This window comes from Narcine bancroftii, chromosome 13 (assembly GCF_036971445.1).
Source record: "Narcine bancroftii isolate sNarBan1 chromosome 13, sNarBan1.hap1, whole genome shotgun sequence".
Lineage (NCBI taxonomy): Eukaryota > Metazoa > Chordata > Chondrichthyes > Torpediniformes > Narcinidae > Narcine > Narcine bancroftii.
Genome location: NC_091481.1, coordinates 3,583,186 through 3,833,130, shown reverse-complemented (window position 1 = coordinate 3,833,130; position 249,945 = coordinate 3,583,186). Strand labels below are relative to the sequence as shown.

General features: G+C 42.4%; 1 protein-coding gene across 4 annotated transcripts; it reads left to right on the top strand.

The window, feature by feature from the left end:
* The first annotated feature begins 61,413 nt into the window (after positions 1-61,413).
* Positions 61,414-211,602, top strand: sfmbt2 (Scm like with four mbt domains 2). Of its 4 annotated transcripts, none has more exons than XM_069909549.1 (23): positions 61,414-61,787; positions 65,934-66,003; positions 78,142-78,321; positions 78,418-78,456; positions 86,209-86,306; positions 90,252-90,492; positions 124,103-124,191; positions 124,627-124,873; positions 135,074-135,171; positions 149,008-149,109; positions 149,762-149,909; positions 153,844-153,926; positions 161,893-162,019; positions 176,589-176,702; positions 180,370-180,412; positions 182,104-182,165; positions 182,375-182,514; positions 185,146-185,255; positions 191,984-192,159; positions 193,050-193,210; positions 195,506-195,772; positions 200,239-200,367; positions 209,422-211,602. In XM_069909549.1, the coding sequence occupies exons 3-23, from the start codon at positions 78,246-78,248 to the stop codon at positions 209,560-209,562; spliced, it is 2,691 nt and encodes an 896-aa protein (XP_069765650.1). In that variant the 5' UTR covers positions 61,414-61,787; positions 65,934-66,003; positions 78,142-78,245; the 3' UTR covers positions 209,563-211,602. The 4 variants fall into 4 exon arrangements, with proteins under 4 accessions (XP_069765650.1, XP_069765648.1, XP_069765649.1 ...); XM_069909547.1 differs by having other exon boundaries at positions 65,930-66,003; XM_069909548.1 differs by lacking the exon at positions 65,934-66,003.
* The last annotated feature ends 38,343 nt before the right edge of the window (positions 211,603-249,945 follow it).

Here is a 249,945-nt window from a genome sequence, read left to right as displayed (position 1 = left end):
CTTCATGCTTGAAGTTGAAAGAATTTTGTTTGGGAGAGATATAATTTCTCCCATGGACACCAGTTGTCACTGAAGTTAAATGAACTATTCTGCAGTTGATTCTTTTAGGAACTCACCAGTGTTTTTTTTTTCTCCCTCCCCCCCCCCCCACCCCCCCCCCCCACATCATCTATTTTGTGTGTTATATAAAATGTAAAAATGGTAGCAATTGAATAAAACCCTCAAGATTGTTAAACCTCCACAACAACTGGCCAATAAGATGGGGTATGTACGGGAGAATGAGTTGGCAACGAGAAGCCAGAGACGCTCAGCAGGTCAAGCAATATCCATGAAGAGAAGTGATCGGCCGAGTCCTTTTCTCGAGACACTGACAGCAGATGGGGTAAAACAGGAAAGTCTGCAGACGCCATGATTGAAGTAAAAATGGAATGCTGGAGAAACTCAGTGTCCTTTAAATCAATGATAAAGATACAGAATCAATCATTCAGGCCTGAGTCCTTCATCAAGGTATTTGGAAAATGTCAGCCAGTGTCTTTAGTGGGAGGAAGGGGCAAGTGGAGGAGCACAGGCCCACTTCTGTGTGAGGACATTCTGGCTGTCTGTTGGGGTAGGTGGGAACTTGGATAGGGAGGGCAAGTTGAAATCTGGCAGCACACTGCAGTGAGAGATTGAAGGCTCTGGATTGATAGCTGGAGATCCAGAGGGGGTGGGTGACCTTGCTGATTTCCCAGAGTTCTGCATGTTGGCCCACATTGCCCTGAGAGTGTCCAAAAACTGGTGACCGCAGGAGAATATGGTTCAGGAGTAAAACACAAAAGTCTGCAGACTCAGTGATTGAAGTAAAAACACGACGCTGGAGAAACTCAGCAGGTCAAACAGCGCCCTTTATAGAGCAAAGATATATAGCCAATGTTTCAGGCTTGAGCCCTTCATCAAGGTATCAACAAAATGTAGGGAGGTGCCTGAGCAAAACCCGAATGTGGCTCAGGTTCGTCTGCAGAGGACGGGCACATCTGCATGGGTATTATCAACATTTCAGGCAAACGCCATCATGAAGAAGATGTCAGACATCAAATCATTGCTATGACCCAATGAAAGATTTTGAACCAAAGCCCTGACAACTCCTTTTCCCTTGTGCGTGCTGCTGGATCCTTTGAGTTTCTCCAGTAGATTATGTTTTTATCTCCAGACTTCAACACCAGTAACCTCTCGAGTTTCTGGGTTACATCGGGTCACCTGAACTCTGCTGAGCAACAGGTTGGAAGTCACCTCACCTGTTAATCAAGGTTAGATCCTCCTGCAGGTGAGGCTACCATACAACATTTAACATTTCACACAATTGGTTCTGACAAGTCACATGGGCTCCCCTCCCCTCACTTCAGCTGGCTTCAGTATAAAGTCCACCAGGTGGACTAATTCACTTTCTTTTTCCTCGACAATCCCTGAGCTCCACTCCAGGTTGCGAGTCATGGGTGATGCTGGAGAACCAGTTGTGAGGTGTGTGCCGGTAAAAGTGGGGGGGGGCTATTGTGGTGTACACCCAGGAGAGATTGTCGCATCTCACCCATGGTAAATTGTAACTGGCCTTGTGTTCCTCCGCTAATTGGTATGCCGTCCTGCTTGTTGTAGAGAGGGGTGTGGGTATCGTTTGTTTAATTCTACCATCGCAATCCAGAGTTGCGGTTATCATTGATTAACCAGCATCCGATGTGCTTGATTAGGGTGTTTCTACTTTGTATGGGTGAGTGAGCATGTTCCCTGTTGAGAATAAAAGCTATAGTTTACCAACAACATGTGTCCAGGACTTGATGCTTCTTGAAGCCTTTGAACCTGTTCTCACCACCTCGTAGGTATTCTAACCAATCTCTATTCATTACCAAACAGTATCCTGTTATTATACCGTGGGATCTTTCTGTGCATGCACTGGATGTCACATTTCCAGCCTTGCATTAATGAATGCACTTTAAAGGGTAAAATGCTCATGGGATCTCCTGAGACAGTGAAAGGCGCAATATACATTCTTAAATTTTTTTTTTAATGTAGACGGGCCCTACTAAATGTAGTGGGCCCTTCCGGCCCACAACTCTGTGCTGACAATTCCCGAACGTTTTTGAAGGGTGGGAGGAAACCCACACAGACACAGGGAGGATGTACAAACTTCTTACAGGCAGTGCTGGATTCGAACCCCGGTCACTGGCGCTGCAATTGCATCGCACTAACATTTTGAAAGCTAACTGCACCATTCCAAATTCAAGTTTATTTTAAATTAATTATAAAAAAGCATTAATTGTTTCCATCTTATTGAGATGAATCTACAGGTTAAAGTGGAGAAGAAGGCAGGAGTTCATTTCCAAAGCTGGGGATGGTATAAGCTAAGTTGTTGACATTTTTTAAATTTCTGTCAAGGAGGTTAAAAGTTAACCTATTTCTTTCTGGGAATAAATCTGTTTTAAAATCACAACAGACCTTGGCATAGTGGCTTGTTGAAAGCAGCAATAGGCACTGAAGTACAAGAAAGCTCCAGTTACAGAACTACAAAAAACAATCTGAAGGCAGATCTCCAGCCAAGTAATTTGATTCACATCATGAAGACGACTTATTAACATCTGTTCAAGTGTTACAGCCTAGAAACTGACAAACCCCCCCAAAAAGCTGACTCATATCGAACCATTCCCATTACTGTCGGCCTGAAGAATTTCCAACTTGCATTTGCCAGCTCCATTGATTAATATTTTGTATTTATTGACAGGGGAGGGAGGGAGAGATTTCACTGCTCGTTGTGGAGCTTCAGGTCAATGAAGTTGTCACTTGACCGCGTTGACAGAACTCAGCTTACCCTGAGGAGATGAAGCAATTGGCATCAGGGAGGGACTGAAATTGTCCTTCAAACCTTTGTTCTTCCTGAACCAACAGACAATCCACTTTTCAAGGCCAGAGCTGACTGCTCCCTGTAAGAAATTAAACACCAAAATGGATGATGTGATCTTTGCCTCGTCTATATGTTCTTAGCTCCACCAGAGTCCAAATAATGTTGAACAAATCAGGTCGCAAACATATTATTCAATAAACCTCACAAACATCTTTGAGATTAATTCATTAATTTTGTAAAATTTACAAGAAGGTAGGAGGTGATTCCGACCATTTAAACCCGAGCTGCCCAATTACCCCTCAATTAGCCTCCACCCCCCTGTGAGTTTGAGGGCAGAAGGGGAGCAGTTCGTGAGACTCTCACAGAACTCCTTTCAAAGAGAGGAGGAGAACTTCTTCAGGGTAGGCACCCCTTGAAGAGATTTTGCAGTGGAGCAAATGAATGCAGTGAAACATCCCCCCCCCCCCACCCCCCCATTGAGAATGGCTGTTTTCAACACCAGTGTCCTTGGAAAAAGATGTGACTGTTCATGTTTTATTTTGTATTATGTATTCAGTTCTTGGGAATCACTCTCTTGGAGGATCTTCCCTGGACTCAACACACTAATGGCATCATGAAGAAAGCAAATCAGTGCCTCTACTTCCTCAGGAGTTTGCGGAGGTTTGGTATGATATCATAAACCCTGGCAAATTTCTACAGAGGTGAGGTGGAAAATGTGCTGATCGGCTGCATCTCAGTCTGGTAAGGGGACACCAGTATCCCTGAGTGTAAAGTCCTACAAAAGGTAGTGGTCACAGGCCAGGACATCACAGGCAAAACCCTCCCCACCATCGAGAACATCTACAGGGAATGTGCCGTCGAAGAGCAGCAGCAATCATCATGGATCTGCACCACCCAGCACACGCTCTGTTCTCCCTGCTGCCATCAGGAAAGAGGTCTCGGTGCCACAAGACTCACACCACCAGGTTCAGGAACAGCTGCTCCCCCTCCACCATCAGACTTCTCAACAAACTCAACTGGGGCTGTAATGCGCGTTGAAAGAACCAAAGACTTGTTGATCCAATCCAAGGCTTTTATTAACTAAAAGACTGGAGCATATCACAAGTCGGTCGACCAGTCCAGAATGACCTGGTCTGGCTAGGACCTGCCAGTAGGTGTGGCTACACTCTCAGCCAATCACAGTCATCCTACACTACCATCTGTACATAGACACGCTGGTGATAGAATCTGGACTATCACAGGGGCTCATTTAAGGACTCTAACTTTTGCACTTTGTTGATTTTTTTCTCTCTGATTTGCTCAGTTAGTTTATTTACATTTCTTTATATATTTTTTACAACATGTATATATACCTTTTTGAGTTGAGTCTTTTGCACAACCAGTAAGTAGCGGCTGTTCCTGAACCTGGTGGGGTATGAGTTCTGTGGCACTTATACCTCCTTCCTGATGGCAACAGTGAGAACTGTCTCTCTCTCTCTCTCTCTCTCTCTCTCACGCGCGCGCACACACACACACACACACACACACACACACACACACACACACAGAGGCACCCACACCCACACACACACCTACACACCCACACACACACACACACACACACACACACACACACACACACACACACACGCATGCTTACAGGCATACACACTGCCTCTCACACACACAGTCTCACATGTGTGCACAAACACACACACAGAGACAGGTCTAAACATGAATCCATTTGTTTATTCATACATGCATGCACATTGTCACACATACAAACACAGACACTCAATTGTAGGCGCATAGACAGAAACATGCACTCCAATGCACACCTACGTATAAACACACACATGAACACAAACCAGGATCGGTGTCATGGGGGGGGGGTGATATTCGCGGGCCACTGCTCCCAAATGAGTTATTATTTCCTCCCTCCACCCTCCCGCAGGCCAGATTCAGCGAACACAACTCACAGTGAACAGCGGTTTGTGTCCCCCCCCCCCCCACCCGACCCCGGGCAGTTACCCTATTGCCCCGCCGATTAGATTTGTTCTGGCGCCGACTCTGACACAAACCCGTTTCATGGTAGAAAGCCAAACCTGAGTGGCGCGAATACGTCGAACACATGGGAGAAAGGTGGCTCGGGCCTTCCCTGGAAAATCGCTTGCTTCAATGTCAGGAGTGTGGAGGTGACCACACGACACAAAAACGGTGTCATTTTCCATTATGGTGCACATTCGCTGCAGTAACGAGAGTTCAGGCAAGTAATGATCTATGATGATAACGTAACCAGAGGGGCCAATAAGTTAATGGAGTGGCTTTCCCCTGCTTTTGAGATCTGTCATGGCTCATTAGACTTCCAAGGAGCCATTCAAGACCATGTAATTGCAGTTTATGAAGACAGAGGACCTGTTGTACACCAGATGCAGTCTGACCTGATGCAGAAATAATTAACAGTCAAACACTCTCAACAAACAAAAGCTCCAAGGCCATTTTTGCAGGACTTTTGGACCATTACTTTCTTGCTGAATGCTATACTAAAACACACACAGTGTTCTGGTCACAGATTGCATCAAAAAAACCCAGCAATTTGGAAAAAATTCCTTCGGAGTCCGAAGCATTTCAGGATGATCAGTTTTTTGACGAACACACTTTATGTTCTCTTTCTGTTTATTTTTAGGCTTCATTCAAGTCAAGTTTATTGTCATCTGATTGCACAAGTTACCACTTGTTCTCCAGCCCTCGGTGCAAAGAGCACAGACACGCAACCCAATAGAACACACATACAGATAAGGGATAGTATAGAAAGGAGGAACTGAATGGTCATGGTTAACATTTAACATTTCACACAAACACCATCACAACGCAAGTCGCAGTGCAGTGACAATTCAATATATTGGAGGTACTGAGGGAAGGTTTGTCACAATCTGTTCCAGATTTGATCATATTTGCAAAGACATTGTGATTTTGCAAAGGGAGAACCATTCTGACGGTTGAAAAGAAATCAGCTCTTGTGGCCAGTTATTTCTGTGGAATTCAGAGCAAAGCTCATTCTGTGAATGACTGGGCCTTTTTGGTGGGTTGACCTGTGCCAGGAGGGTCTCTTGAGAAGCAAAGTGCTTCATTTTGAGTGTGACTAACAGTGAAGTTACTTGGAGAGACCGGGGCCAGGGTATTGGAAGCTTCGTGGAGGCCACCCAGTTTGAGTCTCACCTACAAAAGGACCGGGAGTGTTGTGACTACACCTCGTGTGGATGGACATTTCTTCAAAGGCAACGCAGGGAGAATTCATGAGCCTGTAGCAGCGACAACTCCAGTCGTCCCATCAGTTCAACATTAATTCTGGGCATCAACTTTCAAAGGGCTACACTTCAACACTGAATTTAAAAGACTGAACTTTCAAGTAACTTTCTAGATTTAGGCCTGGACTGTAATGGTTTGGGTATAAACACACACACACACACACACACACACACACACACACACACACACACACACACACACACACACACACACGCACACGCACACTAGTACATCTCCGCATAATTGGGGATAGATTTAATGTTAAGAATAGTTTAAAAGTTAAGGCTATAGTTTAAGAGTTAGAAATAAAATAGTGTTTTAAAATTGAACACCGTCTAATTCATTGCCTATTGCTCGTTATACCCGGTCTGTTCATGATACGCATGCAGGGCAAGTATTCATCTATACAAATAAATAAATAAATATTGCTTTGTGAATATAATGGTTAGTGTGAGCCGTTCCTTTGGTCGTTCAGTATTCTCGCTACCCATGGGAAGAAGCTGTTCCTCAGCCTGGTGGAGCTGGCTCTGATCCTCCTGTATCTCTTCCCTGACGGGAGCTGTTGAAAGATACTGTGTGCGGGGTGGAAGGGGTCCTCAACGATTTTGTGTGCCCTCTTCAAACAGCGATCCTGATGGGGGGAAGGGGCTGGTGAGACTTCATGATCCTCTCTGACACTCATGGCCCAGTGGATTGACCTCTGATTGCCCAATCTGCAGTCCTCATAAAAGCTGACTGACCATCTCTCCCCATGGATGCTGTCTGACTTGATGAGTTCCTCCAGGAGATCATTGTTTGCTTAACATTCCAGCAGCCTGCTGTTCTTTTTCTCTCATAATTCTGCAGTTTGTCTGCCCTATAATTGATGAGACCACTGCTTACACTTCAAACCTCCATCCAAAGGAACCAAATGGCCTGTGGGCTGCTGGAGACTGACTCGTGGGAACCATGTACTGGGACCGGGATTCAAGAGGGTGCTGAGGGCAAGGAGGGCTTCCGAAAGGCCTCAAGTGCTGAAGGCTGCCTGATTATGTCGGAGGTTTGGATCTGGAGCTCGGGTCGCCGATGGATCAAACTGGAGTCTGTGTGGCTGCGGGTGAATCCACGGACATACAGCATCTCTGAAGGGACTCTCTTTTGCTTCTCTTTCTCCTCTTGTTAGGGGCACCCGGTAATGCTCATGGTGACTTGTGATTTGCCTTACAGCAGGTAAAATAAATTACATCATGCACATTACAATAAATATTACAATAAAAGGAACCTTGAAAGTTGAAACTTGCTCCATTGAGTCAGTCAGGTAAAATGTACCAACATCCTCCACACACTGGAACTGAGCATACCCTCATGGTGAGAAGCGACCTTTATTATCGCTAGGAAGTATTTTTCATTTCTTGACAAGAATCCATTGTGTCCAACCTTTCATACTGAAGGTCCCCAAATATCACATCTATTCTCTGCCAGGTGTTCCAGCTTTTCACGATCCAGTTGTCAGCATAAAGAATTTTATGTTGGCATTCAGTGGCTGTGTGGCAGGCGATGCAGACTTTAAAATAAAACACTGAAAGGCAGGTGCACACAACAATGTCCTGGTATCGGAGATCCCTGAGCAAAATTTCCTTTTGCTTCATTTTGTATGTGTATCTGAAGGAACTTACCCTGTACACAGATCTCTCTTCCTGCCTCTCTTCTTCTGCTTTCTCTCCCTCTCTGCCTCACTTTCCCCTTCCTCTCTGGCCTTCCCTCTGACTCACGCTCTCTCTCTCCACTCTCTCCCTCTCTCCCTCCATTACCCTTTCTTGCTTCCTTCCTATCTTGTTCTTTCTCTCTCTCTCTCTTTCTTGCAATCCTTCCCTGTCTTCTCTCCCTCCATCTCTCTCCATGTCTCTGTCAATTTCTTCTCCTGTCCCTATCTCTCCCATTCTCTTTCTGTCATATTTCTCTCCCATCTTTCTCTCCCTCTCTCTCACTTGCCCCTCTCTCTCCCTCCTCTCTTGCTCTGCTTCCCCCAAATTCTTCTCTCTCTCTCTCCCTCTCCTCCCTCTATCCAATTTAATTTACTTATTTACTTCCATCTTATGACCTCCTTGATTTCTTGGTTGAGTTTTACACATCTCATTGAGAATTTTTCATTCCAATTGGTACTGCAATTGTTAATAATTAAGTGTCCCCTATTGTTTGAACAGTGCAACAAGCTGATTGGATGTGTTCATTTATTGAGAAGGGAATGGAATACTAATGTAGAGAGAGAGTGAGGTTAGTTACATAATTTATTTATGAGACCAGATCTAGAGTATTATGCACAGCTCTGGTCTCCATATTACATTACTGTGTAGTAAACACTTCAGCAATAGCTGAATGATCGATATCAGGAATGAAACGACTTATCGTACAGAGAGGGATAAGCTAGGCTTGCATCCATTGCAATTTAAAAGTAACAGGGAGTACATTTTTAATTAAAAAAAAATTTTAGACATGCAGCACGGTAACAGGCCATTTTGGCCCACAAGTCCATGCTGCCCAATTTGCACCCAATTAACCTACAACCCTGGTACACTTGGAACAGCGGTGGGAGGAAACCGGAGCACCCAGAGGAAGCCCACGCAGGCACGGGGAGAATGTACAAACTCCTTACAGACAGCGCGGGATTTGAGACCCGGACCTAATTGCTGGTGCTGTAAAGGCGTTCTGCTAACCGCTACGCCAACCATGCCACCCTTGACTGAAACTATAAGAGGATGTGGACAGGGTGTTTTCACGTGGGAGAATGTAGAATTACCGTTTAAAAATTTAAGAGTCGAAGAAACAGGAGGGGGAGGAGACGTTGGAATCTGGAGCAGAACGCAATCTGATGGAGGAACTCAGTGAGTCAAACAACATCAGTGAGAGGGAAAGAATGGTTGAGACTGAGGAACTTATTTTCAGAGGGTTGGAAAACCTCTTCCTCAACTTAGGGCAGCACGGACTTTACTGATTAACACAATCACTTTACAGCGCCAGTGATCGGGAATGCGTGGGTTTTTCCTTGGGGCTTCGTTTTCGTCCCACCATTTGAAATAAACTTGGGGGGGGGGGGTGTAGATTAATTGGGCGTAAATTAGGCGGCACAGATTAATCGGACCTGTTAATGTGCTGTTTGTCTAAGTTTAAAACTCAATGAGCACCAGAAGCAAAGATTTTATGTTTGAAGTGGAGGTAAATAAGGGGTGAAAGGTTATCAGGAATAAACAGGAGTGCAGAGTGAAGGTCACAATTAGATCAGTTGTGCCTCAGTTGAAAGGTGGAGCAGACTTCGAAGCCAACTCCTGCACTTCATTTGAATGTTCAGATGTTGTATCTTTGGGTGAAAGCTGCACTTTACACTTGAGGCTTCAGCTACACACATTCACACTTTCAATTTCCATTCACAACAGCATGTAAACTGCAAGGAAAATAAGAACCAGACACATCAACACTGCTTTCCCCAGAGTGGAATAATTGAAGGGGATATCGGCCTATTATATCTATGGCAACCCCCAGCAGTTCCATGCATCGGCCCTGGAAATGAATCTGTCAGTCCCTCCCAGACAGCCCTGATTGACTGTTTCCACTATGCGATGGGCTTCGCAAAGATCCTGGTTTCTTGCTATGTGATTGTCTCTGACAGAGGGTGGATCCTGAGCTAAAAGATTCTTTACTGAACACTGGTGGAAGGTCTCAACATACTCCCTGAGCCCTTTGTATCTGAAGTGTAATTCTATCATGTACACACACACACACACACATACACACACACACACACACACACACACACACAACACACACACACACACACACACACACACACACACACACACACACACACAATTGTGTGCGCGCGCACAAACACAGGCACAGGCAAACACATGTACAAACATAGATGTACATGTACAAACATAGATGTACATGTATACACACCACTGGCATACACAAGTTGGATGCACACACACACACACACACACACAGAGGTGCAAATCTTAATTTAATATCATTGCTGATGAATGTACATAACCCATCACAAATGTTATGTGATCACCTTCACTGCAGTGTATTGGCCAGTGTGACAAGTGTTCCATCCCTGAATGATGATATGTCAGCGTCCCATTTCTGAATGATGGTACATCTGCATTCCATCCATGTCCCTGTTAGCCTGTGTACCTCTCCTCCCCTCCCACCCCCCACTTTTTATTCAGACATCTGCTTGATTTTCAGTCCTCCTGAAGAAGGGCTCAGGCCCAAAATGTCGACTCCCTTTTACTTCCTATGGATGCTGTGTGATCTGAGTTTCTCCAGCATGTTTGTGTATTGCTCTGGCCTCTAGCATCTGTAGATTTGCTCGTTTACAAGCAACTCAAGCCCAGTCCAGTTTATTATCTTCTGATTGTATTAGTACAACCCAACGAAACAGCATTCTCTGGTCCTCGGTGCAGCTCATACAGACGCACAACCTGATATAGCACACATACAGACAGGCAATTCAGGATATATTAATATATATATATATATATATATATATATATATATAAATTGTTTCACAAATATGAGAGTCTCGGAGGGTTATTGTGAGCAGTTCCTTTGGTCGTTCTGACTGCCTGTGGGAAGAAGCTGTTCCATCAGCTTGGTGGTGCTGGCATCGATGCTTCTGAATCTCTCTCCTGAAGGGAGCAGCTGAATGATGCTCTGTGCAGGGTGGAAGGGGCCCTCAATAATTTTGCATGCCCCCTTCAGACAAAAATCCTGGTCGATCGTGTTGGAGGTGGGTGGGGGGGGGGGGGGGGAGGGAGTCTCCAGTGATCCTCTCTGCCGCTCTTGAGGATTGACTTCCAATCCATTTCTCTGAAGTGGCCAACCAGGATAATCTTGATAGGCCTCCTGTAGAAGGCTGACATAATGGTGGCCAGTAGCCCTGCCCACTTCCACCCTCTCAGGAAGTGTGGTCGCTGTTGCGCCTTCCTGACAAGTGAGGAGATGTTGAGTGGCCACGATAGGTCACTAGTTAAGTGAACGCCAAGGAGCTTGGTGCTCTCCACTCTTTCCATTGCAGAGTTGTGGAGTAATTCCCTCAGTACGGCATTAAAAAGCCCAAGCCATTCGTTTATAAGGCTCAGAGCTCTCCAAGTGTATTTTTATGCTCCACATCAATGCTGCCAGAAATCTTTCAACTGAGCTGAATCAACTTGTAGACTCAAACTGCCCCCTAGTGGCCACAGATGCTATTAAACGGAGGTGAGCCACAACTTCCTGACATTTTCACCATCTGAATAGGAGATTTTAGACATGGACAATTATAGAGAAAGGTAGAGAAATGAATTCATTTCATTGCAGGCTTGAGAAGAGACAGAGCCAGGAGTTGATCAGAGTTCTGGAAAATTTAAAAAAGAAATAATAGGCTTCCAATTGAAAGCTACATATGTCTAGTGTGAATTAGGGAGTTGTTAAGTGGGTGGAAAGCTGTATTTCTTTTAACAGTAAAAACTCACAGAAATGCTGGAGGAACTCAAGTCAAGTTTATTGTCATCTGATTGCACAAATACAACGATCCCCAGTCCTCGGTGCAAAACACGAAGGCAAACAACCAAGCATAACACACATACAGACAAACAATATGCAGGACAAGTATTTCATCTATACAAATGAATAAATAAGTAAAAATTGTTTTGTGAATATGCGAGTCTCAGATGGTCAGTGTGAGCAGTTCCTTTGTTCGTTCAGCATTCTCACTGCCCATGAGAAAAAGCTGTTCCTTGGCCTGGTGGGGCTGGCTCTGAACCTCCCATATCTCTTCCCTGAAGGGAGCAGCTGAAAGACACTGTGCAGGGTGGAAGAGGCCCTCAAAGATTTTACGTCCTGGTAGATCATGTCAGTGGGGGTGGGGGTGGGGGGTGGGGTGAGGAGATGGTCTCGCAGCATCATCAGGAAGTAAAGATATATTAACAATGCTTCAAGGTTGTATCTTTACCTCCCATTGACGCTGCAATGACTGTGTGCTTTTACTACAATCACACTGCCTGCAGACCTCCGTGTTTCACTTTCTTTCCACAACAGTATGTGAACATTGGGAAGTCGCAGAACTTATCCTCCCCATCATGAGGGAAAATTATAGCCTCAAATTTCATTTTTAGTCAACTTTGCTAATGCACTGTGTGCTCACAGGGATGCACTGTGCTCTGGGTCTGAAATATATTCCTTTATTGTCAACAGAATGGATTTGAGAGATAGAGTGTCATACACTCAGGACAAATGAATCCCATTTGTGAAAATCTAAACCTGAATTTCAACATTTTTTAATTCACATTTAATTTTTAAAAAATGTATCACACGATTGTCTGAAGAGGGCCCCTTCCACCCTGCACACTTAATAGAGGTATTGTGGCGGTGCGTATGATTGCAGCAGCGAACCAGCCCTGCCTGCCACGTGCGGTCAGTGAGGCAGCCGCTGCAAAGATGGTGTCGCGGGTCCTTCTCTTACAGTGCAAGCCGGAAGTGCCCGTACGCACTTATGTTAAACATGTTGCAAGTTCTGGGATGCGAGGGGCGGGTTCTGGATGGCCTTAAAGGCTGCAGTACGAACTTCAGGGTAAATCAGTTGTGCTAAACGAACTCACAGCCTGCTGTCTCAGTCTTTTCGCTGAGCTCATGCACCACTCACTACACTGGTGACCCCAACATGATTTGAACACGCAGCTTTCATAAGTATAGAAGATTATGAGAGCCACAGATAGGGTGGACAACCAGCACTGTTTTTCAAGTAACAGTATCAAATACCAGAGGACATCTGTTTGAGATGAGTGGAGGTGCATTGCCGGGGATGGTGGTGGAGGAGGCTGGTACAATAGAGGCATTTAAAAGACTCTTTGATAGGCACCTGGATGTAAGAAAAATAGAAGATTATGGGTGTGAGGTAGGGGAGGGTTAACTTGTTGTGGTTTATGTAGGTCAGCACAGCATCATGGCTGTGCTGGAATGTTCTATGTTTTATGTAATGGAATTTACCCAAGGAAGCAGTAGAGGTGGTCTCATAAAATGCATTTAACCCAGAGTTAGATTGCATTTTGCATAATAAAGGGATTAAGGGTTAAGGGAAACAGGCAGGTAAGTGGAGCTGGGTCAGCCATGGTCTCATTGAATGGCAGAGCAGACTTGATGGGATGGATGGCCGACTCGAGCTCCTGCTCCTTATGTTTTTATGTTCCTGGGTTGGCCTGGCAGGCACCCTACTCTTTAAATAACATTCTTGGATGTTTTTCACTAACTTGAGCTGGAGGGAACATTGAAAGTGGAAGAAGAGTTGTGGTGACAGAGAAGAAGGGCATTCAGACTTTGAACACACGGACAAATTTGCTCTGGGGCTGGGCTGAGAATTCTTTAAAGGCCAACATTGTGTCTGGAACCTGCAAATGATTCACCCAGTGACAAGAGAATTGTCAATTAAATAGCATTAGGATGACTTCGTGAATAATGGTCTCGTAGAGCACAAAACCTGTTAAAGGTTTATCGTAGGTTTTCTTGTTAATGTGCACCAAATTTAATGGATATCCAAGTAACACAAAAATAAAAACCATTAAGGCTAGGAGAAACACTGATTATTTTTCAGTCAATTGACTGCAAGAAACTAATTACCTGGAGTCAGTCTGTCTTTGTAAACTCAGTTAAACAAGGTACAGGATCCACAATCAGTGAGAGAAGAGATATTTTCCCAGCCAAGAATAATTGGAAGACATTATATTTAGACAGAGCTGTCAACACTGGACATCTCGGAGGTGGGAGATTTTCAATTACATTCTCTGTATCAGAGATGTGAACATGGCAAAAAGCAGAAAACTTTAACTTTCACACAGATAACAGAACACAGCATGACATTAATTCATTCCCTCTTGCTTTTTTGCAATATTTGAAACATCCTTGTCTGTTTTTATTTGCCCTTCATTCCTTCTTTCTGTGATTCCCTTTCTGCTACTAGACTGTGTGATTTCCATGTTTTCTTTCAATTGTTCCCATCCCCAACATTCATGGAAGTGAGGGAAACTCTGGAACACCAGTGTGTGGAGGTGGGAGGAAGGGTGGGGAGATGGGGAGAGGAGGAAGAAAGAGGGGAAGGGATTGAAGGATGGGGAGGAGAGGGGAAGGGAGTGAGGGATGGGGAGGAGAGGGGAAGGGAGTGAGGGATGGGGAGGGGAGGAACAAAGAAGGGGAGGGAGGATAGGGTGGGGAGGAGAGGGGAGTGAATAGTGGGGAGAAGAGGGGAAGGGAGTGAGGGGTGAAGAGATAGGAACAAAGAGGGGAAGGGAGGGAAGGGTGGGGAGAGGTGGAGAGGAGGACAAAAAGAGAATGAAGGTGAGGAGATGGAGAAAGCAGGTACAGAGACCAGAGACAGAGGCAAATGAAGTTACAGGAGAAGGGAAGGAGAAAGAGAACGAAGGGAGAGGAGGAAGGTAATGAAGGTAGGGAATGGAAGAAGGCAGTGGGTCTAGAGAGGGGGAAGGGAGAAGGAGATAGGGAGCAAAGTAGAGAGGGGAGGGAGCAACAGAATGAAGGGATAGGTTAATGGAAGAAAGGACAAGATAGGGAAAGGATGGAGGAAAGGGAGAGAAGGATGTGAAGGGAGAGAGGGGAGAGGAGGACAGATGAAGGGCGGTGGAGTGATTAAAAAGAATGACAGAAAGGGTCAGAGGATAAAAGGGAGTAGAAGAACAGAAAAAGGGAAAGGAGGGGGTGAAAGGGAGTGAGGGAAGGGAGTGCAGGTAATGAAGGACCAGCGTCTTTAATATTGGGATAGGAGGATCTGATATTCCAAGGGCGGCATGGTTGGAGTAGCGGTCAGCATAATGCTGTTACACCGATAGTGATCGGGACCGGGGTTCAAATCCTGCACTGTCTGTAAGGAGATTCTATGTTCTTCCTGTGTCTGTGTGGGTTTTCCCTGGAGGCTCCGGTTTCCTCCCACCATTCCAAACGTGCTGAGGTTATAAGTCATTTAGGTGTAATTGGGCAGCAAGGGCCTGTTAAAATTTCTGATGACCAAGGATTTGAACATACTTGAATGCACTTTACTACACAGCAAATTTCACCTGCAGAGTGTTCCAACAAGGAGGTGAGATGTCAGGTTGGGGGGAGAATAGTAGGAAGCTGGATCCAAGTGGAAGAGGAGAAGATTGGAATCAGAATTAGGTTTATTGTCATGAACATGTGTCACAATATTTGTTGCTTTGCAGCAACAGGATTGCGCTTTACAGGGCAAAATTACTATAAATTACAACTCCGTAAATACAAGATTTAAAATATAAATAATTAGTGCAAAAAGAGAAAAATGTGAGATGGTGTCTGTTGTTCATTGTCCATTCAGAAAACTGAAGGCGGAGGGAAAGAAGCTATTCCGGTGCCGCTGGGTGTTCGTCTTTAGGCTCCTGGACCTCCTTCCTGAAGTGAAGAGGGCATGGCCAGGGTGGTGGGGGTCCTTAAGGATTGAGGATGCTTTCTTGTAAATGTCTCTTGTAAATGTCCTTAATGAAGTGAAGATTGATTTCCAGGATGGCGCTGACTGAATTCACAACCCTCTGTAGACTTTTCCTGTGCTGTGCAATGGCACCTCCAGATCAGACAGTGATGCAACCAGTCAGAATGCTCTCTACGATGCACATGGAGAAATTTGCGATATAATTTATACTATTGTTTTTGGTACCTGTATGGCTGCAGCAAGTAATAGGTGTGCTGCTCCCGGACATTGTATTAGTGCATACGACCACAAAACAAGATTTCACGCTTTTCCTTCTCCACCTGCAATCTTTTCAATTTCAAGATTCAATTTATTGGCATGTAATATCGACAGCGGAATTTGTTTTCATTTGCTGTAAGATAGACAGATTTGCCATCAGCAGAATCCCTTACAACCAGAGAGAGAGGAGCAAAAGAGAGTCCTCTCAGAGTCACCGAGTATCCGTGGATTCGCCTCCAGCACTGCCGCAACCCCCGCAGTTGCACAGAGTCCAGTGCAAGCCATCGTCAGCCTGAGCTCCAGATCTGAACCTTGGACATGATCAGGAATCCTTCGGTGCTCTCGGCCCCCCTCACATCCCAGTTCTGATACCTGGTACCTCTTCAGCCAATCTTGAGCCAGTCTCCAGCACGGTGTGAATCCCTCATCTGCAGTCCTCAGCAGCCCGCAGCCTGCATGGGTTCCCTGCCACAAATTTCCAACAGCCCACCGCCGGTATGTTTCTTCAACCACAGAACCCCCTTGCTGGTCTGCTGCCGTGGTCTCTGTTCCGTGAGTCGTCTCCTCTGCTTCTTCCTGTTGCGTTCTCCCCACTCCTGGTGCCCTGAGCCAGTCGTCTGCTTCCCTGGAGTCTGCGACTCCTCGTGGCTGCTTCCAACCATAGGCACCACCACCTTGGACGCAGACCCCGCGGTCACAGTATTTTAAAATAAAACCACCATTGTCTCTATTAACAGCCCATTCAAAGCCTGTACGGAGCTGATGGCAGTCAGACTGGGCGGTAGGACCAGCTGGAGCCTGAAACTCTGTTCCTTGCTTTCCGCGGGTCTGCACCAGAGGCCGTGCTGTTACGGCAGCCAGTTGCTGATGCTCTCTGGTATTCTTGCGATCCAGAGCTGGCAACCCTATGAAACTCCTCATTGACAGACTCATCCGTGCCATGAGATGGCTCCACACATCTCATTCCAAACAGGCTTCACCTTCTCCTTCCCATTTGAGTGTGTGGGCATCTCCTGCTTTCAAAGGGCTGCAGCCCCGTGGATGCTGCTCTCTGCTTCCCCCTGGTGCCTGCTGGCTCGTCAGCCTTGGCCTGCTCACTGACTTCAAGTCAAGAGTAAAACATCACAGAGATGAGCCCTTTGGCCTGACTCGTTGACCAATTTGCCTGTTTGAGCTAGTTTCATATTTTGTCCATGTTGCTCCATGCATGCAGCTGTCCAAATGTCTTTTATAGTGGCCACAAGACTCGTACCACCAGGTTCAGGAACAGCTGCTACACCATCAGACTCCTTAACAACAAACTCAATCAGGGGCTCATTTAAGGATGCTCACTTTACACATTCTTTATTACTGAATATTTATTTTCAGTATTTTACAGTCAGTTTGTTTTTCATTTTTTTTCTTTGTTCACATTCCTCTCTTTTGTACACAGATCTTTTCTTGAGTACAGATTTGTTTGTGCTACCACTCATTAGGGATTCTGCCAGGCCAGGCCCACAGGAAGAAGAATCTCAGGGATGCATGTGATGTACTCTAACAATAAATATAAACTTTGAACATTGAATGTCATGCTTCTACCCTCCAACAGCTCGTTCCATGTGTCAAAAAGGTGTCCCCTTCCAAATTTTTCCCTTCTCACCTTAAGCTCCCCTGTTCCCTGCAGGGAAGCGTCTCCTCTCATGGTTTTATAAACCTTTATAATGTCCTCTCTCAGCATCCCGCTCCAGATAGAAAAGTCCCAGCCTATCCAGCTTCTCCTTATATTTCAACCCCTCCAGTCCCGTTAATATCCACATAAATCTTTATTGTATGCTTTCCAGTTAATAAGGCAGCCTTTACTGCTTCTTTGGGCAGAGAATTCCAGATTCATCACTCTCTAGGAGAACAAGTTCATTCTTATCTCTGGCTCTGACCCCACGTTCAAGTCCAACCTGCCGGTGGAAACAACCTCCCGCCGCTTTCATATCTAGTCCTTTCATAATTTTACTTTTCGACGAGATCTGCCGTCTTTCTTCTGAACTCCCCAGGATACACCATCCCTCCGAATGTTGAAAGGCATGGACAGAGTGGACATAGAGAGGTTGTTTCCCATGGTGGGAGGGTCCAAGACAAGAAGGCATAACTTCAGGATTGAAGGGTGTCTACTTAGAACAGACATGTCGAGGAATTTCTTCAGCAGGAGGGAGGTGAATCTATGGAATTTGTTGCCACAGGTGGTTGGAGAGTCCAGGTCATTGGGTGTATTTAAGGCAGAGATTGATAGGTTCTTGATTAGCCAGGGCTTCAAAGGTTATGGGGAGAAGGCCGGGCAGTAAGGATGTGTGGAAATGGATCAGCTCCTGATTAAATGGTGGGGAAGACTCGATGGGCCGAACGGCCTATTTCTGCTCCTATGTAAGAAGCTAATCCCTTCATTTCCAGAACCAACTTGGGGAACCTCCTCTGCACCACCTCCAAATCTAGTACCTTGCTTCTAAAGTAAGGAGACCGAATTACATGCAGTACTCCAGATGTGGCCTCACCAGTACCCTGTACACTTGCAGAACCTACCTCCTCTTAACTTCAATCTCTCTCTCATTTACCTTCTTGATTACCTGCAAATTAACCATTTTGTGATTCATGTTCCTGAGAAGTTTTGTCCCAAATCTTACTTCAGGGAACCCTGTTTGTTCTGAGTTTATATTCCTAGATGATGAACATGGGAGCAGGATCTCAGAGACACTGGATTGGATCTAAACCAATGAGATGCAAAAAGGTAAAATAATAAGTGGAAAAACAACAAATTAATGAGATAAATTGTAAGAGATTTCAGGGCCCAGTGAGACCAGCATTGTAGTAGTGTACAGCTCTGATTGCTCAGCTATAGGTAAGATGTCAATAAATTGGAAGAGGTGCAGAAGAGATTCAGCAGGGCATTGTCGGGACTGGAAGTCTTGAGCTCTAAGGAGAGGTTGGATAGGCTGGATAGATTGGGTAGACAAAACCCTCCCCGCCATCGAGAACATCTACAGGGAATGCTGCCATTGGAGAGCAGCAGCGATCATCGAGGATCCACACCACCCAGCACATGCTCTGTTCTTGCAGCTGCCATCAGGAAAGAGGTATCGGTGCCACAAGACTCGCCCCCACCAGGTTCAGGAACAGCTGCTCTCCCTCCACCATCAGACTCCCCAACGACAAACTCATTCAGGGACTCAGCCAAGTTTTTATCTCCCTCCTGTATGTAATGCATCACTCCTTTTAATACAACACCCTACCATGGGAATAGTGTCGTGTTAATGCACGGGGCTGTGGGACCTTTGACGTACATCCGAAGGGGTAGATGAGGCTTTTGTTTAACCCCTCATCTGAAACGTACACATTAATCTGATCTGATTTTATTTAATAAAGTGATGAGTCAAGTCAATTGTGTGCTGAGTCACCAACCATCATAGATGGAGTCAGCTTGAACAAGGACATTACAAAGGAAATTGCAAGATTGCTTTGCATCACTGAGTCAGTGTAGCCTGTGGCCTAACATAAATCAGATGAATGAATTGTGCCTTCATTTCCATTTACTTTGATGCTTGTTTGGCATTTAGCTTCGACTGTTATGAATCTAGAAATAATATAAAACATATTTCTAGAAGGCAGTAGATTCTAATGTGTTATGAAAAGTCTCCATTCAATTCCTTAAATGATAAGCAGTACATCTGTTAATGTCAAAATGTAGCATTTAACTCATACCACATTTTTGTTTCAAATGTAGTTATTGATAAATCTCAACATGACAACATTTTACATTGAGAACATGTGTCACTTGCTTATTGATGGTCTTCTGAGAATCATTAAGTGGGTGTAAGACTACAATACAAATTACTGGGTTTGGACGTGACTGTTGGCTGCATTCATACATTGAAGAAGAAGGGCTCAGGCGCAAAAAGTCGGTTACATATATTCTGTAGCGTCTCTTAACGTCCACGATACGTTCTATGAAATTAGGCATTATGCGATGAGGACGTTGTGCAGACACCATATTATATACTTAGCAAAGCTATTTGGGATACTGTAAAGTACCTGTAAACTTTTTATTTATAAGTAGGGATCAGTGTGACGACTGACATGGGGCTGTAGGAAGAGATTGGGACAGTGGAATCAGTGTGGGGACCAATGTGGGGCTGTGGGGAGAGAGCGGGGCAGGGGGATCAGTGTGGGGACCAATGCGGGGCTGTGGGGAGAGAGCGGGGCAGGGGGATCAGTGTGGGGACCAATGTGGGGCTGTGGGGAGAGAGCGGGGCAGTGGGATCAGTGTGGGGACCGACGTGGGCTGTGAGGAGAGAGTAGGACAGTGGGATCAGTGTGGGGACCGATGTGGGGCTTTGAGGAGAGAGTGGGACAGTGGGATCAGTGTGGGGACCGACGTGGGGCTGTGGAGAGAGAACAGGGCAGTGGGATCAGTGTGGGGACCAATGTGGGGCTGTGGGGAGAGCGTGGGGCAGTTGGATCAGTGTGGGGACCGACGTGGGGCTGTGGAAAGAGAGCGGGGCAGTGGGATCAGTGTGGGGACCGACGTGGGGCTGTGAGGAGAGAGTGGGACAGTGGGATCAGTGTGAGAACCAAAGTGGGGCTGTGGGGAGAGTTAATCACTACAAAGAGTTTAGATGGATTAGGACCAAATGTAGGCAATTGGGACTAGACCAGAATGTCAATTTGGATAGCATGGATAAGTTGGGCTGAAGGATCTGTTGCATGCTGTATGAATCTATGACTCGAAGCTAATTTGCTCAAATACTCTTTGATTAGAAACACGGTTGGCATAGCAGTTTACGCAACACTGTTACAGCGCCAGTGATTGGTACTGGGGTTCGAATCCCGCACTTCTGTAAGGAGTTTGTACATCTGGGTGGGTTTTCCCTGAGGGCTACGGCTTCCTCCCACCATTCAAAATGTACCGAGGGTGTTGTTTAATTGGATGTAATTGGGCGGCACAGGCTGGTGGGCGAAATGGCCTGCTACTGTGCTGTATGTCTACATTTAAAAAGCATTTACAAAATGTAAAATATCAATTAGAAACAGGCTCTTTGCCCTACAATGTGCAAACTATGAGAAGGTAGAGGATCAAAGCAGGTCAAGGAGCATCTGTGAGTGGAAGTGGTCGGTCAATGATTCGGGTCAGGACCCTTTAATCGTGACTTGACTCTCAGCATTGACTGTCCATTTCTCTCCACACAGGCATTGCCCAACACATTGAGTCTCTCCAGATTCTATTCGTTTCTTCATATTTCAAAGTTCAGAGTTATTGTTGGAGTACAAATGTGACATCACCTACAACCCGAACAGGATGGTGGCAGATCTTCTTCCTCCTGACCAAGGAATGGAGAACCAGGCATCACACCTTCAAAATAAGGGATTGGCTCTACAGAACCAATATGAGAAGAAACCTCTTCATCCAGGGGAATTTTTTGGTGCTCTCTATCCAAGAGGGCTTAGGGAACTTAGTTGCTGCGGACCTTCAAGACCAAAACGAATACATTTTAGATGCGAAAGTACAAGTATCCACCGCTTTTCGCAAGTTCACTTTACGCTCTCCGCTTTTAAGAAAGACTTACATTAGTACCTGTTTTCGCTAACCGAAAGAGGTCAGTTAGGATTTTCACTTTTACGAAAGAAGGCAAAAAACAAAAGTAGCCTCAAGCATTGTGGTTATAGAGGCTTGCTGTCCTCCCGATTCTGGTAAGTGAACTACTCCGTACAGACATTATTCTACTTTATATAGGTGTGTATTTATCATATCATTCCTGCTTTTACTATATGTTAGTGTTATTTAAGTTTTTATGTGTTATTTGGTATGATTTGGTAGGTTCTTATTTTGGGTCTGGGTACACTTAAAAGATTTTCCCATATAAATTAATGGTAATTGCTTTGCTTTATGCCATTTTGGCTTATAAGTGGTTCTATAGGAACCCTCTACTTTCAGATAGAGGAATGAAGGCCTGAATGGATTAATCCAGCTTCCATTGTCTGTGTTCTTATTTTCCTTCAGTGTTTTAGGTGCTGGCTGGGCCACAGATAACCAGGAATCCAGGAGAAAAGCTTCCTCCGGGCAGGGATATTGGTCAGCATGGACAAGAGGGGTTGAAGGGCCTGTTTCCACGCCTCATAACTCTGTGAACCTATGGATCTTCATACGGATGAGCGGCCGGACGGATGGAAGGGAGCCAACTCCTGGAGTAGGCGTGATCCTGCAATGTCTGAACATTTTGGGATACTGTGTGATGACTGATGCTTGCAGCAGTGAGAGACAGGGATCGGAATGGCATGGTTTTCCCCCTGCTCTGCTTTGGAAAACAGAAGCACAAGTCACTCGAGCCAAAGCACTGGACGGCACCAAACACCCATTTCCCTGTGATACTTAGAAGCTGAATTCAATCTACTGAAAAGGAAAAAAAAATGATTTTTCGTTTAGTGCGAAAACCTCTTGAAATTATTCAGGGCAGGCTGTGCATTAGTTCCCATGGCAACAAGGCATCAGGAAATGCTCCACTGTCGTCGGTATTCCCCTGTTGTCCTTGCCGTCCATTGTTTCCATTTCACAGTCATTTTAATGGGAACACCACCGGTGCTAAAGTAGCATTGGGATGAAGCTGGCCTCAGGGTGTGTGGGATGCAGTAAGGCCATAGGGGAACAAATGTTTAACGACCACTTTCAATGTTGTGAAATAACCATCTCAAAATCATGTTACCAGAAAAACCAGCAAGCATCACACATAGAGCAAAATTTTAGTCCCTCTCTATGGACCATTGATTTCATTTATTTATTTATGTGTCTTATATTTATATGTGTATAGACAGGAAAATCCCTGCTATCAACAATTCAAGCAACCGGCAACTCCAAGTAACCAGCAAACAAATTTAAAAGAAAGAAGAAATGAATAAATAAACAAATAAATAAAAGTTTGAAATTGTAAAAGTAAATATTCTCTGAAGCAGCACACAACCCCTGGGTGAAGATGGGAGCAAACTTTTGGCCAGCGGGAGAGCCCTGGTCGTTCCTTGCCCACAGCAGCTGTTTGAAAAAATTGTGTTTGAATAAAATGACAGCGCCCGGGATGAAGAGCTGGCCTGATGCCGCTTGCCGCTGGAGTAACTCTCCCAAAGTGTCTCCCTACCCCTGCCAAGTAAAAGTCTTTATTAGTGTATTATTAAATATATTAATAAGGCTTTATCTGTAAACTGGGGGTGGGCGGGGGTTAATTATAACAATGATATGCTTAGCGCAGCAGTTAATGCAATGCTCTAACAGCGCCAGTGTCCGGGGTTCGAATTTAAATGTTGTAAGTTGCAGGAATTACCTGATTAATGTGAACTTTACATAATTAAAGACTAAATACAGATTTTTTTTTCAAATTACTTTACATTTTGCACTCTTTTGTCTTTTAAGTTGTTTATACTTAATGCAGATGTAGTTATTAGGCAGTAAGAGGGAGTCTCAGCCAAATGGAAAATTCCCATATCTGGCATCCGCAATCCCCGTAGATGCTGGATACCGAGGGTTTTACTGAATAGAATTTATTTAAGTGTGCTGCATTGTTTTTGAACTCTGATCCAGAGAACACTGTACTGTTCCCATCAGATGATAAATAAGCAAACTTCAGTCTAGACCACAAATAAATCACAAAATTCTGTAGACGTGGTGGTTGAAGTAAAAACACAAAACGCTGGAGAAGCTCAGTAGGTCAAACAGTGTCCTTCAAGGTGAGCCTGAAACATCGGTTCTGACTCTTTACCTTTGCTACATAACAGACACTGTTCGACTTACTGAGCTTCTCCAGCACTTTGCGTTTTTACTTCGGACTAGACTAACTCCGCAGTAGCACCATGTTGGAAGTGTGTTTTTTAATGCACGGGGACAATACGCTTGCATTTCCTCCTTTGTTTCCATTTATCCCTTTTGTACACGCACCTTTTTCTTGAGCACAGTTTTTGCACTATCGACGAGTAAAAGGTCTGCCTGGCTCGCAGGGAAAAGAATTGTATGTGGTGTCACTTATGTACTGTGACAATAAATCCAAACTTTGAACAGCGTTACAAGAGGAGAGCAGAAGAGGGAATGGAGCCAATGAGAGGAGTGAGTAGTAGTCGGAGAGTCAGGCCCCAAGTCTGCACTACTTATATAAGGACATCTGGGTTACCAGAGACAGGATGTACAGAATTCTGACCACACAAATCTTCCCATATTTTGAATAAAGTGAACACTTTGTTGGCCTAAAAAAACTGAAGTGTTTTATAATACACCTTGACAACATACAGTAGATGCGCCATTGCTTTAATTGTGGATCGCGTTTGGGTGAACGCAAAAGACATTCGATGAAGCGTATGCAGTGTGATATGATGTGGAAAACTGCGTGTGATGCATCAGGAAAGGAACACTCAAGTATTCTGGACAATCAGTTTTTATCTTGGTTTTGGAGATTTATTCATGTCTTTAAGGGAAATATTGGCTAACAGACTGTTGTCAGATCAGATCAAATACTTTAAGTCCAAAAATCCGGACCGCTCGGGGATTGGGTCAGTCTGGATTTTTGAATTTTCTGGATTCTGAGGCAGTGCTTTTAAAATACAAATTTAAGAAGAGATGAACAGGAAAATTTTGATAGTTTATTCATTGGCTTAATTACCAAAACGAGCAGTTTCAAAGAAAAATAAAGTCAACACTTGATAAAAATGTAAATTTAATTTTTTTTCATTACAGAAAATGCATATAAAGCTTGAAATTATGATTAAGTATGAACATTGTAAAAGAAAAATAAAAGAGACAAATGAAAGCAGAAGTTATTTTCTGCAAAAGGAATTGTTTATTAACAAAACATTTTCATGTAAAATACAAAGTGCAAAACAAACCAATAAATATTTATTCATTCATGACTGCACTGCTTGTGGGTGGAACACTTGCAGATTTCAGTTGCTTGTTGCCGCTGTGCATCTGTGATGCTTATGCACACACGCATGCACGCACGCACTAAATTTTTTTTAAAGATTGAGAGTTTTTGGAAAGTCTGGATTCTCAAGTGGTCCAAATTTCTAACATCTTGATTTTTGGACTCCTGTATTATCAAGCAATAAAACAGAAATTACACGAAATTGCCTTCAGTCTGCCATAAAGCAGTAAAAGATTTGCCATTACAGTCAGAGAAAGAGTGGCAAAAGAGAATCCCCCCAGAGTCATCGAGTGTCTGTGGATTCACCTCCAGCGGTTCTGCAGCTTCTGCTGCTGTACAAACTCCAGTTCAGTTCAGGCCATCAGTGTCCAGGCCCCTCGGGAGCCATTGTTGCTCTCAACACCCTCTCGAATCCCGGATCTGATACCTGGTTCTCATAAGCCAGCCTGCAGCAGCCCAAAGCCTGGTGTGAGTCTTTTGACCTCAAGTCCTCTGTAGCTCACAGCCTGTGTGGGATCCTTACCTGCTCGCTGCTGGTCTGCCACCATGGCCGCCATCCTTAGAGACACCTCCACTGATTTTCCCTCCCAACGGAGGATGTTCTTTTATTTTCTTGTAGATTGCGCTGGTCCACTGCTCCCCCAGAATCTTGGATCAAAGGCAGATCCAAGAATGACATTGAAAAGGTCTTTGGAAAGGTCACGAAAGGTGTCAAAGGTCACAGGGCTAATGTGGGTAAATGAGATTAGTGTTGTCATAGATCATAGAACATTACAGTACAGTACTGGCCCTTCAGCCCACAATGTGGTGCTGACCTTTGTAAACCTACTCCACACCAATCTAATCCGCCTTTCCCTCACAGCCCGTAATCTAAAGAAGTTGGGATGTTGTGTTGAAATTGTATAAGGTATTGGTGAGACCAGGCCGAAAATGTGTCCAATTTTGGTCAACTATCTTCTGGAAAGAAATCACTAAGAGTGGAAGAGTGCAGAGTAAAATTTATAACCATGTTGCTGGGACTTGAAGAGTGGAGACATAGGCTAATGTCGAATAGGGGAGGACTTTATTCCCTGAAGCATCAGAGAATGAAGGGAGATTTGATAGAGGTATACAAAATTATGAGGGGTAAATGCAAGCTTTTTCCACTGAGGTTTAACTGAGACAGGAACTAGAGGACAAGGGTGAAGGGGAAATGTTTAAAGGGAACTTCACTCAGAGGACGGTGAGAATGTGGGACGAGCTGCCAGCGGAGTTGATGGATACAGGTTCAATTTCAACATTTAAGCAAAGATTGGATAGGTACGTGGATGGGAGGGGTATGGAGCATTATGGTCTGGGTGCAGGTTAATGGGATCAATGGGACTAGAAGAAATAGTTTGGCATGGACTAGATTGGGCTGAATGTTTCTGTGCTCTAGTTTTCGATGGTTCTATCATTAGCTCCACTGGGGTGAAGAACATGATCAATATGCATGCTACAATATTTGAACAAGAGATTACCTTCTGATAATTTTTAATTCTAGAAACCTTAGAAAAGTTGTCACCCTTATTTTCTGAAAGATGTGGTTGTTTAATGCAGGTTATGGTCAATGGACTTAACACTTGATGTTAATTCCCTTCAATTCCTCATTGAACCCCCAGACTTCTCTCTTATTTTCACATGATTTCTCTGACATTTTCTTAGTTCTCTATCTTATTTTTGATTTAAAACAATGCTCTGGTCAGGGCTTTTCGCTGGGCTGCAGACCACTGCTCTCTCTCTCTCTCTCTCTCTCTCTCTCTCTCTCTCTCTCCCTCTCTCTCTCTCCCTCTCTCTCTCTCTCTCTCTCTCTCTCTCTCTCTCTCTCTCTCTCTCTCTTCTCTCTCATATAACTGGACAACAAAGATTTGTATTCCTGAAGACTTTTGGGTATATTTTAGGTATTTTGGGCTACTGATTGTGAAAATCACTTTAAAATTTCCCTATCACGTCATGTTTTTAGATTTAACCTATTTTTGTGATTTCCTGTCATATTTTCAAAGATGTTTCAAGCATCCAAATCCATGAGGTGCAGCATGTCATTGAAAATTCATTTTCTACATTTGCACTTGGACGTCTTCCCCGCTGATCTTGGTGCAGGCAGTGACAAACACGGTGAAAGGTTTCACCAGGACACTGCGACCACGGAAAAGCGGTATCAGGGCAATTGGAATCCATCAATGCTGGCCGACTATTGTTGGGCACTGACACGAGAGGCATCACATGCTGAGTACAAATGAAAATCAGCAGAAAAATATTTTTAGTTGTTAAACTAATGCAATGTTTCAGCATCATTATGCGATTAAACATGCTAAATTCAATAAAAGATCATTTAATGTCTCTCCAATCACCTACATGATCCAACAAATCTGAAATGATCTTTATGTTCAGCTTGAAGCAAACCTTTTGAAAAAAATTGTTGTCCAGTGAAATTGTCAATAACTGGGCAGACTTGTGTGGCGTCCCCAGGAAAACTAAATTTCTGTCTCCCGACTGCAGTGCCCTGACTAGAGCATTGTTTTAAATCAAGGCTGAGGAACAGCTTCTTCCCACAGGAAATGAGAACACTGAACGACCAAAGGAATGGCTCAGACTGACCCTCCGATTTATTTAACAATACTTCTGTATGTACTACATTTAATCACTTGTAAATATGTGTGCTCTGTCTATATATGTGTTTGCATGGCCTTACACATAATCTTCGTCCGCGAAGCCAAGCCAAAGAAAAGAGACTTGTCCAATTGAATGATGATGATGAACTTGAACTTGAACTTGATCACTCCAACAAACACCTACAAGTGCAGTGTGGAGAGTTTGGTTTGGAAACACAAGTGGTCAGGAAAGCATAAGGCTGCAGAAAGGGGCAAACATAACCAAGTCCATCACGAGCACTCGTCTATTGAAAGCATATATGTGAGGCGCTCCCTCAAGAAGGCAGCCAACATTATTAAGGACCCCATCACCCTGGTCACAATCTCTTCTCGCTGCTTCCTTTGGGCAGAAGGTGCAGAAGCTTGAAGTCTACCACCTCTAGGTGCAAGAACAGTTTTTATCCAACATCAATCAGGGTTTTGAATCTCCTGCTCTACCCATGCAGACCCATTAGTCTGCAGTAGTGAAAAGTCATTTTCTTTTTTTCTTGTGCTAATTACAAGGGTGAATATTTATTTAACTGTTGTTTGATATTTATTGTCTCGTTTTCTGTCTTGCATTTGTGGTCATTAAAATTTTTACTATATTAGTTGGTGTAACTAATGCACTGGTTTGGTGGCAGAAATTTCAGTGCCCTGTACATTTTACTTGTGTATATGACAATAAATTCACAGTGAACACTATTTTCTAGGAACGTTAATGTATTGGGAGGAGCTCAGAGAATTGGACTGAATCTTCTAACCAAAAATAGACCTTATTCACAATAAATAATTTACAAAAGGAAAACAGTTCAAACTCTCTTTCCACTGACCATTTCCATCACTGTGTACAGTACTCCTTGACATTCATCCGTGTTTCGTTCTGGATGACCACTCGTAGCTCAGAATGGATGCATGTTTGAAATGTATACTTACCTTGTTAGTTGGCGTCCTGGAGTTAAAGGCACGAATTCAATTCTGCCAGAGTGCATGCACCAACTGAACTCCAAAACGTGAACCCACTGTGCATGCGCCTACTGACGACTCGTGCATGTGCACAAGGAATCAAGATGACCGCACCCAGCCTACAGACCCGGGAATGCTGACTAACAAGGTAAATACACACATTTTGGTTCTTACATGCCCTGTATCCCTGTTATAGTTTGTCAAATACAACATAATCCATGTAAATTTTATATCTTTCTTTTTAAAAGAGTCAGTCATAGATGCAGATGGATGTAAGTCACATAGATCACAAGTTGGGGAGTACCTGCAGTGTTACATTCTAGACTGTGGTCCATCCCCACGAAGTCCTTGCACTGGCTGCGCCAAGCCTCAGTGAGTTCCTCAGCGTGCACTCCAGCAGCCTGGAATGTGCTGAAAGACCAACAGAATTCGAGTAGACCAAACTTCCTCTGAGATGATGATCTGGATGTCTGACTCTGTGTTAATCCCCTGGACCCGTCCATAGATGAAGGGATTCCTCTGTCACACTGCTACTGTGGATGAACCGTGACGAGGACCCTTGCATCCTTCTCAACACACTCTTAGCAAATCTGCATTCTGCAAAGAGGTGAGTGACTGTCTCCTAGAGTGGGCACGTCTTTCAGGAAATGATTGGAGGCAGATTTATCCTGGGGTTCAGATGGGAGATTATTCCACTGAAATATGCAAGGACTTGAGTGAACTTGACAGTATGGATGTGGAGGGGATACTTTCTCCTGGCAGGGAATGTAAATCTAGGAGTTGTGATATAAAATTAAGATGACATCCAATTAAGACAGAAATAAGTGAACGTATTTTCTCCCTAGGGTTAATAGATGTTGAATCTCTTTTCCTTACAGACCTGGATGCAGAGATTTTGATTAATTTTAAGGCAGAAATTTGAGTAAGCAAGGGGTGAAAGGTTACCAGGGACTATAACAAGGGAAAACCAGAGTTGGGGTGTTAAGATGGGGTTGTATAGGGCATTGGTGGGACCAAAGTTGGAGTATTGTGTGCAGTTTTAGCCAACTAACTACAGGAGAGTTATCAATAAGACTGAGCTAGTGAGGAGAAGATGTACTGGGACGCTGCTGTGTTTTCAGGGCAAGGTTAAATAGGTTAGGACTTTTTTCCCTGGAGGACAGAAGAATGAGGGGAGATTTGATAGAGGTATTTAAAATTATGAGGGAAATAGTCAATGTAGACAGGCTTTTTCCACTGAAGGTCTATGAGATACAAACCAGAGGAAATGGGTTAAGAGTTAAAGGGGAAATGTTTAGGGGGAACATGAGAGGTAACTTCTTCACACAGAAAGAGGAGGGAGTGTGGAATGAGCTGCAAGCTGAGGTGGTGAATGTGGGCTCAGTTTTAACATTTAAGAAGAATTTGGACAGGTGGATGGGAGAGGTATGGAGGGCTATGGACTGGTTGCAGGTCAGTGGATCAAAGCAGAAAAATAGTTTGGTGCAGTCTAGAAGGGCTGAAGGGCCTGTTTCAATGCTGCAATGTTCTATCGTTCAATGGTTCTAATACTGTGTGAAATTATAATAAAGGGGCAGAATAGCCTTCTCCGGTCCCTGTTGGGATGTTTACATTTTTCAGATCAGATATTAAACCATAGCACTGACTGATAGATGTAAATTTAGGCTCGTTGGCCAACATTCTTGCCTTGATGAATACCTCCAAAAAGGAAACTGGTTCGTGACCAGTTCTGCAACTAAATGCCTTGGGGAGACCATTGGAGAAGGGGATTGTGATTTCTCTGAGGCTGTTACTGCTATTTAAAGTTAATTGCTTGCTGGGTGTTCTTAGTATAAATGCATATTTGATGCATATTTGAATATGATATTTGAATCACACAAAAAAAATTAAGAAAATGCTCGGAGTACACAGAGGGTCGGGCAGGATCTGTGGAGAGAGAAAAATATGTTTCAGGATGATAAATGTTTATCATAACTACATTTCCAGCCAGCATTAACCTCTTGTATTATTTCAATCTCCTTGCAAACCATTGAATTCTGTGTCCACATACGATTTTGCAAATAAAAGCTAAATCTAATTAGGATTCCGTCAATGCAATTAACAATATTCTGAATTAAGGGCAGAATCTCTGTGTAAAACCCTACAGCTGGAAGCGATCACAGGAGGCATGCTTTTGTCTAAGGAGCATTTATAACCTACAATATGGAATATTCAGAAAGAATTACTATCACTGAGTTATAGTCCTTGAAACAGAATAATGTTTGAGCTATTAATGTTTTTTTTTCCTTTGTTCTAAGTATTTCAAATAACTAGGACAGCAATGAGGAGCATTGCAGCAATTAAACTAAAGATAATCAAAGTTGTGAACTGATTATATAGATTGCTGTACCTCAAGGTTTCAGCTCCATTTGAAGGGGCCTTGATAATTTTGCAATCACTGTTGCAATGCAGGGGTGGCCAAACTGTGGCTCCCAGGCCAACTGTGGCCCGTTGCCCATTTTTAAGTGGCTTCATTAGAAGAAATAAAATGGAGGTATTCATCAAGGCAAGAATGTTGGCCAACGAGCCTAAATTTACATCTATCAGGCAGTGCTATGGTTTAAATAAAATGGAAATAAAATGGTGCTGCCACAGCTAATGTTATGGCAGCAGTGCTGCTGGTGCAGAGAGCAGAGAGCGGGGTCGTACTGTGCCCTCCGACTTTAACTGTCCTGTTAAAGGAGCCCATGGTGGTTGAAAACTGCCGGATTTAATATTATTTGCCCCATGACTCCTTATATTTTTCTGTATGTGGCCCACAACCATAAGGGTTTGGCCACCCCTGGTCTAATGCCTGTTGAAACCTATTTTGTGAAATGAAAGATGAATTCCAAAATCCTCTTTAATTCAGGTGTAAAACACACTGATTTGATGTGGCTTCAAACAGCAATGAGGTTTACTGGGAAGTGTTGACCTTGTTATGGCTGTGAAATTGATTTACATAGGTTGGCACAATGTAAAAGGCTTGTACTGTGGTGTAATGTTTTATATTTGTTGCCTACCACACCTCATTGAATTATTACAACTGAGAAAGAGGCCATTTGGGCAATTGAATCCATGCCAGCTCTTTGAAGTCCAATCTAGTCTTTTAATTCACTCTGCATTCTTGCCATAGAATTTGAATTATTTTCCTTCATAATGTTCCCCAATTTCCTTTTAAGAGCCTCGACTGGCTCCACTTCTGCTTCTTGGATAGGCACTGGTTTCCAAATGTGAGTCTTCGGCCAAGAAACACTTGGGAATCTCCTCCAAAACTCACCTTGGGAATAGATGTCCCATTTTAAAAATAAATCAACTTTATTCATAATAATAAAACACCACAAAAAAAGAAAGTGGGGTCATGTCTGCGGTTTATTGCCAGATGGGAGCAGGGGAAGAAGAGTTTTTTTTTTACCATTGGGTGTTCATCTTTAGGCTCCTTCCTGATGGCAGCAGGGTGAAGGGGGCTTGGCCTGGGTGGTGATGGTCCTTGAGGATAGAGGCTGCTTTCTTGTAGATGTCCTCGATGGAGTGAAGGAAGTCTGATGCCCATGATGGTGCTGGCCAAGTTCACAACTAAATGTTTGAGAAATTGATTGAACTGAAGCATCCAGTCCACAGATGAGTGGTAGAATCTGGGATGAGATTATGGGATTCATGTAAATTGAGACCCAGGAAACTGTAGGTGCTGGGATCTGGAGCAAAAAAAAGAACGGCTGGAGAAACTCAGAGGAGGGACATTTCAGGACGATACCTTGATGCAGGTCCTCGACCAATGCTGCTTGACCCTCTGAGTACCTCCAGGATTCGTGGAAATGGTTAGCATGGGACTTGATGGGGCAAAGGACCTGTTTCCACGCTATCTAGATGATGCTTTGACTTAACAGATCTGATAGAAGCTGTGAAATGAAACCATATTAATGCTGTAGACTCAACCTGTTTTGAAATATATCCCAGCAGCAATTACCCAGTGGAATATTCAGCCCAACCATTCCATGATGTCCATGAAATTAGCAAGCTTACTGAGGACTTGAATGCATCGATCTCTCAGCATGTCAAATGATTCAGCATCGGAACTGCCATCCAACAGCATAACTTTATTTGCATTGTGTAGAGAGTGTCTCGTCCGGCTACCTCATTATGTGGGACAGTAGCTGCAAAGCATCAGACTGGAAGTCAATACAGAGGATCATTAAAACAGCTGAGAAGATCACTGGGGTCTCCCTTTCCTCTATTAACATTCACCAGGAGCATTGCTTAAATGAGACTCAAAAAATTATAGAGGACCATTTCCATCCACCCACTGCCATCAGGAAGGAGGTACAGGAACATCAAAGTCAGGTCTGCTCGGCTTGGAAACAGGCTGGGAATGATGAATGGTATCCTATAACCGAGTTAATCATCCCCAAATAAATGGATATCTTTATGTTTATATGTGATTATATGTGCTGTGTATTGTGCATGGACTATGGTCTGGAGAAACTCGGTTTTTTCTCATTGTGTATGTAAGAGTCAGATGATAAAGAATTTGATTAGTTTAGTGGAGGTGAGAAGGGGGTGGGAGCTTGGGGGTTTATATCATCATGTAATAGAATTGAAATTAATATTTGATTGTTATATTTTCTACTTGGATATTATTAAATGTATGGAAAACTTTTAAATAAAATTTCCAAAACAAAAGATAATGAATTTGATTCAGTCCAAATATTCCACAATGTCCATGGAATTTGCAAGCCTCCTGAGGGTTTGAATGCATCGATCTCTCTGCATGGCAAATGATTCACTGCCATCCAACAGCTATATTGTTATCTAAAGGTAACGTGCAAAATCATCGAGGGCCCCTTGCACCCCTCACACAGCATCTTTCAGCTGCTCCCAACAGGGAAGAGATGCAGGAGGATCAGAGCCAGCACCCCCAGGCTGAGGAACAGCTTCTTCCCACGTGCAGTGAGAACGCTGAACGACTAATGAACTGCTCATAAAACACCTCCATGACTCAACTGTTAATTTGACAATAATAATTATTTATTTAAATGTTGGATGTAAGTACTCTGCATATGTATCGTTTGCCTGCATGTGTGTTACATAAATGTGTTTGCAGAGTTTTGCACTGAGAACAAGAGAATACAGTTTCGTCGGGTTGTACTTATACAATCAGATGATAAATAAACTTGGACTATAATTAAAGCATTACTCATACATGCATGGTTCTCAAGAGATTACGAAGCACAAGTGAAGTATTTTATTGATCACTCTTACCCTGGAGGAATGATAGCAGTCAATTGATGCACAGCAAGGCCCCATAAGACACCAGCTCATCAATGCCGTGGGATCTTTTATGTCCATTAAATAGAACCGTTTAGCATGCCATCCAGAAAATGATGTCTCTGACAATGCCACAGACCCTTGGAAGGGGTAGCTAGAATTTTTGCATTCACTTGACCAGATTGAAATGTAAACCCCACAAATGTCTGACTCAGAAGTGAGGATGTCGTAATTTCCTTCTGAAGGAAATTACAAAGAATCTAGACAAATTAGTAAATTTCGATGGACTGATAAAATTAAATACTTAGGGATAATGATTGATGTAAATTTTCAATCATTGTATAATTTAAATTATCTACCATTAATGAGAAAGATTAAAGCAGATTTGATTAAATGGAAAGATTTACCTTTAACTTTAATAGGTCGAGTAAATTGTATAAAGAGTAATATTTTTCCACGAATTCAATATCTGTTTCAATCGATTCCTTGTTCTCTTCCGAAATCCTTTTTTCAAGATTTAAAATAAAGTAGTTTGAGAATTTTTATGGACAGGAAAATTAGCAAGAGTAGCGATGTATAAATGGACCTGGCAGATGCTTTGGGAGGTTTGCAATTACCTAATTTTTAAAATGATTATGAAGCAGCTCAATTAAGATTTATTAATCGCATGTTCGATATTTCGAACGCTCCTAGTTGGGCTAGGGTGGAATTGGCTGCAATATTGGAACCTTGTCCCCATCAGTTTGTATGTAAATGGAATACTGTCTTACTACAGAAATATAATGTACCAATTTTGAAACATTTATTAGAAAGTTGGACAAAAAGGAATTTATTAATAGGATCAAAAGGTAGTTTATCAGTTCAAACCCCAATATATCAAAACAAATTGATTCCTTTTTCATTGAATAATAGAGTTTTAGAAGATTGGTGGATTAAAGGAATAAAAAGATTGCAGGATTGTTTTGAAGGAGGTAAATTTTTATCATTTAATCAGCTTAAATAGAAATTTGGGATTTTAGAGAATTCTCTGTTTGTTTATTACCAAATTAGTGAAAGATAATTTTGGAAGAGAAATGAAAATTTCTAAGTTAACTAAATTTGAATTTATGGTTTCATATTTTTCAGATAAAGGTTTTATATCAGAAATGTATACATTATTACAAGATACAATGGTTAAAAAAACGTAGGTACATCTAGGATTAAATGGGAGCGTGATTTAAGTTGTGAGATTAGTCAGGTGGATTGGGAAAATAGGTGTAATGATGGGTTGACTAATTAAGTAATGTAAGATATAGTATGGTTCATTATAATTTTTTCCATCAGTTATATTTAACCTCTTGTAGAGCTCGTCTAAAGGACCAAAGACTTGTTGATCCAAACTAAGGCTTTTATTAGCAAAAGACAGGAGCTCTTCACAGGTGGCCGACCAGTCCGGAATGATCCGACCTGGCTCGGGACACAACCCTTTAAGGCCCAGACAGTAGGCGTGGCTTAGCTCTCAGCCAATCGCTGTAAGGACAGTCATTACACTCTAGATACTGTAACTATATACATTGGTGATAGGTCTGTACTATCACATTCACCCCTGAAAAATTGAAAAAATATGGACTTAGTAATTTAGATCTGTGTTTTAGGTGTGGATGATGGGTTGGAACATTTTTACCTTCTGTTTGGTTTTGTGATAAAGTTCATCCTTTCTGGTTTAAAATTAGGATTTTTCTTCAAGATTTGTTTAAAATTCAATTTCCTGTAGACCCAAAATTTTTTTGTTAGGTCATTTTACTCCGTTAGTGGACTTGGGGTTGGATAAGTTTCAGACAGCGTTTATTCGTCTAACATTGGCGGTTGCTCGTAAATGTATTGCTATGTCTTGGAAAGACGAAGCGGAGTTAAATGTAATTCGATGGGATAATGAGTTGAAGTCGTGTATCTATATGGAGAAAAGAACATATCATTTACATAATAATAATGATTTTTTTTGTGAAGATGAGGACACCTTATATGAAGAATATGAATTTAGTAATATTGTAAATTACTGAATGTTTTTGTTTATTTTTAATGCTTCCCTTTAGGGATCTGTTGTGGGAGGGGGGAGGGGATGGGTTTGCTTCACTGTTTTATTATTATTTGACGACTTATTCAGTAAAAGTCTGTTTATTTTTATGGAAAAAATACTAAATAAAGTTAAAAAAAGAAGTGAGGATGTCAAAAGTTGAACTATTACCAACACGATGCTTTTATTTTTTGTAGTTTATATTATGTCTTTATGTATATGTATGGTTATATTTAATATTGTATATTAAAATTCAATGAATTTGATGGATTTTGTTCACCTTGTACGGAAATGTTTGATATGCCACAATGTCAACTTCATTTTTCAAGACCAGACAAGTTGTTCAGTAATATTTATAGTCCAGTCCACTCTTGGAGGTGCAAAGAAATTCAACTTTCAGAATGAAACAATCCATACAAGGTTGCAGTCCTTGTCAATTTAGTGAGCTGTGAAAAGCTTTGGTGTAGAAGGCCATTGATAACATTCAGTGCAGAGGACAGGGAATTATTGACAGTGGTGCTCAGATTTCCAGACTTAACTGTGTGGGTGCATGCACTGGAGTGTTGGCATAATGGCAGCGATTGCCGAGAGTTTCTTTTCCCGCACGCCCGCAAAATCCAGACAATGGTGGCACTGCCAGCAAAACTGCAAGGGTTTGATCCAGGGTGGGTGGACCGACTCTGGTGGTTTTCCCACCATGTTCCAAAGTACATAAGAGCATAAGAAATAGGAGCAGGAGTAGGTCCTCCCGCGGTCAAGCCCACTCTGCCATTCAATGAGATCACAGCTGCTCTAATGAGAGGCTCATCTCCACTTACCTGCCTTTTCCCCATAGCTCTTAATCCCTGTCCAACCTTGGCTTAAATATATTCACTGAGGTCGCCTCCACTTTGTCTATGGGCAGTGAATTCCATAGATTCAACCCTTTGGGAAAAGCAATTCCTCCTCATCTCCATTCTAAATCTTCTACCCTAAATCTTGAGCCTATGTCCCCTAGTTCTGGTCTCCCCCACCAATGGAAACAACTTGCTTCTATTTTATCTATGTCTTCATAATTTTATGCGTTTCTATGAGATACACTCTCATTCTTCTAAATTCCAGTGAGTACAGTCCCAGACGACTCAATATCTCCTCATGGGCTAACCACTTCATCCTTGGAATCAACCTGGTGAACCTCCTCTGCACCCACCTCCCAAAGCCAGTACATCCTTCCTCAAGTAAGGAGACCAGGACTTCACCAGTTCTCCAAATGTGGCCTTACCAGCAGATGACCAGCAGGAGGTTGGTTACTGGGCCACTGTGAATCACCTTTTTTATGTCAATGAATGGTAGAGTCTCGGAGCAGGATAATATGCAGTGGGTGCTTGGGGGTCTGGTAAAGACTCAGTGGGCTGAAGGGCCTTTTGCTGTGTAATGTTTAATTTGGAGATACTGCACAGTACTGGCCCTTCCAGGCCACAAGCCAAATAAGCCCATGGGACTGACGAGCCTACTAATCCCGAATGTCTTTGGAACATGGGAGGAAACTAGAGCACCCAGAGGAAACTCACACAGACATGGGGAGAAAATACAAACTCTTTACAGACATAGGGATGACAAAGTGGTATGTGAGTGGAAAGAAAAAGGTTGAGAACCACTGATCTAAATAAACAATAAAAAGATGATGATTATTTAATTTGGAAGGAAAGCTGGATAATATTACAAAGGTTAGAGGTGGGCTAAAACTTTTGGAACATTTTAAATGGCAGGAATGGGAAGACTCATCGAATAATGAGTTTATTTTCTGCTGTTATCAGACTCCTGAATGAACCCTAAAATAGGAAATTTATTTTGCCTTTGCTCTGCCCCAACTCTGCACACTTGTACTTTATATTGTGCCTTACATGTGGTGCTACGTACAAGATGCTCACTGATCTGCTTGCAAAACAATCTCTATCTCTGTTTCTTTGTAAACATGACAAATTAACTTTAAAGAAGAAAAAATACATTGTTAAAAGTTAAATTTAATAGAGAGTTAGCAAGAAATATGAAAAATGTGAAGGGTTCTACAAGAATATAAGAAGAAAGAAAATAGCAAATATAAGTGAGATCCCATTAGACCAGTGGTTTTCAAACTGCCCCCTAAACTCACATCCCACTTTAAGTAATCCCTCTCCCGTCGGTGCTCTGTGATTAGTAAGGGATTGCTTAAGGAGGGATGTGGATGGGAAGCGAAGGTTGAGAATCACTCCTCTAGAGCCAATTGTTACTCAAATATTTGCCTTGAGAAAAATGGTCATTGGCCCATTTCCTTTGGAGTTAGGAAACCATGCACATAAAGTTTTCAATTTTTTTCTTTCCACTCACATACCACTTTAAGCAATCCCTTACTAATCACAGAGCACTGATGGCATAGGGAATACTTAAGGTGGAATGTGAATTTAGGGGGCGGTTTGAAAACCACTGCATTAGAGCAATAGTCCTTAAAGCCCTGAACACAACAGCCACCATCACGCCTACCATCTGCAGGAACTCTATTGAGAACATCCTGGCTGGCTGCATTACCATGTGTTACGGTTGCTACAAAGAAATGGATTGGAGGTCTATCCACAGGTCAATAAGAGTGGCAGTGAGGATCACTGGAGACTCCCTCCCGCCATCGACAAGATCTACTGGGATGGTTCTCTAAAGGGGGCACACAAAATCATTGAAGACCCCTTTCCACCCTGCACACAGCATCTTTCAGCTGTTCCTGTATGGGAAGAGATATAGGAGGATCAGAGCTACCACCACCAGGCTGAGGAACAGCTTCTTCCCACGGGCAGTGAGAACGCTGAACGACCAAAGGACCTGCTTACACTGACCTTCCGAGACTCTCTTATTCATGAAACAATATTTATTTATTAGTATAGATGAAATACTTTTCCTGCATATGTATTGTTTGTCTGTATGTGTGTCATGTCTGGTTGTGTGTCTGCATGTTTTATCCTGAGGACCGGAGAACACTGTTTTGTCGGGTTGTATTTGTGCAATCAGATGACAATAAACTTGACTTGAACTTGAGCAATGCTTGTGGAAATGAAAAGTAATTTTAACAGAGTGTAAAATTGCTATCTCTGGATATAGATTTTCTCACAAGCAGAATTGATTTTTTTCCTGAAAATTATTGCATGTATTATGATTCATTACATTCACAAATATGCATTTTGCAAAAGGAAGTCTGTTCTCGTTTATAAATTTGCAATGTAACTCAGAATTTTTATGAGGGTTGCCCAGGGCAATGGAGGGTGTAAACTAAGGAACTGGCTTAAAATTGAAGACTTTTTGAATATTTATCAGATTTGAAAATTGACAAATTGTACAGCCAACATTAAAATATTCTTTCTGATACGGAGATTGGCTAAAAGGGAGCAGAGATTCTCAGAGGCCTTAAATTTCAATAGTTGCAAAGAATAATGAAAAGTATTATTTCAATTTAATTTTCCAGTATATTGGAGAATAATAGTGGAATTATAAAAACATAGCATTTTTTAAAAAATGTTAAAAATTAAAAATGTAGACATACAGCATGGCAACAGATCCTTTTGGCCCACAGACCCAAATTTCTCTGGTATTGCAAAAAGCAAACCGTTTTGATGTTCAGTCAATTAAAATTCAATTTGAGGAATATTTATACTTAGATAAAACTTGTAAATAATTTTAAAAGTACTGACTTATTGTGCAACAGCAATGAGGCTTTTGAACTTCCTTCTACTAAATTTAAATTTAGACATAGAGCATGGTTACAGGCCCTTCCGGCCCATAAGCCCGTGCCATCCAAATACCCCAATTAACCTACAACTCCCCCCACCTGAGCACCTAGAGGAAACCCAAGCAGACACGGGAGAATGTACAAACTCCTTACAAACCTTGTGCCAAATAAAAACATTTAGCCTTTACATTCAGCCCGTCCAATCTCTGCTGGCATAGCTGGAGCCCCTCTTGTCTTTCCTTATCTCAAATTAGCAGTGTATTTACTTCTCTGCCAAATGTTTGTCCAGCTTCCTCAGAATGTATTCATGCCACTTGTTTCATTTTGAGTTCCACATTCTCCCCCTTCACTTTAGATTTAGATGTTCGATTCAGATTTAGATTTATTTATTATTGCTACATGTGCTAAGATGCAGTGAATTTTTTTGCATGCCGCTCAAAGGCTGGCAAAGAGTTTAACAAAAACAAAATTGGAGAAAAAGAATAAGAAACAAAAGAAAGAAAAGAGGTCCCTTCCCGGGCAGAGAGTGGTCAAAGATCAGCCACCTCCTCTTTGAGAATCTTAAATCAATAACTTAGTTATGCTCTTCCACATAGGTGGAAGAAAACACTCTAAAAACCTCTAGTTGGTCACAACTTCAAACTAACCTTTCTCAAGAGAAAAGGAACCCAGTCTGTGATCTTTTCCTTATTTGCAAACCTTCTCTGTACCCCCTCCATCTCTTCTCTCACCTTTTCATAAAACGGTGCCCAGAACTGTCTGAAGTGTCCAAAAAAAACTTGGCCAAAGAGGTACAGAGGAATTATTGAACCATTTAGTTGAATCTTAATTCCCTGAATGATGTGCTGGAATTTGAACTGATCATTTGTGCAGTTACGTAACACTTTGGGGCTCCATTCTCCTTTACTTTGGAAAGCATTTCACATGCCAAGAGCATGTTAAAAAGTAACAGCTTACTTCGCTGTACATAGTACAGAAACAGGCCTTACAAACCATTGCCTGTGTTGGCCGATGAGCTGCAATCTAGACCACTCCTTTACATGCTCCCCAACTAACCCAAGCTTCTGCCCATGACACTGGAGGGACCTACTATCCATGTACATGCCTAGGATGTGGGAAGACATTGGAGCACCTGGGGGAAACCAATGCAGTCACAGGGACAGTAACAGGTCTAACGCAGATGCCATCTCACTGAAACACCTGGACAGCAAAGACGTATACATCACGATGCTCATTATTGACTACAGTTCATCCTCTCAATATTGATCAGCAAAGATCTGGGCCTCAATACCCCTCCTGAACTTTCTCACCTCCAGACCCAGTCAATGCAGATTGGCAAGGACATCTCCTCTGCAATCTCTATCAGTACAGGAGCACCACAAGGCTGTGCACTTGGCCCCCTGCTCTACTCTACACCTATGACTGCGTAGCTCAGTAAGACAACACCATCTACAAATTGGCTGACAATGCCACAGTAATGGGCTACATAAAATAGGGGGCAATGAGTCAGCACACAGGAGGGAGATTGAAAACTTGGCTGATTGGTGCACCAACACCAACCCCGCACTTGAATTTTGAGAATGTGCAAACAGACAGCACTGGATTGAACTGGGATTAGAGCAGCTCTATCAGCTTTTCAACTACATGGTTGATAAATTGTGTTGAGTAATGGAACAAAGATAATTGCTTGTTACCATCTCATCAACTTGTAAATAATCTTTCACTGCTTTCTCTCACCAATGTCCTTGAACCATTTTTGTCCAATTCCTTGGTCTAACGGATTGTACGGTTCTGAGTAAAGATTCCATCTTTCAAGGCTCATACAAATTGTTTCGTTCATCCCTGGAATTATTTTGACAAATACCCTCGAGTCACAATATTTTACAGCATGAGACCAGGCCCTTTGGCCCAACTTGTCCAGGATGATCAAATTGTCCACCAAATTTGCCCGTGTTCATCCCCCCTTCAAAAACCCTTCATATTGTGTACCTGTCTGAATGTTTTTTAAACATTACAATTATACCTGCCTCGACTTCCTCTGGCACCTCATTCCGTACCCATCACCCTCTGTGTGAATGTCATTGCACTCCATCAGTAGAACATGGATGGGAACATAAGCATAAAAATGACTAAGATGTCAACATTTCACTTTAGTCTAAGGATATCACTTAATTGCACTGTTTAGTTTTCATTAATACAAGAAAAAATATGTGCATAAATTTTGTGATATTTCTATTCAACATTGACATGCAGTCTTTACAAAATGCAAATCCCAAGAATGAATTTTGTAAAATGCATCAAAGTGTTTGAACATAATGCAAATAATGCTAGACAAAGAGAATAATTGTGGAAAGAACCATTTTGGGAGAACTGAAAGTTTGCTGCGAATATTGGAATCTGAAGCCAACCACAATCTGCTGCAGGAACTCACCAGCTCGAGCAGCATCGGTGGGAGAAAAAGAATGGTTGATGCTTCAATCAAATGCCTCAGCCTCCCAATCTGCTCACCATTCTTCACCAATCGTCTACCGGCCCCTGTCCAACCCCTCCTACCCTTCCCTGTTGCGCCAGCTATCTCCCCCTTACATTTTCAGCCTCGATGAAGAGCTCCAACCTTTCTCTTTCTCCCACTGATGCTGCCGAGTTTCTCCAGATGGGTGAGTCCTGCTCCAGATTCCAGCTTCTGCCGTCTCCAATAAAAAATTTGGTGTGTGGAATAAATATCACGAATGAGTTATAAAAATCCATCTGGTTTATTAAAGTCCTTCAAGAAAGGGAATCTTCTATATTCCTTTTTTGGCCTAAAAGTGATTTCAGACACAGAGAAATGTTTCACTACCCTCTAGCAAGCTACTAAGCCGACTAATTGAGGATGAGAAGAAATTCTAACTTTCCCAGTGACATGCATATTTTGCAAAAACATTTAGCGCACTTTGGAGCTGCTAATATTGCTTTGGTTCAATCAGGCAACAGGAGCATCAACAGCATGAATGAATCTTGTCTCTCAGCCAGCCTTCAGGATAAATTAATACTTAAGTCCAAGTTTATTTTCTAATTTTATCTTGGTTATGAGAAGGAAGGGCAGGATATAAAATTACATCCGACGCCAAGTACGTTGCCAGCCTGTTACACAGTTGAGGGTCTCTCATGATACAATGAACTTTTTAATGTCAGAGCAAGTTTATGATGTTGCCAGATTGTGTTAAAACCTGATACATGCACTGACAAAACTGTGTTGTAGGAAGCCTGCCTCAGCTCTGCTGGGTTTGCAGAGCTGCAGAATAAAAAGATGTCCATTCAGAGCAGAGATGAGAAGTTTCCTCAGCCAGAGGCTGGTTAAATCTATGGAATTCATTGCCACTGATGGCTGAAGAGGCAAAGTCATTGGGTAATTTTAAAGCAGAGGTTGATAAATGTTTAGATTTAGACAACAGCAGGGTAACATCCCTTCTGGCCCACAAGCCCATGCCTCCCAAATACCCCAATGAACCTACAACTCCACCCCCCCCCTGTACATTTTGAAGGGTGGGAGAATAACGGAATGCCCGTGGAAAACCCACACAGGCACGGGGAGAACGTACAAACTCTTTACAGACAGTAACGGATTCGAACGGGGTCGATGGTGCTGCAACTGCTCTGTGCTAACCCCCAAGCTAACTGTGGCGCCCTAAAGGACACTGAAGGTTACAGAGAGAAGGAAGGAGAATGGGGGTTGAAAGGAAAAATACACCAGCCATGAATTGGATATCAGAGCAGGCTCAACAGGCCAAGTGACCTAATTTTGTTCCTGTCTTATGTTCTTATGCCTTAAAATATTCAAAGACTTGCTACCACCGTCATTTGAAGAAGGACATCACCTCATCTCGAATTTTAAATGGGGAAACTGCTTTGATATCAAAACACAGAAATTCTGGACGAACTGAGCTGATCTCGTAGCATCCATATGGATGTTGTAGAGAAATGGATTGGAGATCAATGGTCCTGTGGTAGAGAGGATCACTGAAGTCTCCCTCCCCCCCACCCACCCATCGATTTGATCTACTGAGATCGTTGTCTGAAGAGGGCGTGCAAAATTATTGCAGACCCCTTCCACCCTGCACACAGCTCCTTCCAGCTACTCCCATCGGGGAAGAGATCCAGGAGGATCAGAGCCAGCACCCTCAGGCTGAGGAACAGCTTCTTCCCATAGGAAGAGAGAATGCTGAATGTCTGTTGAACTCCTAAAACAACTCCCCATGACTCGACTATATATTTATAATATTTATTTTAATATCTGTTCTTAGGTTCTGTGTATATGTATCATTTGTCTGTATGTGTGTTACGTCTGTACATGTGTTTTGCACTGTTGACTGGAGAACGCTGTTTAACCCGGTTGTACTGGTACAGTAGAATGATAATGGACTTGAACGTGAATAAAATAATCTTGTATATTAGATTCTTGGCAGCAACACAGATTGTGGCACTGTTAACGTAGCGGTTAGTGCAACACTAATACAGTTCAAATCCACTGCTGTCTGTAGATTTCAGATTTATTGTCACTTGACATCACACACAATCCTCAGATTCCTTTTTCTTGTGGGTGTGGCAGAATTACCACTAATTAGTAGTGCAAAAAATAAACTGCACACAGCATGAACTTGTAAATAATCAAAAGAACTGTAAACAGATAAGGAATGTAAACAAACTGACTGTGCAATACAGGGAGTGTTGTTACGTAAGGTGTGTGTACGCTTTTCCTGCTTCTGCATGGGTTTCCTCCAGTTGGTCTGGTTACATCCCACATTCTAAAGAGGTTCAGCGTTAGTTGGCTAATTAGTCACATGGGTATATTTGGGCTGCTTGGGCTCATGGGCTGGAAAGGCCTGTTGCCTTGCTGAATCTCTAAATTAAATTAAAATTAAATCAATGCATCTGAGATTAGTCTTCGAATGATGAAATTATATAGCCTTTGTTCGGTACCGACTGACCTCTCTCTGCAATTCTACGCTCTGCACTGTGATTATCTGATGTACTGTAAATAGGATGCCTCACTGGACTGCTCGCAGAACAAACTTCATCACTGCACCTTGGTACAGGTGTAGATGATCTTAACCTGTACCTTTCCTAGTCAGACATTTGTGGGTTCCCTGAGAGGGCCCTGCAGGAGTACTTCAGGACAAGTAACCAGTAGCAACCTTATCAGTGACACCAAAACCCTGTGAATGTGAAAAGTGGCTTTATTGTTGATTAATCACTCACACACCATTTAAAAAATCCATGGAGTTTACATTCTTTGTCTTCCTTTGTCTACAATCTAATTCTACATATGTAAACGATGCATTATTGAGTAAATGATGCTCCGCTAAAAGTCTTGGCTTTCCTATGGAATGTCATATGTATTCTCTTTCTTTTCTTTGGCTTGGCTTCGCGGACGAAGATTTATGGAGGGGGTAAAAGTCCACGTCAGCTGCAGGCTCGTTTGTGGCTGACCAGTCCGATGCGGGACAGGCAGACACGGTTGCAGCGGCTGCAGGGGAAAATTGGTTGGTTGGGGTTGGGTGTTGGGTTTTTCCTCCTTTGCCTTTTGTCAGTGAGGTGGGCTCTGCGGTCTTCTTCAAAGGAGGTTGCTGCCCGCCAAATTGTGAGGCGCCAAGATGCACGGTTTGAGGCGATATCAGCCCACTGGCGGTGGTCAATGTGGCAGGCACCAAGAGATTTCTTTAGGCAGTCCTTGTACCTTTTCTTTGGTGCACCTCTGTCACAGTGGCCAGTGAAGAGCTCGCCATATAACACGATCTTGGGAAGGCGATGGTCCTCCATTCTGGAGACGTGACCCACCCAGCGCAGCTGGATCTTCAGCAGCGTGGACTCGATGCTGTCGACCTCTGCCATCTCGAGTACTTCGACGTTAGGGATGTAAGCGCTCCAATGGATGTTGAGGATGGAGCGGAGACAACGCTGGTGGAAGTGTTCTAGGAGCCGTAGGTGGTGCCGGTAGAGGACCCAAGATTTGGAGCCGAACAGGAATGTGGGTATTCTAAAGGTTTATCATCTCACCTGGACCCCTAAATGTGCATCACTCACTCAGTAACGTAGGGAATCATCCATCTTGATTTCGGTGACTCACGGGAGATTTTGGTGCTGATTTTTCTGCAGAAAGTTCTGTCTCAGAAAGCAAAAATGTTCTGAGAGAGCTGGAGGTGACATTGTGATACACAGTTGTACCTCTGCTCAAATCATCCAGCTCAACACTTTCGTATGAGTGGATTTAAATAAAAAACACACAATTCTTTATCTGATTGTATCCTATGCAAGGCATCAATAAATATTCTTTTATATTTTAAATGTTTTAAATTTACTTTTTAATTTTTTTAACAGAATGGTAGATATCGATTCCAGCCATTTAAACACATGCGACCCGATTACACCCAAATTAAGGGTGGGAGGAATTGGAGCCCCTGGGGGAAACCCACATAGTCCCGGGGAAAACCCACGTAGACCCGGGGAGAACATACAAACTCCATATAGACAGCGTCAAATTTGAACCTGAGTCGGTGATGCTGTAACAGCATTGCCCTGACTGCTAGACTAACAGTCCCTTTCATTACAATTAATTGTGGACTTGTTACACATTAACAATTAGAAAACAATGAGTTTAGTTTCCTTTCTTTGCATCTTACAGCTAACAGCTTGGATTGGGGAAACTATGAGCCTATTTTGGTTTAAAGTTGAGCATAATATAATATTTTGACCTGATTTTATTCCGACCAGTATATTGTGTGATATATTTTAATACTAGGAGTATTTCCACACAAAAGTGGCTTGGATGTTTGGGAAACGTTCTTTTGCAACTTCCAAAATGAAGAGTTCCTGAATCTTCACTACAGGAAAGATGTGGATGATATAGAAAGGGTGCTGCTTGGATTGGAGATCATGTCCTATGAGGATAAGTTGGGTGAACTTGGTCTTTTCTCCTTGGAGTGACGGAGGATGTGGGGGGGGGGGGTGGGGGTGGTGCGGTGACCTGATAAAGGTGTATAAGATGATTAGAAGCATTAATCGTGCGGATGGCCAGAGGCTTTTTCTTGGGGATGAAATGGCTAAAACGAGGGGCCATTGTGTTAAGAGGCTTGGAAGTTAGTACAGAGGGGAATATAAGAGGTAAATTGTTCACACAGAGAGTGGTGGGTGCATGAAATGCACTGCCGGTAATGGTGGTGGGGCAGGTACAATAGGGTCACTTATGAGACTATTAGATAGGCGCATGGGAGCTGAGGTTATGCAGGGAAACTCTAGTTTAGGCACTTGTTAGAGTGGGTAATTAAATTGGCACATCTCTGTGGGCCAAAGGGCCTGCACTGTGTGGTAGATTTCGATGTTCCATTTACTAAGCTAATTGCAATTTTTACCTTTATATCTGTTGGGTACAACTTCCCACCACCTGATCTTTCAGTCGACAGGATCTGATCTTTCCTCCTTTGCCTAATTCACTGCCCCTCTCAACCCCTATGTACTCTGACACACTCAACACCCCAAAATCTGTCGATCTCATGGAGCCTTAGAGGCATACAATGTGGAAATAGGCCCTTCAGGCCAACTTATCGAGGACTCAGCAGTAGAAAAGGTCAAGAACTTCAAATTCCTGGTTGGCAACTTCTCCGAGGATCTGTTGTGGAGCTTCCCTTTTGATGCAATCATGAAGAAGGCTCGCCAGCGGCTGTACTTTGTAAGGACATTGGGTGCGTCACCGAAGACTCTCAAAACCTTCTACAGGATTATCGTGGAGAGCATTCTAGTTGGTTTCATCACTGTCTATAGAAGTGCCAACAATTAGGACAAGAAAAACTCCAGAGGGTTGTTAACTTGGCTTGTAACATCACAGGCACCAGTCTTCACTCCATCGTGGACATCTACGTGAGGCGGTGTCTTAAAAAACCAGCCTTTATCCTCAAGGACGCCCACCAGCCCTCTTCACTCTGCTACCATCAGGAAAAAAGCTACAGGAGCCCGAAGATGAGCCCTCATCGGCACAAAGATGTCTTCTTCCCCTCTGCCATCGGATTCCTAAATGACCAATGAACCAAAGACACTCCCTCACTTTGGCTTCTACTTGCACTATTTTTATTTACTTTGTAAGATGGTTTATATAAATGTTTGCACTGTGACGCTGCCACAAAACCACAAATTTTGTGACATGTTCATGACAATAAATTCTGCTTCTGACTCTCATTCCCTCTCCCACTCCCTCTGGCTGCTTGCTCCATATATCCACTGGGCAAAGATGCCGCATGGGTCCCTTTGAAATCTTTGCCCTTAGTTGAAGATTCCCCGAAAGTAGAAAAAAATGCTGATAACTATTTATGTTATCGATGCCCCCTTATGATTTAATAAACCTCAATAAAGCTCCCATTTCAGACTTTCAAGTTCCAAGGAGAAAAGTCCCAGTCGTGCACAATAGCTGAACATCCATCCTTCTTTAATGAAGCGAATTCCAACGTTTCATGGCCCCTTGAATGAAGAAATTACCCAGGCTTATTCAGAAGACTATGCCTGTGAATAAGGAGGATGCTATCCAACAGTGGGCCCATCTCCAGTTTTAGACTCCTTGTCCCAAGAAAACAAAAGTTATGTTCTTTTATTGTCAAAGCAAAATAAAAGTTAAATTTCTCAGGCTTGGTTTTGAATGAATGAAAACGGGGTAGAGTTTTTAGGGAGATTCGATTATTCTCCCCACTATCATGGAGAGTCCAAAAAAAAACTTCAGTGACCGCCTGTCGTATAACTGAGATATTACTCATGTTACGCAAAGAGATACAAGGTGATAAAACATTCAGTGGGGTATTGGAAGTAATGGGTTATACCCTCATAAATCTACTGAGATGTGTTAAAGAACTAACCAAATGAATAAATGGAATCTCCACTGTGAATATATTTCAAAATTTTCTGAAGGCATCCTGATAAATTTCCACACATGGGAATTTTAACAAAACACTGTGATGTGTGGAGTTAAACATTCTGGTTATCCAGCTATAGGAAATATATTATTATTGTTACCACAGATACTTCCTCTTTTAGTACAAAAAAACACTCCAAAATGTAGAAGGAACTCAGCTGGTCTCACAACGGCCATAGGAGGTAAAGATACATTTCCAACATTTTGGGCCTAAACCCTTCCTCAAGGTAGGAGCAAAAACAGGAAGACATCTGAATAAAGATGAGGAATGAAAGGGGGAAGAGTCCAGACCAAGAGAAGGTGTTAATTGGATATGATAAGTAGAAGGTGAGAATTGATTTTGGCTCTGTGAAAGGGGACAGAGGGAAAAGGGAAGAGAGAGAGAGAGAGAGAGTGTGAGAGAGAGTGTGAGAGAAAGAGAGAGAGAGAGAGAGAGAGACGGAACTGGGGTAAAGGCACAGGGGGAAGGGGAAGAAACATGGTTCAGGGAGGTGCTCGATGAACTAAGAGATTGGAGAGAAAAATTGCAAAAGTGAACATCAATTGAACAAGTCTGACCACAAGATTAATTTTTGATTCTAGCAAAATAAACCTTTCCTCTGGGGTGAGGAAGGAAAATTGAACAAAAGATTTTGTAAGGGAAGATCAAGAAGTGATCAAATTGAAGGGCGATCCTGACTGAGGGGAAAAATACTCCAATGAATGAGTTAATATTATTGATGAATAGGCCAGGGGACTGATGGAGGGCCCTTTATGGAGATGTGAAGAATTGGAACAGTGCCTTTAAAATGTGAGAAAAGTTAAACTCCAGCAACCCAGCACTAATTTTCTTTGGAAACCCAAATGGTCCAGCTTCTGGCCCACTCATTAGCTGGATATAGAACACATGCAGGATACATGACAATAAATTGGCTTGGAAGTAGGAAGTAACAAATGATGACAAAAGGGGAAAGCCCTACCTTGGGGGAAGTGAGTAGAGGGGGTTTGCAGAACCCTTTTGGTTTTCTATTATTCACAGATGAATCTGCAGAAGCCACTTCTTGCAATATATTGTCTCTCTTACAGTTGTTTTGCTATGGACAATATTTACTCTTGCAATTTTCACATTACACAGAGAGCTTTCAAATCTTTACATTCAATGAATAAACATAGAAACCCTACAGAATAATACAGGCCCTGTGGCCTACAAAATTGTGCCGAACATGTCCCTAACTTAGAAGTGACTAGGCTTACCCATCGCCCTCTATTTTACTAAGATCCATGTGCCTATCCAAAAGTCTCTTTCAAGACCCTAATGCATCTGCCTCCACACCGTCGCCAGCAGCCCATCCCACGCACTCGCCACTCTCTGGGTAAAAAACTGATCCCTGACATCTCCTCTGCACCTAATCCCCATGTCCTCTTGTGGCAACTAATTAAGAAAAATTCATTTTTAAATTTAGGCATTCAGCATGGTAACAGGCCCTTCTGGCCCACAAGCATGTGGCTCCCAAATACCCCAATGAACTGACAACCACTGTACGTTTTGAAAGGTGGGAGGAAACTGTAGCACCCAGAAGAAATCCATGCACACACAGGGAGAATGTAGAAGCTCCTTACAACAGCGCCAGATTTGAACCCGGGTCGCTAGTGCTGTAACAGTATTGCGCTGTGCTTACCGTGGCGACCTCTCTGTTACCAGTTCTCCTCTCATCATATACCTTTTCAAACCATGTGGTCTTCTTCTTCTTCTTAGACCAGTGGTAGAAGCTCAGAGTGATGAGATAGGAGAGGAGAATTGGCCCTCCGATGATGAAATGATGATGAGTTTATTGTCATACACAAAAGTACAATGTACAGATACACCAACATTCTTACTTGTTGAAGATACTCCAAGACACAAGATACACAAACTGCAATAGGTAAATAAAATTACTACAATGCACAATGCAACAGAAAGATAGCAGTTACGAAAGGATAAGTTGCAGTTTCATTTGTACAGACAGATTGTTTGGTGGTCCTGGAGAAGTTTATGGTTAGGGTAGAGAAGAGGGCTCACAATCCTGATCGCTGTTGGAGAAACAACTCTTCTGGAAACGGGAGGTGCCAGACTTTGAGGAGAGATTATGAGCAGAGTGATGGAGATCCCTGGATACTTTGTGACATTGGCTTCCTCCTTGAAACAACACATCACATGGATCTCTTCAGTGGATGAAAGGTCATCCATTTAGCACCGAGATGAAAAAATATTGCAGAAGCTCTGAAGATCTCTGTCCCACTAGGAATGGGCAGTCAGCAAGGCTCAAGCCAATGGATTTGTAATACTCAGAGAAGCAAAGTTTACAAGGATTCAATGTGTAGATAAGATTCATGTAGAGCACCAGCCATGATGTTAATCACAGAGTCATAGACATTTTACAACATGGAGCCCATCATGTCTGTACAGGGAAGCAAAGAGCTATCTAATTTTCACCTTCTAGCACTTGATCTATTGACTTGCAGGTTATAGTATCTCAAACACAATTATTCAGGCTCAATGGGCAAATTATTTCTGCCCGATCCTAGTTCTGATCTTTTTGTTAAAATTTATATGGTTTTACAACAAATGGGCCAAGTGCCACACTTGCGCCCACACCTCCTCCTTCACCTCTATTCAGGGGCCCAAACAGTCCTTCCAAGTGAAGCCACACTTCACTTGTGAATCTGCAGGAGTTACCTACTGCATCCGGTGTTCCCGATGCGGCCTTCTCTACATTGGAGAGACTGGGCGCGCAGACTGGCAGATCACTGAGCACCTCCGCTCTCCCCACACCACTGATGGGGATCTCCCTGCGGCCGACCACTTCAATTCTGTGCCCCACTCCCACGCAGACAAGTCTCTCCAAGTACTGCCAAACCAAGGCCATCTGTAAGTTGAAGGAGCATTACCAATATTCTGTCTGGGCCCTCTTCAACCGGACGGCATCAACATCAACTTCTCTGGTTTCTACTAGACCACTCCCCATTCTCCCTCTCTTCCCTATCCCTCTGTCTCCTTTCCTCCAGCTCTCCACCCCCCTTCCCTCTCCATTCACAGAGATATGCCCCCACCCCCTGTTTTCTCTTTGGCCCCCTCTCCCTTGTCCACCTATTACTTCTTGCCTGTGCTTCTCCCCCTGCCCCCTACTCCCCTACTATTTTTTCAGGCACCTGCCTATATTTTGTTCACACCTCGATGAAGGTCTCGGGCCAAATATTTTGGTTCTGTATCTTTATCTTTGATACATAAAGTACACTGTTTGACCTGCTGAGTTTCTCCGGCATCGTGTTTTTACTGGGCCCAAGATGAACCAGATTTCTATTTTGTGAGAACCTCATGATCAGTCAAGACGAATTGAATTCAGTGCCACTTGGATGAAGGTGCTTCCTGAAAGAAAACTGGGGATTATGATAGACAACTTGAAGCTGAACACAAAGATAATTTCAGATCTGCTTTATCATGTAGGAAGTTGGAGAAACATTCAATTAACTTATTGAATTTAGCATGTGTAATCACATAATGATGTTTTGCCGCTGATTTTCATTTGCACTCAGCATCTGATGCCTCTCGTGTCAGTGTCCAACAATAGTCGGCCAGCATTAATGGATTCCAGTTGCCTTGAAACCACTTTTCTAAGGTCGTGATGTCCTCGTGAGACCTTTCACCATGTTCGTCAGTGACTGCACCAAGATCAGCAGGGAAGAAGTCCAAGTGTGAATGCAGAAAAAGAATTTTCAATAACAGGTTGGATTTCATGGTTTTGGATGTTTGAAGCACGTTTAAAAATATGACAGGAAATCACAAAAATAGGATATATCTAAAAACGGTATGAGATACAAACATTTTAAGGTAATTTTCATGATCAACTGCCCAAAATCCAAAAATGCACCCAAAAGTGTTTGGAAGCAAAATCTTATCCAGTGTAATTGGCAAGTTGAGCAAGTCCTTGTGAATGTAAGTAGTGCACAATCAATTGAAGGAGGAGAATCATTCAACTGACTCCTTGAGTCTCCTGTCGTATTTTGTTCTACTTTTCCTTATCTTCTAAATTGAAAATGAAGTCATACAGCACTGCAACAGGCCCTTTCAGTTCATGAGCCCGTGCCGCCCAATTGCACCCAATGAACCTACACAGAGCCCCCGGAGGAAATGCACACAGACATGAGGAGAATGTACAAACTCCTTACACACAGTGCGGGATTTGAACTCCAGTCCCAATCGCTGACACTATAACAGCTATAACCGTTTGCGTAACTATAACCGTTACGCAAACCGTGCCAACCATGGTTATGCTAACCATGGCACCGTTATTGGACAGTGGCAGGAAGACTACAGTGATACGGCTGGCATCGAACCTCACTCATTATGACAGTTTTCCTTCATTCTAGGTATGTGTTGATGTACTGATCATGTTGAATGAGTGATATCTGACATTGGAAATGTTCAGGGTTTTTTTTTGTGTGCAATATTGTTTATTGCAGTTCAAAGTGGTGCATAGAGCACATATTTCAAAAGTTAAACTATCTCGCTTTTATTCTGATTTTGATTCATTGGGTGAGAAATGTAAAATTTTTGAAGTTTCATTGAGACATATGTTTTGGATTTGCCCGTGTTTAGAAGATTTTTGGAAAAATTATTTTCAAACTTTTTCAATTATTTTTAGGCTCAAATTAGAACCACAATTGCTCTATTTGGTTTTTCTCAAAAAGAGGAAATAGTGTTGACTTCTTATCAGAAGCAAATTTTAGCTTTTACCTCATTGATAGCCAGACAGACAATTTTGATGAAATGGAAAGAGAGCAGTCCACCTACTCATACTCAATGGCTACAGGAGGTCATGTCCTTCCTCAGTTTAGAAAAGAATCTGACATAATGTTATAGATGTAAAGGTGAACTTTTATAAGACGTGGGGCCCATTTATGAAGTATTACCATAATTTAACGAATTAGGGTGTTTGGATGCTGTTTGGTTTCCGAATGTCACCCTTCGTTTCCTATGGACATTAGATATGCAAGTTTGTCGTGTTTAGAGGGAGGGATTTGAGTAATAGGGAGGGTCTTTATCTATTTCCTTTTTTGTTTTCTTTTCTAATATTTTGATAGAACAGGTTGGATTGGGAAGGATGCACAAAATTTGTATCCTGTATGGTCAAGGTTTTATTTGAAATGTACAAATTATCTGTCTTTTCTTATATTAATATATTGGATTTATATGTGTGTATTTTTTTATTAAACTCAATAAAAATACTTTAAAAAGAAAGAAAATGTTCAGGCAAAGAAAAGTGCTGGGAATTTTTGACTGGAAGTTCAGAAATATATAAACTTGACAATCTTGTAGAGAAAATGAGCATTGACCTGATTTGCACACACAAATTGCTTTGAGTTCTGACCTGGCTATTTCTACAGTGGGTTGAAGTATCCACACAACTCAACGCATTGCCAACTAATGTGGTAGTCATTTTTGATTGAAGAATATTGTGGCTGAAAAGAAAGCTTTGTATGAATAAGGTTCCGTTCACATCACTTTCAGGATATCCCAAAGCACTTTATAGCCAATGAATTCCTTTTGAAATGTCTTCACTGTTGTAATGTTGGATATGCAACAACCAGCCTGTTCACAGCAAACTCTCACAAGTGACAATGTGCCAATTGTCAGATAATCTCTCTTACTCATGTTGAATGATATCTACTCGGCCAGGAGACTGGAGGGGGCTCTTCTATTCTTAACAAGGAATAAAAGGATCAAAGAATTGTAACATCATAAAAAAGAGGCCATTCTGCCCTTCAAGCCTGGGCTGTAACTGTTGGTGTTCTTCTGTATTTCCAGTCAGTTTGTATTGGAAGAGTCAATTGCTGGTTGTCCTGGAGATAGTTTCCAGAATGAAACCAAAACTATTAATTTCAGCGAGGGTTTCCCAAACATCTCTTTGCTTACTCATTCACAGGACCACCATGTCAATAACAATATTGGTCTTTATTGAACATCTTCATGTCACATAAATATTATACAATATAAACATTGGCAATAAGTTGAAACATGGGGAAAGATGGACAACGGCATGCCGCTCTGTGTTACCTGCAGAGAAGTAAACTTTATGTGGTGTTTCTTGGAAGAGTTTACATTTAATTTAGAGATACACCACCTTCCAGGCCATAAGCCCGCGCTGCCCAATTACACCCATGTGACCAGTCAGCTTACTAACCCCGTACATCTTTGGAATGTGGGAGGAAACCGGAGCATCCGGAGGAAACCCACGTGGACAGAAGGAGAATGTGCAAACACCTTATAAGAAGTGGCGGATTCAAACCCTGTTCGCTGGTGCTCTAATAGAGTTGCACTAACCGCTATGCGAACGATCAGGTCAACCGAGCCACTTATGAGGGCATTATGAGTAATGTTATTCCTTAGTACTGAGGTTATGAGGATTATAGTCAGTGCATAGTCAGATTATTCCACGCCTGTAGTTAGATATTCTTTCAATACGAGGATGAAAATCAGATAAAATCATGTCTTATGAGGCAAGGCTGACAGAGCAAGGGATTTTAGCTTTGCAGAGACAAAGGAGATTTAATAGAAGTATGTAAGTTTATGAGAGGCTCAGATAGGGTGGACACCTTTTTCCTGGGGCAACAATAATAAATACCGGAGTACCTCTGTTTAAGGTGAGTAGAGGACAGTTTAGAGGAGATGTCGGAGGTATTTCTTTGCACATTGAGAGTGGTGGATGCCTGGAGTGAGGGGTGGTGGTGGAGGCTGGCAAAATAGACACATTCAAAACACTCTTAGATAGGCACATGGATGGAATAAAAATAGAGGGTTATGGAAGTGATGTAGGTAAAAATGAGATAATTGTGGATTTGGTTTACATCGGTCAGCACAGTACCTTGGGCCGCAAGGTCTGTGCTGTGCAGGTAATGTTCGATGATCATGTAAAAGATACTCTTGCTGATGCTGTGAAGGTGCCTTCTTGAGTTGTTGCAGTCCTGGCGAAGATGTTCCCTCAGTCCTATGGAGGAGGAAGTTACAGGATTTAATTTCAGGGACAATGAAAGGGTGATGATAAATTTTCTCCTCCAAGTGCAACTAGTTCGGGAACCTGCAGTTGGTATGTTCCTCTGAGGATGCATCTTTGCTCTTCTTGCATAGAAATTTTGAGTGAGAGAAGCTGCAGTTTAACCAAGGTGGCTGCAATATTCTGCGTGTTGCACACCATGTGCCAGTGGTGGAGGGACTTGTCAGTGAGGGCAGTTAATGGGGTTTCAATTAAATTAGTTAGGATGGCACGGTTGGTGTAGTGGTTAGCGCAACATTTTTTTACAGTGCCAGCGATCGTGTCTTGTCTGGGGTTCCAATCCCAACGCTGTCTTTGAGGAGTTTGCACATTCACCCCGTGTCTGTGTGGGTTTTCCCTGGGGGCACCGGTTTCCTCCCACCATTCAAAATGGGTGTAGGTTATTGGGGTGTAAATTGGGAGTCATGGCCGAAATGGCCTTTTACTGTGTTGTATATCTAAATTAAAAATTTAAGCTTTGGGGTGTTTGGAGATGCAATGGAAGGAGGAGATGTTTGGAAAGTAACACTTTATGAAATGGACTCAAAGGCGTTTCCCTGTTTCAGTTATTATTTTGGAAAATATAGCAAATAGATATTTGGCCTTTCCAACATGGAACATATTTATTATCTATCTATGAATATTTATTATCTTTCTATCTTTTATATTGTTATCTTATTTAATTTAACATAAGCTATTATAGTTGTTTTTTCATGTCATACCTGTTTGTCTTCAGAAAGTAAGAATTTTGGTGCATATGTAAATTGTACAATGTGTATGACAATAAACTCGTTATCATTAAACTTCAGGAGCAGAAATAGGCTATTCAGCCCATCAAGCCTGCCCCATCATTTAATCCTGTGCTGATCCATTTAGCCACTCAGCCCCATGGCCCAGCCTTTTCCCCATAACTGATGCCCTAGCTAATCAAGAACCTATCAATCTCTGCCTTAAATACATCCAATGATCAGGCCTCCACAACAAATTCCATAGCAACAAATTGCCCATTTGTCCGAGAATTTCCCACCATGGGAAACAACCTTTCTACATCTACTCTGTCCATGTGGTTCAACGTTCATAATGATTGGTAATATCTTGTTCAATGGCGGAGATCAATTTATAAATTCTGGCATTTTCGGTTGTAAATCACGCTGGTAATTTTAAATAAAATATTCAAAAAAATCATACTGGTGATAATGAGAATGCGTTCATTTTCATTTGCTTAAATGCAATGTTCTTCTTTGCTGCAAACAGGTCACCAAATATAACAGGGTACATTAAATGGTCACGATTTTGTTAAGATTAAATGACTGGTATGATTACATTGATGAGAGTCATCCATTGACTTTCTGTTACTGAATTATGGCCATTATTGAAGATTCTCATCAAAAATATAAATGTACTCATTTTTTTTCTTGAACTGTTTTCCAGAGGCTGCAAGTATTTCAAAGAACGTGAATAAAACCCCATGCGATCCTTTGGGAAAACCCTTGAGCTGATGGGACAAAGTGATGATGCTGTAAAAATTCAGAAGTATTTAGATCATTGCAGGAATTCAGCCTGAAGTGTGTTGGAATTATGTTGCTATCAACTAGTAGCTCAATGCGAGTCACTTGTTGGGGGGCGGAGGGTGCGGCGAGATGCTGTGATGCCCCTCTCTGTCCTTCCTTTTGCTGTTGCTGGGGTTCTCCATGGTCTCAATGGAGAGAAGCCATCTCTTGCTGCTATTCTATCTGCTCTTTCCACAATTTGCACAGCAACAAGCCAGGGTTTCCATGAGGATGTCACCTGTTTCCAAGGAACCTTTGAAGATCTCCTTGAACTGTTTCCACTTATCGTTCTGCCAACATCAGAGAGGAGTTTAATGTTGGGACAGACCAATGATGCTGCCCACCCATCAGTCATCACTGAGTGAAATAGAAGTGTAAAGCCATTGTCAAAAAGCCATAGAGCACAGAAAAAGGCCCTTCAGCCTATCAAGTCTGTGTTGGTTATTGAGCACCTTTCTCCATTCTGTTTCACAGGTATTTGCAGCCTTCTATACCTGGGTGATTCAAATTCTGGAGTAAAATCTGTCAGAAGGAAGGGTCCAGAGAAACATCTGACAGAAGGAGGGTCCGGAGTAACATCTGTCAGAAGGAGGGTCCGGAGTAACATCTGTCAGAAAGAGGGTCCGGAGTAACATCTGTCATTAGGAGGGTCCGGAGTAACATCTGTCAGAAGGAGGGTCCGGAGTAACATCTGTCAGAAGGAGGGTCCGGAGTAACATCTGTCAGAAGGAGGGTCCGGAGTAACATCTGTCAGAAGGAGGGTCCGGAGTAACATCTGTCAGAAGGAGGGTCCGGAGTAACATCTGTCAGAAGGAGGGTCCGGAGTAACATCTGTCAGAAGGAGGGTCCGGAGTAACATCTGTCAGAAGGAGGGTCCGGAGTAACATCTGTCAGAAGGAGGGTCCGGAGTAACATCTGTCAGAAGGAGGGTCCGGAGTAACATCTGTCAGAAGGAGGGTCCGGAGTAACATCTGTCAGAAGGAGGGTGCGGAGTAACATCTGTCAGAAGGAGGGTCCAGAGTAACATCTGTCAGAAGGAGGGTCCGGAGTAACATCTGTCAGAAGGAGGGTCCGGAGTAACGTCTGTCAGAAGGAGGGTCCGGAGTAACGTCTGTCAGAAGGAGGGTGCGGAGTAACGTCTGTCAGAAGGAGGGTCCGGAGTAACGTCTGTCAGAAGGAGGGTCCGGAGTAACGTCTGTCAGAAGGAGGGTCCGGAGTAACGTCTGTCAGAAGGAGGGTCCGGAGTAACGTCTGTCAGAAGGAGGGTCCGGAGTAACATCTGTCAGAAGGAGGGTCCGGAGTAACATCTGTCAGAAGGAGGGTCCGGAGTAACATCTGTCAGAAGGAGGGTCCGGAGTAACATCTGTCAGAAGGAGGGTCCGGAGTAACATCTGTCAGAAGGAGGGTCCGGAGTAACATCTGTCAGAAGGAGGGTCCGGAGTAACATCTGTCAGAAGGAGGGTCCGGAGTAACATCTGTCAGAAGGAGGGTGCGGAGTAACATCTGTCAGAAGGAGGGTCCGGAGTAACATCTGTCAGAAGGAGGGTCCGGAGTAACATCTGTCAGAAGGAGGGTCCGGAGTAACATCTGTCAGAAGGAGGGTCCGGAGTAACGTCTGTCAGAAGGAGGGTCCGGAGTAACGTCTGTCAGAAGGAGGGTCCGGAGTAACGTCTGACAGAAGGAGGGTCCGGAGTAACGTCTGTCAGAAGGAGGGTCCGGAGTAACGTCTGTCAGAAGGAGGGTGCGGAGTAACGTCTGTCAGAAGGAGGGTCCGGAGTAACGTCTGTCAGAAGGAGGGTCCGGAGTAACGTCTGTCAGAAGGAGGGTCCGGAGTAACGTCTGTCAGAAGGAGGGTCCGGAGTAACGTCTGTCAGAAGGAGGGTCCGGAGTAACATCTGTCAGAAGGAGGGTCCGGAGTAACATCTGACAGAAGGAGGGTCCGGAGTAACATCTGTCAGAAGGAGGGTCCGGAGTAACATCTGTCAGAAGGAGGGTCCGGAGTAACATCTGTCAGAAGGAGGGTCCGGAGTAACATCTGTCAGAAGGAGGGTCCGGAGTAACATCTGTCAGAAGGAGGGTCCGGAGTAACATCTGTCAGAAGGAGGGTCCGGAGTAACATCTGTCAGAAGGAGGGTCCGGAGTAACATCTGTCAGAAGGAGGGTCCGGAGTAACATCTGTCAGAAGGAGGGTCCGGAGTAACATCTGTCAGAAGGAGGGTCCGGAGTAACATCTGTCAGAAGGAGGGTCCGGAGTAACATCTGTCAGAAGGAGGGTCCGGAGTAACATCTGTCAGAAGGAGGGTCCGGAGTAACATCTGTCAGAAGGAGGGTCCGGAGTAACATCTGTCAGAAGGAGGGTCCGGAGTAACATCTGTCAGAAGGAGGGTCCGGAGTAACATCTGTCAGAAGGAGGGTCCGGAGTAACATCTGTCAGAAGGAGGGTCCGGAGTAACATCTGTCAGAAGGAGGGTCCGGAGTAACATCTGTCAGAAGGAGGGTCCGGAGTAACATCTGTCAGAAGGAGGGTCCGGAGTAACATCTGTCAGAAGGAGGGTCCGGAGTAACATCTGTCAGAAGGAGGGTCCGGAGTAACATCTGTCAGAAGGAGGGTCCGGAGTAACATCTGTCAGAAGGAGGGTCTGAAGTAACATCTGTCAGTCAGTAGATGGCAGTAAACGCCAAGCTAGAACAGCAATGCTTGGGCAATCGAGTCTTCAAAAACTCCTCACCGAAGGGAAAACAAATATTTCCAATGGACGTCATTTGTTTCATTAATTGTTCTGCAATGAAAACTCAAAGCAGGATTCTTTCAGCGTTGCCGAAGATTTCTTTTTGCCCCCCATAGATTTGACGTGGTTTATTTTGAAGGACTGGTTAATCCCCCAACGTTGAGCGAAGGAATAAGCCCATCTCGCCCGTTCCCGGGACCTCTTCCCGAGGAGTGCAGCAGGGCTTTCTCCCGCGGCTCTCACTCAGCCAAGGGACCTTGGATTCCCCGCTGCCAGTCTGCGCCTGGAGAAATTCAAGCGGTTCCCGATCAAGAAGTTATTCTGATGGGAGTTTTGACTTGAAAACGTGGAGCCGGCGCGTTGCCAATGGTTCTCCCGAGTGTGCCCAGAATGTCAAGATTCATTGACTGTTACAGGGCAGAACGTGTCACATTACATGGCCTTCTGCTGTCATCCCAAGTTTCTTCTTTTCTCAAGCCTGGCTATGATTTGTGCAATCAGGACTTCGCCCCGCTGCATTCCACCCCTTTTCTCTTTCCCCTCCGGGGAATTGAAGGCTGAGCCAGGGGTGTGGATCTAATCCTTTCTTGTTTTAATTTTCCTTTCGATGCGGTGCAAACAATGGAGGGTTTGAAGGGGGAACCTTCCTTCCATGGTCTGGACCAGGTGATATCGTGCCCCGTCCTTAAGACGCAGCCGACGGGCGGAGACGGTGAACGGACACGGCACCTCTGGGAAGATCCCTGGAGCAGCCCCGACTTCGGCCAGAGAGGAGCAGGGGTTGCGATGCTTGCCACAGCCCAGATCTCCCCACTGAGCCAGGTGATCCCCGTTGCCTGTCGTTGGGAGGGATGAGCTGCTCCTTTCAGTCGCCAACGAGCTCAGGCGGTCGGCATCAGGCTGGACGCGTCTCTTGAGTGTCAACTCGATGGGGATGAGTGGGGGGGGGGGGGGGGGGGGGTCACCCTGACATTGGTTCCGATCGAGAATCATCCCCGCCCTGGTCAAGGCTCGATCCAAGCGCACAAGTTCCACGTGGTCGTTCTTGGGGTCATTCCCAGACCCGTTTCTCCGATCTCGCCTGGTCCCCACCACCAAGAAACTGGGTCACAGGTGTATTCGCAACTTCGCCGCAATATTGGGGGGGGGGGGGGTTGATTCGTGACACACAGGAACCCCACTTGGGTTCAAGTGGACGGACCCGCAAGGGTGAAACTTGGTGGGCGGCGAGACTCGCGGTGGTGCGGGTCGTCTTAATGCGCAGCGGCGGCGGAGAGAGAGAGAGGGGGGGAAATACTACAAAGAAACGCCATTTCCAACACCGAAATTCATTGTGGATCTCAGCTGCTCAGAAGTGGATCCATTTCACTGCAGTCCAACACTGGGGCACGCCGCCACCGGACAGGGGGCACGGACACAGGGACGCGTCGGATGACCTTCCATTCGAATAGAAGCGCCAGGAGGGGAAAAGGATGGGAATTTCACGTTGCTTTATTTGGGAGAAAAACCACTTCAAGTTTCCCGAGGATGTCTCAGTTTCGCAATGGACGAGTTGAAGCCGCACGTTGCGGTCAGACCGTCCGCAGGGTAACTCATTCTGCAGGCACGAGTTCAGGTTGGGAGGTGCAACCCCCCCCCCCCCCCCAGATCTCTCCCCTCTGGAACTTTATGTATTTTTTCCTGCCAGAGAAGTCGCGCAGCGAACATCCAGCTCAACGATTTTGAAAGATAAGCCCGGATCATGATGTAAATCAGAAGATTTGTGGACTGTGTGTGTTGTTCCTTGTCCCTCCCCCCAGAAAAAGGAAATCGAAAAGTTGAGCGTGGATGCAACCCAAAAGATTCCTAATTGGACCAGGGTCAGTCTTTAAAAATGTGCAACTGCTGGAAAGGTCAGAAGGAGTTGGCAGGAAAAATCATTGGGAACGCATGCGCAGCGAGAGGATGCCATATTGGAAAGAGGGTTGAGAAAAAAAAAGATCTCCTCAAACTGGTTGGAACGACGGGGGTCACATTTTTGCATTCAGGCAAATCACTTGAGCCCGGTAAGTTGGGGCGCCGCTGCCCATTGCTTTCGCTGCCCGGGCGTTCAGGTCACCCGAGCCTGCCGTTTTCTCCTCGCTTCTAAGGCTCAGGGATCTTTTTCTCGCTGTAAATTTCAAGCAGGGGTTTGCGAAAAAAATGACGTTCGGAGCAAGTTGTGCAAAGTGTTGCCTCGCTCTCTGGACTGGAGCGGGCTGTTCCACTCGCGGGGTTCACAGGGGAGGGGGGCTCGACCCCCAGGGGGCACGGTCCCCTTCCCTGGAGGGAACGCGAGTGGACTTCTTGCCAGCCTTTTGAACCCCCCCATCTGCAGGATCGAATTCTATCCTGTTTTTGTCCAAAGCTTGTGCGCGACCTGCTGTCGCTTGGCCGGAATCCGCACAGCCCGAGAGGTGGAGGAGCGCGGTCCTGGATCGGCGGGTGGTGCGGAGTGTGGGGCAGCCCGGCATTTCCCTCCGATCTTACGTCAGGGCTTGTATCAATATTCAACAACCTGGCCCATTTCAACATGGCGGGGAAAGGTGGGTTTTTTGGACTCCTTCTTCCTTTTCTCCGGGAAAAAACCAAGCCGCCGGCGCCTCCGACTTCTGCCCAGCGCCTTTCGGTGCGCAGCCCGGGCGGGGACGGAACGAAACCGTCCGTGGAGGCGTCGCGATGTGGCCGAAGTTTTTTCCGCTCCAAGACTTTCCTGAGTGGAGAAAAGCCCCAAGCTCGGGCTGCGAGCAGAGGTTTGGCTCAACCCCGGCCAGGGGTGGCCACGAAATGGGATGGGAACCCAAGGGGGGGACCTGCACACCACATTCATCCCGGAGGGTCAGACAAGCCTGTTCGAGATGGGGATGAAGGAGATGGTGTGTTGCATTGCTCATTCTGCCTGGTTCTCCATCCAAACCACTTGTTGGCGTCCTAGATCGCATCTGATAGCACAGAAATTATGGGGCGCGGGAGGAAGATTTGATTTGAAGGCGAAGTAGACTTTGCTTTAAAACATCGGATAGTGGGAGGGTCCAGACCTATTTAAGACGACATTCAAAGGGCTCTTGATTCTTTTTCATTTTGCACGTTCGAATCAGCTTGCAATTTTCACCGTATACGCACCAGGTCAGATCCGGCGAGAATGTGGTGCCCCCCCCCCCGCCTCTTACCCCCCCCCCCGCCTCTTACCCCCCCCCCGCCTCTTACCCCCCCCCCGCCTCTTACCCCCCCCCGCCTCTTACCCCCCCCCGCCTCTTACCCCCCCCCGCCTCTTACCCCCCCCCCGCCTCTTACCCCCCCCGCCTCTTACCCCCCCCCCCGCCTCTTACCCCCCCGCCTCTTACCCCCCCGCCTCTTACCCCCCCCGCCTCTTACCCCCCCCCCGCCTCTTACCCCCCCCCCGCCTCTTACCCCCCCCCGCCTCTTACCCCCCCCCGCCTCTTACCCCCCCCCGCCTCTTACCCCCCCGCCTCTTACCCCCCCGCCTCTTACCCCCCCCCGCCTCTTACCCCCCCCGCCTCTTACCCCCCCCGCCTCTTACCCCCCCCCGCCTCTTACCCCCCCCCGCCTCTTCCCCCCCCCGCCTCTTCCCCCCCCCGCCTCTTACCCCCCCCGCCTCTTACCCCCCCCCGCCTCTTACCCCCCCCGCCTCTTACCCCCCCCCGCCTCTTACCCCCCCACCGCCTCTTACCCCCCCCCGCCTCTTACCCCCCCCGCCTCTTACCCCCCCCGCCTCTTACCCCCCCCCGCCTCTTACCCCCCCCCGCCTCTTACCCCCCCCCGCCTCTTACCCCCCCCCGCCTCTTACCCCCCCCGCCTCTTACCCCCCCACCTCCTCTCCCTCTCCCCCCACCTCCTCTCCCTCTCCCCCCACCTCCTCTCCCTCTCCCCCCCACCTCCTCTCCCTCTCCCCCCCACCTCCTCTCCCTCTCCCCCCCACCTCCTCTCCCTCTCCCCCCCACCTCCTCTCCCTCTCCCCCCCACCTCCTCTCCCTCTCCCCCCCACCTCCTCTCCCTCTCCCCCCCACCTCCTCTCCCTCTCCCCCCCACCTCCTCTCCCTCTCCCCCCCACCTCCTCTCCCTCTCCCCCCCACCTCCTCTCCCTCTCCCCCCCACCTCCTCTCCCTCTCCCCCCACCTCCTCTCCCTCTCCCCCCCACCTCCTCTCCCTCTCCCCCCCACCTCCTCTCCCTCTCCCCCCCCACCTCCTCTCCCTCTCCCCCCCACCTCCTCTCCCTCTCCCCCCCCACCTCCTCTCCCTCTCCCCCCACCTCCTCTCCCTCTCCCCCCCACCTCCTCTCCCTCTCCCCCACCTCCTCTCCCTCTCCCCCCCACCTCCTCTCCCTCTCCCCCCCCACCTCCTCTCCCTCTCCCCCCCACCTCCTCTCCCTCTCCCCCCCACCTCCTCTCCCTCTCCCCCCCCCCACCTCCTCTCCCTCTCCCCCCCCCACCTCCTCTCCCTCTCCCCCCCCCACCTCCTCTCCCTCTCCCCCCCACCTCCTCTCCCTCTCCCCCCCCCACCTCCTCTCCCTCTCCCCCCCCCACCTCCTCTCCCTCTCCCCCCCACCTCCTCTCCCTCTCCCCCCCCCACCTCCTCTCCCTCTCCCCCCCCCACCTCCTCTCCCTCTCCCCCCCACCTCCTCTCCCTCTCTCCCCTTGAAGGACCGAATTCCTCTCCCAGGAACAAACAGCACCAGGTGCCGGGTCTGGGGGGGGAAAGGCGAGGGTCCACTGCCACGCGTGAGACGTGGTGGCCGGAATGAGCAGCCAGACTCGGCGAGAGTGGGAGTTCTGTTCCCGGGGAGACCCGTCTTCAGCGTTGCGCTGGGAACCCAGCCGCCGATAGAGATTCTGTCAGGCGCGCATGGCAGGACTTGGTCGCGGCGCCTCCGACACGGTGGCGTGTGCGCTGCGGGCCTGCACCGGCTTCAGGGCTCCAATTGCAAATCCACATAGGACCCCTTGTTCCCCCCCCCCCCCTCAAAAAAGGGGTTCGGTCCTTGCGGCGGCTCACGCGTTTGGCGCTATGCGCACATCGAGGGCTGGGAGAGGTGCGGGTCCCATCCCGAGCCCAGCTGGGTCCTGGAGCCCGTGGTGCAGAGGGCGAGAGCGTTCGGCAAGAGGAGGTGGGGGGGGGGGTCCCTCTTTGTGCCCCCTCTTTGTGCCCCCTCTTTGTGCCCCCTCTTTGTGCCCCCTCTTTGTGCCCCCTCTTTGTGCCCCCTCTTTGTGCCCCCTCTTTGTGCCCCCTCTTTGTGCCCCTTGCCATCACCGCAAGGATTGGACGGTGCATCCAGTGGGGTTGACGGGGCCAGCAGCATTCGGTGCCGTTTGCAGAGCGGCCGCTGTCCGCAGGAGCTTGATCGGAGACCGGCAGGTCCACCAACTGAATCCCCGCTTTCCTTCCGTGCGGGACTGGCGAACAGTCCCGGGGGGTGGGGGGGTGGGGGGGGGGGGGTTGAACGGGCTCTGTGCTGAACCCACGGGACCCTAAGTTTGTTCCAGCCTTCGTCATCTCAAATGCGGCCGGGCACTTCGTCGAAGTGAGTGGTCCCGGGACCATGGGCTCGACCGGGGAGGAGTGGCGCCCCGCTCCACTCGGCCCATCTTTCCGCGTCTCGCCTTTCACCAAATTCAATAGCTGCCCACGGCCAGTTTCCTTGAAGCGGGATCCTCGGGTCCGGGCTGGGCGACTGGGACCCGCCGCGCTCTGGACCCAATGGACTTGCCAGCGCTTTTTGGATCCACCTCTGAGCCCACGCTCGGTTGGCAGGTCGGATGGGTGGGTGGACCATTCCCTACAAGAAGGACGTCGCCCTCGGCTCCCCAAGACCCAAATTATTCATGGAAATGTTTGAAATCCATCATTTCTTTCAGGGAATCTGAGCATCATTTTGATGTCTTTGCAACATGAATACACTGTTGCCTAAGAATCAGACCAGTTGAAAATGTGACTTAGTTACAGTTGTTTTTAAAGACGAGTGAAAGGCAACTGCTGAAGGAAAAGAAATGGGGCACAAGGACAAATAACAGTGATGAAACCATCCAGAACATTTGTACCAGGCAAAATCTGGTCCAGATGTTGCTGTGAATGTTCAAAGTTCAGATTTATTGTCAGAGTACATGCATGTCATCACCTATGACCCTGAGATTCTTTTTTCCCTGTGGGCCAGGTAGACTTTCTGCTTCTTGGTCGTACAAGCAACTGTCCTCGAAGGGGAAAAAGAGGTGTACCAAAGAGAAAAAGGTAAACCAGGCAGTGCAAAACAGAAAATAAACATTCAATATTAAGCATTGGGTGAAGTAAGAGACCTTAAATGAGTTTGTTGTGGAGTCTGATGGTGGAGGGGTAGCTGCTGCACTTGAACCTGGTGGTGCAAGTCTGGTGGCCCCTCGATCTCTTTCTGATGGCGGCAGCAGCAAGAACAGTGCGCGTGCTGGGTGGGGTGGATCCTTGACGATCGCTGCTGCTCTCCGACGGTAGCGTTCCCTGTAGATGTTCTCGACAGTGGTGATGTCTGTTACCTTTTGCAGGGCTTTCAGGCACTTTACTGATAATCCATTTTAAAGCAAACCGGAAAATGCATTGGTGATGCAGGAGACTGTGGAGACTGGAATCTGGAGCAAAATAAAATAGTCCATTGGTGGATTTTCCTATTTGCTAAGGAACCCAAGGGGCAGAGCAACCAAACCTGCTAAGTTCCTCCAGCTACACTTGCTGGGTTCCTACACCAGACTGTATTTTCACATGACACATTAGCACAGCATGCTTTAACAATCCAGTGGCCATGAAGGTCATTTGGAACCAATTTCATCCAGTCATTTTAAGCTTGTATACTGGAGTACAGTTGGTGGTATGTAGTAGAACACGTAGTGTATGTGCTGGAGGATTAAATCAGAGGTCAGCTTTTCTTCCCAAACTATTTTATACTTGTATCTACTGTGGCTTTTGGCCTGTCCCGAAGATCAGTCCTAGAGTCTCTACGTCGATGTAATCGTGAAGATGGCTCGCCAGCAGCTATATGTGAGAAGTTTGAGGAGATTCGGGACATCACTGAAAGCTCTCTGAAACTTCTACAGGTGGACCTTGGAGAGCATTTTGACAGTTGCATCACTATCTGGTATGGAGTGCCAACGCTTTAGACAAGAATAAATTCCACATAGTTGTTAATGTGGCCTGCAATATCACGGCCACTGTGGGGTTTTGGGGGGGAGAGATACAGGTGCCTAAAGACGAGCTTTTAGCGGTGCAAGGACAGCTTCTTCCTGTCTGCCATCAGATTCCTGAATGAACAATGAACCACAGACACTACTTTATCTTTTTCTTGCACGACTTGATTTATTTTGTAAGGTGGTTTATATAAATTATATACTGTGATGCTGCCACAAAACAACGGCTTCGTGATGTGCTCATGTCAATAAATTCTGGTTATGATTCTTTTGTATGGGAGTAACATTGCACGAGTTTTCTGTGAAGATGGAAACTGCACATCTATTCAAATGTCTACTCATCACTTCTGGCTATAAAGATATGAAAGTATAAAAGGGAGTGGTATGCTATCGTTACTTGAAATGAATATGGGAGGCTCTGGTGGTACTTTGAAAGGAAAATAAAACTCTAAATTGCAGATGCTGGAACTTTGAAGGGAAAGCAGTTGGTCAGGCAGCCACGAGAGAGAGAGAGAGAGAAGAAGAAATTTCTTCGATTAAAGCAAGGAACTGGAACATATTTAATCTCTTTTTTCCGATTCTGATTTATTCAGAAATAAATCCTGAAATGTTGAGCGTTTGTTCTCCCACAGATAACATGAAGAAGGGCTCAGGCCCAGAATGTCAGTAATACAGTACATCAGAATTCATTGTCATAAGCATGTCACAGAAGTTGTTGTTTTGTGGCAGCATCACCCGTGCAAACATTTATGTAAAACACCTTGCCAAATAAATAAAAATTGTGCATGTAAGAGTCGAAGTAAGGCAGTTCCTGTGGTTCATGAATTTTGTTTTCAGGAATCTGGTGGCAGAGGGGAAGAAGCCGTCCTTGTGCCGCTGAGGGCTTGTTTTCAGGCTCGTGTCCTTTTTCCCTGATGGTAGCAGGGTGAAGAGCACTCGGCCTAGTTGGTGGGAGTCTTCGAGGAGAGAGGCTGCTTTGGTAAGACACCGCCTCTTGTCGATGTCCTCGAAAGAGTGGACACCGGTGTCTGATGTCACAGGCCGAGTTAACAACCCTCTAGAGGTTTTCTTGTCCATACAAAGCCGTGATGCAACCAGCAGAATGCTCTCGACGTTACACTTGTAGAAGTTTATGAGAGTCTCTGGTGACCTATCGAATCTCCACAAACAACTCCAAGTGTAGCCGCTTGCGAACCTTCTTCACGATTTCAATGACATGGGGGCTCCAGGACAGATCCGTGAAGATGCCGAACACCCAGATAGTTGAAGTTCTTGACCCTCTCCACTGCTGATCCTTCGACGAGGACTGAATCATGTTCTGGCTTCATCCTATTTCATTACCTCCTCCAGCATTTCTGTCGTTACAATAATCACAGCATCTGTAGACTTTCGTGCTTCTCTCCCACAGTTGCTGACTGATCTCCAGCAATATTTCCAGCAATTTTGTTTTTTTACTGCAGAGGACTTGCACATGTGACCAGGATGTTTCCCATGGTACGAGATTCCGGGACAAGAGTGCGCAACTTCAGGATGAAAGGGCTTCAATTTAAAACAGATACAGAAATATTCCTTTAGATTGCGAGGCTGTGGAAGTGAGGTCGTTGGGTGTATATTAGGCAGAGGTTAACAGGTATTTGATTAGTCATGGTATCAAGGGTTATGGGGAGTGGGACTGAGTGCGAGGATGTATCGGCTTGTGATATAGAAGTCAGTGGGCTGACTTCTGCTGCTATATCTTGTATTTGGAGGGGAACTGACGTAACTCATAAGGGGCGTTTCTATGCATTGAGTGGATGACTGTTGCCTGGAAACTGAAACAGCTGAGAAGTTACAGTACGACTGCAAAACAACAAATTATAGTATGCAATTACAACATCCAATCATGCATTTCTAAAATCCTTAAGGTTTAAGTTGCATTTTGATGTTACCCTTGGATGCAATGGTGTAAGGCTGTGCATTCAGTGTTTGGGAGTGATTGCTTTTTGAAGCTTTGAGAGCTCTGATTACAATGGATAGGATAGAAATGGTGGGCAAAATGACAATTCAATGGTCCTCGAATAAAATTGGTGTGTACCTTGCTGAGAAGTGTATTTGCCTGCAAGTTAAGATGAGTTTGAATACATTGGATGCGAGTTGATGGCAAAATTATTAGCTGCATAACGTAGATGTAAAATTATATTTGCTTTTTATTTAAGTTGTACATCCTGCAGCAAATAAGTGTAGATATGAAGCATTTCCATTCATTGTTTTCATTTCCCTGTTGTTGGTTTATTTTGTACTTGGTGGTTTGACTGACAGATATATTGAGAAGAGACTGGGATGCAAAATTGCCACTAATGTTTGCCAGGCTCGGGATGTATCTCAGCATCTGCACCATATTCTGCGTGCCAGTCAGTGGGACAATTCTGGGCTCCACCTGCTGTAAGGGGGAGCAACAAGGGTCCAAGTCATAGGGCGTGCAGCTGTGACGGGGCTACCCCTTTTGTATGAAAGTGGCCGACCAATTACAGGACCTGGAGCTGGGTACGTCACATCCCAGTCGGTTCCAACTATTGGCGGTGGGCCCAGTCCGTTTTGACAGAGGGTGGAAAATATTTCGGGACCGGCAGGAGGGCTTTGAAAGGGTGGGCAGCTAGCAGGGCTACTGGGCAGCTGATGGCACTTGTGGGGGTTCGGTACTCTTACTGTTACCGTGTGGGCGGTTGGGCATGGAATGTTGCTCCCCTTGGGCAGGCCCAAAGCCACAGGGGTGTTTGTTTCCCGTCGGTCAGAAACGTGGCAAGGCGCTGATACCAGAGCCATGTCTGTGCACCCACAGTGATGAGGTTACTGTGGTGCATGTCATGGTGTCTGAATACTTCATCAGTTGCAGATACCCAGATGTGTATGACACCGATGTACCTCATGATTGTAGCCTATAACAACGTCACCTATGGTGCACACAGTGGCTGAATACAGCCTTGATGTACAGCAGTTATGAGAACAGCTATCAAAATGATGAACACTCGTGTGAAGTTGCAGTGGCTGTTGTGCCAGACCCACATTAAAATATTTGTGTCCATAAAACAGACTGTTTGTCAAAATTCTTGTTGGCGCTGTGCACACTAACTGCGCTAACCTGCGCTGGTCTGCGTTCTGTATACTGATGACTAAATGACGTAACATTACCTGCATTTGTCAGAGCTGTGTATGTGAATTATCTGTATTAGAGCTAATGTCTACACCCATTGTTGGTTCAAACACAATCTGCAGTGTTCATTTTGATGCATGAACATCATCCAGGTAAATTAATAATCTTGACTATGCTAGAGTTGTATGCAAGCTGTAGTTGTAACAGTTGTAATTGTACATCTGATTATCAAGGTTGTGGTTGAGGATGTTACCAACCATCTACATCATCTTGTATCATTCCTGATTTTTTTTGTTTTGAGCAATAGAGTTGTCCTGTTCCTGTCCTGTGCATTGGCTCCTCTATACCAAACGATGATGCAACCAGTTAGAATGCTGTCCACCTGTAGAAATTTGCAAGAGTCTTTGGTGACCTACCAAATCTCCTCAAACTCCTCATGAAGTACAGTCACTGGCGAGCCACCTTCTCTTGTCTCACACCTGGCTCGCAGTCTAGGCCTTGGCCCTGGCTTCATTCTAGATCCCTTGTTCTGATCACGTATCCTGCATGTGTTCTGTATCCAGCTGATGAGTGGGCCAGAAGCTGGACCATTTGGATTTCCAAAGGAAATTAGTGCTGAGTTGCTGGAGTTTAACTTTTCTCGCGTTTTAAGGGCAGTGTTCCAATTCTCCACATCTCCCTGACATCCATAAAGTGCCCTCCATTGGTTACCTGGCCTATTCATCAATAATATTAACCCATTCGTTAGAGGTTTTTTTTCCTCAGTCAGGATCTCCCTTCAACTTGGTCACTTCTTGATCTTACCTTACAAAATCTATTGTCCAAATTTTCAGTTTCACACTAGTGGAAAGGTTTATTTTGCTTGAGTCAAAAATTAATCTTGTGGTAGGTCTTGTTCAACCGATGTTCACTTTTCCAATTTTTTCTCCAAACTCTGAAGTTATCGAGCACCTCCCTGAACCATGTTTCTTTCCCCCCCCCCCCCCCCCCCCCCCACCCCCTCTTCTCCTTTCACAGAGCCAAAATTATTTCTAACCTTTCCTCTGATCAAATCCAATGAACACATTTTCTTGGTCTGGATGACTCCCCCTGTCATTCTTCACTCATTATTCAGATGTCTTCCTGTTTTTTGCTCCTACCTTGAAGGGCTTAGGCCCAAAATGTCGGTAATGTATCTTTCCCTCCTATGGGTGCTGCGAGACTGGCTGAGTTCCTCCTCCATTTCTGTGTTTTTTAACTATAAGCACAGCACCTTCAGACTTTTGTTTCATATTTGAAACATGTTGACTAGGTAAAAGAGATCTCGAAAGTAAAATTTGTATGCAACCAGTTGAGAGAAGAGGACATGCATTGAATTGGCGGCTGATCTACATTCTGTGTTGATGCCCATTTAAGTATAGGTTAGCGTAGTAGTTAGCTCAATGCTGTTCCATTGCCAGCGACCTAGGCCTGAATCCGACACTGTCTATAAGGAGTTGAGGAGTTTGCATGTTCTCTCATGTCTGCGTGAGTTTCCTCGTATCCTTCAAAACCTACGGAGTTTGTAGGTCAATTGCATGTAATTGGCAGCACGGGCTTGTGGGCTGAAACGGCCTGTTACTGTGCTCTGTCGTAATTTTAAAAAAAAATTATAATGAAAGAGAACTAATACCCTGGGAACGGTGCCACAATAAAATGATAATCTCCGGTGGTGAGAGCGGGATTGGAAAAATTTGTGCAGAAAACAGCGAATAAACAACATTATTTATACCTTGGTATTGTAAATTGAGAAAGGAATTAACAATAGTACACCGGGGGGGAGGACTTTCTAAATGCTGAGAAAATATTTACTGTATATATTTGTGTAATTGTCAATACCGTGTAATAGTTGAGCCCCACTCTTTTGGGCCCATACATCGTGTGCTTTTGTATGACTTGTGTAAAGATATTGATCCCCCTCATTTTTTGGCCCAGAATGCGGAATCACCACCCGGTCGCAGGCATTGGAGCTCCTGACACCTTGAATGGCTCTGGGACTTACTGCGGTCAAAGTTGGACCCGTGTAAAAGTTGACCCCCACCCCGGAAACTTAACCTGAAAAATTTGTCCAAAAAATGTGACCATTACGTGGTAGATATTTAAGTCATACCTACATTCAGAAAATTATCCTTGCAGTCAACTTAATAGTTTTAATCTTTACACGTTCAATATAATCCTGTACAGTCTGGTGTCGGGGAGGTGGCAGGAAACTGTAAATAAATATTCAGTGTGGGGTCTGTTGATCATATGTTAAAGACTACAATCGTGGGTTGGGGTTTGAAGGAATATCAATGGTATGAAAGATGAGTGCCAATTTTATTTCCTTGTGCACTCCTCTTAGTCATTGATTCGGAGACCGGTTTAGTTTTCTAAATATTCATGAAGTGCGACTGAGTTAAGTTAATTATCATGTGTGGGGGGGGGGGGGGTTCGGGAAATAGCTCATAAAATTTCAAAGTTCTACATCGCAGGAAACCATTATTGATGCATTTCCGGTGTGTCAAATAGAAAATGATCAAAAGGATGACTGCAGGTGTTTCAATTCGAGAGCAGCTCTAGTTGTTCGCTTTCTCTGACCAGCGTGTAATGATTCAAAGGGGAAAAATGAAGGAAGCGGAATTATATTTAAATTAAATTCCTTGGGAAGTTTACTTTTCAATGTTTAGTTAGTCAAGTAGAGTATCATTTTTTTTCTCTGAATATATGAACAATACATATTGTTCGTGATTAAATAATTAAAACTTCACAATATCCAATTAACTCTGCTTGCAGCTGAATGATTTGTATTTGTTTGACCTCATCGTATTCTATTCTGGCATCCATGCATAATGCATTTTTCCCCCCAAGTGTGAGGACGTTTCTTGAGCATTTTTTTTTGTTTGTTTTGTCTAATATCTTCTGCTTTCCATTTCCAGAGTTCACTTTAATTATGGAGGAGATGGCTTGCATAAGAAATGGTGCATTTAGAAAAACACAGCACCTAACTTGATGCAATCATTCTGAGAGCAAGGAAATTAATGTATCAATAACCAATGCATGCAAGTTGGTGTATGTTACTGATGTAGAAAACGTTCAGTCTAAGATGAAAATATTAACATGGTTAACAGTCAGAAAGACAACTTTCAAATTTGTGCGTGGAAACGGAACATTCATTGATTTTTGTCTTTGGATTCTATTTTTTAAAATCTGGGCTCAGATATCAAAATGTGTCGCTCATTGGACTTTGAAATGTGGAAATTAATATTCATCTGTCTCGTAATGTTGTGATAGAGGTGGATAAAATATTAATTGACTTTAGTTTGGGCTCTTTGGATTTAAGAATCTTTATTCTTTAAATTTTCATCTTTATTTGCCTCTTATCTGCTCGATGAAAGAGGTTTCAAGTGTGTTTCTGAAAAAGGGGAACATATGGTATGATAAGTTAAACAGGAAAGTAGTGGTTGCAATGCACAAAAGATTCCAGATTCTTTCATTGCCCATGTAAGAAAACAGGTGTAATATTGCGTGAAAAGTGCTGGAAAAACTCAGCAGGCCACGCTGTGTAAATTGAATGGTGGATTTCTTCACTTGCCACCAGCCGCTTCACCAAATGTTTTCCCAACATCGAACTTGGGAGATTTTGTGACAGAACATTTTTTTTCCCCAGAAATCTACACTGACTTCATTCCATTGTAGTTCTCTTCCATTGTAGAAACTTGTGTTTCTCTGCGTTGTCGAATTTGCACCGAGTGAAAGTGTAGAGCACTAAAGAAGGCAAGTAAAATGCTGATCCAAGACAATTAATGCTTTCGGCTGAGGTTCCTGTGTATATCCAGTCATGTGCTGGGCCTTTATGTGAGTGGGATGAGAGAAGGTGTCACTAATTTGAAAAGGAAGTTTTCTTCACCCACCCTCTCCACACCTGATTTTTCTGTCTGGGTGTTCTCCAGCCACATGGCATTAAATTAACTTATCTGGTTTCTGCTCACCTGCTCTCCTTCACCACCACCTCACCCACCATCCCCGTTCCCTCTCTATTCACCCAGCCATCCGGCCTTTCCTTGCTTGCTGCTGTCCCCTCCCTCTCTTCTCCACCTTTTACAAGTTGATCCTCTTTAATCTGGTGACATTGGGACTTGGCCATTGCCATACCACAGAAAATGCCGGAAAACTTTATTGACCATCAACTGGCAGCTTCTCTGCTCTTTGCATCACTCTGCACCCTTGGGCCGATCCTCTGATCCGGATGACGGGTTAGACATGTTCTGTAAAAATTGAGCCATGCAATTTGCCTAAAGTTCTACCTTAATGTCAATCTGGGTCTCAAGTGACGTTTGCTGCTGAGCGAGTGGGTGGGTTCGGAACGCAACTTTAAACTGTACAACCAAGAGAGGGGTAAAAAGAAAGAGGGCAATTCAAATTATGCAAAAGGGCGGAACTGCCAGCAGCACTTGCAGATTTTGGCACGTTAGCGCTGCTAACAGCGCCGCCCTGGTTGCAGATGCATAAACTAATGGCAGCAGATTCAAAACGTGCCGGACCACAGAGCGCTGGATTAGAGAGGTACAACCTGTACCTCCTGCCTTTGTGACCCCCACCTCTTTTCCCCTCCCCACTCTTTTATTCAGACACCTGCTGACATTTTTCCATGCCTTGTTAAAGGGCTCAAACCACAAATGTCGTTTATCTAGTTTTACCGTTGCTATATAAAGGACACTGTTTGACCTGCTGAGTTTCTCCAGCATTCTGGGTTTTTTTTTTGTCTCTCTAAACCTAATAGTTTCCAACTGTTCTCACATTAACATCTTTGTAGAATTAGTTGATCTATCCCTGACTGTTATTTTGTAGTGCTTTAGAAGAAGATGCATTCTACTTGATTAGATTGTCCTTTGTATCTCTTCCTTGTTTCACACTTTTTGAATTGGAAAACCATGGCACAACTTCAGGACTGAAAGGCATCTGCTTAGAACGAAGATGCGAAGGAATTTCTTCAGCCATAGGGAGGTGAATCTGTGGAATTTGTTGCCACAGGTGGTTGTGAAGGCCAGGTCATTGGGTGCATTTAAGGCAGAGATTGATCGGTTCTTTATTAGGTTCAAAGGTTATGGGGAGAAGGCCGGGCAGTGGGGCTGAATAAGAAAATGAACCAGCTCATGATTAAATGGTGGGGCAGACTCGATGGGCTGAATCTCTGCTCCAATGTATTGTGGTCTAACCCAGGGGTGGTCAACCTTTTACTGTGCATGGGCTGGATGATGCATCAGTGGTTGAACATCAGGCTGCACTGATTCCACCAGAAAGGAAATAAATACTGAAACACAGACTTTATGTAATTGAAGTTTTCAATTGCCTCTGCTTGAAGTATGTAATGTACAATGTACGAACATAACTGATGATATTTTATCGAAACACAATCCACAGAAAAAAATTCAAGAAACAAGATCAACTTTAGTCCTTCCAAAAAACTACGACGATGCATCTCAGGTTGGCGAAGGCCTCTTCGAATCTGGAAATGCACCAAAAATCACAAGTTAGTCATTAAAATGACACAATTTTTTAAAAAAAAGGAAAAAAGAAGGAAAAATGAGTCACAGTGAAAACAAAATAACTAACCCCCAAACAGACAGCAGCTCAATCAGTGGAAACTTGACTTTTTTGTTGTTTGAAGACATTTTGATATTGGGTGACACGGTCGTTGATGCCAATAGCAAGACCTCATCCCAACGAGATGTGCTTTCAGTCTGACCCCGGTAGAACCAACGACTTAGCTGGAGTGATAAAATTATCCCTTGCTGGATATAAATATTTCAGACAGGTGTTTGGAGTGCTGCAAGCTGTCTTTTAAACTTAGTTGCTTTTAAATAATTCTTCAAATAGTTCAGGAGTTTTAAAAATAATCAGTAACAGTTATTTTTGCCGCAAAAATTAAGACCTAAATTTGTCGAATGCTGCATCTTGAATCTTTCTCAGCAGAAGCTATTGTAGAGTCCCCTCAACTTCTGCCTTTGATCCAGATCTCTTGCTTTTATTTAATTTCTCTGCCCTCAAAGCTGTGGTTTGAACTGTGAGCATGTGAGTGAAATCCCATTTCCTGAGTGACAAAATTTGCTTTGTGCTAAATGAGTTTTGCTCGGCGTCGGATGAAGGAACATGGCAGCGTCCCACACACGGACATCTGGCTTTGAGTCTTTTTGAGAAGAGGTGGGAGTGGCAGTTGCGCTGCACACTGCGCAGTACAGGCCCTTCGGCCCTCGATGTTGTGCCAACCTGTGTATTCCTTCCTAACAAAAAAGGACTAAACCCTCCCTATCCTGTAACCCTCTATTTTTCTTTAATTCATGGAAAGATCTTCAAGGGTGCCCTGTTGGCCACCCAGCTGTACCTTCAGTGGTGGGTGAGTGGCCTGGGACCAAAAGCAGATCAGCTGGCCACTAAAGCACAGCTTGTCTCAGGCCCATCTTGAGGACGAAGCATGTTCCCGGGAGTTATTTTTCCAGGTGCAGTAAGTGATGCAGTTGATGATTGATTCCTGGTTATAATGATGTGGACAGACTTTGGTGAACATTCTGCATGAATGCAGTAATTTCGCTGCCCGGTTCACAATCCCGAAGGAACAGAAGGCACAAAGTATTTCCTTTTGCTGAGGGATGTTTAAACCATGCGAACAGTCCCAGAGACCACCGATGACCAAGGCTGACATTTTAGTGCGTTGAACTGTGTATGTTGGACGGCTGAGGGCGATTGGGTGACACATTGTGTTGCAGGCTGTCGGTTGCTCACCCCCGCAACTAACCATTCTTGTTGCCAAGATGAATACCTTAAGTTTAAAAACATCTGCATGTGCCCTCATCCCAAATTTGGCAGATGAGACTGCATCGAATTGCCTCGTGCTACAGGCTCCAATACAGGGAAAGCCTTAGATTCTTGGGAACTCTGCTTTCTTCATGCAATCCCACAGTCTGAGAGTGTTATAAAGGAATCAACAAGAAATATGCATTCCTTAGCATTTTGTCGTCTCGGAGTTGAAGATGAATGGTAATTTTTATTTGGGAAGGGAATACTGAAGCAGTATAGTTTTATACCTAAATATAAAATGTAGGTCCAGTTGAATCTATTGGGAATTCATAGAGCAATGAAGGGCAGGGCAATCAGTGGAAAAAAATGTTTGTGTGTTTTGTGTAACCAAATGCTAATTAATCTAATTCTCAGTAGTTTGGAGTTCACATTCTCTTGAGCTACCTAGAAGTGACCATGCGAGATCCCTCTGCTTTTAAAGCTGCCATTGTTGGATTTTCCTGAGGTTGTAATATTCTGTAGCAATGAGTTGTCATTGTTAAGCAATTGTACAGCTGACAGAACCATTCATAAATTACAAAACAGTTTGAGGATATTCAGATACTCCAATATGAATTTTAAAAGTTTCATTTCCAGCACAGAAGAAGCCATTGCAGCCATTTAAACCCATGCTGCCCAATTACACCCAAATGAACCTACAACCTCCTACGCTTTGGAGGGTGGAGGAAACCCATGCGTACTTGGGGAGAACGTACAAACTCCTTACAGACGGCGCCGATTAGAACCCGGATCGCTGGTGCTGTAAACAGCGTTGCGCTAGCCATGCCATCCACAAATTAACTGAAAAAACAAAAGTTACCAATTCTTCATATTGAGCCAAATTACTAAAGTGAAATCCATTTGTGTCCTACCAAATTTCTGCATTCAAATTTCCTTTAATTATATTGAAAAAACAAGGAAACTATTGATTTTGTTTTCCTGGAAGTTTATGAAGGTTGGGTTAAGTGGGAATGGTTATTGTGCATTGTAATTAGTGACAAATGCAGTGCATGTAAATGTTATTTTGAATGTTGCATTTGGCTCATTCAGTGGCTGAACTGTGCTTTATTTGCGAGACTTTGATTTGGATAGTTTCACATTCTAATCTTTGCGACTGACAAACTGCAGTTCATTGGCTAAGAGATGTAATAAGATTGGGTAAGATGTTTAAAACTGAGAGCTAGCCTCTGGCTGTTCTGGTTGGTATGAATATAATTTTTCATTTAGTGGTAATATGCCTTTTATCTTTTACAGAAACCGCTTGAGTGGCATGAACTAAAACAGAGGAGATGTTTGAATGTTCCACGTAGGGATTGGTTTCCTTGGAACTAGAAGACAGAAAGTCCTTGATTTCAAGTATGCAAGAGCCAACAACTTTGTTTTCAGAGAAGACACAGAGTCCAGCCAATTTAAATGGAGAACAATATGATTCAGGTACAAATTCTGTGCTTGTATTAATTAAAAATCCAACCAAACACCTAAAGGAGAATGTTTGGCTCCCATTTTAAATCATACTTCTGTTATTTGCAGCTGAACTCAGTCTTGGTTTCTTGAAACAAGTTTCTGCCGGTAGGATAAATGAAACACTATTCCTATTAAAGGGGGAGGGTGATGGGATGAGAAAGAAGACTGTTTATTTTGAAAATATACTGAGATGCAGAATATCTCATCCAAGGCCCCTTTGTATTGCTTAGTAATTTTAAAAACAAAATCTGTTTTTTTTTTCCTGTTCCCAATAATTAAGTTTTGGAAATGTGATGTATATAGCACACCATATAGCGATGGGTCACTGGAAAATAAAAGAATGGGATTGGTGTGTTTGCAGTATGTGTGACTACGGTAGTTTCTCAAATAGGAACAATAGATCGTTACGACTAAAAGAAGAACCAAAAAATGTCAATACAGGGAAATAAAAGATCAATAGCGCGTGCAAAAGCATGTTGCAATTTTGAGAAAAAAATTATTATCTCCCTCGAATGTCTGCTTAAATGTCTCCTGCTTATAATCTGGAGAAATGATTACAGGTTTACAGGTTAATTGTGCTTATTCCTGTCGGGATTTAAAAGGATGATGCATATATATTACATGCTCTTCAGAAAACTGATGTACTGGCATCTATAAATTAGAAATCCAAGCCCTTCTTCAATGTTTGAGTAAAAAAAGGCAGGCAGGCCTCTGAATTAAAAGGCTGGGGAAGGAAGAATGGGCAGGGGAGGTAGACAGACCAACAGACAAAGGGTGTTAATTGGATTATGGATGGGACACCGGAGAGATGAAAGGTGAGAATTTATTGAGGGGGCTGGGGGTTTTTGGGGGGTCTGTGAAAGGAGACGGGGAAGAGGGCGAGAGACATGGGTGATAAATTGGGGTGAAGCTAATAGAAATTGGGGTAGTCGATGTTAATGCCATCTAGTAGTAGGGTGCTAGATGGAATAAGAGGTGGTGTTTGTCCAATTTGCAGGTGGTTCAGTCTGGCAGTGCATGAGTCCATGGGCTGGCATTTCGGCAAGGGGAATGCAGCCGGCAATTAAATGGGTGGCCACTGGGAGATCATCACTATTGCGGTGGAAGACTGGGGTGCTCAACAAAGCGATTTCCCAGACTGTGTCCAGTCTCCAACGTAGAGGAGATCCCAACGGGAGCACGAGATCCATTCTATTTCTATGTACAGTTCATGGTAGCATGCTGGATGTGTTTTTTCCCCTGTGTTGGATACCTACTGAGTTGAGTCACATTGACCCCTCTACATTTTATTCTTCCTCTGCCATATATGGGAAATTTTGGATTCAGCTTGTGATAGAAGAAGGTTAGGAATACATTGGTATGGTTGACGTAGCGGTTAATGCAGCACCTTTATAGCACCAGAAATTGGGACCGGACGTGGGTTCAAATCCCGTGCTGTCTGTAAGGCGTTTGTATGTTCTCCCCGTGTCTGCATGGGTTTTCTCCCACCCTTCAAAAAAAAGTACCATAGTGTAAGTTAACGGGGTGTAGGTTAATGGGGTGTAATTTGGGTGGCACGGACAATTGGCTTTGTTCATGGATTTCCTGTCTGAGATTCATCTATTGTGCACAGCCTCTGCTTTCAATGCTTGGAATATCTGAAACCTCATCACTGGTGGTTCCATCATTAATTGCAGACATTTTGCATTATTAAAGTTAAGAAGGTATAGAGGTTAAGAAGGGGTGCTGAAGGGCCCTGTGTCCTCATTGTGTCGGAGGTTTGGATCTGGGCTCAGGTTGCTGAAGATTTGAACTGGAGTCTTGTGCAGATGTAAAGGCTGCGGGAGCACTGGAAGCTAATCCACGGGCACTCAGTGACTCGGGGATGGGGGGGGGTCCTCTCTCTTGCTTCTCTTTTTAAGGGGGGGGCAGCTAACAGCGAAAGGCAATTTAGTGTAATATTTCAGTTTTATTACATGATAAACATAGTATCTGATCTTTACACATTCTTCAGTTTTTACAAGATAGATTTGAGATGTCAGGATGCATCCAGGCTGCTTTTGTCTTGCTGAATGTGTGGCCTGTTTGAATGGGAACCTTGAAGGGTATCCTGTATAAAACAGTTGTGCAGTCAGGTTGGAGAAATTGCTCTGAACAGAAGAATAGGATGAGTCTACTCACTTGGTGAACATGAGCCACACAAACATTGAAGTTTAGAGCACTTCCAGTGAACATGTGGAAATGGCGCTCGTCTGGTTCAAACAATGTGCTTTACAGGAAATCTGGTAGCTCTGGTATCCTTTTCGCTCCTCAAGACAAGACTAATATTTGGACAATTAAGAAGGCAGTGGGGTATAACTCACTTTAATGAGGCACAAAATAAAATGTAGGCCTGAAAGATGGAGGCACCTCAACTTCAAATCAGTCCCATGGCCAATAAATGCTTGGTTTTTGGCCTCCCGCCATTAAGGAGGCAAGTGGCTTGCAAGCCTGTACATTCGGAGGTTTTTTTTTTGGCATAATTACATTTTTATGTCTCTGCGAGTGACACTTGGTGCTTTGTTCTGGGTTGAGAACTGCTTCTTTGAAGAATCATCGAATGATCAGCACCAAAGTGGGTGGGGCAATCATTTGATTCATCATGCCAGCTTGTTGAAAGAATTTTCTAATTAAAGCCAATCTCCTATGCTTGTTCGTAGTCCTGCTTGTTTTAAAAAGAAAGTTTCTTAAATAAATATCCAGTTCACTTTCAAAAATTGCTATTAAATATCTTTTTCAGCTTGAGTATGCCTCAAGCCTCACCAGAATAGCCCATTGTGCAATAATTCCACCCAGACATTTTATAGAAACTGACTCTTCAAATAACCAAGCCTCTTGCCAGTGGAAACGCTTTGGATTTCAAACATTGATGATCGGTGCCTTTATTTGTGTCCCAGAAGAACTTTGGTAGCAGTTGGTTTGGAATAGATATGCATTAAAACTCAATTAAAAGCTCTGAACATCAAAGGCCACTGTTGCCCTTGAGTAGGGGGGGGGGGGGGGAAATCTAACTACACATGACTTCCCCGTTTTCCCCCTCTCTTCCCCATCCCTCTGTTTCCTTTCCTCCAGCTCTCCTCCCCTTCCCTCTCCATTCACAGAGCCAACCTCCCTCCCTTATCCAACTATTACCTCCTGCCTGTGGGACTGTGCTCTTCCCCCTGTTTTTGCACCCCCCCAAAAAAAACTATTTTGTTTGGCCTTCAGGCTACATTTTTACTCATACCTTGAAGAAGGATTCAAGCCTGAAATGTTGGTTATGTACCTTTGCTACATAAAGGACCCTGTGTGACCTGCTGAGTTTCTCCAGCATCAAGTTTTTATTTCAATCACGGTGTCAGACTATACTCTTAACTGCACTGAATGCTGGTCGAGATTTTGTAGCATAACTTAGCACAGGAATTTGTTGCTAAATGTCTTCTGCTCCTTCAGTGCACTTTGTTAAATTTGTCCAAGTTCCCTTCTCTGCTTTTAACTCGTACTTTTGCACTATTGATTTTTTTCCCTCTCTGCATTAGTCAGCTTATTTAGATTTCTTTATTTGTTTACATGTGTACGTTATGTACGGCTTTTTTTGCACTACCAACAAGTGCTAATTCTGCCTCCCCCGCAGGAAAAAGGATCTCCGTTTGTATGTGATGTAACCTGACAATAGGTCTGAAATCTGATTGGATCATTGCCATGTATGGTGACATCAAACATGTCTTCACACAGTTTGAGTTTTTGCTTATCCGTAGTTCTCAATGTGTTGAAACTTCCTTGACAATGGTATTGAAGCTTGCATTTGTTTTGCTAAAAATGAAGCCGGTTTACTTGGCCCATGGCCTGTAAATGGGACGGGGATGGTCTGGCTCGAAGCTCCTTTGCAAACCCCACCATCATCCCAAATGTCTTCCACTGATCCTGGCCTGACTCCATCCCTGAACTTTGTCCTAAACTCGCCTTTGAATTTTCCTGTCTTCCCTGGTCCTCTTTCAACATTTGCCCAGCTCTCACTTTTAAACCCCTCTGGTTAAGCAAAGATCTACTGTGATTCACCTCATCGTCTCTAAAGTTTCGCAGTGATCATTGCCGAGCTTTTACCGCTGCGCTGAGTAGCAGAGGGAGATCGGCTAAAAACCTAGCAAAGCCCTGTTATTTTACGCGTGTGAGATTTGGTCAGGTGTCTGATGATGGCAGGAAAGAAACTCTGCTTAAATCTGGTGGCTCCTGGTGACTTCTTTATCCCGCTGGGGAGAGGAAGAAGAGTGTGTGGCTGGCGTGCAATATCTTTTAACGTGGGCCGCTGTTCTGAGGCAGCAGCCAAGTGCCGAGAGAGGGGAGGACAGTTTGCACGGTGTTCTGAGCTGCACGCACAACTCTTCAGTTGCTTGCACGCAGTAGTTCCGCGACCACACAGCGATGCATCTTGATAGGATACTGTGGACGTTACTGAGGTACCCAGGTGAGGTGCTGAATTTCTTGAGTTTCTGGGGTAGTAGAGGTTGTTTGGTGTGCTTTCTTGGCTGAGTTACTGACCCCATTGTGGTTTTTGTTTTTTTGTTTGCCGGAATTACCAGGATCAAGTAGTTTCCTTTGATCTTCATTTTTTCAATGATGGCTTGTGATTTGTAATTCTTTACTTCAATCTCGTCTTTGACATCATTTAGATTTTTCTGGTTAATAGTTTTCCTCATAGGGAGGTTTGAAATCTGTGAAAAGTTGATCCTTCTGCAGAAATAATTTAAAATCTGATTATCATTTTTAGCGCATTATTAAAAATCGGCAGGAGAGTCGAGCGCATAAATCAGAAGCTTTTATGGAATTAATTAAATAGGATTCCATAATACGTGGCTACCTACATCTTGCTCAGACCTTGATGGAGGGCCCAAGTCCGATATTTTGGTTCTGTATCTTAATCTTTGCTGTATGGAGTATTTGACCTGCTGAGTTTCTCCAGCGTCGTGTTTATACTTCAATGAGAGTCTGCAGACTTTCGTGTTTTTGTGAAAAGAAAGGAATACCAATTATTTCCTTCTGAGTTCAGTCATTATTGCTGCTAAAGAGCCGTTCTTGTTGCTAGACCCAGAGTATATTCCACTGAACAGGAGCAGCAGCTGAACAGGAGCAGCAGCAAGCGATTTAATCCAAAAGGTGGTCGGTGGCAAAATGGAGAGGAAGGTTCCTTTCCCACATTCCCCTCATCCCAGATTCATGGGTCCAGAATCAACATTGAGCAGCTCGTGGCAATGAATTCTTTTTTTAATGATACTTCTAGAATAAATAAGTCAAATAAATGATTTGTTAGATGTTTTTCCTTCAGTTTAAATGGATTGACTATGAATTGTTGAAGTTCAAAAGCCTCCTGACAAGAACCATTATCGTTACATGTAGGGGTAGAGAGAAATGTATACAGGACTACAAAAGTTTCTAAAACCGTGGCAGGAATCTTGAAGTTTGTTGTTTGAAACATATAATGTAATTTTTAGAATTGTGCCTGAGATATTTCCCCCCCACTATTTTTCTCCTATTCCCATGGCCCTGAAGGTAAATCTATTTTTCTCCACAACTGTTGTTACTTCACTGGGGGGAGGGGGGGGTTAATATGGCTGTAATTGGACAGCACGGGCTTAAATGGAATTGGCTTCGACTGGTGCTGTAAATAAAATGTTAAGTTCCATCGTCTTTTCTGCCACAAGCATAAATTTTTTTATTCAAGATGCAAGGTTAAAGAATCGTACTTTTTTTTCAACTAATGTCCCCCAGACTCCTATATTGCCGTCAATGGTATTTCCAGTTCATTGACAGGCAGAACCATGTAGATAAAACTGGGAACCAGTCCTGAGTTGCTCAATGTTGATTCTGGACCCATGAATCTGGGGTGAGGGGAATGTGGGAAAGGAACCTTCCTCTCCATTTTGCCACCGACCACCTTTTGGATTAAATTGCTTGCTGCTGCTCCTGTTCAGTGGCACGAGGGAAACACACAGAGGGCAACACGGGCATGGAATATACTCTGGGTCTAGCAACAAGAACAGCTCTTTAGCAGCAATAATGACTGAACTCAGAAGGAAATAATTGGTATTCCTTTCTTTTCACGAAAACACGAAAGTCTGCAGACCCTCATTGAAGTATAAACACGACGCTGGAGAAACTCAGCAGGTCAAATACTCCATACAGCAAAGTTTAAGATACAGAACCAAAATATCGGACTTGGGCCCTCCATCAAGGTCTGAGCAAGATGTAGGTAGGCGCCCATTTCAGGTGTTTTAAATTAAGCAGGCAGGCTTTCTAATGGATCACACACCTTTGGGCACTTATCCTAGAGTCCATGACCCACATGCTAAATATTCTAAAAATACTGAAATCCTCAAAGCCGCTGGTAGTCACGACGGTGAAAGAGACTGGGTTTTGTGTTCTCTTTTTCTCTGAAGTTGACCTGGGACGTGGACTGGAATCTGAAGCCAAACACCACCTGCTGGGATTCGAGTAGCATCAGTGGATGACCTTTCAAACAGAATTGAAAAATCAGCCATCTATCTATCTATCTATTTATTTATTTATTTAGCACATTTTAAACAGAAAGGAATGTTGCTCCAAAGTGCTGTACATCAATCAATAAAAGAATACACAAGGCACAAAATCGATAAACACAGAAGACTAGACACTGGACAAAAGAGTCATCTCGCAGAATAGTGAAATTCTTCATCAGAACTAAGTTGGATTCCTTGAGCAGATTGTTTCTTCTGACATGTTAGCTGGTTCTCCACTATTTCTCATTCCATTATTTTCACTTCTATGGTTAGCACAATGCCATTACAGCTCCAGCGACTGGGGTTTGAATCCCACCCTGTCTGTCAGGAGTTTGTATGTTCTCCCCATATCTGCATGGGTTTCCATCCATTGGTCAAAATATACCGGGGTGCAGGTCATTTGCGTGGAATTGGGCGGCATGGGCTCGTGGACCAAATGGGACAATTACTGTGCTGTATGTGTAAATTTTTTTTTAAATTGTGAAGTTTAATTTCAGAAAATATTGCATCTGGTTCAAGGTTGTTATCCTGTTGGCGTGAGCTCTTCCTTCATGAAACAGTTAGATTTTCACATTTTTAATTAAAAAAAACTTTAGACATGCAGCACTTGGCCCGCCATTTTGGCCCACGAGTCCGTTCTGCCCAATTTACACCCAATTAAAATGTACATCCCTGGTACATTTTTGAACGGTGGGAGGAAACCGGAGTCCCTGGAGAAAACCCACGCAGACACGGCGAGGATAAACAAACTCCTGACAGCGTGGGATTCAAACCCTTTTCCCAATCGCTGGTGCTGTAAAGGCGTTGTTCTAACCACTACGCTAACTATGTATCCCTTTATTTTTGTTTTTATAGTGTGGTAGATTATCATAAATATTATCTGTATAGTAAATATTTCATCTGAAGTACCTTGTTTCACCATTGTGAACTGCAAACCTCTCCCTTGTCCAGTCACATTTGCTCTTGCACTGGTTATAATTGGTGATGATTCTAGAGGCTTTACATTGTTTTAAGTGAATTATAATGAGGCAAAAGCATTTTCTTTTGCATTATTTCAAAGAACAGGTTTACATTTATTGGTATCATTAGTACATATATGTGACTGACCTTTGTACAAGGCCTCTGGCTCCTGCCAGGTGCAGATCAATAAACTTTGGAATTGGTGTAACCATTGAATTCTGTAAGGTTACAAAAATGTGGGACACGTTCAGTACTAAATAATCTGCAGGCTTTAGCTGCTGCCAGCTAGGTAGAAATGTACAATTATGCATGTCTATCAGTTTCAAAGCACCGCCTTAAGTAAACCTCTCCTCTTTCCTTTTTGAAGCTGATGGAGGATCAGGCGGTGAGGATCCTGACTTCAACTGGGATGAATATCTCGAAGAAACGGGCGCAAGTCCTGCCCCGCATAATTCATTTAAGCATGTACGTATCTGAATTCTGGAACAAGGTGAAATTAATGGCTGTTAACACTTTTGTCTGAATCTGCACTTTGCAGTTTAGGAGCTATTTATTTGTCATGCTCTGGTTGATTTATCCGGACATTGAACAGTAATGACATAATTGTGGTTAAATAAAGGCATGGATTAAAATCTACTTTATACTCGAGTAATTGTAGGTTCAATCAACCTTATTTAGAATGACTTGATCAAAGATTGATATAGACTCTACTTTTACTTTTTACATCTACTGAAAGCAACCACACAGTAATACCTTGGCACAGTAATGGATTGCAATCTCTGTTCTCGCTGGTATCTCTTTTTCCCACCCCACCACCCCCCCGCCCCCCCCCCAACCTTCAAAGCTATACCAAGTCATGTAGGTTTATCAGAACAGTTTAAATGAATGAATTACTGCCTTCCAGCATATCATCAGTTATCAATTGAGCTGTATTTAGCAATGTTTGAGGTGATTTGCAAATACACATCTATCAAGTTTTGGCAATAGTAAGTGACCACCATTTTGATAGACTGCCTAATCTTTCCCTTCTTTTGTATTATGTTAACTGAGAACTGTACTGTTTTTACATTCAGATGTCCAGCACGGTAACCGGCCCTTTTGGCCTGCAAACCTGTGCTGCCCATTTGACCTATAGCCTCCGGTACGTTTTTGAATGGTGGTAAGAAACCGGTGCCCCCCCCTCCACTCCTGGGTGGGGGGGGGGGGGGAAACTCGTGCAGTCACGGGGAGAATGTACAAACTCCTTACAGACAGCGCTGGACGGTGTTGTGCTAAACGTGCTGCCCCAAGATTCATTTGCAACCTAAAGTGAGGAATGGAATTAAACCAAAAAAATCTAATATCATGCACGCAAGAGCCATTTTAATGCACTGCTTTTGAGCTTTCCTCCCCATTTCATATCCGATCGTGAGAGCTTCTGAGACGTTTTAAAATTTGTTCTGTGCGTTGGATCGAAGTTAATTTCAGTCAGGTTTGGGTTCTTTATTGAGGTTTGTTAAACTGTATCTGACTGATCCAAAAACATTTTTTAAAAAGCAGCAGTGATATCTGGGGGCAGTGGGGATAGATGTTGACGATCTTAACCCTGAAACACAGCTCTGTCACACACGCTCTGCCTGTCCCCCTCATTTCTGTCTCCTGGCCTCCTTCGCTCTGCAATCCATCTTGATCCAAAATGTCAACCGCCCTTTAGCCTCCACAGATGCTGCTTAATTAATGAGTTCCTACAGCAGTTTGTCGCTTCATTCACAATGTTTGCAGTTCACAATGGTGAAAATAAATAAATTCAACAGCAATTTTAGGTGCAAACTTTAATAATGCCCAGTAATCCAACTTAATTATGGTTCTCCAGGCACTGCAGAGTGAACGGTATACAAATGCTCATTGTCAGTAGCCAATGGAGCGATGCTTAGTCCAGTTTTTAAAAATAAATCTTTAAAATAATTCTCCGCTTTTGTATTCTCATGATTAAATTCTATTTCTGATTAAAAACACAATTCCATGGAACAGAACAGTTGTATAACGGAGTGTCTTTGAAGGGATTCTATAGAACATCTTTTTGGCTATCACTTTTTTGGAGTTGTTTGGAGTGGGTCACCAGTTTTGGAATTGGCCGACAGTAGCTGACACTGGGAAGGAGTAAGCAGTAGTACGTGGCCATTTGCAATGACTTTCTGCTTTGAATTTCAGCATCTCAGCAAAATTCCACATTTTCCCACAGCCGCACATTCTACTGCGGCCTTTCTGCACTTCTCCTCCTGCTCTGCCTCCCAGCTGGAAGCGTCTCTGAGATGGGTAGCCCTTGCCTTTTTAGTCCAGCATTCTTGGAATAGTCCTTGCTCGAAACCTCCTGGCCCCACTCCCCGAGTCTGCCTCAGCAATAACTACGTCGTCAAGGTCTCCTGCACCCTGGTGGAACTTATCACTTTTGTCAACTTCATTATTATCTTGCGCCCTGGTTTCCTTGGTCTCTACTTTTGAACCCCACCTGCCTCTGTTGCCATCTCTACCCATCCCTCCCTAACCTGGTTTAGTCAACTCTTCATCTGGGTACATCTGTTGCTTGTTGGCTGACACCTATCTCGCCCCTCTCCCTAACCTCATACTGACGCCTGCCTTCATATTGGCTGTCCACTTTTTTTGCTGTCTGCCCTGATGTTGATTATCTCTTTGGGTCTGGTTGACTTTCTCCATCACTTTGGGACTTGTTCGACTTGATAGTTAGTTGCCCCATGTGCTGGGTGCCACGAGCCCCATGTTATGGGTTACTGAGGTCTTCTCAATTCCTAATGTGTGTAACACAGGCCAGAAAAGTTTTATCGTATTTAGGCGGTACATCAGGTCTTTATAATGTACATTTAGAAGTACAATTTGAAGAGGCTTGGGTTCTTAAGGAAAGAGTATATGTCAAGTTCATTGTCATCTGATGCAGTGTTCTCCGGTCCTTGGTGCAAAACGGGCAGGCACACAACCGGACCTAACACACAGAGAGAAAATACACATAAAGGACAAGTATTCATGTATACAAATAAATAAATATTTTTTTTTGTAAATGTGAGAGTCTTGGAGGGTCAGTGTGAGCAGTTCCTTTGATTGTTCAGCATTCTCACTGCCCGTGGGAAGAAGCTGTTTCTCAGCCTAGTGTTGATACACCTGGATCTCTTAAATTTAATTTTTTTCCCAAATGTATTAAATTAATTAAAAAAAATTATACTTATACATACAACAGTATACATACATACAGCCCTCGAGCCTGTACTGTCCAATTACACCCAATTAACTCACAACCTCCGGTAGGTTTTGAATGGTAACCAGAGCCCCTAGGGAGAACCCAAGCTTACAGCACAGAATTCAAATCCCAATTGCTGGTCCTATAACAGCATTGTACTACCCACCACGCCAACCGTCCCACTGAAGGGGCAGACGGAGGTCTGCAATGATTTTGCGCGCCGCCTTCTGACAACAATCCCAGTAGATTTTGGGGGTGGGGGAGTGGGCACTCCAGTGACCCTCTCTGCCACCCTCATAGTCCTGTGGATTGACCTCCAATCCATTCCTCTGAATCAACTGATGCAGCTGGCTAGAACGCTCTCGTGAGAGAGAGCTCCTGTAGAAGGTTGACGTTGTGGCTGATAGCCTTGCCCACTGCTGGCTAGGACACTCTCGCGAGAGAGAGCTCCTGTAGAAGGTTGACGTTGTGGCCGATAGCCTTGCCCACTGCTGGCTAGGACACTCTCTCTCTCGAGCTCCTGTAGAAGGTTGACGTCGTGCCGATAGCCTTGCCCACAGCTGGCTAGGATGCTCTCACGAGAGAGAGCTCCTGTAGAAGGTTGATGTCGTGGCTATTAGCCTTGCCCACTGCTGGCTAGGACGCTCTCTCTCTCTCGAGAGCTCCTGTAGAAGGTTGACGTCGTGGCCGATCACCTTGCCTACTGCTGCCATCGGGAAAGAGGTACAGGTACCGCAGGACTTGTACCAGCAGGCTCAGGAACAACTGCTACCACTCTACCATCAGTCTCCTAAACAGCAAATTCAATCAGGGATCTCATTTAAGAGCACACACTTTACACATTATTATTGAATATTTATTTTCTGTATTGCACAGTTTGTTTGCAATGCATTCTTTACATTTCTTTTTTGTATAATTATCTTTTCTAGAGAGCAGTTTTTTTTTGCATTACCAGTAGGTAGAAAATCAGCTGCGCCTGCAGGAAAAAGGATCTCAGGATTGTATGTGATGTTATGCATGTACTCTGACAATGAAGTTGAACTTTGAGCTAAATGTCATTGTGCTACAAAATTCTCATGAATACGCCTCTGTTTATAGGAGGAGGATTCTGCTCCAAGCAATGGGGTTTCGCATATAAATTATAACTGACTTAATTAATGGATATTTTCTCTTGTTCGTAGGTGGAGATCAGTCTCCAGAGTAGTTTCCAGCCTGGCATGAAGTTGGAAGTTGCGAATAAAAGTAATCCTGACACCTACTGGGTCGCCACAATTATCACTACATGTGGCCAACTTTTACTCCTGCGATATAGTGGTTATGGAGATGATCGCAGGGCAGATTTCTGGTGTGATGTCATGACTGCAGATTTACACCCTGTTGGATGGTGTTCGCAAAATGAGAAGGAACTAAAACCCCCTGAAGGTATGATTTTTATGTATAGTTTATTGATTGTCTCCAGTCAGTAGGAATCACAGACATTGTCCTGTAGTCTCCTATCGTCATTTTGAGCTCAACTCCTGGATGAGTTCCGAGTAGAATATTTGTACAAGAATAGGATAAACTGACTGTGATGTTGATGTTTAAGGTAAAGTACTCCGAAGTTAGGGAAAGGGTGAGGGTTTAAACTTGTTAATAGTTCGCTGACAGGACTTAAGTGAGCAGAGTTTGCTTGTTCCTGATTTCTGACAACTTTGGCAAGTTTCCAAATCTGCTTGCTCGCCTTCCCAAACGCACAATTGGGGCCCCTAAATCGAATATGGAGGAGAAAAATATCAAGGGAAATTTTTAAATGGGTGTACTCGTGGAGTTGCCTATGAGAAGGGAGGGGCAGCAGTCAAAAGAAATTGGTGTGCATCTGGAAAGTGACCAACCTCTGGGCTTTACTGAGACGAAGCAAAGTAGGACGAGCTAGAGGTAGGATGTTGTAACGAGTATTTTGAGCTTTTGATTTAATATACTTTCCTGTGGCTATCCAGGTTTCGGACACTTCGGTGTGCGGAAAGACCACATTTCTGGATTACCCATCTAAAATTCCATCAGCCTGCCTCTTTAGTCCACTGTAGTTGATCAATAAATAGTCGAACACCACTGGCATGATGAATACAAATATATTGTATGTAACTATAGTTCCATAATGATTCAGATTTTCTTGTGGACTTTGATTGTAAAGGTTAGTGAAGTAAATAAAGGAGATGCTAAAACAAATTTCTCAATTTTTCTTAGAAGACCGTTCTTAAAAGATGTTAGTTGATAAAGTGCTGAATAAAGCCTCCAAAATCCCCTTGCTATTTTCCATAGCGTTATCTAATTTGATATAAATTGCGGTATTTTTCTGGAATTTGAATGAACTCTTGAGGGTTCGAGATGTGTGTTGAATTTATATTCCACAGAACAGCTTGCGTGGTAGTTCATGGAGAATAATAAAAAGATATTTTCCTGAATATAATATGCAATGGGTTTCAATAAGGTAGCTATACCTTTTAATTATATTTTTACACTTTGGAAAATGAAACACATCATGTGGTTAAAAATTCTGGGGCAAGAGGAGCAATATTGCCCAGGAGAATTTGCTGAATGTGGTTTTAGCACACATTTTAACACAGAGGAATTATTATTTTTAAATTGTTGTAATATAAATATCAGAATTTGTACTGCTGGTGGTAATGCTTGCAAGGAAATTTCCAGAATGGCAATTAAAAAAAAAAACAAAATTAGATTTCAAGAAGTGAGATCATATTTTGAAAGTCAATAGATTGATGACCTGCTGTTGAAATAAAAATTAAATTAGCTCACCAATATATATTTTTAAGTATCATTATTACCAGATAGATGAATATATAGGGTTCTATCTAATTTAAATTAATTGTATGGTAGTTGGAAGTACCATTTGTTTTATTTTTAAAAAGATTTTTACATGATCATTGTAGAGAAATTCTAAAGCATTGAATTTGAACAAAAGTCCTTGTGGTTTTATTAAATAAATGTATTCACCCAAATAGACACATGTGCAAGTTTCTCAATTTCAAATTCAAAATGGATTTGAACTGCTTGGTCCATTTTTCCATGTTTAATCTGTACGAGTGCACCTCGTGTAATATTTATTTGAGTTGCTTGCTGAATTGTATTCGGACATCTACTTGTAGTTTAAGCCTACTGATCTTTGGGGCGTGCATTTGGTAATTATAACATCTAGGTGACATTATTATTTCACGGCGTGAGGTACCTAAATATAGCATATCTTGTTATGAAATTCTGTGTTTGCATGTTATTAATGACAAAATGCTGGAGGTTCATCTACAACTTACAAAAGAAATGTAGTCTATCTTTGGATGTGGTTATTAAGCTGAATTTTGCATAATTTAGCAGTTGGATGAGTCCTTGTTGCCAATTTTACAATTTGCATTTTAGTAATTTCCACATTTTTAAACTTGGTTTGACTATGTTTTTTCCTCATTGTAATTTTTATGTTAACCGAATTTCACAGAAGGAAGAAAGAAGACACTGCCGTACTTTTCGTAGACTACTATTGTTTTTTTAATATTAAGATGGTTCATGTTTGCACCGTGAAGCTGCCACAAAACACCAAATTTTGTGACTTGTTCATGACAATACATTCTGATTCTGAATTGTTCTGGTTTGTTTTTACCTATAAGCATACAGGTAATCCTTTTTTAATAGCTGGTTGTTTATAATAGTGGATTCCCTTGTTCATTTGCAGGACTCCTATTTAAAAAAAAAAAAAAAATTTTGCAGCATTTCTTTGATTATATAAAAATATTTGAGAACTGAAGGGTTTGATTTGTCCTTTAGGTGTTTTGGAGCAGAAGTGATTTACATGTGACATCTTGAAAGTTTTTGTGAATATGTGGGAGGGGTGAGAAATATTCTGAATATGATCATACCTTAAGAAGTGATCTATCCTGGACACAACATCTCCTCACTTGTCAAGAAGGCGCAACAGCGACTGCACTTCCTGAGAAGGAAGAGGCGGGCAAGGTTACCGGCCACCACTCTATTCACTTTCTACAGGAGCTCTATTGAGAGCGTCCTGACCGGCTGCATTACCGTGTGGTATGGTTGCTGCAGGGCATCAGGACCACAAAAGCAAAGAGGACCACTGGAGTCTTTACCCCCCCCACCCCTCTGCCAACCCATTGATTTACTTGGATTGTTGTTTAGTGAACATCTTCCAACTACTCCCATCAGAAAAGTGATGCAAGCACATCAGAGTCAGAATGACCAGGCTGAGAAACAGTTTCTTCCCACTGGCAGCAAGACTGCCAAACGACTGCTAAAATAACTCACTGAGAATCGACAATTTATTAATGATATTTATTTTAAGTGTGTGTGTGTGTGTGTGTGTGTGTGTGTGTGTGTGTTTAAGGATGAAAGAAGATAAATTGTGCCTGCTTAGTACTAATTTTGAGACTTTTCATAGTTGTAATTTTACTTAAATTATCTCAATTCTGTTGAAAGTTTTTGAGATGTTATGATGCCTCCCACACGATGTTCTTTACAGTGAGGTTTAGTGAGATGATAATTTGTCACCTCTGAAAACTATCCGGTTCCGACCACTGCATGTTCTTTTCTTCAATGTTCTTGGTGAAGCTGATGAGTGGCTTTCAAAATTTTGCACTGAAACCTAGCTTGGCATTCTGGATCCATTCCTAGGAATGACAGCTGATGGAATCGGTGCTGGGATGGGTCATGATAGCCTGTGTAACTATGTGCTGCTGTGCTCGGCGCAGGCACAAATCCCAGCCCAAAACATCGGTTATGTATTTTTATCTTTGCTACATAAAGGACATTGTTTCACCTGCTGAATTTCTCCAGCTTTGTGTTTGTACTTCAACCATGGTGTCTGCAGACTTGCGTGTTTCACTACTTACAAACTCTTGCAGCAATGAATCGTCCACAGCTTGGTGTGGACAGGCTGCCTATGAGGTCCGAAGTGGCTGTACAGCTGCTCTGCATTAATGTGTGCGGCATCCCACCTGGTCCAGCGAGGGCCAGCCATTGGGCTTGAAGCACCCAACGGAACAGTTGGAGGGTGCCCAGTCGAAAGATGAGGTGTTCCTCCAATGTGCGGGTGGTCTCATACCGTCAGAGCACGAAACTAGAGACAGTCATGTCAGCAATAGAATGGGAAGGGGAATTGAAATGGGTGGCCACTGGGAGATCCACACTATTGGGGCGGACAGAGCAGAGGTGCTCAACAAAGCGATTACTCAGTCTGCGTCCAGTCTCTCCGATGTAAAAGAGGCCACAACGGGAGCACTGGACTCAGTAGACAACCCCTGCAGATTCACAAGTGACGTATTGTTTTTTAGTATTTAATTTGTAGACTAGTTCTATCTTTATCTGGAACTGTTTAAAATCTAATAGAATTGTGATCGCGGATCTCAGTTCTCCCCTGTAGGCCCTTCGGTCATTTACCCAGCCTAATTTCCCAGTGGGAGGTCTTGATTGGTCCCTCTCCCCACCCCTTGTAGGGCCAGCTACACATTACTTGAGGGCATTTTCCTGGAATTTTATTAAAACAATTCCCTCTCACCCAAGTTGGTGGCTTCTGCCAACAAACCTTTCTGTCTGTGTACGTCTTGGGCAATTTGGAGAACCAGCAGCAGGAAATCAGACCTGTGGTATGTGATGGTCAGAAAAAGAATCACCATCTGAGCAGCTGTTCTTTTGGCTATACTTTGAAATATTGGAGCACATTAGATGAAACAGAAAACCTCTCTGTTGGACAGATAGAGTATTGCGTACTTATCTATCTGAGCTGATAGACAGGTTCTCCTCAGCTTGCAATGGGGTTACGTTGTGGTAAAACCCGTCGTAATTCGAAAAAGAATGCCGCACCTATCATTTTAATTTATAATTAAATTTTGAATACCTTTATTCCACACTGAGGAAAACAAAACAGTAACATACACAGCTGAAAGCACACTGGGCATGAAAAACGTTTAAAGAATTGAACTAAGATTAATTGCTGGAAGGTGGGGATGCTAAAGCAACTGGGTCATCAATTTCACTCTTCTGATGATGCTCGGGGGACACATTGGAGCATCAACACTTGTTGATGGTTTAACAGGCATAGTCTTCTTCAGGAAGATATTGAAAAGACTTCTTGCCTTAGCCTGTATTGTCAGTATCCACTTTTACCTTTGATCTTCCGTCCACATGAGCTGCATTGCAAACTCGCAAACTCCGGGGAGCAGCGGACCAGTGCAAGGCACCAGAATCGGAGATAACACACCCCGTTGAGGAGATGGTCCTGTGGGGCGGTCACCCTGGCAGCAGTCCGACGAGGGGCTCAGCGGGTGAGGGACACAGACACAGGCTGCGGGAGACTGCCTCATGGAAGCCAGGTGTCGGAGCTGGGATTCGAGGGGGTACTGAGGGTAGGAACGGCAGCCAAAGGGCCCCGGGCACCTCCGTCTTGCTGATTGTGTTGGAGGTTTGAACCTGGAGCCCAGGTCGCCGATGGATCGAACAGGAATCTTGTGCAGCTGCAGAGGTAGTGGGAGTGCGAGGGGCTGGTGACTCTCTGCCTTGCAGCAGACAAAAGTGGAAGTATTTCTATAGGTTACATTTTTAATGTATTATTACCTGACAATAAAAGAACTCTTTTTTTAAAAAAAAAAGAATATCTCCTGGCAAATATTCTCATCACATTGAGACTAAAATAATTCACTGAAGTAGAGAGGATGTGTATCTTCAACATCCAACTTCAAGGTGTATCTTTTTCTAGCTTCACAAAAGAATGCATCAAAGGATAAATTTTAATGTAAAAAAAAATACAAATGTATTTTGCTTGAAACTTGCTGATGAAACTATCTTTGATGTAAATCAGTTTGAGTAGTAAGTTGAACAAAACTGAAAGCAAGCACGAATCGGTTCAGCCTATTGCAGAAACCTGTTTTCAGCCCCACCACAAAACTTCAAACTCCTGCCATGCTTTCTCGAGCTGAACCCAGATTCTCTGCAAGTGTTGCCGTTATGATGCGCTGAGCTCTTAACGCTGTATCCTGTTTGCCCGCTTCTCCTCCGCAAAATCACCATCTTTCCCCAGTTTAACCGGACCTCTCCATAAGCAAAACCCCTGATTCTTTTCTAATCAGTCACGTTGTTTTCCAAGATCTTATTTTGCATCATCCATCAATTGACTTTTTCTTGTCAAATGTTTTTTCCTTCTATGGTAAAAACCCCTGGTATCCATTTTCTATGGGGATCAGTTGATGCTGGATAAGTGATTTTTTTCTCTGGTTGCTTGAGACCGCATGTTGCGTGATTAGTGAGCTAACGGTAAGGTCCACCAATTTTAAATTTGATTTTTTTAAAACCTATTTATTTCACATGATTTTGTTTTGGGAGTTGCTTGAATTCCAGATAACAGATTTTACTCTATAGTTATTAATTCCAAATAACATTAGATTCCAGCTCTGTCCTTATCCATGGTCTTTTCTCACTTTGCCTGCATCATCTCCCAAATCCCTTTCTCTCTCATCTGGGTGTTCCGTTGCTGTGACTGAAATAAGCTTCAGATGCTCTAGTTTCCTCAGGCCTGTTCCAGTTCGTTATTGTTCTTTATGCCAGATACATTGATGCATCTTTGGCTGTTGATTCCTTTTCTTAGAGCTGCTGTGCTAAATCTCCTTCCTGAGCACTTTTCTATCCAACCTCTTTAATATTGGGGTCAGTTTTATTTTCCAAGCAAGAAAATCCAGGGATCAGAGTTCTGGAGAGAGATACCAAGGGCATGGGGCACTGCAGCCCACTGAATCCGCGTCAACCTTCAGCCACATTGATCCCATTTTCTTTTGGGCCCACGTTCCCGTGGCCTCTCTCCAGCCTGCACATCCAATTAATCCAGAGATCAGCGCTCCTTTGGGATGTAGGAGGAAAGCCTACGAAGCGAGAATACAGCAGCAATGATCAGGATGCAGTTTCAATCTTCTCCAACAGTACCAGTTCCAGGAATTTTTGCCACTGGCCCTCATTGCCATGTTATATGTACCACAACTGAGGAGCTGGTAAATGAAATAGACTCCTGTTTTTCCCTTCTACATACCATTATTTTATGTTAATATTTTCCAATGTGCCAGACTGCTTTATGTATTAGGATATTGGCCAATCAGCAATGTGCCATCCATCCATGTGCAGTGTTCTTTCTGGAGTTGTGTGCTAGATGTGCCCTGGCCCTAACCTTGCCCACCCACTGGTCTTTCTAACTCTCTCACTGGCCCTGAACATCCCACCCCAATGCTTCCCCAATTGGAAACCTTGATCACCACCATTCACAACTCCTTCCAAACCTCCAACCTGAATTCCAATCTCTTCTGACGACCTCCACCTTTCATGATTGCCAGCCAACTTGCCACCACCACCTGCTCTCACTCAAAACAATGCCCTATTGAGTCGACTACCATGGATGGCACTTTCCCTTCCTGAATCCACAAGGAACATTTTTGCTTGTTTTTTTTTCAGAATTTCTAGGCAATGATGTGGTAAATAAGAGATTTTTGGAGCAGTACTATGTGGTAGTCACAGAACTCAGCTGTGTGTGCAAGTGTTTCAAATGGGACATAATCGCTGCTGAAGTTGCATTTTCATCAGGCAAGGGCTTTATCGGAGTGCACGCTACACTGAAACATCTTGGAATTCTAATTAGACTGGCTCTTCTGGTGCAACACAGCTGCTGAACTCAACAAAGATTTTGAGTACATAAAGTCAGTCAAGTGAAGTAAGATCTCTTTGCTGATTTGAGGTACCTGTCGATTAAATGTGCAAGCATATTTCACTTTTGAATATTATTAATCATTTGCTTCGACAACTGGAGTTCACTTTATGGGAACAAATGTTTGACAGTGTAAATGGAAAAAGGATCGAACATTAGAGCACCATGGTCAGTGCAATATTATTACAGCGCCTGCACACCAGGTACGAATCCGGTACTGTCTGTAAGGAGTTTTTGTGTTCTCCCCGTGTCTGTGTGTGTTTTCTCCCACCCCAAATAGTACAGCGCTTGTAGAGTATTTGGGCCAGATGAGCCTGTTACCATGCTGTATGTCTAAATTTTGAAAAAAATTCTGAGATCCCATCATCCGCGTTGTGGGAAGGTGGTCATCGTTAATCAAAAAACTATACAAATCTATTGCTACAAGAAAAGCAAGGCAGAAATTGATATCTTTGAGTGAATCACCATCTAATTCTCCAGTGCAGTGGTTCGCAACCTTTTTCTTTCCACTCATATCCCACTTTAAGTAATCCCTATGCACTGGTGCTCTGTGATTAGTAAAGGATTGAGGGTGGAAAGAAAAAGTTTGAAAAACCACTGTTTTAATTGACCCTCATTGACTCGTTCTGTGCACAGTTTCATAACTCCAAAGGAAATGGGCCAATGACCATTTTTCTCAAGCCAAATATTTCAGTAACAATTGGGTCTGGAGCAGTGATTCTCAACCTTCCCTTCCCACTCACATCCCACCTTAAGAAATCCCTTACTCATCACAGAGCACCAATGGCATAGGGATGACTTAAAGTGGCATGATGTGAGTGGAAAGAAAAAGGTTGAGAACCACTGATCTAGAACTTTTCTGCAATCAACAAGGGAGCAGTTGAGGACATAATCGAATGCCTCTCCCTCTGAAGGTTGATTGTGAAAGAATAAATGTTGATGGAGCCAGCAGCATTGCATATCGTGAATTAATTTTTAAAAAATACCAAATCAGCACCTGACTACTTTTGACTACCTTGAAGCATTAATTGGATGCTAATTAGTTTAATTATTGGCAAAATCTTAACAATTGGCTCAGGAATGTAATTGGAAATAATTATATAATTGTGTGCTGCAACAGTGGGATTGACTGTCCCCTGCTGAACCCCAGATGCAGGTGACACCATACCTAGAGTACTCTGCAATCCTTCAGAAAGGAAGGTGGTGCAGAGAAGGTTCACCAGGTTGCTTCTTGGAAATGAGAGCTTGAGTAGTTCGGAACTGTGCTCACTGGAGTATAGAATGGTGGGGTGGGGGGGGGGGGGGGGGAGGAGGGATCTTGTGGAGATGTATAGAATTATGAAACAAATAGACTAGTTAGAAGCATGGAGGTTGTTTCTATTGGCAGGTGAGACATGATTTATGGGACATAGATCCTTTATTGTCATGTACAGAACACACAATAATATACAAAATTGCCTTCTGCCTGGTGTGAGGCAGATAAAGGGTCACCATTAGTGTCGTCCGGCTCCCTTTACAGTATGAGAGAAAGAGAAACAGAGTTACTGGTGTCCGTGGATTTGCCTCCAGCGCTTCTGCAGCCACACAGGCTCCCGTTTGATCCATCGTCCACCCGAACTCCAGATCCAAACCTCCGACGTGATCAGGAAGCCTTCAGTGCCCGCGGCCCTTCGAGAGCCCTTCTTGCCTCTCAGCACCCCTCTCGAATCCTGGCTCTGATCTCCGAGTGGGGAAGCCAAGAAGGAATCACTTTCTCCCAGAATTGTAAATTTGTGGAATTCTCAGCCCAAGTTAGCAGTCGAGGCTTCTGAACAGAAGAGAAATTGAGGGTTAAGGGGACTAAGCAGGTTGGTGGAGCTGAATCCATGACCAGATCAACCATGATCTTGTTGAAAGACAGAACAGACTGGATGTTGACCTCCAGCTCCTATTCGTTTTGTACCTGTTGATAATTAATCGTTGGTTTGAACCAGAAGACGCCCAACTAGCAGGATGGTTTTCTGATTGTGCCACTTGCCAGTGAAGCTGCCCCCTGACTGTATTATTGCTGGAAGAAAGCATCATTTGGTCTGTGCCATTCACTAATCCTGCTCCACTGTGATTTTTCAGGATAACTGGATGAGTGAGGCCCTGGAGAATATAAGAGAAGATATAACTAAAACATAAAATTCTGACTGGGCTCAGTATATTGAATGAAAGGGGGAGATTTCTCTTGGCTGGCATTTCTACACAAGGGAAAACTTTTGTGGTCAAGAATTAAGAAGAAAATCAGGGGTTGGTGGGGGGGAAATCTCATTGAATCATTTCAAATGCTGAAAGGCATAGGCAGGGATGAAGTGAAAAAGTTATTTGCCAGGGTAGGAGAGTAGAGGACGAGAGGGCACAACTTCAGGATTAAAGGGTGTCCATTTAGAACAGATGTGGAGGAATTTCTTTAGCCAGAGGGTGGTGAATCGGTGGAATTTTGCAACGAACAGGCAGTTATTATTGAATATTATACATTAATATAAATGCATTGGGTGTATTTAACACAGAAATTGTTAGCCAGAGCATCGAAGGTTATGGAGAGAAGGCCGGGCAGTGGGACTGAGTGGGAAAATGGATCAACTCATGATTAAGTGGTGGGGCAAGACTTGATGGGCTGAATAGCCTATTCTCTTGTTCCTTATGGTCCTAGGGTTTAAGTTTTTAAACACACCTAATCAAAATGTCACTGGTGGATTGCTGCTATTTAATTAAAGATTTACATTTGAGGAGGGGAGACTATTTGTTTGCTGTGTTGTGCAATGGTCTCAACTGTAGTGTTAAAAGAACACTACAGGTTGTCTCCGCTCCATCCTCAACATTCATTGGAGCGACTTCATCCCTAACATCGAAGTACTCAAGATGGCAGAGGCCGACAGCATCGAATCCACGCTGCTGAAGATCCAACTGCGCTGGGTAGGTCACGTCTCCAGAATGGAGGACCATCGCCTTCCCAAGATCGTGTTCTATGGTGAGCTCTCCACTGGCCACCGTGACAGAGCTGCACCAAAGAAGAGGTACAAGGACTGCCTAAAGAAATCTCTTGGTGCCTGCCACATTGACCACCGCCAGTGGGCTGATATCGCCTCAAACCGTGCATCTTGGCGCCTCACAGTTCGGCGGGCAGCAACCTCCTTTGAAGAAGACTGCAGAGCCCACCTCACTGACAAAAAACAAAGGAGGAAAAACCCAACCAACCAATTTTCCCCTGCAACCGCTGCAACCGTGTCTGCCTGTCCTGCATCGGACTTGTCAGCCGCAGACGAGCCTGCAGCTGACGTGGACATTTACCCCTCCATAAATCTTCGTCTGCGAAGCCAAGCCAAAGAAGAGAAACAGGAAGACTTGTCTTCCAGCTACTAACAATACTTAATAGGTAGCTGTAACCAGTCATTGTATTAAATGGCTTGAAGTTCAGAAAATTATCGCTTACCTTGTGTAATGTGATGGCTATTTTTTTTGATCAAATGATTGTGATGTACTGGACATGTTTTTAAACTCCTTCATTGTCGAGTTATAGATAGTTGCAGCAGAAAATGTTTGGTATCTTGCTTGAAAATGGAACTGTTTAAGTTATTCCTACATTAGGAGGCCGGCCATACAGGGACCTCCAAGTTATTTGCTTCTAATGTCAATTCAGGCAGTGAGTTCGAAACACCTACTACTCTTTCTAACCTTGCAACCAGTCTTTGTACTTGTCTACCTCTCGGTCTGCAGAATAAGGGCTCTCTTTTCAACGGAGATGGCCAGTTTTAAATTTAGACATGCAGCATGGTAACAGGCCCTCCGTGCCTGTACTGCCCAAATTCCCCCATTGACCGACAACCTTGGTACATTTTTTTGAAGGGTGGAGGAAACCGCAGCCCCCGTGCAGACATGGGGAGAGCGTACAAACTCCTTTCAGACAGTGCCAGATTTGAATGCAGGCTGTTGACGCTGCAATAGCGTTGCACTACCGCAATGCTAACCGTTCAGTACCTCTTCCATCTCTTGTTACAAAGAGGAAAAAAGTCTTGACCAAGGTCCTACTTCTCAACTGATTGAGGGGTACCAAATTAAATATTATTTAATTGACTTTTCACAAAATTGCATTGCTTGTTCATGATGTGGATATGTAAATTAGCAGTATGGGAATTGATTGCAATTGTAAATTAGCTACACAGAGCATTTGGGAAACGAATACTTGCTCAAGCTGGTGGACTCCCCTGATCAAGCATGCTGTTTGTCAAGGAAATGGATTTGACTACTGCAAAATGACACCCAATTAACCGGCGACACCCGAATGTTTGAAAGGTCGGAGGAAACCCACACAGACACGAGGAGAACATACAAACATCTTACAGTTGTGATCCTGGATAGTGGAGGGAAATAATTCAAGTCCCAGTATGGCAGCTTGGAAATCCAAATGCAGTCCATTCAATAAATAGCGGTTTTATAAAGTGGGCATCAACCTACTGGATAAAGACTTTATATATAAAAAAAAATTAATTTGCAAAAGGAGATCTGTAACAATCATCTTCAGGCCTGAGCTAATCCAGACCCCAGTAATGTTCTTGATTCTTATTAGACTGTCGTGGGCAAGCAAACCCCACTGTTGAATCAAAACTTTTATAAAATCAATAATAGGAATCAGTAGATAAACGAGGCAGCTGACTTTGACATCTGAACAAGTGGCTTGATGGGTCTGTTCCCAAGCTGTAAAACTCTCTGACTATGGCTCATTGCAAAACTACTTGGTTAGATAAATTTAGCTGAAAAGCAGGTGCTTCCAGCCCACGAGCCTGTGCCTTCAAAATACACCAATTAAACCTACAACCCCCATACATTTTGGAGGGTGGGAGGAAACCCAAACAGACATGGGGAGAACGTAGAAACCCCTTACAGAGAGTGCTGGATTTGAACACTGGTTGCTGGCGTTGTATCAGCGTTGTGCACTTCATCCTCGTATCTTCCATTTCATCCGAAGCTTCTCACGGAACTGCTGGCAGCATAGGTGGCTGCCGGCCCAGGCAGCACAGTGTGTGTAGATGGAAGAGAGTGGTTCTGGGAGTCCTTGATTTTTTTTTTTAATATAGGTTTTTTTTAATTTAATTTTTTTTGTTGGGATTCTGGATCCTGTGATATTTTGTAGCATTTTCAAATATGGGCACAAAAACCTACTGCTGATTCCCACTTGCATAAACATGAGTGTCTCGAGCAGCTGCCTTTGTCCTAAATGATGTTACTCATCAATCATGCTCATTGAGAAAACCAAAAACTTTTTTGTTCCTCTTTAAAATTCTCTTGTTTTCTCCTCATGAGGCCCAGGGAAGTTGGAGTCTCGACTTCATAACCATTGGTTCTTTGGTGAAGAGTAAAACACCATGATTGAAGTAAAAAAAAAACTCCATGCTGGAGAAATTCAGCAGGTCAGACTCTGTACATTAAATAGCAAATATAAAGAGATATAACCCTTCATCACAGTGTGAGCAAAATGTAGGCAGGCACCTGAATAAAATGGTGGGGGTGGGGGGCGGCAGGAGGTGGAGCACAGTCCCACAGGCAAGAGGTAATCAGTGGATAAGAGAGGGGGACGGCTCTGTGAATGGAGGGAAGGGGTTGGAAAGCTGGAGGAAAGGAAATGGAGGGATAGGGAAGAGGGGGGGAGAATGCACAATCCAGTGAAGTCCATGTAATTCTGTTCTTTGTTTAATATTTTTGTTTTTGATGTCATTTTTGGTTCAGGGTGTTGTGAAGCAAAGTTTTGCTGGGTCCCACTACAATTGATGCCATGATTGACTTGTTGGACAGTGATATTCCCAAGGTGAAGGGAGAATTACTAAATTATTCTCATTAGGTGAGATGGAATAAGAAATCTTTGGTGCCCAGGTTCTCCTATTCGAACATCAAAAAATTGCAAATGGAAGTGAACATATTTCGCATTAGTATAACTGGAGTCTTCGGTCCCAAAGGCACTAGGGTAGCAAAGCCGGTCATATTGTGAAGATGTGTGAATGGTTGGCCCTGTTTCATACTGGGAATCTCGAGAGCTTGATTGGCCTTTCATGTTATCTGCAGGTAACAATATTCTCAGCCTTCGGAGATGTCGAGTTGCGCAGGTTGTACCTTCTGTCAGGTGTATTGTGCCCAACCACAAGGCCTGGCAGAATGCAGCCACTATATAAACCCAGCATCATAAAATCGCACACAATTCTCATGCTGGGCTGCCTCTTTGATGTTGAAATCTTGATTAAGGTATATGTCGATGTTTAGGATGACTTGCGTATAGGGCAACCCTGGAATTTTAGTGATACCCTTTGTATAAGACGACCCAAAAAATCTGGCACTGACCAGTGGATGCAGTTAAAAGCAAATCACAATATTTTAATACCAAATTACCCTGTAAAGGTTTTCATTTTATTAGCACATTTTAAAATAAACCAATGTCGGCTCCTGTCACAGGCAGTTTAAAGCCTGTGCGGATCTAATGGTAGTCGGACTGGGAGGATGAACCCCGCGGGCGAGCGCTAAGACTTCATTGGTAACTAACAAGGCATGTGCAAGATTGCATTGGAGCCAGTGGGAAGATGGTGGTGGTGTTGAGACTTCACTGTCACGGTTCAGGTTTTAGACCTGGCGTATAAGGACGACCCAATTTTGAGATGACATTTTTAAATTTCGAGGATTGTCATATACACTGGCATACATGGTATGAATATTAATGTCAAAAAGTCCTGAACTCTATTTATTTTTGATTTTTGTCAAGTAACGGGATACAGACAGCATAATTGCACCATTTTTTTCAGTTTTTTTAGTAACATATTTTCATTTATTACAAAATCCAATGTCTTTGAAACATCTATATTGGAGAAGGAACAGTTGGGGGGGGGGGGTGGTTGGGGGGGAGAAATGAACTCTTGGTTAAATGTGGGCTGAAAGATCCACGGAAGAATTCTACTTGGGGGAAGGGGAGAGGGAGGGAGAAGGGGCTGTGCAGAATTGGGAACTCCTCTCAAACACGGGAAGAACCACACTGCTTCTCATTAAATGCTGTAGAATCCCCATTATCCAGCACCTACTGGGATGGCAGATGCTGAAAATGTGAATTTTCCAATTTCCTGAGACTCACTCTTCCAATGCCTAACTAATACACCGTTTAAAAGACAGTGAGAAAGGTAAAATAATTTGGGAAAAAAATTCAGCATTGTAGTATTTAATTATTAAAGATCTCTTTTAAGCAGATAATTCCTGTAACATAAAATTTAAATTTGAACCCTAGTCACTGGCCCTCAACACTAGCCACTACACTAACCATGCCACTGTCATCATTAACCTTCCTTCCCCAAAGATTACAGATAAAACCTCACTAATCTACTTAACCCAAGTAAAGACTGAATTCCACGTAATGGGGATTCTCCTGTGGTAACTCGTGCGGCAGAAGGCTTCTTAAATTTTGCTGAATAAGTGACATCCAACTTTAAAAATCATTGTTAAACCGCATGTTAGGACACCATTTCCGGCCACTTTTTTCCTCTCTAACCCAGGGACTACTGAGAATAATTGTAGTGTCGACATTTGCTGAGTGAACACAGATCAGAATGAGTGGAGACGGTCGTTAGAAATAAATAGATTTGTATGGATAAATCATTTCTCAGAATGAGTACTGTAGTTTATTTACTGTCAACCAAAAGTGGATAAAAAATGATTCCCAAATGTGCAGGCCTTATAGCTTCTTTAGCATTGAGATGGAGTAAAAGCCCTAAAATCCAGATGCCAGAAATCCGGACCAACCGAGAATCCAGACTTGATCAAAATCTCAACTTTTGTGTGCATGCGTGCATCAGCGGCAACCACGATAAATATATATATATATATATATATATATATATATTTTAATATACTTTGTATTTTTTATGGGGAAAAAATGTTTAGTTAATAAGCTATCAAAATTTAGCTGTTATTCTCCTTGAATTTGAATTTTAAAAGTACTGCCCAAGAATCCCAAAAATCCAGACTGACCCAATCCCTGAGCAGTCCGGATTTTAGGACTTCTACTGTAAGGGGATGAAGAAGTTTTATCTGACTTGATGTGATTGCTGATGTATAACGACAGAAGCAAAGATGTATAGATATAAATGATCATGATTTAAAAACAGAAAATGTTGCTTAGACAGAATCTCTGGGGAGAAAATAGTAAACATTTTAAGGTATCTTTTATTGTCGCATAATAATATATTAAAAGGAAACATGCATGATGTAATTCAAGTCAAACACTTCAAATCTGAGCATCATTGGTTTACAAAGAAACTGTAAATGCTAGCGTACAAGATGGTACTTGACCCCTGGGATTGGGATGACATTTTTAAAGATCATCTTGTACCCCAAATATAAAATCCGAACTATAACCCCGAAGTCTCAGCGCTCCCCTGCGGGGTCCATCCGCCCTGTCCGACTGCCGTTGGCTCTGAACAGGCTTTCAATGGCCAATTAAAAGAATTGACAGTGGTTTATAAAATATGCTGATAAAATTTAAACTTTACTGGGTAATTTGGTTTTTAAGATATTGTGACAGCATCAGTAGGATGGTTCGTAAAGGCCTATTGGGGCAGTAAGACGCAGTAGTCTGAGACAGCAAGTATAGCTCAAAACCTTCAATTTAGGTGGAAATTCATCTTATACATGAGTCATCTTACAAGCAGGCACATACGGTAACTTTTATACTCTCTCCTTTAGTCTTTCCAGTATTTTCTGCTTTTAAACCAGATTCCTGATGAGATTCTGTTGGGTAAATAAATACAATTTTTGGCAAAGGTGCAGGATAGTTCGTATCTTGAATTTATCATCAGATGTTAGCAACAAGTTGTAAATGGCTCAAGTCCCACCCTGGAGTACTTTAACTGATTACTTTCACTTGTAAAGAGAATTGAAGGTTGTATTATAAAAAAGGTTGTGAACATGAAGCAGTATTTTGCCCATTACCTAAACACCAGCTGGGTTTGACAGACAGAGACTGGACCAGCTGTGTCTGACACTACATTGTGATTCATTGTTCTTCTATTCACAGTAATGAGCCATAATTCACTGATAAGTATATGTTTCCTGAGATGAACTATGTGTGTGAAAATCCCCAAATTTCTGTTGATGTGTTGATGTTGTTTCTCTCTCTCTCTTTCACTGCAATTGACAGACAAGTGAGTTATTCTGGTTGGAAGGAAAACATGAAAGTTTGCAGATGCTAATTGAAGTAAAAAACACAAAATGCTGGAGAAACTCAGCATGTCAAACATTGTCCTTAATGTAGCAAAGACAAAGATACAGAACCAAAGTTTTGGGCTTGAGCCCTTCAAGGGATGAGCAAAACGAGAAATTTCTCTTATTTTCCCATCTTCGTCGTATCTGTTCCCAAGCTGAGGTCTTCCGGTCTAGATCATCCAAAATGCCCTTTTTTAACTGCTCATTTCACTGGTCCCTCCATTGATGAAGGGCTCAAGCCCAAAACGTTGGTTCTGTATCTTTATCTTTGCTGTATAAACGGCCAGTTAAAGGAGCTGACGGCGGTTTATTTTAAATGTTACTGGGTAATTTGGTTTTAAGATATCGTGACAGCATCACTCCACTGGTCAGTAGGATGGTTCGTAAAGGCCTATGAGGGCAGTAAGTCCTTTGCTGTTTGACCTGCTGAGTTTCTCCAGCATTGTGTTTTTATTCTAGTTTGATTTTTTTTTTCCCCCAAGGAGTGCTGATCAAAATTCTCTTTATTTGTTGGTCCAGAACAGTAAAAGTGTAAGACCAAGGGCTATTTCGATTTGTCCTTTAGATTTTTCCATCATTTTTTTTAAAATCATGGATTTATTAAAAAAAATAAACTTCAGTGGTACAATTAGCACACAGTCGTGAAGATATTCAACAACAAGGGATCTAATTACCTGGATTGTGGAGCTTTGTGGGCTAATCTGTGACTGAGTGCTGAGCTACATACAATTTAAACTACTCACTGCTTCTGTTATTGAATGGGAAGCCTCTGTAGAATCCCCTGCTGTATTTCATTCATCAAGAATGAATGGGCAGACGAGGCAAAGCTTTGTATATAATCCTACCTAACTGATTGTTCAACATCTGTTGAGTTTCCAGCACTGTTTTCTCGATCTTTCCTTTACCATCTTGATTCATCTTTGTGCCAGAGCTTTGTCCAGGGCAGATGTTTTGGACATGAGGCCCAATTTCTTTTTGCAGTTGCATAATGAGCAGCTAAGTATCATCTATTTTCAGATTCAGATTTATTGTCAGTACATACATGATATCACATACAACCCTGAGATTCCTTTTTTCTTGTGGGCCAGGAAGAATTACCACTTATTGGCAGTGCAAAAAAAAACCTGATTCAACATATACATGTGAACAAATAAAGAGATGTAAACAAACTGACTGCAATACAGAGAAAAAATTTAAAATTTTCTATTACATTTTCAATCGTCTCATCACTGAAATTTGCTGTCTTAATATCGTTGAATGCTTTTTCAATTTAAAGCATTGATTTTCGATTTTAAATTTAATTGGAGAAGCCCAAATTATAATTTTTGGCCATGGTGGAATGAAATTTCATGGGAAAAAAATTTAGCCACGCTTTGAAAGCATAAATTACGAGTTCGTTGATGTGCAGAATGTGGCATATTTAAGAATTTGTAGTTCAGTGAAGATTTTTTTCTTTATCATACAAAGAATTATTAATATATGTGATAAACTAACTGAAAGGAGGCTTGAAGAAGATTAATATTTCACATTAAAAATACTTGAACATAAAATCTAATAATTATTATTGAACCAAAACCACATCAATACTTGCCCAGCTGAATTTCAGAGTCCTGTGTTCTGCTCTTTCTCTTAATTGGATATGATTACATTTTCTCTCTTAACCACACTTGGAACATTCACTAAGTATCTTTGTGGGTTACAAATTGGTTTCATTACTTTCACCGAACAATTGGTTTTAGAAGTACATTGCTGTAAAAACTAAATTTAACTCACGGAATGTAGTGGTCTCTCTGTTACAGACCTTATCTTTCTCTGAGCAGGCATGAAAAATCACACTGTAGCTGAACATCACTGGTGACATTTCAAGAACTTTCACGAAAAATTCAAGTTTACTGTCACGTGCTCTGAGAGACTGGACAAGGGAGATGCAGTGGATGTTGTGCATTTGGATTTTCAGAAGGCGTGTAACAAGGTGCCGCACATGAGGCAGCTTAACAAGATGAGAGCCCATGGTACAACAGAAAACGCATTAGTGTGGGTAGAGCATTGGCTGATTGGCAGGTTGGCTGCCATTGGCTGGTGGTGTTCCACAGGGGTAGGGGTTGGTGTTGGGGACACTTTTTTTGCCATTGTATGTTCATGATTTGGATTTGTGAAATGAATGGGTTTTGTGGCCAAATTTGCGGACGATACGAAGGTTGATGAAGGAGCAGGTAGGGTAGAAGAAACACAGAAGGACTTGGTCAGTTTAGGAGAACGGGCAGAGAAATGGCAAATGAATTATAATATTGGAAAGTGGATGGTCATGTACTTTTGTGGAAAAAATAAACGAGCAGACGATTTTTTAAGTGGTGAGAAAATTGAAAATACCCAGATGCAAAGGGACCTGGAGTCCTTGTGTAGGATAGTCTGAAGGTAAATTTGCATGTTGAGATGGTGATGAAGATGGCAAATGCAATTCTATTCAAGAGGAATAGAATATAAAAACAGGGATGTGATGTTGAGACTTTATAGGAATATTGCGAGCAGTGTTGGGCTCCTCGTTTAAGAAAAGATGTGCTGACGTTGGAGAGGTTCACAAGGATGATTCTGGAGATGAAAGGGTTATCGTATGGTTTGACAGCTCTTGATCTGTATTTGTTGGAATTTAGGAGAATGGTGGGGGGGGGGGGGCATCGATCCTATTGAAACATTTTGAATGTTTAAGTGAGTGAACAGAGTAGATGTAGAATGTTTCCAGTGATGGGAGAATCTAAGTCAAGAGTGCACAACTTTAGGATTGAAAGGCATCTGGGTAGGAATTTCTTCAGCCAGAGGGTGGTGAATCTGTGGAAATTGTTGTCACTGGCAACCTTGGAGGCCGGGCCATTGTGTGTATTTAAAGCAGAGATTGATAGGCTCTTGATTATGCAGAGCATCAAAGATTATGGGGAGAAGGCCAGGCAGTGGAGCTGTGGGAAAATAGATCAGCTCATGATTGAATGGCAGGGAGCAGACCTGATGGGCTGAATGGCCTATTTCTGCTTCTATGTGGGGTGGCACGGTTGGCATAGCAATTGCACGCCTTTACAGCGCCAGTGATCAGGACCAGGGTTCCAATCCTGCGCTGTCTGTAAGGTGTTTGTACATTCTCTCCGTGTCTGCATGGGTTTCCTCCCAACGTTCAAAACATACCGGGGGTGTAGGTCAATGGGGTGTAAATTGGGAGCACGTGGGTTGTGAGTCTGTTACTAATCTGTATGTGGTACTGAGATAAAGTTTGTATTGTGGGCAGCCCAACAAGTCAACTCATAATTAGTACAGGAGTAAAATCACAGAACAGAGGAGAGGGATCAGTTGAAACTGTAAGTGATGCTGAAGATTTGAGCTGTGAGTTCAAGATTGTAATAGTGTCCCAGGTCAAGGTTCACTGTGGGTGGAAGTTGTGTAGGGGGCTGTCATAGACTTCCCTTTGATATTCAGTTTGTTGCTGGCATCCACACCTGGGCCTTGCCTCGTGGAAGACAGAAATGGCCTGGAGATCGACTGCCGGAACATCGGTTCCTATCGGTAGTACTGCACCTTTTGAATGGGATTCCCGACTTTCATTTGAAAAGATAAATTTAGGTCACTTTTTTTTAAATTTGCTTGCTTTTGTTTATTTTCTTTATTCCTGTTTTTAAATAATTTAGTGTAGTTTAATATATTTTTAATGTATTTAATTATTTTTTTGAAATGAACTGAATTTTAAACATCCCCCAAGTGTAGGAGAAGTTTATATTCAGCGGAGTGTGACTCTATGGCAAACAGACAGTCATCGTTGGAGCAGTGCAAGCGTTTGGGGTCTATGGCAAACAGACAGTTGTCATTGGAGAAGTGCAAGGGTTTGGGCTCTGGTTCCACCTCTTGAGGCCCCATAACCACTGGCAATTAATTCTGCCACAACCATGAGGCAGGTGTGGCGTTGAATATCTCGGTGTAGAGTTTGGACTCCATCTTCATTCTGCCTCTTGAACAAACCAGCATAAGAACATTTAGTTTAAAAAAAAAGACCATCCGGCCCATCAAACCTGCTCTGCCATTCAAAGAGATCACGGCTGATCTGATGATGGGCTAATCTGCCCTACCAATGGAAACAAACATCTGTCTCTATCTAATTATGCCTTTCTTAATTCTGTATGTTTCTATAAGATCCTCTCTCATTCTTCTAAATTCCAATGAGTACAGTCCCAGACAACTTATTCTCTCTTCATAGGCCAACCCCTTCATCTCTGGAATCCACCTGGTCAATTTCCTCTGCACCGCCTCCAAAGCCAGTACATCCTTCCTCAAGTAAGGAGACCAGAAATGCATGCAGTTCTCCAAATGTGGCCTCACCTTCATATTGCACTATTTCATCATATTTATGCAAGGAAATCGATAAGAATTCTATTTGTAAACAGGGTTCCATGTGCTCTTTTGACTAATTGAATGATTAATTTTTCTCTCAACAATCTTGCGGTGCTGATGTCCCCACAGTTGTCAGCAGAATCACAGACTGCAATGAGGACACATACAGGAGGGACAGAGATCAGCTTATTGAGTCGCAACAGAAATCTTGCACTCAACCTTAGCAACACTAAGGAACTGACTGTGGTCTTCGGGAAGGGGAAATTGAGAGTACATAAACCAGTCCACACCTAGAGGCCAGCAGTGGAAAGGATAAAGAACTTCAAATTCCTCGGTCTCAACATCTCTGTAGACCTGTCCTGGGGCCTTCATGCCGATGCAATCATGAAGAAGGCCCACCAGCGGCTGTACTTCATTGGGAGTTTGAGAAGATTTGGTATGTCACCAAAGACTCTACAGGGCCACTGTGGAGAGCATTCTAATTGCATCACTGTTTGGTATGGAGGTGCCAATGCACAGGACAGGAAAAAATTCCAGAGAGTTGTAAACTCAGCCAGTGCCACCATGGGCATTAATCTTCACTCCACCGAGGGCTTCTACAAGAGGCGGTGCCTCAAGAATGCCTCCTCTATTGTCAAAGACCCACCACCCAGGCCATGCCCTCCAAACTGCTCCCATCAGGAAGGAGATATAGGAACCTGAAGACTTGACTAGCGGCACGAGGAAAGCTTCTTCCCTTCCTCCAGTTCTGAATGGACAGTGAACCATTGACCCTACCTCTCTTTGCACTAATTTATCTACTATTTTGAAATAGTGCTTTTATGGAAAAGTAATCTGAAGCAATTTTTTGCACCAATAACATCCAACACATATTGTGACACATGTTCATGATAAATTCTGATTCTTTAGGAGGGTTATACCATTTCTTTATTTCTTTACCATGCCATTAACATTATCATTGTTTCTCTTGCAGCCAAACCTAAACATAGATGGTGTCACCGTCCAGCATCTGAAGAGTCCAGAACGTGCTGGTGGTAGCCCTTTGAAACAATTAACTGCAGCCTTTTCCTAGAGCTCAACCAGATTTTCATTTTCAATACTTCCCTTTTGAAATTTGTGGTTGAAGTTGTCCTTCTCCTAACTTTAAAGAATCAGGATTTATTGTCACGAACACGTCATGAAATTCATCGTTTTGTGGCAAGGAAAAGCCAAAGTGAGGCAGTGTATTTGGTTCATTGATCATTTGGGAATCTGGCAGTGGGGAAGAAGCTGTCCTTGTGCCGCTGAGTGCTCATCTTCAGGGTCCTGACCCTTTTTCCCATTGGTAGCAGAGTGAAGAGGGCATGGCCTGAGTGGTGAGGGTCCTTGAGGATAGAGGCTGCTTTTTTAAGACATCACCTCTTGTAGATGTCCTTGATGGAGTGAAGTCTGGTGCCTGTGATATTGCAGGCTTAGTTAACAACCCTCTGGAGTTTTTTTCTTGTCCTGTAAATAGGCACCTCCACACCAGAGAGTGATGCAACCAGCCAGAATGCTCTCCACAGTCCACCTGTAGAAATTTTTAAGAGTCTTCGGTGACAGACCGAATCTCCTCAAACTTCTCACAGAGGATAGCCACTGGCAGGCCTTCTTCCTGAATGCTTCGCAATTACAGATTAACCTGAATAACTTAAAAGTATTTTATCTTTTGGTTCTTATACCAAATATTTAAATTGATTGATTGTCCGAGCAGCGAAAACCTTTTTACTATCTTTTCCTGTCAAGCTTTTGAACACCCTTTACTTCGCTGCAGTCTCTCAAGCCTTCAGCATTGAATGCGGTCTCCCTTGCATCTCCTTCAAAGTCCTGATTCCCTTCCTGTGTTGAATTGGACACAACGCTCTTACTGAAGCCTCTCCATGCATTAAAAGGAACTTCAGAATATCTTGCGAAACACAGAAGTCTGCAGATGCAATGATTGAAGTAAAAACACTTGCCGGACTCGAGCCTCAGCGGGTCAGTGTGCTTTATATAGACTGACCCGCTGAGGCTTGAGTCCTGCAAGGTGTGAGGAAAATTTAGGCAGGCACCTGAATAAAATGGTGGAGGGGGAGGAGCATAAGCAAGAGGTAAATAGTGGATAAGGGAGAGAGGGCTCAAGAGAAAACGAGGGGAGGGGGATCAGCTCTATGAATGGAGAGGGGAGAGGGAAGGGAGAGACGAGATGGAGGAAAAAATTCAGAATATCTTCATTGGTCCTTGAATTCTAAAGCTAAAAATCCTCCATGGTCTTTGCTTTTCCTCAGTGCTTTGAAAGTTGTTGAAAGCTGGGAACATTTTTCAACATCGTGGGCTGACAAGACTGTTCTGTGCTGTAATGTTCTATGTGCTGAATTGGAAATAGAGAATTTTTTTATTTGAAACCTGGGAGAAGCCGATTCTGGCCATTTAAACCCGAGCCACCCAAATTAATCTACAACTCTGTATGTATTGGAAGGTGGGAGGAAACCAGTGCACCTGGAGGAAACCCACACAGACATGGAAGAGGACGTACAAACTCCTTATGGACAACACTGGATTTGAACCCTCGTTGGTGGTCCATTAACTGTGTTGCACTATCTGTGCTAATGACGTACTTTACTGTTTGAATATACCTTCTGGTGGGGGGGGGGAAAACTATTTAGGAAATGTTTCCTCAGTGAATATATATATATATATACATATGTATGTATAGACTCCAAACTCTGCAGAGATTCTTGCATTTCAGCAGGAAAATGAATAATTAATCATTTTGATAATGCGGTAACGACTGGCCACTTCAAAACAACAAACTTTGTGTATCCACCAGAGAGAAATTGCATCTGTGTTTTACCTCCACCTAATAATTTGGTAGAAAATCCTTGTGTTGGAAAATGACAACTGTTATTCTACTTTGAGGGAGGGTTTGCTAAAGCTGGTTTGTGTCAGGTGTTTCTGATTTTGAGCATTTCACCCTGATGGAACTTGGTTGCAAGAGCATGAGATCAGATCCCCAAATCATGAACACAAAGGAAGTTTTTTTAAATGAAGATGAAACTGGAAGGAAATAGTTAAACCATAACTTTGCAATTTTCAAGGCATTAACATTGCTATTCTGTCTTCAACTCTCCAATGCAGGTTGTATGTCCTCATCTCTGGTTGTAGTCTGTAACTTCCCATAATTTCCATCTTTTATTAGTGATAAATTCTTAATTGTGTTGTTTACTGCTAAGATTCAAGAGGTATAATGATGCCTGCTATAATATAACTTCTACACAACTAATATGTTATGTGTAAGAAGGTTGAAATCTCCTTGACTAGATATTGTTAGTTAGACTTGCGCTTGGCAAAGCACTTATCATGTATGTGGTTGAAGGTTAATGTGGGTGTCATTGGGCAACATGGGTTTAAGTGGCCAGAATTAGAAAATATATTTTTTTAAAATTGTTGACAGTATCGCTTTTCCTTTTTGTTGGATATTCATTCGAGACAGATTTTCATCTAAATGTAGACTGCAGCTTCAAATTCTGATGCTTGAAGATTTTCTCTGAATCGTTGCTGGTCTTCCTGTCTTGTACATGTGACAGATGGCGCTATACAGCAGGAGATTGTAGCAGGGGAACACGCTTAGTGAAACTAAACCATACAAAATGTTATCTGCACAGATTATTTTGTGGTGTTGAGGAGTGAGATGTTAAAGTCTTGCACGCTGATGAGGTGATATATGTACTGATGCGATGGTAGTTGGCATGGGTTGTTAAATGTTTCTTAGTCAAAGAGGCTTACAGCTGAGAAGCAGGCTCTCAGTCCTCCATGCACACCAACCTGTCTGCCACCTAAATTGATCTTATACACCCACATTAAGGCCATCATCTTCTCTGGCTCTGTGATTGTGTTTTCCTGGACCAGCCATTCTCAACCTATTTTTGGCAGTGGCCCCTTTAGGACTTAGCTCAACATTTATGGGCCCCCTTCCCTGTGAACGAGACAAGTTTAGTTGGCTTCTTAATTCTCTCCTACTGACGACATAAAATATATTTATGCTACGCAAGGTGAAAAGAAAACGTGGCTTTTACTTAAATGTCTGCACAAGGTGCTTCATAAATGCAGTAAAATTCCCATTTTCTGGAATTTAAGCATGGAAAATTTAAAAAAAAAACTAAGGAGTTTGCACATTCTCCCCATGTCTTGTGGGTTTCCTCCGGGAGCGCTGATTTCCCCCAAAATTTGTGGGGGTTGTAGGTGTAATTGGGCAGCAGGGGTTTGTGGGTCGAAAAGGCCTGTTACTGTGCTATGTGTCTAAATTTAAAAATGTAAATAAAAATAGAGATTTAAAATTGTTACCCCTCATGGTTAGTTCACCCATCACACAACACGCAAACTTATCCTGCCTCTACCATTCCCCATAGATGCAGCATATTGACGGTTTTACTGTATTGTGAGCGCATCTGGCTTTGCCAACTTCAGAAACTGTATTACAGATTCCAACCACTACTCAGTCCTCAGACCAACGTCATCCAAGACGCTCCTCACTCTGAGGGAGGAAGACTTATACCATCTACCATATCTATCCCTTCATAATTTTGTTTACCTCTGTCAGGCCAACCATCAGCTTCCTTGGTTCCAGAGTAAGCCAAGCCAGCCTATCCAATCACTCCTTACACCTGAAATGCTCCAGTGATGATACAATCCATTTCCCCTTATCCGAAATTCCATTAAATGAGCTTTTTTTGCGGCACTGACAAGATGTCACAAGTTGAAAAATGTTTATCTCCAACTTGTCCATGTGGGGCTCTGACGTTGCATTGGGGCCATTCCTTTGCTCCTCCGCATTCCCCAGGGTCCATTTGCAATTTCCTGAAAAGCGCATCACCTTGCATTTGACAGGATTAAACTCCAATTTGCTACTGCACTGTCCAACTTTCCAGTTGGTTTGTGTCGTCCAAGGATCTCGTTGTGTATTGCCTTACTGCAGATGACCTATAACAAGCCCACAGGTGGGGGGTGGTGGGGTGGTAGGGGGGGAGGTGGAGCGACCGGCGAGCTAGAGCCCCTTTCCAAACCACAGGAAGGACTTTTTTTTTAATATAATTTAAATTTAGACATGTCCTAGTTTAAATTTAGAGCTATCCAAATTTTAATGAGCCCGTGCTGCTCAATTACCCCCAATTAACGTACAACCCCTGTACATTTTGAAGGGTGAAAGGAAACCAGAGCTTCTGGAGAAACCCCAAGGAGACACGGGGAGATCGTGCAAACTCCTCACAGTGCAGGGTTTGAACCAGAGTCACAGGCATTGTGATCGTGTGGTGCTAACCATGCTACATTTTGGTGGGAAGTTTAAGAGTTGTTCTATTTTTATTGTTTATTACCTTTGTTATATCAATACTCTCTGTCTTTACCTCATCATGTGCAATTAAACCCAGCAACCACCAGTGTCCTATGTAAGTTAAATAGAAATCCATATCATGCCTGGGCCACTCCTCTTCACAATCTATAGTCCCATTATTACTTGTTCCTCAGCCTCCACCACGTAACCGAGTTATCATTTTGCAAAATTGTGGTTATTAATGGAGTCGTAGGTTTTGCTTGTATGGTATTTTGCTGTTTATTGCAATCAGTTTTTTGGTGTGGCTAAATGGATTATTTTAAATAGGATCAGATGCTTTGTTATTGGATTGCTAGGTGATCGAAGAACGTCACTGGGGCCCAAAACTGTGAACTTGGCCAAATCCACTTTTAAATAATACAAAAGTGGTGTGCACCCAGAAGCAAACATGAAACTTGGATCTCCACGTTCCATCTGGGCACCCTCCAACCGGATGGCCTTAATGTCGACCTCTCCCGTTTCCATAAACCACACCTTCCCCCCTCCCCCCAATTTCATTTCCTCCAGCTCTGTCTCTTCCCTTTTCCTCTGGCTCTGCTTCCACAGAGTCTCAAGCAAACAACCCTCGCCCCCCCACCTCCGTCAATTCTCACCTTTTATCCCTCCTGTGTCCCATCCATATCCAATTAACAGCTTTTGTCTGTTGGTCTGTACTCCTCACCTGCCCATACTTCCCTTCTCCCCAGCCGTTAAATCTGGGCACCCACCTGCTTTTTACTCGTACCTTATCCTTTTCACTTGAACCTGGGCTGAGGCCCAAAATGTCGGTTGTATATCTTTACCTTCTGTGGACAAGGCAAGATCTGGTAAGTTCCTCCAGCATTTGCATTTTTATTTCAGTGGGACGTGGTTCAATTGAACACAACTGCTTGGCTTCGCAGGAGAGCCAGACCTGAAGAGCATGGTCCTTGTGTGAGCTAAACAGCAGTACAGTTAAGGACCCTGCTGGAAAAGGAGACTGTGGGACAGAATATCGCGGTGTGCCAGGAGGGATTTGTTTTGTGCCAGCAGGCGAGGGGGAAAGAACCACAAGGGCCGTGGCAGCAGGACTGTGACAGAAGGTGGTTTGAGATTTCTCCTCCAGGATTGAGAATCCCTGAAGTGTCGACCAGTGCCACATGAAACTTCATGATCACAATCGGTTCATGCGATGGTGTTACAGTGACCTGGGTTTTAATCCGCTGCTGTCTTTGAGGAGTTTGTACATTCCCTCTGTGTCTGCGTGGGTTTTGTCCAGGTGCTCCAGTTTCCTCCCACCCTCCAAAATGGTGTAGGTTCAAACTATGTTGGTGGAAAGCTCGTCTCCTGAGACAGAGAGGGCCAGAAAGGGGAAAAGAACTGGAGTTGTGCAGCACAGTCCTGTGGGCTGAAAGGGCCTGTATCTGTGCTTAATTCAATTTTTTAAAATTAAAACATTTGTAAATTTAAATCTTTACAGGATGCCTCGAGGTGAATTTCAGACTACTATAAATATTGCTCTCTTGTACACACCCTCCTTTCCCAGACACCTACACATAAACTGTACAAATGAAGGCAGCGCCTGGGCAACCCTTTTGATGATCTGCAAGCTAGGTTGGTGGCACTGATTGAGAATACCCCAGTTTAACTTTGCAGTGATGTGATTTCACTCAAAAATGATCAACTGTAAGTAAAATCAAAACCTCTTCAGTGTCACCTTTAAAACAAGCAAACAAAAAAGAAAAATCTGTGTGATCTCATTTCTAGAATTGTTGAATTTGGCCACATGGATGCATTGAGGTGACTGGACAATCAATACCCTTGAGCGTAAAGCATAATGGATGCAGCCCAGGACATTACAGGCAAAACCCTCCCCACCATCCAGAACATCTACAGGGAATGCTGCCTTTGGAGAGCAGCAGCAATCATCAAGGATCCACACCACCCAGCACACACTCTGTTCTCACTGCTGCCATTAGGAAAGAGGTATAGGTGCCACAAGACTCACACCACCAGGTTCAGGAACAGCTGCAACCCCTCCACCATCAGACTCCTCAACGTCAAACTCAAGGGACTTATTTAAGGACTTGTGCACTGTTTGTTAAAAATTCTCTGTGTTGCACAGTCAGTTTGTTTACATTTATTATCTGTTCACCGTTCTTTATTTGTTTACATGGATACGCATGTGCTGTGATGCTTGGAGGTGCCGATTTGTACCTTTTCATACTTGGGGGCTGAAAATAATTAATTGAGTAAGAACAATGCCAGAAACACTTGGCAGACCACACAGCAATCTCTGTGTGGTATGGATAAAGAAAGATAACTGCTGTTTCAGTCCTGAGCCCTTCGCAAAGGTGTGATCAATATGTAGGCAGGTGTCTGAATAAAATGGCGGGGGTGGGGGGAAGGATCACAGGCCTACAGAACCAGGTCATGTGGACATGGGAGGGGGAGAAAGTAGGGGGGGGGGGGAGTTGAGGAAATCTGAGGAGGAACCTGGAGGGTGAGGTGGCAGGCAGGGGAGGTCAGAGGAGAGGAAGTAGAGGTTTGGGGAATATGGTGGTGGCAGGCAGGGGAAGTCAAAGGTGGGGGGGGGGGAGGTGGCAGGCAGAAGAAGCGAGAGGGTGGAGGGTTGGGGAGGTCGGGGAGAGGTGGAGGGGGGTGCGGGGAGATGAAACGCACAGAAGGCCAGGAGTGTGGGAAGAAAGGGGAGGTCAAAGGAGTAAATGGATGAGGAGGGAGATATGTGAGGTATTAAGGAGGGGTAGTGGGGGATGAGTCTGTGGGATCCAGCAGAGACTGACATAAGGTTTGAGGAGACTGGTGGCTGTCATAAATTCATCAAATCACAAACTTCCAATAGAAATATTCTGAAAGGGACTATAATTGACTTGTATGTTTTACTTTGAAATTCTGGAGCTACTTTGTCACCATTTGAAATTTTTTTCAGTATCCTCGAAAGGTTTCCAACCTTTTTCTTTCCACTCACATACCATCTTAAGTCATCCCTATGCCATCGGTGCTCTGTGATTAGTAAGGATTGCTTAAGGTGGGAAGAAAAAATTTGAAAACCACTGTTTTAATCTTCCCTAATGGACTCATCATGTGCATGGTTTCCTAACTCCAAAGGAAATGGCCAATGACAGTTTTTCTCAAGCAAAATATTTCAGTAACAATTGGATCTCGAGCAGTGATTCTCAACCTTCTCTTCCCACCCACACCCCACCTTGAGCAATCCCTTACTAATCACAGAGCACCGATGGAAAAGGCATGGTATGCGAGTGTAAAGAAAAAAGTTTGAAAACCACTCCTCGAAACAATTGCACCAAACTTCGCTTGATAAACCAACGAACACTGAAGTGGGTCCGTGGCTCATAAATAGATCATAGTAGAAGTGTTAGTCTTATTATTTAACTTTAGCTAATTCAACTGGTCTTTAGTGAATGTATTTATGGCCAGGATGAAGATGATCTGATTGTTGAAGATTAACGTGCCTTTGAGTTGATCACAGTAACCTGCACCTGCTTGAACCTGGAGCAAACAGTGAGTTGCTGGAGGAACTCAGCAGGTCAGGCAGCATCTGTGGGTAGAAAGTGTCGTACAATATTTTGGGCCGGGACCCTCTATTAAGGCAAAAGTCAGAAGGGAAGAGGGGAATAAAGACCGGGGAGGGGTCAAGTGTTGATGGGGTATTGGGCAAAATGTGTAAGAGGTGGGGAGATGACTGTGGTTTCAACATTCATGATTCTTTTATTATCATGTAGTAGAACAGATCATAATATTACAAAAAATTGCCTTCTACCTGCCGTAAGGCAGAGTTGCCATTAGTGTTGCCCTGCGCCCCTTACAGTGCGAGAGGAAGAGAAGCAAAAGAGAGTCCCTTCAGAGACACTGAGCATCCGTGGATTCACCTCCAGCGCTCCTGCAGCTTCTGCAGCCGCACAGACTCCTGTTTGATCCATCGGTGACCAGAGCTCCAGATCCAAGCCTCCAACACGATCAGGAAGCCCTTCAGCGTCTGAGGTCCTCAGGAACCTCGGTCGCTGGGTTGCGCAGACTGTGCCACCCACATTTATTGGGGCCACATTTCTGGTTTAAAATTATTTTTATTCATTTTCTGCACATTTTAAGATGTAGGGCTTCACTGGAGCAAAATAAAATGATTTTTTTGTTCTGGTTCCATGAATTTCTATTGAAATTGGAAATATAATGGAATGTTATTAGAACAAATTTGAGGCAAAGTAATGAGATATCATTACTACTGGTAAATCCTTTCTGACTACCATCAAGGAGCTACATTCCAAATTTGCATAAATTCTGTTTTTCTCTCCATTCATCAAACCATATACATTATTTCTGTAGCGCGACCTTAAGCGTTTATTTGCCTGATTTCAGTAGGAGATGTACTGCTTGTTGGTTATGTACCATACGAGTTCAGTAGGAGATATACTGTACCATACGAGTTCAGTAGGAGATATACTGTACCATACGAGTTCAGTACATTAACAACATTGAGGCAATTAATAGTTGAAGCTAAGTTTTAAATTTAGACATCAGCACAGTAACCGGCCCTTTCGGCCCACGAGCCTGTGCCGTCCAATTACACACATTTGGCCCTACAGCCGCCATAGGTTTCGGAGGAAATCAGCGCACCAGGAAAGAACGTACAAAATCCTTACGGCGCCGGATTCGAACAGCATTGCGTTAACCACTACGCTAACTGTGCTTGGAAGGGGAGATGTTTCAAATTAATTAAAACCAATTTCTTTATGTATGTGAACAGCGTGCAAAAAAAAAAGTACATTTTCCAAACTATATATTGTATGGCTAAATTGTAGGTGGCCATAAGTTCCACCATTTTTAATACTTTGCCAATTTACTAATTTATTTGCATTGGCAAAAATATCAAATTGCTTACTAAGTGGTTCAATATAAATTTCGAGTTTCACAATTAAATTTTTTAATGAGTTGCAGAGAGTAGTTTGTTATTATTTAACCATAAATTGATTTGTGTCCTCATTTGACTGTGGGCATTTTGTAATTGCTAAGGATAGCAATTGTTTTCATGATTAATCGTATTAAAATGAATTGGGTTATTTCATTCTATTAACTAGAATATTGTAAAACTAAGCAGATTTACACTTTTCTACTATTTAATATTTCCACATGATGACTGGGAAATGATATGTAATAGGAGGATGGTATTAACCTCGACTTTTCCAGTTTCTGCTGACCCACTCCCTGTTATCCCCTTCTTTCCCCATCTCTCTGTCTTCTTTGCTCCAGTTCTCCACCCCCTCTCCTCTCCATTCACAGAGCCAACCCCCCCCCCTCCCTGTTTGCTGCTGTGCCCTCCCTCGCTTATCCACCTATTACCTCCTGCCTATGGGTCTGTGCACCTCTCCATGCCCCTCATCTCCCATACTTTTTTGTTCGGGTGCCTATCTATATTTTGCTCATACCTTGAGGGAGGGCTCAGGCCCGAAATGTTGTTGATGTATTTTTTTCTTTGCTATATTGTTACGACATAAACCAGCCACAATAGAAATTCACCAAGACAATGGTATCTTCAAAACAATTTTTATTAATAGCTATTAATATTATAAAATCCTACTTAATTCTAAACTTAACCCCATTATGTGCAAATGTCTGTTTGTGGCAGATCCCAAACTATTACAGCTCAGGCACAGTTCAGTCTTGGGAATCTTTTGTGTTGAAACTCAGAGTCTTTAAACTGCTGTTCAAAAGTTCTCAAACTCAAATTCTTGTAGATTTGCTTTCAGAGGAATATTTCTTCATACGAATGACTTCTCACAAATTTCCTTCTCATGCATGGAGGTTTCGGAACTTGTGTTTCACAAGATGATTTCACCAACCCAGGCAAGGATTAAATTAAGTGTCCATTACAAATGTACATGGAAAACTGCCCTCTCTTGACAGAGACAGTTGAAGTGGCCCTTCCTTCGAAGCTGCTGTGGTCCTTCCCTATCAAAGGGATAATGCACAACAGGACCTCTCTCATCAAAGGTTACTGCATCTCTCTGACTTCAGATGAAGCACGGTTCACTACTAAAGATGACTTTTTGAAGTGTCCCATTTATGTGATCGGACATCACCACTGATTTTGTTTGACGTTTCTCTCTTCCCAAAGTTTACGAGCAGTGCCTCTGATTTGTCTGCACAGTCATCAAACAAAATGGCTGCTTGTTTGACCAGGTTTCTTTGAGTCAATGTCTTAATGCTCTGAAGTTGGAGTCGAACTGTCTCTTTGAGTAAATCTTCATTGTCTTCAATATTTCAGTGGACAATCACTCCCGTTTTTATTGCTCTGCTTACAGCTGGCTATAGGAGACACGGTCGCTGTGTGTAAGTGTCTTTGTGTGTTTTTTCCCTCTTTCTAACCCACAAAGTCACCTAACTAAAAATAACATATTTATAAACTAAAAATTAATAACAACATGATTCCGTAATAATATACAGAACGCTGCTTGACCTGCTGAGTTTCTCCAGCATTGTGTTTTACTACAATTACTGCGAATGCAGAATTTTGGTTTTCACTCGAAGAATGCTGTGGGCCTTTAGCAAACCCTGTGAGAGAACCTTGAGCTAAAAACTCCATTGGTGGGAGATTGTGCTAACGTTATGAAGGGTTGAATAGATCAATAGTTGTTTTATCTGAACTGTGAGCTTCAGACAGGACTGTTCTCTTGAAGTTAGAATAATCTTGTTGGAGCTAATCAACTCTGTCATCTAATTGTACAAGTACAAGCCAACAAAACCGCGTTCTCCGGTCCTCAGTGCAAAACATGCAAGCACACAACCAGACATAAGCACAGAGACCAGACAAATAATTCATATGCAGGGGAAGTATTTTATCTATATAAATAAATAAATATTGTTCTGTATAAATGGGAGTCTCAGATGGTTTGTGTGAGCAGTTCCTTTGGTCGTTCAGCATTCTCACTGCCCGTGGAAAGAACAACTAGGAAAATTCTTGACAGGGTTGAATGCAGGGAAGATATCTTCCCTCTCTGAGGATTCTTCAGACAAGGGTAACAGTCTCAAAATAAGCGATGAGTTAAGATTCCTCACTTGTCAAGTAGGAAACCTTTGAAATTCTTTACCTTGGAGGGCTGTGGAGACTTTAAGTTCTTCAAAGTTTTATTGATGAAAGAAAGTGCCATTTTCCTGCACTCGGGTAGATCAACTATGATCTTGATTAAAGTGGATCAGGTTCAAAGGGCCTATTCCTGCTCTTGGTTATGTTCTTGCGTTCCAAAGAGGGGAGATTCAGTGGCTCGCTGAAATGCTTTATTTCTGTTTCACAGCAATTAGTGAAAAATATGGAGACTGGACAGAATTCCTTATTCGGGATTTGACTGGTGCAAGGACAGCTCCTGCAAACCTTCTGGAAGGGGTAAGCATGGTCATAAATGGGGCCGAAAGAATGCGTGCATTTTCATTGCTGTCTTTTGAGTATTTGTATTGTGGAGATTACGCACACATGTGAACGCAAATGTATATGCATACATGCATGCAAATTTATACATGCTCAAATGCTCATACACAAATGTACATGCACTAACCTCTATGCACATACACACACGTGTAAGTAGGTATGCACATAGCCCACGTGCAGACATTTGTACAGATCCACACACTTTCAGGAACATATTCTGGAATTTGTCTTCATTGCTAATGTGGAAAATTACCGGTAAGTGGATTGTCAAATGGAAATTGTAATGTGAAAATCCATGGAAAATCTTGGATTTTACTGGTGCTTAGAAAATTTTAATCTGTGTGACATCTGTTTTTTTTTTGCAATTTATAATTTTGCTCTTATTTGAAACAGCCACTAAGAGGGAAGAACACAGTGGACCTGGTCACACCCAAATCTCTCATTGAGCTTCAGGATTCTAAAAACCCTTTTCAGTATTGGATAGTTCGTGTGATGGAGAATGTCGGTGGAAGATTGTGCTTGCGTTATGAAGGATTGAATGATATCAAGGACCACGACCAGTGGTTGTTTTATCTGGACTATAGACTTCGGCCAGTGGGATGGTGCCAGGAAAATGGCTGCAAGCTTGACCCTCCTACAGGTATCTATCACAGGTCTCGGAAAGGACAAGGGGGCAAGTGTACGAAAGATTTCCATTTAATGATCTGCTTCTGAATGAAGCATGCAATAGGTGGACCATGATGCCAACTCGGTTGTTTGCTGAGTACAATATTTGCATGATTTACCTTGGACAATACATTTTTTGAAAGATTGCTTCCTGGAAAAAGAATTTGGGGATTATGATAGACAACTTCAAGCTGAATGCAAAAGATAATTTCAGATTTTTGGTATGATGTAGGAAGTTGGTGAAACATTAAATTAACTTTTATTGAATTGAGCCTGTTTAATGGCATAAAGATGCTGACACATTGCGTTAGTTCAACTGACCTAAAAATGTTTTGCAGCTGACTTTCATTTGTACTCAGGATCTGATGTCTCTTGTGTCAGTGTCCAACGTTAATCGGCCGGTATTGATGGATACTGCTGTTCCGTGGTCGCGATGTCCTGGTGAAACCTTTCACCGTGTTCATCACTGACACCACCAAGGTCAGCAGGGAAGGAGTCCAAGTGCGAATGCAGAAATGGAATTTTCAATGACATGTTGCATGTCATAGTTTTGTATGGTTGAAGCACATTAAAAATTTGACGGGAAATCGCAAAAATAGGTTATATCTTTAAAAAAATGTAATAAATAAATTTCAAAGTGATTTTTGTGATCAGCAGCTCAAAATCCATAAAATACACCCAAATGTGTTCAGGAAGCAAAATCTTCATTGTCCAGTGTTAATTTTAGCTATGGAATGCCTTAATTGTTGAAGAGCGAATTCTGTAAAGTAAAGCAAGAAGGTTCTTGTTGCTAATCTCCAAGAAAGCAACCTGACAAAATTTGGCTTACTCTGGCAAGAAAAAACACTTTCCTGCTTCTAGCATCTGCTACTGTAAGGCATCAGTTAAAAGGGTTTGAAACAGCTGTGCTGTCGTGAAGATGGTTGAGCAGCCAATTGGATTAAAGGTTTATCTTACTACACATGCAGGGAAGCAAAATGAACAATTTTCAATTGACCGTTTAAACTTCAGATTGAGCATTATATAAAAATTGGAACTTATTGATTTAAAGTAGAATCTGAGGAATATAATATATCATCTTCAAAAACATTTAGACTTAAAACCTTTTGACCAGACATTGTTTAGGTTGGCTTGGTCAGTGGTACCTATAGCATCATTGTATGGGGAAGAAAACTTCACAATCACATAAAAACACAAAGCTGGTGAAATTTAGCTGGTCATACAGTGTCCTTTTTGTAACAAAGATTAAAAATAACCAATGTTTTGGTTCATCGAGGTATGAGCAGGTGCCCGAACAATATGGTGGGGTAGGAGCGCAGCCCCACAGGCAGGATGTAATAGGTGGATAAGGGAGGGAGGGCACAGCAGCGAGAAGGGGGAGGAGGGATGGCTTTGAATGGAGAGGGGAGGGGTAGAGGAACAAAAGGAGGAAGAATGGGGAGTAGGTCAGCAGAAACTGAAGTAGGTTAATGCTATCCAGATGGAGAGGGCCTAGATGGGAAATTAGGTGTTGTCCAATTTATGGACAGTACATGAAGCCATGGTCAGACATGTCAGCATGGGAGTGAGGCACAGAATTGAAATTCTGTTTGGGGGCCTGTGTATATTTTTTTCTTACTTGATAAAAAGCTCAAGCCTGAAACATTGCTTATGTATATTTATCTTTGCTATGTGAAGTACGCTGTTTGACCGCTGAGTTTCTCCAGCGTTGTGTTGTAACTTTATTAGACTTTAGTGTTTTACTCTTCACAATTCACGTAATATTTCTGAATATTTTCTCGCAGGACTGCGTCACATACACCTGAAGTTAACATCGGTTCAATCATTTCCCATTGTTTCAGTTGAGGGTGTGTAGTTCCTGCCATAGAGCAATAACAATCGCACCAATAATTTTCCCATCACTGCGGCTGCTAAATTTCAGCCTCAAAACTTTGCGCACAAATGGAATGCTACATTTTGATGCTGTATGGAATTGGGGTCATTACACTCAATAAGGGCAAGGAAATCTATTTTTTGTGGCCAGAAATAGAGATCATGATTAAAAATTGATTGCAGAGGATAAAGTTTGATTAACAGTTCTCTTCCTGCTTTGCCCACCATTTGAAATTGTATTAAACATCAGGTAATTCCAAATTGCCTGGCACATAAGTAATTCAAAACAAAAATTATATTGTGACATTCTGCACAGAAATTGTATTCCACTCCAATTTTATTTTTTTGATCATTCAATAAACCATTGCTTTAAATTATGATTTTTTTAAAAGGTGAATGAATGGTGCCGAATTAACTTAAACCCCTCCCCCCCTCCCCCCCCCCGGTATGTTTTGAGTGGTGAGAGGAAACGCACGCAGACACAGGGAGAACATACATATTCCTTACAGATAGCGTGGAATTCGAACCCTAGTAACAGCTTTCCAGTGTGGGCGGAATGATTGGGTAGCAGCACCAGCGATCAGGACTGAGGTTCGAATCCCGCACTGTCTGTAAGGAGTTTTTACGTTCTCCCTGTGTCTACGTGGGCTTTTCCCAGTGGCTCCAGTTTCCTCCCACCATTCAAATAAAAACATGAATGGGGGAGGGGGGGGGTTTGTAAGTCAATTTTGTATGTTTAAATTTTTAAAAATTTAAAACATTAAAAAATTTCCACACTTATCCAAACCCTCATCATCAAACCCACAAAAGAGGGCAGTGTCTCTGTGATTTGGTAGACTGAGCTCTATCTGGATAGCAGTTCTTAGACTTCCTCATACGTACCCCTGGATCATGACTCCACCAACAAAACCAATACAGGTCTCACCACTTCAGTCGCTCTAAGCGAGGAGTCTGCAGATGCTGGAGAACTAGAACTGTACACAAAAATACAGGAGGAACTTGGCAGTTCGCAGAGCATCCATGGGTACCAATAGGCAGTTGAAATGTCGGGTCTGACCACGTGCTGTGTGACCCGCTGAGTTCCTCCAGCATTTTTGTGCACTGTTACCTCAGGAGATCTACCCTCCAAAGCCTCCAACCTGATAGCGTTCAATCCCTGGCTCCCTGCTTCTAAATCCTGCCCGAGATCCACAGACAGGACGGCCCTGTTTCTCCATCTGTCACTCTTCACAAGTCCACCAATCGCCTCTTGGCCCCAAACGAACCCCTTCCCCTCTCTCTACCCTCTTCATTCCTGAGCCCGACGTGGAGACGCGACTCGAAATGTCACCAGTTCCTCTCTCCCTCGACAAACACATGGCCTGCTGAATTCCTCCAATAGTTTGTGTTTTGCACCGATTCCTGCAACTTTAGCCTCTCGTGTCACTGTTTTAATTCATACTGATGCGGGGGTTGTTTTTTTTAAAAAAAAGAATAAGTAAATAATAACATAATTTGCATTTTGGTGACCTTTTTTGCATTTCCAGGACATGCTAAGGTTCTTAAAACCCCAGTGAGACCTTTTTTTTGATGAGGCATTTGAGTAACTGCTTCAATACTCATTTAAACCCTTCATGAGATGCTTGAGAACTCGGAGGCAAATGCCCAATATGTTCAATGTTATCCATATCCCAAAATCTAATGAAATTGGTAAATTTTATCTTTAATGCATGGGGGAGGGGTAGATTTGAATTGGGTAAACTAAAGAAAAAAGGGTGAAGAATATATTTTAAATAAACTTACATATATTCAACAGTATCCAGTGCAGAGTGAATTTGAACTCTTTAATTTTGCAATTGATGTTGATAGACCAGCACGTTGAGAGCTTATTTCAAATATATCCAATTGAACTTGCATTTGTTACAATATTGAGTCGGAATCAACCACGAAAGGAATTTTGGGGTTGCATGTATGTCCTTTGACAATAAATCTGAATGACTGTTCATCAGGAGTATAGTCAATGCACGGCAAATTGTTTGGGTTTTAGTGCTACAAGGGGTTGCAGCGTTTCCATCAGCATTGTCATCTTTTCATCTTTTGTTCTTGCACAAATGGTTCTGTTAAGCAATTGCTCTATGAGAAAAGCTGAGGTTCCTTTTGGCAAGAATGCAAGATGTTCACTTGTGTATTAACTTCTTTTTTCGGGCAACTGGAGAAGTATCATCATAGCTGAAATATTTCTTGGGTGGAATGCTTTCTTTAAGCTGCGAGTCATTCAACAACCTGCATGTTTGAGATTAGATTAATTTATAAGATTGAGGTGGAGACTTTTTTTCCCCTTTGTCATATGTCCAGATCCTATTGCAGTAGCAGACAGATATTGCTTTCAAAATTTGTTTTGTGTTCAGTTTGAAGTTAATGAAATTGAATTTTGGAGGTAAAGTGGAACTCTCAGCCATTATTATTTTCCGTGTTTCGCCCAAAGCAAGAAAGCACAAACTCTTCTCTCAGCAGCAGGCTCCACTGCTTTGTGTGGTACTTTAGACTTGCTGGGGACATTTAGCTTTATCAGCAGGCACTTTTGTGCCTGTCATGTGACAACTTATTTCAAAATTAAATGCACACTTCATTAAAGGGATTACAGTAACTTGTCATTTTCCACTGTAAGAAATTATATTTTTCCTCATAGATTTGACTTGATCCTGTTCCCAAAATTTCTGATCCTTAACCAATAACTGATGTAAATAAACAAGCTTCAAATGGATTCTCCCAGTGATCTTTTTTGTGCATAATCTATGTTAATAAGATGGGCATAAATGCAGCACCATGGAGTGATAGTTTCATTGCGAGAACCATTTAGTATCTGCTGTAAGGAAAGGGCTTTGATTACGATTCTGATTAGCCTCATGTGCAAGGTGGAACTTGCCTGATAGCATTGGAGTTTGCAGAAGATTTGTGGAAGGCCAGCTTGCATGTTTGGTTGTATGAAGATTTGTTAAATAGCCTGTTAGAGAGGCAACAGTGGTTTGTTTTAAAATCCTGCGACTGTGGGGTCTGGGCCCAAGATGGAGGCACCTGTGCTGGCAATGGCCTTGAGCCAGTCTCCAGGGAAGCAGAGGACTAGCGCAGGGTACCAGAAAACAAGGAGAACATCCTCCAATGGAGAAGCAGAGGAAGCAACTTGACGGAACAGTGACCAGGCGGTGAGCTGTTGGCAACCCGAGGCAAGGAACCCATGCAGGCAGTGGGCTGCTGGCAACTTGCGGTCAAAGGACTCATCTGAGGCTGAGGGCTGCTGGAGACTGGCTGAAGGGTTATCATGTATTGCATCCAGAGAGTCTTCGAGTGCTGAAGGCTCTCTGATCATGTCAGAGGTTTGGATCTGCAGCTCAGTTTGGACTGAAGTCTGTGCGGCTGCAGAGGCTGCGGGAGGGCTGGAGGCAAGTCCACAGACATTCAGAGCCTCTGAAGGGTCTCTTTTACTTCTCTTTCTCTGGAGCGCTGGGCAAATTCCTGCTAATGGCAAATCTTTGTCTGCCTTGCGGCAGACTAAATACAATTTTGTATAGTATTACATCTGTTTTATTACTTGACAAAAATAAATCTTGATGGTGTGTGAGACTGTGCATGTATACGCTGTGTACAAGTGTTTTTGCACTGCCTCATCTGCAGAAAAAGAATCTCAGGGTTGTATGTGATGTCGTGTATGTTATCTGACAATAAATTTGAAGTACTGAGCTACATTGCCACTAACATGCATTTTCACAGCAATTATAGATGCCATTGAAAACAGGTTCCATCTGTTTACCATAGAACATAACAGCACAGAAACAGGCCCCTTTGGCTCATCTAGTCTGTACTGAACTGTTTTTCTGCCTAGTCCCACTGACCTGCATCCAGCCCATAGCCCTTCATATCTCTCCCATCCATGTACCTGTCCAGATTCTTCTTGAAGGTTAAAATTGAGCCTGTATTCGTCACTTCAGCTGACATCTCGTTCCACACTCCCACCATTCTCTGTGTGAAGAAGTTCTCCCTAAACTTTTCCTCTTTCACTCTTAACCCATGTCCTCTGGTTTGTATCTCACTTACCATCAGTGGAAAAAGCCGACCTACGTTTACTCTGTCCATGCCCCTAAATTTTAAATACCTCCATCAAATCTTTCTTCATTCTTCTACACTCCAGAGAATAAAGTCCTAACCTGTTTAACCTTCGAACTCAGTTCCTAAAGACTGGGCAACATACTAATAATCTTCTCTGTACTCTTTTTACCTTATTGATATCTTTCCTGCAGTTAGGTGACCAAAACTGCACACAAAACTCCAAATTTAGCTTCACCGATGTCTTTCTTAACATCCCAACTCCTGTACTCAATACTTGATTTATGAAGGCCAATATGCCAAAAGCTCTCTTTATGACCCTACCTACCTGTGATGCCACTTTCAGGGAATTGTGTACCTGTATTCCCAGATCCTGCTATTCTACTACACTCCTCAGTGTATGTAATTTCTTGGTTTGACCCTCCAAAATGCAACACCTCACTCTTTTCTGCATTAAATTCCATCTGCCATTTTTCCAGCTGTCCAGATCCCTTTGCAAGCTTCAAAAACCTTCCTCACTGTCCACAACGCCTCCAATCTTAGTGTCGTCAGCAGACTTGCTGATCCAATTTCCCACATTATCATCCAGACCATTGATATAGATGACAAACAACAATGGTTCCAGCACCCAGCTTCAGGCACACCACTAGTCACAGGCCTCCAGTCTGAGAACTAAACTCTGGCTTCTCCCGTCCAGCCATTGTCAAATCTGGTTCACGACTTCATCATGAATACCTAGCACCTGAACCTTCCTCGGAGGTTACATTCATTAAAAGTTTTATTTTTCCAGATGCTTTGAACAGAATCACAGTTTGTTATGCTGAGTAAATATTTTAGAGAAAAATATCCATGTGGGAGAAGAAATTTTTTTTCAATAAAGCATGGACATTGAAGTCAAATGTATGCTTTGCATAGTTTGTCTAATCTCCAGCCAATATATAAAAAAAATCCATTACTCGTTTCTGTTGTGTCTTTGCGCAGTGTATCATCTAAGTAGGAGAATTGAAAATAGAAGCTCCAAGTTTACTTTAACATACACAAGTACTAAGATACTTAGCTGACATTAGTTTACAATGGCAAGAGGTTTGTTTTACCTGAACCAAAACACAAGAGGATTCTGCAGGTGCACTGAGCATAGGCTCTCTTTCCAGTCCAAAATTTCTCCAATCCTTGGCCAATTGATTGTGTTCTCAGTGAGACTGTTCATATTACATCAAGTTAGATGCTGGGGTCGAGTGTAATATCACATTCCATCAGTCTATAAAATTATTGAACCCTCAGATGCAGTTTGTGCCTCCTCCGCAATTATATAAAAATTCACAGTGTAATAATCTAAATCTTTGTCTATACATCAGTTGCTGAAAAGGATTTTTGGGCACTGCAGTTAGCGCAATGCCTTTACAGCGCCAGCCATTGGCACTGGGGTTCAAATCCCGCGTTGTCTGTAAGGAATTTGTACGTTCTCCCTGTGTCTCCGTGGGTTTCCTCTCACTGCTCGAAACGTACCGGAGGAGTTTAGATTAATTGAGCGACACGGACTCGTGGGCCGAAAGGACCTGTTACCGCGCTGTCTAAATTGAAAAGAAAATTTAAAAACATTTAAAAATTTAATTTACGGCATGGAAGAATCCGATTCTAGCCATTTAAACCCGTGCCGCCCAATTAACCTTCAGCCCCTTGTGTTTTGAAGGGAGGAAGGAAACTGGAGCCCCCAGTGAAAACCCACACAGATATGGGGAGAACATACCAACTCCTTACAGAGAGCGCTGGATTCGAACCCATTTTTGGAATTTTGGAATGGAAAGAGAGCCTATGCTCAGTGCACCGGCATAACCCTGACGCCATAACGGTGTTGCGCTAACCGCTTGATGTTTTTAGCTGAAACACTACATCAGGACCTAAGAAGAGAAAATATGTTTGGAGTTTAGATCTATAGAGAAAATATTGGCTTTTAAGCAAGCTATGGAATAAAAAACATGTTAAACTGAGACAGGAGTAATTTCACTGGCATGAGAGAGGGATTTGCAAAAGTTGCAGGAAAGTTTAAGTTTGTCACATTAGTATGGTGAGAAGATTTTGTCAGCGAGCAGTCCAACGCGTTAAATCTAATGTGCACACAGCTGTATAAAGGTGAAACAAGAATGCAATTACAGTGTAGAACTGCAATGAGAAAAGAAGGGCAATTTGTGTAAAGCAAAGTGTGCAACTTAACAAGGTTGAGTTGACTTGGCGGCCAATTTCCAGACGATGTAGCTCTGTATGACAGGATAAAGTAAATGTTAAACATCAATCAAAATACTTAAGTTGAAAGTACAAAGTAAAAGTGAGTTGATAAAGGATTTTGTTTGCTCAATACAATGGATTGATATTCTTACTGTTATTATTTGTTTGTATAACCTTGACGAAGCTTGAAAGCCTGTAGGTCAGAACAATATTCTTCTTTTGTCTTATGGGAAAAGTGCTTTATTAGCACCGTGGTTTTTAAGTCTTTAACTTTTGCCTGGTTTAAACTGTGAATATCAGCAAGGTTGATTTTTATGCCCAAGTTTAATTCCTGTTGTAACACAGAATTTATGAATTTCATCATCAAATTCAACTGTGCAGTTGATCACTTGAAATCACAAATTGCAGCCCCTTTTACGTCAGGGCTTCTTCATGCAGTTTACCCTGGGCTCGATGGTGGATCTCCAAAATTAGACGATAGTGTTCAGAAACATTGTTTTACCAGAGCATCTCATTTGCTATATTTTCCTTTTTATGTTTTGGCAGATCTCAAACCTTTAAAACCATCATAAATTGAACACTTTTCAAGTTCATTGAGCTCTGATCCTTCCATATTTGAATCATCCCATAGCAAATCTTTGTTTGCCTTATGGTAGACTAAAGGAAATTTTGTATAACATCACATTTTCGCTTTTGCTGCATGACAATAAAAAAACAATCTAAAAATCATGGAACAGTAGGTATTGTTCATTTCGTAGAGTGAGTAAATCAAAGAACTGAACGTTGTTTCACAATGCTTTATGCTGATTTACAGATCTACTTTCACAAGTTCCTAACTTTTGAATTGATTCCCCTTGTGACTAATACAGAAATGGTGATTAATGTTTTTGATTTTAAAAGATGCAGGTCAATAATCTCAAATCTAGACTAGTCTTGATCACTTGAGGATTTTGGTAAAATTACTAAATTTTATTCCTGTAAAATATTGCTAAGGTGCAAAATCAACAGTAGTTTGAAAAATGTGTTGGGAAGATCTGTACATAAAGATAGAATTTTCGTGTGAATGATTGTATTTTAAATTGCTTGAAAACTTTGTAGACCATGGTAAGTAATGAGTGTCAGACTGGAAGTCAACACACATGAAATGGTTGAGATGATTACTGGGGTCTCCTTTTCCTCTACTGATGAAATTTCATGGAGAGCTTAAATAATTCTTTAAAATTTAAAAAATTTAGACATACAGCACCGTAACAAGGCCCTTCCGGCCCACAGGCCCATGCCGCCTAAATACCCCAGTTAACCTACAACCCCTGCCCATTTTTGACGGGTGGAAGGAAACTGGAGCCCGGAGGAAACCCACACAGATCGTCAGATTCAAGCACAGGTCGCTGGCACTATAATAACGTTACTCTAAATAGGGCTCAAAGAAATATTGAAGACACTTTCCATCCATCACACAGTATCTTTAACCAACTACCGTTTTTTTTTAAAAAAAGGGAGGTACAGGGGCATCAAAATCAGGCTGGGAAATCTCTTTTTCCTGCAGGCTGTGAGATTTAATTTTTAAAATTAATTTTATTTTTAAATTTAAACATACAGCATGGTAACAGGCCATTTTGGCCCAAGTGACCATGCTGCCCAATTTACACCCAATTAACCAACACCCCTGATATGTTTTGAACAGTGAGAGGAAACCCACGCAGACACGGGGTGAACATGACAGTGTGAGATTCGAACGCCGGTCCTGATTGCTGGTGTTGGAAAGGCGTTGCGCTAACCGCTATGCTAATCATCCCGCCCCAAGTGACTGAATCCTGCAACCAACTAAATCTATACACTGAATATTTATTTGCAATTGTATCTTTATGAAAATATGTGATCATCATGTGCTGTGCATGTGTGTGCACCGAGATGCGGAGAAACGCTGTTTTCTCTGGTTGTGTATGTAAGTCAAATGATAATCAACTTGAACTTGATCTTTGTGTCTGCTCTTTTGCAGAAATCCAGGCTCTCAAAAGTGACTCTGAATGGAAAGATGCCCTTGAAAAGGCCTTGTCTGAAGCTGAAAAGTTTTCATTACCGCTGGAAGTGTTTAAGGTAATTAATTTATATTTAAAAAAAATAGAAACTAAAACTATTCAGCAGTTTGAGTCCATGTTGGCTCCCTGTGAAGAATTGTGTGGGTCCCTGCCTCCTTGTTCACCACTGCTATTTTCACACTCACATGCCTGTCAACCTCTGATTCTTTCCTGCAACAAAATCTGGAAGAAATGAACACACTCGCAAAGAGAATATTCAAACTGCTCAGGTTCTGCCCACGCTTTACAAAAATAAAAATTTTCAAAATTATTTAATTTCAAAAGTTATTGCAGTGTAAAGGTGGGGTGGGGGGGGGGGGAGGAAATGGGTGGGAGAAGGCAGGGAAACTTCCGAGACCTTGCAAAGGAAAATTATTTGAGTAAAAACAATGCTGGAGAAACACAGCAGGTCAAACTGTGAGCTTTATATAGCAAAAGTAAAGATATATAAGTGGATAAGGGAGGGCTGGCATAGCAGCAAGTGGGAGGGGAGGGCTGGCTCTGTGAATGGAGAGGAGAGGGGGTGGAGAGATGCAGGAGACGAGACAGAGGGATGGGGGTGAGAGCGGGGGAGTGGTCTAGCAGAAGCCGGAGAAGTCGATGTTAATGCCGTCGGGTTGGAAAGTCATTTTCAAGTCCAGTCAGATTTGGAGAGAGACACAGAAAACACGATACTGTATGATATGGCTGAAAATCAGAAGGTAAATTCAAGTACCATGCAAGCTGAACCATCTTCGTCATTGGAGCGCACAACAGAGGACCAGGTTTTGCATCATCTATTGCTAAGATTTTCCATGATTTAAATTATAAATAGACCCGTTCAGATACATTCAATGGGGTGAAAAGCTCAAAAATTGCCAATGCTATAATCTTGAGGGAACAAAAAGCAACGGCAGCTTTTATGGATAGAAATGGTCAGTCAACACTTTGGGGATGGGACCCTTTATCAAGTCTCAATGAAGTCTTGAGTAAGGATCCAGGCCTGAAATGTTGACTGACTATTTCATGGATCAGAGGTGGAGAGGGTGAGCAGGTTAGTTCTTGGGAATCACCATCTCGGAGGATGTTTCCTAGACCCAACACACTGTTGGCATCGTGAAGAAAGCATGTCAGAGCATCTACGAGTTTGCATAGGTTTGGTACGACATCGTAAACCCTAGTGAGGTGCAGTGAAAAGTGTGCTGACCAGCTGTATCACGGTCTGGTACGGGGACACCAATATCCTTGAGCGTAAAGGTAGTGGACACAGCCCAGGGCATCACAGGCAAAACCCTCCCCACTATTGAGCACATCTACAGGGAACACTGTGTCAGAGAGCAGCAGCAACCATCAAGGATCCACACCACCCAGCACTCGCTCTGTTCTCGCTGCTGCCATAAGGAAAGAGGTATCAGTGCCACAAGACTCGCACCACCAGGTTCAGGAACAGCTGCTCTCCCTCCACCATCAGACTCCCCAACAACAAACTCACTTAAGGACCCTTACTTTTGAACTTTATTGATTTTTTTTTTCCCTCTCTGTATTGTACAGTCAGTTTGTTTACATTTCTTTATGTTCTTTTATGTTTATGTTGAGTACAGTTTTTTTGCACTACCAATAAGTGGCAATTCTACCTGGCTCGCAGGAAAAAGAATCTCGGGGTTGTATGTGATGTCATGTATGTACTCTGACAATAAATCTGTAATTAGTGGAGGAGTGGCAACCTTTGCAGCTGCTCTGATCTGGAGGCTGGAGAATGTCACGTGCAGTGGAATAATGACAAGGGAAGTTAAAGTGGTGTCCCTTGGCAGCCACAGACTAAGTGCAGCCACAGACTAAGTGCAACCACCCGTTGTATCAGCAGGGAACGGGCTTTGGCTGTTTGGGTCTCGTACATGCTGAACCAGATGTGACTATTGCCCGTGGAGCTTTTGTGTCAGACATGGCCCCTAACAAAGGGCCTGCCTCCCTTCCCATGAACATACTGCTGCACCGCTGAAGGGTCCCTGTGTGGTGTTCACCACATTGTGACTGGAGTGAGGGTCTGTACTTATTTCACTCATAGCCTCTGCATGGAAAATATAGTCAAGAATATAATTTCATATTTTTTTTAAGCATTTGATTTTCCACATGCATGTTTGAGGTTGAGCTGGACTACCTATAATTGACTTGACTAATAAAGTACCGCATAAGTTTAAGAAAAAGACTTTGGGGCAATCTGTTAATGGGCTGTAATAATTGGCAGGAAATTGAAATTTAATTTGACATCCCACCAAGCCAAGTAGAACTGCAAAATGCATTTTAATTTCACAGTTTCAGTGTTCAGATTGAAATAATGCAACATTAAAATAACACCAATCTGCAGGTCAACTGTGATATGAAGATTCTAAGAAATCTCTGTGTAATGAATGTAATTTAATAGTTGATATTTTTTTCTTTTAATGGAAAATTTGTACTGGTCATTTCAGAATTTTAACTCAGTAATGGTATTCCATTAACCTTGAGTAGTTTCACAACTTATTTTGTCTATGGGGGGTGCATGGGTGGATTGGTAAACCTGCTGCATTTTATTCTTTTTTCTACACCAATTTTGAAGGACAAACTGCACCAGCCAAACGTTAGTATGGGGGTTGGGTTGCTAAATTTTTCATTTTGTGTACAACGCTGTAGAAGCTAACTTCAGCCATTTAAACCCATGTCACCAAAATTAACCGACAACCCCCATACGCTTTGGAGGTTGGGAGGACACTGGAGCACCCGGAGGAAACCCACGCAGACATGGGGAGAATGTATAAAGAAGCTAGAGTGTGGATCCTTGGTGGCCACTGGCAAATATTTTGAGCAGACAGCGTCGGATTCAAACCCGGGTCACTGGCTCCTTCCTGACAAGTGAGGAGAGGTTGAGATAGGTCGCTAGATAAGTGAACTCCAAGAAACTTGGTGCTCTGTTCTGTTAATTAAAGCCTATAGTATGATACAAGGCTGGTCCTTGCTTATGGCATATCAATTTTATTAACAGAAGAAGCCACCTTTACTGACCAGTGGGATAAGTTGCACCATCTGTTACACTAGTAGGGTGGAGCCAATCTACATTCATAACCAATAGCAAGCAGTCAGCAGAATACTACACTCTCCACGACAGAGTTGTTGATGTGCAGTGGAGGATGGTTGTTCCTGGTCCTCCTAAAGTCCATGATCATCCCCTTCTTGTCTACGTTGAGACTCAGGTTGTTATTCTCACACCTTTTCACGAGATTTTCCACCTCCACGCTGTAGAACCACTCGTTGTTGTTGATGAGGCCCAACTACTAAAGGACTGTAAAAGAAGAAAGCAGTATTAGCCCTCAATGTGTTGGAATGTATCATTGAAACTGTTCCACAACCCTGTCATGAGTACGTGCAAGTGATTGGAAATCAGCACTCATTGTTATTCCATTGGACAACTGTGGTTAGCCTACCGGTTAATGCAACACTATTTCTGAGGCAGTGACCCGTGTTCAAATCTGGCGCTGTCTGTAAGGAGTTTGTACGTTCTCCCCATGTCTGCATGGGTATCTTCCCACCCTCCAAAAATGTCTGTGGTTGTTGGTTAATGGGGGTATTTGGGTGGCATGGCCTAGAAATGCCCGTTAGCGTGCTGTATGTCTTTTTTAAAAAATTCATGGGCAAATGGAACTGAATTCTGGATTTTAAAAATGCTTATTTGCACATTTAGTGAGTTTTTTAAATTAATGGTGATAAATGCGGAACTTAATGAGGCTAATGTATAAAAGCAAAACCATTTCCCTGTTCTAAAGCAACACTTTATTTCTAGAGTTTAGCATTTACAGTATGTGTAAAAATGGAAAATGCTGGGAACACTGCATGCACATTTTGTTGTGGATATCAGTGACTATCGGTCGTTAAGCACGTGATGGAAGAATTTCCAAGAAACCTAGTCATTCACCTTGGATATGTTTAGTGGGGGAGAAAAATTGCAACTGTTCTTGGAAATATGCAGTAAATGTTCTAGATGTGGTTTGAGTAAAAATGCTCTTGTAGTCATGGTGTTCTGCAGTAAATTGATTTGTATCCTAGCACAAGAGGCTTGTGCAGTCAGTCTACTTGCCAAGCTACACTTTCATCTTGACATTCTGCCAGTTTTGGTTTCATTTTGTTCCCGCTATAATTACATGTGGGATGTTAGAAAAAAAAAGTTTTCTCAGCATTTTTGAAAATGCTACTGTTGACAAATTAGCGATAATACATAGGAGCAGAAATAAGCCATTCAGCCCATCGAGTCTGCCCTACCATTTTATCGTGATCTCAATCATTTTCCCACTCACTCCACTGCCTGGCCTCCCCATCACCTTTGATGCCCTGGCTAATCAAGAATCTTATCAATTTCTGCCTTAATTGCACCCAATGACCTGACCTCCACAACAAATCCCACAGATTCACTGCCCTCTGGCTAAAGAAATTTCTCCACATCTCTGTTCTAAGCAGATGCCCTACAATCCTGTAGTTGATCTAGAAGTGAGGTGCAAAAGATAAATGCCATTTTATTTGAACGATTTTCAATGGTTATGAAAATTTGAACGATTTTCAATGGTCATGTAAATTCAGCTCCTTCCGATATGTGTATTTATGCCAACATGTGAATTCCTTTAGAGTAATGGATCCAGTTCTATTTTATTTAAATGTACTCATTTGTTCAGTTTGCAGTTAGAATTTGTATTAACATCCAATATGTCCCACAACTTGTAAAATATCTGCAGAACTGTAGTTACTTTCCTTTGTGTAATTGGATGGAATGTTTCAGAGAGTACAATCCATGCCAATTTTGCTTTTTGCTAAAAGTTGATAAATATTAAATTTCCACTTGTTTTGACAATTTATAACCCTATATTTTAGTTTGAGAAGAAATGAAATGCACCAAATACAAACTTCAGAAGAATGTGTGTTGTTGAAAGCCATGAACAAATGTCCTGGCCAAAAACTTCGAATGACAATGTCACCACTGGTATAGGACTTCTCCAAAGCATTTGATAACATGCTCCACCAAAGATTACTTAAGATTTTAAAATGGATTCATTAAAGTGGAGCTCTCTCTAAGATGGACGTGAAGCACAGCGCCTGACCTGTTTTTACAAAATGCTAAACTGCCAGCTCGATATCGACGACCAATCCTACACCGAACCCAAGCCTGCTAGGGGTAGACGAGGGCACGCAGCCCAATTTGTAGTGCCATCTTCCAAGACAGATGTGTACAGCAATTCATTCTTCCCCCGTTCAATTAAAGCAAGGAATAATCTTCACTTGATCATCCTCACACAACCAGGCCCAATTATATTTAAGGCAGGTCTTCTTCAAAGATCTCCTCCTTAAGCACACCCTCCCCCACCTCCAGTTTAAATTCCATACAGGATATTTTGGAGGACCAAGAAACACCAGGAAAAAAAATCCCTCAGAACATTCAAGCCGTTTTAAGTTTCAATAGATGGAAAATATATTTAAAGTTTCAAGTTAACATATTTCAAGACAATTGTAATTTTTAAAATAATTTCAGTGAAAAAGCAGAATTTTATGAGACATCAAGTCCCAGTAGCTTTTTCTTTGATGAATGTGCTATCATAGTTTATTATGTGAAGAACAGTTCTGGGAATGTTCAACAGTTCTGGGAATGTTAAACAGTTCTGGGGATGTTGAACAGTTCACTTAATCTCTGTTCCATTTTACAAAAAAATGTTGTGGTTGATTTTTCTTTGTTGTGGCGAGTAATTTGGCAAGTCCTTTCCAGTGCTCTCAAGATGTTGTTGAAAAATCAAAGCAATTAACTGGGTTATGGAGGTAATTATAGGCTACGCCAGTTGTCCGTGAATAGGTCCGCTTCTGAAGATTCGCACTGTTACTGATGCTCCTTTGATTTCAATTATCAGGCTTTTCATGGGCATTAGTTTCTGTGCCCTTTTAAATGCAAAGCCACTTGACCAGCAATGTAGGGTAAATCCACAAAGTTCAGATCAAGATTGATGAATTTCAGAGAAGAAGCCTTTCCTCCTCTGTGACTGAAAAAAAATTAACCCTTCGCCTAGCTTCTGTTTGCCTGTGCAACACCTCCTTTAATTTGTACACATGTTTTTACCATGCTAAATACATAATAAATTGTTGAACTGGGAATATTTGTTTAAAGGATATCTTGCAACAAGCTCCCAAGAGGAGCCAGTCAAGGGATTTAAAGGGCAACACAGTTAGAGCAGCATTATTACAGCGCCAGCGACCCAGGTTCAAATCCACCGCTGTCTGTGAGGAGTTTGTGCGTTCTCCCCGAGTCTGTGTGGGTTTTTTCCAAGCACTCTGGTCTCCTCCCACCCTCCAACACATACCGGAGCTAGTAGGTCATTTGGGTTGTTGGGGCATTTGGGCTCGTGGACTGAGCCGTATGTCGACATTTAAATTCTAAATTTAAAAGAAGTCTTGTTCAATGGCAAATCTGGGTGCTCTACGTGTGTGTGCACTTGCCCCTTGTAGCCTTGGAGAATGGCAGAATCCAAATAACTGGGGCCACTTACTTTATTTTAAAAGATTAATTCAGCAAAAAAGCATTTTCACAGCATCATTTAAGGTATAAAGGTAAAAGTGGACTGTGTATAATTATTACAGAGCAAAGTTTCGGACATGTATTCTGATTTTGTAATATAAACTAGATTCAAGATTCCTTTATTGTCACATAACAGTACAGAACATGTAATATTACAGGAAGTTGCCTTCTGCCTGCCGTCAGGCAAAGAGACACCATTAGTGTTGCCTGGCACCCGAAGCAAAAGAGACTCCCTTCAGAGTCATTGTGTGTCTGTGGATTCGCCTCCAGACTCCACTTTAATCCATTGGTGTCCCGAGCTCCAGATCCAAACCTCTGGCACGATCATGAAGCCGTCAACACCCGAGGCCATTTGGGGCCGCTTCTTGCCCTCAGCACCCTCTTGAATCCTGGCTCTGATACCTGATTCCTGTAAGCCGGTGCAGATACCCTGATGGCGAGGTGCCTGCAGTCTGTGTGTCCCACAGCTACTGAGCCCCTCGCTTGTCTGCTGTCATGGCTACTGACCTGAAGGGTTATATGCTTTGCTTCCCCTTCTCAACTGGGAGCGTTTTCCCTGGTTATGGTGTCCTGTGCCGGTCCACTGCTCTCCCAGAGGTGCCGCCATCTTGGGCACAAACCCAGAGGTTGCAGGGTTTCAAAATAAAATGCTATCTGCTCCTTTAACACGTTGCTTGAAGTCTGTATGGAGCCATTAGCATTAGGACTGGGTGGTTTAACCCTTCATAATCTCCTCTCTGCTCTCCCAGGTGTGCAACAGCAGCAAGATTGCCGTTACATTTCTTTTAGATGCAGGGAAATGGATATAAGACTGTGGTGAGGAGGAATTACTTCTCCCAGTGAGAAGTGAACCTATAGAATTATCTGCCCACTGAAACAATACCGGCTGCAACATTAAATGTATTTAAGACACATAGATTTGGGCGCAATAAGGGTTATGGGGAACAAGTGATTCTCACCCTTTTTCTTTCCACTTGCATCCCATTTTAAGTAATCCCTATGCCATCGGGGATCTGTGATTAGTAAGGGATTGTTTAAGGTGGGATGTGAGTGGGAAGGGAAGGTTGAGAATCACTGCTCTAGACCCAATTGTTACTGAAATATTTGGCTTGAGAAAAATTGGCCCATTTCCTTTGGAGTTATGAAACCGTGCACATCATGATCAATTAAAGACGATTAAAACAGTGGTTTTCAAACTTTTTCTTTCTGCCCACATTACCCCTTACTAATCACGGAGCACTGATGGCAGAGGGAATATTTAAAGTGGAAAGGAAAAGGTTGAGAACCACTGTGGTAAATGGAGTTCTGTCCATGGCTGGATCAGCCATTGAATTACAAAGCAAGCCTGATGGGACAGAAGGACTCCTTCTGCTCCCAGATCTCACATAAACATTCTGTGAATGCTCTGGCAAATAAAATGCAAGCAAATGAAAGCCTCAAAAATTGTCCAAGACCAGGATCCACATGGATATTTTTAAGGCATTGGCGCTACTCCATTCATCCACAAAGTGATTTGCTTTTTCATTGCCTCAGGTGCCCCCACTTCCAAAACCTGTCACGAGGCCGTTACATTGATGCGTTTCTGGCACATCCCAGTGAATGCACTAGAATAAATAAGTTATTTTAATTTCACCTGGCTCTTAGCTCTTGCATGTGTACATCATTCTGGATTGTGAGGTGATCTGGAACTTTAAAACAGAAAATATTCAGTGAGTGCTCCATGGGGAAGAAATACCAATACAGATTTGTGAATGAATTAGACAATGCTAAAAGAAAATTTGAGAGTTAAGGTGCAGAGACAGGGGCTTCACTTGCAGAAAGAGGGATCTATGAAAATAACAACACTGGTGGATAGCTTAGTGAAGGAGCCCTTTAGCGACTTGCCTTCATAGGCAAGAGTCAGCACATTATGTTACATTTGTACAAAACATTAGTCTTTATTTGGCATCTTGTGTACAGTTTTGGTTACCATATGATAGGAAAAAATGGGGCAGCAATCGAAAGAGTGAAGAAGAGATTACCCAGGATGTTGCCCACAAGAGATTGAATAACCTGGACTAACTGTCACTGGAATGTAGGAGGCTTGGTATGACCTTGCAGAGGCTTAATGAAATTACGAGGATAAAACGGTTAGAGTATTTGTCTCGGGGCAGTAGAGGCTTGAACATTCATTCTCAATGGTGGTGGGGGGGGGGGGGGGTGCCTCAGCTTATTATGGCTCCGGTCTCTCTGAGGCTAGAGCCTCCAACACTCTCTACCGATTCTTAATGGGGGCCCCAATTTAAGTAAAAGCTTTGTTTTCTTTTCACCTCGCGTAACAATTTTTTTTCTTCATTTTTTTTGCCTACTCGGTAGGAGAGAAGTTGGGAAGAAACCAGAACTTGGCTGCTTCACAGGGAAGGGCACCCATGAACTTTGAGTCTGGGGTGGGGGGGGCATAGCCGATAAAAGGTTGAGAAAACAGCTGCTCTAAAACTAAGGCGAGAGGGGAGAAATTTAAAGAAATGTTAAGGTTAAGTGTTTTGCAAGCTGCTAGAAGATGTGGTGAAGGCACTCATGGTGATGACGTTTAAAGACCTAAAGGTCCGTGGCCAGGAAAGAAGTAAAGGGATAAAGATGGAATGTAGGCAAATGGGGCTTGCTTAGACAGGCATCATGGTCAGTATGGACCAGTTTGACCAGAGGAGCTTTTTGCTGTGCTCGACTTTTCTATGGATCTTTTCTTATGATACTTGAGTGTTTGCTATCGGTAAAACGTCTACAGCCCAAAGATTGTTGGAGCCTGGACAATGTCCTGTATTTCCCTGGGTATGCATATGACATCAATTATAGGGTGAGGATCCAGCTTTGACTCAGTAATGCCAAATAAATTAGACTTCTAGAGGCCCTCTCTTTGCTTTTTAAGAAAAACACAATGGATATTCATTAAAATCTTTTCATGTATTTAGGAAGGCACTTGTGGATAAATTTCTGATGTTGGAGAGCATTAACTGATTCTTCAATTGCAGTGACTGAATTTTTAGGTGCTGAAATATCTCCACACTTTGCTGGAGTCCTGTGAATTCTGAATTCACTCTGGAGTCTTTGATTAAGAGTCTGAATTGCTGATATTTATCCTGGTCTCTGGCCATGTTACATCACAGTATGTAATCTCCAGTGTTTTGCTTGCAATTGAGTTGTTTGATGTGAGTTTTGTGCATTGTTATTTGTGGGTGGATGGGGGTCAGCAAATCCTGAGCATACAGTCCCATTTAAAAAAAAACTTTGTCAAAAGGAATCAGTTTTAAGAAGCAGATCTAGAAAGATTAAGGCCAGAAGCAGCCACAAGTATTGGGCAGCCATTCTCAATCTTCAGATTTTGGCTCTGGCCCCCTTCGGACCTTGCTTAAAGTTTATGGATCCCCTTCCCTGTGAGGCAGTGAAGTTTAGTTGGTTTCTTCTGTACCTCTACCAACTAAATAAAAAACATTTATGATTTTAGACTGTGGCCCTCCTTATAAATAGAAGGTCCAATGCGTTATACTTTTGCGACTTTGATTCAATAAAGAGTCGCTTGAAAGTTAAATGAGACACTTCTATCCAGACAATTATATCCGGATATATCTAATCTTTTATTTAACACGTAAACTTGAAATTATCTTCTTTAACGTTGACATAAAATATTCATAAATAACCTTTGCATTGATGCTCCGTGAATACAAACTAACATTAGTGCTAATATCAACAAAAGTTCATAGTTTGGAACAGAAAATTGATAGAAGAAACTCTTTGGTTTGGATTGATATTAAAAGTTATATGGCGTCCATCTTGGAAATGCCTCGAGTTGGGGCCATTTTGTAATCCACATCTATCCTCCATGAGTATTGGCCAAAGAAGGATTTAAATGCCTTATAATCACGTTGGTGAACCCATTTCTTGAAAATCAGCGATCACTACTTTCCACAACAGAATATGTCATTCCCCCTCCCCCCCGCCCAGAGTTCGACACAATTGCAATGGTTAGTTTAGTTGGACCTTCTGAGAAATATGGTGTTTCCAGTTTTGGAATGTGGCACATTTCAGTCCATTGGCGCACCCAGGGTGCCGTTCCCTGTTCCACGTTAGGAGTATTTTTTTCAGGACAATTGGAGTCACAGGGTTAAACAGCAGAGAATCAGGCACTTCAGCCCATCCTTCCTACCCCAACCATCATGTCTACCAATACTAATTATTTTCACCTCACGTAAACATTTTTAAAAATGTAGTTGGTAGGAGAGAAGCTGGGAAGAAACCAGAACTTGGCTGCTTCACAGGGAAGGGGGCCCATGAACTTTGTGTCCTTCAGGGGCCATAGCCAAAAAAAGGTTGAGAACGGCTGCCCTGCAAGTTTCAGGCGAGGAGAAATTTGAAGGAATCTTCTATTACACAAGCAATGAGAGCAAGTGTGGGGTATTTGGCCCGTTGAGCCTCTTCTGCCTTTTTATAAGGTCTGGCCCTGGACTCAGCTCCACTGATCCTCCTGTCGGCCACAACACTAAATTCCCTGGGCTAAATTCCCTCTATCTGTGTAATATAATACATCCTAATGAGGCAGCCTTTTCTGTTTAATTTAGCGGCTCATTGCGAAGAACCGTGGAGTTTTATAGCACAGAAGCTCTATCCATGGGCAGCATGGTTTGCGTAGCTGTTAGCACATCACTGTCACAGTGCTGGCAGTTGGGACAACCATTCAAATCTGGTGCTGTCTGCAAGAAGTTTGCACATTCTTGCCGAGTCTGGGTCGGTTTCCTCCGAGTGCTCTGGTTTTCTTCCACCCTTCAAAAAAAACTGCTCGGGATGGGGGGTGTGGTAGGTCATTTGGGCAGCACGGGATTGTGGGGCTGTTACCATGCTGTATGTCTAAAAACCAGGCCCTTTGGCCCAACTTAGTTGGAAGGGACTTGCCTTAGCAACCACGTTGGGCGGAAGTATCAATCATTCTTTATTTGAACAATTTACCGCTTGAATTTCCTTCAAACCTAAATCCTCTCACCTTAAACCTTTGCCCATCTAGTTTTGGACAGCCTTACCTTGGGAAACTGACTGGTTATGGCACTCCATTCAGACAAACACTTCGCAAATTTCCCAGCTACAAGTTTAGTGACCCGCCTGGTTTAATCCACCAAGTGAAACTGTTCTTTGTGTTTGAGTTTTTGTTAAGAGATTATAAATGTCTTTGTAAATCAGTTTAGTGTGTAATACAATATTAGGAGGACGTATTGAACCCAACCTTTCCAACTAGAAAGAAAATATTTTACTCCAGTTCTCTGCTCTTCACCTTGCTATGGATGCAATGTCGCTTTTTTCCTATCCTGGATTACTTTGGATCAGCTCTATCCAACATTTCCAATATTTAAAAGACGCTTTAGGAATTATGCAGTGTCTCATTACAAAGGAGAGTTCATATTGCCAATTTTTCTAAGTTGAATGCAGATGTTTTTTTTTAAAGAAAGTCTTTATTGGAATATAGCCGGAACTGCAAGTGGAAGCCTTCAGAAAGAACTGATTTTGCAATTGTAATTGTGTACTGTTGCGGACAATTTCGAGATTATAAATGAAATGCTGTTCGTCTCCAAGTGTTGGAAGTAAATGTTAATGTGTGGTATATGATATTAGGTTTTATTAAAATTATAAATAAAAAATGTTTTCTTTAACCACACTTTTGATTGTCTGTTCCTTTGTGTATTTAAATATTACGATTTTAAAATTTATTTGAGCGTTTGTTAATTTTTATTTTTGTGCAGAGATTTAAAGTTTAAATTTTAAAATTTAGATGTACAGCATGGTAACAGGCCATTTCGGCCCAATCAACCTACAAGCCCCAGCATGGTGGGAGGAAGCCCACGCAGACACAGGGAGAATGTACAAGCTCCTCACAGTGTGGGACTCGAATCCAAGTCCAGATCGCAGGCACTGTACCAGCATTGCGTTAACCGCTACGCTAATGGGTCAACTCTGAATATGTTTAGAAATTATCTCCACAAAGAATTACTGAGAAGAAAATTACGTATTTTGACTTTTACCCTCCCCATGCCAAATATTCCCAGTTATATTTCAACACTTACTCTTGCAATAAAAATAAAACCATCTGTCTGCCTACCCTGCCCATGCACGTCTCCATGTTGATTTTTCAGCTTTCTTTGTAGAGTAACCTTAGTTTGGGTTGTTTCGCATGGCGGGAGAGTCCAGGACAAGAGGGCACAACTTCAGGATTGAAAGGTGTCCCTTCAGAACAGAGATGTGGAGGAATTTCTTCTGCCAGAGGGAGGTGTATCTATGGAATTTGTTGCCACAGGTGATTGTGAAGGCCAGGTCATTGGGGGTATTTAAAGCAGAGATTGATAGGCTCTTGATTAGCCAGGGCATCAAAGGTTATGGGGAGAAGACCGGGCAGTGGGGCTGAGTGGGAAAATGGATCAGCTCATGATGAATGGTGGGGCAGACTCAATGGGCTGAATGGCCTATTTTCTGCTCCTATGTCTTCTGGTCATATTAGTGAGAAACCTTAACTTGAGCTGGGAGCAGATTGCCAGGACCAGTGCATTTAAAATCAATGGAGGAAGATGTTTGTGCCTGATCTCAAGAGTATGGAAATGTAGCCATTGGGCCATGGCCCAGAGATTTAGTTTGTCATAGATGAATACAGATGCAATGAAAGTCTTGCCTGTTGCAATTTTCCAGGTATATAAAACCCACATAAATTTTAAAAAATATATAAAAGGAATAGGAAAGCATAATAAATATTCACAGTTGGTTCTAGTATAAACAAAAATGGTCTGAGGCAGTTATCATTAACAGATCTTGGAATAGGAAGGGTAGTTTGGGGAGATACAAGAGTCTAATAGCTGTTAGAATGAAACTACTCTTGAATTTGGAGCTGCCAATTAACTTAATGTTTAACACTAACCTCTTCGGCCCTTTTTCTGCCTCCCATTTGAAATAAGCTCTCTGACAAAAGGTCTTCAACCTGCAATGTTGAATCTGTTACTCTCTCTCCACAGATACTGCTAAGTGTTTCTGCTTTTATTTCAAATTTCCAGTATCTTCTGGGTTTTTTAAAAGTATATATATTTTCCTTTACCTGCTTCCAGGAAATGCATTCAAGAGGGTCTCACTCCATATGTGCACCCACAGGTGCCTTGTGGTTAGCTTAAGGTGGTATGCTAGTGGAAAGCAAATGGTTGAGAAACTCTGCACATATGTTATGTCCTATCAAAGCCTCGTATCTGAGCTTGGAAGGGCCAAACTTGATGGTCTGTCTTTTTGTAAACCTTGCAGGACCAGCCTGATGTAAGGACTCACTGCTTCACTGTGGGCACGAAGTTGGAGGCGGTAGATCCAAGAGAACCCTTTTCCATTTGCCCAGCCACAGTGACCAAGGTGAGCACTGATAACTCTTTAATCAGTTGGATAAAAATATTCTGGAACATTCCAGAATTAAAATATTTGCTTTATTGCATCATTATTCTGCGTTGCCTAAAAAAAATACGGTTCTTTTAAAAAAAAAAGCTACTGGCTCCAAAACTTTGGAAAACTGGTCCACTAATTCTGGATAAAGGATTATGTTTCATTTTTTTTTTTTAAATGTAGTATTGTTGCATTAGCTTCTCACAAAGCAAGTTTTTCTTAGTTTATCCAAAACAAATGCGCTGCATTTTGTACTGGTTATTGGGGAAAATAACTAATTGTACATGAATAAAATAGATATTAGATGGTAATCAGAAATATTGAGTGAAACACAAAAGTCTGCTGACCTTAGACTGTAGTAAAAACACAAAGAAATGTTGGAGAAACTCAACCGGCCTCACAGCACCCATAGAAGGTAAAAGAACAATACCAATGTATTCTTCCTTGAAGGAAAAAGGGCTCAGGCCCAAAACATCAGTAAAAAAAATATTTACCTCCTGTGGACACTGTGAGACCAGCTGAGTTCCTCCAGCATCTCTGTGTGTTATTATTCATCTTGAGCCTACTTGAAGAAATCCCATGTAAAGTATTATGCTTGTTCAACATCCTGTGATTATTTCAACAGGTGTTTAATGATCAGTATTTTATGATCACCATTGACGACTTGAGGCCAGACGCGAGTGAAAACTCAATACTCTGTCATGCTGATTCACCAGGGATCCTACCGGTTCAGTGGTGCCTAAAAAATGGGGTCCATCTTACTCCCCCCAGAGGTTCGTATTTGTTTCTGAATCAGTACTTATTGTTGTGGACTCGACACAAAATTTGTAGTTTTGCAGAAGCGATACAGGTGCAAAATTGCTATAAATTACATTATTTTAAAAATAAATAAATTAGGGCAAAAGAAGGGAAAGTGAGGTGGTGTCCGTGGTTCGTTGTCCATTCAGATATCTGATGGCCGAAGGGAAGAAGCTGGTTTTGTAACCTTGTGTTTGTCTTTACGCTCCTGTACCTCATACCTGATGGTAGCAGTGAGAAGAGGGTGTGCCCTGGGAATTGATGGTCCTTGAGGATAGAGGCTGCTATCTTGAGGCACAGCCTCTGTAGAATTCCTCGATGGAGTGAAGACTGATGTCATGTTAGTGCAGTCTTTTCCCGTCCAGTACATTGGCACCTCGTGCCAGACAGTGACGTTACAAATCTCATCAGACTACTCATTAAGTATAGCTGTTGGTGAAACTTGCATCGATGTGGAGGCTCCATAATGGATCATCTGAGATGTTAACACCCAAGAAAGCAAACTGAAGTTGAAATTGTAGGACCAGATCATATTACATCTGTGCAATTCTTGCACTATTTTTGCAATGTGAGTATTGGCTGTTGCTTGGCAACAGTGGTTAAAGCAGAGCTCACACTATCGGTGATCATTGGTAATTCATGAATTCACATCCTGTGTGAATCAGCTGTCGGCAGTTTAATGTGCATTACAGTTGACTCATGAAGCACGACGTGTGGTTTTAACCTTTAAACTGGTTCACGTTATACTAACTGTACTAGTTTGCAGATTGTTAAAAGTTGTTATGCAAGCCTTTTAGACCATGCAGCTCTTCAAAAAGATGGGTAAATGTATAGAAATCAGCAGAATAAAATTACTTAATAGCTTTTTCAACACAGCAGACACTTCAGTTTGTGTTCCATGTGAGCATCTTTGAGTTCTTGCAATATGTCAGAAATTTAGACCTCGCCTCCCCTCTGCTGGATCTTGATAGCCAGCCTAACCCACCTGAGTTCCATAACCTAACTTTGTTCTCCAAATCACTATTCCCCTTTTCCAAAAAAAAGGTACAGTGCTCTCAAGAAGAGTGGAACTCACAGACTTGTGATCGAACCCCATGAAACATATTGCATTCTAGAGGCCTTGGTCTCCATGCATGTGATTCTGACTACTAATTGGATTGCCCCACAACGAGTTGGCATGAGCCAAATGACCTCACAATTTTGACACCAGGCTTTAAGGATCTTCCTGATCTTACTGGAGGATCTGGAGCTCAGGTTGCCGATGAATCGAACAGGAATCTGTGCTGGGGCAAATCCATGGACACTCGGTAGTGACTCTGAAGAGACTCTTTGTTACTTCTCTTTCTCTCTCGCAGTAAGGGTCACTGGGTGACACCAATGGCAACTCTTTGTGTTACTGCAGGCAGGAGACAATTTTGTGTAATATTACATGACAATAAAGGAATCTTGAAAGGAAAAAAACGTGGACAGTTTGTGATTATAGATTTGACTCTTAATACAAGGTCTTCTACACTAGCACCAGTTTATTTGTTGTTAAAAGCCTTGAATTTTGTGGGAAAGAAAATAAGTAATTTCTCATCAGCAACTTTTGGAATACGGCACACCTTCACTCAGCAAGTGTCGTTTCTTCTCTGTGAACAGATTTGTGACGTCCTCATTTTGCTTAGCCCTATGCACGCTGATGTGCAACACTTCTTTGTCGGAGCTCAAGGTACGGCCTCTCAATTGTGGTACATCGCACATCAGCAGCTTCCTGCAGGGATCTTTGGCACTGAACTTGCAATAACCATGGGGGTGTTAGCCTTAGCAGGCAGCAGGAAATGCAAGAAGCACACAGAGGACAGAGGATAAATGGACCAGGCTGCCAGAAGAAGTTGGAGGTGCAATTCCAATGATGGACAGTGCATGGATAGGAAAGGTTTGGAGGGAGTGAATCTCAACGCTGGAGAAACTCAGCAGGGCAAACAGTGTCCTTTATATAGCAAAGATAAATTGCGGAACTGACATTACGGGTTTGAGTCCTTCATCGAAGTATCTATGGGCAAATGGAACCAGCTAAGAAGACAGCTTGGTTGGAGAGATGAGTTGGGCCGAGGAGCCTGTTTATGTGCTGTGCTGTTTCTTTTTATTTTTGAAAATTTATTTTTCATTTGCATCAATACATACATATAATCCTTAATCATATAACAATACAATGTAATAAAAATGACACAAAATAATATATAAACTTTTTCTGTTCATCCCCTTCCCTCCCCCTCCAAAAGAAAAAGAGAGAAAAGAGAAAACACCTGAATTTATTTATCATTCACTATTTCTATATTCCTAACATATAATTCTATCCTCTACATATTAATTGGAAGAATTGGATGTTATGGATAATGTGAATGGACGCTTAGTGATTAAATCCATATTTTTCCAAATCACGTAAAAATTTTCAGGTTGATTCCTTAAATTGTAAGTAATCTTTTCCAATGGTATACAATTTTGCCATCTATCCAACAAAATTATCTGACTTCCATGTTACTGCCATACATTTCCGTGCCACCACTGTTGCTACACTCAAAAATTTTTGTTGATATTTGCCTAACTTCAATTTAATATCAGTGTCATATAAAGCAAAAATATTCTGGGATCTTTTGGTATCTGTATCTTCATAATTTGTCCCAATAATATATTCAAGTCTTCCCCAAATTTTCCCACTTTTTCACAAGACCAAACTGCACGTAATAAGGTTTCTGTTCCTTTGTTACATCTGAAACATTTGTCAGAACAATTTGAATCAAGTCCATGTAATTTATGCAGAGTGTAATTGGTGTAAAATATTATATTGTACCATTTGATATCTAACATTAATTATATTGGTTACACTCTCCTGGCACAATCTTGATCAGGCCTCATTATGAATTTGTATATTTAAATCTTTTTCCCATTTTTTCTGCATTGTGTCTTGTAACTTCTCAATTACAAGAAATAAATTTCTCAATAAATGTATATATTATTAAATACTCAAATAGGCTCTGTTCTGGATCTAAAATTTGTACCTAATTTCTTTTTTAAATATGATTTAAGCTGATAGGAAAAAAAATAGTTTTATTTGGTATATTTCTTTTTCATTTGTTCAAAGTCGAGAGAAATGATCCCAAGAAACAATCTTTTATCCTCTTTATCCCGTTATTGTTCCAGATATCAAAGAAAGGATTATTTAAAATAAAAGAAATAGGTGGATTCTGCTTTAATATCATCTTGGCTATTGGGTAGTTCTTAATTCCTCTTTCTTTAGGAATTCCATTCCATAATGTTTTAAAACTGGTACTCCTTTCAAATGTTCCTCGTTCCATTTATACAAAAAATGTTCTGGATTAGTTTCTCCTATGTTATTCATTTCAATCTGTACCCACACTGTCTTCTCCCCAATTTGATAACAGGATAGAAATCTTAATTGAGCTGCTTTATTATAATTTTTAAAATTCAGCAACCGAAATCCTCCCTGATCAAATTACCAAGTTAGTTTTTCCAAAGTTATCCTTGGCATTTTATCACGCCAAATACATTTTCTTACATTTTTATTTAATTCTTGAAAAAACTTCGTTGGAATAGGAATGGGTAATGACTGAAATAAATATTGCAACCTCGGAAAATTATTCATCTTTATACAACTTACCCTTCCTATTCAAGTTATTGGTAAATCTTTCCATCTCTTTAAATCTTCATTAATTTTTTTCGTAATGGTAGATAATTCAATTTGCTATTTCTGTGACCACTTTCTTATTCGAGTCAGAGCAGAAAAATTGCACGTGTATTGAAAGAATTGTGGCCCAGGGACAGCCCGAAATGTTAGAGTAGGATAGGAGAAGTAGAAAGTATTGATTTCTTTTTTGCTTATATTTGTGGTTTTTTTTAATATTGCAGGTTATCCTGGATTAGATTTTGACTGGGCTGATTATCTTAAACAGTGTGGGGCAGAGGCTCTGTCCCAGTGCTGCTTCCGAAATGTAAGTTTCCCTTGTGTGTTAAATACGCCGTTATGCAATAATTTCATTCAACAACAATTTATTGCTTCAAGTCAATTGGCATTTTAAATTTAAACACCAAATATCTGCAAATGTAATATGATTTGAGATATTGTGCTTATTTTATTTAACTGAATAAGATACAATATTTTTCCCTAAAGTAGGTGTAGAATTTTGCCTGGAGTCCTTGAGTTAAATTTGGTGTTTCCAACTATTAAAAAAAAAACTCCACCTCTTTGCTACAGGAATTTGCAAAAGATCAATTTGTTTAAAACGGGAGCGTCCTTCTTCATATTATGTTGTGTTGTCTTTTGCAAGATTGGCCAGTAATGGTAGGAAAGGGAATTGCTCAGAGGTAAGTTTGGGTAAGTTTGCAAGGTTGCTGAAGTCTTGGGTGCATCATTGAAAGAAGGCAGAATGAGAAGGGAAGTTCTATTTGCAACCTTACATCACCAAGTCCAGTCCCTCGTAAGACAGCTGTGTAAGCAAGTCAGCCCCAGGTAACTGGATGCAAAGTGGGAAGAACATTGTTTATCTTGGTGGGTTCCACAGCTGAAATTTATTCCAGATATCATACCTATTGTGATAAAAGTTTTATAGAACTTTATTAAAATGTATCTTTAAAAAACTTTATATGATTCCTTTATTATGAATCCACTTTTGTTATCAAGAGAACCAAAGAGATCCAGGAGGATCAGAGCCAGCACCACCAGGCTGAGGAACAGCTTCTTCCCACGGGCAGTGAGAATTCTGACCGACCAAAGGAACTGCTCACACTGACCATCCGAGACTCTCATATTCATGAAACCATATTTATTTATTTGTTTATATGAATACTTGTCCTGCATATGTATTATTTGTCGGTCTGTGTGTTATGTCTGGTTGTGTGTCTGTGTGTTTTGCACCGAGGTTGTACTTGTACCATCAGATAACAGTAAAATCGATCACGTAAACATCCTAGCAGTGTTTGATGTTTTCTCCTATTATTTCTTCCTATATGGGATTATCAACAGCTTCATAAGCCACTAAGATAACTCGAGTAAAGGAGAGCAGTTTGAGGAATTCTTCGGGAAAGTGAAGTGCAAAAACAGCCGATGCTGGAATCTTGAACAGATGAGGTTCTGGAGCAACTCAGCGATCTAAGGGCAGCATCCACGGGTAGAAACAGTCAGCATTTCGAGTTGGGACCATATATCAAGACTGAAGTAGGAAAGGGTGATGTCAAGTGTATCAAGGTGGAAATAAAATGGGGTAGGTCTAAAAGGTGTCAGGGTGCGACGGAGAAAATTGAGGAATCTAAGAACAGGACTAAATTTAAAAAAAAAAAGAGAGGAACAAAGTGAAGATGGGGGTTTCCTAAAATTAGGAAAGTCAGTGTTTATGCTGTAAGGTTTAAGGCTGTCCAGGAGGAATATGGGGTGTTGTTCCTTAGCTTTGCATTTGACTGGCCTCACCCTGGCAATGGATGAGACTGACGACAGACAGACACACACATCTGTGTGGGAATGTGGTGAGGAATTTAAATAGTTGGCTACTGGGATTTCAAGTTTTGACCCCCAGTCAGAATCAGAATTTATTGTCATGAACAAGTCACAAAGTCATCGATTTGCAGCAGTATCAGGCATTATGCGAATTCCTCACTCTGGCAGTGGAACCTGGATTTTGCATTCTGTTTAACGCTTGAACAGTGGCAGAAAGTGATAAGACGTGTTATCTGGCATAGGAGAAGACGGAGGAGAGAATTTGTGATGGTGGTGGGGAGGGAGGGTGGTGAAGGCAGAGAATTGTCCTAATGGGTGTTTTTCTACCAGAGGTTAGAGGACACGGGTTCAAGTCTGGATTCGATGGATGATTGGCTTCCTTCACACATTAACATTTCTACAAATCAATACTGTCATTTTCACATATTTCTCGACCAAATGTTGAATAACTCATTCTTTGTGTTGACGTTTTTTTCTTTTTTGTAATTCTTTATTTATCGCACTATGAACCATATCAACAAATATATTTATAAATGCATCTCTTTAAATATTCACAGTGACATTTTCTTTTTTCCCCCATCCCTCCCTTCCCCTTTCCCACCCCCCTCCAAAAACAGTAAATATTGAACATATGAAATACAATAAAACAATATCTTTTACAAAAGGAATACAGACAAAAAAGACGTATCATCTACTTATTCACATTAAATCTGATCGTGTTTAACTTCTTATCATTTTAGGTGGTGGTGGTCCGAGGCCTGCTCTTTCTGTTATGTTCCATGTATGGTTTCCAGGTTTTTTCAAACATTGTAACTTTGTCTTTTAAATTATATGTGATTTTTTTTTCCGAATGGGATACACTTAAACTTGGTTATATATTCCATTAATGTTTATAGTCATATAGTCCAACGTGGCCATCTTATATCTTTATTTTCACTTCTTTTCCGCCTCTTCACCCACTCCATCCCCATTTTTCCAATTACTGTTTTTTAAGTTTTCCTTTTTAATCTCAGTATAGACATGAAATACCCCAACATGAAATACCCCAACAATCCCCACAAGCAATAACCCTTTAACCCCTCCTTGGATTGCTCGATTGCCCCTTGTCCCTTGACGACAACCACAACTCCCCTTTCCATTCGGTTTGCGAACTTACTCGCAAGCATCAACTGATTTCTCAGTGACCATTATTCTCCCACCCCCAGCACCCCCAGAGAACACTATTTTCCTAAACATAACAAAGCTCTCTTTTTTTCTCCCTTCTTCCCCTTCTCTTATCCATCTTTATATATACATTATTTTTATATTTTTACATATTTTTGTATATTTTCTTGCCGTTCATCCTTCTTGTCACTCCTCCTCCTCTCTTTTCATGTCCTGCAAATGTTCAGCAATTTCTTGGGCTTTCTTTGGGTCCGAGAACAGTCTATTCCGTTCCCCAGGAATAAATACTTTGAGTACAGCTGGATGTCTTAATATAAAGTTATAACCTTTCTTCCATAAGATTGTTTTCGCTGTGTTGAATTCCTTCCTCTTCTTTAAAAGTTCAAAGCTTATGTCCAGGTAAAAAAATATTTTTTGTCCCTTATATTCAAATGGCTTATTGACTTCTCTAACCTTCTTTCTTGCCTGCTCCAGTATGTTTTGTCGTATATCTTAGAAATTTTACCAATATGGATCTCGGTTTTTGATGTGGTGGCGGTTCCAGTACTAGTGCTCTATGCGCCCTTTCAATTTCTATTTCTTCATGTGAATCTGTCGTTCCCAGCACCTTTGGGATCCATCCTTTTATAAATTCCTTCATATCTGACCCTTCTTTGCCTTCTTTCAGGCCCACTATTTTTATGTTGTTTCGCCTACTGTAGTTTTCCAATACGTCAATTTTTTGTGACAATAAATCTTGTGTCCCTTTAATTTTTTTTCGCTCTCTTCCAACTTCCCTCTTAAATCATTTATCTCCATTTCTGCAGCAGATTCTCGTTCCTCCACATTTTCCTCTCTTTTCCCTATTTCAGTCATGACCAACTCTAAGCTTTGCTTCTGTCTTCAGCTCTTTTCATTTTTCTTTTGATTGAACTAAATTCTAATGATGGCCATTCTTTTAATGACCTCATTTGTTCTTCGAAAAAGGCTTTGTCTTTCTATTTTACCTTCTTCTTTCCTTTGAAATTCTTGGTCTTCATCCTCTTCTTCTGTGTCTGTATCTATGTCTGTGTCGTTTTCTTCTCTTCTCTATATCTGTATATCTTCATCCTTCTCTGGTGAGCTGCTTCTGTATCCTTGCTGGGCCTCCAGCTGCTGAGTCTCCTGCTTTTAGGCTTCCTGCTGCAGGTCGACCCGCTGCTGGGCCCACTGCCGCAGGCCATACCCCTGCCGGTCGCTCTGTTGCCGCTCATCCTCTTTCCGCCGTTCATTCTCTTTCTCACCACTCTTCTTTTCTTTCTTGTTTGCTTCCCCCAGCCGAACGCCCCGATACTGGGCATCTCTCAGTTGGCCACTCCACAGCTGGCCGCTCCTCAGCTGAGACCCCTCTCGCTGGCGTTAACCTTTTCTTTCACTTGCGCACTGTGCACGTGCAACTCTTGGCGCATGCACAGTTGCGCTCCTCTTCTTGGCTCTGAGAGCCATTTTTGAAGTCCGCTAGTCGGGAGGACACCACTCCTCTGGGGACTCACCAACATCGGAGATCGGCCGCTCCTCTCCACGGTGGCTCTCTGCTCCGGCGTGCAGATAAGGCCTTCTTCTTCTCCAGTGATTTTCTTTCTTCCCTTTTCTCTGTTATTCTTACGATTTCTCTTTTGGGTGCCATCTTCTGTCTCTTCTCTGTAACTTTCTCTTCCTGTATTTTATGTTTATTGAGCTCTTTTTTCCAAACTTTTTTTGCTTTTCTCTGGAGAAGGCTGGTTCCAGTCGACCAGCCACTACTCCATCACATGACTCCTCCGTTGACAATTTTTCAAAGCTGCTTGAAGCATTTAAGCATTCGTTCATACTTAATTTAACGTTAGTTAGAACATAGAACACTACAGCACAGTACAGGCCTTTCAGCCCTTGATGTTGTGCTGACCTATATATTCCAACCAAAAATAAAAGTTCATAACCCTTCCTCATAACCCTCTGGTTTACCTCCATCCATGTGCCTGTCTAAGAGTCTCTTAAATATCCCAAATGTTTCAGTCTCCACTACCATCCCTGGCAAGGGATTCCAGGCACCTACTCTGTGTGTATGTGTGTATGTATAAAAAAAGAAAATTTACCCTTGATGTCTCCCATTAAACTTTCCTCCCTTTACTATAAAGATGTCCCCTGATATTTGCTATTTCTGCTTTGGGAAAAGGCACTGACCGTCCACCTTAACTCTGCCTCTCAGAATTTGTGGATTAATTGCGAATGAGTGAGATGTGAGCCCAAATATCCATCCATGGATTATGCCAGAAATTCAACGTTTGTTTTTTTACCAACAACTCTAACGTAGGACATTACTGCTACCAGTGATTCACTGGCTGTCATTAGTAAAGTACGAAACACAACAGAAAGTGGATTATTACCACATTCTTAACTTGGGAGGAAGTGCAAAAACACATGAGGCTAATCATTTTAAATGGATGGGGTTTTATTGGCACTGCTGTAGACCATGAAGACAGTTGTAAAGGATAGACACTTTTTTATTGAAAGGTTACATCAGCTGAGAAAGCATGTGGGTGATGCCAAAGCTGAAATGATGGGAACACCAATACCCCTGAGCCTAGAGCCCTCAAAAGGTAGTGGACACAGCCCAGGACGTCACAGGCAAAACTCGAGAGCATCTGTATGGAACGCTGCCATCGGAGAGCAGCAGCAATCATCAGGGATCCACCCCACCCAGCACACGCTCTGTTCTCGCTGCTGCCATCAGGAAAGAGGTCTCGGTGCCACAAGACTCGCACCACCAGGTTCAGGAACAGCTGCTGCCCCTCCACCATCAGACTCCTCAATAACAAACTCAATCGGGGGCTCATTTAACTTGTGTGCTTCATTAATTACTGAATATTTATTTTCTATATTGCACTGTGAAGCAATCAAGTTTAGTTGGTTTTTGTCTGTACTTCTACTGACAACATGAACATTTCCCCCCCCCTCCCCCACTTAAATGTACTGTGGACCAGATAGGGTTGTATGGTCCCCATTGAGAATGACTGCTCTACGACTGCATGTGTGACTACCACTGTACTGAGGCCAGATATATCAGTGTGGACTCCAGCCACAAGTGCCCCATCCAATTTCATGATTCACCCCAGGTATTAATTACTTTGTAAAACAGTTCTGTAGGATCCTTTTTCAACCAAGTAAGCTCGATGTACTATTTGCTTATCTGAAAGAATTAAAGATGCATCTAAAATTGCTCTGATGGTCAGAGGCCCATAAATGGAGAGATGTACATTTCATTAGCTTACAATGGAGTAAAACCTCTGTTATCCGGAATTCAAGCAACTGATGAAAAACATAGTGAGAAGTAAATAGGTTAAAAAATATGTAAGTTTAAAATTAGCGTGCCTCGCTGTTGGTTCACCTTTCACACAACACGCAGCCGAAAAATGCACTTATCCAGCATCTCCCAATCCCCATAGGTGCAAGATGTGGGGGTTTTACTGTACATTGATATACACGTTAATGGTGGATTTTTGTTTGTGGGGATTTTGTAGAGGTGGTCTGCATTAATGTCCTACTAAATAATTTTTCATCTAGAATAATTTAAATACTTTCTGCATGGATTCGCAAGTTCAAAAGTGCTTTGACATTCAGCTACCACCACGTCTGCTTTAATTGTATTTCCTTTTGAAACAGTTTCACACACAGAAATACCTGGTGCTGTTTCTGCAGTTCACTAGTGGATATTCACCACAATGTTGAGTCGTTTGATGTCACCAGTCCCTAAATAAGTACAGGCACGCAATCTTTTGTTCTGACATTGATCCTGCATAGGTTGTCTTCAGGCACGACACAAAGGCATTGCATTAATGTGTGTTTCTAATTCCAGCTAGAATTGTAGAAGCACGATTAGAAATTATTCATGGTTATCATAACTTAGTTTCAAAATGCTGCTGCAGACTGGCCCGTAGGAGCCAGGTATCAGAACTGGGATTCGAGAGGGTGCTGAGGGCAAGAAGGGCTGCCTTCGGGCTTCAGGCGCTGAAGGCTTTGTGTTGGAGGTATGGATTCGCATCTCGGGTGGCTGATGGTTTGATCAAGAGTCTGTGCGACTGCAGAGGCGGCGGGAGCACTGGAGGTGAATCCACGGACACTCAGTGTCTCTGAGGGGACTCTGCTGCTTCTCTCACTCCTCTTGTTAGGGACGCTGGGCAATCTCACGGCGACTCTGTCTTGCAGCAGGCAAAAGATGAAGTACAACATGTATATTTTAATACATGTATACATTTTAATGCAATAAAAGGAACCTTGATTTTAAGCATTTATTTCCAGGAGTTTGTGGTCTCCTGTAGTTGGCTGTCTTGATCTTTTTAATGTAACTGAGTTAGTGCTGTACACCACAGGAAAGAAACGTCAAACATGCTTTTATCTATCGTGTAGTTTGTAATGTCTATATTTGCCAGAATGATTGTTTTCCAGTTTGACATGTGTCTTAGCATGTGTACACAAGGCAAAAATACTTATTGATTTTCAAAGAAAGAGGAAGTGATAAAACATTTTTATAATTGTGTCGACCTTTCTGATATGTCAGAAGAAGAAATATTACAGTGGAAAACAAAACCGTAACAATTAACCCAAGATTATTTTCTTCTTCCATTGGTAATAGAATCCAATGTTCAAATAATTTTGTCATTAATTCTGTTTCTTGATGTGGAATTTTAAAAATTAAATTGGTTGCATTTTATTCAACCCGTGTAGTATTTCAGTTACATTATTTTTTTTAATGAAAGTTTACCTAGAGTCTTTCAGAAACCGTTTAAATGTCCACAGACATAATATTGAGATAAATTTGACCTTTAGCAAAAAAAAAATCAAGTTGGATCTTTTTAACAACTGAGTATTGATAATAAATGCAACACTTTCTAGTCCAGTGAAATACTTGGCTATTTAATTAAGGCCTCATTAAACTCTTCATTTGTATATCTTTGTAGGAATATCTGTAGGTTTCTCTGATTTAAAAAAAAATTAAAGAACATTCTTAGTTCAAGCACCTTCAGAACAGATTTTCAAAATCTAATTGCATTATGAATTCACACTCTATATAATGAGGTAAAAACGTTACCAGACTGATTCTGGTGATCATCACCGTGTATTTGTACTGTTCCACAACATTCACTGTGGTGTATAACCTTGTTACAATGTATGGCATACTTGGCTGTAAGAAATCGTGTAATTATAAGGAGGCCAGCCATTTTAAAATAAAACCTCATTAGCACAGTCTGTTAAATTATTAACCATATAACCATTTCTTTCTCTTTTTTCCCTTTTGCATTCTTCAGACTTCCCTCCATCGAGGCTTCACCAAAAATATGAAGTTGGAGGCGGTTTCCCTGTGCAACCTTGCAGAAATATGTGTGGCTTCAATCACAAAAGTTAAAGGACGTTTAATGTGGTTGTACCATGAAGGTAAGGTCATTGAATAGATCTGTTGGAAACAACAGGCACCGTATGACAATACTGGGTGCTTACAATGGATTGGTCCTTGTGCATAGATTGATCTTTAACTGGCTATCAATGGTACAGTAAAGCCCCTGGTATTTGGCACCTATGGGGATTGGTAGATTCTGGATAAGTGTATTTTCCAATTGCTTGAGACTGACTCTTACAATCCCTAACTAACAATCCTGCATTCAGAATAAACAGTTTAAAAGACAAAAATACTACACTGTATTTACATTGAACAAATTTGCTTGCATGAATATATAAACCTTAAAGCATTTTACTTTATTTTCCGTCACAATCATTGGAAACATTTAACCATCACTTCATCTGCAGATTCCTCCCCCTCCACGGAGTGCCCAAAACTTGAACAATAACATTATAGATAATTAACCCCTTCTCAAAGTTTACAGATAAAGCCTCTGACTGGGGTGACTCTTACTAAGCAGGGATAAGGAGATACTCTAAGAGAGTCGCCCCAATGGCAAGCGGCATCAACCAGCTCTTCATCCTGGGCAACATCATTACTGTTTCACACAACTTTATTCAAACAGCTGCTATGAGCAAAGCCTGACCAAGGCCCTCCACTTGCTGAATATTTACTCCCACTTCACCAAAGGTTTCTGTGTTACTTCAGAGAACATTTCCTTTTACAATTTTAAACTTGCGTATTTTCACCTATTATTCTTATTTATTTTAGGTTTTTTTATTTTCCTCAATTTTTTTTTTCTGGTTTCTTCAATTCTGGATACCCGGGGTTTTACTGGATTTATAAATCATATCTGGTTTATCACCATGTCCAACAGATGAGTGACAATTGGTAAATGACGCCTACGACAATCTGTTAGCATAATATGAGAGGTTGAGAGCACAAAGTGCTTCTTGAAAAGCAAATTCAAGATAGAGTTACTGGAAATTTGAAATAACAACAGGAAGCACAGTAGCATATGGAGGGTGAAACCGTTATTGTTTCATTAGAACTCAGAGAAATCAAATGCATTTTGTATTGCAATGGAGGGGAAGGGGAGAGCAAAGAAATGTCTATGAAAGGTGAAGGAGAATAAATGATAGAAATGGTGGAGAACCTTGCTCATTACTGCTGATCTGTCTGATGGAGATGGAGATAAACAGCGAGGAGTAAAAGTCAGTAAACAATGCCAAAATGATGAGACACCGAATATTGCCCTCACTGCAAGTGCTCAGCAGGTCAAGCGATATCTGTGGAAAGATGAAAATAGAGTAAACGTTACAAATTGAGTTTGTATTCAATTTATGTTTATGTTCAGATTTATTGTCTTGAGTACATACACCACATCGCATACAACCCTGAGATTATTTTTTCCTGGGGATGAGGCAGAATTACCACTTACTGGTAGTCCAATTTATGAACACATACACACAAATAAAGAAATGTAAACAAACTGTGCAATAACAAGAAAAAAAATCAATAAAGTCCAAAAGTAAGAGTCCTTAAATGAGTTCCTGATTGAGGGGTCTGATGGTGGAGGGGTAGCAACTGTTCCTGAACCTGGTGGTGTGAGTCTTGTGGCACCGATATCTCTTTCCTGATGGACGCAGGGAGAACAGAACGCGTGCGGGTTGGTGCGGATCCTTGATGATCGCTGCTGCTCTCTGACGGCACCTTAAGAATTGCTAGATAGTTTGAGAGTGGCCAAGGATTCCGTCTTTTGTATCAGAATCAAAAATTATTATGACAAACATGTCACGAAATTTGTTGTTTTGTGGCAGTGTCACAGGTGCAAATATTGCTCTAAAATGCAATTTAATTAAAAAAAATAAATTCTTGTAAAAGGAAGAGAAAATGAAGTAGTGTTTGTGGTTCATTGTCCATTAGAAAACTGATGGCAGAGGCTGTCCATGTGCCATTGGGTGCTTGTCTTCATGTTCCTGAACCTTCTTCCTGTAAGGAGGGCATGGCCTGGTTGGCTGCTTTCTAAAGATGTCCTCAGTGGAGTGAAGACTGATGCCCATGATGGTGCTGGCCGAGTTTACGACTCTGTCGTCTTTTCCTGTCCTGTCCATTGGCATCTGCAAACCAGACAGTGATGCATCCAGTCAGAATAATCTCCGTGGTTCACCTGTAGAAATTTGCAAGAGTCTCCCTTTGATGTCCTGGACGAGAGCTGCAAAAGAATGTTGTCATTACAAGCGTGTCCAACACTGAAACCGTCTTATTCACGGTTCATGTTGGTGAATGGCAAATATTAACTTTCATCCACAGAGCACCATTCTTTTGCCAATTTCGATTTTCCCAGGCAACACACGTCTGTATTTCTATTAGTGAGAGACAGAAATAGTGGGAGACGTTTGGATTTTATGCTTGATAGAAAAGCTCAAAGCAATGAAACAGATGTGTCATTTGTTGGCCAGGAATTCTGAATTGTAATGACTTCAGAATTATCAATGCTATGTTAAACTGACGGGAAATTTTGGCATTTGTAGATGAGCAGTTAGTAAAATCCAAAAAAAGTCACCTGCAAAACTCTGCTCCTCCATATGAAGAACCAAGGCAATTTTCAGAGAATTGCCAATTGATATAAACTTGAACTTTAAGCTCACCAGATCCAGATCTGTTGTGCCAAGCTTGTTATAGCAGATATTATGGAGTTCCTAATAGTACACAAAATCATAATGTACAACCTCTGGCCTTGAAAATCTGTGGCAATGGTTCCCTCAAAAGAATATTAAAGAATTGCATAGAATTTAAAGTCGTTTTTATTTTATTCTTTAACAATTTGTTTGAATCTATTTGCATAATTATTTTCTGTGCCATTTAAATTTTATTTACAGCTCACTAGAAACTGATTCAGGCTGTTTAAACCCATGCTGCCTTCTTCCACCCAAATTAAACTTCAACCCCATATATTTTGGATGTTGGGAGGAAACATGGGAAGAATGTTCTAACTCTTTACAGACAGTGCCGGATTTGAACCCTGCTCACTGGAGCTGCAATAGCATTGCACTAACCCTGCCACTAGAGGATCCTGACCCAAAATGTTGACTGTCCAATTGTATCCATGGATGCTACCTAATGCACAGAATTCCCCCAGCACCTCCTTGTTCGCTCTGCCTTCCTATGGTCAAGGCAATCAGCCTGCTCTCTTGGGGCAAGCTAACTATCCTTTCCAGATGCCACAAAATTTAAAGTTGCACGAACAGATAGAAGAGCCCTGAGCCTGCAGTCTCTTTGGGCATCTTTAGAAGGTGGTGACATCCCTTGGCCTCTTCTAGATGGGGTCAATAGTCTTGATATTGCGAACGTCGGTAGAAAATGATGAAATGGTGCTGAGATTGAAACTATTCTCTCATTTTGATTTATCCAAAATAAAAATAACTATTTTTAAAATATACCTTTAATTCCCTGTCTTTGAGCTTCGTGCAGCAGGCTAAATTAATCATTGATAGAAAGCTAATTTCCTGGCTGGTATCCCTTGTTCCTAGCACAAGAAAAATACATGAAATATATTTATTTAATATTTTTGCACAGTTTATATTGGTCAAGCAATTTTTTTCCCCATTGTAATTTAATTTAGAATGTAACTTCAGCTTATAATTCTTGTTAAATTGCTTTGAGTCCCGTGCAGACTTTCAGAGCCAAGGGCAGGTGCGTTTTGCTGCCTTGTTTCAAAAATTAAAATAATTGAAAAGTTAACACTTTGCTAGGATAAGTTTACCAGAACTGGAAATATTATTGACATTATGTTGAGGTGTCTGATGGTGGAGGGGTAGCCAGCTGTTGCTGAACCTCCTGGCAGAGTGAACAAGGAGTTGCTGGAGGAACTCTGTGTCACTCAGCATCCATGGGTACAATTGGCCAGTCCACATTTTGGCAACTTCAATAGCTTTCCTAGTTTTACCACATACAGTGAAATCCCATTAGAACACGATTGTTTGGGTCTATTAAGTGTCATCGCGGGGTCGTGCTAAATCAGGATTTCACATATACAGCAAGAACATCAACCTGCCTCATCTCTGTGTTGGCTGAATCCCAGACCCACCTGCAAAATCTGGCCACACTCCGGCTGCATTACCTGGGCATCAGCTCCCCGCACAGGAGCAGAGCCTTCGGCAGCTGTACAGGCTGAGGGAACTGGCCACACGCTGGAAGAGAGCTCACTGGTCCTGGACAGCAACCCGCTGAGCTACGACTGCCTCCTGCGCTGGCTGCTGCGGTCGGACCCGCCCGGCTCTCTGCCGCTGGTGTGCGCGTCCCCGGCTGACCTGCAGGGCAGCTGGCTGCCGGAGTTCCACAGCACCACACTCCATCGTTCACTGGCCTGCCACAAGCCCCGGATCCAGGAGTGGGTCGAGTTGTATCTGATTTAGCTTTAAATCGGGTTGTATTAAATCGAGGTTTCACTGTATAGTATGCTGTTTCAATTAAACCTTCAAACCTGAAGTATGCAAGAGGGAAGGTGAAGATCAGATGTTGAATTTAGCTTGGTTTGCATCTTTTTAATCTTTACACTGCTAAGCTGAGTAGCTCTGTGTTCATTAATTCTGTGATAATTAACCCTTTTACATAGATAAATTTCTGCAAGAGCTCAATTAATAGGTAACACATTTTAAAATCCTGAATCTTGTTCAGAATAAATGAACAGTGAAAAAAGACTAATAGAAAATCTGTACTTGTCCTAACACGTCACCTACACCCATGAGAAAAAAAAGGTCATGCTTCTTTCTTCTTAATCGTCTTTCATTATCTTCGATGAATTTTATATTTCAACACACGCATCAGAGCCACATCAGAATTCATTTTGTTTTTCGTAATTTGGCAAGTATTGAAAACAGGAAAATTAAGCCCTAATTTTTAACCTATTCCACTGTATTCCTGCCAAGTGAGTTCTGTCAAAGCAAACGTTAAGGATGAAACGATCAGAATAGAGAGATGGTGAATTAATGTTATTTTCTTTGGATAGAGTTGATGTATAATAAAAAGAAGTTTGAACATAGAGCATTGCAGCACAGGCCCTTTGCACCACGTTGTTGTGCTGTCCATATATACCTACCAAAACCCTCCCATCTCATAACCCTCTATTTTTCTATTATCCATGTGCCTGTCTAAGAATCTCTTAAATGCCCTTAATGTTCCAGGCTCCTCCACCACTTCTGGCAAGGCAGTCCAGGCACCCACAACTCTGTTTTATTTTAAAACTTGCCCCTAATGTCTCCTCTAAACTTTCCTCCCTTCTCTTTGTGCAGATGTCCTCTAGAGTTTGCTATTCCTGCTGACTGTCTACCTCATCTATAGCTCAATCTCAAGACCCCTCTCATAATGTGGTTTATAATCTGAATGTTGGCACTGCAACGCTGGCACCAAACACCGTACTTCATGACAATAAACCCTGGTTAATGGTTCTTCGCTCCGAGGAGAAAAGCCCCAGCTCTGCTAAGCTTGTCTCATAAGACTTATTTTCCAATCCAGGCCACATCCTGCATCATAAAGGGTCACAAAAGAACCTGGATGAATTAAACCATCCAGAAATGTCCACAAAAATCCTTTTTTAATCAAAATTAATAATTTATGATAACTGATCATTGCACGAGACTCACCCCACCAGGTTCAGGAACAGCTGCTCCCCCTCCACCTTCAGACTCCTCAACAAACTCAATCAGGAACTCATTTAGGGGCTCGTACTTGTACACTTCGTTTTTTTTTCCTCTCTGTATTGCACAGTCTCTTTGTTTACATTTCTTTATTTGTTTGCACGTATATGTATTTACTTGAATACTGGTTTTTGCACTACCACTAAATTGTAATTGTGTCTCGCCCACAGTGTTAGGTCTGCTTTGTTCATGAATGAGTGAGACAAACACCAGGCTGAGTCGAAATCAGGGTTCTTTGTTCTTTATTACCGGATTGTAACACTTGCGACTAACAAAGTTAGCCGGAGAATGCATTCTGCCGTTATCAGCAAAATGGTGATTTTTTATACCCTTGGATACATGCTTAGAACATCATCATATCATTACTTGTCCAATGACTAAAACTGTTGCTATCCTTTCCCTGCTAGCTTCCTGCCTCTCAATCCATCAATGTCTCTCTTATCTTGTAAGTACAAGGATGCATTCTGTTACTCCTTAGTACTGGGTGACTCCTTCTCCGGTCCCATCTCATGATGTTTTACCTAACAGGAGTACAAGGACACCTCCCCTTCTTGTTACTGCCCTGTACAGGGTAACTCCCTACACATTCCCATCTCATGATGTTTTACCTTACAACAGGAAAATGAATCTCAGGGTTGTATGTGATGTCGTGTATGTACTCTGACAGTAACTTCGAAATATAATTTTTAAAAATCAACACAATCTAAATTCCCCATTCAGGTGTGTTCATAACACAAAACCCGAAAGACCATTGTTAAATTAGCTGTTTTACTATCTTGATTTGTGTTCAGCTGTTGATTCATTGCCTTGTGTGTGGGTAGGTGGATGTGGATAGGGAGGAGAGTGGTGGTGATGGGCTAGTCACCAACCCCAACAGTAGATAATGCATTTGTCACCCAGGAAATGGAAACTTCACTGACACACAAACACTCTGTCTCAACCACTTATAAATAGCATGAAACTAATAATGTGTGGATTCTTTATTTTCATTCTGCCTTTGAATCATGACCAACCAGCTCATACTTTCCCTGCTGAATATTGACCAGCAGCAGAGGTAGATGATACTTTCTAAGAATTCTTGTCACCAAATTGAATAAGGACACTGAGAGACTATTTATCTTTTGGGGATAGTTTCTATTCTGGTGGACTCTCTTAGTGATAAAGTGAACTGTAAATGCAAAAGATTGAAGACCATCCACTTTGAACAGAGATGCAGATGAATCTGTGGGATTTGTTGCCGCAGGCAGTCGCAGAGACCAGGTCATTGGATGTGTTTAAGACAGAGATTGATAAGTTCTTGATTAGCCAGGGCATCAAAGGTTATGGGGAGAAGACCGGGCAGTGGGGGTGATTGGGTAAATGGATCAGCTCCTGATTAGATGGTGGGACAGACTCAATGGTCTGAATAGCCTCTTTCTGCCCCTGTGTCTTGTGGTCTAACTGGTATCCCAAAGCAAAAACAGAAAATGGTGAAAGCCCTCAGGAGGCCATGCAATGTCTGTGGAAAGAGAAACGGAATTAATATTTCATGTCAAATACAACACTGGGAAAGAGGACAATCAAGTTGCAGTAAAGCCCCTGGTATCCGGAATTCAATCAATCCCATCTTTTGGGCAGCTCCCTGGAGGGGGAGGAACCTGCAGATGCACGTCGGTTAAATGTTTTCAAAGAATGTGTTTAAAAAGAAAGTAAAATGTTTTAAGATTTATATATTCATGCAATTAACGTTTGTCCAGTGTAGTATTTTTGTCTTTTGTACTGTTTATTCTTAAAGCAGGTGTATTAATTAGGTATAGTAAGAATAAGTATCAAGCAACCGGAAAATATATTTATCTGGCATCTGCCAATCCCCATAGATGCCAGATATCAGGGGTTTTACTGTTCTTTAAATTTCAGAGAAGATTGGGGAAGGGATAAGTAGGTATCTTGAGTTCAATAGAGCAGTTAGATCTATTTCTGTGCCTTTGAGTTTCTTCAGTGCTGTAGGTCATTCCGGCTGTAGTCATTCAGCGATGTGAGCAGTTCTGCAGCAGGTAGTGAAACTGTCTTATTGAGTGACTCCAACTGATCTTGCTTTTGTTTGGGATTTTCAGCTCCTGGAGTTTGAGCTATTCCAACGCCCCTTGAGACAATAAAACTTTTTAAAGTAAAACGTTATGTCGTGTTTATAAAACAGATCACCCCACAGAAACCAGAGTTGCTAAACACTTCAAATTAGGACCATATATTTTTTAACTACACATCACTTTGAAGGCAAAAAGGATTTTTTTTGGATGTGGAATGCAGTTTAAAAATAAAAATTATTCTACTCATATCTTCTTTGAAGTGCAAAATTCACAGATTTTATATATTTCATTAAAAAAAATCCAAATCCATCTTTCTAAGTGGAAATTACATCTGTGTAGGTCAGTATTCATTATACAGCAGGCAGGGCTCCTTCTTTCACGTAGAAGGATGGCAGTGTTCTAATGTGTGTGGAAATCTAATCTAAAAGGCAATGTTGATGTATGACAAAATGGATGTGTCGATTGTGTTTGGGAATATTTTGCATTCTGTATGATCACTTGCTATTTTGTAACCCTGCATCAAACATTCAGATAACCATTGAGCACTGAAATTTTTTGAATTGCATGTATTATATACATGCTTTTTAAAAAAAAATGTTACATCTCTCTGTCGGGTTGAGGGAATAAAGAATTAATCTCCACTGAAAGGCTGTGCTTTTGATTTGGTGGCGTCTTCACACACCTTGGCTCATGCTCCATTTCGCTTAGACGGGCTTTTGTGCTGAGAAGTTCTGCAAGTTTTCTACATAATGTGACTGCTAAATCGATTCTATATTAAGGAGTTAGTTTTAGGGAGTTAGAGTGTAGGGCACCTCTGATTATACAAAATAAGATTCTCCAAAATCCTCATTTATCTGAAAAAATATTCTACATTTTGGGTAAATGAGGATATGCAAAGCAAATCAGAAATCCTCATTTGTCTGAAATTTTCTTAGAGCCGAACTGACCTTACAGGTTGGGCAAAAAAATTCACTCGACATGAAATTAGAACGACGATTGTCCTCGTTTCAAGTAATGCCCTCCCCTCTCTCATTCCATTTCTTCTTTACCTTCCCCTATTGACTTTTATCTCCAACTCTCCCTCTCAAACTGCACCCCGCTGCCTCCCAGCGCAAGCAGTCGGAAGTATCCATTCTCCTGGCGTCATCAAGGAGAGCAGCCTCTCGGGCAGGAGTGGGACCTCGGGCTCAGTGGCGTTCCCTTTCCTTCCCCCCCCCCCCCCCCCCGTCGCCCTCCTCGGGACACCGGAGCTCCCGACGCCAACTCCGAATCCTCCCCTAGTCCTACTATCGCACACTAGACTCCCCGGTGTGCATGTGCGATAGGCCTAAGGCAGGATTCAGAGTTGGGACTCTGATGTCGGGATCCCCAGTGACTGGGGAGACTGGAGCCCGCCGACTCGCAGGGAGTGTTCCACCGGCCTGGGGATCTGCAGGAGCGGTGGGGTCGTGTTGGGGATCTGCGGTGCTGACAGTTGAGAGGACTCGGTGATTGGTGCCATTTTTTTGGTGAGAATTAAACAATATTTTAATCTTTAAATGCCTTCCCTCATTGTTTGTTGTTATTTAAACATTGATAGAAGTGATTTGCTGTTGCTACTGAGCTGTGTTAATGCTGCAGTTAGTAGTTGTAAAAATATATAATCTGGACTCTTCTAATTCTATAAGATCCAGATTTGGGACTAATTGTAGCTATTAATGCTTTTATTTCTGTTGGTGTAATGTACCTGGTTCTCTGGTGAGAAAGTATATAATTATTAATTTACCATTGAGATTGTCAACTCGTATGAGGTTTTCAAGTGACATTTTGCCATTTCTGCTGAAAGTTTAAAAAAGACCAAATTCTGAGACCCTTTGTTATTAAATCCTTGATACCTGCTGACTTAATATTAAACGATCCCCATACTTGCAAGATTGGCCATATATTTCTGGGGGAATTGATAAATACAGCACCTTCCTGCCTGGAGAATTCTGTTTGCTATGAGATTGATTGCAGGTGATATCTTGAGCTGGCCAATGGACTGTGTTGGGCTGGGGACAGGGACATTGAGAACCAGAGTAAAGCACGAAAGTGATTGCTGTAAAAACACAGAACTACTGGAGGAACTCAGCAGGTCACGCAGCGACCTTCGGAGGTAAAGATTGGGCCTGAGCCCTTCTTCAAAGTATGTGCAGAAAGCAGGTAGGCGTCTGAATGAGAATTGGAAGTGTGAGTCACTGTATACCCAGAGCTGGATTCTGGAATGTTTGCTTCAGTTTATACTTACCAGCAGTTTTGATGGTTTCCACATTCCTTAAGTATCCGTAGGAAGTCCACTGCCAACTAACAAGCACTTGGAGTGCAAGTTGATTGCTTGACATTTAACTTTTGAGATCCTGAAATAGAAGCTCTGCAAAAATGCATGGACATCCAAGCATGGAAAATGGGAGCAGAAGGCCATTCAACCCTTCAAGCCTGTACCAATATTCAAGTTGATCATGGCTGATCGTATGACTTCAATCCCCTATTCCTGCTTTCACTCCAAACTCATTGATCCCTTTGGTCACAAGGGATGCAGCAACTACCTTTAAAGTATATAATGAACTGGCTCAACAACTTTCTGTGGTAGGGAGTTCCTCAACTCTCTAAGTGAAGATGTTTTTCCTCGTATCAGTCCAAAATACTTGCCCCTATCCTTAGACTGTGACCCCTTGTTCTGGATTTCCAAAACATCAGGAACATTCTTTCTTCATCTAACCTGTCTATAGTCCTGTCAGAACATAAAACACTCATTACAAGATGACATGATATAAGCAGCATGAGACACAAAGTTTTCCTTTGTACCTCACTACACGACAATAAATAATTCCACTCATTTTGTATCCATAAACCACATGGTATAAGCTCATATCTTCCATGACTGATAGTGCCATGCGGGAGCTCTAGATTCTACATCAAGTCAAGTGATTTTTATTATCAACTGATTGCACAAGTACAAGCCAACGAAGCAACGTTCTCCTGTTCTCGATGCAAAACACGAAGACACACATACAGACAGGCAATACAGATGCAGGACGTATTCACATATGCAAATAAATATTGTTTTGTGAATATGAGAGTCTCGGAGGGTGAGTGTGAGCAGTTCCTTTGGTCGTTCAGCATTCTCACTGCCCATGGGAAGAAGCTGTTCCTCAGCCTGGTGGTGCTGGATCTGATCCTCCCGTATCTCTTCCCCGATGGGAGCAGCTAAAAGATGCTGTGTGCAGGGGTTCTGTATCAAGAACATCACACCATAATATTTAACTCTTCAAAAACAGATGTATTTGGATTTGTTAAGAGGCTAAATATGCAACTTGATGTTAACCCAGATCACTTCTGGGTTTAGAGGAGCTAAGAGAAATGGTAGAGATTCAGTCTTCCCTCTGGAGCAAGGGGACCATTTAACTGGAATGTCTGGGAGGGTTACAAGCGGGCACAACTTCAGGATTGAAGGAGGTCCGCTTAGAACAGAGATGCCAAGAAAATCGTTGAGTACCCCTACACCCTGCACACAACATCTTTCAGCTACTCATGTCAGGGAAGATACAGGAGGATCAGAGCCAGCACCACCAGGCTGAGGAACAGCTTCTTCCCACGGGCAGTGAGAACATTGAACAATTGAAGGAACTGATCCCACTAACCATCTGAGACTCCTCTATTTATTTAACAGACATTTATTTATTTTATCTATGTATACAAATGTGTACTGCATGTGTATCGTTTGCCTATACATATGTAATGTTTGCACGTGGAGGCAAGATGATATCCGACATATGAGGTCAGTCGAGATGGCATCAGGAGATTGTTACCCCTTTGGTTGTCTAATCTGCTTCTCAGTAGCCAAACAGAGGCAGCTTGAGAGGCAGAGGAAACTTCTGCTATGTATAAGAGTTTGAACATGCACATGTTTTCGTAACTTACTGTTTTGGATTTGGTTTCACTTTATAGAGACTGAAAGATGATGCAATCTTCACATAAGATTTTTTTAAGGACCAAATATCCCATGAATCTAGCCGCAAATAAAATCCAAAAGACTTTGAGCCCTATCTATAAAATAATTTTCCGTATGAAAACTTGATGGAGCTTTTCAGAATCATTGGTATAAATTTTCATCTTTTATTGCATGTAGAAACAGTAACTTGGCCTTTTGCTGAAATTCAACGCAAGAGCAAATAAAAATCCATTTAACCTCAAATATTTTCTTTAACACAAAAAATAATAAATCCTGAACATACAGTCCAACAACACTGAGGTAAAAGTAGGTGATATATAAAAGATAACTTGTTCAAATTGTTATGTTGAAACTCCAGATGGTTATTTATAGAGGCATTTTATTCCAAAATGACTCGCATGGATTTAACTCCCAAATACTTTACACTTCTAATTGCTAACAGGAATTGAACATTATAAATGATCCTGATATTGCGTTGGGTGGTGCAATCAGAGGGAATCTTGTGGACTTGACCCTCCACCATGCAAGGGCTACATTTTAACCTGTTAGTCTTGCTTTCTTGTTTGGGAAAACATGAGTGAAGAGACTGTGGTACAAGAGGAAGAAGATAGACGTGCTTATAGTGTGGTGGTGTCCACATAGAGTGGAAAGGCACAGAGTGATTACTGAGGTCAGGAGAAAAGACAGGAAGAGTGTTGGAGGCCAGGAATAGAAGAGAGAAGTGCCAATAAAAAGGGGTGGTACTGGTAATGTAGCGGTTAGCGCCACGCTGTTACAGCGCCAGTGACCAGGTCTAAATCCGGCGCTGTCTGTCAGGAGTTTGTACGTTCTCTGCATGGGTTTCCTCCAACCCTTCAAAATGTATGGGGTTGTAGGTCATTAGGTAATTGGGCAGCATGGGCTCATGGGCCAGAATGGCCTACTTTTGTGCTGTATGTTTAAATTTAAAGATTACAGGGAGTTGTTGAATTACCTTTGGTTCATTCATGGGTGTGCGCCTATCAGTAGCATTTACCAGTGTGTTTTTTTTATCCTTAACAGTTAGCAAAGTGGTGATGGTGGTTAAGTTGCTGGTGTCTGTGTGGTGAAGGCATTCACCCACTGACATTGGAGAGGTGGAACAAAATTCTGATTCTTTCAATTTAATTTTGACATGCAGCATGGTAACGGGCCATTTCAGCCCACGAGCCCGTGCCACCCAATTAACCCCCAGTACATTTCGAACAGTGGGAAGAAACCCACACAGACATGGGGAGAACTTGCAAACTCCTTACAGACAGTGTGGGATTCGAACCATGGTCCCGATCACTGGTGGACTCAACACAGTGTATCGTTTCCCTTGACAATGATGTGAGAATCGATGGGGACCTACATTTGATGATGTTCCTGTTGCCTTTTCATCTGTTCAGATGCTAGAAGGTGTAGGTTTAGGAAGAATTGCCGTAGACCACATGTTGCTGTAATATATCTGAGTAGCTCATTATAGCAATGGTGCCTCTATGGTGCTCCAAGTGATATTTTCTTTATTGGGTATTCGATCAGGTGAGAATCATGTGAATTATTTTATCCTGGAAAAGTGTTGAAGATGTATTCACCCATGCAAGTGCAAAATCTTTCACGTTAACAGTCTCGTACCAGAGGACACATGTTTAAAGTTTGGGGTGGGGGGGGTAGTAAGTTTAAAGGAGGTATGGGGGGGGGGTGCCTGGAGCAGGAGAGAGGAAAGATGAGGTGGTCTGTCCTCCTCCCCCTTTTTTCCCTTCTCCCCAGCCTTTTAATTCAGCCGCCTGCCTGCTTTTTAACTCACACCTTGAAGAAGGGCTCAGGCCTGAAACGTCGGTGATTTATCTTTACCTCCTCTGGATGCTGCAAAGCCTGATGAGCTCCTCCAGTATTTCTGTGTTCTGACTTTTAAGTTTTGTCTCAGTGATGATGGCTGGGATATTAATGATTGCAGATTTGAGACTCCTAAAAGTAGCCAGGATGATAGAAAGGTGGTTCTACCTCTTGTTGGAGATGGTCAACATCTACTTCTACCATGGTGCCAATCAATGTCCCTCGGCACATAAGAGCTGGTAAACAACTTTTTTGTGCACAAGCTTCGACTAGTTCATTGTGTGTAGAACTGGTTAGGAAACTGAAAACTGTCGAGTTACACTGAACTACAATTTTAATTAAAAGGTTTGCTTCCTGAAAGAAAATTGGAGATTATAATAGGCAGCTTCAAGCTGAACACCAGGATCATTTCAGATTTGCTGTATCGCGTTGGAAGTTGGCGAAACATTAACTTTTAGTGAATTTGGAATGTCTAATCACTTCATGATGCTAACACATTGTGTTAGTTCAACTGACCTAAAAATATTTTGCCACTGAATTTTGCTTATACTCGGCATCTGATGCCTCTCGTGCCAGTTCCCAACCATAGTCGGCCAGCACTGATGGATTCCAGTTGCCCTGATACCGCTTTTCCATGGTCACAATGTCCTTGTGAGACCCTTCACAGTGTTCGTCACTGACTGCACCAAGATCAGGTGGGGAAGACGTCCAAGTGCAGATGCAGACAATGAATTTTCAACAACATGCTGCACTTCATGGTTTTGGATGATTGAAGCACGTTAACAATATGACAGAAAATCACAAAAATAAGTTGTATCTAAAAAAATAAAGTGTAACTGGAAAATTTTACCCTGATTTTTGTGATCAGCAGTCCGCAATTCATAAAATACACCCAAAAGTATTCAGGAAGTAATATCTTAGTTGACCCTCTGTTTCAGACTCTACAGTCAATTTCTTGATTATTTTTTAAAATGAAATTGTGAGGAATACTTTGAGGAGGAATCCCATGTTTATTGTGGCTTATCTGCATTTCTAGACTCGAAGAAATCCATCCCTGAATACATTGTTGATGTGGAATCAATGGATATTTTCCCAGTTGGTTGGTGTGAGGCAAATGGATATCCTCTAACCCCACCGTGTCGTGCGGTCTGTAAGTATCATCCTTTAAGATGGCACTGTTAATGTAGCGGTTAGCGCAATGCTGTTACAGGGCCAGTGACTATGGTTCGAATCCAGCGCAGTCTGTAAGGAGTTTGTATTGTGTCTGCGTGGGATTCCTCCAACTCAGTGCCACCCAATTAGCTACAACCCTCAGTACATTGCAAACAGATGGAGGATACAGGAGCCCCCAGAGGAAATCCACACAGACACAGAGAGAATGTGCAAACTCCTTACAGAATGCAGGATTTGAACCCGGGTCCCAATCACTGGCGCTGTAACAGCATTGTGCTAACTGCTGCTCTAAACATGCCACCCCATGAATGCTTGTATGTCTAAATTTAAAAATTTATCCATGTCAAACCAAATGCTCAGTTAAGTAGTTAGGCTTTGAGAGGGAATGCAGGGAAGTTTAACTTGGGTTAAATCTATGGATTGAGTGGTGGTCTCAACTAGGAAAACGGGCCAGATCCAAGTTGCTGATGTCCCTCTTTGACTGAGATGTGACAGGTTTTGTATAGTCGTGCTCTACACGCAGGCTAGAGTTTAAAATCTGCCAAATGGGGCCAACCGTAATCCTGCTCTTGCAGATATATGGTCTAAAAAGTGGCTTTGAATGTTAATTAATGCAAAAGACTTAAATAACTGCTATGTTCCCTTCACGGTAAGTTGTGTCAGTGGAGAATTGCATGACGTAAAACTCTCTTGGACATCTGTAAAGATAGGCCACTCAAGATGAGCATATTGCTTAAACTGATCTTTTCAAATCTCAAGATATTATAACATAAAAATAAGTATTTTAAACTGCTTGAGACGTGCGAATAATCGAATGAAAATGCACTTTTATACTGTGGAGTTGAAAAGCTAGGCCATCTTTGCATTTGAAGGATGCATGAGATCTAATGCTCTGTTTGGGAGTAGCAGGACACTAAGATTGTGAACTATTCAGTCCAGCATGAGATAACAGAGGTGAAGACCAAAATCTGGTTTCAAACATCCTCGAGTTTAACCTGCTGAAATCGGGTTAAAGTAATCCAGGAGAGGATGGCAATGAGATGGCCAGGAGGCATTGGTGAGGTGGACAGATTTTTTGTGATGTTAGGTATATTGTCAGTGTAAATACATCAGGATGCATCTAATCAGCGGAGGTTCATTTTGATGAACCCATTTTCATGAAGTAAACAAAATGAGGGTTCCGATTCAAGATTTATTTATTGTCATGTAATAGTACAGAAGATGTAATCATATTACACAAAATTGTCTTCTGCCTGCAATAGGTAGACAAAAAGTCACCATTAGTGTTGCCCGGTGCCCCTTACAGTAAAAGAGAAAGAGAGTCCGTTCAGAGTTGCTGAGTGTCCATGAATTTGCTTCCAACGTTCCCACAGCCTCTGGAGCCATACAGACTCCTGTTCGTTAACACGAGTCACAGATCCAAACCTCTGAGATGATCAGGAAGCCTTCAGTGCCCAAAGCCCTTCGGGAGCTTTTATTACCCACAGCACACTCTCGAGTTCCAGTTCCTAATTCCCATGAGCCAGTCTCCTGCAGCCCGTGTGCGGGACCCCCGACTGCAAGTCACCCGCAGCCTGTGTGGGTCCCTCAGCCGCTGAACCCCACGCTGAGCTGCCTTTGTCACCATACAGCAGGGTTGTCTCCTATGCTTCTCCTCAATCTGGGGGGGAGGTGTGTTCTCCCTATTTTTTTTTAACTTTATTTATTCATTCAAAAAACAAATAATATATGACCTTAACAGCAATTAAACATGAACACGAACATTTTTTTTAATATATATATTAAAAGAGGAAAAAAAAGATCCCCGCCCCCTTCAGCCAACTCTCCTAAGGAGAGTCAGAAAAAAAAGAAAAAAAAGAAAGAATATTAAAAAAAAGTTAAATATACGTATTAAATTCTAATCAATATAAATTGAAATGTAAATATTCTGAGTATAACAGCCACTTATTAATAATGCGTCAGTCCGCTGCTCCCGCCGCCCCCCGCCCCACCGAGTCTGCAACTCCCCGTGGCCGCTGCCTTAACCTCAGGGTTGACTTTAATGAAGATTGGGTGAACAAACGATGCACATGGATGGTGGTGCAGATCATTGGTGCTTTTATTCTACTGCCACAAGTGAGGTTCACCTACATTCAAGAGAAATTGGTTATCAACAATTTTTAAGATCAAAATAGAGCCATGGCTTTTAATTGCCTTGTTTGGCTTTTCTCATGAACAGGATATGTCTCTGTCTACATCTCAAGATAAAGTTTTAGCTTTTATCATGTTGATGGCCAGACAAGCAATTTTATTGAAATGGAAAGATGACTCTTCACCTACTCATACACAGTGGGTTTGGAGAAAATTAGAACAGGACATACGTAGTAAATGGGAGAGCATTGATGAATACAGAAGAGCAGAAGGATTTAGGAGTAACGGTACATCGTTCCCTGAAGGTAGAAACTCACGTGAATAGGGTGGTGAAGAAGGCTTTTAGTATGCTGGCCGTTATCAATCATTGCATGGAATATAGGAGTTGGGAAGTGAAGATTGTATAAGGCGTTGGTGCGGCCTAATTTGGAGTTCTGTGTGCAGTTCTGGTCGCCTAATTATAGGAAGGATATAAACAGAGTGGAGAGAGTGCAGAGAAGATTTACCAGAATGTTACCTGGGTTTAAGCATCTAGAGTACAGGAAGAGATTGGGCAGATTAGGTCTTTATTCTTTGGAGCGTAGAAGGTTGAGAGGGGATTTGATAGAGGTATTTAAGATTATGAAAGGGATAGACAGAGTGGATGTGGATAGACTATTTCCATTAAGAGTAGGAGAGATTGAAACAAGAGGACATGAGTTAAGAGTTAAGGGGCAGAGGTTTAGAGGTAACATGAGGGGGAACTTCTTTACTCAGAGAGTGCTAGCAGTGTGGAATGTGCTTCCGGGAGAAATAGTGGCGGCAGAGTCAATTTTATTATTTAAGAAAAAGCTGGACAGGTATATGGATAAGAAGAAGGTGGAGGGTTATGGTCATTGTGCAGGTAGGTGGGACTAGAGAGGAGTGTTTGGTTCGGTGCGGACTAGAAGGGCCTAATGACCTGTTTCCGTGCTGTAATTGTTATGCTATGTTATTGTAGAAAGTTTTGGTTTGAAAAGATGTGTGCAGGCCATTCATAGAATATGGACATGATTGGCAGATTTAAGAAGTTTAAATGCTCCAGTGATTCTCAGTATAGTTTCTGAAGGTTCATATCGTTACATCCTTTTCTACAAGGTAACCTTGATTTGAGGGAGAGGGGTCAATTAGATCTAGTTTTAGGTTTTTTGTTGCCTTTTTTCCTTTTTATTTGTTTTAGATTAACTGGTTATATGCAGATTTAATTATGATTGTCTTGGGTCATAACATCAAGTTAGACATCTGTGTCTTGACCTAGGGATTGTATAATGCAACTTGCTTGGTCTCTAGCCAGAATTATTTTTAAGAAATAATGTTAAATAAACAAATATGGATTGGGTTTTGAATTACATTTATATTAATTTGTGATCTGTATACGATATGACTTGTTATATCAGTAGACTTTCCCCCCTCAGGAGCTGATCACAGGGCTGTCTGCAATTCACAGAATTACATCTGTGCCAGGGAAGTAATCTTTCTTTTTGCTAAACTTGCAGGTCAGAAACAGAAGAAAATTGCAGTGGTGCAACCAGAAAAACAGTGAGTTGAGAATTAAGTTATCGGGCAAGGCCGTTAGATGCCGTCCTGATCAAGATTTGGTGATTGAGGTGGTGCAGTATCACTGGAACTCAGTGCAGGAGCTCAACCCAGAATTTAAACCATCCCCTTCCCTCTGCAAATGTGCTCGAGCTGCTGAATTCTTTTGGCTGCATTTTCAGTTCTACCGTCTGCATCTGGCGATATGTCCTGTGAGCTTAATATCAATTAACAATACCATTTGTTAATCATTTCTAAATATTGAATCAGAGAACATTGCAGGACAGAAAATAGGGCCTTTCTGGTCTGTGCCAATCTATTATTCTACCTTGTCCCACTGACCTGCTCCCAGTCCATACCCCTCCCAACCATGGACCTGCCCAAAATCTTCTTAAATTATCTGGCAGCTCGTTCCACACTCCCTCTGCTCTCTGTGTGAAGAATTTCCTCACAATGTTCTTGCTAAACTTCTCCCCTTCCACCCTTAACCCATCCTCTGGTTTATTTCTCACCTTAATTCAGAGGATAAAAGCCTACTTGGATTTATCTATACCCATCATAATTTTAAATACCTCTATCAAATCTCCCCTCACTCTTCTATACTCTAGTGAATAAAGTCCTATCCTGTTTAATCTTTCCCTATAACTCAGTTCCTCAAATCCAGGCAAATCTTCTCTGCACTCCTTCAATTTTATTGGCATCCTTCCTGTAATTAGGTGACCAAAATGACGCCCAATTCTCCAAATTTGGTTCTATACAACTTTACCATAACATCCCAATTCCTGTGCTCAATGCGTTGATTTAGGAAGGGCAATTTGCCAAAGGCTTTCATTATAATTGCATCCACCTGTGGAGCTACTTTCAGGGAATTATGTATCTATAATTCTGTTCTACCACTCTCCTCAGTGCCCTACCAGTTTCCTTATTTGTCCTACCTTAGTTTGTCCTCCCAAAAACAATCAGCGCTATACCTTTCACATTTTCACCTTTGAAGAAAAGCAATCTACATGAAAATATTAGAAGGGAAACCTGGTTCAAACTTATTATAGTTTTTAAATTTTAGACATATAGCATGATAACAGGCCCTTCCAGCCCACTACCTCATGCTGCTCACTTACACCCAATGAACCTACAACCCACCAGTATGTTTTGGAGAGTGAAAGGAAACGGGAGAGCCCGCGAACGTACATACTCCTTACAAACAGCGGGGGTTTGGATCCTTGGCCTGTTCATTACACGAACTGTTAGGCCAACCGTGCTGTTTTTTTTGGGCAAGTTGCAAGCAATTAATTTCCTGCACACTTCATTCCAAATAATGAAAAGAGCAGGAAAAAAGCCAACTCTTACAATCCTTTTGTTCAAAATAATTGATGGTTTGGAAACTATGAACAGTGGTGGGTACTCAGTCCCATTTAAAGAGCCACAAGCTAAATTTTTATCATTGACTTATTTTTAGCCTTTTACAATATTGATCATTTGTGGAAAAACTAAGAAAGTTCAGGATATAATATCTACGGAGTAATGATAACTGACACCAGATGTCAGGAAACCTACGAGAAAGACCAACTGTATAAAAATACGCAACATGGCTGCTCTGAACTTTTCATAGAAGATTGTAACCTGTTTTATGAGGGTGTCATTTTGCTGGTTCAAATTTTACTTCTAATTTTTATTAATTTTATTTCCATGACTAGGCTCCATTCCACACCATTTGAGACAATCCCTCATGGCTCTTGTGCTATCACAACAGAACCAGGTGAGTTACTCAAATGAAAGGCCACGGATAATCTTCTCATTCTCATTACCGAAGACCCTGCATGAAAAGGGCCTCTGCCTGCTGCAGTTGCGTGGATCTCCCATTTCAATTCCCTGTCCCATTCCCTCGCATTTTGAAGACAATTTTAACGTGGGAGCTCTTTAAAAACTCAGGACGTCAAAATTACCTTATTTTCTTTCTTTCCATAGGTTCGACCAATGGCAAATATTGCTGTTCCAAAATCTATTTCAATCACCGTTGTTTCTCAGGTCCATATCTAAACAAAGGGCGGATCGCAGAACTTCCTCAGTCTGTCGGACCCGGGAAGTGTGTGCTCGTTCTAAAAGAGGTATGCTGGGTGGAGAAACAAAGTTAAATCGCTAGCTGGGCAGGTTGCTCTAAAATCAGCTGATGTTTTCCACAAGAGCACCATGATGTCCAATTTGTTCAATCGTTATCTATCCCAATTCTGTGAAAGGTCAGTAAGGAAATTCAGTATCTTCTGCAGTGTGTCCTTGGTTTTGGTGATTTTTTTTTTACTTGGAGCCAATAATGGTTTGACTCTGTTGAAAGGAGATGCCTGCTTTGTGGGTGCCTCGATACAGAGGTTCTGTGTGTACTGGGAGGAAGTATGAGGAATTTTAGACCAGAGCAGAAATAGAGATTTCAGTCCATTGAGTCTGCCCCACCATTCAATCATGATGTGCTCCATCTTCCCACTCAGCCCCACTGCCTATAACTTTTGATTCCCTGGTTAATTATCAATCTCTCCCTTAAATACACCTGGCCTTCACAACCGCCTGTGGCATAAAATTCCACAGATTTACCACCCTCTACATTCCTACAATACACCATTCCTCCACATCTCTGTTCTAAGTGAGCACCCTTCAATCCTAGTTGTGCCCTCTAGTCCAAGACTCTTCCACCTTGGGAAACAACTTTTCTGTGTCTACTCTGTCCGCGGCTTTCAACATTCAAAATGTTTCAATGAGATCCCCCCCCCTCATTTTCCTAAATTCCAACAAGTACAGCCAAGAGATGTCAAACGCTCCTTATATGATAACTTTTCATTCCCAGTCATCCAAGTGAACCTCCTCTGAACCCTCTTCAATGTCAGCATTTCCCAGAATCTTGCTTTTAAAGTGTTCCAGATTACTCAGGGAATCAACTACGGGATTGATTATAGAATCAATGCGAATATTTAGTAGCCCAGTTGAAATTCACCACAAATTTTTATGTAATAAATGCACAACCTGTTAACATCTGCATATTGAACTCTGCTTCTGAATTTAATTTTGAGCAGCAGAACACGCTGGATAGTCCATGTGCTCTGCACCCCATTCTGCTCCTTTCTGAACCTACAGCAGGGCCAAGGGTTGTAATCCTTGGTCTCCACTATTTCAGACTGACTTGCTTTGATAACAAAATGGATGGGCAATTATTCCTGGTCAGATCTATTTTTTTAAACTGACAAGTTCAAAAGAAACCAAACATGAACCAATTGGCCTGGTGTCAAAAGAAAGTGGCTTCAAGGAAGAGCTTGAGGATAGGAACAATAACCCATACCATTGAAATGAGTCTGTCGCCATTTACATTGTCCAGTGTGCGAATGAACTGATGCTCTTGCTTGCGCAGCTGAACAGGTACTTTGAAAATAAAAAGAACACCTACAAGAGTGCCTTGGTAATTACATTAGAAAGAAGAGTGAGAATCAGAGGAAAGAAGAGGCTGCAAAGTGCAGATTCTCGAGGGAAAGGCAGCAATGGCGTGTTTTCTATCTTGCAGAAAGATGTGTGTGTCTTGGCACCCTTCGATAGAATAATTAAACTCCAAATGCTATTTTATTGAATCCAATTCCAAATTGATGGTTTAATGCAAATATAAATAACACCCAGTGCCACAAGGGGGCCAAAAGTTAATGGAGCAGCCAACCTGCAGCTTTGTGAAGTTGGAAGGAGGAATTACACTTGTAGGTCAAAAGACGTGATATTCTTAGTCCACGTGATTTGACCGTGGTAGCACTAAGGCCGACTCTGTTCAGTGCATGAAGAAATGAGCTTCCTGTTGAGGATTTGCAACTGCAAAACTGAGTGGCTTAAGTTGGAGGCACACCAAGGAAACGGGGCAAATTCAAGGTGACGACATCATCACTTCGTATGCATGAAGGATTGGCAAGGAAAGTTGTACAGTGCAAATGACAAAGGTTTCTTTTGTTTCTGAAATCGGGCAGTGTACAATAAAATTGCTCAAACTGTGATAATTATTGATAGAATTAGCACAATTTCTTTTGTCCCTGCATTTAAAGTATAAACTTCTAATATACAGTTGGGTGTTAAGATGTTTAAGCGGAAAATAAGCAGAGAAATCTCTTTTGATGTAGTGCTGCTGAAGTATCAAGTACCCACATGAAGTGACGTCAATCCACAGAACTATAAAAGCAGCAGAGAGGATCACGGAGATTCCCCTCTCCTCTCTTTACCCCCTACTCCCATCAACATGATTTATCGGGGCCATTGTTTAAAAAGAGCGTGCATAATCAGTGAAGACCCCTACCTCCCCCACCCCACACGCCCAGCATCTTCCAACTACCTCTGTTGGGAAAGACATCATATGTGTATCAGAGCCAGGCGAAGAGACGGCTTCTTTCCACGGGCATTGAGATGGCTGATTGATGATTGAACTGCTAAAACAACTCTTCGTGACTCTACTATGTATTGATATTATTTATTTTAATGAATGCATATATGTGCTGTGGATATGGATCATTTCTATGTGTGTTTGCATTGATTTGTACTGTGGTACTGTGCTGTTTGGTCAGGTTGACAAATTTACTTGAGCGATTACATAAGGATTTTACTGGTTCCATATTTCACATATTACAAATTTTCAGATAGTATGTTCATATTTTCATAATTCAATTTCAGCCAGTGTTGTTAGCTTCAGAAATGATCTACAAGATTTCTTTTGTCTTTTAAAACAGGTTCTCACTCTATTGATTAATGCAGCTTATAAACCAGGCCGTGTGCTTCGGGAACTACAGCTCGACGATGACCCAGAATGGAACTGTCAGGAAGAGACATTAAAAGCCAAGTATGTATTTGGTGTCAGGTTATTTAGTGACATGCAAATCAGTCAACAGCTGGGGTACCAAGGCAACTTGTGAGTTGCAAACCTGCACAGACTTTTCAGTCAACTGCATGCGCTGTTGCACAATACTTATCAGCTTGATGAATTCCAAAATTAATAGATTTTTTCTTAGAGTTGAGAACACTTCTTGACACAGAGGTACAATGTGCATACGTGGAACTTGTCCTCAATGTGAAGTTGTATGGTTGTAATTGAGGCTGTGTTTATGCTCTGACCTTCACATCGTAAGTTGTATCTTATCCAGATAATGTTCCAATGCATTTGGTTGTGGGTGCTTGTACAATAGTGTAACCATCGAATATAAACTTCCAAGTTAACCAATTTAAATGATTGTTTTCATGTTTGTGAAATTGAATTTGGTATGGTTTCTAGATGGGAAAGAGTGGCACAATTGGTGTAGTGGTTAGCTCTTTTACAGCGCCAGCGATCAGGGCTAGGGGACAAACCCCACGCTGTCTGTAAGGAGTTTGATGTTCTCAGGGGCTCCAGTTTCCTCCCACTGTTTGAAGTGTCCTGGGTGTTGTAGGTTAACTGGGTATAAATTGGGTGGCACGGACTCACAGGCTGAAATGGCCCCTTACAGTACTGTATATCTAAATTTAAAATGGAAGTAATGCCACATTTTTAGAAGCTAAGCTTTCTATATTTTTAATGGGATCCTGGCTTTATTTTCGTCGATTTCTCCAGGTGCTCTGGTTTCTTCCCACCCTTCACAACGTACTGGGGGTGTAGGTCAATTGGGTGGCACAGACCCATGGGACCAAAGAGTCTGTTACTGTGCTGTATGTCTAAATTTAATTTTTTTTAATTAAATAAATAGAGTCAACATAACCACTTGCATACAACCATTTGGCATACCCTGTCCCTGGGTAACAGGCCATTCTGGCCCATGAACCCATGCTGCACAAATTCTCCAATTAACCTTCAACCCCCTGTGTGGTTTTGAAAAGTGGGAGGAAACCAGAGCCCCCGGGGAAACTCAAGCAGACACAGGGAGAACGTACAAACTCCTTACGGACAGCGCCGATTCGAACCCAGATCACTGGTGCTGTAATCACTTTATGCTAACCGTACCACCCTTTTTCCTGATGTGTTCAGGGCAGATGTTAATCCCAATTAATGTTGCTCTGTTAATGCCTGTCGAAAGATAGTAGACAGAATAATGAAGGAAGCTGCAACATTCAAGTTTGTCATTGCACTTTATACCCTGTCAGGCTCAGTAAATCCATACAAAATCCACTTTTATGTTTTTCTGAATGCATACGCGTAACTGGAATTAATTGCCAAGTGAGCACTTTTTTTGACAATGCAGCATTTTTGAGATAAATTGTATGATAATAACATCCACTTATTTGAAGTTCATTAAGTTTTAGGCTTTCTGAAAACACATTTGAAGCAATTTAATCTTTGTTGTGTCGATTGGTGTGTTGCCATATCACAGGCAAGTAGATTTTGAAATTTGATTGAACATTTGTGTAGTTCAGATTTTTGTCTTTTGGTCCAATAATTATTATGCACAAGGAATTTAAATCACAGAAAAAATATTGGCAAATAATTTATGTATTTTGCTAAAATATTTGTGCATATAAAAAAAATCCCCAGTGGTTGAACAATTTATGTTTTGGTCCAATAATTACAGTGACTTTTCAAATAAACTCTCGCTTCTTCATGTGCTTGAAATATTCATCGCAAATTAACTGTCAACATATTGAAGACATCTGTCAGCTTACAGAGTATATTAAACAAGATCAAGAATAACCAAAGTATTTTGATCCTTTGGAATTAACTCTTGTCCTCAAATTGATAAATGTGGCTTGATAATAACACAAGGTTACACGAGACATCTTCGTCTTTTTCTTAAACAACCGAGAATGGAAATATCTTTATCTAGAAATCACAGAGTGGACAGGAAAGGAATGGTGGGATACAGGCCTAAGTGGCATAGAGGTAGGTAAGTTGTTCCCATTGGTGGGGGAGACTAGAACTGGGAGAGATTATCTCAAGATTCAAGATGGAAATCACTGCCTGTTGAAGCAGTGGAAGTGACTTCAGTAAATAAGTTTTAGACAAAGTCGGATAGATTTTTTACATAGCAGGGGAATTAAGGGATATGGGGAAAAGGCAGGTAGGTGGGGATGAGCCGATCATCGGATCAGCCAAGATCTCATTGAATGGTGGAGCAGGCTCGATGGGCAGGATGGCCGACTCCTGCTCCTATTTCATATGTTCTTATGTAATGCAGGCAAATTGGATTAGTGTAGGGAAACATCATGGTTGGCCTTTTGCCACTGCCCCCCTCACCTCAGCCTCTGACAACTCTTGACCAGACCTCCCTTCGACAAGACGTGCATGGTCCTTGCCCACTGATGGCTGCAGCTGTTTGAAACACTCTGCACTAAACGGGTTATAAGCTCGAGGAGGCCAAACAGCAATCCTTTTAAACCCCATCAACAACTTCAGCTGAAATCAACTAAATTTATATTTCACGTTTTCCCACATTTATATTGAAATGCTTGTCAATGCTGGCAAACGTATTCGGAAGAGGCAATGAGCAGTGGAAGTTGCAATAACACTAAGGCACTGCATTTTGGAAAACTTTATTTCTGGACATCTCAATGACATGGTGGCATTCTGGTCAGTTTAATAGTGATAAACTGGTTTATTGCAATGTATTCGGCATGTGCATTGAATCAAATTAGATACCATCCTTCAACTTTGTTCACACCTCGACCCTCTAAATTAACTTGGCATATAACCAGTCATATAAAGCCTCGCTGTTAGAAGAAAATTCTCATCTTGCTTTGTATCAACCATTCGACAACATTTCATTCTGACTATTGGCACATTAAAACCCACGTTCTCCAACATACAACCACTGCTGACTGTGTCTTCATTTGTTAAGGGTCTAAGCTTCAGAATTTCTTCTGATGACCTCTTCACCGTTCTTTGTTTCACCTGCCTTAAATGTTCATTTTGGACCATTCCAAATGTATCTTGAAACACCCTCCATCCCCACATTTTTCTCTCTTTTCAAATCTGCAATCTGTCCTTTTTTTTTCCTTCATTCATGGCTGCATAAACTGCATGGGCTTCACTGTCTGAATGTACTTTGTCAAGCTCTCTGCAACTCCAAATTATTCTGCTTTGTAAGGCCCCCACCTCCCCTCATCCCCTAAAAAAAACCTCTTTTTGACCAGCCAATCATCATTTTACACCCTCAATGTCAAATTTTAGTACATACTGTATAATGAATCAGAATCAGGATTTATTGTCATGAACAAGTCATGAAATTCGTTGTTTTGCAGCAGTATCACAGTGTAAACATTCATATTATGACCATCTTATGACCTTACTATTAAAATAATGATAACAATTGTAGCGGATGAGCATGAAAGTGAGGCCGTGTCTTTGGTTCATTGATCATTCAGGAATCTGATGGCAGCAGGGATGAAGTTGTCCTTGTGCCGCTGAGTGCTAGTCTTCAGGCTCCTGGACCTTTTCCCCGATGGTAGCAGAGTGAAGAGGGCATGGCCTGGGTGGTGGGGGTCTTTGAGGGTAGAGGCTGCTTTCTTAAGACATCGCCTCATCTGGATATCCTCGACGGAGTGAAGTCTGGTGCCTGTGATGCCGCAGGCTGAGTTCACAACCCTTTGGAGTTTATTCTTGTCCTGAGAGTTGGCGCCTCTGTACCAGGCAGTGATGCAACCAGCCAGAATGCTCTCCATGGTACGCCTGTTCAAGTTTACGAGAGTCTTCGGTGACATACTGAATCTCCTCAGATAGCTCATAAAATAGAGCCGCTGGCGAACCTTCTTTGTGATTGCATCAATGTGGAGGCTCCAGGACAGGTCCTTGGAGATGCTGACAGCCAGGAATTTGTAGTTCTTAACTCTCTCCACTACTGAGGACTGGGTCGTGATCCCCTGACTTCCACCTGAAGTCCACAATCATCTCCTTGGTTTTCCTGATGTTGAGTGCAAGGTTGTTGTCATTACACCATTCAATGAGCTGATCTCTCTCCCTCCTCACGGCTGTTTGTGATTCTGTCGACAACTGTGGTGTCATCAACAAACTTGTAGATGGCTTTGGAATTGTGCCTGGCCCCACAATCATGGGTGTATAATGAGTAGAGCAGTGGGCTAAGTACGCATCCTTGGGGTGCACCTGTGTTGATGATCAGTGAGGAGACGACGTTGTTTCCAATTCGTACTGACTGTGGTCTTCCGATGAGAAAGTCAAGGGTCCAGTTGCAGAGGGAGATACAGAGGCCTAGAGTTTGTAGCTTCTCAACCAGCACTGAGGGAAAAATGGTGCTGAAGGCCGAGCTGGAGTCGACGAAGAGCAGCTATTTACGAGGTGATCCACAACTGAGTGGAGAGCCAGCAATGTTGCATCAGCTGTGGAGCGATTGTGACGATAGGTGAATTGCAGTGGGTCCAGATCTTTACTTGGGTGCGTGTTAATTGTGGCCGTGACCATTACAATAGAAGTGAACAATTTTTCCATCTTTAAGGATCTTTTTAATGCTGCTGCCTAGAATCAAGCTAAAATGATCATTTCTTTCCAAGTGACACATTAGTAGTGATTCAATTGCCAATTTTTGCTTTCTGCTTTGAATTTAATAATTTTCCCCTTTTAATTTCAATACTTTTATCAGTCAAAAGTATGCTGTTCACCGATAAAGATCTGTGTTCCTGATGTATATTATTCGCATGGTAACAAATTTTTAACCTTTGATCAAATGAGTGACAAAATCTATCAGTGACGCATTGTTTTATTCTCACTTGTGTACATTATTTGAATAACATTTGCATATCAGCTAATTCAAGACCACAGATAAGGTAACACTATTGAAGACTTTTATCAGCTTACACTAAATCAACAATTACCCAAGTATTTTGATCCTTTGGAGTTCAAAATGTTGTCCTCAAATAGAGAAATATGACTTGATATTACAAGTGACATCTTGATCTGTTTCTTAAACAACTGTGAATAGAAATAGTCTTTATCTAGAAATAACATACAGAAATGATATTTCACTGGGAAAATATAAGCAGGGTTCTTCGATGGCAATTATTTTTGGACTAAAATCGTTATTTTATTATTAATATTAAATAATTATTATTTTGGACAAAAATAATTGGCCTGGTTTCACAAAAGCTTTGCCATGAAATTGTTCGAAAGAAGAACAATTCTTAGTTTTATAATCATTGCCTTTTCAGAAGCGCAAAACTTTTTATAATTAATTATCCAGCAAAAGCCGAAAACTGAGGATGGAGATTCTTTGACTGTGAGGCTTCAAGTATAAGTGCTCTAAGCTGGTTCACATAAGCTGATTAATATTCACTGCAAAGGTTCATTTGTGTCAGTGCAATCTTTCAGACAGAACAACTCTGCGGACATTTTCCCATGGGGCAGTGGGTAAGGTGGTATCCCGTGCGTCAGGAGACACACTAGGCAGTGTTGAAAGGAAGGTGTATACCAGTAATGGTTCTGCCTTTCTGATTCTCATGCAAGCCTGCCTTGGAAGCTGATTCATACTGAGCTAAAATTGCTCATTACAACACCTCATTTTTGGTATTACCAACAGAATCTAAATGAATTCTACACTCGGTCACTTCTAACAGTGAGGAAAGCTGAGGTTTCACTTTCCCGGCAGTATGCAGTCCTGTTAACTGTATCTAGTTTGTGTGCTTCCCATAAATATCTCATCAATCTAAAATTATCCCTCTCCATCCTTCTCCCACCACCCCCCCACCCTGGTATTTGGTTAACTTACAAACATGGGGCAGTAGGTCACGGAGGGTTGTGCATGATATCTCACCAGCTTTTATTGCTACCAGATCTCCAAGTTCAAGTCTGAATATTGGACCACCAGAGCAATCCTCTCCAACCAAAGCACTTGTGTCCAGTTAGCTGTAAGTCCAATAGAAGGCTGGTGTGGACCTGGGAAGAGTGGAGATCGGACACATAGCATTTTGTACACTATTACATGTTCTGACAATAAAGGAATCTTGAATCTTGGACATAACTATCTATTAGGAGTGCAAACTCTGAACCTGGACATCGAGCATTTCCTGAGGCTAGAGGTTTATTAACTTGCAGGAAATTTATTGACTCTTTCCAAACTTATTTAAATGTGTCTGCCAAACCAAGGCTACTTGTAAATTGGAGGAACAACACATAATATTTCCATCTGGGCACTCTTCAACCAGATGGCATGAACATTGAGTTCTCCGATTTCTGTTACACTCCTCCGGTTTTCTCTCTCTCTCTCTCTCTCTCTCTCTCTCTCTCTCTCTCCCCCATCCCTCTGTCTCCTTTCCTCCGGCTCCCCAACCCCTCCCTTCCCTCCTCATTCAGAGAGGTATCCCACTCCCCCTATCACTGCAAGTGTTTTTCTCTTCCGCCCTCCCACCCTTATCTACCTGTGAGACTGTGGCCCTCCTCCCCCACCTTTGTTTAGACACCTGCCTGCTTTCTGATCATACCTTGACAAAGGGCTCAGGACGAAGCGTTCGTTATTTATGTATCTTTATCTTGCTGCAGAAAGAACTCTGTGTGACCTGCAGAGTTTCTCCAGCACTTTTGGGCATTAAATTGAAATCTCAGCACCTTCAGACTTGGTTAAATGTGTACATTTTTTTCAAGTGGATGATCTTTCTTTTCAGGTACAAAGGAAAAACATACCGAGCAATTATGAAGATCGTGAGAACCGCAGATCGAGTTGCTGATTTCTGCAGAAGGACATGCATGAAGTTAGAATGCTGCCCCAATTTGTTTGGGCCACTTATGGTTACTGACAAGTGCCCTGAAAATTGCTCTGTTCACACAAAAACAAAATATAGTAAGTAGAGATGAATCTCAGAGCTAGGTATTATATTTAAGTGGATTTAGTACATGGGTAAAACTAGAAAATGCTGGGAATACTCAGCAGGCCAAGCAGCATCTGTGGAAAGAGAAGCTAGCCCTGTTCCCTCTCCACTGATGCTCTCTGAACTGCTGAGTGTTTCCAGCATTTTGGTTCAGATTTTCAGCATCTGCCGGTTTTTTAAAAATTCACTTTGGAATGAGCAGCAAGCTGCTATCAGATTCCTTTGATCTTTGGCCTCATCCTTGCCCAAGAACACGGCTAGGTAACCCTATTGTGAATCTATCGATCATACAAAGTTCCATGCAAACCTCAGGACGCTGTGTAAACAATTCTTGCCATGCCATTTTTAGAATTCTGGCATTTTAATCTTGTCGATATATGATTTATATTCGCAGAGACCACTGTCTTCAGAGTCAGGTTCATTGTCACAAACACTTGTCATGAATTTTGTTGTTTTGCGGCAGCGGTCTTGTGCAGAATAAGGTGCAAAACTTGCTATAAATTACAATTCCATAAATGCAAGATTTAAAAATGGATAGATAAATAAAATCCAAAAAATTAGAGAAAGTGAGGTGGTGTCTGTGGGTCATTGTCCGTTCAGAATCTGATGGTGGAGGGGAAGATGTTGTTTTTGTACCATTGGGTGTTCATCTTCAGGCTCCTGTACCTCCTTCCTGCTGGTGCGGGTCCTTGAGGATAGCGGCTGCTTTCTTGAGGTGCCACCTGTTAAAGTTCACAAATTTGTTTTTTGTTGTAATGTAAATTGAAGGAAACTTAAATCTCCACTTCAAGGTTACCCATCCTTGAAGGAACAAGCTATTTGGTGATTAATAGTGAGATCTCCATCCCCCCCTTTGTGCCAGCTTATTACTATGGAAAGAAGAAGAAAATCGTCAGGCCTCCTGTTGGATACAGCAGCATGGAGAGCAACAATAAAAAGCCTGCAAGGCGAAGGAAAAAACGCAGGTCCTGTTTTGTCCAGAAGAAAAAGCGCTCGTCTACTTCAGTGGACTCAGCTCCACAGGTACGAGGCATTTTATTTACAGGGGCTGCCATCGGTATGTGTCACGTTCGATAATCGGCAGTAGTTTCAGATTCAGAATTAGAATTTATTATCACGAACATGTGTTGTTTTCCCAGCGACATTGCAGGTGTAAAAATTCCTACAAATTACATTTTTTTAAAAGAAGAGAAAGTGAAGTGGGTCATTGTCCGTCGAGAAATCTGGTGGCGGAGGGGAAGAAGTTGTTTTTGTAATGTTGAGTGCTTGTCTTCAGGCTCCTTTTCCCCGATGGTAGCAGAGTGAGAGGGCTTGGACTGGGTGGTGGGGGCCCTGAGGACAGAGGCTGTGTTCTTGAGGCACCACCTCTCATTTATACTTGTGCAGAATAATACTAATTTGAAAATAAATCCACAGAGACATCCCTTAAAACCATATAAATCAGGGGAATTTGGGTTTTGAACACTGTGCCATGGAGTAGGGGAGTCCAACGGAAGCCAAATCAATATTTTGTAGTCTTAAATTTAGGCATGCAGCACAGTAACAGGCCCAATTAACCTCCATCCCCCATATGTTTTGAAGGGTTGGAGGAAACCGACGCAGAGGTGTAGAGAACGTAGAAACTTCTTACAGACTTGAACCCGGGTCATTAGTGCTGTTTTAGCGTCACGCTAACGTTGGAATAGAAGTTTAAAATGCTGAAAAATCTGAGCAGGTCAGGAAGCAGCTTCACCACTTCTCTCTTTAACCCGAAAGGTTAACTATTAGTCTTTTACTGCCTGACCTGCTGAGATTTTCTTTACTTCTGGCCTCCACTATTTGCATTGAGAAGTTCAACAGGTGGAAGTGAAGGGGTGTTAACAAGGCACCGAATAAGGTAGAATTAAAGCAACTTGACTTGAGGAAAAACCCCAAAACTAGTCTAGATTTTGTGTTGCTTTAAATTAAGTTTAAATCCGTGGTTCTCAACCTTTTTTGTTTCACTCACATCCCATCTTAAGCAATCCCCTACTAATCACAGAGCACCTATGGAATAGGGAATACTTCAAGTGGTGTGTGTAGACAACATTTTCCCAGTTCTAGTATTTCCTAATTTCAAAACATGTCATCTTCAAGGAAACGTGGACACGATATTCCAAATTCCATCTTATTAATCCAATAAACTAAACTTTGTAGTTGTAGCTTAATTCATTGATAAATAGAAAATATTTTGCACAACTTCACATTAAGATTTTAATAATGATGAAGAAACAAAACATTTAATGTATTTAAAGACATAACGACATTCAACTTTAAAGAGAGGTACAAGAACAAATAAGATGAACTCAAAGAGAATTCTCCCGAGCTTATATCTCCTTCATGGGCAAACACTTAATCTGTGCAGATATTTCAACATGTATGTTATAGTCACTATGGCAACACTACAAACAATACTTTTCCTTAGAGATAAACATAATATTAACTAAGAAACAAGGTTTTAACCTTTACAATGTTGAATGGAAAGAAAAAGGGTGAGAACCACTGGTTTAAAGAAAAATGATGGCACTGCCGCTGGTACAGTCCCACAGAGAGTGGGGAGAGGAGACGCACTGTTCCTCCGTAGGGCTCTACCGACTAACCATTGATTGCTCTGAACAGACCTCAATCGGCCTGTGGAAGGAGCAACGACCATGGGGTCTGGGACCCCAATGCCTGTCACATAGCGTGCATGAGGGGTGGCAGACTCCAGGGAAAGCAGAGGACTGGCGCAGGGCACCAGAAAGTGGGAAGAACACCCACACATTCCCTCCCCCCACCCTTCTTTGCAAAGGAGATGCAGAGGAAAAGACCCATGGGACTCTGAGGAGCTCTGCGGCTGAAGAACACACAGGTGGCGGGCTGTGGGTGACTCAAGGCGAGGAACCCATGCAGGGAGTGGGCTACTGTGGCGGGGGGGTATCGGAACCTGGATGCAAGATGGTGTTGGAGGTTACCTGATCGTGTCAGAGGTGTGCAGCTGGAAGTTGGGTTGGCTATGTGGCTGTGGGAGCTCTGGAGGTGAATCCACGTACACTCAATGACTGGGAGAGGACCCTCTTTTGCTTCTCTTTTCTGACTGCAAGGAGCACTGGGCAATTTCTGCTGATGGTGAATCTTTGTCTGCCTTATGAGAAACTAAAGGAAATATTGTGTAATATTACATCATCTTTTTACATGACAAGAAAAGAATTTTAAATCTTGAATCTTCTGATTTTCTAATGGCTGACTTTATCCTTGGCAGGCTCACCAGTGACTGGGCTTATTTCGTAATAATTTGTATTTCTTCCAAATAAACTGCAGGAAAACGGAGAAGATAAGGAAGACAACAATGACTTGATGGATGATGAAACTGGCAGTGATGGAACAAGCTCAGAGCCTCGAGATGATCAAACCGACACGTCCTCAGAGCTGCCCGACGTCAAACCCAAGCGATTGGAACAGCTGAGATCTGCTTCAGAACAACCTCGGCCTTACATCGTGGACAGCACAAGGCGAAAGAGAAGGTCGCGAACATTATCGCTATCCGAGGATGACAAATATGATTCTCTCAAATGCTCGGCACCAAAGGTAATGTGAACCCCTTGCTCAGTGAACTGTGGCCAGCTACAATTTGCGTCCAGTTCAGTGCAGTTGAATTTTTTTTTCAGCTTCACCACTTCATTGGTTGGAAAGTCGATTAGGTCAGCCATTCTGCTTCACGTTTGTCATCTGATTGTACAAGTACAACCTGACAAAACCATGTTCTCTGGTGCTCAGTGCAACACACTGCAAACAGACACATACAGATGTAACACACAAACATTCAGACAAACGATACATAAGTGCAGTAATTATATTGAACTATTAAAAATAAATATTATTGTTAAATAAATCGTTGAATCATGGAGGGTTCTGATGAACAGTTCATCAGTCTCACTGCCCATGGGAAGAAGCTGTTTCTTAACATTTTCTGGGCTATGGCCCCCATAGGTCTCTGCTCAAAGTTTATGATCCCTGTGAAGCAGTCAAGTTTAGTTGGTTTCTTCCGTACTTCTCTACTCCCAGCTACGTTTAAAAAAAAAATGATAATCATTTCAACATGTGTCCACATCCCCCCCCCTGTTGAGAATGGATTGATCAGATCACATTGGGGTGTGATAACTTGTTTGTACAACATAAAAGTAGTTGATGAATGCTGTTTATGGGTGTAGTTATTTCACTGCCAAATGAATATTGCTTTTGGCAGTAAATTTTAAAATTAGTCAGGGGTGCCAAGTATCTTGTCAATCCATTTGCAGTCCCCTTGCTCGGCTGGTTAAACCTTTCCCTTTGTGATATATCCAGAGGTAAAATTCAATAGGGATATTGCACCTTCCCAGTTCATGGCTGTGCTGTTGATATGTGTTTGCAGTTTTGTCTAATTGTGTCTCTTGAAGGAGATACAAGGTCTTTGTTCCTTTTTCGCTGCATTAACAATTAGAATTAGATACCACAGTAAAACCCCTGTTATCGGAATCCAAGAAACCGGCAAAAAAATAAAATGGCAGAAAATTAATAAGGTAAAAAATACGGAAGTTTAAAAATGGCATGCCTCACTGTTAGTTTGCCAATCACACAACACGCAATCTCAAGCAACTTATCCGGCATCGACCAGTCCCCATAGGTGCCAGATACCAGGGTTTTTACTGTATTTATTTTCATATAATAAAACAGAAATGTCATATTTCACAAAATTGCCTTTAATCTGCCATAAGGCATACAAAGATTCTCCATTAGCATTGCCCTCACAGTCAGAGAAAGGGAAGGAAAGATTTGTCTCCAGCGCTCCTGCAGCTGCGCAAGACTCCAGTCCAGTTCAAGCCGTTGGCAACCCGAGCTCCATGTCCAAACCTCTGACACGATGAGGAAGCCTTCGGGAGCCACCCTGGGCCTCAGCACCCTCTTCAATACCTGGTTCTCATGACCTAGTCACCAGAAGCCCGCGGCCTGGTCGGAGCCCACGGCCTGGTCTGAGCCCTTTCACCTCAAGTCACCGGCAGCTGTTGGCCTGTGTGGGTTCGTCACCAACGGCTCGCCCGCCTGCGTGCGCCTTTCAACCGCAGAGCCCCTCGCTTCTGTGAACTTTTAGTGTTTTTGCCAGATCATCGTGTGGTGTTTATTTCTCCTCCTGGAGCGGCAAAGGAATGATCAACCATCACTAGTCTTACCTATTAGGATTTAGTGAAGTATTATGCCAACTGAGAAAAAAGTTTACTATTAAAATGATCTTAAATGAAAATGACATTTCTTCAAAATCAAATATAAATATTCTTTCATTATGTGGCTATTATGCAAACAAGAGAAAGAGAAATTAAATTATTGCTAATTAAAATTGGTAATTTGGTTTTGCTATGTTAATGTACAAAGCTTTATTGCTTAGTTTGTTCATTTTATAACAGATTACATACAAATATGGCTGTCCTGAAAATGTTGAACGCAGTGCCACGTTATTATTTTAAATTAGCCCCTTCTCCTCCTAAGGCATTAACTCATCATGCGTATAGTTCCTCAGACACCATCAGCCTTCAATTAGCTCATTAATTTGGCCATCGCATGTGACCCTGGATGGTGAATGTCAGTAGTCTATTTTACTTGGGGGAAAAGGCGAATGACAGATGAGCTGCACTTTGCTCTAACTGGAGGTTCATTCACACACTCGCTTTTCAGCAGAAATCTCCAGGAAGAATCATGGGATTATTTACAGCACCGAAAGAAGGGATCCCATTTATTAGATCCCTGCCTATCGAGTCCAGAACAATTCCGTCATCCCTTTCCCTGGTATCTACATTGCTTCCCCCTCAAATACCTGATGCATTTTATTTTATTTTATTTGAAAATAACTTATGAAACTGCTTCCACCGCTCATTGAGGGCAGTACTTTTCATTTCCTAATTAGAATCTTTTAAAATTAAACTTCAACTATACTGCCTAATGGAAGCCCATTCTGGCTCTTGAAACCTGTGCCGCCCAATTACACCAATTAACTAACAACCCCATACGTTTTATCGAAGGTGGAGAAACCGGAGCACCCGGCGGAAACCCATGTAGACCACAGGTAGAACGTGCAACTCCTTACGGATAATGCCGGGTTCGAACCCGGGTAGCTGGTGATGTCATTGTCACTAACCATTGAGTTCAGGACCAGCGCCTTCCATTGAGGGTTACAGGCAAAGATTAGGGAACTTTGGATTTCAAAGGACATTGAAGGTGAGATTGGGGTGGGGGAAGGAGACAACACGTGAGGACCATGGTGACTGGAGGAGAGCTAATATTGTTCTTTTATTCAGGAAGGGTAGCAGTGATGAAACATATCTAAAGGCTAGTGACCCTTGTGTCAGCAGTAGAGAAATGATTGGAGAAAATCCAAAGGGAACAGGATTTGTATACATTTGGAAAGGCAGCAGTGACTAGTTAGATTGGTGAAGACCGATGGTAGTCACTGTCTATGTAGACTTGAATAAGGCATTTCACAAGTATGGTAGGTTGGTCCGGATGTTTAAGGCACATGGGATCCAAGGCAAACTGGCTAATTGGATCCAAAATTGGCTGGGTGATAGGAGGAAGAGGGATGCTTCTCTGATTGGAACTGTGTGACCAGTGGCGTACCACAAAGACCAGTGCCGGGTTCCTTGGGATTTGTTATCTATGTTAATGATGAATTCCCTGAAAATGGCAACAAGGGTAGACAAGGTGGTAAAGAGATAGACTTTCATCAAGCTTACAGCATTATGAGAGGCATAGATTGGTAGATAGTCGTACTTCTGCCCAACTTCAAATTAATAACCAACCTGACAAAACAGCATTCTCCAGTCCTCAGTGCAAAAAATGTGCAATCACGTATCCAGGCATAATTTACATAAGGACAATCGATACATGTGCAGTATTTATTTGCATATATGAAAATAAAAATAGTTTAATGCATAGTAGAGTTTCAGAGGGTTTGTACATGCACTTCATTCAGGCGTCCATGGGAAGAAACTGTTTCTTAGCTTGAAGGCGCTGGCTCTGATCCTCTTGCATCTCCTTCCCATTTGCCACGGCAACCAAAATATCCTCCACACTAGTCGCACCTGCCTGTGATTGGCCCACATCCCTCTAAAGCATTCGTTTTCAAACTTTTTCTTTCCATTCACATTCCATTTTAAGTAATCCCTATGCCATAAGGGATGACTTTAGGTGGATAGAAAGAAAGTTTGAAAACCACTGTTTTAATCGTCCCTAATTGACTTGTTATGTGTACGGTTTCAGAACTCCAAAGGAAATGGGCCAATGGCAATTTTTCTCAAGCAAAATATTTCCAGAACAATTGGGTCTAGAGCAGTGATTCTCAACCTTCCCTTCCCACTCACATCCCACCTTAAGCAATCCCTTACTAATCACCGAGCACCGATGGCTCAGGGATCACTTCAAGTGGGAAGTGAGTGGAAAGAGTAAGATTGAGAACCACTGCTCTAAACCCATCCTATCCATGTGCCCCTCCCATTCTTTTTATTAAAGCAGCATCTCTTTCCCTTGGCTGGGGTATCAAAAACAAGGTGGGTTTAAAGTGAGAAGAAGGTGTTTTATGGAAGATTTGACATGAAAGTTTTTTTTTCATGCAGAGAGTGGTTGATACCTGGAACTTCCTTGCAGAGGAGGTGGTACAGTCAGATGCAATCTGTACTCTTCAGAGTCATTTCAAAAGGCACTTAAAGGAAAAAGGCTGATGTGGGTGAACAGATTAGTGTAGAGGGGTATTTTTTTTGTTTGTTTGTTTGTTTGAAAAGAAAACACAACGTGATAGAACTCTGCATCTTTAGAAGCTTTGAATCATTGAAAGGAGAAACTATGAGTCATGTGGGTGCACATTTTTATTGCTGGTAATTTTAGATTTCTGAATGGCAAATACAGACTATTAATAAAGGAATTAATAAATCCTGCATATTTCAAGAAAATTCATCCAAATATCATCTTTCAAAAATGTATTTTCTATTGTAGTGTAATAAGCAATTGACTTGGTTTTTATATCTATGTAGGAAATTAGACAGAATGAAGAGGATAAGCTCATTCTGGAGAGTAATCCCTTGGAATGGTCCGTGACTGAAGTCGTCAGATTTATTAAATCCACTGACTGTGCACCTCTGGCAAAAATATTTCAAGAGCAGGTAATTTTACAAAAGGATGCCTTTAAAATTCCAAATTGTGAGGGTTGGATAATTTTATTTTCTCGTACATGTTAACTTGTTCCAGATTCTCTTTGAGCGGTGAAAAAGAAATCTCATCTGCAATGTTAGTGGGGGAGCTTATGTTGTCATTTTAAAAAAATGATTCAAAAGGGAGAGTTTTTCTTTCTGATTTGCTGTCAGTGAGGTGTGGGGATACTTTGCCGTTTTGTTTGCTGCAGTTTGATTGCGGTGGTGATGTGCTTAGCAGGGAGAATCTGATCTGCCCCCTTTACCTGTCCCCAGAGGGGAAAGGCAAGCAATCTAATCTATGGTATATGATGGCCAACTTGCCTTTTAGTTCTGTTACTGCATGTACCAAACACAACATGTTGTTCAACTTCATGAGCCTCACATTTTATAGCGCACAGGAAGAGAGATTTAGATTGTAAAAGGTTCATTGATGTGACCTGGCAGCCAACATTTTTTTTGGTTATAATCCATTCTTATATCATTATTGTTGAGGTCAGAGCATCTTATGTTGTGAATAAAGTGACAAAAATCAGATAACATGGATCTTTTAGTGCATTATTTATCAATCCGTAGTCCTCCCGTAAGTATAACGAAGAAGGCCGATTATCTGAAATGGTCAGGACCGGGTTTATTGCAGATAAACTTTTTTTGGAGAACTGGTCATCTTTCAAAACAGCCCAGTAGAAGCAGCAAATCACTTGTAAATAGTGTTTATACAACAAGGGAAGGCTTTTTAAGCATTAAAATAATGTTTAATCCTCACCAAAAAAAAAATGCTGGCCACCACCAATCACTGATACCTCCCCACCGAGGGTCCTGCTCGTGCCCGGAGCCCAAGGTTCACTGCTGCCACCAGGAGCCTGAAGGCCCCAGTGAGTTCAGCTTTGAAAATAATTTGGATAAATGAGGATTTCTGAGAATCTGATTTTGGATCATTGAAATTTGTAATCTGCAAAACAACACTGCGACCAAATCAAAAAATATTCCTACTGAAACAAAGAAAAAAATCTAATTGCTGGTACAATATTATGACAATTAGAAGCAAGATAATGGAAAAATTGCATAAAAATATCCTCCTTTGGTATTCATACCACAATAAGTTAACTGGAATAACATACAAAATTCAGACTGTGCTTCTACTGGTAACTCCATTTTAATTTTCAGCGCACACGCACTGATGATGCGTTCACCGTTTACAATCCTTTGGACTGTTTTTTTTTAAATTCTCTGGAATCAGCCACAACTTCTGATTGAATTGTTAATCAAGCTCATTTATCGTCGGATTCTACGAGTACGATCTGACGAAGCAATGTTAATTTTAATATTTTTAAGTTTAGACATTCAGTGTGGTTATAGGCCTTTTGTCCCAAGAGCCCGTGTCACCCAGTTAACCTACAACCCCCGTAGGTTTTAAAGGGTGTGAGGAAATTGGAGCCCCCACAGGAAACCCACACAGGCATGGAGGGAAGGTACAAAGTCCTCACAGACAGCACCAGATTCGAACACTGGTTGTGGCCGCTGTGACAGCTCTGTGCTAACCGTTCCATCCTAAATGGAGAACGGAGCCTTCTCTGGTCCTCGGTGCAAAAACGTGCAAACACACATCCAGACATAACATGCATACAGACAAATGATACAGATGCAGCACATGGTAGATCGATATATAGATATTAAAAAATAAATATTGTTCTATAAATTTTGAAACTCCGGTTCATACTTAGTTTTGTGAGTGTTTCATGATACGTAATGGGTTGGGGTCTTCACCGACTGTTGCAAGGTATCAAAGTAGCCTGCTGCAACCTTAAGCACTGCCTTTTTGGGGGAATTTTTTTGTGTGGAATTGTCACTAATAGAACTCAATTGAACCATTAAGTAGGCCGTAAAGTTAGCTCGTCTCTTTTGAGCATTAAGACACATTTGAAATTCTACTCTAATTTAGAAAACGTAAATGTAAGTCCGTGCCTACAAAAAAGCAATCGTCATATTTATTGACAATGGCATTATTTGTAAGAGAAGGACTAAGTGGTTGGTTTTGTCAGTGTTCCCATTTGTGGCTGAGTGAATCCAACACAAATGCTGAACAGTTGTTTCCTTTGGATGTACCCTCCATGGTCTCAGGATTAGATGGAGTAATTTCTTCAGCCAGAAGCTGTGCATCTTTGAAGTTCTAACTCAATGGACTATGGATGCGCTGTCAATAAATATATTCAAGACTCAAATTTCAACTGTGGCATTGAATGTCAATGCTGATTGAGAGGCTGTGGTAAAAACACAGAAATGCTGGAGGAACCTGGCCAGTCTCGCAGCGTCCGTAGGAGGTAAAGCTACATCATCGACGTTTCAGGGCTGAGCCCTTCTTTAAGGTAAGGTCCATAACGCCGGTGATGTATCTTTACCTCCGATGGATGCTGCGAGATCTGCTAGGTTTCTCCAGCATATATTTTTTTTTGCTTTTACCACAATCACAGCTTCTGCAGACTTTCATGTTCCACTCGATAAGCTGTATGACCAACTCTCACTCTGATTAAAGAATACAGAGCATTTCAGCACAGTACAGGCCTTTTGGCCCACGGTGCCGATCAAATAAAAGAACTAAACCTCATAACTATTTCTCTTTCATCCATGTACCAGTCTAAGAGTCTCTTAAATGCCCCAATTGTTCTAGCCTCCATCACTACCTTTAGCAATGCATTCCAGGCATCCACCACTCTGTTGATTAAAAAAAAACCTTACCCCTGATCTCTCCCCTAAGCTTTCCACTTTGTACAGATGTCCTCTGGTGTTTGCTACTCCCACCCGTGGGGTGGAGAAAGGTGCAGGCTGCCCACCTTATGCCTCTCTTAATCTTATAGGCCTCTATAAAGTCACCTCTCATTCTTATTTGCTCCACAGAGAAAACCCCCAGTTCTGATAAACCTTGCCTCATACTTTCCAATCCAGGCACCATCCTGATAAATCTCCTCTGCACCCTTTCCATAGTTTCCACATCCTCCCTGTGATGAGGGTGAGCAGAACCGAACACAATATTTCAAGTGTGGTCTCACCAGACCTCCAACATCACCCTCAGGAATCCTGAAATCAATGCCCCGCTAATATAGGCCTTCTTCACTATCCTATCAACCTGCATGGCAACCTTGAGAGATCAATGGATTTTGACTCCAAGGATCTTTGGCCTTAAATAGATGAAGGACTATTTTTAAAAACTTTTTTTCCTGAAACAGTCTAGTTTTGGTATTTGTGCGAATGAGTCGATGAAAAATTAGGTTGGAACAGCCATTGAAACTCCAGTAAATTTGGGCTCAATTTCTATGGGGGAGCCAATTACATTCAAAATGGAAATTGCTATCTCTGTTGCCTTGCCGAGTAAAGAAAGTGTGCACCAGGAACTTACACACTGCCATTTTAAGATTGAGTTGCAGGATAGTAGTGCACAATGGTGTATGGCAACATGTATTTTAAATTGAAAAGGCGATTGTTTAAAGCAGTTAGCTTAATGTTAGCAAAACCAAGGAGATGATTGCAGACTTCAGGAAGAAATCAGGAGAACACGAACCAGTCCTCCTCAAGGGCTCAGCACTGGAGAGGGTCAAGAACTTCAAATTTCTGGATGTCAGCATCTCTGAGGATCTGTCCTAGAGTCATCATCAATCATGAAGAAGGCTCACCAACGGCTATTCTTTATGAGGAGATTGGGTCTGTCACCGAAGACTCTTGGAAATTCTACAGGTGAATCGGGGAGAGCATTCTGTCTGGTTGCCTCACTGTCTGGTACAGAGGTGCCAATGCACAGGACAGGAAAAAATTCTCCACAGGGTTGTTAACTTGGCTTCCAACATCACGGGGATCAGTCTTCACTCCATCGAGGATGTCTACAAGAGGTGATGTCTTAAGAAAGTAGCCTCTATCTTCAAGGACCCCCACCACCCAGGCCATGTCCTCTTCTTACTGCAACCATCGGGAAGGATGTTTGGGAGCCCTAGGAGGTGCATTCAGTGGCTTCTTCCCCTCTGCCATCAGATTCCTGAAGGATCGATGAACCACAGACACTGCCTCACTTTGCCTTTTTCTTGTAGTGTTTTTATTCATTTTATAAGGTGATTTATACAAATGTGATGTCACAAAGAAACAAATTTTGTAACATGGCAATAAATTCTGATTCTGAACAAACAACACATTTATTTTGCAGCAATACAAAGACCATTTCTCCTTCCTTGATAATTAAGATATTAAAATCAGTGGTTAATTATGTTTCATCATAGATTCATTTGAATAGTTATATAAACTTGCTTGAATTAATTTCATCATGGAACTAGTTTTTATTAACAAATTTCCTTGCCAATTATACACCCTTCTCAATCAATTTTCACATTTTGTCTAGAACCTGCTGTTATTCCTAGGTGTAACATAAGCTGCATTGTTAGAGACCTGCATTCATTGGGAAGCAGTTCCAAGAGGGCAGCCTTAAGGTGAAAATCTTGCCTGAGCATGTAACTTGTTATCCAGAAATATAATTTTTACTCTTCCCTTTCTGCATTTTTGTTTTCTTTTAAATTCTCCCAGAAGAGTCCCATTTGCATATATGGCTGTCTCTTCTCAATTGGAAATCAAGCCCGTGTGTAGTTCTGCTTTCATCTGGCATTGGCTTATTTAATTCACACACACACACACACACACACACACACACACACACACACACACACACACACACACACACTGCGAACAAAATATGTCCATTTGATAATCCCTCTTGTGTCTGACTGATTGTAGATCCACCACGGTCTTCATTTACCATTGTAGCCTCTTGAATTTTAGTTCTTTTTATTTTAAATTTAGACATGCAGCAATTTAGACAACAGGCCCTTCTGGCCCACGAGCCCAATTACACCCCCAGTACGTCTCGAACATTGGGAGGAAATTCATGAAGACTCAGAGAGAGCATGCAAACTCCTTACAGACAGCACCGGATTTGAATCCTGGTCACTGATGCTGTAACAGCGAAGCACTAACCGCTACACTAACTGTGCCACCGTAATTTTGTGCTTATTTTGTACCCAAGGATTCAGAAGAATCAGAATTGATTGTCACGAACCTGTCACAAGATTTGTTGTTTTGTGGCAGAATTATTGCTATAAATTTCATTTTTAGTAAAGAAAGTGAGGCAACATCTGTGGTTCACTGTGCATTCAGGAATCTGATGGCGGAGGGGACGAAGCTGTCCTTGCACCGTTGGGTGTTCATCTTCAGGCTCCTGTACCTCCTTCCCGATGGTAGCAATGTGAAGAGGGCATAGCCTGAGTTTATGAGGGTCCTTGAAGATAGAAGCTGCTTTCTTAAGACACCGCAATAGACTGACAATTGATGACGGTGGCTGGCCAAGTTCACAACTCTGTAGTTTTGTTCCTGTCTTGTGCATTAGCACCTCCAGACCAGAGAGCGATGCAACCAGTACACCTGGAGAAATTTGCAGGGGTCTTTGATGACCTACCAAATCTCCTCAAACTGCCACTGGCGAGCCTTCTGCGTGATACAACTTGTTTTAGAACTAAATTGGCAAAGTAATGGGAAGAATTTGTTTGTGCAGGGCAATATCTATCGGTTCAAATGACAGAGAGATCTTCGCTTCATCAACACTTGTTTTGCCAAATGTATGCTATTTCAAAATTGATTGAAACAAAAATCATGGCTTGAATAAATAGGCAAGAAGGCTCTGGTTCTGCGCACCAAGATCTAAACATTGAAAATAAAGTAGACATTGTCTATTTTGGGTACGTAGGGCCGTTTAAATATGGGTGGTGAGTGTGGCTGCATCTTTACCACAATCCTTAGAGATCTTGGAAAACGTGCAGCTTATCAGACCTGAAAACACTAATTAGTAGAAGCTTAATAGCCCTGAGGCGAGAGTTTAAATAGTGCTCCAGTAAACCACATTCTATAGGGAAAATTGATGCAGAAAAGAACTGCAGATGTTCAATAAATTAGTCTCCTTGTTTTATTTGAATGCAGCAGACAATTACATTATTTGGGATTGACCGGATAAAAATTAAATTAATACTTCTAAGAATCGTTTATTATGGCTCATTTCTTTTGAATAATATTAGTACATTGGAATGCATTTGCATCTGGCAGCAATCCTGTCTTTAGCTTAGATTGTGACCAATGGTGTACATTACGTGAGTCCCAGTAAGATTTGTCTAGAACTTAATGTGATGTTTCTAAAGCGAACCAGAAATTATTCCCTGCACTCCATAGACCTCATTACCTCTTCTGCTTTTGGTGGGAAACAAATCCAACTAATTATGATTCTTTTTTCAAAAAACATGCCACGTAATGAAATTGCACCTTTACTCTTAAGATATCGTCCAGAAGGATGTTTTTTTTAAAGTTAAGGAAAGGCTCAAGAGCCTTGAACTTGGAGCTGCTGGACTTCAGGCTTCTGCACCTTCTGCCTGAAGGTGACCAGGCCGATGGGGGTCTTTTATGATGTTGGCTGCTTTCTTGAGGCAGCGCCTCACGTTGTTGTCTTCAGTGAGTGGGAGGTCCTGTTCATCGTAGATTTTTGGATCGTGACCATTTTGAAAGCTGGAGTAAATACACAGACTTGAACTTTGATGACAGCAAGCTTCGAATGTTATCTTTGGCTAGGTTGTCCAAAAAATGTCCATCAGCTGTTTGGTTGTAATTACACTTGGGGGAAACACCCACACTCCCCCTCCGTTCTGCAGACTGATCTGTGATGAATTAGGCATCACACTGATGGTGAACCCATGAAGCGACTTTCTTTACTTCACAGGTGATCGACTCCCAACATCACACAGCCAAGAAGCCTCACCTGGGTTTACACGTCAATGATTCAGAGCAATGGAGCATGAATGATTTTTTTATTTTAGGTCCTTAAAAATTATGATAACTTCTGTCTTCATTTCATTGTTTGCTTAAAGCATTTCTGTCTAGTCACCTAGTATTTTGGACAAGCAATTTTTTTCACAATTAGATGAACTAATCATTCACCTCACTTGTTAAGTGATGTGTCTCCAAGTGTGCATTAGCCAGCGTGCTAAAAGTGTAAGAAGACACGTCTATGATTTCCTCTGCCTTTAAGAAAACAAGAAGCATGTTTGTCTTTACCACTCCTGATTCTGAAAGGATGGAGTGGTTTGTGTATTAACGTTTGCATCAATGGGTGTGTGTGTGTGTGTGTGTGTGTGTGTGTGTGTGTGTGTGTGTGTGTGTGTGTGTGTGTGTGTGTGTGTGTGTGTGTGTGTGTGTGTGTGTGTGTCAGTGTTTGCATTTGCAGTGTTTATTTGTGATTATATGAGTGTGTTTGTGCCAGTGAATGCATGTGTATGTGTGTCTCCCAATGTGTTTGTGCCAATCTGTGTGTTGGTGTGCTTGAGTCACAGGTGTGTTTGTGGCGGTATGTGTGTATGCGCTTGTGTCTGTCAGTGTGTTTGAGTCCCTAATGTGTGTGATTTGAGAATAGTAGCAGTCATCCTGACTACAGGTGCAAATAGATACCAACAAGGTATTCACAGGATGACCAGTGAATGGGAAAGATTTAACTGAGACGTGCACTTGTGATAGGGTAAATAAGAACAAGGTATTTCCCTTGGCAGAGAGGTCAAACATGGGTTGAAGGAAAGTGCCAGAAGGATTAGTGAGGAGATGAGAATTTTTTTTTGAGACTTAGAAACCGGAGCTCATTGCCTGGAAAGGTGGTGATGGCTTTTACTCCCATCACATTTAGGCACACTTGGATGTGAACTTGAAGAGCCATGTCCTTCAGGGCTACATAACCCCTTTTGGGAAGCTCGAATTACCGTATATACTTGAGTAAAAGTCATTCTCATGTAAAAGCCAACCCCCTGTTTTTTGGCTGAAAAATCTGGAATTTTCTTCACTATAATTACTGTATACCTGAATGGGAACTTAATACCGTGACAACTGTTAAATTACAAAAGCCCGAACATAACACTTTGTCCATTCGGAGATGTAAACGGTGACGGGTGAGAACACAGCTAGGCCGAAATTCCTTAACCTTATAGTTCCCCATGGTTGAGCTGGTACAGGGTAGATCACTCCATCATTCCTTGTGTATGATGAGATGGGCTGATATACATTACAGTACTTCACTAGGGCCTACTGTACCTCTGAATGGGTCCTTCGTTAACTTAAAATTACTGTACGTTATTACAATGCTCGGTCTACCTACCGTTTGCAGATGTAAACACAGCTATGGATAGCAGTGAGGCAGATTCAGCCGAAATGCATCTGAGTGAATTTCATCCGCTCAAAAGTAGTGTTTGACCCCATAAATTTAACCATCTTACAACATTACTATAAAAGAAATAAATAGTCGAAATCAGGCAGTGTCTTTGGTTCACTGATCATTCAGGAATCTGGTGGCAGTGGGGAAGAAGCTGTCCTTGTGCCGCTGAGAGCCCGTCTTTAGGCTCCTGGACCTTTTTCCCAATGGTAGCAGAGTGACAAGAAATGTAAACATGAAGGAAGTGCGAACAAACTGTGCAAATACAGAAAATTAATATTCAATAACAAATCATGGGAGTCCTTAAGTGAGCCCTTGATTGAGTTTGTCATTGAGGAGTCTGATGGTGGAGGGGGAGCAGCTGTTCCTGAACCTGGTGATGCGAGTCTTGTGGCACCGATACCTCTTTCTTGAGGGCAGCAGCAAGAACAGGGCGTGCAGATCCGTGATGATCGCTGCCATTCTCATCTCGTGTGCAAAACACCAAAGTCTTCAGACACAGTGGTTGAAGTAAAATCACAACACAGGAGAGACTCAGCTGGTCAAATGTATCTTTATATTTTCTACGTAGAATATTCTTTAACATTCTGTTCAAGATGAAAATTATATTTCAAGTTACAGCAATCAGTCAGAATGTCGATGTGAAAATAAGCCAGGTTGAGAATCAGGTTCATCTTGTGTACAGAAACTGCCGTGGAACTGTATCGCTGTCATCCAGAAGTCAGTGAATAATTGGAACATTTATTTTTGTCTCCCCGCAGGACATTGATGGCCAGGCATTATTACTGCTGACACTGCCAACCGTCCAGGAATGTATGGAGCTCAAACTTGGGCCTGCTATCAAATTATGTCATCACATTGAACGAGTGAAAATCGCTTTCTATGCACAGTACGCTAACTGACTTAATTTGTCACAGTTCCTTCTAGTTTGGCCAGATTTATTCACACAAAAATAAAATGGAATGCTGGCCCAGTCTGTTTTGATTGATAATCAGCTGATAAATTGCCAGCCAAGGGAGATGCTGCGATACAGGCCACATGAACGTTTTTTTAATTTGCTGCTCAATTAAATAATTTGATCAAAATGAAATGATGTTATGCAACTGCAGAAGGAACACTTTTACACATAGATGGATGCTGCGACATGGTCAAAGCAGATCAATCGTCAGTGGGCACAAAAGCGATAACTCGATCGGACGCAAACCATCAGAAAGATTTGCGTGGAAGTCAGAAGATATCCTTGAGGTCCGATTTCATTGATAACCACAGCCATATTGTCAGGGATCCGAAATTTGGCTGTGCACCAGTGAGAGAACAAGCCTTAACTGGAAAGCACTGGACATACTTCAGACAATCGGCCATCATCCTCTTTCTTGCCAGCTGAACGCTTTCTCTGTCCGCTGTGTCTGGCCATTGCTATTTATGCATTTTAGACGGTGGTTTCTGAGTATAATCACCTTGAGATCCAGGTGGAATTTTAACTCCCCTGGCACCAATTTAGAATTGAGGCCAGAAGCAGTTTTGCTGCATTTTCCTGCTGAGGTTTTTTTTAAAAAAAACTTTGGTCCGCAGGAGCCAAAAATGTAATCCGGTTGAATATCGTGAAGTTGAAATGAGAACACAGCGGTCTGTAATTAACCAGTGCAGTTAATTGTAACCCAGAGTTCTGTGTGAAATATCTCTGCAGCGATGCTTATTACAATTAATGTCTTGAGAAGTTTGCTGATACTGGTACAACACAAATTATACATTTGGGTTTCTACTTTGGGCTTTTTTAAACAAAAGGGAAATGCACTCTACCACAATGCATTCCAAGGGTTTAAACTCGAATGTTGATGATTTTAAAGGATATACTTTTGTAGTCAGTCAGCATAGAATTGTTTACAAACATGCCACTGTTTTATAATATATATTTCGAGACCAATTTAATAGGATACTTTGACCTTCTGCTCCAGGGGCGAGGTCAGTTATGTTGGAGAGATTAAGATGAAATGCCTCATTTGGGTGAATATTTGCCACATGTTGGGGAGGGGGGGTAATTTTATAAAGTTTCTCTTTACCATATACGCCATTGTGTAGGACGACTCCTGGAATTTCCACCTGAATTGGTGGTTTTGAGCGATACCCTTTGTGTAAGATGACCCTCCCCCCCCCCAAAAAATAAATAAATCTGGCACTTACCGCTGACCAGTGGATGCTGTTAAAAGCAAATCACATTATTTTAATAAATTACCATGTAAAATGTTTCAATTTTATTTGGATATTTTAAAATAAACCACTGTCTCCTCCTGTAACAGGCCGTTTAAAGCCTGTACAGAGCCATCAGTGGTCGGACCAGGCAGGTGGGCCCCGTGGGGAAATCACTGAGACTTCGCTGATAACTTACAGAGCATGCACGGGATTGCGTCGGAGCCGGTGGGATGATGGCGGCGGTTACCGTCAAGGTATGGATTTTAGACCCAACATATAGGGTGCTCTAGATTTTAAAGTGAAACTTTTAAGTGGATTGTTCTATACGACAGCACTTACATTCCACACCCCACCCCCAGCCCAGAACACCAAGCAGCCCTGTGATTGAAGTGAATAATTTCTTATTCAATGACATTATACTTTTTAGTCAACAAAACTATAAAGCAGAGAAATCATTATTCCAAACGTATTATTGCAAAATCTTTTTACAATTTGAAAACCTAGGTTATACAGAAATCTCTTTGAACGTCTAGATTTCAATAATCTCAGCCAGATAAAAGTTTGCAGTTCCTTATAACATCGTCAAAATATATTGGTGCTTCACACAGGGCTTAGCTGTTTGGAGCACAGCGACTTTGTAAATGTTTGGAACATTTTTACAGTGTAGATTAATTCATAATTTAGTGTTAGAATTAAATTGTAATATATTTTATGTATCAAATGTTCAGAGATTAAAATTATTCTTCAAATAAGACACTCATGTTAATCACTTAGTTTCCATGGATTTACATGCAAAAAAAAAGTTTATTTTTTAAAAAAAAATTCTGTATTGACAGTGATTGTCCGTTCCACACCTTTGTAATTCTATAAGGACGAAAGAGGGGTCAAGGCTTCACAGAATATTAAATGTGAAAAAACGTGTCATTTAGCAATCCTTGTATCAGACACCGATTGTGAAGGACTCAAATCTGTTTCTTAACTCTTTCCATTTCCCTAAACATTAAATAACAATCAAACATATTGGATATTTGAGATGATCAGCTGATCCAACCACTGGTGTGTACCACTGACTTTGTACGCACAAGATATTGGTCTGCATTCAGGGAATGCATTTAGTATTTCTGCCTGGAATCCACACGGCGCGCTGACTGGTTAATTTTTAAAGCCAGCCACTAACAAGGTTCATCCGCAGGTATTAAATTACATAAGTGTAGATGGGTAGTTTCATGTGTAAGGACTGCCATAAATTGCAGTTTTTTTTCTCTCTTGCTCTGGGCAAAAACATATCTCTGGGTAAAAAGTCCTGCAAAATTGGGAACAAAATAAACACCAGATAAAGCAGCAAATATTCCATTATTTTTTTTCTGGCACTAAATCATTGTTTCTGAGGTAAAAGCGTGTTACACACGTGTCTTCTGTGTGACTGAGTGCAAGCTTGAAATTTAATTACCTCGATCTAAAGTCCGTGAATGAAGTGTAGTTTAAAAAAAACTGAACAACTTGCTCCATTTTTAAAAATATTTTGTGCCATGTTGTATGTGTGACAAATATACCTATCAAACACACATCATGGTGAGATTAAAAATAGAGGGCAAAGATTTAAACAGAGGTAATTCCATTTTGTGCAATCTTCTCATCGTGTATAAAGCTATTCATTTTTTAGCCATCACTCTTAAACCTCTAATGTTAATATTCTCTACTAAATAGAATCTCTGCATACCAGACAGAAAAGGATGCAGCTTTGAGTGAAGGCAATGTCTGTGTTGACAAGTTGTCTAAACATTGCAAAACCAACACTTATGAAATGAAGAACGTCGTAAAAATATGAGGGTTACACGGAAAAAGGTGAGGGAACAATCATTGTTTAAAATGTTCAACCTTGAATTTTAGTATTGAAACCGACCTTTTAATAATATCCATCCATACACACCCAATAGCATATTTGATAATAAAATTTACATTTTCTTTGGAAAACCGAAATACGTCAGCTAGCCACAGTTAGGCAGAGTGCTGTGAAGAGCAGGGGTATATTAAAGGAACCGAAGATGGGACACTGTATGCTCTAAAACCAGGAATACATGAAATATAGAAAGAGCATGCTATTTCATAGCTAAAGGCTTGTTGTTAACTTATGCTGGATTTCCATCTAAGAGACTGGGAAAAATAGCCACCAGAAGGGCCTCGGCCAGCTGTGTGTCTGATATGTTGACGTTGGAAGGACGTTGCATTAAGACAAATTTTGGAGAAATGGGTATTTTTAATGCATCCATGATTTACAAAATGCCAATCTATACTAAAATGATGTGGCGGTATTGTTTGCATTAATTGGAGCAAGATGAAAAATACCATAATATTCTGTAATGCTCACCTTTGGTCTGATCTCGTTCTGAGTGAAAGACAGAAGTCTGCAGATGCTGTGATTGTAGTAAAATGCCGGAGGATCTCAGCCGGTCTTGCAGTGTCCGTAAAAAGGAAAGATATATTGCTGATGTTTTGGACCTGAGCCCTTCAAGGACTAAGCAGATATCCTTAAAGAAGAATAAGAATTCCTGCTTAGTCCTTGAAGAAGAGCTCAGGCCAAAAATCTTTGCTTTTTTTTTAATGGACGCTAAAAAGACCAGCTGAGTTCCTCCAGCATTTTGGTGTGTTTTTACTACTGCTCTCATTCTGTTCAGTAACATTCTGAAACAGAATCAGGTCTGAATAAATTGTATGAGTTAAGATCTGCAAACAATGTTACAAGGTTTAAAGTGGACATCTCTATGCAACAAAATGGCGGCACGGTTGGCGTAGCAGTTAGCGCAATGCCAGTACAGCGCCAGCGATCGGGACTGGGGTCCGAGTCCCACGCACTCCGTCGGGAGTTTGTACGTTCTCCCTGTGTCTGCGAGGGTTTTCCCCGGGGGATCCAGTTTACTCCCACTGTTCGAGGCGTACCGGGGGTGTGGGCTAATTGGGCAGCACGGACTTGTGGGCCAAAACAGCTGTTATGTATGGTCTGTCTAAAAAAAAATTAAAAACAAAATGTGCAAGAAGAATAAATTCATTGTATAGATTTGGAAATCTGGTAAAAATTGTGCTTCACCAGCACATAAATTGCACAATAAAGCATCGGGGTGTTTTAAAAACTGGCTGAAATAGCAACAGTAATCGGACAACCTGTAAAACGGACATCAAATCCACTCCTGTCCAATTTGTGCCTGACCCTTTTGGGTATGATTGAGGGTTTTGATGTACAAGTTACTGCAGAGCAGTTGATGCTTTTTATTTTGTTTATCTTCTGTATAAAGGTACAGTTTGTATATGTCGTCAGAAAATTGCACATCCCCTTTTAACGTGTATATGATGACCTACAGTTATGATTTTTAAACGTAAAGCATATATCAAAGTGATTTTTATTCCAGAACAGTGAAACAAAATTGACAGGTGACCAACGAAATTGTACATTGTGATGGTTTTCTTGCATGTTGTTCTTTGTGGAGCTTGATTAAATTCTGTCGCTGCTTAATTTCTGACAGAAAATCCCTTGCTTTGTTTGCCTATGCAGCCTGTCTACATTTTGTACATATTTTGAAGAATTAAATCTATGGTATCTTCATGTCACTGCCTTTGTCGGGTAAATTGCTCATGAACTTGAAGCTCGGTTTATCTATGAAAATACAATGGTCGCTTGGCGACATGATTAGCCTCACGCAGTGGTTTTCAAACTTTTTCTTTCCACTCAAATACCACTTTAATTATTCCTTATGCCATAGGTGCTCTATGATTAGTAAGGGATGACTTAAGGTCGTATGTGAGTGGGGAAAAAAGTTTGAAAACCACTGTTTTAATCGTCCCTAATTGACTCGTTATGTGTATGGTTTCATAGCTCCAAAGGAAATGGGCCAATGACAATTTTTCCCCAGCAAAATATTTCAGTAACAATTAGGTCGAGACCAGTAATTCTCAACTTCCCTTCCTGCTCATACACCACCTTAAGCAATCCCTTACTCATCACAGAGCACTGATGGCATAGGGATGACTTACGGTAAGTGGAAAGAAAAGTTTGAAAACCACTGGCCTAGCAGTTGGTGCAACACTATTACAGCGTCAGCCACCCGGTTTGAATCTGCCGCTCTCCACAAGGAGTTTGCACGTTCCCCTGAATGCTCCAGTTTCCTCACACCCTTCAGGATTGAGGGTTGATTGGCCGACATGGGTTTCAACGGCTGGAATCGGGGCTTCTTTTTTTAATTAATAAGTGTACAAATGAATAAAACTATTTTGGTTTGAGTAAATTTAGTCAGAAATAATTTTAATACAAATGTTGCAGAACTTCGTCAAAGGACCATGATATGTCTTGGGGAGTGTGGGATACAGGTTTTTGTGTTGGTTGACAGCGTGCTCCAGTTTCAAATAAAACACCAAGGAATCACTGCATTTGCTCTCTGAGCCCCATGTTCAATTTCTCAATTTAATAACAGGCTTGTTTGCATTCTCTAATCTGCCTCTTCGGCTGATTGGATTGCAAGATTATTTATCAGTGACAATTAACTGCTGCTCAGCTCCCATTATAGCTCAACAGAAATGCAGATGAGGGTGCAGAAAATTCTACTGTCCTTAAGCAAGCAGAAAACACTGGTTATTGATTGTGAAATAAATTAGCAGTGAATTAAACAAAAGGCATGTTTTAAAATAAATGGTTGGGTATAACTCATTGTTTATCATTTCTGATAAAATTAAAGTTTCTGAAAGCACTGCCAGTCTGGTCACACTCGGTTGCATTGTTAATAATATCCAAGGTAATTGAGGTGTATAAAATTGAACATCACATCTTTTGCCACAGGAAATGTTTTTATTACCGTATATATTCGAGAATGAAAATGATAGATCATGGTTAGACATGGGAGACAACAATTCGGAGGGTCAGAGACTGTGATGGATGGAGAGACGTGATTTCCCACTCTGAAAAATGATATACTCGTTTAAAAGTCGATCTTGTGTAAAAGTTGATTTCCCCCATTTTTGGCCACAAAATCTGGAATATTCCGAATATTGCGTGTAAAATGTATCTCATGCAGGGCAGCACAGTCAGTGTTGCGGTTTGTAGATCTCCCACTGTCTGTTAGGAGTTTGTACATCCGTGCCGACTCTCCCGCTAGTCACTACATTAACCTCAGCGCTGGATCCCACCGGCTCTCACCACACCCCCCCCCCCACCCCCACTCCTTTCATAATCCCCTCGCGCCTCTCCCTGCTCATCTCATGGTGTTTGCAGACTTATGTGTTTTACTCTTTTTGTTACTTGGGAGGACGTATGTTTTGATGCAAAGACTATTATTACAATAACTCATTGTGTTTTTGTTCTTTGTTCGTTTAGAGATCATTTGGACTCTGCAACTGATATGGTATTTTGGATTCTAGTGTGAATTTCAGCCCCTCAAAATGTAGTGTCCATAAATTTAACAATAAAAATTCGACCTTTACATGAGTATATACGGTGCATAGACACAGTCCATTTCTTGCTTTATTTTGAAATTTCGATCAAACACCGAATTCAATTCAAACAATTTTACAGAACTTTAGTGGGCACATTGCATGGTCTTCACATGAAGAAGGTTTCTGATCACTAGGCATTTAAAGAGTCCCTTCAATCTTATGTGTGCAATCCATAAGATTATTGCTCTCTCCCTTCTCCTCATATATTGCTGGCCGATAACAATATATGAGACCACTATGCAGGCTTTGTACTTTTCCAGACCACAGATATTCACTCAAATGACCCATTGGCTTTTAATCAAAGTTGGTTGCTGTGGGTAAAATGGATTCTTCTGTGGTACAAGAACGGTTTCAGTTTGAACAGAGTAGCTTTCTGAGGTTGATACCATGCAGCAATGATAGGGAAGGTTGATTTTAGAGAACGTTTTTTTTAAAAAATGCGGCAAAGCTAGCTTAGTGTTTAGAGTGACGCCATTGCAGTGCCAGAGACCCGGGTTCGAACCTGGCGCTGTCTGTAAGGAGGTTGAATGTTCCACCTGTGTCAGTGTGGGTTTCTTCCAGGGGCTCCAGTTTCCTCCCACCCTTCAAATTCATATGGGGGAAGGGGGGATTGTAGGTTATTTTGTGTATTTGGAAAGTATGGGCTCATGGCCAGAAGAGCCTGTAACCGTGCTGTTTGTACAAAAAAAATAAAAGCAACATTTTATTGTGACATAACAGCAGATTTTAATTCTCTTGTGGCATCCACATATTCTTACACTCTTAATCATGAGACTGAAGTTTGCAATTTCTTACCAGCACCATTCTAATATTGAGATTATTAACATCAAAATTGCAAACTTTAGCATTGGATTTGAATACAGTGCTAGTACCTTGGGTTTTGTTCAGAACAGATAGTAAATTGATTTAATTTGAATTAGTTTGAACTGCTGTTCCATTTTTTTGTTCCTGATTGTTTAGTGTTTCTCATTAATCTGCAAAATGAAGTTACTGGCAGAACAGGTTTGAAGAATGCGCCCTGTACATAAATTTATCGTGTAAATAAATGAATCCTTTATTCAGATTTATATTTTGGGGTTTTTTTGGCATCCACTTTATACAAAAGAAACGTTGCAAGTGTCCAATTTAATTGTTTCAACAAAAATAAAATCTTGTGTTTTTACTTTGCAAGTTTATTGTCACATGGAGGAAGTTGCAATGATGGAGATTGTTTTGCGAGCAGACCAGTAGACATCTCACCCGTAGTACAACAGGTAGGACACGTCACAGGGGTGCAAAGTTACAGAGAGATCAGAGCAAGGGCAACACTGTTTTTCTAATGTGAGTTTCACTCAGGAGTCTGATAATAACAGGAAAGAAACTGTCCTTGAATCTGGGGGTATGTGATCATGCACTTGTGAGTCTTCTTCCTTGTGGGAGGGGGTGAAGAGAGTGTGGTCAGGTGGGATAAGTCTTTTAATATGTTGGCTGCTATTCCCAGGCAGTGAGAGGTAATCATGGTGTTGATGGAGGGGAGGGGGCCTTATGATGGAGTTGATGGAAAGGGATGTGTGTGATGGAGGGGAGGGGGTTATTAATTTTGCATCTGCAATGAAGAATATTGCCACCACAAAACAGCAAATTTAGTGAGTCGTTCATGATTCTGATTTGACTTGGGAATGCAATTTTTATTTTTTTTTAAACTTGTTATTTTGGATGAAGCTATTTTGAAACAAGTGCATTCTCTAATACCGATCCTATTATAATAAAACCCCTGGTATCCATTATCTATGGGGATTGGTAGATGCCAGATAAATGTATTTTCTGGTTGCTTGAGACTGACTCTTACAATGCCTAACTAAGAATTAACAATTTGAAAGACAAAAATACTCGACTGTACTTACACTGAACAAACTTCACTTGTATAAATATATGAACCTTACAGCATTTTACTTTATTTTCAGTCACATTCTTTGAAAGCATTTAACCATCACTGCATCTGCAGGTTCCTCCCCCTCCACGGAGCTGCCCGAAAGACAAACAATAACATTATAGATAATTAACTCCCCCCCACCCCAACCTGATAAACCCTCTGACTGGGGAAACTCTTACTAAGTAGGGATAAGGAGACACTTTAAGAGAGACACCCCAACAGTGAGCAGCATCAACCAACTCTTCATTGAGGGCGACGCCATTGCTGTTTTACACAACTTTATTCAAACAGCTGCTACAAGCAAAGCCCGACCAAGGCACTCCACTGGCTGAATACTTGCTCCTGTCCACCAAAGGTTTATGTTACTGCGAGAACATTTAATTTTACAATTTTAAACAAATATATTTGTGCATTATTTTATTATTTTTTTTAACTTATTTCTTCAATTTTGTTTTGCTGTTTGCTTGAATTCTGGATACCAGAGGTTTTACTCTACGTTGTTTTAAGAAGTAAAGGTGGGAGGTATCTATTTTGGTTCACAAGCCAAGTTATTGTTTTTACATATGACCAAAATCTAATGTAAAAGTGAAAGCTTGCATTTATAACAAGGTTTGCATGCTTAACGTCCCAAGAGATTCATAATTGCTTGCAGGAACAATGGTTGCGATCTATGTGCACATCACAATGCTGAAACTGTCACTCACTCTATACATGGCGGAACGTGGCAGCAACATTTGGAATCTGCACATGTGCTATTGACTGAAAACATAGACGTTGCCTTGAGTTATTTCATGCTCCTGCATTTTTACAGCCTTGGGCACAGTGTTCTCCAGAAGCCAGCAAACTGATGAAAACCAGCTATTCAGTAACTGGCCTTGCTGTAAAATACCAGGCTGCCTTACCTCTGAATATAATGTGAGGACAATTCCTTCATCAATACTAGTTTCTATCTTAATCTGATATCGCAATCTCAGTTTTGCCATCAAAAATTGTGAAATATTAAAATAGTTCTGCCCCTCCATATTGGTCTAAGAAATCTTCCTTCCGTGTTTACAAAAACAGCTTCTTCCCCCTCCACCGTCAGATTTCTGGTCAGACACTGAACCTATGGACACTCCCTCATTTTTTTCTCCTTTTGGCACAAATCGTTTTTAAATATTGTAGTTATGTAACTGTAATTTATAGGAGTTTTGCACCTTGTTCTGCACCACACTGCTGCCACATTGCAGGACACGAGCTCATGCCAATAATTCTGATTCTGCAAGGTGGTTCACTGTATGATACTGACAGCTATTGGTTGCCAGGAATCCCACTGAACCCGACTGCCATTGATGGAAGAAGGGGCCAGGAAATTGCTGACTCCGCATGAGGAAGGTTGCACCAATTTGTGGGAGCATGCAGAAATCCACGCGGAGATGATGTTTGAAACAGCGGGCAATTTATTCAGGTAAAATCACAGTGCTGTAGAAACTCAGCAGGTCATGAAAACCAATGGGCATCAGGAGAACAGTCAAAGCCAAGCTCCTGAGTGTGATTTTGGTACAGGTGTAGTGAACTGAGATTCACTAAAGGTGTCCTGTACTGATGACTGGTCCCACCTCACGGCCCCTCCCCCGGGGGCCCGTATATAACCCTGGTTTCCCGCCTAAACCCTGAACCCCTCTGAAGCCTGTTCGTGAACCCTTACCTGTGTTTTAAGCTTTTTCGCCCAGTTCTGTCTGTCTGTCTCTCTCTTCCCTTTCCTTGTCTCACCAAGCCAAAATCCATTTTCACCTCTCCTCTTATCATATCCAATTAACACCTTTGTTGGTCTGGATTCCTCCCCCTCCCATTCTTCAGCCTTTATTCAGATGTCTTCCTGTTTTTTTGCATATACATTGAAGAAGGGCTCAGGCCCAAAGTGTCGGTTGTATATTTTTACCCCTTATGGACACTGTAAGACTGGTTGAGATCCTCCGGCATTTACCAGATCCCATCCCCTGCCTTCCAGGGCAATCACATCATTTCATGTTAAAAAACAATGCTGGAGAAACATAGAATATTGAACAGGTACAGGCCCTTCGGCCCTCAATTTTATGCTGACCCTATATTCATTACAAAAGTACAAAACCCTCCCTATCTCATAGCCCTCTATTTTTCTTCTTTGAGTCCCTTAAATGCCCCTAATGCTTTAATTTTTAATTTTTTTTAAATTTAGACATGCAACACTGTAACAGGCCATTTCAGCCATGAGTCCGTGCTGCCCAATTTACATCCAATTAACCTACAACCCCCACTACATTTCGAACGGTGAGAGGAAATCCGAGCCACTGGGGGAAAACCCACGCAGACACAGGGAGAATGTACAAACTCCTTACAGACAGAGTGGGATTCGAACCCTTGTCTCAATCACTGGTGCTCTAAAGGCATTGCGCAAACCGTGATGCTAACCATGCCCCCCAGCATCCACCACCAACCCTCCTCCCCTAGCAAGGGATTCCAGGAACCCACAACTCTCTATAAAAAGAAACACTTACCCCTAAACTTTCCTCCCTTCACTTTGTACAGTGGTCCTCTGATATTTGCTACTCCCACCCTGGGATAAAGGTGCTGGCTCTCCACCTTACTTCATTTCATGTTCCCTTACAACATAAAGTTAAACCATCCATCCATGTTGGATGTCAGAGTATTCCCAAGGGGCCCATTGCCCTATCAGATTCCATTCTCTCCCATACCCTGGCAAACAAAACACTCTTGTTTTCACATGAGGGATCATATCAAACGCTGAGCTCCCGCCATCCACAACCACCTCTGTCGCCTCCACGTGGGAGGGTAAATCCCTCTGCTTCCCCTCTGGTCTTTGGGAATGGATTAACCCATTCACCTCGACCAGCTGTTCTCAACCTTTTTACAGCTACGCCCTCCTGCCCGCCCCCCTCCCCCATAGGACTCTGCTCAAAGTTTATGAGTCCCCTTCCTTTTGAAGCAATCAAGTCTTGGTTCCTTTCACACTTTTCTCCTACCGACTATATAAAAATGCATTAACAATATTTATGTTGTGCGAGGTGAGAAAACAAGGCTTCTACTGAATGTCCTGTGGCTCCCAGGGGGAGGAGGGGGGGGAGTCAATATGAGAATGGCTGCCCTGCTCAGCTCTCTCCAGAGTGCCCATAACTTAATATGCCTTTACACTGTTACAGAAAGTTGCAAACCCAACTACACCTCCCATGGTGTTGAGTTAAAGCCCTCACTGAAATTAAATCTCAAGCAATATTCCATGCACGAATCACATTGAGGGTTTGAAATCATTCACCAGCCACTCATTTGTAACCGAACATCTCAGTAAGTTATTCTGGACATTAAACCTCATTATTTTAATGCCACTTCCTCTATGCTACGAATTTTGACTTTGCAGCTCATGGGTGCATTTTTACAAAGTAACTTTATGACCCCGAGAATAGACCCAACTATCCCAAAGCGAAATCAGCGCAGGTTTGCAAAGATTCTCTTGATGTGTGGCTTTCGCTGCTCATTGCTGGAGATTTAACTCTGGATTTAATAGGCTGGCTCCCACAGCGAGGTCACAGTGTGAACTCTGAGCTCCATTTTATCAGAAGAGGAAGAACAGAACGTTTCCTGCCAGCTGAGCCATCCACCACATTGAAGCTTAATCACAGTGTGGATATAATGATTAAATACATACCCACACAAACCAAGCTCGCTCACCATATTGCTGCCGAAAGGCCCGTGTTTTATGGGCAGTTGCTCCCGGGTTACCTCCTCATTACCGAATGTTCATCACGTGTCCTCAGAATCTACAGTTGCAATGGACGTCCGATGTTCCATTAACAGAAGCTGTATAATAACGTAAGATATAGGAATGAATAATCTGGCACTTCACACTTGCTCTGCCAATCATAACAATTTAAATTTTAGACATACAGCAGGGTAACACACTATTTCAGCCCATGAGCCCGTGCCGCCCAATTACACATACAACTCCCGGTACATTTTGAGTGGTGGGAGGTAACTGGATCCCCTAAAACAGGGGTGTCAAACTCAAATTCACGGAGGGCCAAAATTAAAAACTTGGACTAAGTCGAGGGCCGAACTAAATATTGATTGAAAATTTTCAACAACATCTGCATGTTTTCTCTTCTTTCAACATATGTAATGTTAAACTTTTTCTTATTAAAATCAATGTTTAATAATAGTTTTGGATAAACTCTTTCCAGAAGCATTAACAAATGAGAAATAAAATATTCAATAAATAATATTTCTCTATAGAGGATTTGTCAAATGTTGCTAGTGTGCTGTCGAATAGTAAAATCTGAGGGCTATTGAGAATGTGGGAGAATAACATGATTCCTGAAACAATCCAATGGGTGACTGATTGTGGGCATGAACTCTAGCAGGGTTATTTGCCATGCCCTTTTTCCATTGGTACAGATATCCTTTGATTTACACACTTTTCAAGTTTTATGCCTAATGAGCTTATATTCAGGGGCAGGACCATTTTTAACCAGGAATATATTTATCACTGTGACATGAAACTATTGGAAGATCGTTTTATCCTGAGATTAAAGTTCATAATCCTTACTCAGGCCTGTGTGCGGGAGGGCGGGGTTTGCGGGCGATCGGGTTGGACAACGACAGTGCGGGGGCATCGGCTCTCGCTGCAGGGCGGCATCTCGGCGGATCAGCGGCCCTGTCACCGTGAGTCGCGGGTCGGCCTGCGGCAGGGAGGGGGAATGGGCAACGGTCCTGGCGAGGTCAGGCCCGAGGCCTCCGGTTCCGGGCGCTGGGAAGCGTCCTTGGCTTCCCCTGACACCGACCAGGCCCCAAAACCAGAGTCCACGGTGAGACCCTGCAATGTAAACAGAGGAGGTGGGGGCGATTAGCGGGCTGATGCCAATGCATTCTGGGATTTGTTGTATTACTGTGCATGCCCTATACTGGCGCAGCAGCCAGCGGGCCACCTCTAATACATTTTTGAAATGATCTTGCGGGCCAAATATAATTATATCGCGGGCCAAATTTGGCCCGTGGGCCAGAGTTTGACATGTGTGCCCTAAAGGAAACCCACACAGAGTCAGGGAAAACATACAAACTCCTTACAGACACCACAGGATTTGAACCCCAGACCTGATCGCTGGCCTATAACAGTGTTGTAATAACGCCTACGCCAACCATGTTGCCTTGAAGTTCATGGTCGAATTTTACTTCAGAGTCAATTTATTGCACTATCCCCACATCCCTCAATACCTTTAAAGTCCAGAAACATATCAATTTTGTGTTGGATTATAGGATACAGCTTTTCATTTCTTGAGAAAGCTTATCTTCAGGAAACTTCCTGTTATGGTATATTATCCTGAAAGATTTCTCAAGATGCTATCTTGAGAAATATAAACATCTTTCCCTCTGTCTTCTTTCCTCCAGCTCTCTACCCCTTTCCCTCTCCATTCACAGAAACAACCCCCATCTCCCCCCACCCCCTTTGCTGGTGAGCCCTCCCTCCCTTATCCACCTCTATATATTGATTTGGAAAACTTTGGACAAACTTCAAGCCATCCAAGCTCAGAGAAAAAAGAACCAGACCAGAGCCAGTTCAGTTCCAGAGTGACAGGTATGTCAGATCTCCATCGGGAAGCTGCTGGAATTTTTTATATTTAAATTTAATATTTGTTTTGCCTGTTACTTAAAGTAAAAAGCTACCATTATCACCATTAATCTTGTTACCGTTTTCTGTGGAACTTATTCTGTTGATCTAAAACGAACAACATTTTGTGTGGTGCCTGGATGGCACGCAGAACTAAGCTTTTCACATGTGACAATAAGCAATTCAATTTGGTCAATGAAGCATATCAAGTAAAATGATAAGGCACACGTGGAGATATGAGCTGAGATATAAAATGTCTTGCAGCTGAAATGAGAGGCAGGAAATTCTAGGGACTGATCTCCAGAGCTCAGGTGCAACATCTGAATTCATAGCTGCCACAAGTACGATTGTCAGACATTGATGCTCAAGAGGGGTGTGGAGATCTCAGGGAGGTGACTGAGGAGGAATAATGGAGTAATTTGAAATCAAGGATATTACAGTGCCAGTGGGTTCAAATCTGCCGCCAGTCTGTAAGAGGTTCATATGTTCTCCCCTCAACCGTGTGGGCTTCCTCTGGGTGCTCCGATTTCCTCCCACATTCCAAGGATGTAGGGGGTTAGTGGGCCAATTGATCACAAGGGTGTAATTGGGCAGTGTGGGCCTCATGCACTGGAAGGGCCTGTTACTGAGCTGTATGTCTAAATTAATTTAAAAAGATGAGAATTTAAAAACTGATGTGTGGCTGTCAGTCAATAAGCATAGACTATTAGTTGCCAGATGGAACCCCCACCACCCCCCCCCCCCACCCCCCAGCATGGTAGGCTGCTTTACTTATCCAGTAAAACCCCTATCTGGCACGTAGAGGTATTAGTAGATACCAGATAAGTAAATTTTCCGATTGCTTGAGATTGTGTGTTGCATGGTTGGTGAACTATCGGTGAGGTGCGTCATTTTTAAACCCGTATTTTTTATCTATTTATTTTACGCTAATTTTTTTTGGCGGTTGATTGAGGCTGCCAGTTGCTTGACTTTCGGATAACAGGGGTTTTCTTTTACTGTGTTTGGACTTAATCCAGTTGGTGAGTTGGGGGTAGATGGAAATAAGGGGTCTTTCTGTCCATAGCCTGCATTGATCTCCCAGATTATATCAGCAGTCAACAAAATCCCCTTCTACCCCTTTACCAAAGTCACATAAACCCAGTTATCCAGGCAGACCCATTGTCTCCACTTGCTCTTTCCCCTCCGAACTAGTATCATTGTAATGGAATTGGGGGATATGGGGAGAAGGCAGGTAGGTGGAGTTAGGTCATAAATTAGATCAGCCATGATCGTATTGAATGGCGGAGCAGGCTCGATGGGCCATTTTGGGCCTACTCCTGTTCCTACCTCCTATGTTCCTATCATGCAGAATTGTGTTTTTCTTCTAATCCCCTTCTTCCCCACCCTGTGCCCCACCAGAAAACCTTGGTATAATCTCAAGGTCAGCCAGTGCATCCCAGCACTAGATACTGTTACGAGTCCAAAGGACCCCAAAACCCAGCAGCAATAGATATTCACCACGACAAATGGTTACTTAAACAAAAGCTCTTTTTAATTATCTTTAAACATGAAAACAGAATCAAACTTTAACTTATCTCTATTAACTTAACTAAACCAAGTTAACCCCCTTCTAATGCTAAGCGCACATGTATGATGTGTGTGTAAATTTAAGAAAAGTTCTTTGGTTCACAGTTCAATCTCACTTCTCATTCTTCCAAGTTCACTGGTTGCAGTCAATTCTTATACTGTGCACAGAATTTAACATGTATAAAGTTCACCAGGCTTTGGTGCTCGAAAGATAAGTGTTTACCACTCAGGAAGGTTCTTGTAGGGTTTGCAGAGAGAGATTTGTTGTTCCAGTACTTCCACAACTGAGGTAACACCATTAGTCACCTCAATGTCTCGCCGATGAAACTTGCCCCATCAGGGTTTTCCAGATGATAACCTCTTTCTTTCAGGCTACCACAGAGTTCCTTTTATTCCACTTATTTCAAGAGAAACATCAGACAGATAATGCTTCCAGCCATCCGCCACTCTGCCATCAGGCTTCTTGGCTTGCACTGCTGTGACTGTCTTTCAGTGTCACACACACACACACACACACACACACACACACACACACACTGCCTGAGAGAACGTTTCACCCCTCTCTCCAACTGCCAAAAAACCCATGTGACTCTCTCACTTGCCACCAAAACCCCCACCTTGTCCAGCAAACAATAGGAGTTAGCCTTCTGCTCCCATCTGTTGTCTTAGATAAACAAAATTCTCAGGGGTGACCCTTCTGTATGTTTTTCAGAAAGGTCAGAAGCCTTGTAAAAATGTTCATCTCAGACAACCTGTCTCCAGTCGATTCATTTGATGACATCATTTCAATTAGCAGCTACTTGTGAAACGTGCATAGCATTCTCCATAGTTTCTGGAAAGTCCACTGAGTATGAATTCTTCAGTATTTCAAATAAGATGTTTTAAAATGTGTGTATGTATGTATGCAACCTACTCTAATTTTACCAATTATCTCCCAAATATATATTCCATTACAATACAAAATGAGATGCAGCGCACTTTGATTCCATTAATTCAACACCTCCACTGAGCTGATCAGGTACATCAGTGGAGAAGTAAGAGAATTAATGGGTCACCTGAAAGTTGAGTGGACCTTCATCATGTCAGTTAAGCTTCCGACACCATTCCACAAAAAGTCCTGTCTGGAACTTGCAAAGCCAATTATAATTCATGGAAGGTTTAAATTTTTAAAAGAGGTTTGGACGTCAAGCCGCTTGAAGACGGAATTGGTGGAGCGTTTGCGGAGCAGCTGAGTACCTGTTGGACTTTGCTTTTTCCATCGGTCTCTGAGGGCGTGCTTGCTTGCTTGCTCTTCAAATGTTGTTAAAACTAAATCTTTTCAATGTGAGCTAGCTGTGCAATGACCAAAATTAATTTGCTCCAATGGCTGTACATTACAAGTGAAGTGGTGTTCTCCATGTATACTTACTGTGTCAAAAGTAGAGATTTGGCTTTAACTTGAAAGAATGTATTCACAAAATATATCTGAAATGTTAGTGAAATTTTCATCACCGTCTTCACACATAAACTGCTTTTGTGAAGGAAAAGATTCTGATTTTCATTCTAATAGATTAATTAAAATAATTTAATTCGACTGTGGCAACTTTTGACCCTGATTGTGATTCAAAGCAAAGCCTCTTTAGTTTTCAAACTTGCATGGCTTTTGGCAAAATGCACATAAATATTCATTGTTAGTTTAAGAGCGGTGTGGGAGAAGGAGAGCGTGTGGGTTCAGGGTCTTTACGTGCGCTGAATGAAGAGGGCCTCTATTTACCAGGGAAGGAATCACCAGCCCTATCCATAGGAGACAATGTGCCAACATCCGGCACACCTGTGACTATCTGGGCAAAGTCTGTAATTTCTGGACAAGGAGAGGGGTGAGAGATAAAAGAAGACTGTGGGCTGTGCCTGTGTATGTGGGCATATAAGACCATAAGACATAGGAGTAAAAATAGGCTATTCAGCCCATCGAATCTTCCCCACCATTTAATCATGAGCTGATCCATTTTCCCACTCAGCCCCACTGCCTGACCTCCTCCCCATAACCTTTGATGCCCTGGCTAATCAAGAACTGATCAATCTCTGCTTTAAATACTTGGCCTCCACAATCAACTGTGGCCACAAAGTCCACAGATTTATCACCCTCTGGCTGAAGAAATTCCTCCACATCTCTGTTCTAAGTGGACGCCGTTCAATCCTGAAGTTGTGCCCTCTCGTCCTAGACTCTCCCACCCTGGGAAACAACCTTTCCACATCTACTCTGTCCACGCCTTTCAACGAGATCCCTCCTAAATTCCAACAAATACAGGCCAAGAGCTGTCAAACACTCTTTATATGATAACCCTTTCATTCCTGGAATCATCTTAGTGAATCTCCTTTCAACCCTCTCCAACTTCAGCATATCTTTTCTTAAATAAGGAGCCCAAAACTGCTCACAAAATGAGGTCTCCCCAGGGCCTGATAAAGCACCGACATCACATCCCTGCTCTTCTATTCCTCTCAAAATGAACAGCCAACTTTGCATTTGCCTTCTTCACCACTGACTCAACCTGCAAGTTCACCTCCAGGCAGTCCTGCACAAGGATTCCCAGCTCCCTTTGCATCTGGGTATTTTCAATTTTCTCCCCATTTTAAACAAAAACTGCCCATTTATTTTTTTCTACTTAAGTGCATTTTTGTATACTTTGCGACATTAAGTTTCATGTGCATACAGTATGTATGTGATGTGGATGTGCACACGTGTGTTCCTGTTGGTTCATGTATGTATGTGCTTGTGGAGACACCCAGGAGTCTGTGAATCTAAATCCAAACTCAAACTGCTGGAGGTACTCAGCGGGTCGAGCAGCAACTGCAGGAGAAAAAGAATGGTCAATGTTTCGAACCAAGATTCTTCATCGGGGCTGAGGGAAATTACTGCAATGTAAAGAAGTCAGGGCAGGAGGGGTGAGGCAGGGGCCCCACAGGGGACTGGCCATCCAGGCAGAGGTGCAATATGACAGCCAGAGTGAGAGGAGTGGGGGACGCAGTTAGAGGGAGAGGCAACAGAAAGCAGTGAGGTGGAGGAGGATGAGTCACACAAGGGGAGTGGGGGTTCAGAGACAGGCTGCATGGATGAGGATCTGGTGGTACAAAGGGAAACCAGAGAGAATTGACGATAAGCGAGAGAGCTAAGAAAAATTCAATAGGGAGATAGGGGTGGGGGAGAAGAACTAAAGATGATGAGAATGGGTGGGGTGCTTGAGAAGGGGTACAGAAGATGATAAAGTATCTGACTGCCTGAAACTAGAAAACTCTATGTCCACACCAATGGGTGTAGGCATTGCTCCTCTACATTGGGCTTCACTCTGGCAGTAGAAAAGCCCAGGGCAGGCCGGTTGGGGTGGGAAGGGCAGATGAAATAGCAGCAACCAGGATGGCCATTGCCAGCAGTTCATAGATGCTTTGCGAGGCAATCCCCAAGTCTGGGTTTGGTCTCACCAATGTAGAGGAAGCCACATCGGGAGCTCCGATCGCAGTCGAAGAGATTCAAGGGGATGCATCTGCTCTGTTTGGTGTGTGTGTGTGTGTGTGTGTGTGTGTGTTTTAAATGCCTGTGTACTTTGCCTGTGAAAAATTCCAGGCCTCTTCACTATTACACAAGACTGCACTCCATGCAATAATCACCCCACGTTAAAAGATTTCACACATTGGCATCCTCCCACATTTCAAAGGCATGCAGCTTGGTGAGAGGTTGACTGACCTTGAAATCATTCCCTGTTTGTAACAGGGTGGTAGAACTCTGGGGGATTTGATGAGAATAAAAGAGAAATAATGCAGGATTGGTATAAACAGGTGATTTTCTGCACTGACTCACTGGATGAAGGGCCTGTCTTCTGCTGAATAGATATTGTTATTTTGCTTTATAAATATTTCTTGACATAATTAAGAGTGGTAACTTGGTGAAGTTTGATTAATGTAACAGAATGTGGTTTCACAATAAAATTAGTCTCTTTAATCAGTTCAATACTTGCAGCATTTGTGTTTTAATTAACTGGAAAATGACATTAAAATCTATCCAGAATGATTCTGTAATTACTCTGGTCCTCAACATCAGCAATGCCCGAGATTCACAATGTTTTTGTCTGGCAGGTTTTGTTTTTTTTGCACTAATTGTCTACCATAATGTGACAGTCAGTACCCTGCCTGTTTCAGGACTCCTGAGAATGTGACAGAAGCTATATAAATGTAAGTTATCTCTATGCACTCTCTGCTTTGTGTGTGGTGTCCACTGCTCCCCTTGTGATGGGGATATTGATGTGTACAGAAATCCTCTGTTTAAACAAAAAAGATCTGAGTAGGTTAATCAAATATGGATTTAATATTCGAAAGATTCCCTGCAGATGTTACCAACATTTTCTACAGATTTCTGTCATCTGTTGCTTCTGAATGATAAATTAGCTTGTAGAGAACATGATTCGTTCTGGAGATGAGAAATTACCTTAAAGCAGAATTTAATCTTTGCGGTGTTGATTTTCAGCTGTGTGCTCTGGTGATCTGAATGCCATCCTCCCGAGCCAATTTGAAATGTAAAACAAGTAAACCTTTACCTTGTGACGCACACTTTAGCTGTAGTTGATGGAGTATCATTTAGTGACTCAATGACTTGTAAAGTAATGTTTCATGATTTATCTCACTGAGAAATACTCATTTTTTTTCTGTTTGTGAAAGTTTAATAATGAATTTGGACTGGTGGGTAAAGAGGGATTAGAACCATGAATTGTTACGCTGAGAACTGTGCGTTATCCCAAATAACAGGAGGGAGACATGAAAAGGCAAACATAAATTTTAATTATAGTGTAAGAAGTTTTCAAAAACAAATGGGTGAAAGATCTTCGTTCAGTTAGAAAATGTTGGAATTATCTTCCAGAATAAACAGTTAGCCAAGTGAACAGAAGAAATAGGAGTCGTTTTAACTGGAAGAGCGATGCAGAAGCTGAGAGTGGAGCTTGTTGTGAGTTCAAATCCCACCAGAGCAACTGAAGAATTTAAATTCTGTACGTGAAACACCTCTAGAATGTGAGAGAAAAAGCCAGTAACGAGAGGATGAAAATGCTAGATTGACCTCTACATCCAGTTGGTGAATGACATCCTCCAGTTATATTTTGTGGAAGAAAACGACCACCCTTGGGTGATCTGTGACACCATGTGTGCAGAAGGGTGATTGAATGTTGAATGTTAGCTGGCTTGTGAGGTGGTGAGAGAGTAACTACCTGTAAAACGTGGACAAGACTTCAGCACGACCAGGAACCATAACCCTCCACTACACATCAATAATTCTGTATCTGAGGTATGGCAGGTATAGAACGTGCTCTGAGGGGTGGGGGGGTGGAGGGGGTGCCATTGAACAGCTTCTACTAAAGACAGACAAGCCATCCTCGGATAGTAAAAAAATAATTTTCTTCAGCCAGGCCCGCTGTGGTCCCACACCTCCCCCAATGACTAGAAGTGGCATGTGGAAGAGGCACAATTAGTGTAGATAGAGGCCCAATTCGCCCCCCCCCCGACCAGCGCTGCCCCCCACCAGCACCACCCCCAACATGCAAAGAAGACACACCCTTCTCCACTCCGTCCACCCTTCCTCATCCTCCTGTTCGCTCCCAACCTATTAAAAGGACAAACCCAGATACAACATGGCGACCACCGAGGGCTGCTCTAACGAGGCATCTTTGTCGTCGTTTATTCTGACACCTTCGGGCTCTGTGAAAAAAAAATCGAAGGCGGATTGGGGGGAATGTCCAAACTCACCCATCTTCAATTTGCCAAGAGGGGTCTGCCAGCAGTGAAGCGCAGCACACTGTGACCAATCTAAAATAGTATACACATCTTTCCAGGTCAAAACGGGAAGGGCTGATGTCGTCATGAGGACATCTTCAGCCCGCAACAAAATTCAAAATTGTGGCAACAGTGACACTTCCAGGCACGTATGTTTAATGTCACTGTTGACGCCGGCATTGATGCGATAAATGTCCTGCCTCCTTTGTTTCTGGAAGCTGGCTTGCAGTGTGAAATAACTCACAGAGCAAGTTGGGTTCCCAAGGTGGGTCATGTCCATGGAAATACTGTGGCTTTGCAGTTTGAAAAGGCTTTTTAATTAAGATTGTTTTTCCTAGCACCTCTTTGACTGACACAGTTCTAATATAGGATTTTCTCTCCACAAATATATTTCCAGGCATGTTATAGATGAATCTCCACCTTTTGACAGTGACACTCTGTTAATAATCACAAAAGACTTTTATTAACTGTAGAATGGGACAGCCGTCAACCTTATTGACTGATCAAGGCAGAGTGGAATGGGGAGCATGCAAAGGGCTGTGGGTAGGATCGATCTCAAGAGGTGTGTCTAGCCGGCAGCAGCCAATCATAGCACAACAGAGGTTTACCACAGACAGCTTTGTTTTTCTTGTGAGAGCTAGATCTTGACTTTTGCAACTCTGTCAAGGTGTCCAAGAAATGGGCACATAGGGCAGGGGGAGCTGGGTAACTGGGACTCTTTCCTTCATTGATGAAGTTCCTCAGGGGAATTTGTTATTGAAGGATGAGAGGAGACTTAGTAGAGGTCTACAAGATTGTGAGAGGCAGACAGCCAACACCTGTTTCCCAGGGCAGGAATAGAAAACACCCGAGGACATCTGCACAAAGGGAAGGGAAATAAGTTTAGGGGAAATGTCAGGGGTATGTATTTTACGCAGAGAGTTGTGGGTGTCTGGAATACCTTGCCAGGGATGGTGGTAGAGGCTGGAACATTAGGGGCATTTAAGAGACTCTAGGACAGGCACATGGATGGAGGAAAAATGGAGGATTAGGGGGTTTTACATTTTTATTAAGAATATATGGGTTGGCTCAACATCGAGGGCCTGTATTGTGTTGCATGCGGGAAGCCACGATCTCCTGTTCTCCAATTATAGCCTTATGGGACCACGTGCAGTCAGATGTAACTCGAACGGACGTGATGCAGTGCATGACTGTACTTTATATAAGCAAAGGTAAAGATGCATAACCAACGTTTCGATTTGAGCCCTTCATCAAGGAATGAGCAAAATGTAGGCAGGGGGCTGAATAAAATGGTGAGCAGGGATGGGCATGGGGATTGATATGGATCAGCTGGCTTTTAGTTTAATTTGTCTATCATGTTCAGCACAGCCATTGTGTGGTGAAGGGCCTGTTCCTATACTGTTCTGTGTTCTTTGTACACACATGACAAGTGGGAAATTCCATGCTACATAATGTTCTTTGTCAACCATTATGGAAAACAGGATAATGTGAACAACTGTGACGTGAGGAAGAGGGGTAAAATGCTGAAAATCTGAAAATCAGTTGAATGCCCCACAAAGCTCACCACCCCCCCACCCCCCCTCACTGTTGTTCAGGTTCATGAGGGTCGCACAGGTTAAGAACCAGACCAAAATTGAGGTACAAAGCACACATTTGTTTTGGGGATGCCAATGGGGACAACAAGGTCAATATGCTAAACAAACCTCTACACACATACATAATATGCAAGGGGTAAATGTACATTTTGGATAACGAGGGAGGAACTGACAGAGATTTGGGGAAGTTACATGAACACACACATTCAACATTCTGGAACAAGGTGATACCTCGTGTCCCCACCCCTTGACCGGTACGGACACAGCTCTTGCTACCTGACCTCGGGATTCATCCCAACCCAGCATGAAAGGTGCAACTTGCGTGCCACGAGGAGTCCAAAGAGGCAGAACAAATGGGGACATGGTTCTTTATAGATCTGGGAGCAGTGCTGGGAGGGCCAATCACTCGGGGCAGGCGGGGTCCCGTTGGCTGCTGTGGCCAATGGTTCCAAGCCAAGAGCAGGGGCTCAGCAGGGGTCAGCCGAGGTGATTCACCTGGGCCAATTGGGTGAAGGTCAGGGCTGAGTCTGGGCGGGCTGCCTGGACTGCAGCACCTGATGATTTAGGTGGGCCAATCGTAAGGGTCACCTTGATGGCTTGGGGTGAATCTTTGACCTTGATTGGCAGGCAGTGTGTCCTCCGAACATTACACCCCCTCCCCATCTCTCCCCCAACCCAAGATACAGACTACACATTCAATGGGGAGGCAACAACAGCAATAATCCATCTTTGGGTGCAGTCGATGAAATGCAAACCTGCTCTCTGCAGGCCTGCGGACCCAAGACGCCATCTCGCTGGCAATCCCACATGCTCCTCTGGCGAAGGAGCCCTCACATTCTGGGTTGGGAGGAATACTCTTTTGTGGCCCTTTAAGTGATCCTGGTGGATTACTGAACAGCAATCCAAAGTTCCACAAAGGCAGCTGTAAATATATATATATATATATATATATATAACAGAATAAATCTGGAGTTTTCAAAGAAGCAATATAATAACCTCAAAGCTGTCATCAAAGCCGGTCCAGTTCACTTATGATCTAGATGATAACATGGTAAAGTGGATCAGCAAGTTTGCAGATGACACTAAGATTGAAGACGTTGTGGACAGCGAAGAAGGTTTTCGAAGCTTGCAGAAGGATCTGGACCAGCTGGAAGCATGGGCTGAAAAATGGCAGATGGAATTTAGTGCATTTTGGAAGGACAAACTAGGAAAATACATATACGATAAATGGTAAAACAGAGGGATCTGGGAATACAGATACATCATTCCCTGAAATTGGTGTCACAGGTGAATAAGGTTGTAAAGAGAGCTTTTGACATATTGGCCTTCTTAAATCAAAGTACTCAGTATAGGTGTTGGGATGTTATGGTAAAGTTGTGGAAGACATTGGTGAGGCCAATTCTGGAGTATTGTATGCAGTTTTGGTCACCTAACTACAGGAAAGTTATCAATAAGATTGAAAGAGTGCAGTGAAGATTTACTAGGATGTTATCTGGACTTCAGGAACTGAGTTATAGGGGAAGGTTAAACAGGTTAGGACTTTATTCCCTGGAGCGTTGAAGAATGAGTTGATTTGAGAGAGGTATTTAAAACTATGAGGGGGATAGACAGAATAAATGTAGGTAGGCTTTTTCCACTGAGGGTGGGTGAGATTCAAATGAGAGGTTAAGGGTGAAAGGGGAAACGTTTAGGGAAAACATGAGAGGGAAATTCTTCTCATACAGAAAGTGGTGGGAGTGTGGAACGAACTGCCATCTGAAGTGAATGTGATTGTGGTACACCACTGTTGCAAGTATTTGTCTGGTTGAGCACACCCATTGGCCAGCTGTACCTGTGGCCCCTCCCACCGGCTCCTGTTTGAAGGAGGCTGTTCCACAGGACTCTCGAGCAGTATGGACATGCCTTTGTTCTTTAGTGACTAAAATGTCTATTGGTTTCTCACCCTTAGACTTTGAGTAATTGATGGTGCATCAGTGGCCTCAATTTTAATATTCAAGAAGGATTTGGATAGGTACATGGATGGGAGGGGTATGGATGGCTGGGTGCAGATCAGTGGGAATAGGCCAAAAACAAAGTTTAACACAGACAAGAAGGGCTGAAGGGGCCTGTTTCTGTGCTGTAATGTTTGTTCTATGGTTCTGAGGTGTAAAGGGTGGCATAGTTAACGTAGTGGTCAGCACAAAGCTGTTATGGCGTCGTATTTTTATGGCTAACTCCATGGGAATTTATATGGTCCTATATTGTTTGGACAAACTCCCCTGCTCTCAGCCAGCCTGGCCAATACGTGGCCTCAGGTTGACTCCATGCCCCTCTGAAATGACTCAGCAAACCATTGTTGCTTCAAGGACACTAAACGCTGACTCCAAAATCCATGTCTAAAAAAATATGTAGATAAAATAAAGAACAATCTATGTTACAGATTTATTAAATTAAATTGAACTAAACATAAATATAATTAACAGAATTATAGTAGCAATATCAGATCCAAGCAGAATTAGAATGGGAATGTGCTGCAGTAAATGTAACAAACATTCAATTAAAATAAAACCAGTGCATATTTATAATGCAAATAGATCTTAATCCATTATAGTAAATATTAGATTAAAGCACAACACAGACAAGGCTTGGTAAACTATAACACAGACTTAAATTAAACCATGCTGCACTGCAGAGAAGGAAAAGTGCATTAGATTCTAATTCAGATATAAATTGAAGTACATGTGGTATAAATTGCAATCCACATCACTGATTAATATGAAGCAAAGTAAATTATAAATAAATTATTATGTGGACAACTAAGCAATAATATAAATAGAGCAAGCATAAATGTCTAAGAATTAAATAGTTATTTATAAGTAGCTTCCACTGGGTTAATGGTCCTGGGCCCAGCCCATTGCTCAGATTTGCTTCTTGTCACTACAAGTTCAAAGCCAATGAGGTCCTTCTGAAAGTACAAAGCCCAACCTAAGTTGTCCCCAGTTGCTCTCAGTAACCGTCTACACAAAAAAAATCAGTATATTACATTCTAAATGTAGTAGTATGTGTCAAAAATGGAACCTTTACCTTTACATCTGGCCCTAAACCTCTGACCCTAAACCTCTGACCCAACGCACTGCCATTGCTGTGAGACTCAGTGGTTGTGTGTGGCTGTGTGTCTTTGTGAGAGAGTGTCTCTGTGGGTGCAGGAGGGTGTGTGTGGGTGCAGGGGTGTGTGTGGGTGCAGGGGTGTGCGTGGGTGCAGGGGTGAGTGTGGCTGCAGGGGTGTGTGGGTGTGGCTGCAGGGAGGTGTGTGCGCGCGCACGCACACACGTGCGTGAGTGAGCGAGGGAGAGACTACTGTTCTGTGGGTCCTTAAATTGCATCCAGTTTTACATCAGTGAGAACGTGTTTTCACTTCCCCCCTCATCTGCTTGCATTCATCTATTTTAAATCTCTAAATGTATCAGAACTATTTTTATTTGTCTCTAATATAGATTCCTAAAGGGAGATCCAAAAGTCTAGGCCAGCTGATGAGGAGTCAAAGGTCACAGTCGATGACGGAGATGCCCACCCCCCACCCCCGCTACATGACCTGCACGGTGTTGTGTGCAGCGGATCAGTTCATGCTGATGCCACACTGGGGAAATGGAAGTCCACGAGGGAGGGGACTAAGGGCAGTGAAAGCATGTGGCTGCACAATCTGGCCTGATGTTAATCTCATCAGGTTATCTTCTAGGATCCTTGTTGCACTGAGACAGTAACATCAAGTAACTATATCCAGAATCACAGAATCAGTCATTAATGCAGCAAACCCTTTCACCCAGCATGCCCACGCCAACCTTCAATCCCTTGCTTCATTCTTCAGTGCTCGAGATGCAGAAAATGTTGACGTAGGAACAGATTATCTTGGAAATATTCAGCAGATCTGGCAGCATCAGTGAAGAATGAAGCAGAGCTAATGTATCTGGTCACGATCTCCCATTTGATGACATCGCTTTCTCTCCTGCTGAAACTTTGCAGTCAATCCTGTTTTTATTTTCAGATTTCTATCACCTGTGGTATCTTTGCTTTTCAGTCATATCAAAATGAATTCTCATTTACACTCAATGCAACACACACACACACACACACACACACACACACACACACACACACACACACACACACACACACACACACACACACACACACGCACGCACCTACACCTTCTCACGTACTCATCCATTCTGACACAGTCAAATGTATCCATTTGAAGACAATAAAGCCCAGCACTCTTCAAAGCAATTCGAACTGAAAGATGGATCGTTACTGGGAAGTAAGATCACATTTAGTTGGTGCCCTGAGATCAGACTGCCTATGCTACATTCAAATCTGTAGCTCAATGCACTGAGTGTAAACGAAACCACTTGTCGGAGTGGTGGCCGACACCACCAAAGAATGGGTTTCAGGATCACATGACCACATGCACCTTGACGTGCCTCAGACATTGACCACATTGGCTTACACTGGACGCTGGAAGCGCAAAGCATCAATTTTTCATCTCCCGCAACGTTTTACCTTTTCATCTTTTGAAGATTAAATATTCAAGAAACAATCCATTCTCCAAAATCAAATAGTAATGAGTTGCATTGTGGTTGCTAGGTAACCATCCTTTTGCCATTTTAAGTCCTTTCCTGTGCCTCCATCAAGGATATCTTGTCAATCCCATCACTCTGATGTTTTCAAATATTCTCCTTGCACATGTAATAATTTTATTATTTTGCTGATCTTTCTCAGCTAAAAGTCTTTTTGTTGCTTTATAGTTAAGAACTCCTCCCTTAACTAAAACCATGTCAACAAGATATTTATTTAGTATTCAAACCAATGCCAGATTATCTGCAGTTTACTGTTTCTTGAGCAGTGTTCTTGAATAAACCTCACAAGAGTAGAATATTATTTTTCTCCCTCTGATGGTGCTCGACCCCACTGAGTTTCTTCAACTGAATGTGGAATTTTTTTTTGCTCCAGATTGCAGTGCATGCTTCATGTAAAATAATATCTCTCTTACTCTGTTCCAACTGATCTCATGCTACACTGTGTTTCTTTCATGGCTGAACTATGTATGGGTTGACTGTGTGAGATGTCTAACTGGTCTGCTCATTAAAAAAAAATCTCAATCAGGTTCGAAGGGCATATGCTTAGAACAGAAATGCATCGAAATTCCTTCAGCCAGAAGGTGGAATTTGTTGCCAAAGATGGTTGTTGGATACCAGGTCATTGGGTATATATAAGATGAGCCAGGCATCAAAGGATATGGGGAGAAGGCCGGGCAGTGGGACTGAGTGGGAAAATGGATCATTTCACGATTAAATGGCAGGGCAGACTCGAGGGGCTGAATAGCTCCTATGTCCTTCGGTCTTATCATTGTATCTCGGTAGGTGTGACAACATATGAGGAGCACTTGATGGCTCTGGACCTACTCCCACTGGAGTTTAGAAGGATGGAGGAGGTCTCATTGAAATCTACTGAATATTCAAAGGGCTGGATAGTTTGGACGAAGCAAAGATGTTTCCAGTAGCGGGAGAGTCTGGGACCAGAGGGCACAGCCTCAGAATAAAAGGATGTCCCTTTCGAGCAGAGATGAGGAGATGTTTCTTCAGCCAGAGGGTGTTAAATCTGTGGTTGGTTGAGGAGGGCTGGTCAATGGGTAGATTTGGAAGTCAATAGGTCCTTGATTAGTGAGGCTGTCAAGGTTTTGGAAAGCGAGGAAAATAGCATTAAAAGCCACAATTCAAGAGGGAGAACAAACTTGATGGGCCAAAAGGCCTAATTCTTCTTCGAAGTCTCATGGTCTTGTGGAGAATAAACTTGAACATGAACTTGATTTACCCACAAGATGAATTCTCTTACCGTACATATGATAATAAAGTTAAACTTCCTGGTTTCACTCTCCTTGTCCATAACTCTGGGCACATTGGAGAGTTAAACAAAGAAAATCTGCAGACGCTGGGATCAAGTGCAATCACAAAAGCGCTGAAGAAACTCAGCAGGTCAGGCAACATCCATAGGATGTAAAAGGTAGCCAACATTTCAGGCCTGAGCCCTTCATCAAGGTATAAGAAGAAACAAGCAGATGGCTGACAAAGGGCCCAGGCCTGAAACATTGGTTACCCTTTACCTCCTGTGAATGCTGTGTAATAAGCTGAATTTTTCCAGCATTTTTATGTATTGCATGGGGTTAAGGGGGAAAGTTTAAAGGAGGGAAGATTTCTAACATTGAGAGCCAAGAATGCAGTGGCTGGGGAGATGGGAGAGCAGATATAGACAGATGTGACGTGCAGGGAATGGAGGGACATCGAGCATGTGCTGGCAGATGGGGTTAGTTTACGTCGACATCATGGTTGGCTCAGATCTAGTCCCTGGGCTGTACTGTTCAATGTTGTTCAAATTAGCTGACTATTCAATTATCTTGACACACCAAGCTGTTCTGTTGAAATATTTTTGTAACTTAATGGATATTTTTCCCCTTCCCATTTCTGCATTTGTCAGATAACTGAGCCAACCCTGAACTATTAATCTGACCAAGCCTTGGATTTCCAACAATCTTCTTAGCATTTTCATTGCTTTGAAGGCAGGCATCTCTGCCAACAATTCAGCTCGTCCATGGTTCCTAGAGTGATCTGGTGCTTGGACAAATAGATTAGCCCAGTGGTTCTCCACCTTTTTCTTTCCACTCACATCCCACTTTAAGTAATCCCCACGCCATCGGTGCTCTGTGATTAGTAAGGGATTGTTTAAGGTGGGACATGGGTGGAAAGAAAAAGTTTGAAAACCACTGTTTCAATCGTCCTTAATTGACTCATTATGTACACGGTTTCACAACTCCAAAGGAATTGGGCCAGTGGCAATTTTTCCCAAGCAAAACATTTCAGTAGCAATTGGGTCAACCTTTCCTTCCCACTCACATACCACCTTAAGCAATCGCTTACTAATCGCAGAGCACCAATGGCATAGGGATTACTTAAAGTGGTATGTGAGTGGAAAGAAAAAAATTGAGAAACAGATTAGCCTGTGCTGGAACTTAATCCAGTACTTTGCATCATACTTTACCATTAAAATGCTCACTTATATGTTTGCGTGAATGTGTGTAATGAGTGTGAGTGTGCGCACATGTTTGTGTGTGTGTGTGCCTCTGTGCGTGTGTGTGCCTCTGTGCGTGTGTGTGTGCCTCTGTGCATGTGTGTGTGTGTGTGTGTGTGTGTGTGTGTACCTGTGTGTGTGTGCCTCTGTGCGTGTGTGTGTGCCTGTGTGTGTGTGTGTGTGTGTGTGTACCTGTGTGTGTGTGCCTGTGTGCGTGTGTGTGTGCCTGTGTGTATGTGTGTGTGTGTATGTAGCAGCATTTATCAGCAGGAGGTAACAAATGTTGGTCTACGTGGTTGAGTTGTGATTAGCGCAGTTCTATTGTAACACCAGCGATCTGGGTTCGAAACCATTCATTTGATTTCCCTGCGCAAATTAATCTTTCCTCCAAAAGAGAAACGGAACAAACTACATGAATGAGCCCTGGCCACTGGTGGTCGAGTGCCCCCTGAGTGACTGAGTGACCACTGTCCAATTGGCAGAGACACAGTATTGAGGCAGTCAGTGAGTAGACACCAACCCCTCCCAGGAGCACCTTCTTGCATTTAGACTTCCTACTTTCTCATCTCTTGAAGCTGCCACATTCTGAATTTGTTCCAAGCTGTTTGCAAGCTAATCACTATTTTATTGGTGCTTTGCATACACTGATATCCTTTCCACTAATTAAGTCTCATGGACTCTTTTTTTCCCTGCTGATTGCAAAGTAATTACAATGGTGTAACATTCATCGGAGCATCCTTGGCAACAGCCCATTCTTTCTGCTTGTAAATTCACCACACCCTGCGTTTAATGATGAGAAATAAGGGACTGTTGCAGCAAATAAATGCTGTTCAAATCTAACCCTGACAAAGCAAGATGTGCTTTTATATAACACTTAACATGCTCACGTTTGCTTTGAATGATGCAGATTTTGGATAAGAAACAACCTGGTCCCTCTGCCTCTGTTTTTAACGTGGAAAAGGATTCCTCTGTGATGGAATGAATCCCTAGGTGTTAACTTCTGCAGCACAGAAAACAAGCCTGACATAAAGTCATTGCAATCTGACCATAACATATAGGAGCAGAAATAGGCCATTCAGCCCATCGAGTCTGCCCCACCACGCAATCATGAGCTGATCCAATTTTCCCACTCAGCCCCACTGCCCGGCCTTCTCCCCATAATCTTTGATGCCCTGGCTCATCAAGAACCTATCAATCTTAAATGCACCCAATGACTTGATGATACAGAGTATATTGTCATATGCATTGTACAATGTACATAGGCCAGGAATTCTCACTTGCTGCAGCCAAGCAGGTACTTATAAAGAAAAATTATGAATAATAAGTTAATTAAAAATTTAAAGAAGACTATAAATATATGGAGAGATGATAAATATTCACACTAATTCTAATGCAAAAAAGTGATTTGCAGTTGTGCAGACAATCCATGATCAGTGGATCAAGGGGAGGTTCAGGACCCTGACGGCTGTTGGAAAGAAACTGTTCTTGAACCTGGTGGTGCTGGTCTTCAGGTTCTCTACCTCCTGCTAGATGGCAGCAGTGAGAAGTGACTGTGACCAGGGTGATTAGATTTTGCCCCCAAATTCCAGCTGAAGAGATGCCAGTTTTATCCCCTCTGCCGTCAGCGTCTGGATGGACAATGAACTTTTGCTTCCCTTTGCACTAATTTTTTTTTTAAGTAATTTATCGCAAATTTGAACCTGTGATGCTGCCACAAAACAATGAATTTTGTGACATATTCATCACAATTACTTATGATTCTGATTTTATCTGACAGAATAATTTTTCTAGTCTTCACCCCAAACCTTAAAGCATTCATATAGCTCGAACTCAGGTTTACTGCTGGGCCGGACAGGAGGCTGCGCGGCTATGGAGGTCATGGGGGTACAGGAGGTGGTGGCACCAGACCAGGTGGCGGGATCCACGGACACTGGGCATCTCTGAAGGAGCTCTCTTCTGTTTCCCTTCCTCAATTTGATAGGGGCGCTGGGCGCGACGATTCTTCCTGACTTTTCAGGACAACCAAGCCAAATGAACTTAGTGCATTTTATGGAGTAGGTTTCCATAGGTCAGCGCAACATGGTGGGCGGTGCCGGAATGTTCTACGTATTCACGAGAGATGTGGAGAATGAGAGGAACAAAAACCACACTGCTGGTGGAACTCAGCAGGTTGAGCAATGTCAGAGGGTGTTTAAAGCCCCCCCCCCCCCACAAATGTTGGCATTTCCTCTCTCCCCCACGGATGCCGCTCGATCCGCTGAGTTCATCTAGCAGATTGTGTTTTGGTCCAGATTCCAGCATCTGCAACCTGCAGCCTGGCTCCCAGGGATAAGAGGGGACCTAAGTGGAAATTCTGGCAGGCATGTACAACGTGGGCCAGATGTTTCCTCTGGTCAGGGAGTATAAGACAAGATTGTTAGGTACATGGTGTGACATTTAGGACTGAGGTGTAGAAACCATTTAGATGCTGGTGACATGAGAGGTTTGCTACCCCAAAGATTAAGTAATCAAATATGATTTATTGATTTATTCATTGTATTTATGAATAAATAAATACATAATTTATTCAGATTTATTGTCAGAGAACATACTTGACATCACATTCAACCATGAGATTCTATTTTTCTTGACAAGGCAGACTTGCCTGGTGTGCAAAAAAAAATTGTACATGACGTGCACATGTAAACAAATAAAGAAATGTCAACAAACTGTGCAATATAGAGAGGACAAATTCAATAAAGTGCAAAATTAAATCCTTAAGTGAGTCCCTGATTGAGTTTGTCATTGAGGATTCTGATGGTGGAGGGGGAGCAGCTGTTCCTGAACCTGGTGGTGCGAGTCTTGTGGTACCTACCTCTTTCCTGATGGCAGCAGTGAGAACAGAGCGTGGGCTGGGTGGTGTGGATCCTTGATGATTGCTGCTGCTCTCCAACAGCAGTTTTCCCTGTAGATGTTCTCAATGGTGGGGAGGGTTTTGCCTGTGATGTCCTGGGCTGTGTTCACTACCTTTTGTAGGGCTTTATACTCAGGGATATTAGTGTCCCCATACCAGCCGCTCAGCATTCTTTCCTTCACACATCTATAGAAATTTGCCAGGGTTTCTGATGTCATACCAAACCTCCGCAAACTCTTGAGGAAGTAGAGAAGCTGACGTTTTTTCTTCACGATGCCATTTGTGTGTTTGGTCCAGGAAAGATCCTCCGAGACAGTGACTCCCAATGACTTAAATTTGCTCACCCTCTCCACCTCGGATTCCCCAATGATCCCTGGTTTTGAGTGTGAGGTCGTTGTTGGTGCACCATTCAGCCAAATTTTCAATCTCAAGATTTCTGGACAGTAAAGTCATCAGGAATTCTGGGAAATATGGTATTGAGACAGATGATCAGTGATGATTATGTTTTGAATTAAAAAGCATTTCAAAGCTTTGAAACAATTAAATATGTAAAATTGAACAGAAACTTTTCTTAAAAAGTGGTGTCTCAATTTCAACCCTCCAATCCAAAGAATTCAGAGGGTCAAGAATGTTGCAAAATGATCACTAATGCATCTCCTCTGTCTCAGACCACTTCCTTAAGTGCTCCAGGATGTAGACCATCAGGCCCTGGAGATTAATCTGTTTACAACGGAAGACTCATATCCTGAATGTATTCCCTGTGGCATCCAACACTCACTCCCCCCTCAGGAGCAAAATCCTTCCAAATTCCCAAGGCAATTTCTCTTCTTATTCCTGATATTATTTAGCTTTAAGCTAATTAAATGCAGGATGCTAATGGAAGGCTGATTGAGTGAGTCAGTTTGAGGAGCGGTGAGCTAAGCAAAGAGCGGACAGCAATTCAATGATGCCCTATATTTGCAGCAATGGTGGCGTTCCGGGATCGACCTCCAGAGCCACAGTCAACGCTGCTAAACAAACCAGTGACTACCATGGGCGCAGTACCCATGATCAATCACAACCGACGGAGGCCAAGAGAAAATGGAAGGCAATATGTGGCGTGTTGGTTCCCCGAAAGACTTTGCAGCATTTGCTTGTGTTTTTCTTCCCTCTGTAATTTCCCCTTTTCTAGCCCGATATTTATTCACATTCCCACATCCTTAGTTTCTGCTCTACCTCTCCGTGTTCTTACAACCTCAATATAATCAGCTGTTTATCCAAACATTCCTATGATAAGAATCTGAAATTTGTGCCTTTTAGGCACAGGTCTGCATACGTGATGATGCTTAATTAATTTAGGAAATTCAATACTGTCAGTTGCATTGTAATGAATTTACGCTGTGAATGACCTGCTGCTGTAAGGCACCGGAGACAGAATGATCAGAATAATAAAGTGTTCCTTATTCCTGTCGATGCCGTCGTGAAGGAGGCTCGCCAACGGCTCTATTTTGTCAGCAGTTTGAGGAGATTCAGTATTTCACCAAAGACTCTTGCGTATTTCTACAGGGGCACCGCGGAGAGCGTCCTGACTGGTTGCATCCCTGTCTGGTCTGGAGGTGCCGATGCACAGGTCTGGGACAGGCTACAGAGAGTTGTAAATTCAGCCAGTGCCATCATGGGCGTTAGTCTTCACTCCACCTTTAAGAGGTAGTGACTCAAGGAAGTAGTCTCTATCTTCCAGAACTTTCACCCCTCAGGCCGTGCCGTCTTCTCACTGCTCCCATCAGGAAAGAGGAACAGGAGCCTGAAGACAAACACACAACGTTACAAAAACAATTAATTTACAGAATTGTAATTTATAGTAATTTTGAACCTTGTTCTGCACAATCCTGTTGCCGCAAAACAACAAATGATCTGACATCATAATAAACCTACTTCTGATTCTGACATCCTGCAATGGGCCTAAACATCACAGAATAAATTTTACAAATGCAATCTCCCATTGCACGGCCTTCATTCGCTGGTAATGTAACCATGAGAATAGCAAATGGGACTTCCCATTGAAATTTGGAATTGTTTCTAGAGGTGGGTCAGGGGTTGACCTTTGGCAGTATAGAGCACAGGACACAATCCCTTTAGACCAGCCATTCTCAACAGGGGCTTGACTGGGAGCCACAGCACATTTAAGTAATGGCCTTGTTTTCTTTACACCTTATTTCACATAAATATATTATGTTTTTTTTAATGTAGTCGGTAGGAGAGAACTATGGAAGAAATTGTAACGTGACTGCTTTATGGGGGTGGGGGGGGGGGCATGAACTTCCAGCAGAGTCCTAGGTGGGCCATAACCAATGAAAGGTTGAGAATATCTGTGCTGACCATCACACACTCAATTGTAGGTTTGTAGAGTTGCAACATGACCTCTCGACTCTTGAACTCAATCCCCCAACGAAAGAAATCCAGCATCCCATAGAGCTTCTTAACTACCCTATCGATCTGCACGACGACCTTGAGAGATGAATGGATTTGGACCCCAAGGTCCCTTTGTTCCTCCACACTGATAAGAATCTTGTAAGAAAGGTTGAGAATGGCTGATGCAGACGACCTGGTTAGCATGGACAAGTTGGGCCGAATGGGCCTGTTTCATACTGTAAAACTCTATAACGCTATGGTCTTGTTGGATTGAGTTCCAAAGAACATTAACGTGTGAGATGCTGACGGGACATTTTTTCTCCAAGGCAAGCACCGTGGCATTATTTTCAAAGGGACTGTCACGTTATAGTGGAGATGAGGACAAATTTTTTTTGTCAGAGGATGGCGAACCTCTACTTCTCTATTTCCAAGACTCATGGAGGCTGAGTCGTTGGATCTTTCCACGGTGGAGAGACAGATTTTGGTTGGAGGTGAGCCAAGGTTATGAGGAACAGGGAAGTGAATCAAAGGCTAAGATTGGATCAGCCACAACCTATCGAATGACAAATCATCTGGGGCTGTATGGCTGATTCCAACTCTTATTTTCCTCATTCTTCTTGAGACCTGTACTATAAGATAGTTATGAATTTAGATTCTTCAGCAGCCTAAATGGAACTTGCAAAGTAAAGTGATTTGATTTAAATTAAAAGAAACAATAAATACATAAGTTAGATAATAAATATAGACAATTATCCTCATGCAGTGCATTACAGTGGGTGATTTGTATTTTAAATTGACTCCTCAAACCACTCAACTCAAGAAATTATTAGCAGTATGGTTTAGTGTAGCAGTTAGTGAAATGTTATTACAGCGCCAGCAATCCAATTTCGAATCCAGCGTTGTCTGTAAGTTCGTAAGTTCTCCCCGTGTCTGCGTGGGCTGCCTCCAGGTGCTCCAGTTTCCTCCCACATTTCAAATCGTACCGAGGTTGTTGGTTAATTGGGGTGTTTGGGCTCGTGGGCCAAAAGAGCCTGTTAACTTTGATCTAGGTCTAAATTATTTTAAAAAACCTTAGAAAGATGAACAATCAGCCTGGATAGAGATGACCACATTCTTTGAATGAATAAGATTGGGTCCTTCACTAGCTTTGGATAAGCTTTCAGCATCTGGTCTTGTCTAGGTTTCCAGCAGGGTGAATTTTGAGGTGGTCACAGGGTAGTGGGGATAGGATCCCGGGTTACTGGCTGAGAGTTTGCATTGTTAATCATCAGTGGGACCCTCGTTGTGTAAAATGACTGTCTCGATAAGTGAAAGCAACAGGTCTGAATAGGGGTTATCTTCTGCATCCTGTGCTGCCATTCTGATCTTCCCTATAGCGGAGATCCTGGGCGCAGACTGGGAGATCGCTGAGCTGAGCTGCTCTGTCCGCATCAATAACAGGGATCACTCAGTGGCCAACCATTTCAATTCAGCGCCCCACTACCATGCTGACATGTTTGTCCGTGGCCTCATGCACTGCCAAACCAAGGCCACCCATAAATTGGAGGAGCAGTACCCAATATTCTATCTGGGCACTTTACAACAATTTGGCAATAACATTGACTCCTCCGATTTCTGTTAGCCCACTCCCCGTTTTCTCTCTCTCTCTCTCTCTCTCTCTATCTATCTATCTCTCTCTATCTCTCACCTTTCCTCCAGCTTTTTACCCCCTTTTCCATTCGCAGAGCTACTCCCCCCCCACCCCCTGTCTTCTCTTGATCCCTCCCTCCATTATCCATCTTTCCTGTGGGACTGTACTTCCCCACCTGCCCCCCCGCAATCATTTTGTTGGCCACCTGCCCACATTTTATTCATACCTTGATGAAGGACTCAAGCCAAAACGTTGGTTCTGCATCTTTACCTTTGCTGTATAAAGGAGACTGTTTGACCTGCTGAGTTTCTCCAGCCTCATGTTTTTACTTCAGTCACAGTGTCTGCGGACTTTCGTGTTTCACTCCATTTAGTTCTGATCTCTGCAGTTTTGTTATTGATGTGACAACATTAATCTTATTGCAATTATGAAATGCAACAGCAGATACAAAAGACACAGTGAAGCTCTTTATGAATGTGACAATTTTATGGCCTTCTGCAATATATATGAATTAATATTGATGGAATAATTATTAGAAGCGATATCAGATTGTACTCATTGATTTACCAGTGTATACACAACATAATAACCTTAAATTAAACATGGTGGGAAGATAACAGAATATTTGACGACTTGAGCAGTTAATCAGTGCTTACAGCTTTGTTGCTCATCTAAAGAAACTTTAATGAAAACACAATTTGTGTGAACTTTGAAGATTAAGGAAGTCAGGCATGTCCATTTTATCCCTCATCAGCTGCGACAGGCTCACCATCGAAACCCTGCTTGCTGGATACATGACAGCGTGCGACAGGAGGTGCTCTGTGCAAGTTCGGAGGAAGTTGCCGGAGGGGGTGAATGAAGCTCAATGCATAATGTAAACTTTCCTTCCCTGCATGGGCTCCATCTGCATCTCCCACTCCTCATGGAATTCTTAAGGACCCATCATATGCTGTGTTAAAGTGGATTTGAGGATTGTTTGAAAGCAAATATGAATACAGCTGCACAAACAGACTTGAATCACTTTGCAAAGCATGAGAACTCTGTTACAGAACTACCACGAGCAGCTGGTCTCCCTCAAGAGTGATTCCTCAAGACACAAATTATATCATTTATACCTTCAGACTCCTATGTTTTGAGAAAATTCAACAGATTTGTTACCAGGGTCGTGTCCCTAATCCAATGGTTAATAGTCTTTCACTGTCTTAGCCAAATATGGAGTTGTTATTCTTCTTCAACCTTGCTGAGTTACCAAAACATACTATGGAACGTTCTCTGCAATATTATTTTGGTTACCGCTTTAAAACTTACAGCCAGGCACACTCTATTCCACCCTCATATTGGGGAGAAGACTTAAGACTGTGAAGGTGGGTACCAACAACCTTAAAAACAATTTTTTCCCTGCATCATCTGATTCCTGAATTAACCCCTCTCGTGCAGCTAAAATCCTCTTCCTTTTCATTGTAATCCTGTACTTTGTAAATTGTGCTTTTTACGCAGCTGTATGAATGTTAGAGATAACCTGCCCACAGAAGGACCCTTCTTAGCGAATGTGACAAAGTTAAAATTAAGTCTCTCTTTCTTTTCTCTCTCTCTCTCTCTCCCCCTCCTCCCATCGTCCAAGACAGCACTGCCCCTTTCTCTCTGGGACATGTCTCATTCTCCTTTCTCTCTTTTTCTCCTCCCCACACTCTATCTCCCTCTCCCCTCCCTTCCTCCTCTCTCTTCCCATATTTCTATTAAATGTAAAACAAAAGAGTTTTAGGACAGATTTTAACATGGTGGGATATGAAAGCTAATGCCTTGTGCTGTAAGTGTTTTTTTAATTTGCTTTCAGTATTTAGCAGGATATCATCTTATTCTTGAATGTAGTCAGTTACATCACAGGCTCTGACCTCCCAAACATTGCAGGCATCTGTGTGAGACTGCCTGAACTTTGTTGGCACTAGAATTATATATATAAAACCATATAAGAATTACAGCATGGAAACAGGCCAATTTGGCCCTTCTAGTCCACACTGATCCTCCTCTAGTCCTCCTCTAATCCCACTTACCAGCACTCTGCCCATATCCCTCCATCCCCCTCCCATCCATATACTTATCTAACTCTTACTGCGAAGATTTATTATTTATCTATTTTGTGTACTTATTGACTTTTTTATTCATTGAAGTTCAAGATTATAGTTTTTCTTTGCAAATGCTGGTCGGCTAAAGCAAGTAAGAATTGTACATTGTACAATGTGTATGACAATAAATTTGTTTTCATTATCTTATTAGCACACAGGAGACAGCAGATGCCGGAATCTGAAGTTAAATGCAATCTGCTGAACAGCGAGATGAGCAGCGGGCAACGTGTTAGGTTGAAACCACATCGAGACTGAAACCTGGATGAGGACAGGAAGGCTGAAAGACTGAAAGTTGCTGAAACTGAAGGCTTTTATTTGCAAAAGATGGACAGCTTCCCTGTGTTGGTTGCTCATTCTGAGCTGGACTCGAACTGGGGGAAGGGCTTGTGGCATGACAGCCTTTATGGGGAAGAAAGGGGAGGAATCACGAGCTGGCCAGTGAGAGCAGGGTCAACCAGGAAAGGTCATGTGATTTACATATAGTGAATATGAACAATAGAAGGTTCACCACAAGGGGGAAGGGTTAACAAGAGCCAGAGAAGTCAATGTTAATGCCATCTGGATGGACTGTGCCCAGTCAGAAGATGAGGTGTTGTTCCTCCAATTTAGGGGTGGTCTCAGTCTGGCAGTGCATGACACCATGTCCGCAAGGGAATGGGACGGAGAACTGAAATGGGTGGTCACTGGGAGATTCATGCCGCTGCAGCAGACAGATCCGAGGTGGTCGACAAAGCGATCTCCCAGTCTGTGCCCAATCTCTCTAATGTAAAGGAAACTTTAATCAGTGCTGCAAATACTTGGGAAAATACTTTTCCTTATTTGCTCTTCCCCTTCACCCCCCCACCCCACTTTTTTTGTCACCTTTCTCACCCATCCCCATGCAATCCCCATCCAAGGTTGGTTCAAGATTATTTTATTGTCACATAATAAAACAGAAAATGTGATATTACTCAAAATATTAAACATTAAGCAATCGAATTC

Coding starts and splice junctions, on each gene's coding strand:
- sfmbt2 (XM_069909548.1), top strand. CDS start 78,246: ATGCAAGAGCCAACAACTTTGTTTTCAGAGAAGACACAGAGTCCAGCC. Junction 182,166..182,374: donor TGCTATCACAACAGAACCAG/GTGAGTTACTCA, acceptor TTCTTTCCATAG/GTTCGACCAATGGCAAATAT. Junction 200,368..209,421: donor CAAAAATATTTCAAGAGCAG/GTAATTTTACAA, acceptor GTCTCCCCGCAG/GACATTGATGGCCAGGCATT.